Source organism: Eschrichtius robustus, chromosome 3, assembly GCF_028021215.1.
Source record: "Eschrichtius robustus isolate mEscRob2 chromosome 3, mEscRob2.pri, whole genome shotgun sequence".
Taxonomy (NCBI): domain Eukaryota; kingdom Metazoa; phylum Chordata; class Mammalia; order Artiodactyla; family Eschrichtiidae; genus Eschrichtius; species Eschrichtius robustus.
The window spans coordinates 16981425-17266774 of record NC_090826.1 but is presented as its reverse complement, the minus strand read 5'-3'; the positions used below and the strand labels follow the sequence as shown (position 1 = coordinate 17266774).

Here is a 285350-nt window from a genome sequence, read left to right as displayed (position 1 = left end):
ATTCCCATTACACTTGGTATTTAAAGCATACCATATTGGAATCATCTGTATCTGTGCTAACTAAACCATTAGGCCGTGAGCAGGCAGGGGCCTTATCTTACTCATTGTTGTTTCCTTTTACCTAATTTCCCGGCACTCTGCCAGCCCTCAAAAATGTTTGATAAACAGTGAATGAATGAGAGTCATCCACCTCTTCCACAAAGCCTGCTCTGCTTCTTGCCGCCAAAAGTGATCTCTGGGACTTCCCTGGTGGCGCAGTGGTTGAGAGTCTGCCTGCCAGTGCAGGGGACACGGGTTCGAGCCCTGGCCTGGGAGGATCCCACATGCCGCGGAGCAACTAGGCCCGTGAGCCACAACTACTGAGCCTGCGCGTCTGGAGCCTGTGCTCCGCAACAAGAGAGGCCGCGATAGTGAGAGGCCTGCGCACCGCAATGAAGAGTGGCCCCCGCTCGCCGCAACTAGAGAAAGCCCTCGCACAGAAACGAAGACCCAACACAGCCAAAAATAAATAAATAAATAAATAAATTTATTTTTAAAAATTAAAAAAAGTGATCTCTGCCTCTTCTAAACTCCCACAGCACTTATCTGAGGATTTCTTTGGGCCTCGCCCTCCTCTGTCATGTTTACCCATGCTTCCTCTGCCTGACTGTAAGCTCCCAGGGGCAGGCTCAGTGTGGGGCACATCTTCATGCCCCTAAGAGTGCTCTTCAGGTGCCTTAACTGTAGTGAGCACTTAAACACTGGCTGAATGAGAGAAGCCTCAACACTGCGTTCTCAAGAACACAAATCCTCTACCTTCTCCCCAGAGCCTGCCAAGATTACTACAGGAGGCTCCATATTAAAGAGGCTCTCCTTTGTCGCCTTCAGTCTTAGGATTTACATGAGAAAATCCTAATTTAAGACCTTTCTAGGCGGGGACTTCCCTGGTGGCGCAGTGGTTAAGAATCCGCCCGCCAATGCAGGGGACAGGTGTTCAAGCCTTGGTCCGGGAAGATCCCACATGCCGTGTGCGCCACCACTACTGAGCCTGCGCTCTAGAGCCCGTGTGCCACAACCAGTGAGCCCGCGAGCCACAACTAGTGAGCCCATGTACCACAACTACTGAAGCCCGTGCGCCTCGAACCTGTGCTCCACAACAAGAGAAGCCACTGAGATGAGAAGCACGTCCACTGCGACGTATGAGTAGCCCCCATTCACCACAACTAGAGAAAGCCCACATGCAGCAACAAAGACCCAACGCAGCCAAAAATATTTAAATAAATAAATAAATTTATTTTTTAAAAAAAGACTTTCTGTGCGATTCATAGGCGATAAAATTATCAAGAAAATCAAGGAAGTGATTATTGTAAAAATCCGGCTACTGGCTGCCTCTAAAGGAGGTTGTAACCTGGAATGGATGGGGGAGTGCAGGGTTGGTGGGATGGTATTGACAATGTTCTATTTCGTGACCTGGGTGACGATTACATGGATGTTTGCTTTATAAGCATTCATTGTACTGTACATGTGTTTTATGTGCTTTTTTTCTCACGTGTAATATTTCATAAAAATTAAGGTTAGAAATAATTAAATAAAACAAAAATAAAGCCTCACTGGTGTTACTAGAAGGCTGATGCTGTTGTGTAAATTTCTATCACTCAGACTCAAGCCTTCCCTTCCATTCTGATTTACAGGCTGGTCTTTCCCTCCTCTGACTGGTCACGGCCCAGGCCTTGCCAGCAGCTCCATTTTGCTGCTAGGACTCCAGATGTGCTCCTGCTTCAGCCTGCCACACCTTAGGGGGCTAGAGCTGCTGCAGCTGCAGCCTACTCCAAGGGCTTCGACCTCACCTCCTACCCTTCCTGCAGCCCCTCCTGCTGCCCAGCCTCCCTCCTCCACTTTGTGCCACATCATTATGCTTGTCCAGGGACCTGGACCCTTCTTGGAGTCAGAGAAAGGAGAGGAACTGACCGAACCTGTTTCCTACTTGCCTTTTCTCTAACCGGCCCAGGCTTGCCTCCTTCCCTTCATCTCTGTTACACATTTCTGGTGGAGATAATCTGGGTCACTGAAGAAGCATGGATGAGATGAGATAGGGAAGAGAAAAATCTAGAAACAACTGAGCAACTTCTTCCCCATCCGGTAGGGTTTGGTAAGAACCCAGAGGCACATGGCACAATGATGAAGTTTTAACTTGAAAATGACCTGAGAATCACTCATATGGACTAACTGGCCATGGGCACATTGTCACCAATATTCAACAGTCAGTAGGTGTCTATTATGTACTAGGTACCTTGGAGGCAAAGGTGAACAATAGGCCCCTGCTTAACCCCTTCAGTGGCTTCTCCTGGCTCTTGCCCATCTCTCCGACCTCCTCTGGACCACCCACTCACTCACTCACTGGGCTCCAGCTATGTTGCCCTCTTTGTTATTCCTCAGACATATCTGAGCCTCCTGTGCCTACCCCAGAGCCTTGCGCTTGCCGTTCTCTCGCCTGTTCCGCATGTGCCTGCTCCTTTCCACCCACAGGTCTTTGCTCAAATATCACCTCTTCAAGAAGACCTCCTCCCCACCCAGCTTCAGTGGCACCTCCAACCCACTCTCACACCACATGGCTTTACTTCCTTCCTAGAGCTTATCACTATCCAAAATGATCTCACCTCTTTATTTTTCCCATCACCACTGTACCCTCAGTGCTAGAATATAGTGCACACTCATAAATGACTGTTGAAAAAAATACAATGAATGAAGGAGATACAATCCCTGCTCAAAGAATTAAGGTCACATAGTGGGACAAACAATAATCAAAATAAGTGCTACTATGAGGTGTGTACAAGGATCTGGGGGAATAAGAAGAGTATTCACAATAGTTATATGTAATATTTATTAAGTACTTCCTAAGTTCCAGGTATTGTTCTAAGTATTTAATATGTATTATCTCATTTGAAATTCACAAGAACTCTGGAATATAGAAACCCTGATCTCCAACAAAAATGAAGAATGAAGAGGTTAGTAACACGTGGCCAAAGTCATACAGCTGGTAGGTGGATTCAAACCCAGAGATGATCAAGAAAGATTTCCAAAAGGAGCGAGGTTTAATCTGAGTCTAGAGGACTTGCACAGACTGGTCAGGCCAGGGTGGGGCGTGCTGACAGAACAGAAAGATTCCTGGTAGAAAGAACAGGCATGTCAGGTTCACAGGCATGGAAAAGCAGGATGCTCAGGGGACAGATGAACTGCACAGACATAATGTTGAACATAGGAAGCCGGACACAAAAGGGTATATACTGTATTACTCCACTCGGTTCAGAAACAGGCAACACTACTCTAGAGCAATAGAAATCATAACAGAGTTACTTTTGGGGGGGTTGATGACTAGGAAAGGGCATGAGGGAGACTTCTAGGGAGCTGGTTAAATTCTGTATCTTCATCTGGAAGGTGGTTAGAGGAGTATGCCCACTTTGGATAAATTCATCGAGTCATACAATTAAGATTTGCACACTTTACAGGATGCGTGCTATATTTAAACCTTAAAAATTAAAGGTCACTACATCAGTAGTATTGGCCTAAAAACTAAAACACTTGGGATTTTTTTTAAGAAGTGTACAATTTTTTCAATGATGAGGTTTAATGCCTGTGGATAAGGTAAGCAATGAGGAGAGGGGTGGGGAGGAGTGGGAAGATAAAAACAGGATTTTATGTGGAGAAATGAGAAATGAGAAGACAGAGCTGTTTGAGAGAGGGGCTCAGAAGGAAAGAACAAGATCAAAGGGACAGCTGAGAAGGAATCACTCACTGAATCTTCCCGTAGCCAAGCAGATTCAGATACAATAACATTTATTGAATATTTCTGTGCTTTCGGTGCTGTGCTAGGGTGTCGCTAGCTGGGAATGAGACAGAAACGAGACAGGTGTGGGAACTGGAGCTCAGAGAGGTGACATGACTTGTCTGAGATCACACACCTCTTAAGTGCTGGAGTTACCTTTGCTAGAAACATCCCATTTGTGCTCCTAAGACAGGGCTCCAAAACACTAAGTACTGGCCCCAATTGAAGGCGGAGTTTTGGCTCAGAGGAAGTGAAGGGGAGGCCCTGGCTGCTTTGGTGGTGTTGGTGGCTTCCTGCCCAGAAGACACACCCAGCTTCAAAATCACTATTCTGGGCAGTCAGGTTGTTGCTAGGCACCAAGGGGGCCCTGGAGCTTTCAAGCAGAGCCAGCCAAAGGCAGTTAACCTCACCTCACTGCAATGTCAGGTACAGAACAGAGAAGAAAGCCAGCCACCCCAGTGAAGCCTGAGTGAAGCCTTCCTCTTTTGGGGGGTCTTATTTTCATCATCATCTCCAGCTTTAAACAGGAATTAATAATCTCCCTCCCTCCCCCCTCCCCAATGAAATGCTTCTTTCCCATGAATTCTAGTTATTTGTGTTCACTAGAAGGAAGCCCCTTAAGGCAGGCAGCAACCATGTGTCTCCTACAAAAATTAAGCTATTCCTAGAAGATCAGTCATGTGCAGGTCTCGTGTTGGAGGCCAAGAGCAGAGATTCCCTCTACGTGGGGTTCACAATCTGCTTGGGGACACGAACTAGGCACCGCATTACAGTGTGAGACTTAGAACAGGGCATGGCACGTTGCGTACACAATGCGTATTCGCTGAATGAACAGGGACTTAGAACTAAAGGGAAGGTGTTATAGGAGCTCACAGGAGGGATTCAAATGCTGGTTCAAGGCAGAAATCAAAGAAGGCTTCACGAAGGTGACCATGGCTATCTGCGTCACAAAGAATGAATAGGAGTAGGCTGGCAAAGATGAGGGGAGGCGTAGAGATGGGGCATTTCGGGCCAAGGGAAAATGGCCAATAAATGCATGGTGGTGGGTGGAAAATGCTTAGCAAAATAGTCAACTCATTGTCAAGGGCATTGTATTGAGCTGCCTGTGGAAACTGACCACACATGGTGCTCCTAGGAAGGCCAGTTACACTTGAATTCTCCAGCCGCCACCACCATTTTCATGCACTCCTCATGGCCCCCACACCCCCCGGAGTTGGCTTCCTTTCCAACAGCCAGGGCCTGGCACCCACTCACTGCTCAGGGAGTAGCTGCCCAACAGATGACATATTTTTCCATGACTCTAGCCAGTTGCTAGGAATCTCATATTACCTTGTGGTCAGAACACTGGTTTTCACCAGTAGCCATCTGGCAGGAGCATTTTTCAATAACTAGATGCAATTATTCTCTTGTGGAACTGGAGTCAATATAATCACAAAGGGAAAATTAGACATATGAGACATTTTAGAAATGCTTCCCTCCAGCTCCTCTACATCGTCCTCCTCTTGCCCTGTCACTCACAGGATTTAAAGTGTTTAGGGTTCTTTAGAATTGGGGTCTAGATTGACTCAGAAATGACAATGACTGGCATTGGTGGTAACTACTCGACTGCGTGCAGAAGGCACAGGAATCATCTTGCGGAGTGGCGACAGAGACAGGGAATGACTGTATTCCAAATCCCCACAGGGCTCTTGAAACACTTCAAGTTGGTTTACTCTTTAGTATCCAGGCAGTGTGACCTCATGGCAAGGGCCCGGGACTAGAGCCAGACGAAATGGAGATGAACTCAAGCTTCTCCTCTTACTGGGTTGGTTTGGGGTAAGGATTTGCATCTGTAAGTTCACTTCCATGAGAAAGCGTTGGTACCACAGGGTTGCTGGGAGACGGCGCTGGGCATTGTGCTAGTTCTGGTTTGAGGTTCTGGTTCTGTAACTTACCTCCCTAAACCTCACTTATGCTTTGGAGATTTGACTCCATACCTGAATCCTCTACCTTGCTTTTTTTTTTTTTTAAATGAAAGCTTCTTTATTTATTTATTTTTGGCTGTGTTGGGTCTTCGTTTCTGTGCGAGGGCTTTCTCTAGTTGCGGCGAGCGGGGGCCACTCTCCATCGCGGTGCGTGGGCCTCTCTCTCACTGTCGCGGCCTCTCGTTGCGGAGCACAGGCTCCAGATGCGCAGGCTCAGTAGTTGTGGCGCACGGGCCTAGTTGCTCCGCGGCATTTGGGATCCTCCCAGACCAGGGCTTGAACCCATGTCCCGTGCATTGGCAGGCAGATTCTCAACCACTGCGCCACCAGGGAAGTCCTACCTTCCTTTTTTTTTTTTTTTTTTAATATTTTATTTTTGGCTGAGGTGGGTCTTCGTTACTGCACGCAGGCTTTCTCTGGTTGCAGCGAGCGGGAGTTGCTCTTCATTGTGGTGCGCGGGCTTCTCATTGTGGTGGCTTCTCTTGTTGCGGAGGACCAGCTGTAGGTACGCGGGCTCAGTAGCTGCAGGCTCAGTAGTTGTGGCGCACGGGCTGAGTTGCTCTGTGGCATGTGGGATCTTCCCGGACCAGGGATCAAACCCGTGTCCCCTGCACTGGCAGGCAGTAAACCTCTGTATGTTGACAGCAAAAGACAGCTAAGGCTTATTGGACATGAAAAATATACATACTAAACATGCATAACATATTTTGTGTAAATAAGAAGGGATATACGGGGATGTCGGTCCAGTGGTTAAGACTCTGCACTTCCACTGCAGGGGGCGCGGGTTTGATCCCTGGTTGGGGAGCTAAGACCCCACATGCTACACGGCGTGGCCAAAAAAAAAAAAAAAAAGGGGGAGGGAATATACATATTTGTGTGCACATGCATGTATATCTGCTTACATAATTTATATTTTCTGGAAGGATGCGTAAGAAACTTAATGGGAAGAGAGCCTTTAAATTTTCCATTTATACCCTTCTATACTATTGGACTTTTCTATACACATGCAAATGTATTTTATAACCTTAAACAATGTCAACAGGAGTTACCATTTGGACCCTTTTTGGTTTTTTCATACTTTTTGTGTGAAGTGAATCTAAGAAATGTTATTTTAAATGGTAACATAAAGATGAGAAAAGCCAAAGAAACATCTTGCACACAGGAGATTGCAGACATGATGGAAAAAGCCCAAGGCTAAGGGGACAGAAATCCAAGGCTCAGATTCTAGCTCTACCACTTATGAGCCAAGATGCTTAACTGCCGGTTCTCAGTTTTCTCATCTGTAAAGCAGGTGTATTTACCTGAATAGGTAACCTCACATGAGTTAGGATTAAATGAATCAAGAATGCATCTAGTCTAGATCCTGGCACACAGTCAACCATCCCAATAAAACATTCTCAAAGTTGGAGGCATAGTATTAATCTTCCTACCAAAACGCTTCTTAAGATTTCCCAGAGTAAGTGGCATTACCCAAACACGTAAAGGAAACACATCGTACAACAGGGGGAATATAGCCAATATTTTGTAATAACTGTAAGTGTAAAATAACCTTTAAACATCGCATAAGAATTTTTTTAATTAAAAAAGAAAAAAGGAACCATAAAGCCCAATTCATACAACTTTTCCAATAGCTTTCTCAATTCAACATTAACCTTAAGAGACCATGGACCTGAGGGTAATCTGTGGCATGTCTGGATGAACTCTCCTCCTTAAAATCAGTGGTTTTCAACCAGGGGCAAACTTGCCCCCAAGGAACATTTGGCAATGTTTGGAGACATTTTGGTTGTCACATCTAGGGGGTGTTACTTTTAACTAGTGAGCAGAGGATAAAGATGCTGCTGAATATCCTATAATCCATAGGACAAGTCCCCACAAAAGGGAATTACCTGGTCCCAAAGTGCCAAGGTTGAGAAAAACCAGTGCTAAGTGCACTCAATCCAGGAAACCTCAGCTGTTTTGTAATAAAACCCCCAAAGTGAAAACTTTTTGGTCCACCTGTAAACGCTGGTCCTTTACTTGCATGCTAAATTCTAGGCCATCGAAGCAGCTGAGAAACTGGAGCAGGTCAGGAAATTCCTTAACACCAGGAGTTCCTAATGCCTACAGACTAAAGGAAATACCTTCAGAATGTTTGGAACAAACTGAAGTACTGAAGATACAACACTATTAGAGTTCCTCCTTTGCCAATGTTAAATTTTACTCCTAGAATTTAGAAAGCTTAACCCAGTGGATGAAAGGCACAGTGAGTTCACCTACCTGTATGTTCACTATTCCCCAAACACTGTACGCCCTCACATCCCCATGCCTTTGCAAAAGGTGCACCTTCTGTCCAGTGATCTCCTACTCCTAAAGTTCAATTAAAATGCCACTTCCCTTAGCTATTTCCTCTTTGCTTTTAACATTTTTTTTCAATAGATCTTTATTGGAGTATAATCGCCTCACAATACTGTGTTAGTTTCTGTTGTACAACAAAGCGAATCAGCCATATGCATACACATATCCCCATATCCCCTCCCTCTGGAGCCTCCCTCCCACCCTCCCCATCCCACCCCTCTAGGTCATCATGTTTCTTAGTGCTCTCTCAAAACCAGATGCCAAAAGGAAAACTAACTTTACTCTAGCACTTCTAATGATATATTTGGATAGCTTCTTCCTCTCCTCAAAAACTATACATTTCCTTCAAACTTGGTTTTATAGTATTTATATGCTAGCATCTAGAAGAGTCCCAAAGGCACAGGAAGTACTAAACAAACATCAGCAGAATCAACACGAGTTCCAGCATGGAGTTAACCAGCTCCTATCCCAAAAGATTAGTTTCCGAATTGGTACCAAGTGTGTTACAGGAGCGGATCTACAAATCCCAAAGCCAGGCCGCAGAGGCAGAAAGGTTCCTCAAGACTGGGTCATGCTGGGGAAGCAGCTGCTGTTTCCTCTCTTTCTGTCACAACCAGAGCTACTGCTCTGTCTCAGCTGTCAACCAAAGTACAGGCCTCCACACACACAAAGCCAGGATGACCTCTGTTTCGGGAAGAGCAGAATTGTCAGATGGTTGAGTGAGTTCTCTTACAGGAAGACGAGCTGTAGAACAAAGGTGACGAAAATGGAGAAAGAGCAAATCAAACAGCCCTGCCTGAGAGTTACCTCTTATGACCCTGTTTTACCCCTCTCAGTTTTGTCCAATTTAAATTCTGACTTTGAAAACAAAGGCCAGGCCTGTTCCTATTTCCCAGCTCAGCGAATGCCACATAGTTCTTATCTCGAGCTCACATCTACTCCAGATAATTATCTCACCTTTCTCAAATGCTGACTACTAAGAGCTAAACTGGTAAATCATCAAAGGACATTTTTACTAAAAACAGAACTTTAATATTTCAAGGACATCCCAAATGAGTTACTGGTGGGGTTACAGAAGCTTCCATTCATGCCACCACCACAAGAATCAAGAATATTAAAGTTGAAGCAATCACCCCTTTGGATACATAAAAACAATATATTAAAGCATGTCACAAAGTGCAAAAAAGGAGGCATTCGGCAGAGCAAAAACAAGCAGCAGGCTGACTGTCCTTACAAGAGGGCAGAGAAACTCATTCTGGAGTTCACAGTCCCAGGAAATAGAGCTGCTTCAGCCAAAACAAGGTTTTGGTTAATTCTTATTACAGCTAGTCAAAGGCAAGCTCAAAGAAAACCGAGGTTCAGATTTCCCATGACTGCAGTTGGATCTTGTAACAAAGAGAGCCTTTGGTTACTTCTCACATGTAGGCTGAGCAAGGAGCAAGCAGTAGGATTTAGCCAGTGATTCTGACCCCAGGCTGACATCTCTGTGCCCGAGCTCTGAGCTCCTCAGGGAGGAAGGCCTGGAATTGCTCCTGCACCAGTATTTCCACAATCTGCTCCTTTGTGTGAATATCAGGTCTCAGCCACTGTCCAGCAAGCTCCTGGAGATGTCTGAGGACATCCCTGGGGCCAGCTGCATCCTCATAGCGGAACTGCCGGAACCTCTGCCTGGAGGCCGCAGGGTTGAGAGGACTCCCTCGTGGCACAGTCTCAAGGTCTTCTGCAGAGTTTTCATCGAGGCTCTCTGGTGGAACCTGGACCTGGGGAAGTGCTATCAGGACAACTTCTGGCTCCCCAGCCATCCTCTCATTTGGTGATGACCTTATTTCATCATTCTGGATTTCTCTATTTCTTTGTATCTCTGGGTACCCTTCAGTCTCCATTCTAGAACTCTGGAAAAGGATTTCTCAGACTCCTAGGCACAAAGAGAAAAGTCAGAGTCAGCAAAAACAAAGGATGTTAAAACCTCTTTGATCACATGGATCTGGTCCAGACCTAGGTTCCATCAACTTTTCAAACTTAACGGGGTTTCTTAATAAAGCTACTAGAGGGACTTCCCTGGTGGTCCAGTGGTAAAGAATACGCCTTCCAATTCAGGGGACACGGGTTCGATCCCTGGTCTGGGAACTAAGATCCCACATGCTGAGGGGCAACTAAGCCCACGTGCACCACAACTACAGAGCCCACATGCTCTGGAAGCTGCACGCCACAACTGCAGAGCCCACGCATCCTGGAGCCCGCGCACCACAACTAGAGAGAGAAAACCCACATGCCACGACTAGAGAAGCCCGTATTCCTCAACGAAGATCCCACGTGCTGCAACCAGGACCCGATGCAGCCAAAAAATAATAATAATAATAAATAAATAAACTGTTAAAAAAAAAAAAGCTACTAGAAATTGTTTTTGTTTCCTCTTGCTGGATCAACTGACACAATTGAGAAAATGTATCAATAGTTTACTAAAATGTAAGATGTAGATTCTCAAAGAAGAAAGAATGAAGAATGCTGGCCTTGCTAGCTGGAAAATCTTTCATCCATTTTTTCCCCCAATACAAACATATACGCATATGATTTGTAGGGGAAATCTTTAAAATCATGGGTGTTTGCTTCCTCCAGCCCCTTTTATGGAGCATTTGCTATGTCCAAAAGCAAATTATGAAGGAGTGCTAAAATAGAGGAGAAAAAGGTCTGTTCATTTACATCCAACTCTACTGTCTTTTCCATGTCCCCCCATCTCTTTCATGAGAATGAAAGAAAAGCAAGTGTTTAAAATACTTTAGGGGACTTCGCTGGTGGTGCAGTGGTTAGGATTCCATGCTCCCAAGGCAGGGGGCCCGGGTTCAATCCCTGGTCTGGGAACTAGATCCCGCATGCATGCCCCAACTAAGAGTTCACATGCTGCAACTAAGGAGCCAGCGACCCACAACTAAGGAGCCCGCCTGCTGCAACTAAGACCCGATGCAACCAAATAAATAAATTAAAAAAAAATTTTTTTTTTAAAAAAAGGTATTTTAGGAGCTACCATCAGGGTGGAGTCTAAGGCAACTTAAAAAAAAAAAAAAAGGAAAAAAGCCTTTATCTTAAGATCAAGATCCTAAGCTCCCACCGAGTATGGGAAATTGAACTTGTCAGAAGCCTAGCAGCATACATTTCCGACTCATCGGATGCTTGACAGCTCCAGGATTAGCAAACCAGCTGTAGTGGGAGGAAGGAGGATAGGGGTCAGGTGGGCAAATCAAATACCTGTGAAATGTTGGGAAGAAAGGTTTTGCTTCATTTGGGCTACAGCCCCAGTCTAAAGAGGGATTATTTACAGGAAAACCACATCCTATGTTAATTTATTTAAAAGAAAAAAAAAAGAGACTTCAGATGACAGTATAAAAATGACTATATTAATTTTCACACACGGAATGTCCAATCATAGATCATAACCCCTGTGATGAAGCCACTTTACAAGGATCATCTTTTTTAAATTAACACCACCTCTCCCAAGGATTAGTACGTTTAAAATCTCTCCTTCGTCAAAGATTCTCAAATCTGTTTCCTGCGCAACAACTGACAGAAGCCAACAATCACAACACTGACCAGATGACGTGAATTAAATGGTTCTCGGCTCCTAATCACCTCTTCTCTAAACATTTACTGACCCATTTTCTAGGAGCCTTGAATTGATTCTAGACCCCGTCACAGAGATATTCTTGGAGTACACCACTTCTTCTCATGTTATCTACATTTTTATTCAATCAACAGGGTGTGCTCATCCCCAAAAGTAAGTTGTTAACTAATCCAGGTGATAAGAAGGACAAAAGCAGAATATCTCCAAATCTCAGGAGTGCCTTCAATAAAAAGGAAATATTTAATCAAGGAAAGGTTGGATGAAACACTGTAGGAAAGCAAAATCTTGGTAACAACTTAAGCCATCAACAGGGAAATGATTCAATAAAGTACTGTCACCCACTCAGTGGAATACTATGCAGCCTCGTAAGGAATGAAGGAGGCCTATGAGAGCTGATATGTAAAGCTGTCCATAACACAGCACCCCGTGACCAAGGTGCAGACAGATCAGTATATGTAGTATGATCCCATCTGGGGAAATTAAAAATACATACACATAAGCATATATGACCGGATATATCCCCAAACAGTACCTGCTTCTGAGGAGCAAGAACAGTAAGAGGGAAACATTTTTTCTTCTATCTTTCTGTACTGTTTTCTTTTTAACTACACCTATATTACTTTCGCGACAACTCAAGAGGAAGAAACTTTTCAGGTTTTCCCCTCCTGCTCAAACCCTTTCTGCGTGAAAACCCCTGATCCACTTAGAAAAACACCCTTTTACTAATTCTTCTAGTTCCTAGCACCAGAGGTTTTTACAACAAGCTCGACTTTTAGGAACAGTCTCAATTGTCAGTAGGCCAGTTTTCAAGGCTGGCTCTGAAAGATGGACCAGCTCCACGATTTACCCAGCTTCTAAATCCTATCCGTTATTAGAAGCCCACCTGCCAGACAGAATGCTTACCCTCACCAGTTAATAACTCCAGTTTACGACACCCTTATTTCCTACCTGACACTGTGCTGAGCGTTTCACATTCTCTACGTGATCCTCTTAGCCACTCAGGTTAAATTCTTGATAGGACTCTCTACCGCCCCGGTTATCTCCATTAACGGCAGCCTCCGCCGCTACACTTGTTGAACTTTACAAGCCAGATACTGCGCAACAGCTTTCCCTCATCCAATGCTCCCGATAACCCAGTATGACAGTTACTGTCATTTCCACTGACAAACTTAGGCTCGGAGAAAGGGGACTTGCCCAATGTCACAAGGCTAGGAGGTGGCGGGACCACTCAGCCCAGTACAAAAATCCCCGGCGTCTCCGCAGGGATCTGAGCCCGACTCCTCCCACCACCTGGGCGCGGCTCAGAGGGCCGAGGTCCGGCCGGAAAAGGTGCGTCTGTGGCTCCAGAACTAGGAAGTCCTCCTCCTTCAGGGCTGAAGCGGGGCCCAAGGCCACGTCAGGCCGAGCAGCCGGCACACCCCGCGGGCAGGGGCTCCCTGCTCCTAGGGCCGCCCGCTCCCACCCGACGGTGCGCGGGGGAGGGGGAGGCGCAGGGGGCGGGAAGGGGAGTTCACCTGCGCAGGTGCCCCTCCGAGGGCGGGGGGACGGGGCGGCTGGCAATGACACGCGAAACACCACCGCCGGCTGCAGTAACGGGAAACCAGCTTCCCGGCGGCAAGCTTTGTAGCCCGCCGCCGGAACCGGAAGTCGCGCCCCGCCCGGAAGCTGGGAGCGAGGGGGAACCGGGTTCGAGGCGCCCGGTCTCTCTAGGCCTTGGCGGTGCTCCGCAGCTTCATGATCTTAACCCGTTCTGGTCTCTTGGCCTTCCTCAGTTCCCAGTTTTCCCGACCGTGCGGAGCTTTGGGCACGGCCTAGGAGTTTTTCCGGTGCGGGGAAGGCCTTTATCTTTCTGAGCCGCAGTTTGCCCAACAAAATGGAAAGAGGATGAAGCAGGAATCAAGATACTCCTGGAGCCTGCCCGCAGCTGAGTCAGCGCCCCACCCTGAGGTTACACCCTTAAACCTTTGCACCACCCAGAGGAAAGAAACCAAAATAAGAGGGCTGGTTGGCTGGCTGCTGTTGGCTGACAGTGGTCTGTATGGCTTCCAGTGGAGTCACTCCAGATGGACAGAGGGCGCAAGTCTGTTAGGTGTCTCCGTGTACCCAAAGAGACCCCCGCCCACCCCCCAGATAGTGAGCATGTGCCCGTGGGGCTTTGGCAGTCTGTCCAAGGGGAGACCCCGTGTGCGTAGGAGGCTGAATCTTAGCCCTGTGTGTCTCTTCTTCGAGACTTTCCAGTTGCCATGGTTAAGAACTGAAATTTCGAATTCTTACTAAGCTGGTTTGAGTCTAGGCACACAGGTTAAATAGCACAGCCTGTAAGAGAAGGTGCAGAGATGATAACCGAGGCAGACTTCCCAATTCACTTTTATTCCTGAAGGGAAGGGACTTGGCTGTCCCATTCTCCTTCCAACTGGCCTATCCAAAATGGAATGGGCTAGGAAATTAAGAGGGGGCACCTCGGGCTTCCCTGGTGGTGCAGTGGTTAGAAATCCGCCTGCCAATGCAGGGGACACGGGTTCGTGCCCCGGTCCGGGAAGATCCCACATGCCGCGGAGCGGCTAGGCCAGTGAGCCACAACTACTGAGCCTGCGCGTCTGGAGCCTGTGCTCCGCAACGGGAGAGGCCGCGACAGTGAGAGGCCCGTGCACCGCGATGAAGAGTGGCCCCCGCTCGCCGCAACTGGAGAAAGCCCTTGCACAGAAACTAAGACCCAACACATCCAAAAATAAATAAATTAATAAATTTTTTAAAAAAAAAGAGGGGCACCTCAATGCCTCCTGCTGGGTTATCACCCCAGAGCCAATGTCCCTGGGGAAGGGAAAATGTGCCTTTTGTCTTCACAGCCACCACTGGTCAGTAAACTCCTAGATGGCCAGGTACTCGAGTTGGTGGTTGGAGAACCAGAGCTCCTTGCCATGGCCCTACCCCTCCCTCCCCTAGCGACTGTGGGCCCTTCTCCCACTCACTCCTACAGTGCAGTTGCCACCTTTACCTCCTCTTAGCCTTGGTTTCCCCATCTGTAAAATGAGGGCATTGAACTAGAGTAAGGACTTCCAATTGTCATTCCTCCCCTTCAATTCTTTTTTTTTTTAATCACGTATCTATCCAGTCTTTTATTTAATCCATCTGAATTTTTGATGCATTTCACAGTAAGTTGTTGACATCTGTACACTTCTTCCCAAGTACTTCATCATACATATTGTTAAAATTCAATATTTGTTTGTGTACTTTTTTCTTATGAGATTCACTTACAATGAAATACACAAATCCTATGTAGCATTCAGTGGGTGGGTTCTGACAAATGCATCCATTTGACAAATCTTATCAAGATGCAAAACACTCTCATCACCCCAGAAAGTTCCCTCATTCCTAGTCAATCCCTGTCCCAAAATCAACTTCTGTTCTAATTCTTTCCAGCATAGATTAGTTTTTTGGGGTTTTTAAAATTTTTTTTAATTTTTATTTTTGGCTGTGTTGGGTCTTTGTTGCTGTGCGCGGGCTTTCTCTGGTTGCGGCGAGTGGGGGCTACTCTTCGTTGTGGTGCGCGGGCTTCTCATTGCAGTGGCTTCTCTTGTTGCGGAGCATGGGCTCTAGGCACGCGGGCTTCAGTAGTTGTGGCACGCGAGCTCTAGAGCACAGGTTCAGTAGTTGTGGTGCACGGGCTTAGTTGCTTCATGGCATGTGGGATCTTCCTGGGCCAGGGCTTGAACCTGTGTCCCCTGCATTGGCAGGCAGATTCTTAACCACTGCACCACCAGGGAAGCCCTAGATTAGTTTTGCTTGCTATACAATTTCATGTAAATGGAATCATATAGTATATAGTCTTACGTAGGGCTTCTTTTTTTTTTTTTTAAACATCTTTATTGGAGTATAATTGCTTTACAATGGTGTGTTAGTTTTTCTGCTTTATAACAAAGTGAATCAGCTAATCATATACATATATCCCCATATCTCTTCACTCTTGCATCTGCCTCCCACCCTCCCCTTCAATTCTTAAGTTCTTTGGGAATGCTTCAGAAAACTGCTCAGGTGAGAGGAATGGGGGTGGGGGTGTGGGGAACAGCTCTTTGGGTCCCAGAGCAGCTCCAATTTTACAGGTTTATAAATTTATATTAAAAGTATATGTGTTGTGGCTCTGCATAAGATTATGGTATCATTCAGGGCAAAATTTAAACTTTGTACTTTGCCCCACTCCCTCATCTTTTCCCTCCCTCCTGTTCACTCCATCTGCTGACACACTGGCCTTCTTGTTATTTTGCCAACCTGACAATCTCATCTTCACACAAGCTCATCTTCACCTCTTTTGCTGATCTCTGCTTGTAGTGCTCTTTTCTGAGATCTGCTCATCCAGGTTCTAGTTCAAATGTAGCCTCTCTAGAGCAGCCTTCACTGCCCTGCCATTCTTTTTTTGTTTTTGGCCACACCTCGACATGTGGGATCTCAGTTCCCCGACCAGGGATTGAACCCATGCCCCCTGCCGTGGAAGCACAGAGTCCTAACCGCTGGACTGCCAGGGAAGTCCCTGCCCTGCCCTTCTGAAGGCACCCATCCCATTCCTTTATAGCCTGTTACCCTGTTTTTATTACCTGTTCATTATTCTATCTCATCCACTAGAAGCAGGGTCCACAAGGCCAAGGACCTTGACTGTCCTCTCACCATGCCTCCAACACATACAACTGAGCATGGGCTGGGGAAACGTTCACTGAATGAATCAATGGGTAAGTGAATGAACAGAGAAGGCTTGGATTTTATGATAAAGCTAATCTGATAAAGACCAGCAGGGACATAGATATAGTTTAACAAAATTAGGTTGGTTTATTAACTTGCTGCAGCCAGGGAGACAACACCCAGAGGAACCAAACAAAGGAAGAAACAGGGTTATCATAGGATTAGGGGGCAGGGTGGAATTTAGGTGAAAATGAATTGAAGCAGTGTTGATAGGCTCGGAGCAAACCTCACTGTGTGGAGAGGGGTTAACATTTGACTTGGGCTGAGAAGCGAACTCGTGGTCTTGTTTCCTTGGACACCACAAAGTTAAGATCAATATAGAACTACTGTGTCCAGAAGCCCCTTATCTGAAGCTCTGCACCTGGGCTGGTAATCCAGGCTGCTTCTCTGTGTCAAATCTGGCTCCAACCCACCAGACAAGAGGGGAATGTTCTGTTCTCCCTGACATGATTTCAAAGAGTTTCTGACAGTCTCTGGTTTTAGGGAATGAGGTTTCTCAGCACTGTGTCTTTGGTGTTAATTGACAAAAGAAGGTTTGACAGCTTCACGTTTCACAGGAGTCCCTTGATGCCTCAATCACTTGGATGTGAGGGCCATCGAGTGCTCCAGGGTTCCCATGGCAGTGTGACCCCAGCTCCCTGGGCCCCATACTACTCTGGGCCTTCATTAGAACAATGAGCCAAGTCTCCTTCCATGCTTCCCGTCCAGACTGGAATCTCGAGGGTCCGGCCCAAGTTGGGGTCATTCTCCTCTGCCCATTCCTGGCACAGAATACCAGTAGGTGCTCAGTCCATGTCCATTGAATCTAACTGTTGATAGGTTTTCTTTCTTTTTAAAAATTTTTTAAAAATTGTAGTATAGTTGATTTACAATATCATGTTAATTTCAGGTGTACAGCACAGCAATTCATTTATACATATATATGTATATATCTATTCTTTTTCATATTCTTTTCCCTTATAGGTTATTATAAAATATTGAGTATAGTTCCCTGTGCTATACAGTAGGTCCTTGTTGATTATCTATTTTATGTATAGTAGTGGGTATATGTTCATCCCAACCTCCTAATTTATCCTTCCCCCCACCTCCCTTTCCCCTTTGGTAACCATAAGTTTGTTTTCTATGTCTGTGTGATAGATTTTCTAAATGGAAGGAAAAAGAAGTAGATGGGAAAAAAAAATGGATGGAAGCATATCAAAATGATAGAAGCAGCTGTGTAAGAGAGGTGGGAACGTGGGTGATTTTTACAAATCTTTCCCAAAGTGGAAGTTTCTAAAACATAACCAGTATGAATGTTCTGAAAAAAGAAAAGATAATAAAATTGTTGACTCTTAAGATTAAAAAAGTGAATTTTTTTTAAGGTGACCATGTTTTTATTTTTCTTTTTGAATTAACAAAAAAAATTTTTTTAGTTGAGGTAGAGTTGAAAAAAATGAACTATTGACACTTCAATGATTTTAAGATGAGAACTAAGTTGTTGATATCGTGGTTAAAAAGAACATTGCCACGCTGATCCTTTATCACTTTTATTTATTTATTTTTTAATATTTTATTTATTTTAAAAAATTAATTAATTTATTTATTTTTGGCTGTGTTGGGTCTTTGTTGCTGCACGCGGGCTTTCTCTAGTTGTGGCGAGCAGGGGCTACTCTTCATTGTGGTGCGTGGGCTTCTCACTGTGGTGGCTTCATCTTGTTGCGGAGCATGGGCTCTAGGCACGCGGGCTTCAGTAGTTGTGGCACATGGGCTCAGTAGTTGTGGCTCGTGGGCTGTAGAGCGCAGGCTCAGTAGTTGTGGTGCATGGGCTTAGTTGATCTGTGACATGTGGGATCTTCCCAGACCAGGGCTCGAACCCGTGTCCCCTGCATTGGCAGGCGGATTCTTAACCACTGCACCACCAGGGAAGCCCCCTTTGTCATTTTAGAAGAGAATTGAAGTATTGATGTTGTGCATCTTCAAAAAGTGGATTGTTCTTCATGATTTAGAAAACAGAAACAAAAAATTGTTGGTGTTGATACTCTAATCATTACTCAAAAAATTAAATTATTGTCTATATAGTTTTTAAAGGATTTGAATTGTTGATACTTGGAAATTTTAAAAAAGAAACTTGAATTATTCATTGAATTGTTAGCACTTTTAGGCAAGATGTCCTAACTCCCTGTTGGCCATACATGAGGAGGGTGTCGTAGAAGCTCTCAGCCTTCCCCTGAGAGATGCTCTCAGCCTTCACCTCTCAGCCTTCCCCTCAAGGACACTTGAGGGCCCATCGCCCAGCCACAGGGTGGAATTTTACATGTTTGGCTGCCCTTTGTCCTAAAATTATTTTGGAAAATTGTCTAAGGGCTCTTCCCTGACCCACTGGGAAGAAGTAGATACTTCAGGGCCCTGGGAGCACCTGACAGTTGCATATGTCATCCAGCATCGTCTGCATACAAATGATTAACATGTCCTGGCTCCAGAATTTCTCCCATCCTCCTCCACTCCCCTGTGATGCAGAGGTCTCTGCTCTGCTGGACTCAGTTCCTTCCTTGCCCTCACTCTGGCCTTGTCAGACTGGTTCTTGGGCTTTTGTAGGAGCTGGAGTGGGGCTAAGGACTGGAGGAGAGGGTTTTGGAGGAAAGAGTTGAGATTCCAGGGGTGGTTTTAGGAGAAAAATGTGTGGCAGTTGTAATGTGTGGAACAGAACCAGTGGATGGGAAAAGAAAAAAAGGGAATTTTAAGAGATACTGTTGATATAATCACTTTGAAGAGCAATTTGGCAATTGGTAAAGTTGAAAATGAGCACACTCTCCCAGTCAGCCATTCCACTTCTAGAAATATGCCCTAGAGCCACTCTTACGTGTGCACCTGGAAATATGTCCAAGGATTTTCACTGAAGCACTATTTGTAATCAGAAAAAATTGGCCCTGTTCTAAATGTCCATCAGGAGGGGGAAAGGATAAATAACTAGTGTTATTGGGCAATTGAATACTCTACAAAACTAGCAGCAATGAACTGGAGATAGATAAATCAGCACAGATGAATCAGCATAAATAGACGTCAAAAACATTGGGTGAAAATATTGGGTGAAGGAAGCAATTTGCAGAATAATCCATATGGCAAGAAGCCATGCATGTATTTTAAAAAACCAAAGCAATGCAATATATTGTTTATGGATATTTATATTTGTGATAAAAATATAATAGCATGGAGTGAGAGGATAAACACCAAACTCCTTTTATCAGTCAGGATAGGTTAGGTCCATGCCAGTGTAACAAACACCCCAAATCTCAGCAGCTTGTAACAAGACTGTATTTCTTGCTTGTGCTGCATGTCCACCAGGGGGCAGCAGAGAGGCTGTGTTCCACATCTCGCTCTGGGGCCAGGCTGACCTGGAGCCACCAGTTCCTGAGGCAAAGGGAAATCGTCCTGTCTCTCAAATCTTCACCTTGGCCAGAGCAAGCCACATGGCCAAACTCAACTTCAAGAGGGCAGGTAACAGCTATTCTACTATGTGCCCCAAAGGAAAAGCAGTAATATTTGGTGGATAACCCCACACCCATGGTGGTGAAGACCCCTGGGAAGAGTACAAAGGGGCCTCCACCTGAACTGTAGTTATTTTAGAAAATATGAAGCAAAAATGTGAAATTTGTTCATTGAGGAGGGAGGCTATTTGGGTGTTTTGTTTATTATTCTCCATGTTGTATCTTTTAAACTTTTCAACACTGGAAGTATAACTTTTTAAGGAAGGGAACAATGGAACAACGTTAATATGGGGAGGGGGTGGGGTGAGATGTGACAGGGTAAGAGAGTGTCATGGACATATATACACTACCAAATGTAAAATAGATAACTAGTGGGAAGCAGCCGCATAGCACAGGGAGATCAGCTCGGTGCTTTGTGACCACCTAGAGGGGTGGGATGGGGAGGGTGGGAGGGAGGGAGATGCAAGAGGGAAGAGAAATGGGAACATATTGTATATGTATAACTGATTCACTTTGTTATAAAGCAGAAGCTAACACACCATTGTAAGGCAATTATACTTCAATAAAGATGTTTAAAAAAAAAAAAAAATTGTATACGTGTGTCCTTGTGGGGACCATGTTTCCTTTCATGGTATTCAGGAGAAACGTGGGTAAAAGAACTCAGTTGTTTTTATGTTGAGTTGGAGGCAGGCAGCAGTCTTTTGGATCTCAGCAACAGCCCACTGGGGTCTGACCTCGGTCTCCGCATTGTGTGTGCATCTGTGTGTGCGTCTCCGCCCTGCAGCAAGGGCTCTCCCTGACCTTGTCCTGCTTACCTCTGTTCTCTCAGCCCAGAACTTTCAACAAAGAAGGTGCCTAGTAAACGTTTAATGAATGACTCTGATATGCTCATTTCTGTCTAAATAATGAGCCATTTCAGGGCAGGATCCACGTCGTCTTCCCCCTGTGAGCCTTCCTCAAGAAGAAGGAATGGATGCTTGTTGAATGAATGAATGACTGCAGTCCTCCTTACGCAGCCCATCAATGGAAGCAGAAAATGCACAGCCCTGTCCATTCCAACATGAGCCTCCCAAGGGGCTGGTAAGGACAGTATTTCTGCAGACTCTACCACGCTTTTATGCCTGCATTGAAAAGCCAGTGATTGTGCATGTGGCTGTACAACTTCCCAAGACTCACCGGTTTGGCTTTTTTTGGTTTTGTTTTTGATGTTGATTTTTTGTTGTTTTTTTTTCTGCCACACCGCAGGGCAGGCGAGATCTTAGTTCCCCGACCAGGGATCAAACCCATGCCCCCTGTGGTGGAATCACAGAGTCTTAACCACTGGACCACCAGGGAAGTCCCTCACCCGGTTTTAACCACGAAAAGTCCTGTATCCCAGGAAAACTGTGATGGTCGGTCACTTGACAGCAACTGCCTTCTCTCTGGGCCTCATTTTTTTCTCATTCTCATATGAGAGGGTTGGTTCTGTTCTCATCTCTACATATCACATCTAAGATTTTCGGTACAGGCCAGAGGGTAAGAGGTGAATCTAAGAAGGAAGAAAGACTCAATTTGGAATTTTCTGAGAGATCTTTATTTTTTACAAAGAGAGTGAATGGGCACTGCCACCCCGGCCTTGGTTCTAGTGGCTTGCAATGGTCTGAAAAAAGAGAGGGGAAAAACCAGAATAGTCTAGTCAGGAACACAGCTTCTGACGCCATATGGAACTGAGTTCAACTCCCAGCCATGTCACTCATTGGCTGTGTGACACTGGGAGAGTGACTTGAGCTCTCTGAGCCTCAGTTTTCTCATCTGTACAATGGGGGTAATCATAGTACTTACCTCATGGGGGTTTTAAATTAAACTATTAACTAAGGTGTCATCACGGTGCCTGGCATATGTTTAAGAGTCCATAAATGGTGGCTAAGACTATTGTCACGAACAATATTAATCCTCCCTGACCACTCATTGCCAGATGAGGTTTGCACTCTCACTGGGGCCTGAGCTTCACCTAACACAGCTTCCACCACATTTCATCATTTTGCTCATTTAATCGTCTGTTCCCCACAAGCCACACATCACTCTATCCTCCATGACAAGAAAAGACCTGGACCAAAGGAGGCACTTCATATACACTTGTTGCAGAAAGGAAGTTCAGCAGTAGTTCAAAGCTCCACCCAGAAGCCCTTGAGATTCTTAGGGCCACACTGTAGCAGAAAACGTCCTCAAACCCTTCTGGCACGTGCCCCACTCCCACTACTGACCTCCTAGGATCAGGAACTGCTGTTCTCACCCATTCCCCCCAGCACCTCTCAGAAGAGCCAGCACCTGGAGCCCTCGCTGCTTGCCCTGTCCTGCTTACCTCCTCAATCCAGTCATTGAAGGCCGAGACCCGCGTGAACACTGTGGGCTTCTTGAGGGTGTTGCAGCCAAAGGCAGAAACGAAGCTGGTCACGCCGTGGACCTGAAAGGAGCCATCTGCTGCTGGGCAGTTGAGGGGTCCTCCAGAGTCACCCTGGAATGGTTGGAGAGCAGTGGGAGACTGAGCTGTGTCTGAGCTTTAAGGAATTGGTTCTGACTTTGGGGATTTTGAGAAACCCTTATATGACTTGACCTCTCTGAGCCTCAGTTTGCTCCTTTGTGATGGGGAATGATATCTATCTTACAAGATTTTGTGAGAATCAAATGAGGTGATAAGTATATGGTCTTAGCGCAATGCCTGGTAGAGAGGAAGCAATCAATAAATGGTAGTTCTGATTATCAGTACCACAGTTAGTTACTAATATTGTTATTCATATTCACTTGTAGTACAATGAGAGTATTGCTTAATTATAACTTCAGGACCCCAGATTTGAAGGTGACTTTAGAGATCATGGTGTCCATATCCCTTGCTGTACTGATGGGAATCCTGAGGTCAAGGGACAGTGACTTGCCCCAGATCAAGTCAGTGTGTGAGCTGGGACTAGAGTCGAGAGACCAGAGCTGTGTGCCTGGGCTGCAGTGACTTCCTCCAAGTCCTGCCTGGCCTGGAGGCTGAATGAGCCCAGCAGGCAAGATTCCTCCCTCTCCTCCCAGGCAGATAGCAGAAGTACCCTGGGCCCTGCACACCCAGCGGAGTGGCCGTAGCCCCGCACCACCTCGGGCAGACGAGAGCTGCTGACTCACGTTGCACCCAGAGCGGATGTCCCCGCCGGCGCACACCATGGTCTTCTTCACGGAGCTGCCCCACCAGTCCCGCTTGGAGCAGTGCTCGTAGTCTACCACGGGCAGCAGGGCCTGCTGCAGCTTGTCCGGGAGCGGCCCACTGGCTGTGGAGATAGAGAACACTGAGCAGGGGCTGTAGGGGTGCAGGGCTAGGGCTAGGATCTGGGAGTTAGGACTGGGAGCCCCAGAGTGGGGTGGGGGGTTTGAGGAAAAGCCACTCTTCTAGTCTGATGGGAAGTCTCCTCCCACCAGGTTATGTGGTCCTGCCTGCTGTGTCCATCAGAACATGTCCAGCACCTGGCACACAGAAGACACAACAAAGTCTTCCATTGAACACATTCATGTTTGGGAGGATGAGGGGAGAAGGCTGCCTCTGGAGGAGGAATGGAAGAAAAGTGCAAGGATGCCCCTGGTGTCGCCCTCAGCCCCCCGCCCGAGGCTCTGTCATCCTACCCACTGTCTCTACGGCTGGCTGGAGGGGTCAGCACGTACTGTAGAGACGGCCCCAGCCGCTGATGTAGCAGGGTGTCTCATTGGGCAGGATGTCGCCGGCGGGAGGGAGGCTGGCGAGCTGGACCTTGTCTCCCAGCTGGGCGCTGTGCGACAGCTTGATGAGGGCGATGTCATTGCTGGGGAGGAGGGAAGAGTCATGGGGAGCCTGGTCCTCCAGCCAGTCCAAGCCCCACCCCTCAGCTTTGCTCGGGGTATTTTACCTCCGGGATGCGCCCGATGCCCCTTCTCCCTCCAGATCCCACGCATTCTTACTGCTGAGCAACTTGAGGAAGCCCTCCTGGCCTCTTCAGCCCACGCTGACCCTTGGCCTTGGTAATTGTCCTCAGCTTTTACACCAGTGGTTCTCACGCATCAGCTGTGTCAGAATCACTGGAGGGCTTGTTGTTATAACACAAGTTGCTGGAGCCCATTCCAGAGTTTCTGATGCAGTGGGTCTGGGAGGCCCCAAGGATTCACATTTCTAACGAGTTCCCAGGTGGTGCTGCTGCTGCTGGCCTGGGGACCACACTTTGAGAACCACTGCTCTCTTCATCTGCCTGTTTGTCACTCAAGTAATTGCATCTGGGTCTGATTGTCTCTCCACTCACCCCAGGAGCCCCTGAGGATGGGTCAAGGTCTTAATCATCATGGTCCCTCACTTCTGCGTTGCATTTTCAGGGGTTCTGCACCCTTCTTTGATCCTCTCACCGGAAAAATGCTGAGCTACCCAGACATACAATTTTGCATATGCTTGAGAGGCTTAAGAAGCCCTACTTTGTGTTCTCACCCAGTGATTTTCTCCTTGACCCTCATAACCACCCAGGAAGCCCAGAAGGTCACCCTTGACAAGTGGTCAAACTGAGGCCCAAAGAAGGGCAATGACTTGCCCAAGCCACACAGTGACTTAGTGCTGGAGCCTGACTCTCAGTCCAGTGCTCCTCCTTTAGCCCACAATGCCGGGAACGCAGGATGCTCTGGATGAATGTCCATTGAATGGAGGAAACCTTGGATTTGGGACAGGGGTGCCTGAGGAGTCCTGGGTTCTGAAGCCAACCAGCCGAGTGGCCTTGGGGGAGTTCCTGCCCCTCCCTGGGCCCTGCTCTCCCCTCTGTAGGGAGAGACGTTTGGTGTGGATGATCCTTAAAGGCTCTGTTGGCTCTGACCCTCAGCGTGTGGGACCTGGGCTCAGGCTGCTGGCCCAGCTCCATTGTCCCTGGGAGTCTTCTCAGAATCAGTGTTGGGTCATAGAGAGACCAGCAGAGGAGCACCTGGGTCCCAGGCCTGAGAGTTCACTCACCCACAGGACACGCAGTTGGAGTTCCAGAGTGGGTGCACGAAGAGGTCCCCGGCATTGACGGGGATCACCTGTTCGGAGCCCTCTTTCTCAGAGCGGTCATACTCGCCCAGCACCACCTGGTAGGTCAGGGATCTCCTGCTGGTGGAGGTGACGTCAGTACAGGCCGGACTGGCTTCCCCCCTCCCCTCCCACAGTCGCCCACTGCCCCAGCCTGCCTGTGTCTCACGCGGGGACGGGGCAAGTGAGAGAACTCACGAGATGCAGTGGCCCGCAGTTACGACCCAGTCAGGGGCGATCAGGCTGCCTCCACAAGTGTGGTAGAAGGTCCCTTTCTTTTCATACTGCAGGGAGACCTGGTGGCAAGAGAGGGAGGAGCCTGAGTGGTCTGGGCCCCACAGCGAGGGTTGCTACCCATGGCTGTATAGGTTGTGCACTGCACAACTCTAGAGAGCATCATTCACACAGAATGGCACCTCTGGAAATGTGCAGTGCCTAGCCCACACAACTGTACCATCCATGGCTGCTTTCATGCTACAGTGGCAGAATCAAGTCATTGCAATAGAAACCACATGGCCGACAAAGGCTAAAATATATACTCTCTCGTCTTTTACAGAACAAGTTAGCTGACCCCTGTTGTAGACCAGTGCCATCCCGTAGAACTTTCTGTGATGATGGAAATGTTCAGTATGGTCCAGTATGGTAGCCACTAGCCACATGTGCTTATTGAGAATTTAAAATGTGGTTAGCATTGAGCAACTGAATTTTTAATATTGCTTAATTTTAATTAATTTAAATTCAGGCCTATGTGGGAAAAGAATCTTAAAAAAGAGTGGCATATGTGTATGTATAACTGATTCACTCTGCTGTGTACCTGAAACTAACACAAATAAATCAACTGCTCTCCAATAAAAATTAAATAAATAAATTTAAATAGCCACATGTGGCTAGTGGCTACTGTGTTAGTGCAATGAGTCTAGTCCTCTGTGCTCCCTTCAGTGACCTCTATAAAGCTCTTCATCCCTTTATTGCTCCAGACCTTATAGCCCTGTTGTATAGTTTGAGGGGTCTAGAAATGAGTCCCCCCAAATCTCACTCCTTAAACATCGCGCTGAACTTCCACCATTAATGCACCAACCCTTGGGTTAAACACTGCCCTCTCCCCAGAGACTACTTTTAACTTGCAAACAGCCCAGTGAGGGTTACAGATTAAATGGGCAAAACTTCCATATGAAGTAGATTGTCCAAGGGTTTCCTGGCCTTTGGAGACTGAGGTGAATACTGGAAACAGCACAATGGGGTCCAGACTGAATATCCTGCAATCAGAGCATGGGGTGCAGAGCCCATGGTGGGAAATAGTGCAGCTGGTATCACTCTTACCTGCCAGGGCCAGCTGTAGGGGACCGCATCCTCACCATTGACAACGCGGGAGGAGGGCCCGTAGGAAGGCTGGCCAAAGCCGGAGGCTAGAGGGTAGAGTGGAAACGTCAATCAGCTAGAGGGTCCCCCAAAGCAAAGAAGAGGTCTGGGTCCCAGTCCTAGCTGTGGCACAAACAGGCTGTGAGATCCCATACAACTCCTTCCCCTATCTGAACCTCAGTAACCACATATGAACAATGAGCATTTGGACTAGAGCAGGGATTTCTGGACTCGCAGGAGTCTAGGGAGAGAGATGAACATGTGGCTTCCTTTCATGGCAGGAATGAAGGAGTTGATGCACTTAGAACCGTGCCTGGTACTCAGTGAGCCCTTGAGGAGTGATAGCTATTGTCGCGAAGAGTGGTGGCTTTGGAGTAAGACTGCCTGGATTCAAAGTGCAGCTCTGCCCCTGGTTCTAGGATGGGCTACTTTACTTCTCTGAGGGTCAGTTTCTCTACCTGTAAAATGGGGATAATAATAATACTGACCTTAAGGGGACTGTTGTGAGGATTACATGAGATAATATACGAAAAGATCCTTAGCGTTCTGCCTGGCATATAGTAAGCACTTAGTAAACATTATCTGTTACCATTCATTATTGTCAGTCAAGGGACGCTGCTTAGAGAAGGTGGCCCTGAGCTGTAATGTAATATGGCAGAGAGTCCAGGAAAAGGCTAGACCACAGGATATGGAGTGCAGTAGGGGGAGTGTGAGAGGAGAGTTGGCGGGTTAAGCAGAGGAACAGAAATTCCAACCCAAGCAGTCTAACCACAGACCCCAAAGTCTTTCCCACTAGACTTTGTTTACCACCCACATCAAGGACTCCAACCACAGACCTTTGGGTCCCCCAGTCTTCCTCCTGAGCTGGTCTGTCACCCACAGCTTCCCCTCTATTTTCCTGCTCCAGCACCAAGCTGAAAACCTCCACCATCATGCCCCAGATACAAGCTGGGACCTCTCCTATGGAACCAGGTATTGGGTTTGCGAGACTCAGGGTGGGTTGGTAGATTGCAAGGGCTCCTGGCCCAGGGCAGCACAGGCTGGGGTCTTACCAAAGGCCACAAATAGGAGAAAACTCAGCAGCTGGAGCATCGTGAGTTTTGAGATGGTAGGAAAGAGATCCATAGCCTGAGGCTTTAATATAGGGCAGAAGACGGGTGAGGGGGGTCAGACTGGGCCCCATTCCCGGAACAGGTGGTAGAACACCAGGTCTCCCATGGTCCAAGGCCACAGCCCCCACCCACTGCAGATGGCGGAGAGGCAGCCAACAACAGGATCCAGGGTTCCCTCCAATGCGTGGCTGCACAGGTGGCACTGAATGGCAAGCTGATAACAGGGGAGGGGGCAGGAAAGTTCACATCGGAACAAGACAGCCTCTTCCAGGAACAAACATGGGCTCTGGGACTGGTCACACCTGGGTTCAAATCCTGGCTCTGCCATCTCCAAGCTTTGCATCCTTGGACACATTGCTTATCCTCTCTAATCTTCAGGTTTCTGTCCTCTAATACAGGGTTAATATTAGTATCCACCTCAATTAAAAAATTTTTTTGTTGAGGACTTTATCAGGATGTTTTTGGGGATGCAGCCCTGAACAAGAATGGTCCCAGCTTGGGAATTCCCTGGTGGTCCAGTGGTTAGGACTCCACCCTTTCACTGCTGAGGGCACGGGTTCAATTCCTGGTCGGGGAACTAAGATCCCCACAAGCCAGGTGGGGCGGCCAAAAAAAAACAAATAGAGCATTATAAAATTCCTCTGTGGATATCATCCCTATGACATTCCTTTGCTTTCATTAGCGATTTCCACATGCATATGTATTCCTAAACAATACATTGGGTTTTCCTCTTCTGCCCCTTTGTATAAGAAGAATCACACAGTGATTATCCTTTTGTGATCTAATTTTTATTTTGTGTTCAATATTGGTTTCTGAGACTCATCCATTTGCTGCATGCAGTTGATTTATTTTTACTCTTACTAGTCCATACTTTATTTATTTATTTATTTTTAAACTTTTAGGAAGCTTTTTTTTTTTTTGGAGCTTTATTAATTAATTAATTTATTTATTTTTGGGTGTGTTGGGTCTGCCTTTCTGTGCGAGGGCTTTCTCTAGTTGCGGCAAGTGGCGGCCACTCTTCATCGCGGCGTGCGGGCCTCTCACTATCGTGGCCTCTCTTGTTGCGGAGCACAGGCTCCAGACGCGCGGGCTCAGTAGTTGTGGCTCACGGGCCTAGTTGCTCCGCGGCATGTGGGATCTTCCCAGACCAGGGCTCGAACCCGTGTCCCCTGCATTAGCAGGCAGATTCTCAACCACTGCGCCACCAGGGAAGCCCACTAGTCCATACTTTAGGTACGCCAAAATCTATCCACTCTATTGTTAATGGATATTTGAGTGTTTCTAACTCTTTGCTGTTATGGAAATGGTTCACGAGTATCTGTTCTATCCTTGGACAAGAATTAATGCACTATAGGGTATGTGCTTGTCCAGCTAAACTGGGTAATGACAGTATTGAATATTCCCATTAACATGAAATAAAGGTTCCTATTATTCCACATCTGAGCCAACCTTTTTATTTCTGTTTTCCAATGTTTGCCCAGTTGTGAGGTATGGAAGGGTGTTTCATTGTGATTTTAATTTGCATTCAATTGATCACAAATGAGATTATCTTTTTAAATGTTCGTTGGTCATCCATATTTCATCTTCCATGAAATGTCTGTTTAAGTCTTTTTGGCATCCTCTATTTTAAAAAAAATTATTCAGGGCTTCCCTGGTGGCGCAGTGGTTGAGAGTCTGCCTGCCAATGCAGGGGACACGGGTTCAAGCCCTGGTCTGGGAAGATCCCACATGCCACGGAACAACTAGGCCCGTGAGCCACAACTACTGAGCCTGCGCGTCTGGAGCCTGTGCTCCGCAACAAGAGAGGCCGCGACAGTGAGAGGCCCGCGCACCGCGATGAAGAGTGGCCCCCGCTTGCCGCAACTAGAGAAAGCCCTCGCGCAGAAACGAAGACCCAACACAGCCATAAATAAATTAATTAATTAATTTAAAAAAAAATTATTCAATTTATTTAAACTAAAAAACAAAACCAAGAAACTGTTCACCCATTTCTCCCCCTGTCTGCCTCTTGCAACTACTAAATTGTTCTCTGTATCTACAAGCTTGTTTTTTTGTTTTTGTTTTTGTTCTCTTTTAGATTCCACATATCAGAGAGATCATACAGTATATGTCTTCCTCTCTGTTTGACTTATTTCACTTAGCATAATGCCCTAGAGGTCCATTCATGTTGTCACAAATGGCAATGGCGAGATTTCATTCTTTTTTTTTAATGGCTGAATCTCACACACACACACACACACACACAATCCATTCACCCTTCAATGGACACCTGGGTTATTTCCATATCTTGGCTATTGTAAATAATGCTGCAATGGGGAGTTCCCTGGTAGCCTAGTGGTTAGGATTACGGGCTTTCCCTGCCGTGGCCCAGGTTCAATCCCTGGTCGGGGAACTGAGATCCCACAAGCTGCGTGGCACGGCCAAAAAAAAAATGCTGCAATGAACATGGAGGTGCATATATCTTTTCAAATTAGTGTTTTAGTTTTCTTTGGATAAATACCCCAAAGTGGAATTGCTGGATCATAGGATAACCCTATTTTTAATTTTTCGAGGAACTTCCGTACTGTTTTCAATAGTGGTTGCACCAATTTGCATTCCCACCAACAGTGCACAGGGGCTTCCTTTTCTCTGTATTCTTGCCAACACTTGTTACTTCTTATCTTTTTGATAATAGCCATTCTAACAGATATGAGGTGATACCTCACTGTGGTTTTGATTTGCAGTTCCCTGATGATTAATGATGTTGAGCATCATTTCATGTACCTGATGACCATCTGTATGTCTTCTTTGGAAGAATGTCTGTTCAGAGCTTCTGCCCATTTTTAAATCGGATTGTTTGGTTTTTTGCTATTGAGTTATATGAGCTCTTTGTATTTTGGATATCAGCTCCTTATCAGACATATGATTTGCAATTATTTTCTCCCATTCAGTAGGTTGCCTTTTCATTTTGTTGATGGTTTCCTTTGTTATGCAGAAGATTTTTAGTTTGATATAGTCCCACTTTACTTTTGCTTTTGTTGCTTTTGCTTTTGGTGTCAGATTCAAAAACTCATCACTAAGACCTATGTCAAGGAACTTACTGCTTATGTTTTCTTCTAGGCATTTTATGGTTTCAGGTCTTATGTTCAAGTCTTTAATCCATTTTGAGTTAATTTTTGCGTATGGTATAAGAGAGTGGTCCAGTTTCATTCTTTTGCATGTGGCTCTCCAATTTTCCCAGCACCATTAATTGAAGAGACTCTCTTTTTCCCCATTGTATATATTTTTGGCCCCTTTGTTGTAAATTAATTGACCATATATGCATAGGTTTATTTCTGGGCTCTCTATTCTGTTCCATTGATCTACGTTTCTATGTTTATGTCAATACCATACTGTTTTAATTACTACAGCTTTGTAATATAGTTTGAAACCAGGCAGCATAATGCCTCCAGCTTTATTCTTCTTTCTCAAAATTGATTTGGCTGTTTGCAGTCTTTTGTGTTTTCATACAAATTTTAGGATTGTTTGTTCTATCTCTGTGAAAAATACCATTGGAATTTTGATAAGGATTGCATTGACTCTGTAGATTTCTTTGAGTAGTATGGACATTTTAACACTATTAATTCTTCCAGTCCATGAGCATGACTCTTTTTCCATTTATTTGTGTCTTCTTCAATTTCTATCTTTTTTTTCTGGCTGCACCATGTGGCATGTGGGATCTTAGTTTCCTAACCAGGGGTCAAACCTGCACCCCCTGCACTGGAAGCACAGAGTCTTTTTTTTTTTTTAACATCTTTATTGGAGTATAATTGCTTTACAATGTTGTGTTAGTTTCTGCTGTATAACAAAGTGAATCAGCTATAGGTATACATATATCCCCATATCCCCTCCCTCTTGGAAGTGCAGAGTCTCAACCACTGGACCACCAGGGAAGTTCCCCACATCTTCTTCAATTTCTTTCATTAATGTCTTGTAGTTTTCAATACACAGGTCTTTAACCTCTTTGGTTAAATTTATTCCTAGGTATTTTATTCTTTTTGATGAAATTGTAAATGAAACTGTTTTCTTAGTTTCTCTTTCTGATAGTGTGCTATTAGTGTAAAGAAATGCAACAGATTTTTGTGTATTGATTTTGTATCCTACAACTTTACTGAATTCAGTTATTAGTTCTAACAGTCTTTTGATGGAGTCTTTAGGATTTTCTATATATAATATCATGTCATCTGCAAATAGTGACATTTTACTTCTTCTTTTCCAATTTGGATGCATTTTATTTCTTTTTCTTGACTAATTGCTCTGGCTAGAACTTCCAGTTCTAAGTCAAATAGAAGTGGTGAGAGTGGACAACCTTGTCTTGTTCCTGATCTTAGAAGAAAAGCTTTTGGCTTTTCACTGTTGAGTATAATGTTAGCTGTGGGCTTGTCACATATGGCCTTTACTATGTTGAGGTATGTCTGCTCTATACTCGTTTTTTTGAGAGCTTTTTTTAAAAATAATAAATGAATGTTGAATTTTGTCAAACACTTTTTCTGTGTCTATTGAGATGATCATATGATTTTTATCCTTCATTTTGTTAATGTGGTATATCGCATGACTGATTTGTGCATGTTGAACCATCCTTGCATCTCTGGAATAAATCCCACTTGATCATGATATATGATCAATCCTTTTAATGTACTGTTGAATTCAATTCGTTAATATTTTGTTTAGGATTTTTGCATCTATATTCAACAGGGATATTGGCTTATAGTTTTTGGTTTTTTTGTGGTGTCCTTTTCTGCTTTTGGTAACAGGGAAATGCTGGCTTCGTAAAATGTGTTTGGAAGAGTTTCCCCTCTTCTATTTTTTGGAATAGTTTGAGAAGGATAGGTATTAATTCTTCTTTGAATGTTTGGTAGAAATCATCTATGAAGCTGTCTGATCCTGGACTTGTTTGTTGGGAAGTTTTCAATTACTGATTCAATCTCCTTGCGAGTAACTGGTCTGTTCAGATTTTCTGTTTCATCATGATTCAGTCTTGTTAGTTTGTATATTTCTAGGAATTTATCCATTTCTTCTAGGTTGTCCAATTTGTTGGCATATAATTGCCCATAGTTGTCTCTTATGAGCCTTTGTATTTCTTTGGTATCAGTTGTAGTATCTCCTCTTTCATTTCAGATTTTGAGTCCTCTCTCTTTCTTTCTTAATGAGTCTAGCTGAAGGTTTGCAATTTTATTCATCTTTTTAAAGAACCAACTCTTAGTTTCAATTATCTTTTCTATTGTCTTATTAGTCTCTATTTCATTTATTTCTGCTCTAATCTTTGTTATTTCCTTCCTTCTACTAACTTTGGGCTTCATTTGTTCTTCTTTTTATAGTTCCTTGAGGTGTAAAGTTAGTTGTTTATTTGAGACTTTTCTTGTTTCTTGAGGTAAGCATTTATTGCTTGAACCTCCCCCTTAGAACTGCTTTTGCTGCATCTCATAAATTTTGATATGTTACATTTCTATTTTTATTTGTCTCAAGGTATGTTCTAGTTTCTCTTTTGATTTCTTCCTTGACCCATTGGTTGTTCAGTAGCATGTTGCTGAATCTCTCATATTTGTGAATTTTCCAGTTTCTTCATGTAATTAATTTGTAGTTTCATACAATTGTGGTCAGAAAAAGATGCTTGATATTATTTCAATTCTCTTAAATCTATTACAATTGTGGTCAGAAAAAGATGCTTGATATTATTTCAATTCTCTTAAATTTATTAAGACTTGTTTATGGCCTAAAGTATGATATATCTCGGAAAATGTTCCATGTGCACTTGAGAAGAATGTGTGTTCTGTTGCTTTTGGATGGAATGTTATGTAAATATCTGTAAATCAATCTGGTCTAACATGTCATTTGGTCATTTTAGACCAAAGTTTCCTAATTGATTTTCTGTCTGGATGATCTATCCATTGATGTAAGTGGGGTATTAAAGTCCCTTACAATTATTGTACTTCTATCTATTTCTCTCTTTAGGTCTGTTAATATTTGCTCTATATATTTAGGTACTCCTATGTTTGGTGCATAAATATTTACATGTTATATCCTATTGTTGGATTGACTCCTTTATCATTGTGTAACACCCTTCTTTATCTCTTATTACAGTCTTTGTTTTAAAGTTTATTTTTTCTGACATAGTATAGCTACTCCAGCTTTCTTTTGGTTTCCATTTGCATGGAATATCTTTTTCCATCCATTCACTTTCAGTCTGTGTGTGTCCTTACATATAAAGTGTCTCTTGTAAGCAACATAAAGATGGGTCTTGTTTTTTTTATCCATTCACCAGCTTTATGTCTTTTGATTAGAGAATTTAGTGCATTTACATTTAAAGTAATTATTGCTACATGTGTACTTATTGCCACTTCGTTATTTGTTTTCTAGCTGTTTTTGTAGTTTCTCTCTGTTCCTTTCTTCTTCTCTAGCTCTCTTTTTTTGCGGTTTGATGACTTTCTTCAGTGGTATGCTCATATACCTTTCTCTTTATCTTCTGTGTATTTACTATAGGTTTTTGCTTTTGGACACCATGAGGCTACGTATAAAAACTTAAATCTATAACTGTCTATTTTAAGTTGATAACAACTTAGTTTTGATCCCATTCTAGAGCTCACCATTTTTACTGGCAGCAGCTGAAACTTTTGAGATGATAGGAAAGAGACATATATCCTGAGGCTCTAATATAGGGCAGAAGATAGATGAGAGGGGTACAGACTGGGCCCCATTCCCAGAACAGGTGGTAGAACACCAGGTTTCCCATGGTCCAAGGCCAAACCCCCCGCCCACGGCAGATGGGGGAGTGACAGCCAACAACAGGTCCCAGAGTTTCCTCCAACGTGTGGCTGCACAGGTGACATTGAATGGCAAGCTGATAACAGGGGAGGGGGAAGGAAAGTTCACACCAGAACAAGCCAGCAGCTTCCAGGAATGAACATGGGCTCTGGGACTGGTCACACCTTGGTTCAAATCCTGGCTCTGCCACTTCCAAGCTCTGCATCCTTGGCACATGGCTTAACTTCTCTGAGTTTCAAGTTTCTCACCTCTAACATAGGATTAATATTAGTATCTACCTCAATTTTAAAAATTTTTTGTTGAGCACCTTCTCTATATCAGGATGTTCTTGGGGATGCAGCCATGAAAAGAATGGTCCCAGCTGGGACTTCCCTGGTGGCGCAGTGGTTAAGAATCCACCTGCCAATTCAGGGGACACAGGTTTGATCCCTGGTCCAGGAAGATCCCACATGCCACGGAGCAACTAAGCCTGTGTGCCGCAACTACTGAGCCTGCGCTCTAGAGCCTGCGAGCCACAACTACTGAGCCCATGTGCCACTACTGAGCCCATGTGCTGCAACTACTGAAGCCCGTGTGCCTAGAGCCCATGCTCCGCAACAAGAGAAGCCACAGCAATAAGAAGCCCACACACCGCAATGGAGTGTAGCCCCCGCTTGCTGCAACTAAAGAAGGCCCGCGCACAGCAACAAAGACCCAACGCAGCCAAAAATCAATCAATCAATCAATCAATAAAGGCTATTTCTGATTGTGGTGGAAGGTGCTATGAAAAGAATGAAATGTAAGTGACTGGGGTAGGAATGGGAGTGACTCATTTAGATGGGGGACCAGAGAGAGTGACATTTGGGCTGAGGAGGTAGTGTTCAGTTGAGTCCTAAAGGGCAAGTAAAAGCCAGCCATGAGAAGCCCTGAAGGAAAAGCTCTCCAGGTGGGAAGGACAACAAGTGCAAAGATCTGGAGGCTGGAATGGGCTTGGCTTGTCCAAGGAGAGGAGGTCAGTGAGGCTGAAGCATAGTAGTCAAAGTGAAGAGTGGTAGGGGATGAGGTCCAAGAAGAGGTGATGCCTGAAGCTGAATTCACACCTGATCCAGCAATTCCACTCCTAGGTAGGACCCTCAAGAAAATCATGCACATGTGCCCCAGGAGACATGCACAAGAATGTTCCTGGTGTCCCTGTCCTCAATCCTCAATAACAGAAACCTAGAAACAACAGAAATGTCCATGAAGGCAAATGGGTGAATATGTGTAGTATATTTATACAATGGAATATTAATCAGCAGTCAAAAAGAATGAAGCACCATGACATGCCACAATGTAGATAATTCCTAGGAATCTAAATTAAGAAGGAAAAAAAGGCACCAGAAGATGAAATGCAGTTTAATACTCTTTTTATAGAATTAAAAACAACTGAGATTTTAAAATATACATTTTAAGGAATACAAATAGGTGAATAAAACTGTATAAAAAGGCAAGCAAAGGCATGATGAACAGAGGATTCTGGATGACCGTTAACTCAAGTCTGGGGTGGAGGAAGGAGGATAGATTAGATGTTGCTAGAGCTTCCTGCTTTGCTTTGGTAGTTTTCGTTTTGGTTTTAGCTTTTTTGAAGGTAAATTTGCATACAATAAAGTTCTCCAGTTTTAATTGTAAATTTAATAAGTCTTGACAAACACACACAGTCATGTAACCACCACCACAGTCATGATATGGAACATTTTCATTACCCGAGAAATTTCCCTCCCACCCAGTCACATTCTATCCCACCCCCACACCTGGCCCCCTGGCAACCTGTGATCTGCTTTCCATCTCTTTAGTTTGGCCTTTTCTAGCATCTTTACATACAAATGGAAGCATATAGTATATAGCTTATGTTTCTGGGCATCTTTCACTTAGCATAATGCTTTTGAGAGTCATCTGTGTCATTATGTTAGATGTGGTTTTGAAGATGGCAACTACATTATTTAAAATAACTGTCTGTCTAATAAATAAGAGTGGCCCATGAGCAGACTCATGATATTTGATTAATCCAATTCTGTTACCTGAAATCCAGATTTAGAGAGAGAGAGAATAAGAAAAAGAGAGAGAAAGAGGTGGGTGAAGGCCAGACCCTATAGGGTCTCTTTGCAGGTTAGGCTGAGAAGGAGTTTGGTCTTTATTCTAAGCATAAGGAGAAAGCCATGGTGGGTGGGAGTGGTGATTAAGTAAGGGGAGGACCTGGGATCTCGCTTTTGCTTTCAAAAAATCTCTTTCCTGGGTACCGTGGGAAGGATTGTGGGGTGAGGGTGAGGGGGACCAGCTGGAGCTACTTCAGTCGCTTGGGCAAAGCAGGGCTATGAGGGGTGGGCGTGGGGCTTGGCCTGGGGTGGCGGAGATGGAAATGGAGAGATGTGGGTGTGGTCAGGGTATATTTTGGAGATAGAGCGATACCTGAGATCACCTCAGTGAAGTGTGAAGCACAGAGCCTGGCACTAAATCAGTGAACTCAACTCACATTAATTTGTAGAAAAGACTTAGCACACCTTCACTAGCTGTTGGAAACAACCTCCCAGCCCAGGGACTGACATTTTGTAGGGGCTCAATGAATGTTTGCTGAATAAGGCAAACAGGCTCCGCAGACTTTCCTGAGCAACGCTTGTCTCTCCTCAACACCCAGCGCTCTAAGGACCACCAGACTCCTTCCTGCTGGCGTTACTGATTGTGTGGAGCCATCCTTTGGGGGCTGCTACGTTTCGGAAGCATGGGAGGAAGGCAACGCTTAGTTGCTTTAAATGGATCCCTCGTGATGGGCTGTCAGGCATCAGCTGGGCAGGGTTTCTTTCAGCGGTGCAGCCCCTCCGAGCACTCCCACAGTGATGTCTGTGACTCTAATAGCCTGAGCCTGTGGTGAGTGTGTCGACACAACAGAAGCAGCTGTGAAGATCCTTCAAAGCGTGATAAAAATAGCTGTGCCCTCCCTTACTCCCTGTTCCCTATGGGCCTGGACATGTTTGTTTGCTCAGCTTTGAAGCTCGGAGCCATTTCCCAGATGCTGAGCAGAGGAAGAAAGGGGGAGAGGCCGAGGACATGGCTGGGGAGCGGGAGGGGCGAGTCAGACCCTCCTGGATCCCACTGTAGAGTGTCTGAAACAGACAGAGCCTAAAAGATGATCTAATCCATCTCTTCTGACAGACAGGAAATTAAGGACCAGAGAACAGTGAGGACTGGCCCAGGGCACCCCCACCCCCTGGTGTGTCACTGCCTGCCCCCCGCCCAACGTCACACGATAAGACTCTCCAGCCTTTAACCAGGTGGCCTTGAGCAGGTCCCAGCCTCTCTGCCGGCTCTGCAGACAGGCACGCAGTCACCCTGGCCCTCTGCTCTGTCCCAAGGGAGATGGACCCTCCAGGATTCTCTCTCACCACAATGCCTGTCAGGTCATCTTATCCTCAAGGCCTGGTGGACACACTGTCAGGGGTGCTGCTGATTAATCCTCTGGGGTTTTCTGGCCTAGGAGCAGCTGGAGCTTTCCCCTGGGAAGAGGGAGCTGGCAGGGAAGCTGACGGATCCACAGTAGGCCTCAGCCTAAAGCAAGTCGCATCCTGAACGGGAAGTAAAGGTCCGGGTGTGCGGGAGAGTATGGGCAGTTGGGAGGTTGGTCTGCAGAGGGTAAGGAGGCTGGGGCAGCTGAGGAGCCTTTTCTTAGGGAGGAGTGTTTTCATTGTTTCTAGTTCCCACCTGGTGGGAAACTTCATGAGGGCCTTTCTTACCTATCTTTGAATTCCCAGCGCCAGAAGAGGCCTGGCACATGGTGTGTACTCAGCAATATACACATTACATTAAAAGAGGCTATTTACAATAGCCAGGACATGGAAGCAACCTAAATGTCCATCAACAGATGATTGGATTAAAAAGATGTGGTATATATATACAATGGAATATTACTCAGCCATAAAAAGGAATGAGGGACTTCCCTGGTGGCGCAGTGGTTAAGAATCTGCCTGCCAATGCGGGGGACACAGGTCTGAGCCCTGGCCCGGGAAGATCCCACATGATGTGGAGCAGCTAAGCCCCTGTGCCACAACTGCTGAGCAATCCCCGCTCGCCACAACTAGAGAAAGCCCACACACAGCAACGAAGACCCAACGCAGCCAAAAATAAATAAATAAAAATAAAATTTATTAAAAAAAAGAAAAGGAATGAAATTGAGTTATTTGTAGTGAGGTGGATGGACCTAGAGACTGTCATACAAAATGAAGTAAGTCAGAAAGAGAAAAACAAATACCGTATGCTAATGAATATATATGGAATCTAGAAAAATGGTACTGATGAACCTAGTGGTAGGGCAGGAATAAAGATGCAGACGTTGAGAACGGACTTGAGGACACGGGGGGGGGAAGGGGAGCCTGAGATGAAGTGAGAGAGTGGCATGGACATATATACACTACCAAATGTAAAATAGATAGCTAGTGGGAAGCAGCCGCATAGCACAGGGAGATCAGCTTGGTGCTTTGTGACCACCTAGATGGGTGGGCTAGGGAGGGTGGGAGAGAGACACAAGAGGGAGGGGATATGGGGATATATGTACACATGTGGCTGATTCACTTTGTTGTACAGCAGAAACTAACACAATATTGTAAAGCAGTTATACTCCAGTAAAGATGTGAAAAAAGCAAAGAGGCAACGAATGAACGAATGTAGCTAAAGATGCTTCAATGCCCAACTCTTCCTCCCCTGACTCTCATAAAGCGCACATCTGGAGGCCCGCCCCTCTGCGCGTCCCGGAGAAGCCAGCCAAGCGGCAGCGTTTGGACGGTGGTCCTGAAGAGCAGCGTTCGGAGGATGTCAATCCGTGTTCTGTGACAAACAAGCCATGATAATGGAGCCCCTGCTGTGTTCCCTGCTGGGGGCTCAGCTCCCACCCAGAACCCAGTGGGCACTCAATAAAGAATCAAAGATCCAATGGGCTTGGGAAATACGAGATTAAACAAAGTTCAAATGGATCTTTCCTGTAGGACTTCTCAGAGTCTGTAAGGTGCCAATGTTCACCTTGAATCACCCACAGTGACCTTAAGTCCCAGATTCTCTGGTGCCTCACTGCCCTGTGGCACCCCAGCTACCAGCCCCATCCCTCTCAGATGGGACAGCTCAGCCTCAGAGGTCAGGCAGGTGCCCCCCTGGCCCTGCAATGGCACCAAGAAGCCACCTAGGGGACCCAGGGCTGGGACCACATGCAGGTGGCTCCTGCCCCGAGGAAGACACTGCCTCAGCTGGGACCCAAGGTGATGCTGGACAGTGGCACTGGGGAGGGATACGGGCCAGTGCCCTGTCTTCCTGGGGCTGAGCAGGTGAGTGGGAGAAGCACGCCCCCCACCTCCACTGCTCTGGGGGATGGTGGTGACGAAGGGGCTGGAGGTGTGAAGCCCCCTCCTTCCCCTGCTCTCATTCCACGGCCCTCCTGGCACGTACACATTCAACAAATGTTTGTCGAACACCTACTAGATTCCAGGCACTGACCTGTCACCAGCAGGGGGAGTATGGCTGCAGGAACCAGGTGTCAGCCCACTGGAAGCTCTCCATCTGCCCCTCGCCAGGCTCCACCCACCCTGCCCCGCTGGCTGACCTGATGGAAGCATCCATGGGCTCCATGGTCCTCTGGGTTTCGTTCAGTCACTGGAAGGTGCCAGCAGGAGACTGGAGGACAGGAAGATGGGGCATCTATCCCAACGCCTGCACCCCTCCATCAAAGGCCCTGGCTCCTGTCAGGGGACCTTCACCTTTCCCCACAGCTCCTACCTCAGGGCTCCATTCACTGCTTCCTCCCTCTGCCTTTTCAGGCCCGGGGGTGATATCGGCTCCCCACTGTTGCTAGCCTTGAGATGCCTCACCATTCCTTGTCAGTTTCTTCAACCCCATCCACACTTTTATTTATTTATTTATTTTTAAAAAGATTTATTTATTTTGTTTATTTGTGGCTGTGTCGGGTCTTAGTTGGCACATGGGATCTTCGTTGTGGTGCACGGGCTTCTCTCTGTTTGTGGCGTGAGGGTTTTTCTCTTCTCTCGTTGTGACGAGCAGGCTCCAGGGCGCCTGGGCTCTGTAGTTTGTGGCACACGGGCTCTCTAGTTGAGGCACACGGGCTCTCTAGTTGAGGCGCACGGGCTCACTAGTTGTGGCACGCAGGCTTAGTTGCCCCGAGGCATGTGGGATCTTAGTTCCCTGACCAGGGATTGAACCCGCATCCCCTGCACTGAAAGGCGGATTCTTTACCACTGGACCACCAGGGAAGTCCCCGCACGTTTATTAAATATTCCTCAATTACCCCTTGGGCTTGACATCCGTTCCCTTCCCAGACCCTGACCTATGACATATGTTTGTTTGAATGTAACCGAGACCCCCAAATAATGGTGCATGAATAAGAGAGAAATTTATTCTCCTCTAACCTCAAAGTCCAGGCTGGCATGGCAGCTTTGCTCTGTGAAGTCATCTGCTCTTTCTATTTCTCAGTTCCTCCAACTCTAGGGTGTGCCCTCACCCGCCAAGCATGGGTTCAATTGTGTTCCCCTCTCCAAATTCCCCCGTACCTCCGAATGTAACCTTATTTGGACATAGGGTCATTGCAGATGTAATTAGTTAAGATGAGGTCATTAGGGTGGGCCCTAATCCAGCATGACTTGTATCTTTATAAAAAGCTGAAATTTCGACACAGAGAGACACGCATAGAAGGAAGGCAGCCACCTACTAGCTAAAGAGAAGGGCCTGGAACAGATCCTTCCCTCACAGCCCTCAGAAGGAACCAACCCTGCTGACCCCTTGATTTCAGACTTCTAGCCTCTAGACCTGGGAGAGAATACATTTCTGTTGTTTAAGTGACCCAGCTGGTGGCCCCAGGAAACTAATACAGCCTGCAATGGCTCCTACACCACACCCACATTCCAGACAGAGAAAGGGAAGGGGCAAGCTTGCGCTTTATCTTTAAGCACCCAACCTGGAATTTACATCTCTTCTGACCATGCTCAGAAATCAGCTTGTGGTTTCCCCACCACCACCCCCGATCCCGGCTGCCTGGGAGACTAGGAAATGTCCTGTGCACAAGGAAAATGCCTCTTACCGTGGAAGAAAGGGAGAATAGATATTGGGGGCAGCTGCAGATTCCTGGCACCGAATACCACAAATGTTTTCAGATGCCGGTAGCAGGAAACCCTGCCTAAGGTAAACAGTTAGGAAATTCATCATCTCACAGAACTTGACTTCAATTCTGGAGGCAGGGGGAGCACAGGGGAGGTGCCCAAGATTCGGTTCCGTCCTCTGCTGTTTCCGTGGCTCTGCCTTACGTAGGCTGCTGGCTTCCTCCTCGGGCCAGAAAGTCAGATGGCTGGTGGTGTCATTCAGGGTCAAACCAGAAAACAGGAATCTCAAGTATTTGACATGGAGGGAATTGGTTACCCAGGTGAGGGAAGTGCTAAGAAGACAACAGGGCTTAGAGCTTAGCCATGGTTCCTCCCAGGATTGGGGACGGAGGGATGAGATGAGCTGGGGTCGCTCAGCAGAAGCTGGGCCCTGTCCAGGCCAGTTCCGTGGGAGCCATGGAGGAGGTGCAGGGGAGAGATACCCTGGCTTCTCTCTTCCTCCTGCACTCCCATCTCCACCAGTGCCTCCCATTGGCTGAACCCAGCTGGAAACCAGCTGTCATGGGTGTCTGGGAAACCCAGCCTGCAGGAGTCAGTCCCCCCATTCCTGGGTCCAACAGGGATGCAGTGAGGAATTATCCTAAGGCTGGAGCTTCCCTGGGAGGGGAAGAGAGGGCAGAGACGAGACCCGTGACCTCTGCGGAGCAGGTGCCCCAGAGCTACGGGGGCCTTTGAAGTGTTTGTAACAAGAGAACAACACGGGAATTCCCTGGCCGTCCAGTGGTCAGGACTTGGCGCTTTCACTGCCAGGGTCTGGATTTGATCCCTGGTCGGGGAACGAAGATCCTACAAGCCTCGTGGTGCAGCCAAAACCCCCCAAGAGAACAACATGATCCAACATGTTTTCAGACTCTATCTCTGACTGCTGAGTGGAAAATAGTTTAAAGAGGAGCAAGAATACCATTGGGGAGATCAGCTGGGATTGTACAGAGGTTGTCCAGGTAACCAGCGTGAGGGCAGTGGAGAAGCAGGTGGGTTGAGCACAAGGTCGGTGCTCAAGAAAGACGAAGCCTGGAGCTGACAGGGGAACCACGGGGACGGGCACAGACATGCCAGGCCGACCCAATTCTGTGTCCCATATACACAGTCACTACAGGGGGCCTGCACACAGCAGGCAGTCCCTCAGTGCCCCTCGTGTGCATACACACACATACACTCAGCTCTGCTATACCCACTATGGCTCGCCCTCAAGTGGCTGCCGACCCGCCCTTCACATGGAAGAGTGCACACAAGAAACAGACAACTCCATTAAAAGAGACTTAAATGATTAGGGTTTTCTCAGCTAACCAGAAGGCAGGGGTGGGGGTGGGGAGGTGGGACAGTTGCCGATTGGTTAGCTCAGAGGCGCAGTGATGCCATCGGGGACCCAGGCTCTTGCCATCTTCATGCTCTGCCAGCCTCAGCGAGTTGGCCTCTCCTCTTGGGCTGCCTCCTTCGTTGTCCAAGGAGCAGATCTGGAGACAAGGATTTGCATGCAGGTAGTTTATTTTGGAGGTGATCCCAAGAAGCCCGTGTAGGGGAGCAGGGAAGTGAGACAGGGAAGGTAAGGAAGCCAACACAGGCTGTGTTAGTGGACAACTGGGGCCCAAGCCACTAGGAACTCTGGGAGTTGAGACCTCAGGGTTATCCCATCTACGTGTGAGAAGGCTGCATGGGTGTCTTCCCACGCACATTCCTGAGGACACCTGGTGTGCACAGGTTAGGATCACTCACACGCACATCTCCATCGTGCTCGGGGCATGGTGTGCGAGCACATGCTTGGAATGTGCACCTTGGCTCCCCCATGTACACACCCCTGAGCATACACACAGCAGAGCACAAACATGGAGGATTCACATACACACTGGACAGCACACATTCCTCCGCATTAAAATAAACAAACAGGGACTTCCCTGGTGGCACAGTGGTTAAGAATCCGCCTGCCAATGCAGGGGACACGGGTTCGAGCCCTGGTCTGGGAAGATCCCACATGCCGTGGAGCAAATAAGCCCGCGAGCCACAACTACTGAGCCCATGTGCCACAACTACTGAAGCCCACGCACCTAGAGCCTGTGCTCCGCAACAAGAGAAGCCACCGCAATAAGAAATCCACGCACCACAACAAAGAGTAGCCCCTGCTCGCCACAACTAGAGAAAGCCTGCATGCAGCAACGAAGACCCAATGCAACCAAAAATAAGTAAATAAAAATAAAATAAAATAAAAATATTAAAAATAAAATAAACAAACATCTCTTAGTCTGCTTAGGCTGCTGTAACAAAATGCCATAGACTCGGTGGCTTAAACAACAGACATTTATTTCTTGCAGTTCTAGAGGCTGGAAGTCCAAGATCAAGGTGCTGGTAGATCCCCTGTCCTGGTTTGCAGATGGCCATCTTCTCATCGTACCCTCACACAGCAGAGAGCAGAGAGCAAGGAAGCAAGCTCTCTGTCTCTTCTTACAAGGGCACCAATCCCATTCATGAGAGACCCACCCTCTCGACCTATTACCACTCAAAGGCTCCATTGGGGGTTAGGTTTCAACATATGAATTTAGGCAGACACAAACATCCAATCCATAACAATCTCTTTCACTGCTTCATACTCTGGCCTTTGGCTTGGGCCTAGCAACGGCTAGGGAATTAAACATTTCTGACAAGAACCCCACTCTGAGTAGCCCCTAAAGTGGAATCGCTGGCAGAAGTTGCAGCTCAAGAGGAGCAAAGTCTGGGAGCCAGGGCAGCCCTGCCCTGAGTCACATTGGAACTCTCCAGCCCAGGAGGTAATCTCTCAGGTTACCAGCAGGGGATGCCAGAGAGCCATGACTGTCTCTTCAGGTTTTTTCCTAGGAGGTTGCCTGGTTTGTGTAAGGGTGTGTTTGTCTCTGGGTGTGTTTGAGGAGGAGGACAGGTCTCAGAGCTTCCTCATGGAAGTTTAGCTGAGTGTGATGAATGCACTCACCACCAACTCTAGGCACAGCCTCACTCAGGCTCCAATGTCCAGACACAGCATTGGTGCTCAGTTCATGTCCGATGAATGGATAAGTAAACGGATGGATGGATGCATGCATGCATGCATGCATGCACGGATGCATGGATCGATGCATGGATGGATGGATTATTGGGGGAATGAAGAGAGATAAGATGACCCAAGAGAAAAAAGGTAAAAAGAGAAGAATTGGAAAGAAGGGTGGACAGCAGACAGATCAGGGTAGAATTGGGGGGAAAGAGAAATGCAAGGAAAGTGTGTGGCAGGGAGGGGCCAACGGGAGGTGAGTGAAGGGGGCAGTGCTAAATCTACCAGCCTCAAGGCCTGGGCCTGATGTGTCTCTTTTTCCAGATGCTGCCCATTGCTGCCACTGCAATGCTCTGCATCTTTCTAGGCCAGTTGGGACTGGCGCCTCCCTGAGCCCACGGTTGGGATCAGTCCCTCTTGCCTTTATGCTGCCATGTCTGGGGGCTTCTGCTGGGACCCCTCTGGTCTGTCTGGCTAAAATATGGGTAGCAGAGTCGGATGGACCCAGGTTTGGTTTGAATTCAAGCTCAACCATTGTTGTATGACCTTGACCAAGATATCTGACCTCTCTGCACCTGGGTTTCCTCAGCTGGGGTAATACCATCAGCTCCCTCACAGGGATTTTTTTTTGATAATTTGAGCAGGTAGGACACTTAGCATGGGGCTTGGCCCTTAGGGAGCACTGAAGAGAGGGTGACAATTATTGCCTTTGCATTCCAGAGAGTCCCAACCTCAAATGGTCTGTTCTATCATCAAATTGTTGACCTTGATTTGGGGTTCAGGGGATGGTGTCATCAAAATGAATAGCAAACATCACTGGTCAATGTATGTAAGCTCCCTGAAAACACTTATCTCTGCATAAATCATTTTTTGACACGGAAAAGAATATTTATTTCAGTGTTGCTTGAAATAACCAAACATAATTGGAAACAACCTAAATGTATATCGAGAAGAGAGCAGATGAATCGTGGCATATTTGTAGAAAGTAGCACTAAAGATTGAAAATTATGGAACTCGAGTTCCATGTATCGATATGGCTAGATCTCAAAAGCATTTCATTGAGTAAAAAGGCAAATTACAGAATAATGCATTCAGTATAATACCATAATATACATAGCATTTGAAAACAGGCAAATCAGTAATATTCGGGACAGCAACGTGTGGGAACGGGATAAACATGATAGCAAAGATCATCAGTGGTCCAGACAGTGACACCCTCCAAGCAGGGAGGGAGTAGGGTTGGCCAGGGCTTCAGGTGGCTTCGACTGTATCTGTAAGCTGGACTTATCTTTTAGTTCCTTGAATATGGTTTGAGACCAAGACCGTCTCTGCTTTGATCTCCACTACAAATACAATGAAGAAACCGAGCTCATGGATGCAGGTAAAGTGCCCCCACTTACCCAGCCTCTGAGAGGCAGAGCTGGGAACTGAACCCAGGTTTCCTGACCGCAGCTGTCCTCCCTGCACATGCAGGCTGCTCCATGTTTACTGAACAGCTGGCAGTGGTCTCAGGGACAAAGGAGGTGCTGAGGAGCTGGGGCAGAGCAGCTGAGCTCTGCAGGCTGGGCAAGCAAAGTGGGCTCTGGCCCACTGGACTCAGGACTGAGCCCAGGCCTGGTAGTGGCCTGGGCCCAGGCCAAGCCCAGGGGAGGTTTCCTGCCTTCCGGCCTGTTTCCTGGTGCTCTCCCAGTGGGTCAGAGGTTAGGGCTGGAGCCAGTCTTGGGCAGGGTCTGTAGCAGGAAGTGGAAGCCTGTAAGCCTCCAAGCTGGCTCTTCTCCTGTTCCCACAGCCGTGCTCACCTCCCACCCCAGTGCAGGCACCCCAGGGGTACAGGCAAGAGGATGGACACCCAGTGAGCTCCAGTACTGAGGAGACCCCAGGCTTCCCCACAGTGGACCCCAACCACAGACTCCAAACCCTTCAGGGGCCTGGTGGTCATTCTTTTTTTTTTTTTTTTTTTTGATTTATTGATTGATTGATTGATTGATTGATTGCTATGTTGGGTCTTCGTTTCTGTGCTAGGGCTTTCTCTAGTTGCGGCAAGCGGGGGCCACTCTTCATTGCAGTGCGCGGGCCTCTCACTATCGTGGCCTCTCTTGTTGCAGAGCACAGGCTCCAGACGCGCAGGCTCAGTAGTTGTGGCTCACGGGCCTAGTTGCTCCACGGCATGTGGGATCTTCCCAGACCAGGGCTCGAACCCGTGTCCCCTGCATTAGCAGGCAGATTCTCAACCACTGCACCACCAGGGAAGCCCCTGGCGGTCATTCTTTCTGTCCTTCCTTCCTTCATTCAGACAACTCACTAAATACAGGGGCCTGTGCTGGGCGCCGGGGAGACAGGGGTGAGGAGACAACCCCTACCCTCCAGGGGTTCAGTGTCCGCTCGGGAGGTCAGACATGTAAATAGATAAGCACCTAACAGACATTCAATATGTATTTGGACTGAAGTAAATGAAAACCGTCTAATAAAATATCAGCGCTGGAAGGGCTGCTAGAGACTGGCCCCTGTGGCCCGGAGGAAGGCTGTGACTTGCTCAAGTCACAGAGTGGTCCAACGGCATAACTGAAGCCAGGACCTAGGACTCCAGATTCCATCCAGTGCTCTTTCTGTGACATCCCATCCCTGCTTTTTTTTTTAAGTTGATAATTGTGAAATATTTCAAGCATACAGAAGAGTTTAAAGAATAGTACTATGCCCCTTGGAAACCCACCACCAAGCTTTGTCCCATCTTCCCAGTGGTCCCTGGCAACTCCCTTCCCAGCCTGAGCCAGATCCTCTCCTTGACTCCTGGGACATGTTTCTTTTGTGGGCTCCATGTAAGAGCTTTTTTCAAAAAGGGGCTGTGAGGTGTTTTCTGATACCAACCAATGCTCCAATTCTCTGACACCCACTAGTTACTCAATAATTCAATTCGTTTCTAGCACTATCATCTCCCTGGTATGAGCACCAGATCCCACAAGTTACAGGGCTCAGTTCCACTTCAGACACCAGTGGCTGGTGGCCAGGGGCTACCCCTGTACTTTTTTTTTTTTTTTTTTGGCCACACCGTGCAGCTTGCAGGATCTTAGTTCCCTGACCAGCAATCCAACACGGGCCCTTGGCAGTGAAAGCACCGAGTCTTAACCACTGGACCCCAAGGAATTCCCTACTTCTATACTTCTGAGCTAACCGTCCATAAATTGGGGGTTCCCACCACCCCCTCCTCAGGTGTAATTTGCTAGAATGGCCTGCGGAACTCAGGACCTTACTCATGTTTACCAGTTTATTAGAAAGGAGTCCAATGAACATGGAGATGAAGACATACATAAGGCGAGGTCTGTAAGGGTCCTGAGCGCACGCGGTAAAGACTCGTGGATGCCATTAATGAGAATGACAGGCCTGGAACGGGCTTCAGAGCCCATTCAGTCCCACTGTCTCCTTTCCATTTGGGCAAACTGAGGCCCAGGTCATTCGGCACATTAAGAACACAGCTGGGGGACTTCCCTGGTGGCACAGTGGTTAAGAGTCCGCCTGCCAATGCAGGGGACACGGGTTCGAGCCCTGGTCCGGGAAGATCCCACATGCTGTGGAGCAACTAAGCCCGTGCACCACAGCTACTGAGCCTGCGCTCTAGAGCCCAAGAGCCACGAGCCACAACTACCGAGCCCATGTGCTGCAACTACTGAAGCCCACGGGCCTAGAGCCCGTGCTCCACAACAAGAGAAGCCACCGCAATGAGAAGCCCGCACACCGCAACGAAGAGTAGCCCCCCTTGCCCCAACTAGAGAAAGCCCCCGCGCAGCAACAAAGACCCAACACAGCCAAAAATGAATACATAAAATAAATATATTTATTAAAAAAAAGAACACAGCTGGGCCTAGAACCCAATTTCCTCGTCTGTCAAATATTGAACAGCCAAGATTTATTGAGAGTTTACAACAAACCGAGGGATCAACACTGTGGGGCAGGTATTCTTACTATCCCAGCTTCCAGATGAGGCAGTTGAGGCTCAGATAAGGGAGGTAACTTCCCCAAAGGTCCTATGTCTTGTAGAACGTGCACAAAGCAGAGTCTCAGTGCTGAGTTCCTCTCCGGGAAGACAAAGGCTCTACCTCACAATGTTATTGAAAGGATCTAGTCATCCAAAGCATATTTACAGGAAGGGAAACATTGTCACCAGCTGCTCCACATCTTAGCGGGGGTGGCAGGAGGAAAGCACCCTCACGTGGAAGGTGACCTTCCCCACCCCACCCCAGGTGAAAATCAAGGGAGCAACTTTGTATGGTCAACCAAGACCCGGAAATGTCGACTTTGACGTCAGCACTCCGAGGAGGGGGAGCCCTGCGGGGGCGAGTGCCTCAGAAGAGGACGGGGGGAGAGGAGTTGAGATGGAGAAGGGCTTCCCGAGAGCTTCATGGTGGGCGGCCCGGGCCCGAGGACAAAGGAGGAGAGGAGACATGAAGAGCTGAGCGATGGCCGTTTATTCTCTGTCGGGCTGTTTTCTGTCCTGTGCTGAGTGTTGTCACCCTCTGGCAGCCTGCGCCTCAGTCAAGTCTATCATAGGTGGTTTGGGGGCACAGATGAGGAGGGAGTAGTGATCACCGTGGTGGAGGAAGGGTGCAGCTTTGCTGAGAGATGATGACCGTCACAGAAGAGGGGGCTGAGTATTGGTCCAGAAGCAGAGATTCAGAGTGAAGGGTGACAAGAGACCGTAACAGCCCCCTGGGTGCCTCAGAAAGAGTGAGGAAGGCTCTGAACTTCCCATGGTACATGGAATGGAGCTTTGAGCTATTTTATTTGATTATTAAAGGAAAAGGTAACCCCAGAAAGCTGGAGGGCTGTGGGGTCCACCTGTTATATGTGGAAAACCCTTAGCATAGTGTCTCCACTCAGGAATTGCTTAATAAATGGCAACTGCAGTGATGGCCCTGGAGGTAGCTGGTGCAATGTTTAGTGGGCAGACCTGAGCCAGATTGCTTGGGTTCATGTCTTGGTCATGTTCTTTTAGGTGAGTTAATTCACCTCCGCCCTTCAGTTTCATATCTAAAAAATGGAGATGCTATTAACATCTACCTTGTAAGGTTGTAATGGGAAGTAAATGAGCGAATACATATAAAGCACTCAGCACAGTGTAGTAGTCAGGGTTCTCCAGAGAAACAGAATCAATAGGAAATATACATATATATATATGTATTTCTTAGTCATATGTGTGTGTATGTGTGTGCGTGTGTGTGTGTGTCTTTGTGTTTGGGCTGCTATTACAAAAATACCATAGACTGGGTGGCTTAAATAACATTTATTTTTCACAGTTATGGAGGCTGGGATGTCCAAGATCAAGGCACCAGCAGACTCAGTGTCTAGTGAGAGCTCACTTCCTGGGTCAGAGATGGCTGTCTTTTCACTGCATTCCCAAATGGCACAAGGGGCAAGGATGCTCTCTGGGGTCTCTTTTATAAGGGCACTAATCCCATGTATGAAGGCTTTCCCCTCAGTGGCCTAATCACCTCCCAAAGGCCCCCACCTCTAAATCCCATCACATTGGGGATTAGGTTACAACATACGAATTTGGGGTGGGGGGGACACAAACTTTTATATATACACATACACACAGTTACATATAGCAACATATATAGTACAATGTTATGTAATATTATATACTATAGTATATGTTGTATATATATGTACATACACTATATTTTTTTATATTTATATATACATACATATATTTATTTATTATTAGGTATTGGCTCATGCAGTTATGCAAGGTTGAGAAGTCACATGATCCCCTGTCTGCAAGCTGGAGACCCAGAAAGCTGGTGGTATAGTTCAAAGGCCTAAGAACTAGACAGCTAATGGCGTAGATTCCAGCCTAAGTCTGACGGTCTGAGGACCAGGAGTACCAAGGCCAGAAGATGGATGTCCCAGTTAAACTAGTCAGGCAGAGAATGAATTCAACCTTCCTCTGCCTTTTTGTTCTATTCAGGTCCTCAACAGATTAGATGGTGCCCATCCACAAGCAGAAGCCGGTCTGGTTTACTCAGTTCACCAATCCACATGCTAATCTCGTCCAGAAACACCCTCACAGACACACCCAGAGGTAATGTTTAACCAGGTATCTGGGCATCCCATGGCCCAGTCTAGTCGATGCTTAAAATTACACACAGCAGCTGGGACCCAGGAAGCATTCATTACATGTGGATCATTATTATTGTGGTTTTATGGGTAAGGAAACAGAGGTTCAAAAGGTTAAGTCTGGATAAACAACAAGGTCCTACTGTATAGCACAGGGAACTATATTCAGTATCCTGTAATAAACCATAATGGAAAAGAATATAGAAAAAAAAGAATGTATATATGTATAACTAAATCACTTTGCTGTACAGCAGAAACTAACACAACATTGTAAATCACCTATACTTCAATTTCTTAAAAAAAGGTTAAGTCATTTGGCCATAGTGACATGGCTTCAGTAGTGTGCTGATGACCTGGGGGCTCAAAAAAGAAAAAAATCCAACCCAAAAAAAACCTCTGATTTGTTGCATTTGCCAATTTCTGTGGTATAAATGTTCCTGCCATGGTTGATTTCAAGCTACCAATGGTTTAACAAGGAGTTCACCAGATTCTAGAATATTTCAGAATTGGCTTTTGTGAGCCAGTATGAGCTGAATCCCACTTACCACTACAGCACACTGTGCCTGCAACATGGGGGCATTTAGCTATTAGTAGCTAATAACATTAGCTATTATTGCAAGTCTGTTGAGCCAGCAATGTTCGCTGGGCACCTTCCTTACCCCCATTTTACAGAAAGGGAGATTGAGGTTCGGACAAGTTCAATACTTACCTGAGGTCACAGCACAAACCAGTTACTTGCTGTCCTGCTTCCCAAGTCCTCTCTCAGCAAGGGTGTATATAAGGATGTATATAAGCCTACACGTGACCATCATCCCCAGCCCCCTTAGAGGGAATTTCCCAGACCCCATAACGATGAGAGTCCTGTCCCCTCCCAGGTTGGCTGCTCTATCTCAAAAGCCCCGAGGTGGCTTGGCACGAGGGCAGTTCTTGCTGGCTGGGGCTCCTGCCAAGCCACACCTGCCTCAGCGCTCCTGAACTCAGACGTGTCCTGGCTTGCTCCTGACATACAGGGGTTTAGGGAAGTGCTGTTTTGGCAGCTGGCGAGCAGAGAGCCCATATCCTTGAGGGTGTTAGGGGATGAGGGTGTGTGACTCACTGTGCTTGGGTGGATGGAAGGCTGTAGCCAGGGGAGGGCCAGAACCCAGCCCAGGAGAGATTTTCAGCCCTGCAGGCAGGTTGGCCCCAAGCCAGATAAGGGCTCAGGTGAGTCACACTGCCAAGAGGCTGGGACAGATGTCCTCCAGGCAGGGTGGGACAATGACAATAGAGTCATGGCTCTTGGCTCTAGCCGTCTCCCCAGACTGCGATGGACTCACTAGTATGGCTGCTGAGTTGCTGGGTTTGCTCCTGATCTGTGCCGCTTCCAGGTGCCATGTGGCTGAAAGAATAAGGGAACACTCCTCCTGCCATCTCAAGGCCAGGGGCAAGGGGCAAGGGGGAGCTGCTGTGTGGCAGGAGAGGATTTAATGAGCAGCCTATGCACTAATGGGGCAGGTCCTATGGTCTCTGGAGAAGGGGGCTGTTCCCTCCATTCTTGGGGAGCCCAGGGGAATGAGATGCCCTTGAATTCTTTAAACCTGGGCTGGGGAAAGGACCCCTGTTGGTCTTGGTGGGGCACAGGAGGAGAGAGGGATGTGGGTAAGACTGCAGGGAGGGGCAGTCAGGTGAGAGGGGACAGAGCGGGAGCGGCAAGGGCTGTCGAAAAGCCCATGATTTGCAGTTGGTTTGTCAATGCAGCTAAGGAGCCAAGGTTGGAGGCGGCCCAGATGGGGCAAGGATGGGGGCCGCTGTGGCTGGAGACCGTGCGGGGAGGGGCACCCCACCGACAGAGGACATCCGTCCTGCAGTGCTAGGGAGGGAGAGGCAGCTGGCCTTGGCTGGGGGGTGGAGGATGGCGGCTGGACCCCTCCCAAAACCTCTCAGTTCACAGGGTCACTTACTGAGTCCTCACTGAGTGAGTGGGTGACCCACCCTCTTCCTCACTTAGTGCTTAAGCCATAGGCTCTGGAGCCAAAACATCGGGTTTTAATCTGGCTGCTGGGTGAGCTTGGGTAAGTCTCTTGCTCTCTCTGAGCCTCAGTGACTTCATCTTGAAAGCAAAATACCTACCTCCTAGGGGTGCTGCAAGGATTAAATGAGAGGGTGAATGTGGGGCCCTGGCACTGACAATGTCAGGTTCTTTGGCACATAATAGGTGCTCTACCAGGTCAGTCTCTCAGGGGTGAGTCTGGGCAGGAGGCGGGGTAGGCAGCTCCCCATCACCCTCCCTCCTGTGTCCCTGGGCTTGGAGTCAGCTGGACCCCAGCCGGCAGGCCTGACTCCAGGCTGGGCCCTGAGAGCCCAGGACCTAAGGCCAGAACCACCCCTCCTCTCATGGGAGAAGGGGGCTTTTAGTCTCCTTGACCCCATTCTGGCCTCCCAGACTCTCCTGGCTCGGAAGGCCTCTGTGGCCCCCAGAGGACCTCAGGATCCCCTGGAATTGGGGAGGCCGGAGAGAGACATTCCTGATCTTATGGGATACAGCCTGGCTTTCTGGGAAGATGGAAGAATAGCACATTCCTCCTGAAATAATTGTCCTGGAGCTATTTCCAGAGGCTCTTAATGCCCAGGCCAGAAATGGCCAGTGATCTCGGTGCCTGGGTACCTTCAGGACAAACGGCACGGAGGTCCAGCCCTCTCGCTGGCCGCCTGCCTGCCTGCCCGTCCCCCGGCCCAGAACAGAAGCAGGCCTGGCTGAGGCCCCACAAGGGAACGGTTGCCACTGCTTCCCTGGCCCACTGAGTTTCCCTACACCCCTCTCCCTTCTTCTCCGGGGTCCGTCTGAGCCCTCCTCTTGGCTCCCTGTTTCAGCAGCTATAACCATCCCACCCCAGGGCAAAAGGCCCTTCACGGCTCGGGAATGTCCCGTGGAGGCTTCTGTGTGTATGTGCTTTGTGATCTTGCAGCTGATCATTAGGAAACATCAGATAAACCCAAATTGGAGAACATTCTCCAAAACAATTTGCCTGTGCTCTTCAAAGCTATCAATGTCATAAGAGACAAAGACTGAGGAACTTCCAGGTTGAAGGAGACCAAAGAGACCTGAAAACTAAAGGCAAACCTGATTGTGAATTGGCTCCTGGATTGGAGATACAGCTGCAATGTAGAACATCGGAGGGAATAATCGGTAAATTGTGGATTGTGTATTAGCTAACAGTGCTATATCAGTGTTAACTATCCTGTATTTGATAACTGGATATGTAAGAAAATGTCCTTGTTCTCCCAGCTTGTAGAAGATACGCGCTGAAGTATTCAAGAGTAAAGGCTGCCGTTGTCTGCAACTTACTCTCAAAATAATAATAATGTGTGTGTGTGGTGATAAATGTGGCAAAATATTAATAATTAGTAGATTCGAATGAAGAGTATATGGGAGTTCATTATCTTGTAAGTTTTCAGTAAGTTTGAAAAATTTTCAAAATAGAAAGTAAAAGTGTATTTTCAATACTTACGGGAAGGAAATGATGGAGGGCAAATACCATGAAGTCTCAAAGGGGGATCTTGTTCATTCATTCAACAGATATGTCCAAGATGCTCCTTATGGCCCAGGACCCAGTGGCGTGGGGGGCACAGGAGTTCTGAAAGGAATCCTCAGGCTCTAGCCCACCACCCAGTAGGGACCCAACACGGTGTTGCTGACTGCATGAGGACCAGGCAAGAAGGGAGGAAACACAGTGCTGTTATGTTATGGGTCACTCAAAGGGACAGCACTTTAGGGAAACTTGATAAATGTTTGCTGACCCAACGAGAAAAGAAAATTGATGCTGACCACAGCCAACGAGAGTTATATCAGGTCCGGCATGGAACTTCCTGACTCTCAGCATAATTAGACACCAGAAAAACAACAGGGAACACTGGAAAAAGTCCACCCTAGCCTCACTTTAAAAATAGGGCACATCTGTCGTGGAGAGCTTAACGCGGTACTTGCGCTGAGGCAGGGGCCTGACCAGGATGACCCCTGGAGGCCTCTCCCAGCTCCAGGATTCCATGATTGTATGACAAGGCCAGCAGCCTGGAGTAGCGGCCTGAGGGTGTTCCCCAGTGGAGAGCAAGAGGAGGGCTTAGTCGTCTACCTCCTGAAGGTAGAGTGAGAGTGGGAGAGGGCCCTTAGGGCAGGTGGGACCAGGCAACCAGGAAGGGAAGGAAAGGGGGGCCTTGGGGACCAGCCTTCAGCCACCTCCCATATTTCTGGAAGAGGAAATGGGGGGCGGGGTGGACCGGGGATGGAAGAGGCGAGAGTCTGGACATTCCACGCGATTCAAACCCAATGGACAAGGGCAGCTGAAGGGCCATGGGCTGGGAGAGGGGCAGGCAGCTGTTTTCCGGGTGGGACAGGCTCAAATACTGCTCCGTTCTCACTAGGCAGAAGTGGAAAATTAGCATCAAGCTGGCAGTAGTGGGGGAGAGAAATCAGAACCTTCCTCTGGTAAGGGGGACTACTGGGGACCTGAGGGATAATGGGAATGGGGGTGGGGCTCCACTGCCCAGGCAGGCCCAGGGACAGGAGGCGGGGTTAAATGGACTGGAGCCTGGGCAGGCCCTCGTCCCTGTGAGGTGCCCACTTTTAGACCAGGAGGAGTAGGAATCCCAAAGCCCACTTCTCTTGTCGGGTGGATGAGGAGCTCCCTACTGTCAGAGAGGATGAAGACCAAATGTCCTGGAAGGTTCCGTCTCACAAGCCCAGCCCCATTAGTAGACTTACAACACCACCTTGCCCCCGCTCCCTCAACTTGGGGTTCATAGAGCCAAGATCATCTCAGTTACAGGGTTAACAAGCACCCCTCTCCCTGCTTTTCCCCATCAGTGCCCCCATCCAGGCAGACAGGACAACAGGTGTGGCGAGAATTCTTCCTCAGTAGACTGGGGGGGGCAAAGTCACCCCGACAATGTGGCATTGTCCCTTAAGGGTCATCAGACACGCTCAAGATAGTACCTTGGCCCCCACCACTTACAAGCTGTGTTATCTGAGGCAAGTCACGTCATCTCTCTGAGCCTCAGTTTCCCCACCTGTCAAATAGGAATAGAATAGTAACCACCTCCTAGATTTGTAGTGAGACTTACAACGTAAAGCACAAGCAAAGGGCTGGGCAAAGAGAGAGGGCATGCATTGCATCGCTTCCAAGACATATTTTTTAGTATGAGGGTGCATTGAGTAGTGGATGGTTAGCTATTTGATATTACCTCCAAAGAATGTGTGTCTCAGTACCTGGAATTTCACCATTAGAGATTCAGTCCTTTGCCTTTGTGGTCTCCTAGTGTCCCAGCTTAAAAGGTAAATGGGAATTTCAGAATGTGGGCTAGAGTTAAAGGAAAACAGAGACTGCCCCACTTTTTCTAGGGGTCCTCTGGCCTCAGTTGTTCTCAGGGTCTTGCCTTCTTCCCCATCTCTTGTCCTCTGTGCTTTCTGAAGAATACGGTGGCCGCTTTCCAGCTTGAAAATCCCTGGGCCTGGGAGGAGGATGGGAAGAGGAACACCCGGCGAGAAAGCCCAGGGGGAGGTGGCAGGGAGCCAAGGAGAGGCGACCCAGCTCTCTCCTCACCAGGCCGGGGGGACCAGGTTCCAGGTGAATTCTCAGCAGTTCCGCACCACGAAGCTTTGTCTGCCCGACTGGGACGATGCCTGGATGCCAAGCGAGCCGTTCTAACACCTGCAGCCGCTTGAACCATCCCAACAGTGTGTCCTTTCTGGCCCAGGCTGGGACTCCAGGCTGGTGCCACGGCCCCAGTGTGACCGGGGCTAACAACCTCAAGTGTTCTCGTACCTGAGTGGCTCAGAGGCAAGCAGCAGCCCTTCAGAGCAGTCCGACAACCCCGGATCCCCCAGACTTCCAGTGAGGAGAATCTGCATGGGCCGGCCCTACAGCTCCAGGTATGTGGAGACAAGCCACTTGGTGAAGTGCCCCAAGGTGGCCAGAAAGCCCGCTTGTCGTGGCAGTCCCCACTGCCTGCTCTGTACAGATCGTCCCTCGGGTCCCTCTGGCCCCACCTCCCTGGACCAACTCATCAGAGGCATCAACTACCTTGACAGATCCACCAGCGCCTTCTACACCAACCGCCCTAATCATCCCTGAGCCTGCCGAGGCTTGCAGCCAGCTACCTGGAACGCGCCGCCAACTCCATCCACCTGGACCACCTGGACCACTCCTTCCCCCGCAGGTACTCCGACCCCAGCACCAGACTGGCCGCCTCTGACAACTCCTGCGCCAGCATCTGCATGGCGCCGTCCTCCAGGGCTGCCCATGCTTTGCAGTACGTGGATGACTCCACCAACCCGAGCTGCCCTCACGGGCCTCCTAGCCGGAACCTCACTCCCATGCTGCTGCAGAAGCCGGGGATAAAGTTGCCTGAGCTCCCTCTGTTCGGCAACGGGATCTTTTCCTTAGGTCATCTGCCCAAGTTCTGGGAAGCAATCCTCTCAGGTTGGAGAGCCCCCGAGCCCATCTCTAAGCCCTGTAGCTGGTGGTGACATCAACACCAACCGTGAAGTGGGCACACGTCCATCAGGCTGCAGTTGTGGAAAATAAATTGTTTGTGGCAAAATGTACCTTCCAAGCCTCCATTGGGGGTGGTGGTGGGGACAGCCATTTAGATGGGGGGTTAGACACTTGAGGACCTACAGGGCTGGGCAGGTAAAAGTGAATGGGTGAAGGGGGCTGGGTGGTAGTAGGGAGTGGTGGAGACTGTGGCTGAGTGGAGAGGGGATACCTCGTCTAAACCCAGCTCTCAAATGGGCGGTTGCCTTTTCTAGAGAAGCCAGGAATCTGATTTTCTATGTGTTAGCAACGAATTTAAAAATATCATGGTGTTTGAGGGCTGAACAAAAGTACTTGCAAGCTGAACGTGAGGCCCACAGATCTGAGTTTGGAATCTCTGATTTACACCTTGAATGAATCACTGGGGAGCTTCTCAGCCTCCCTTAGCCTCTGCTGAGGCTGTTCATTCTCAATCCCTATTCATATTCTTCTTTTTTTTTTAGAGCATAGATTTTATTTAATTAATTAATTTATTTATTTTTGGCTGCATTGGGTCTTTGTTGCTGTGCTTGGGTTTTCTCTAGTTGCGGCGAGCAGGAGCTACTCTTCGTTGCGTTACACGGGCTTCTCATTGCGGTGGCTTCTCTTGTTGTGGAGCATGGACTCTAGGTGCACGGTCTTCAGTAGTTGTGGCACGCGGGCTCAGTAGTTGTGGCGCACGGGCTTAGTTGCTCCGCGGCATGTGGCATCTTCCCGGACCAGGGCTTGAACCCGTGTCCCCTGCATTGGCAGGTGGATTCTTAACCACTGCGCCACCAGGGAAGTCCAATATTCTTCTTTTTTTCAAGAATTGTTATTGATTTTAGCAGAGCCCCATGTAAGAAGAAAGGTAGAAGTAATAATGATGAGGATGACAGTGATGATAGGAAACCCTCATAGAACACTTAATATGTGGCAAGTACTGTGCTAAGTACTTTATATATATTTGTTCTTTTAAAGATGTGGTTTTAATGACCAGGGCCCAGGGTGGATGTAGAGCAAACCCTGATGGCTAGTGTGACATGCGTTGAAACAGGCAGCCAGGGATGGTTAGAAGTTGGGGGACAGCCTTTCCTGGGAAATCTCTGAAGAGAGTGGTCTGTCCAGGCCAGGTGAGAGCTGGAAGGGTCAGAATGAGGTGGGAATATCTGGGAAATTGTTCCCTGGGCCACCGAGGGCTCCAAACCTTCAGAGACTCAACTGATCTGGGTGCTGAAGAATCAGGCCCCACAAGACGCCCAGTTGTTCACCATCATTCTGCCTAACGGACTCTGGAGACCAGATTCCAGATGAGTTTTGCCACCAGCCTGCCCTGAGACCTTGGGGACATCACTTCCCCTCTCCAGGCCTCTGTTTCCCCTTCTGTAACATGAGTGGGGTCCTTTTTTTTTTTTTTTTTTTTTAAGTTTTTTTTTTTTAATTAATTAATTTATTTGTTTATTTTTGGCTGTGTTGGGTCTTCGTTTCTGTGCGAGGGCTTTCTCTAGTTGCGGCGAGCGGGGACCACTCTTCATCGCAGTGCGCGGGCCTCTCACTGTCGCGGCCGCTCTTGTTGCGGAGCACAGGCTCCAGACGCGCAGGCTCAGTAGTTGTGGCTCACGGGCCCAGTTGTGCCGCGGCATGTGGGATCTTCCCAGACCAGGGCTCGAACCCGTGTCCTCTGCATTGGCAGGCAGATTCTCAACCACTGCGCCACCAGGGAAGCCCGAGTGGGGTCCTTTTGATGGTCTCTAAAGGCCCTCGGACTAGAATATTTCTGAGTCTCTCCTCCGAGTCCAAAGCCAGGCCTGGAGCTTCCTGAGCTGAGAACTGAGAGTGCCTCCACCCAAGAATTCAGGCTTCCGGAGTCCTGAGCCATCTTTCCAGGCTGCCCAGGGGCCATTTCAGGCCTCAGGGCCCATTTCTCTGTGGTTCTGAATTTCGGGCCCAGTCTCTTCTTGCTGGATGGAGTTTTCCTCTCCCCTTGGAAATATGAGGGCCAATAGCAACTCAGAATGTGGAATGGGGCTGACCTTGAAATAACACAGAACCTGGAGGTCTACAAATTTCCATGGCTTTTGGAGGTCGCCTGCCGTGGCCTAGTCCTGTGACCAGGAAGAGAAGGCAGCAAGCCTGCAATATCCATGAGATTGACACGGTGGTCCCAAGGCAGGAGGAAGGAAGGAGGCACCGAACCCCTAGCCCATTGAATTCACCTCCACTTTTTTTCCATCTCTGAGGACTGGGGAGATCCTCCCTGGGTCCAAAGCTTAGCAGTGCAGCACACTCTTTATTCTGTCTCTTGCACCCCTTCCCTCCCCAGGGAGAAGACTTTGGCCTTTGTCTGGTGGGTGCTCAGGCCCCTAGTGACCCATTGCCCAGGCGAACATTCACAGGAATACAGCTCGTTGGGGTCCATTTTGGCCCAGCTCAAGGGATAGTTCAAGAGTGTCCTGTTTCCTAAACCCTCTCTCTGGCCACTCAAGGCATCCCCTTCTTGCTCTAGGCCCATATTTGCATTTGAGTCAAACTTGACTCTCCTGGAGATGCCTACTTTCAAAACAGTCCAATTTCTCCTAATCAGAGAATCAGACCCTTGGCCAGGACACTGCTCTTGGGGTCTCCAGTATCTAGCCCAGTTCTGGCTCACAAGAGGAGCTCAGTTATTACACTGATGTTGACTACAAGCTCTCGTGCCCAATAGGTGCTCAGTAACCTTAGCTATTATTACCTTAAGAATAATCACAGGGTTTCCCTGGTGGTGCAGTGGTTAAGAATCCGCCTGCCAATTCAGAGGACACAGGTTCGAGCCCTGGTCTTGGAAGATCCCACATGCCGCGGAGCAACTAAGCCCGTGCACCACAACTACTGAGCCCATGTGCCACAACTACTGAAGCCCACGCGCCTAGAGCCCATGCTCTGAAATAAGAGAAGCCACCACAATGAGAAGCCCGCGCACTGCAACTAAGAGTAGCCTCCACTCGCCGCAACTAGACAAAAGCCCGCACGCAGCAACAAAGACCCAACACAGCCAAAAATAAATACATAAATTTATTTTTTAAAAAAAGTATCACAGTGTCTCACACACAATGAATATTCAATAACTAATAATATTAATCATGACAGCCAACATTTATTAAGCTCTTAAATATACTCCAGGCATTGTTTTAAGTGCTTTGTGTGTATTAACTCAATCATCTCATCAATCCTTTAAGAAAGGATTGTCCCTATTGTATAGATGAGGAAACTGAGGCACAGAGCGGTCAGGAACAAATGATTATGATGAAGATGGTTACAGTTACAGAGCACAGTGCTCTCCAAAAAAACGGTTTGAGGGAATTCCCTGGTGATCCAGTGGTTAGGACTCGTCACTCTTACCGCTGGGGCTCGGGTTTGATCCCTGGTCGGCGAACTAAGATCCCTCAAACCCCGCAGCATAGCCAAAAAAAAAAAAAAAAAAGAGGTTGACATTTTCAGTACAGAGTACTATGTGCAGAGCAGGCACTCAGTAATAATAATTATCTTCATGATTACAACATCTTGCACGTAGTAGGTGCTCAGTGAATGATAGATGTCAGTGCAGAGCTCTGTACATAGCGAGTGCTCAAGTTTGAAGATTGAGGATTAGATTGTACCCAAAAGGGACAGAATCCCTGCACTGCCCTAACTCTTACTCAGGGTAGAAACTCACTACCCATGATTCTCTCCCACCAGTCACTCAGCCCAAGTCCAGAGAAGGTTCTTAGTTAGAGAAGGCCCTCTGCTCTGTGTGGCCCTGCAGAGGTCACAGGAAGTCCCCCATGTCCACTGTTCAAGCCATGCATCTGCAGGGTCCATGTAAACAGGAAGCAGCACACCGGCTGCAGAACAATGCCAGAGGCTGCTGTGCTGTCCATCTTGTGTACAGAAGCAGCTTACGTGTCCCTGCAGCTGAGGGTGGCCGGGGAATGTCCGTCACACCTGCAGACGTATGTCACTGTTACTGAGCACCCACACTGTGTGTCAGGCATGCTGCCAAGGCCTGAAACATAGGCTCACAGCCCTCTGCTCCTTGCAAGGCTAGGTTTTAGTACCCATTTTACAGAGGGGGAAACTGAGGCAGCTGGTAAATAGCAGAGCTGGGATTCCACCCCAGGGCTTTGCCCCTCAACCAGTGCCCTTTCCATCCAAAGTGCAGTTTCTTTCTCAGTATTTATTGAACAGATTCCAAGAGAAAGAGGGATAAATCTTGGCCTCCAAAATATGCAGAAATTTAGACAAAGCAAGGATGGTATTTAACCCTGGAGGTTCGGGCTGCACCCAATACCAGTGTTCTGATCAGGGCAGCATTAACCTCAAATACGTTCTTCCCAGGAAATAATAAACAAAAGGAGAAATTCCCTCAAAGCCCACCTGTGTTCTCAATTACCCAATCCACTGGTCCCTGTGGCCTTTGGTAACACTGAGTATAGGTGCATGATATTAGAATTCTTTTTGTATATTTAAAACAATCTGGGGGACTTCCCTGGTGGCGCAGTGGTTAAGAATCTGCCTGCCAGTGCAGGGGACATGGGTTTGAGCCCTGGTCCGGGAAGATCCCACATGCCGCGGAGCAACTAAGCCCGTGCGCCACAACTACTGAGCCTGCGCTCTAGAGCCCAAGAGCCACAACTACTGAAGCCGCACGCCTAGAGTCCGTGCTCTGCAACAAGAGAAGCCACCGCAATGAGAAGTCCACGCACCGCAACAAAGAGTAACCCCTGCTTGTGGCAGCTAGAGAAGGCCCGCGCACAGCAACAAAGACCCAACACGGCCAAAAATAAATAAATAAACTTATTTAAAAAAACCAATCTGATATGGCCCTTTTCAAACAGTTAATCTGATATCATGATTCTAGGAAATAAATGCAGCTTTTTGTGTTACCAAGGTGGGTGTTGCAGAGACACACTCAGCCTATTCCTGACCTTCACCATACCCTAAACTTTCCTCATCTCTGAACCTAACCCCCAAAGCCTTAGCCCACCCCACCCCCATTCCTGAGGCCCACTTTATCTCTTCTGCCAGCACGTGACTGGTGCTGCTTGCTCTACAGAGGAAACAGAAAACTGGGGGCGTGTGACACCCTCCCCACTAGTTGCATCCACATGGCCCCCTTTTAAGCGGAAATCTCGAGAGAGGCAGAGCCTCAGATATGTGCTCTGCCCGAGTTGGTACCACCATTTTTGGCAAACTCTTTTAACAGCCTCCTGAGCCCCTCCCAACAGGGCAGGAATTTCTCATGAACAATTGAACAAAGCCGGGAACTCCAGGGAGAAGGCACAGGACATTCCAAAAGGATTTCTCTCAAGCTCCAAAAGACAACATGTGGGAACACTGCAGAAGGCTCATAGCCTAGCAAAGAAAAGCATGAAAGGGACGGAAAATCTGCCCAGTAGGAAGGGCAGTGCAGGCTGGAGGAAGGAACAAGAGGCTGGGGGTCAGGAGGTCTGAGTGGGAGGCCTGCCTCTGTCACTCGTGACCCTGCGGAAGCCACCCCACCTCTCTGGCCTCAGGTTTGTGGTCCTGAAAAACTGAGGGAACTATAAAAATAAACCCACAGATGCATACATATCCGCTCAGAGCAATGCTTTATGAATCACAGAGAACTGGAGGCAGCCCAAATACCCAACGACAGGATAGGGTTAATGAATAACGGTGTGGTGATGAGACCTGACACCACATAATTATTAGAAATATCGGGACTTCCCTGGTGGCACAGTGGATAAGACTCCACGCTCCCAATGCAGGGGGCCCGGGTTCGATCCTTGGTCAGGGAACTAGATCTCACATGCATGCCGCAACTAAGAGTTCTCACGCCATACCTGAGGAACCTGCCTGCCGCAACTAAGACCCAGCACAACCAAATAAATAAATAAATTAAAAAAAAAAAAAACGAAATATTACGTGCAAAGTCAACATGACTGCTATTCAGAGTCGCTGGCCCACAGATTGCTAACGATTACCAACTGCAATGAAGAGCTCGTACCAGAATGTAAATCCATGAGCTGCTTCCAAAACAGACCAAGTATTCCAAGAAAAAAATAGTGTCAGCTGAGCTAAACAGAGTGCTTACTGACACAGTTGATTTACGCTCTGAGCAAACTTCTTATCTCATCTTGGACTGGTAATACACAGTTGGGGGCTGGCACTGGTCCACAGAACCACTTTTAAGTAGCCCTGGTCTTGACTGACACATAGAACTGTGTTTATGAAAATGTTAAGTGAGAAAAACAAGACAGGAAATCATCAGCATGTGCTGATCACAGGAGGTAAAACGCCCATGTATGCAGTGACGAAGGAAACTGAGCATTTATGGAGCTCCAACTACGGCCCCCACGCAGACGTCTTCTAGAGCTGAAGCAGGGGTGTGTGGGCAGGAATGTGAGGGGCTGTATGGAGGCCGTGAGAATTCCAGCCTGGATGGAGGGGAGTGGTGGCGGTGTGAGGTGCTCGAGTGACAAATTCCAATTACAGAGACCATTTATGGTCAGCTCAGGAGTCAGGGGCAGTATTTGCCAAGTGTGTTTTGAGAAACACCAGTCTTGTGAGATGTTAAAAGGTTTTTCCAAAAAACAAGTGGGTTCCATTCTTGAACATGTTGAGGAGTGCTGGGTTAAGCAGAGTTGGACAGGCGACTTTACCGGAGGCCTGCTCAGAAACTTTCCTGTACTGGTGTCCCTCGAGATGGCCAAAGTGTGGGAAAGAGTACAGAGTTCCCAAACTTCTTGACCAGGGAACCCGCTTTCCAAGGAGCATCTCAGAGGGCAGGTGATCCGTGAGGCCCCAAGGTGGGAGCTCAGCAAGAACTCACTTGATAATGACGAGGGGTGTTGGGGAAATACTAGGAGGGGTTGAGAATGTGGGTTCTAGAGTCAGACAGACATGGACATGAATCCTGGCTCCACCACGGCTCCTGGCACTGACTGTGTGATGTAGGCAAGCCACTTCATTCCCTGGGCCTCAGTTTCCTTGTCTGAAAAGGGTGGTAATAAAATACACTCACTTGCCTACTGCCTAGGATTGTGATCAAGTGAGATTCAATGTTGATCAGACTGTGAGGGGAGTTTATCTTTGCCCCAAGTACAAACCAGAAAGAGGACATTTACGCCTTATGCTTTGCTTGAACCAACTTGTTCTTTCATTCAGGTAAAATTATTCAAATGCCAACTTTGCCAGGCACTGTGCCCTTCACAGGGGATACAGTTGGGAACAAGTCAGAAAGCAGGTAGTCACGCTCTCTGCCTTCATTATGCCTCTTCATATTAAATGGTCTTCCAAATTATTGCAATTGTCAAAAATGTCCAGAGGGAGAAGCATGGGGGAGGGAGGTTGTGGGAAAGCATAGTGAGGGACATGATCTAACCTGGGAGGTCAGGGAGGCTTCTATGGTGACATGAGGTTTGAGCTGAATCCTAAAAGAGAGCAGTAGGGTGAAGTGGGGTGGGTGTTGTGTGAGAATAGCCCTTAAGGAGAAGGAACCGCATGTGCAAAGACCAGGGTGGGGGAGGTGTGTGGCTGGAGAGTTGGCCAGGATTGCATCTCCCTGCCTTGCATGCTTCCCTCCCTCTCCATGAATTTTCACTGCCTGCTTAGAACTGTGTCCTCCCTCCTCTTCTTCCTCTTCTCCACATCATCTCCTGGTTCCCTCTCCTCCATCCCACTCCCTTTCACACCAATTTCCTGTTCCATATTCTCACCCAAGTACATATCCTTGCCCTGCCGGCATCTGTTTTCCCACACAGGCATTGCATCCCTTGTGCATAATAGATGTTTACTTTCATTGTTGAATGAATGCAGGGCCACAGCTAACCCAAATGGTACCTTTGCTCATATTACAAAAGGTACCCCCTCTGGGCAGATGTAACACCACAACAGGGTCCCCTTGGCTGCATACCCTTGTTCAGTGAACAACCTGCCCAACCGTCCACTGCAGCCCTGAATGAATAAAGGAATATGAGATGAGTGAGAAGCTCCAAGGCAAAGAAAAAGTTTGGAGTAGGAGTGGAAGCCAGGAGAAGTTGAGTCTTGTGAATTTTGTAGTGGCAGACGGTGACCCACAAACTCTGGCAGACGGTGACCCACAAACTCTGGCAGACAGGTGACCCACAAAGTCTGTACTCCCCCATCAGACTAGATCAGACTCCTGTTTCTCAGAAGCCAAATTGTTTGGCTGCTCTTGCCTATCCAAACTCTGGTAGTCTCCCCTTATCTAAGGAACCTTGTGTGAGGCTTGAGTTGTTTCTCTCCCAAAGAGTGTGACCAGCACCCAGAGCTATGAGTACATACAGTGAGATTATAGGTGCCTCCTGGGCTCAGCAAGCGCCTGGAAGGCCTTGCCTTCTGCTCCTCTTCTAAGCCATATGAGGAGATAGCCAGGCCCTAGACAAAGCAACTTGAGAACATTTACTAAAGATATCAAGGACAGCAAAATAAAACAGAGCCAGCCAAATCCCTTAGTGGGAAGGAGAGGATGCAGAATAAATAAGGGGATGACCAATCCTCAGGGTAGGTGGAGTTACTCTGGAACTTTCTCGACAGGCCATATTTCCTGCCCTCCACGTCAGCCCAGTTCCTTCCAGTCCAGTAAGCTTTACCATCTCTTTCCTCAACCTCTTTTAGGAAGCAAGACTTATAGCTCAGATTTAGTCTTGACCAAACATCTACAAAGAGTTGCTTGTTCTCCTTTTCCTTTGCTGATGAGCAAATCATCCAAGAAGCCAAGGCTCTGGGACTTAAAGGCCCCGAGGTAGGGAACATTGAGGCAGCTCACAAAATGCGATTTGTCAAGGATGCTGACCCTCCACGGACAGGCAAGTCCTTGGAAAAATCCTGCCACCAAGGCTGGCCACCTGTCAACTCTGAAGTCAGTGGAGTTTTGTAGTTTTCCTCATCAGACAGGGAAGTTTGATGAGTGCAAGGCTGTACTCCCCCACCAGACTAGAGGGGCTCTTTGGGGTTGGGGGCTGCATCTGGCCTTCAGACTGAGAGCGGCACTGGGTGCAGGGACTGCTCCTCCATCAGACTGGAGTCCCCTGAGGGAAGACTTGTGTCTCGCTCTCTAGATTGGGAGCTCACCCAGAAACAGTAATAAGAGAAATGGCTGGGACTTCCGTGGCAGTCCAGTGGTTAAGACTCTGCGCTCCCAATGCAGGGGGCATGGGTTCCATCCCCGGGAGGGGAACTAAGATCTCGCATTCCGCAGCGCGTGCCACCCCTACCCTGCCACAAAAAAAAAAAAGAGAAAGAAATGGCTACTGCTTATTTAGGGCTTACCATGTGCCCAAAACTGTTCTTTTTAAAAAATAAATATATTAATTCATTTTAATCCTCATAACAACACTGTGATGGAGGTCTTAACATTATTCTCCTTGTCTAAATGATGAAATGGAGTCATGGAAAGATTGAAAAATTTGTTCAAGATTGCACAGCAAGGTGATGGAGGCAGGATTCTCCAGCAGACTGAAAACACCATGAGGACAGGGATTATATCCTCCCCTTTCCCTCCATCAGATTAGGGGTTCACCAAGGGCCAAGATCAGGCATCCCTCCTCTGTCCACCTCCCTGTCTGGAGCAGAAATAGACCTTATTCAGTGCTGTGTCTGGCATCTGCGTTTAGGCTGGGGAGTTGGCCAAACCACTGTGAATGTAGTTTCTGCCCCTTACAGCTCTGAGCTGGTCCCCTAGATACACCCCACAGGGTGGAGAAGAACCCAGCTTTTGGAGATGGGGCATTTATCTGGGATGGGAGTCAGGATGCCAGTATTTTCTTAATCCCCCAGGTGCCAGTCAGGATGCCAGTGTTTTCTCATCTCCCGGATGGGAGGCTTCAGAGTGCTTGGGAGACTGCAGGCCGGCCCTTATCACAGGGAACATGCCTTCCGGAGTCAGGCCTGGTGCCGCCCAGTGAGCTGGGCATTTCCTTCTGTCCACAGCTCACCTCACTCCTGGCTGCAAACCCCACTTGTGAGTCTCTGGAACCTAGCAACTCTCACAGGAAACAATGGAAACTTCAGTTTTTATTCTCCTCCATCGTTACTCAAAAGGTTTTCCTCTAAGTGACACACACACACTTACACACCCCAGTTTTCTCTCCACCCATCAGCCTGGGCTGCCCTGGAAATTTTCAGGCAGCAAGGAGACCGTGGCCTGGGGAGGCCTGGTGGCATGGCTGTGTGTGTTGTCTGCGGGTCTGTGTCATCAGGGACCGTGATTTACCTCCCAAGCACCTGTGATTGGGCTTTGGCAGTGTCTGTTTGTGTCTGGGCCTGGGTGTGTGAGATGGTGCATCTCTGGCAGCGGGGCTGTGATTTATGTGAATCAAAGTTGGTCTGTGAGTGATTTATGTGGAGAATGGTGTGTATCAGGGGTAATTCAGTTTCGTATTGAGTGCCCACTGTGAGGTAGAGGTACTGAGAAAATGTAAAAAAACTGCAGGTGCTGTGCGTGTAAGAAATTCTGTTGGCCTGTGTGTGAACTGTGAGACCCTGTGGGGAATCTGAGCGTGAAAACGTCCTTCCGCTTCCTGTCCTGGGATTCACATATGTGTGTGAAAATGTGACTATGAACGTGAGCAGCTGAGCGTGTATGCGTATAAGCTGTGTCCACTGCGTCACCTGTAGCGGTGAAGGTTTTCAAGGCATACAGTGATCTCTTGAGTCGGGGAGGACCGTTAGTGTATGAAAGTTGGGTGAAGGGAGTGAGCGTGTGCAAGCGTTCACGGGCAGTGGATGAGCACGTTAGCGCGTGAAAGTTGTGAGTGTGCAGGTAATCTTGTGATCCAAAGTTGTAGTGAGCGCGTGTACCAAACGTGCCCATGTGAGCGCGTGCTATTCTGGAGGGTCCTGGAGAGCCGCCCGCGTGGAGTCACGTCTGCGGAGTGTGAAAGGGTGTGAGAGCAGATGGATTTAGGGGTCCGGGGGTCGGTGGGGAGGTGCGGGAGAGGCGTGCACGTGGAGGGAGGGTGGTCCAGCGCGCAGGGCCCCGGCCCCCGTCCCATCCCAGACTCCAGGCCGGGTTTGGCGGGGAGTCGGGTTGGGCCGCGGCCCGCGCGGAGGGGGCTGGGGGCCCAGACAAAGGCTCACTTGGCTGCGCAGCGGGCCAGGGAGAGCGCAGCCTTCAGTCCCGGGGCGGTCCAGGGGGCGGGGCCTGGTGCCCGGGGCGGGGAGGCCAGGGGGCGGGGCCTCGCCTCGGGGGCGGGGCGGCCGCGGGAAGGGTGGGGGTGGCTGGAGCGGGCCGCGCTGTCCCGAGGACTCAGCAGCCTGGCGAGCGGGCGGCTGCGGGCGGGCGCCGAGCGAGCGAGTGAGCGGAGCGGGCCGGGCCATGGGGCGGCAGGCGGCGGGCGCGCTGCTGCTGGCGCTGGTGCTGCACGGGCGGCTGCTCGCGGTGAGTGTGCGGGGCGGAGAGGCAGGAGGCGCCCCGGGCCCCTCTCGCCGCCCCCGCCAACTTGGCTGGGGCGCCAAGGCTGCGCGGCTGGGACTCTGGCCCGGGACGGCGGCGCCCGCCAGGGACCCCGGGCCGGCACAGGCCGGCGCCACCCTCCTCCGTGGGGCTGTCCCGAAGGGCACCCAGGGGACCCCGCGACGGACCGGGGGCGGGGCCGGCCCTCGTGGGAGCCCGTGAGTCGCCCGGCCACGTTGCTGAGTCTGAGACTCGCGCTAGGCATGGCCCGGCCTGCCATTCCTGGGGGCCAGGCTGAGAAACTTCTAGCAGGGTGGGAACTCGGCAGGGCGAGGACACGCCTTTCTTTGCCAGCTTGAAACAGGGGCACTCAGTGGTGATGGGGACCATATCCATCCTCACTGGAACTTTACCACGACGTCTCTCCCTTTGGGGAGCTGGTCACCAGGCAGGCACAAGTAAAGAACCGTTCTGGACACAACTGATTCTTGTGTGGAACACCCACGGGCCCTGGAGTCCCACAGCCCCGGAACTTAATCAATCTCTGCTCTTCACTGAGCAGCTGTGTGACCTCCAGCAGATTGTTAGCCTCTCTGAGACCAGCCCACATGCCCAAGGGGAACTCAGAATACACGGCCTCAAAGTGCAGGGCTGGGTGGGGTACGTGCAGAAAGTGCCCGTTGCTGAGCCAGTTTGTGGTGGACAGTGTGTGGATCTGTTTCCCCAGCTTTCTCCTCCCCAGCTCTTCAAGGTGCAGGGGAGGCCTGCCCCTACAGTCCAGTCCCCTGCTCTGAGCTTGGATGGGTCCATGCCGAGAGAAAGAGGACACTTGGCCTGGAGAGGCCCTGAGGACCCAGTGAGCCTGAGAAGGGCAGGGCGGGGTCAGTGGGCAGGGAGCTGGAGGCAGATGTGGATGGGGCACATCTGGGGATCTGGGCCTGCGTCGCGAACCACAGAGCCAACCCACCCTCTTTCAGGTGGTGCTGGGCCATCCCTGTCCCCTGTCCTCAGAGTCAAGAGAGGGACTCATCTAAGCTGGTCGGTGTTTACCCAGTGACTGACTCCCTGTCCTCGCCTTGCCGGCTCCCTCTCACCTCTGCCCTCCTGAGTCACTCGTTAACCCCCACCCCAGACCTGACCCCTCACCTCTCCTGCCCCACCCACCCAGCACCTCTCCTCCCCCATCCCCATCAGGGCAGCTTCCTTAATCCTCTGTCAGCCTCTCACTGCAACACATCCAGCAGGGCCCATCCATCCAGTTGCTCCCCAGTCTTGACCTGAACTTGCACCTCCCAACACTGATCTTTACTTTTCCAAAAAGTAGACATCAACCTAGCACATGAAATGTTCCTTTTCTGACCCTACCCCAGCTCTGCCCCCTGATCAGGGGTTCTACCGCGGCAGGAGTGGGGAGGGGGGAAGGGGATGTTTGCTGTTTGTGGGAGGAATTCCCAGATTGCAGCCAGTCCTCATTCACTTGTTCATTCACCACATCTTTGAGCAGCATTCCATGACCGTGAGCAGGAGTTCAGGGTTCATTCATTCAGTAGATACTTGCTAAGCACCTACTGTGCACCAGTGCATCCAGCACTGGGGGCTTATGGGTGAACAGAAACAGGCCCTGGCTGCACTTTCCCAGAACTGAGATGGGTCAACAGGCAGCTCTGATCCTGTGGGATTACAGTCTCCTCAGCAACCACACCGAGGTCTTCATGGTCCCACCCTAGGCTGAGGGTAGAAGGGCTGGAAAGAGCTTGGCCTCTGGAGTCTTACAGACCCATGTTCGAATCCCAGCTCTGCCACTTCCTAGCTGTGTGATCTGGGACAAGTTCCTCTCTCTGAGCCTCAGTTTCCACATCTGTAAAATGGGGGTGAGAAGTTTGTTGTAAGTTTTAAACGACAGCAGGCTTCTAGCCCTGTGCCCTAGCCAGCCTTGGGCTCCTCCTCGTCTGCTGCACTTTATCTCTCCTGCCTTTCATTTCATGTCTGCAAGCCCATAGTGAGTGGGTGAGGGTAGGACACAAGGGGAGGGTAAAGGTGGTCCTTAGGGAGCTCAAGACCTCACTGGGGGCAGGAGACAGAGGAAATAGTGGTCTCTGATTAAGTGTGGGAGTAATTTCAGTTCAGAGGAGGTGGGAAGGCTTGCTGGGGGAGGGGGCCAGGCCTGGGTGACTCAGGGCCTGCCTTGGCCTGCTGGGGCCTTAGCCCTTCCTTTCTTGGGGCCAGCGCTGCCAAGAGACAGGGTTCTTGAGGGTGATTGTGGTGGTTTCCAGCGCTGAGGGGGGAAGTCACTGAGATACCTGTTTCCTTCCTCCCCTGGGTTTCCTTGCTGGGGAGGCTGTGGGCAGACGGGAAATGGAGGAGCCTCCCCTTCCCTCAGGGGCAGTGTTACCTCAGCCCTCCCCTTGACATAACTGGCAGCCCTGTCTTTCCCCCTTGCTCCAGATCTGCCGCCCGGAGGGGGTTGTGAGTGTGCGCTGGAGATTTCCAGAGGGAGGGTGCAGGTCTGTCCACAGAGGGAGGCAGAGGCTGGCGGGGGTAGAGATGGACGCCCCCCCCCCCGCCGCCCCCGCCACGCCCCAGCCGAGCTCCTTGTGTCCGGGGAGTCCTGGACCCCGACCAGCTCAGCCTGGGCCTGTTCTCAGGCTGAGTGCAGGCAAGTTGGGATCTGCGGGCCTGAGGCCCAGCCCGGGAGATGGGTGGAAGGAAGGTGGCAGAAGGTGACTGGGTTTAGGGCTTGCAGTAGTGGGAGGGCAGTCTTGGGGTACCAGGCCAGATGCTGACAAAATAATATGGATAGTTCACATTTATCCAGTGCCCACTGTCTGCCACGCATGAAGTTTCTCAACAGATCCTCACACGTTGTTCCCTCGCTCACAGTCTCCCTGCCCTCCCCATGTTGCTCACGTCAGACCCCAGCCCCTGACTTAATTTAGCCCCCAAGGCCCTACAGATCTGGCCTCCCCCTCTCCCTCTCAACTCTCTCCTCCTGCCCACTTTCCCCTTGCTTGCGCACTCCAGACATGCCGGTCTTTGTTTCTGGACCGTGCCAGACACGCTCCCACCTTAGGGCCTTGCATCTGCTCTTCCTTTTGCCTAGAATGCTTGTCCCCCAGATATCTGCGTGACCCTCTGCCTCACTTCCCTCCAGTCCCTGACTATTCTGCCTAATGTTCGCTGTCCCCTTACACGGCTTTGTTTTCTTCTTGTCACTGTCTAATGTGTATTTATTTACTTGTTTATCACCACCCCACCCCCAATTTAAGCTTCATGCGAGCAGGACCTTATGTGCTTTTGTTCACTGCTGCTGTCTCCTTAACACCTGGCAGGTGGTAAGCGCTCAGTAAATATGTCAGTTCAATGAATTAAGCTATAGCTACTAGTACAGTCCCCATTTTCTAAGCAGAGGAGACTGAGGCACAGAGGGATCGTATAACTTGCCCAACAACTCACATACACTTTGCTTGGCGGCACCACGAGCCAGGCTTTGAAGCCACACGAAGCTCCTCACCACCCCACCGGCATCCTGCTCACCCGTAGCAGGCAGGCGGTGGGTGTTGATAAAACTGTCACCACTGGTGTTGATAAAAGGACTCAGGTCCTAGGTGGTGCAAGGGCTTCCTCGGGCAAGGAAGACTGGGGTCTGGCTTTGGGGACAGAGGCACTCAGGATGGGTGTGCCCGAGTGTCCACGGGGCCTCCTGGGGACACCTGCCCTGGCGGGAGCCTAGAAAGACGTAACTCTAGGGCAGTCATTTGTGGGATTGCCTGTTCGTTTGTAGGTTTGTTAATTAATTTCCTCGCCAATATTCCCTGAGACCCTAGAGACAGTTGAATTAATCCAGGGGCCTTAAGGCCTAAGTGCGCCAGGCCGGGCCCTACCCTGTGTGGGAAGTGAAGGAGAGAATGGCTAGCCGCCCGGCACGGAGTCCTCTCTGGATTCCCCTGGCTGTTCCCTGGGGACTGAAGGTTTAGGGTGAGTCTGCAGAGGCTTCAGGGCTGCCTGGCCTTGGGGCGAGTCTCAGGAGGGAGGGTGAGGGGGCCGTCCAGGATGTGGAAAGATCTGGAACGATGATTCAGAAGCCACTTGGAGGCCAGACGTGTGGATTCTGGACCCTCAGACCACTTGGGACATGCGGGAAGGACTCCCAGCCCTGGCCTGTTGCCCCCTGCCCCAGTCCACTCCCAGCTGTGAGGGCTCAGGCTGGAGGAGGAGGGGCAGAACGTGGCTGCGTCCCCCCCGCAGCCTCCCAAGGATCTGCGGAGCCCCCTGCCCTTCCTCCCAGGGCCCACCCCGGCCTTCCCCTCATCTCTCTCCCGCCAGGAAGCAGGAGGGTAGGCTGAGGGTCTTGGCCCTGCTGGAATGTTGCCCCAGCTCCGGCCTTGGCCTCTTTGGCCCTGCTGGCCCCTCCTGCTTCCAGGGCCTGGCTGGGGCCTGCTGGCCGCCCCAGCACCCAGAGCTGGCTGACTGAAACCCAGAAGAATGTGTGGAACTCGCTTCGCGGGGAGCCGCCAGCTTCACTGCCCAGCCTGGTGGCGTTGGGTGCATGTCAATAGCGGCCGTGAGAAGGGAGTGGCTCATGGCTGCTGGGGTGGCTGGGCCAGGGGCACCGTCATGAAAGTCCTGGGAACAAGGCGGCTCTTTGAGGCCTGGGAATGCGGGGCCTTCAAGTGTCAGCCGCCCCCAGAACCCACCCTCCCCTTCTTTCCTTGATGCCCATGTGTGCCAGGGCTGCAGAGACCTCAGAGCATCCCAGGGTAGGGGGTACTCGTGACATCTGTGAGATGTCCTGAGGACCAGCTCCCGGCTGCCTACCAGAGCCCTGTCCCTGAGCCACAGAGGAGGGCGCCCTGTTTCTCTGTTGCTCTGGATTTCAGGGTGGTGTCTGGCACACAGAGGCTTGCAGTCTGTGTTGAATGAATGAATGGACAATGATGTATGCGATTAAATATTCTGTACACTAAAGTCCCCGAAGTGTTAGACTCAAAATTCATTTCACAGATATTTATTGAGCATCTTCTAAGTACCTGACCCTGTTCTAGGTGCCGAGGTTGCGGCAGAGAACATAGAAGTCCAATTCCCTTCCCTCAGGTAACTTGCATTATAGCAGGTGCAGGGAGACACACAATAAGTATAATATGGCAGGTGGCGATAAGTGTTTGGAAGAGAAAATAAAGCAGGGAAGAGGACAGAGAGTGATCTGAAGGAGGTGAGGGTGTGAGCCCTACAGGTATCTAGGGAAAGAGCACTCCAGGCAGGGGTAACAGCTGACACAAAGGCCCAGAGGTGTGCTTGGTGCATCTGTGCAAAGCAAGGGGGCCCACGTGGCTGCAGCAGCGTGGCTGAGGGTTGGTGGATGCAGCCAGGGGCTTGGCAAGGGAAGGTGGGGCAGAGCCTCAGACACAGGAAAGACTTTGGATTTGCTTCTGAGTGAGATGAGAGATCACTCTAGTTGCTGTGTGGAGAAGACAACGTGGGACATCAAGGTCAAAAGCAAGGAGACTGTGACCCAGCCCCGAGACGATGGGAGCTCGTACCAGGGCAGTGGAGGCGTGAAGAAAGGGTTGAATCCTGAGTATATTTTGAAAGTAGGACCAACAGGATTTGCTGATGGACTGGTTATGGGGGTGAGGGGACAGAAAGAGAAGCATCAGGGACGTCTCCGTAAGCTTTGGCTTGGGCATCGGAAAGGTGGGGCTGCCACTAACTGAGGTAGGAGAACTCCAGAGAAGCAGGCTTGGGAGGAGGGTGGGGAACGTCAGGTGATGGAGGGGATGGCATGGGGGAGGGGACAGTGTTGGACTGACTCTCAGCTAGGGCAGCCCCACACCCCCACCCCAAGTTGGAGCCTCTGCATTGGCCTGGAGGGGGTTCTTGCTGAGAATACATTTGTGCAGCTGCGGACACTGATCCCTTGGAACCCCCCAGCCTAAGCTCACAGCTTGTATATTTATGTGTTTTATTGAAATTCACTGTCTTCCCCATCTAGAATTGAAGCGCCATGAGGGCGGGCATTCAGTTTTGTTTGTTACAGTCTGCCCGGTGCTAGGCTGCTGGACAATAGTAGGTGAACACTTATTGAGCGAATAAATTAATGGCCTTGAAGGACTTCCCTGGTGGCTCAGTGGTTAAGAGTCTGCCTGCCAATGCAGGGGACACGGGTTCAATCCCTGGTCCGGGAAGATCCCACATGCTGTGGAGCAGCTAAGCCCCTGCACCACAACTACTGAGTCTGCGCTCTAGAGCCCGCGAGCCACAACTACTGAGCCCTCATGCCACAACTACTGAAGCCCGCGCTCCTAGAGCCCGTGCTCCGCAACAAAGAGAAGCCACTGCAATGAGAAGCATGCCCACCGCAACGAAGAGTAGCCCCCGCTCGCCGCAACTAGAGAAAGCCCGCACACAGCAACAAAGGCCCAACGCAGCCGAAAATAAATAAATTAATTAAAAAAAAATTAATGGCCTTGAAGAAGCCAGCTGGCCAAGAAGGCCAAGGCTCCTTGCTGAGGCTGGACGCAGGGGAGCTCTTCTTCCCAGCCACTGTTCTCTGCTGGGTTCTGGAGCATGTGAGACAAGCCAGGGTGCCCACCGTGCCGTGTTCCACTTTTCTGTGCCCCGACTGGACTTGGAGCCCTTTTTTCTGGGCGCTGAGGACAAGGGAAAGGTGTGGGCTCAGAGGGTCGTGCCTTGGCTCAGCCCCAACTGGCTGTGTGACCTTGGGCAAGTTGCTTCATTTCTCTGAGCCTCAGGGCAGAAATGGGGATCATGATGCCTGTTTCCCGGGTGAATATGAGACCAGGTGGATGCACCTCACGCAGTACCTGGGATGTGAGAGTGTTTGACAGTCAGTGGCTGATCTATTAGTCTGGTTCCTGCTGAGGGCACAGCCAGAGTGGTATTTGACTCGGGGTTCCCAGTGCCCAGCATGACACACCTTCTCCTGATCGCAATTGCTGCCACCTACTGACCCAGGCCCTGCTCTGGGCTTGTTGAGTGAATGACCGAGTTAAGGGATCCTCCCTGCTCCCTCTGCCTCTCTTTCTCAGTCTGTGAGCCCCGGATGTAACTGTATCTGATCTGTCACTGGCTCCCCTTCCCCCACTGAGGCTGCAGCTGCAAGAAAAAGTCCACCCTTCCACCCTGATTGCTCCTTCCTGTAGGGGGAGAAGGAGCGGGGGCACACCCCGGGGTGTGGCCTGGGAAAGGCTGGAGCCTGTGGACGCATTGTCCCCTTCCCAGATGTGTGCAGTTGGTGGGCTCTGAGCAACAGAGGTTGTGGCCAAGTGGCTCCCATGGGTACAGAAAGGATGTTCATGCATCTTAAGGGGAATGGTGGAAGGGGGCTTCCTGGGACTCCATCCCAGCCCCACCCTCCCTCAGGCCCACTGGAGGAGACAGGATCTTGCCCGGGGAGCCCTGGGCAAACCTGTAGCAGGTCCACTGCCAGGGAAGCTGGAGTTGCACAGCTTTAAATCTGGCTCCCATGGGCTCTCAGAGAAATAGCCGGGCTAAAAGGAAAGAGACGCACTCGTGCTTGGTAACCCGCTCCCTGCACCCTGGGCCTTGGCCTTGGGCTGCTGGGTAGAGACATGCCCCTTCCCCAGTAGGATGGGTCATGTCCAGGTGTTTCATTTTTTAACATTTGGCATCTTTCCCCCAATCCGGGGCTGTGGGGATGGGGAGGCAGCCCTGGGCTGGCAGGGGGAGGACTTTAAAGGTGGCCTGAGGTGACCCCACAGATGCTTCTCCTGGGGTGGGGCTGGGAATTCCCAGCTGCCTCTGGCCCCTTCCCAGCCCACCTCCAGGTGCCTGCCTCCACCCCTCTCTCCCCCGCCTCCCCAAACTCACCCCCAAAGAGCCAGCTCTGCCCCCCCCTCCTTCTGGTCCTGGCCTCCCCTCCTCACCCCAGCTGACTCACCCCTCTCCTTGTTTGGCGTTCCCAGTTTTCAAATACTTGGGAACTGGGATCATGCCTCTTCTTGCATCCCTCGCTGGACTGGATGCTCTGAAATTCTGGCCTCAGAAATCCTAGCCCCAGTGGCCTCTATCACTTAACAGCTCTTCTCCCCCTCCTGCCATTTGCCTTCCTGTGACCCTTTGGCCAGAGGAACAGAGACCTAGGAGTTTCCTGAGGACAGACCAGTTTCTGTGCCCTGGGACTTCCAGGGTCTCCTCCCCAGTGACCTCAGTCACCCAGGTTGCCGCCCTCTCTTAGCCAAGCCCCACACAGGGCTCTCTCCAGGCATTATCACATATAATCCTCACAGCGGTCTTTTGCTGTTGGCATTGTTATCTCCATTGTGCATCTGGGGAAAATGAGGCACCGAGGGGGTGGGCATGGCTGGCCCAAGTCATCCGTTCAGTACCTGGCACAGCTGGGAATAGAGCCCAGGTTGTTTGACTCCAGACTTGTCATCCCTTCCTGAGTGGGTCTGGCCTGTTGCAGGGAGAGAGAGGACGATCTGGGAGGACTGGCATAGTCACGACAGGCTGCCTGGAGGAGGTGGACTGGGCCAGCCTTGGCGGAGGGTACAGCAAGCTGCGTATCTGCCATGTGGGCTTATCCAGCTCCTACTTCTCAGACTTGGGTGCCTTTTGCCCCTTGGCATCCAGCTCAGTTTAGTGATAACGTTCCCCAGGGAGGTGGATTTGGCTTTCCCTGAGATCGAGACCCTTGGAAACCTGGATCCTTCTCAGTCAGGTCCCAAGCTCCCTTTGGGGCCTGTAGGTTTTGCCTAGTTTGGAGTTCAATGGAATTTTGCTGAGTGGGGCCTGCTCTGAGGCAGCCCTGTGCTCACCTCAGTAGTGACGCAGCTGGGAGCAGAATCTATATACAAGTCCCAAACTGTGTCATTTGTTTTTTGTTTGTTTGTTTTGGCTGCGTTGGGTCTTCGTTGCTGCACGGGGGGTTTCTCTAGTTGCGGCGAGCGGGGGCTACTCTTCGTTGTGGTACGCGGGCTTCTCATTGCAGTGTCTTCTCTTGTTGCGGAGCATGGGCTCTAGGCACGCGGGCTTCAGTAGTTGCAGCATGCGGGCTCAGTAGTTGCGGCACGCGGGCCCTAGAGCACAGGCTTAGTAGTTGTGGCTCACGGGCTTAGTTGCTGTGCAGTATGTGGGATCTTCCCGGACCAGGGCTCGAAGCCATGTCCCCTACATTGGCAGGCAGATTCTTAACCACTGCACCACCAAGGAAGTCCCCCAAACTGCGTCATTTGAACATCTTTGTGCAGCAGAGGAATCAAGTCTTCATCCATCCATTCATTTATTCACTCATTCATTGCCTGAGGACCTGCTGTGTGCCAGACATTGTGCTAGTGTGTTGTCTGCATTTTCAACTTTCCTACGTAATTGGGATTATGCCTCCACTTCCCAGATGAGAAAAAGCTCAGAGGAGAACAGTGACTTGCCCAAGATCACACAGCCAGGTGCAGAGGAAGGTGGGAGCTGAATCCAGGTCTGTCAGTCCTCCTGTAAGAAATTAGAGTGGTGGTCCCTACTGTCCAGAAGCTCTGGGTCTTGTTGGAGAGGTAGGGCTCATGGACCATAGTTACCCAGCACAACTCCAGTCTAGACAATAGCAGATTGTCAGGGAAGGAAAAGGTCAATTTGGCATGAATTCTCTGGAAAGACTTTCTGGAGGAAGTGGGGCTTCAAGAGCAAGGAAGATTTGGCTGGTGGAGGAGGAAGGCATCCAAGGCAGGGGTCCAGAAGTTGTCCCCATCTTCCCTAGATACGCATTGTTGTCAAGCGTGTGAGCAGGAAGGCTGTAGTCTGCAGCTGGAGTCATTAACACTGGAAAAGAATGAGAGGAAGTCACCAAGATAGCTGAGGTGACAAGCATTCCAGTCCCCTGCCTTGTAACTGGTCAGACCGGGAGGCAAGAAGTCAAGGCCTGGGCCTCCACTTGGTTGCCAGCCAACTACTGACCCTCTTCCCTGGACCTCGCTTTTCCTACCCACAAAATGGGCTCCTTGTTTTTTGGCCACTTGCCAATTCAGAGGAAGGGGACGTTGAATTCTTGGAGAAAACTGTTAGCTTGTCCTCAACACTTGGTGGTAGCTACCGGGTAAAGCCCACCATCTTACCAATCTCGTGTCTTCCTTCACTGACTACCTGCCGACGAGTGCCAGACCCTGGGCCAGGAAACAGATGAAGGAGAAGACCCCCTGCTCCATTAGACCTTCCTGAAGCCTCACCTGTCCTCCCGTGTGGAGCTGGGGTCACTCCTGCAGTGGTCCGCCCACATCAGATCACCTGCTGCTGATCTAAGATCCAGAGGCCTTGTAAACGTCTGCTGAGCAAGTGAGCACTAGACTAGGAATCACAGGGTTCCTGTACTCCGTGCCCTGTCAGTGGGATCCAGGGCAAGTCATTTAACTTCTCTGAGCGTAATTTTCCCCAGATGCAAAATGGGACCGTTCATTCATTCATACAGCAAACATTTATGGAGTGCCAGCTCTATGCCCAGCCTTGTGTTAGGTTTAAACACCAAGCATGGATTGAAGGAGCTTCTAGTCTGACAGGGGAGACTAGTCAATAAAAGGGGAAGTTCAGTCAATAAAAGGAGGCTGCATTCAAGGAAGAGTCTTCTAAGGGCTTGGGAGCAGCTTTTCAGGGCCACACGACCTCTGGGAGATAGCTGGGGTCTTTGTGACTTTGTCTCAGCCCCTGTTTGTTATTCTAGTTACTGTCTGTTTCCCTCCAGTTAGCTTGTGGGAAGAGGGGTCTTGGGGAGACAGCCCCCCTGGGCTAGGGCAGGGGAGAAGACCCACGGGGCAGAGAGGAGAGCAGTCAGGTTTTGCCATGAGTCTCAGATGAGCTCGTGGATGTGGAAAGTAGCGAGGCTTATTTATACTGAGTCTGGTTATTTTAATTTAAGAGAAATGGAAGCTGCCCATGGAGCTCATGTCTGGGGCTCCGTGATGTTGAGTGAGTTAAACAAGGAGAGTAGGGCTGAAGCTCCTGCTTTCCACTTTCCTTCCTCTCGTCTCTCTCCCCACTCTTCTGGGGGATCTGGAGGGAGGCAGAGGTCAGCTCAAGCCTGGATCTGATTTGAAGAAATGGGAGGAAAGGGTTAAGTCCGCCTGGTTTCCCACCTCCTGGATGGGAGGAGGTGGGGAGGGGACAAGGACCGGGATGGCTGGGGCAGGAATGTGCGATAAGATCAAAGCTTCCAGCCTGCCTGGGCCTCACCTAGGTTTCACCTGAGCAGTTGAAGGGAATTCTCTAAGTGACCTCCTGGGGGAGGGGGTGCAGGTCCCACCCGCCACCCTTCAACACTCCAGGAGGCCCCACCCACCTCACGCAGGCCTCAGGTGCTGGAAGCCCTAGGGGCCACCTCCAGATATGGGGGACACCCTGCATACCACCCCCACCCCTACCCGCTCTTTCACCTGGGGTTTCTGGCCGGGACTCAGAGGCTCCTTTATGTGGCCTGTTAGCCCCCCATCTGTTAATTCTGTAGGTTATACTTTGGGACAGTGTCATGGGCAGGAGGCACAGCCCTGATTCCTGTCCTAACTCCATTACTTATTGCTGTGTGACCCTGGGCCGGTGACAACCTCTCTAAGCTTCAGCTCTCAGCTGGGAATGGTAATACCGTCTTTGCAGGGTTTTAGTGAAGATTAGACATCATCTAAATCACCTCTAGCTGGAACAGGCAGTTGATGTGTGACAGGAACTATTATTTTGTGATTTTCCTTCTTCCCCTTCAAGACTGCCCTTGGTACTTCGTCCTGGGTAAACCTTGGGGCTTGGTTTCGTTCTGCCTCCCCCTGACCTTTGAGGAGGCTCCAAACCCCAGGGTCCATCATCTTGTCCAGCCCTCTTCACTTACGGGTCTTCATAATTTTGGGAGGGGAGCGGGGCAGGAAGGGTTGTGAGTGAAGAGGGCCCAGATGCTCCTAAGTGTCCTCCAGGCACCTTCTGGGCCACCTGCATAGTGATATCAGATTAGGCCTTCCTGGTCCAATCACCCCCACCTTGTACCAGGGGCCTCAGTATCCCAGTGGTGTGGCTGGGAAAGTGGCCCCGGAATTCCTCAGGTGGGAAGGGTCTGGAGCGTCTGGCCTTGGGCCTGGGGGTGCGATGCTCTGCCTTGGTTAATGATTACTCTGTATGTTAAGAGAGCAGGGCGGGGAGAGGCCCGCCCTCCCAGCTCCTTAACCACTGGTTGCACCTGAGGTATGTCAGCACTTGGGTGTTCCCTGCTTTAATGTGGCAGCCTTGCTCTGGGGCACATGGGATGGGGGGGAGCAGGGAGTAGGGACTTGGAATTACAGATTGACAGGCAGCCTGTGCCCCTGGAGTCCTAGGGACAGACTTAGGTAGGACTCACAAAACCTGGGTGAAATGTGAGCTAGGGTATAACAGGCCCCGGTGGTTTGGCACCGGCCATGTGAGCAGACCCTACAATGATACATCAGGTGAGCAGGCCCTTTCTAGCCCCCCAAACCCCCTTTGCTCCTCCTCTCCTGGGCGCAGACCCTGCAGAGGTGTTCCAGCTAGAAGGTCGTACATGGTTAGGGCTTTGGGGCAGCTGGGCTCGGGTTCCAATCCCACCTCTGCCACCTCCGGGCTACGTGACCCTGGGCAAGTCACTGCACCTTTCTGAGCACGCATTTCCTCATCTGAAACGAGAGAATACTAAATCCCTACCTTGCAGGTGTCAGTGAGCCAAGGTGTGGGAAGTATTTAGCTCATAATGAATACCTGGGGAATGGTAGCAATTATTACTACTGCAGTTTTTGTTACTAGGAGAAAGTGAAAGTTGAATCTTAGTTTTGGGTAACCAGGGCCCATGGGATGAGCTGGAGGATTTGGGCCTGGGGAAGGCATGGGGAGGTCCCAGGAACACGTATGAGAGAGTGTCCCAGGAACATATATGAGAGAGTGTCCCAGGAACATGTATGAGAGAGTATCCCAAGAACACGTATGAGAGTGCCCCAGGAACATGTATGAGAGAGTGTCCCAGGAACATGTATGAGAGAGTATCCCAAGAACACGTATGAGAGGGCTGGAAGGATGGTGAGAACAGGGCTTTGGCGGGATCTCTGTCTACCCCAGGCCCACCTTGGTCCTCCCAGCTTTCACTCCTCCCTGGGCTGGGTCTTGAGGCTGGTGCTGGCCAAGAATGGAGGAGGAGGGAGAATTGTTTATTTTGATAACATTAGGGCATTTTCCCCCACTGGCAGCTGCTATTTTGAGAGCCCCGGAGAGCAGGGGCTATGGTTAAATTAGGTAATGTTGCTCCAGAAGGAATGTGTGAAGCAGGGCGAGGCTGCAGGGAGAGGACAGTTGGTTCACTCCATGTAAAATTAAACTGCAGCTTGGAAAAGAGCAGACGGGGCCGCTTTATAAGGCGATGGAGGGGGAGGCTGCTGGACGCTGCCGCTGGGGGAGTGGAAGTGATGGTGCAAGGCCTTTCTTGGGGGAGCTTGGGCTTTTGCCTGGAGGTCTGTCTGGCCCAGCAGGGGCCTGCAATGGGGCTGAGGGGCAGGGCTGGTGTGTCCTCAGCTCCAGGCCCCTGGCTGCCACTGAGGCTGATGGGGCTTGGGATGGTGTGATGCATGGGAAGGATGGATCTGCAGACGTGGCCTAGAATCCTGCTTTTGCCTTGATTTTTTTTTTTTTTTTTTTTAAATTTTTGGCCTCACCGCATAGCATGCGGGATCTTAGTTCCCCGACCAGAGATCAAACCCGTGTCCCCTGCAGTGGAAGCGCAGAGTCTTAACCACTGGACCTCCAGGGAAGTCCCCTGCTTCTGCCTTGAGTCCTAGCCTTCTGTGCTTGGACAAGCCACTCAACCTCGCAGGACCTCAGTATTATTGGGGTGAAATAACGGTTCTGATCCCCTAGGGATGATTCTTAGTGATTAAATCTCTAGAAGAAAAAGTATAGCTAACTTTTATTGAGGGCTGCTGTGTGCAAGGTGCTGTTCTAATCCCTTTTTGTTCTCATAACCTAAAGGGTGGTCCATGCATCAGCAGCTGGGGCCTCACCAGGGAGCTTGTTAGAAATGCAGTCTCAGGCCCCACCCAAACCTACGGAATCCGAATCTGTACGCTAACAAGATCCCAAGATCCCATGCTGATTCCTGTGCATGTTAAAGATGGAGAAGCTCTGCTTTACATACATTGTCTCATTTTATCTTTTTTTTTGGTTGTGTTGGGTCTTCGTTGCTGCGCGTGGGCTTTCTCTAGTTGTGGCGAGCGGGGGCTACTCTTCATTGTGGTGCACGGACTTCTCATTGTGGTGGCTTCTCTTTGCTGCGGAGCACGGGCTCTAGGCGCGGGCTTCAGTAGTTGTGGCACGTGGGCTCAGTAGTTGTGGCTCACGGGCTCTGGAGAGCAGGCTCAGTAGTTGCGGCACAGGGGCTTAGTTGCTCCGCGGCATGTGGGATATTCCCGGACCAGGGCTCGAACCCGCGTCCCCTGCAATGGCAGGCAGATTCTTAACCACTGCGCCACCAGGGAAGTCCTGTCTCATTTTATCTTGAAAACCACCCCCATGATGTAGGAATTATCATTTGACAGTTGTGAAAACTGGGGCCTGGAGAGATGGCCAACATAGAAACGCCATCAATGTTGATTTTCTTCACTATCCTCCTCCTTCCCCTCTTTTGGTCTGGGCTGGGGTTGAGGAGAAGAATGGGGTGTCCAAGCTCCTAGCAGGACTGGAGAAGAACGGGGTGTCCAAGCTCCTAGCAGGACTGGAGAAGAACAAGAATATCCCTTGCCTTTGAGACTTAATCAGACTCTCTTTTCTCCATTTGCCCATGGGATCAGCACAGCTGGACCTGAGTCATCTCCCCAAAGTCATTCCACACTTCCTGTCCTTGGGGGAAGGTGGGGCAAGAAAAGGGTTCTCTACTGTGCTTGTGGCCACTGCTTGGCAGATTGGGGAGCAGGGTGGGGGGGAGTCAGAGCAGGAGCTTCCCGGGGCTCAGTTAGGGTCACCCCTTCTATCACTGGTACTTTTGGGACTGAGTCAATCTAGCAGCAAATATTTTAAGGAACATCTACTATGTACCCAGCCCTGGGAAAGTATCCTAAATTTCTCCCAATTCTGTAGACTCTTCATTATACAGAAAAGAAAAAGAAAAAAAAAAAAAGTGTTGCTATTGTTTATTTAGCACTTACCACGTGCCACATGCTGTGCTAAGCACCTGACTTGCATTATCTCTGTTATCTGTTTAATTTCACTGTCAGTTTCCTCTATAAGATGGGGTTGTTAAGAAGATAATATTTGTCAAGTGCCTGGCACATAGTGTTTGTCAAATAAATGTAATAAGTACAAATAATCTCCCAACAAGGTGGGCACTATCATTGCCCCCATTTCACAGATGTACAGATTGAGGTCCAGAGCAGGGAAGGGACTTGCCTGTCAGGATCACAGGAGATTAGGGCGGAATCGTTAAGACACTGAGTCCCCACACTTCTAAGCCACTATTAAAATTCAATTCAATTTAGTAAATATTGTTTATTATCCACTAGCTGTTGCTTGGCATTGGGAAGTGTCTAAAGGTTGAAAAATAAATATATATATAGTATATCGTATATAAATATGATGAAAAAAACTCAAGCTGGTGTTTGTTCCCAAGGAGCTTTGGTTCCAGCAAGAGAGTAGAGATATTTACTCAAGTGGCTGTATTTAAGACCAAATCTCTAGCCCTCTAAGAGGTAGAAATTAAGTCCTGCGGATGTATGGGGGAGAAAGATGTCTTTGTGGGGGGTCCAGGAAGACTTCAGAGTGGAGGTGGTAATTAAGCCAGGCCTTGAAGGATGGATGAGTAGATTAGATTGGGAGGCATAGGAACAGCATTCTGGGAGGAGGGAACAGCATACATAAAGGCTCAGAGGCAGGAAAATGTGCCATGTGAGAGTGTCGTGCAGATCTCAGGAGCCTTGGGGGGCTGCGTGGGGTCTGGGGTGATGAGGTGGGGAAGGCCAAGCCCAGCTGTCTCGTCACTGAAGATTCCCAGCGTTCTCAAAGACTTGGCTCCTCAACCAGCTGGGATTAGTACGTCATCATTCTGCCCTTTCTTCATGTCAAGAAATCAAAGACTTTTATAAATGGCCCATCTGGTCAGCGTGTGATAACCACCGACAGAATTCGCGTCAAATGCAAGAGACTTGATGCCCTGATTAACTGGGCAGCCTTATCGCCCACGCACGTACGATTTCCGTTAGTCTCTGCCAGGGTTGATATTGACCCTGGGTCGGGGCACAACAGAGGGGCCAGGCCTGGGTTCCGATTTCTTCTGGGTGGCTTACCTGCTGTGTGGCTTTGGGCAAGCCTCAATTTCCTCCTTTGTCAAATGGAGCTAGCACTCCCTCCAGGATTGGTGTAAGGACTGGTGATGGTGTAAATCTGCACTGTCCAGTATGGTGACTGCCAGCCCACATGTGGCTGTTTAAGATTTAATTAAAGGAAATTCAAGTTTCTCAGTTGCACCAGCCGCATTTCAAGTGCTCAATAGCCACAGGTAGCTCATGGCTACCTTATTGGACAATGTAGGTATAGAACATTTCCATCACTGCAGAAAGTTCTGTTGGATAGCACCAGTGCATATAAAGTGCCACGTGCACTCAGTAAGGAATCACTGCTGTCATTTTTACTAGATCCCTGTCCCGGTTTGGAAGCCCCAGTCTATGGAGGCCTGCGAGACCCCTGGGCCCTGATGGGGGCAGACAGGATTGCCCCCCTTGCCACACTGTGCCAGACCCACTTTCTCCTTGGCGCTGGGGAGGTCTTGCCTTGGAGGCAAGGTCTCCCCTTGCCTAACTCCATACGTAATGTTGGAAAGTCCGTGACTCGGCTCCATCCAGCCCACCCTTCCCCCCTAAATTTCCCACCCACTGCCCTCAGCCTGTCTCTGCTTAGCTCCCCGTTCAGCTGCTGGCATCTGGACTCTCCACGTCTAGCCTCAGAGACTCCCACTGCCCATTCTCGGGGTGGGGTGGGGGCCTCCCCTGGCAGTCCCCAGCTCCCAGGAGAGGTGCTGGCTGCCTGGGCCCCTCTCAACAGGGCGGAGATGATAGTTTGTTGTGATGGGGGCAGTGGGCAGCCTGCCTGCTCTAACGCGCCTGTATCTGGGAGCCAAGCGTGCTGTTTGCACTTGGCTGGGCCTCAGGGTCTGGCCTGGTGCCCATGAGGGCTGGCCTGCTTTGGCACCCCTGGTTACAAAGGCCGGTCACGGGCCTCCGCCTGGTCGGGAACACCAGGAGCTGTTCACAGGCTGGGTCCTGGGTGCTTGGGGGAGAGGCATGGCTGGCACCTGGAGGTGGAGTGCAGGACAGATTCCTGGCTGTGGCTGGGCCCTGGGCGCTGAGTGGGGACAAGGCCCAGGCAGGCGTAGGCAGGGTGCAAACTCTTTGTGGGGGGAGGGGGCAGGCAGGAAGTCGTGTTGGGTGGTTCAGGTTGGTCTGGTCTGTATGTGGCATTCACACCTGTGGGGAGGAGCTTCGGGTCTGAGGTGCCAGAAAAGCTCAAGGTCACGTCCCGGCATCATACTCTCCCCTGCATCGTACTCTCCCCTCCCCCTTCTTTTGGCCCCTCCCTCATCAGCTGGGAGGTGGACGAACAGGCATTGCTGGTCCATGAAGCTGAAGACATGGAGGCCCAGCAGGAGATGTAACCTGTCTGAGATCACACAGCCAGTCTGGAGGAATCAGGTCCTTGACTGAACACCTTGCATACTTTTCTCCTGCCCTCTCCCTCCCCATGGGAGTTCTCATGGACTCAGTAGCCCCTGGACTCTTTGCTGAGAAGGAGGGTTGGAATTCTAGTTCTGCCACTTACTCCTTCTGTGATCTTGGCCAGCCTCTCTGAGCCTCATGTTCCTCATCTGGGGAATGGGGATAATTATAACTCACTCGCAGGGCAATTATGGGTATTAGGTAACTGGCCTCCTGGATGTTTCCAGAACATTCAAAGGATACTCCTGCCTTGGGGCCTTTACCACTGCTGTTCCCTGTGCTCAGAGAGCTCTTCTTTGTGCACGCACCAGCTTCCTTCACACTTCTGTGCCACAGAAGTGGCACAGATGGCCTGTGTAAAAGAGCAGCCTCCACGCAGCCACTCCGTGTCCCCCTCACCCTGCTGCATTTTCCCTTTCAGCACTTTCAGCGTTTAACAAGTGCTGGTTTCTGATCTGGCTGCTCTGTGGTGGCAGAGCACGTGCATGGCTCATAGTACCTACTCACATGACAGTTCTTGGTTATCTTCCCTTCTCCTTCCCGACACTTCCCAGTACCTAATGGCCACTGTTTATTGGGCCCTTGCTGTGTGCCAGACCCTCCCTGTGCTAAGCGACTCACAGCTGAGCTCCGTGAATGTCACAGGGTGCCCCTCACGGCCGTGTCGCTTGCTTCCGTATCAGAGATGAGGGGTGGGAGGTGCTGCAGTGACTTGCCAAAAGCCTCCCGACTGGCAAGTTGCAGAGCTGGGCCTCCAACTGGGTTAATCCTACCCCAGAGCTTACACTGTGCCACCTCCTACCTTGGGTTAACAAGATCAGAGCCGTCATCCAAACTTGGGGCTCAGAATCCATGTTTGACAGGATTGAATGAATCAGGTTTAGGGGTGGCTTTCAATATTTGGGGGGTCCCCCTTCCAGCCCTCTCTTCTCCTCCTGTGATTGGTTATTTACAACCGTTCCCACCTTCCCAGAATGACAGGTGCCCTTTGGCTGCGGAGCCCCAGAGACCAAGCCAAGGCCCCAGGGGCAGGGCAGGGAGCAGGGGGCGGGCGAGGTCCTGGCTGTCCCTGGGCTGTCCCGGGGCAGGTGGACAGGATGTTCCCCCAAGCAGCCGACATTCCTGGTCGAAGGTGGCAGGCAGTGGGAGATTTATCATTTCCGGTAACCCGGTAACCCAAGTCCCTGGGAGGTGAATTCTCCCTGCCAAGGACACGCATCCCTTGCTTGCCAGCCCTTCCTGCCATTTCCTCCGCTGGGCCTGTCTGACTGGGTCTTGGGGCAGGCCAGAGGAACCAGTTTTCAATCCCAGAGGTTGAGACTGGGGTCTCAGGCCTTGATCAGCCCACCGCAAAGACCCAGCCTAATGCCACCTTCCCAGAGTCCTCATCTCTGCAGCCCGGACCCCAGCCTTGGGGAAGGACGGGAAGAAGGGGGCATCATGGAAAGTGAAGGGCCCTGTGTTAGGAGCCAGGACACCTGGGTCCTGAGTCTACCGCTGCCATCAACTTGCAGGGAGACTTCTTCCTCTCTTCCTTGAGCTGCTACGTCCTCTCCGAGTACCCAGCACTGCTGTAAGAACTCTGCATACATAATCCAACTTCTCCTTGTAACAGCGCTCCAGTGGGGAGGGACACTACAATGAAGCTCCAAGAGGTCACGTCACCCAGCGGCAGTCAGGCAGAGATGGGTGTGAACTCAGCCTCTTCAACACTTGCTGGACCTCCTTAATGTCCTTACTTCCCCTCTCTGGGCCTCGGTTTCCCCTTCTGATAAGTGAGGGTGTTGGGCTAGGTAATCCCTTCCTGCCCTGACAGCCCAGGACCCAGGAATCCATCGGAGCCTTTTGTAGGTAGGTTCCTCTTGAGCCCTGTCTAGCCTGTAAGGGGGCAGAACAGAGATTATTCTCCCCAGGGGTTTCTGAAGAGCTCACTCTCTTGGCATGTAAGGTCTTGGTTGGGTAGGAGTGGGAGGAGAGGAAAGGCAAGAAGTGACACTTGAACCTAGTAAATGTCAGACACTGGGTTAAGCTCTTGGGTTGTCCTGCTGAATCTTCACAACAGCCTTGTGAGGTGGCCATTTTTATTCCTGTTTTACAGATGAGGCATCAGAGGCTCAGAGAGGTCAAGTGATTTGCTCAGGGCTGCACAGCTAGGAAGTTGCCAGGCTGGGGTGTCCAGTCAGCTCTAACTGGTGTGAGGTGGCACGTGGCCAACACACGTTTCCTAGGATGGCTTTGATTTATGAATAAAATAATATAAAAATAGTCTTTCCAGGCACTTCCCTGGTAGTCCAGTGGTTAAGACTCTGCGCTTCCACCTCAGGGGGCGTGGGTTCGATCCCTGGTCGGGGAACTAAGATCCCACATGCCAGGTGGCGTGGCCAAAAAAAAAAAAAAAGAAGTCCTTCCAAAACACTGTGAACATGTCCTAGAATTTGAAATCCAGACTACATCTCCCAGGCTGCCTCTGACACCCGGAAGTGGCCCAAGAATCCTTTGTTAAACTGTTCTTCATGTTCGCTTTGGAAAATATGGTCAGTGGTAATTATGGGTAAGCAGGAGTTCAGAGGAGCAAGAGCCGCGTGGGCTGCAGCAGACTGGAAAGTCTTGGCGCCGAGCTGGGAGTGGAGCTATGGGGGCTGAGAGGGGTCTGGGGTGGTGCCAGGCAAGGCTGAGTTCACAGGCTCCAAGAAGGGTCCCTGCAGGGCTTGCAACCCCGGCCATTTGCCAGGAAAACCACAAGGCCCCTCCTAGGACCCCCTTCCTATCCAGACCTGCCCAGCCACCTCCCCCCAGGGGGTCTGGGGCAGCCCAGGCTCCAAGCAAGGCATGTTCAACCTGCAGACCTTTGCTCCAGCCCCTCCACCCTCACCCCAGACTTCCCAGGGAACTGGGGAAAGGGCTACAGGGTGGGGCAGCGAGGCCTGCGTCCTGGCCAGTGAGCCCGGCAGGGCCAGGCACCCTGGGATTTGAGCGATTGGCAGCACGAGGACTGAGATGACGCCAGCCAGCCGGCTCCCACCCCCTCCTGCCGCGGGGCCCTTGGCCCTGAGGCCCCAGCAGCTGTCAGCAGGGAAGGGTGACAGAGGAGGACCAGAGGTGACCTCTCAGCCCACCCCTCTCCCCCTACTTGGGCCAGGCCCAGGACTCTTACCAGCTGTTGTCAGCCGCTGCTAAGCCTTGTTCCAGAGCCAGCAGTGGGCACCCCGTCCTCCCCAGGACATCTTCCCACCGTCCTTCATAGCTGCTGACCCTGGGGAGGGGTTGGGGCTAACATGGGGGACATGGTCGCATCCCTTAATCCCTTTGATTTTACTAATGACACAAAGGAACAAGAATAAATGCTCCTGTTTTTATGGAAGAGAAAACAGTTCCAGAGAGGCCAAGTGACTTGCTTGAAGTCACACAGCTACTGAATGGCTGAATTCAGGCTCTTGGCTCCCAGCTCAGTGCTCACCCCACTGCCTTTCTTGGGGGTGTTTTTGTGCAGGATTATAGAGACTTCAGCGTTCCTGGGTTTGATTCCCGCTTGTAGTTTTAGGCTGCTTTGTAGTTTTAGGACCCCAGGCAAACTCCTTAACCACTTGGAGTGGAACTCGCATTTTCTTGCTTATAAAATAGTAATAGTACCAACCTCTTGGGATTGCTGAACAAATTAAATGAGATAATCAATGTAAAGTACTTAGCATAAGACCTGGCATGGTCCAAGTGCCCAAAATGAGATCTGGCAATATTATCACCAAAGTGTATTAACCACCTGTGTACTCAGCACTGTGGGTGGTTCTGTGGGGGTTACAGACACATTCCACAAATATTTATATCAGTCAATAGATATTTATTTGGCACCTACTGTGTGCCAGGTGCTAGAAAAAGAGCAGTGACAAAACAGACAAGATTTCCACCCTGCTTACCTTCTCCCCCACATGGTAGCTGGGGAGACACAGCTTCATTTTAACCACAGAAGCCTCCAAGTACTTTTACACATACTGGTGGTATTATCCACATTTTGCAGATGAGAAAACTGCAAATGCAGAAAGTGTGGGCTGAGAAGATCAGTGGTTGAGCAGGGGCCAGGACCCAGCTCCTCCAAGGGTCTTAGGTAGTGGCCCTGAGGGCTTCCTGGAGGAGGAGGCACTTGTGCGGCATCCCTCGGGGCCTTAAGGCCTGACAGGAGAGGTTGGGACGCAGCCACCACAATATGAGCAGCAACAATTTCAGGAAGGTCTTGCAGAGGTCAAGGTCTCTTGTTCCCCAGGAATGAGGCCCAGCCAGAGCTTTAAATACCCCATGCAGCCCAAAATAGCCCCCATTGTCTTGGCCTACAGCTGGGGAGATCCAGGAGAATCCTGAGGGAGGCAGACCTTGGAGGTGGGGAGCAGGAGAAGGTCTTCAAGCACTTCCTTATAGGGTACGGGTGGTGTTTTTGTGAAGACTCTTCCATTTGGCTCCTGCAGGAAGGCCTGCCTTGTGGAAAGGGTGGAGCAGCTGCCTAGACTCTGCGTGAGCAACGTGCAGCCAAGGGGGGAGCCTGGTGGGTGGGGGACTCCCAGAGAGGGCCATGTGCCCAAGTGAAGGTGCTCCTTTGTACCCCAGGGATGTGTGTGCTTTGGCCCACTGGGCCCTCGTCTGTGGGCAGGCCTAGCCAGGTCCCCTGCCCCAGGCCTCCTGGCACCCTCTCCTGCTCTGGCTATTTTGGGCACTGGCTGTGTTCAGGCATGGGGAGAGATGGGTAATCCTGCCCAGACCGAGGATGCTGGGGGCGCTCCCTGGACCACCATTCCAGCCTTTGGATCTTTGAACACTGTGGCCTCTGCCCCTGACCTCATTGTCAAGGGGTCATGGTCAGTGGGATGCTGGCCCCCCCCCCGGCAAGGGTAAAGAAGGGTGCCAGATAAATCTTTACCCTCAGGACATTCATGCTGTCAGTATCAGGAATAGTTGTGCTTCTTCTTCTTTTTTTTTTTTTTAATTAATTTATTTTATTTTTGGCTGTGTTGGGTCTTTGTTGCTGCACGCGAGCTCTCTCCAGCTGCGGCGAACGGGGGACCACTCTTCGTTGCGGTGCGTGGGCTTCTCATCGTGGTGGCTTCTCTTGCTGCAGAGCACGGGCTGTAGGCGCGCGTGCCTCAATAGTTGTGGCACATAGGCTCAGCAGCTGTGGCTCGCGGGCTCCAGAGCGCAGGCTCAGCAGCTGTGGCGCACGGGCCTAGCTGCTCCGCGGCATGTGGGATCCTCCCGGACCAGGGCTCGAACCCGTGTCCCCTGCACTGACAGGCGGGTTTCTAACCACTGCGCCACCAGGGAAGCCCAGTTGTGCTTCTTCTAAGCAACAGGTTTGTTTTTACCTCCTGGGACACAGAATCCAGGGACCGGGCAGGTTTCCTTCTTCCCACTGACCACTGGAAAGCTTAGAACCTAATGCATTGTCACTTTCCCAGACCTCCAGAATTGAGCACATGCTTCCTGCCTACTCGTCTCACTCCAGTCCAGGCCCTGTCTGCTGTAATACAGTTTTTCTTATGCATGTTTAGTTGATTTTCTCTTGCTGTTACGTGTATATCTTTGTAAGCTGCTTTGAGTCTTTCTGGAACAGGGTAGTGGGGGAGGTAGAAACAGGTAAATGACGATGATGAAGATGGTAACCCTTCGCTGGTCAGTTTCCTGAAGTCTGCTCCTTATGGCTTGGTCCTCACTTTGTAATTCCCTCCCCGAGCCCTGCTCTCTGTGCTGGTGGGAGTCACAGCCCAGAATTTTAGAATTCTAACATTTCAGGGTTTCAGTGCCATAAAATGGCAAAGCCAGAAGGAACCTTTGGGATCGTCTAAGCTGAAAACTTTTAAACTTATTATTAAGCAGTGAAACCCTTGTTTCAATCAAAATAATGGTATTTTGGTTAAATACTATTATATTTTGATAAATAACAGCAAACACTTATAGAGCCTCCACCATGTGCGAGCATTTTACAACAACCCTATGAGGTAGATACTATTATTATAAATTATCATGCCCATTTTACAGCTGAGGAAACAGAGGCACAGAGAGGTGAAGTGACTTGCTTACAGCTAACCAGGGACTGAACCAGACGTATTATGTAGAAGGTCAGAATATAAAATGGGAAAAGATGGAATTTGTTTTTTATTGAAGTGAGTATTTGGGGTAGGGGGCCCAAACTCTACCTGTTCCCCCCCACCCCCTGAGGACAGACTGGAAAACAGTGATCTAGACCTACTGCGTCATTTGACAAGGGAGCCTGAGGCCCAGAGAGGGGAAGGGACTTGCCCAAGACATCGGGGTGAGCTGGAAGCCCATTCTCCATCCCTCCTGGCCCGCCTGCTGCCTGGAGGACCACCAACCCCTCCCACCTCCCCTCGCCCCCAGCAATCCCCCGTCCCCATCTCTGCACTCAGCAGCTGAGCCCTCCCTCGATCACTCCGCTCCCTTTGTCTCTGGGCGTGGGTGCCCTGGGACCTTCTCCTTGATCCTAGGGCACTGGGAGTGACCAGGTGCTGGGCTACCCTCCTTGTCCTCTCTGAGGAACTCATCTTCTGAGAGGGCAGCTGATGGCCAGGGAGGGAAGGAGTAGCTCCTGTCTGGGTTTTCTCACCCCAGGAGAGAGCATATCCTCCTGCCACCAGCTAGCTGTCACCTGGCCTGCTTTTCCTTTGTCAGCACTTCTCGTGTGGCCTTGGGGCTTTTCTGTCTTCAGGAACCCCCTTTTCAAAACCCCTGTGGTGGTGGCTCATAGCTTACATCTAAAGCCTTACTTTGGGAGAGCTAGTTGGCAGCTAGCTGAGGGAAAGGCGGATGTTTGGGGTGGGTGTTCCCAAAGTATGTTCTGTGGAACCCTAGTCCCATGAGGTCTGCATGAAGAAAGGGTTCCAAATTAAGCACATTTGGGAAACACTAAATAGTTGTCCCCCTTCCCTCATCATGGTATTTGGGACATTTAGGACTTAGGGAACCAGCTCAGCTTTGTGCAGCCGGCCTTTCCCAGAGGTGTTTTGTCTGCATGACCTTCCCTCATACCTACTGCTGTCCGGAGTTACTGTGCCCTGGAATGGACACTAGTCATGAGGAAAGGGGACAGGGGGGTGCTTCAAAAGGAAGGGGGCCCTTCCTCTTATTTCCAGTTCTGTTGCCCACAGGCCTATCTTCAACCATGGGCTTGGCCCTGCCTGCCCCTCCTCCCCCTCCAGGAAGCAGATGAGGAAAGCCCCGGGGGCAGGGGGAGCTGGCCTTTTTGGCTGCAGCTGTTGGGCTGCCATTCCAGCCTGTTTTTTCCTGTTGCCGATGCCCGCGGGAGCAAGCAGGAATGGAGTCACTGAGACCTGGCTGTCTGGCTGCCTTGCGCAAGGCCCTGGAGCCAGAGCTGCGGGCCTGCTTGCCTCTGAGATCCCCACCCATTCCCTGGGATGCTGGTCTGGGCAGCGGGCAGGTCTCTCCTCAGTGACCATGGACAGCTTCTTGTGCCCCCAGAGATGGGCCTCCTGGCTGCAAAGCTCCAGGCGTCAGAGATGGCAGGAGGAGGGCTCAGGTAGAACAGAGTTCCCCGTTTGGAACCAGGGGTCTGGCTTCAACGTCTCTGTGGCCATGGGCAAGTCACCTTTCTAAGCCTGTCTCTTGATTTGTAAACCCCATTCATTCATTAATTTAACAAATATTATTGAGCATCTCCTGTGTGCCAGGCACTTTTAGGGGCTGGGGATTCAACAGTGAACAAAATGGACAAAGTCCCTGCCTTCATGGAGCTGATGATAAACATGTAAAATATAGGGTAGAATTTAAGTGGTGAGGTCGTCTGAGGCAAAGTAAGGGAAGCAACAGAGAGCCAACTATAATGGATTCTGGACCTGGGATATAGTCTGGGTGGGTCTCTCTAAAGGTGACATTTGAGCAAAAACCAGAGGAAGAGGAATGTGTACACCTGGGGGTGGTGTCCCAGGCAGGGGACACAGCAAGTGCAAAGGCCCTGAGGTGGGTGGGGGCTTGGTGTGTTTGAGAACTGTTGAGACAAATGTGGCTGGGAGTAGGGAGGGCACAGTAGGAGAGGAAGTGCAGAGGTCTGTATAAGTATACACGTGTGTGTAGGTAGATCACACGGGACCTGGCTGGCCATAATAAGGGCTTTTTTCCTAATTCTTTGGTGAGTCGAGAGCAGTGGAAAGGCCTAACCTAGTCTGTTCAGGTTCATTGTTGTTAGCGGTGTCTCATTTCATGGAAAATGTGTGGAGCCCTCCCCGCATCCTCCCGTAGGACTGGCACTGTGCCAGGGGCTTCATTCATGAAATCTGTGGGTCGTGACCCCAGAAGGCGTGGGCACACCCAACCAGGTTGGTGTGGCCTCGAAGGCCCACAGGCACGCCAGTGTTCCATGGCCAGAGAATCTGAGGACCGAACTGGGCTGCGGGCAGGAGGCAGGCACGTGAACACCACAGGTGCTGTTGGCACCGACAGTACTTGGTGGATAACGTTCAACCCCCGGGGACCTTCTTGCTGGGCGGCCCAGCACGGAAGCTGCCACTCGGCCACTCCCACCACAGTGGCCCCACCTGGCACATGGGTGGGGCAAAGACATTTCCCAGTAGCCTCCTGCTTCCTCCCTGTAAGCGGCAGGCAGCACACTCAGCACCGGGGGAGACCCGTACTTGGAGTGTAAGAGCAGGAAGAGAGTATGGGGACTCCGGGGGGACTGGGAGAATTGGGCTCTGTGACCAGCACCGTGACAATAGCACAAAAAGGGGCACTGCTCTTTAGTGGGAAAGCCCGTTCAGGGCTGGTTTCCTTTGATCCTCTGCCACCTGGCACACCATGTCCCACTGTACCAAACTTCTTCCCGTCCCTCAGCCCACCTTCCTTCTGCCTGGTGCATACTCTGTCTCCCTTCTCCATCCTGCTTAGGCAAAATCGTCTTCAAACCCAGTTGAATTGTCATTTCCCCTGGGAAACCCTCCCCAACCTCCACCCAGCCTCACTAAGTGGGGCGGACCCTCCTCTGGGCTCTCCCAGCCCCTGTCCTTCCTCTGCCGAGTTCTCTGCACACTGTGTTGTCATCACTCGGTTTCGTGGTCTGTCTCCACTAGGCACATGGAGCTCTGTGACCATCTACTTCCTCATTTTATCCTCAGGGCCAACACCTATTAGATGCCCAAAAAGTAGAGGTCAGAGTGACTGGAGTTGAACCTTATGGGGTAGGTCTGATTGATGACCCTTTTTTAACAGATGAGGAAGCTGAGCCCACCCAGCTAGAAAGAGGCTGAGGTGGCCTGGAATCGGGGCTGTGCGCCCTCTCTGCCCCACCGGTCGTATCTCTCTGAGACGCTGGGATAAAGCGCTCTTGCTCGGCCATGGCTGTAGCAGACCCATTCGGGCGCCCGCCCCAGCTACATTAGAGGGGTCTTCAAGGCAGAGCCCGGATCAGGTCTACTTGGGAAAGGGCCAGACAGATTCAGAGTCTTTGGCCACACTTCCCAAAGAAGGTCACCCCTCATTCTACTTGTCTCTCCCAGCAGCCCCAGGAAGGAAGCAAACAAAGCAGGGTTCTTTGCTCCCATTTTTATCACCAAGAGAACTGAGACCTGGCAGGATTGTTATCCAAGGGCAAGGTGTCCTAGGATGGATTTCAGGGAGTGTGTGATTCAGTCCCCTGCTTCTCTTGGTGTCGAGGTGTTATGGCCTCAATTTTACCAATGGGGAAATGAAGCCCAGAGATAATGCTGGTATATGCTAGCTGTGTGATCTTGGGCAAGTCCTTACTTTCTGTTTCTGAACTTTGCTTTCTTTTGTCAAATGGGCTAATTCCTACCTCAGGGTTGTTGGGCAATTTCTTTTGTTCATTCATTCATTCTTTCACCATGCCACCTAATCAACAGATTTTTTAAAAATATTTATTTGTTTGTTTGTTATTTTATTTATTTATTGTGGTTGCTCCGGGTCTTAGTGGCCGCACGCAGGATCCTTTAGTTGCAGCATGCGGACTTCTTAGTTGCAGCATGCATGCGGGATCTAGTTCCCCAACCAGCGATCGAACCTGGGCCCCCTGCATTGGGAGCGTGGAGTCTTACCCACTGGACCACCAGGGAAGTCCCTCAATCGGCAGGTATTAATTGAGCATCTACTATGTGTTGTCTGTTCTGAAGATGCAGCAATGATCAAAACATAAAAATCACTGTCCTGTCCTCCTGGTGCTTTGGCTCACATTGACTGAGATGGCTGCAGTTTGCTAAAAGGGAAGGGTGTCAAGGGGCTTGTCCAGGGTCACATGGTGAGTTTGGGGCAGAGCTGGGATGAGAAGCACCAGGCCCCAGCTTCCCACTCCCTTGTCCAGGGTTGAAGACCCTGACTGGGCCTCAGCACTCCCTCGGGACGCTGGCTGGAATGCTGCCTTTCCAAGTTCCAGGCCATGGTACAGAGGGCAGGGGTCAGAAGGAGGGGCCTGCTGGCAGCTGTGCCTCTGAGCTAGCACAGGGGCTCCACTTTCAAACTGGATTTCTCTTGCCTTAGCTGTGTGAACTTGGGCAGGTGACTTCCCTTCTCTGAGCCTCTTTCCTTATCTGTAAAGTGGGGGAGCCACCAGTATCTGCCTTATGAGGTTGCGGGTTTGCTTGAGATAAGCCTTGTATGGACCTTATCTCAGCGTCTGCACATGGTGAGCACTTGATGAGCCTCGGCCATTCTCCTTATTTGGGGGATCTGTGTCCTTCCTGGTCACCTGGCTGGCGAAGATCCTGCCGCCTTGGGAACCCAAGTGTGGGAAGCTGGCAGGGCTCCCGAGTGGCACGGGCAGTGCAGGCATGCCAGAGGAGGCTGCGGCCGCCTCCTTTCCGGCCCGGCGCCCCTCTCAGCCTGCCAGGGGATTAAAGGCCTTTTGGCCTTTGTGTTGGGCCCTCCCGCCCCTGGCAGTTTGCACAACAAAGTGCTGCCCTGACAGATTCCTTCCCCTTTGCCGTCTGCTGCCCGTGGACAAGGTACCCAGCAGCCTGGGGGTGGGGCATGGCACCTTGACCCCGTATCTGGGGCCTGGGTTGTAGCAGAGTGGGGGGAGCACTCGTAGGGTTATCTGGGAGCCTGCATCATAGCAGAGTGGGAGGAGGAACTTGTCTGAGTTTGGGTTCCTCCCTGGAGATTCGGGGGCCTCGGGTCACACTTCTGCTGGTCCCTCCGCCTTGGATGGGGGAGGGGGCAGAGTCTGTGCTGGCAGAAGGCAGGTGGGCAGGCAGCGGCTCATTTGTCCCCCACCCGCACGCTGTCTCTGGATTTTGATGGAGTGAGCTCACTCCAGGCAGCTGCAGCCACCCTGGGGACTGCGGTGCTCAGGCCTTCCTGCCCAGCTGTGGGATGGTGGAGGGCTCAGCCCCAGGCCTGGACCATGGGGAGGTGGGGGGAGCATGGGCTGGCTGCCCAAGACATGGGAAGAATGTCTCTGGAGAAGCCCGAAGTCCCCCAGTCCTCCCAGAATCAACCTCAGAGCAGGCAGACAACTTGAGCCTTGAAACCAAGCTTCACCCCCAGCCAGGGCCCTGCCCAGCCAGCCAGCCCAGGGCCTGGGCAGCAGAGCTAGACCCCTCCCTTCATCCCAGACCTGAAGGTGACCCTAGGCCTGAGCCCAAATCCCACGCCCCCGTGCATCACTTCATCGCCTCTCAGCCCTTCACCTCTACCCTGTACCCCCTGCATGGTACTAATTCTAATGCTTATGGAGCACTTACTGTATACAAGGTACCAGGCTGAATGACTTACATGCTTAATCCCATTTACACAGATGACCATCTCTGAGCCTGCAAAATGGAAATAACAGTTATAAGTTCACAATCCCTTAATTGAGACCCTTGGAGTAAGCCATGTGTTGGAATTCAGAAGTTTCCAACCTTGAGAAAGGTGACATAGAACATGTGCCAGCTGTGATGTGGCATCCTCGGTAGAGTCTGGGGTAACACCCCATAATCAAACACGTTAATATTGCTGCAGCAAAATGTATGACTGTTTACCCTAAGTGGAGTGAATAAGCTATTAATAGCTTCATGTCAGTTTAGGTCAGGACTTGACACCAAATGAGCTTGCTATAAACTTATTAAAAACAAAACAAAACAAAACAAAAAAAAAACCATTCTTGGTTTTCAGAGCTCCTTGGATTTCCCTTATTGCAGATGAGGGATAGTGACCCTGTAGTGCCAGCCCTCCCGGGTTGCTGTGAGGATTAATTGAGTGTGTTTAGGACAGGGCCTGGCATGGAGAAAGCCCTCCGTGGGCAATGACCATTCTTACGGTCGTCTCTTCACATGCCACTGTGTCTCTTCCTACAGCTTTGATTTCAGCAGCGCCAGAAACTCTTGTCTATACATGTAACCTCTACAAGACCCACAATCCTCACTTAAAAACTCCTTTTTAAAACCCCACACCCCATACCCACTATCTGTATCTGTACCTCCCCCTGTACCCCAAAACCTCTGCCTTCTGTACCCCTCTCTCATGGCTTGACCTTTCACCCCCACACTCTTCCCAGACATCCTTGGCTCCTTCTGCATCCTCACCCAGGCCAGGAGAAGAAGGCACAGCCGATGTCCCCGGTCCCCAAGGGGCCTTTGCAGGACTTGGACCTGGGGCTCCATGTGCTACCTCATCCTCACTGGAGGGCCTGGATCCAACCCAGCCTCTGAGAGTGGGTGCCTCCCAGAAGTCCCCCGTCTGTTTGATATCCTGCCTGTCTGGTCCCCCCACTGCCTCACCCTGCCTGTGTTCAGGGAGTGCCTGGCCATTGTGTGTGGGGGGGGCACTCTGCCCACACCTCCACCGCACGCAATTGTTCCTAGCAGCCTAGAACAGTCCTTGGCCTGTGTGAGTCAGCTTCCCCCTCCTTTCCCTCACCAGGAACCTGCAGGGTCTGGAAAATCCCCTTCTCTGTTTGACTCCTTCCTCTCTGACCCAGGTCTGCCCTCTGGACCCCTCCTCTCTGGCCCCGCCATCCGGTTCCAATGCCTGCCTGAAGTACTGGGTTCCTCTGGAAGGAAGCAGGGCTCACTCACAGCCAGAGACAGGCTGGAGTGCAGGAAACCTGGGTTCTATTTCTGCCTTTGACCTTGGAGCCAGTGATGGCCCTCCTTGGGACCTTAAGCACCCACTGTATGGGTCCAGGACGCTGCCAGCTCAGGCATCCCATGAGCCATCCTGGGAGCTGGTCCGGTTGGGGATGGAGACTGGCCAGCCCTGGGCCTCCTGGCCCTGCCCACTGCTTGGGCCTCATGGCCAGCCCAGAGGCCCAGCTCCAGCCCCATGTCCTTTCCTGGGGAGCAGGGGCTTGGGGTAGGGAGCTCAGAGGTCCTGGGACAATCCTGACTCTGCCAGCCAGTGGGGGCCATCCACACCAGCTCATCCATCTCAGGGGGTCATTGTCAGGGTCAAATGGCACTGAGGCTGAGGAAATGCTCTGTAAACTGTGAATTGCGGTTGAGAGGCTTTGTGGGAGTGACTCTCAGTGACCTCAGTTGGTTCGTCTCTTCCACAGCCTTCGTTACAGAGGTGGTGTGGCACAGTGGTAAGGACTTAACTGTTGGAGCCAGACCACCAGGGTTCAGATCCCAGCTCTACCCTGTGCTAGATCTTCAAGCAGGTTCCTGACTCTGCTCCATTTCCCCATCTTTACAGTGGGGCTACCTAACACCTAACCTGGGTTAACACCTACAAAATCCTTAAAGGAGTGCCTGCTGCATAGTAAGTGCTCAATAAATGTTAGTTCTTTTTATTCCCCAAGTAGACCCTGGACTTTCCAGCTCTGAATCCAAATTCCCTTCTACGGTCAAGTCTCAGGCTCTTTTGGGCTCTTTCTGGAAGCTGCTTTCCAGCCTGGCTTCATCTCCCTTCCCAGATGTAAAATACAGCTGTTAAAACCTTTTGATCTTCAGCTTTTCACAAGTGAAGTCTGCTCTTGCTGGCTTGTGCCTTGCTGCAGGCCCTTATCTGACCCCAAAGCCTCGGGTCCTGGGGTAGGGATTGCAAGCAAGGGCAGGCTGGCATGCACAGAGACCATTTCCTGGGGTCCCTGGGGTGGAGGGGCTTCGGTCCAGGACCCGCCATGCTCTGGATTCTCTCCTCTCACTGCAGATGTGTGTTCCTAGCATTTTTTCCAAGTTGACTCTCTCTTTGCTATTTCCTGTCCATTCCCAAGCCCCGGTGGCCTCTCCCTCCCTGGGAGAAGCTCTAGACCTTGCTTACCACCAGCATTTTCCTTTCCAGACAGCGGTCTGGTGTCTAGGGGGTGCCAGGAATCTCTGTGCACCATGCATGCCCTCCACGGCCTTGCTTCCATGGGGACGGAGAGGGGGTGGCAATGACACAAAGAGAGCCCTCCCCAAGTGGGGAGGGTCCTGCCCCTCTAACCTCCTCTGCCCAGTGTCAGTGCCTCTGCACCAGCCCTAGCCTCACTCCCCTTAGGTCAATCAGGGCCTTCTCAGGACCACCCCTGCCCCCAACCCAGTGGGAACATTGCCCTCTACCCCTACCCAGGGGAGGAGGGAGAACCCCTGGTAGGGGGCTAGTCTTGTGGTTCGTAACCTGTGAGTGTCAGAATCCCCTGAGCACGCACAACTTTAACCCTCCCGGCTGGAGTGGGGAGAGTCTGACTCAGAGGCTCTGAGAAGGAGCCCAGGAATCTATTTCTCACCAGCTCCTTGAGGTTCTAAGGCTTATTCCTGGATGCAGACCTCATGGGCATGGCCCAGAAGTCTACTGGCCACCCAGGGCTGGAATGGGCACTTGTCCAGAGGGAGAGGGAGGGGAAAGAAGGAACAGGAGAGACTTCCCTGGTGGTCCAGTAGTTGAGACTCTGCGATTCCAATGCACAGGACGCGGGTTCAATTCCTGGTCAAGGAACTAAGATTCCACATGCCGCGCGGTGTGGCCAAAAAATAATGAAATAAAATACATGTGAATTCAAAAATATATATATTAAAAAAAAAAGAAGGAACAGGAGGAGGGATATGCCCGTGGATTGTGCGGGGAAGGGGCTTTAGGGGATAAGACATGGGCAGTGCAGACATTACGCAAGGCTTGATAGCACTGCAAACACAAAGATGACCACCCAGCCCCTCCCCCCAGGGAGCTCCCAGCCTGGGAGGGAGATGCATATAGACTGCGCGGGGGTGGGTGGTACCTTCAGAACAAGTCATGTTCAGGAAGCAGCTAGAATTAATAGGTGATGACACTTTTGTCCATTCATTTATTCAAGCATTTATTGAACATGGAGTGCTGAGAAGGTAGAGATGAGCTCATCACAGGCCATGCCTTCAAGGTGCTGTCATTCCAGTGGAGGTACAGGCCATTACAGTGTGAGCCCTGGAGGGCCCAGAACCCAGCCTAGGAGCAGAGGTGGCTGGAAAGGCCAAGGAGTCATGACAAAGCCTCCCAGAGGAGATTTTCTTTTGAGTCATATTTATTGAGGTGTAAATTACATACAATAAAACATACCCACTTTAAGTGTACAATTCAATAATGAGAATGAGTTGTGTATAACCAGGGGACCGTTACTCCAAAAGGTTTCCTGTGACCCTTCCCGGACAGCCCCACCCGACCCCTGGTCCCAGGCAACTACAGATCTTTCGGTCATTATAGATTAGACTTTTCCCCCGTGGGTTTCATGTAAGTGAAATCATATGCTATGGAGTCTTCTGTGTCTGTCTTCTTTCACTCAGCATAATGAGTTTGAGATTCCTCCATGTTTCCAGGCCTATATGGAATTTGTTCCATTTTGTTACTGAGTAGTTAGAGGAGGTGATGTTTAGGTGAGTTTTGGAGGATGAACTGGAGTTAGCCAGGTAAACAAAAGGAGGAAGGGCATTCCAAAAGAGGCACCAGCTGAGGGGGCTTCCCTGGTGGTGCAGTGGTTGAGAATCTGCCTGCCAATGCAGGGGACACGGGTTCGAGCCCTGGTCTGGGAAGATCCCACATGCCGCGGAGCAACTGGGCCCGTGAGCCACAACTACTGAGCCTGCGCGTCTGGAGCCTGTGCTCCGCAACAAGAGAGGCCGCAATAGTGAGAGGCCCGCGCACCATGATGAAGAGTGGCCCCCACTTGCCACAACTAGAGAAAGCCCTCGCACAGAAACGAAGACCCAACACAGCCATAAATAAATAAATAATAAATAAATAAATAAATAAATAAAAAAGACCACCATTCATAGTATTTCTTTAAAAAAAAAAAAAAAAAGAGGCACCAGCTGAGAAAAGGCCAGAGGCTCCAAGACATGGGCTGTGTGAAGTTGGGGAAGCAAGCAGGGAGGGAGAAGGATTGGCTGTTTCTTTGTTTTTCTTCTTCTCTTTGGCCCTCTCTGCTGCTGCCACCACCTTGTCTAGCCAGTGAGGGCTGGGTTTGGTTTTCACAAGTGAGACTATTTCCTTCTGGTCAGGCTGGGCTCCCCAGATAGGGCTGAGGCCAGGGCAGGGCCTGAGACACTCGCGCCAGGCCATCTGGGCTGGGTGTGTGAATCCATGCACTCTTGTGCTTGGGGGCTCTGGGGTTCCCTTGGGCTCCGCTGAGTTTGTTTTCCTCTAAGTTATCTTGTAAAACTCCTCTGGAAACACCTCAATCTTATCTAAGGGGAAAGAGGCCTTCGTTGTCCGCACCCGTCCCCAAGAAAGGCAGGGGTCATGGCTGCTGGGGCCCTTCTGCGCCGGCCTGCAGGGTGCGGGGTCCAAGCCGCCCCTCTGTGGAACGGGAGCCCGAGGCGGAGCTTGTGCTGGGCTCAGCTGCAGCCCGAGGTCACATGAGTTGACACCACGCCTGACCTGCCCCAGTTCAGCCCAGCAGCTGGGCTCCACCCCCGCTTCTGGGTGCACAGATGATCCTGTCAGTGTGGCCACAAGTGCCAGAGCTGATCTCCAACATGGCTGCAATGTGTTCCCTGTGGCCTGGAGATTTGGAGGCCAGACCAAGGCAGAAAGCGGTGGCCAAGATCGCTGGGGCGGGGGGACGGGGGGCTGCTGTCGGGGACGACAGCTTCAGTTGACCTCCCCTCCATTTCTGCTTCCGTCCCCCATCCATGCTGCCCCTGGCCACCCTGTCACCTGCCCACATCCCCCATCTTTGCTGGCCCCGGTCACCCTTTACCTGCCTGTGTCTAACTCATGTCCTGGATATCACTTGCCTTCTCCAAAGGAAGAAGAGTCATCACTTACCAAAGTGATTTTAAGTTTATTGTCGGGACTTCCCTGGCGGTCCAGTGGTTAGGACTTCGCGCTTCCACTGCAGGGGGCACGGGTTCAATCCCTGGTCGGAGAACTAAGATCCCACAAGATGCGCAGTGTGGCCCAAAACAAACTTACAAGTTTATTTGAGGATTCATGCAGGGGCTAATGAGATTTGGGGAAACTGAGTCAAAAACAATGGTACAGCCCCAGCCTGACTGTCTTTGCCAAACCATGTCTGATTTAACTGCCGGAGGGCCTTGGGGTGGGACTCTGGGCCCCCCCTTGAAGTGAGAAGAGGGGTCCTGGGCTTGGCAGGAGTTGGAGAGTTTGACACAATTGCTTGTGTGGTGTCCCACAGGTAACCTGCGGGCTGAGGGCATATGATGGCTTGTCCCTGCCCGAGGATGCAGAGACAGTCACAGTGGGCCGTGCTGGCTGGAGCTATTCAGACCTTTCTGATGATGAGGACTTCCTGGCTGATGAGGCCTCCGGAGGTGAGCAGAGGGTTGTGGTGGCTGGGAGTGGAAGGGGTACGGACGGAATTGGGGTTCTTCCCACTGGTCCTTAAAGAGGCTCCAGGAATGCTTGCCCAAGGTGGCACCTCAAGAGATGGACTAAGAAAGATATGGAAGCAACCTAAGTGTCCATCAGCAGATGACTGGATAAAGATGTGGTGTATACATACACAATGAGATACTACCCAGCCCTAAAAAAGAATGAAATTTTGCCATTTGCAGCAACATGGATGGACTTGGAGGGCATTATGCTAAGTGAAATAAGTCAGACAGAGAAAGACAAAATACCGTATGATATCACTTATATGTGGAATCGACAAAATACAACAAACTAATGAATATAACAGAAAAGAAGCAGACTCACAGACGTAGAGAACAAACTAGTGGGTTACCAGTGGGTACAGGGGAGGGGAGAAGGGCAATATAGCGGTAGAGTAAAAGGTACAAACTATTAGGTATAAAATAAGCTACAAGGATATGTTGTACATCATGAGAAACATAGCCAGTATTTTATAATTACTATAAGTGGAGTATAACCTTCAAACATCGTGAATCACAGGAATTCCCTGGCAGTCCAGTGATTAGGACTTGGTGCTTTCACTGCCGGGGGCTTGGGTTCGATCCCTGGTCAGGGAACTAAGATCCCACAAGCCGTGCAGCACAGCCAAAAAAAAAAAAAAAAATTGTGAATCGCTATATTGTATACCTGTAACCTGTATAATATTGTACAGCAACTATACTTCAATTTTTTTTTAATTCAGAAAAAAAAAGAGATGGGCTAAAAGCTGCATGCGTCCTGAGCCCTGGTCCCAGTGACCACAGGATCCTCCACTTAAAACTGTGTGACCCGGGACTGGTGGCTGCTTCTCCTTACAGCTCAGACTGAGCAGGACCTAAGGGGCAGGTGGTGGGCAGTGCACAGTAGAGGATGATTACGGCCCCCTACTCCACTTCCTCCCGTTCTCACCTAGAGGCCAGTCTGACCCACCCCATCCGTCCTGGTCCACACCCTCTCTGATGGAGAATTCCAAGCTGGCTTTTACAGGCCGGCCCTCCCGAAGTGTGGAGAGGAGGCAACAGCTGTGTTTTCATGACCTTCCCCACCGTGTGCCAGGTGCCCAGAACAGTGCCTGACACCCAGTAGGTGCTCAACAAGGATTAGTTGTTGCTGAATAAGTCTCTCTTTTGCTTGTAGATGGTGTGGGCAGCGGAGACCTGGGCAGCGGGGACTTCCAGATGGGTGAGTATCTGGGGGCATCGCACAGGCCCCCATCCTGCCCCCGGGGAAGCCCCAGAGCAGGTCTTCCCAGCCACAGAGGCGGCATCTCCTGGACTGAGGGCCTTGAGGGCTCCTTGTGCCTGCCATGGGGATGGTCTCATCCCCGCTGAGTGACAGTTGTGTGCCTTGGTTGGCCAGTCCCTGCAAGGTTGGGTATGGACAGGTTCTGTGCCTGCCTGTGCTGGGAAATGCCCGGTTCTGATGGGGACTGAAAGTCAGCCACTCAGCATTCAAAGCCAGATTCTCACCTCCCTGGGCGGCTCGCTGTGGAGTCCTTCCCCAGAGCCCTCCTTGGGGGTGAATGCTGCAGAGTGGGGGACCCCAGGCAGGGGTGGGCAGACAGAGGGGCTCTGCGGCACAGGCATTCGGGTAAGCCAAGAGCTGGACCTGGGAGGGAACCTACCTTAGGTCGGGTCACCTGCTGGGAAGCCAAAGTTCCTGGGTTGGGGAAAGAGGGTTGGGCTTCCTGGAGAGAAAGGAATCAGGCCTCCATCAGCTGCCCACTCTGCCAGCACTCCAGGTGCATAGCCAGAGCAGGAGCTGGCCCAGCGCTGGGACCGGGGCTCAGAGTCTCTGTTTCCTCCCACCCTGGGATTCTGGCGAGAGAAGGAACTACTCGGGACAAGGCCCAGCAGCTCCATATGGTTCCTTCTGCCTTCTCTGGGAGCCAGTGCCTGGGTACAACGTGATCAGGGCCAAGGATGGAGCTCAGCTCAGAGTCACCACTGGGCAGCCCCGCTGCATCCCTGTGCTGCCCACCCCAGCAGGCCTGGGGCGAGTCTGGCCTGGGTCCCTCCAGGGACGGGGTTGCCTGCCTACGGCTGGCGTATCAGGAGCATCCCAATGCCAGAGGGTGGCATCCTAACCGGGCCAGTATGGATAGGAGGGTTGACCCCTGGGTGGCACAGTCCTGACTGTGACCTCCCAGCACCTGGGACGCAGACACTGCCTGAAGCTTTTCCACGTGTAGGTCTCCGCAGGGCTACAGATGCCTGGGAGCTGGGTGGGGCCTGTGTGTGGGTGTCAGGTGGGCCCCATGCACACAATGCACACCCCAGAATGGCCTGTGCTGATGTGTCTCTGGGAGCTGCCTCTTGTCAAGCCAAGTCTGCCTGCTGAGGCCCTGGGCCAGTCCACACTGTCCCTTCAGAAATATCTAGAGCTCCTCCCAGGGGGCTGCTCACAGCAGCTCCACCTGCTTTGAGTGGTCCTGGCTAGCCCACCTCCTCCCATGAGAAGCAGCTATGAGGGCAGGAGAAGCCAGAGGTGGGGGAAGGATGGGGATGGGAAGCAGCGGCTGGGAAGGGCCCAAGGGCAGGGCAGGAGCCTTTCCTTGTAGGTGGGGCTGATCTATGGGAAGATGTGGGGCCTTAGGCCCTCCAGACCCAAACGCTGGCACCAGCCCGCTGCCCCTGGGGCAGGTCCAGGCAGCTGGGCTGAATCTCAGCCCACGAGGCATCAGATAAGTCTCCCTGATTCCCAGGGTCAGTGTGCCTGCTTCAGCCTTGCCCAAGGGCAGGTCCTTCCTAACTCTGGTAAGCAAGGGCCATCCTGACCATGATGGGGCCGTCCGTGCCTGGCCACCCCTTGACTGACCCAACCCCCGACCCTGGAATGTCTGAGATGGCTCCTCCCTCTCCCCTTCCCTCGGGCAGGGTTGCGGCTCCCCTTGGCTCTGTCCCAGACCTGACTGCCACCCCCAGGCCAGTACCCCTCCTGGACAGCTCCTGGCTCTGCCTCCCCACCTTGGGATCCCTGCCCACCTCCCCTCGCCCAATCTTTCCACCTTCTGACTGTCTCTTTGTCTGTCCTGCTGACAAACTGTCTACATGTCTCTCCTGCTCCCTCCCTCCCCTGCCTTGGGCCATCTCTTTCCTACTCTGTGTGTCTCTGTCTCATGCTGCCTTTCTCCCTCCACCTCTTGGACTTGCATCTCTGCTTCCATGTCCCTCTGTCTTTCCCTCTTTCCAATCTGCCTTTGTCTCGTCTTTTCTCTCTCATTCTCCCCACCACTTTCTCTCTGTGTCTCTGCCTATATCTATCTCTCTGTGTCTCTGTCTCCATCTCTGTCTGTTTCATCTCTTTCTGTTTTCTGTCTCCATCAGTCTCTGTGTCTCTCTGTCATTTCCCCCCTCTGTTTCTCCCTTTGGTCTCGCCACCTCCCTGCCGTCTCTGCCCCTCCTCACCTCCCTGCTGTCTCTGCCCCTCCTCACCTCCCTCTCTGCAGGCCCTGGGCCACCCCCGGGCCACCCTCCCGTGGCTGGTGTGATGGCCTTGGAGCCCGATGAGGAGTCTCCTTTCCCTCTCTCCCTCCCCCTCCTCTCTCCCAGCTCTTCCTCTCACTCCTTTGTCTTCTTTTCCTCCCCAGCCTGCACTTGATCACACTTGAGGGTCAGAGGCACCTCTCTGCAGGGTCTGGGGCCAGGCCTGCCTCTGTCCCCACCCCAGCTGGCCTCACCTTCTCCCCTGCCCCTGCCCAGGAGGCAGCCAGGCCCCAGCCGGGCACACAATCTAAGCACAGTGGGCCGGACCCCTGGTGTAGGCAGCATGGGTGCAGCAACCCCTCGGGGAAAAGGCCAGGGCCTCGGGCCTCGCTGATTCTGGGGACCCAGAGGGACTGGGCTGGGGTTCGGGGGCCCAGGTGTGTGGGGGAGGAGTTCTGTTGAGCAGGGACTGGGTATCGAGCGTAGGTGGGGTAGTTGGCTCCGGGACTGGGGGTGGTCAGGTGTGCGTTCCCCACCCCACTCGGGGTGCCGGGCAGCTCTGGGCCTCCCGTCCCTCCAGCCATTGGCTCCAACTGAGCTGTCCAGATGGGGTCAGATGAGGGCCAGCGTGGAGCTGGTCAGCCAGGCAGGCGCCCAGAAAGCACTCCCACCCCGGGCTGCATCACTCCCCATCAGCACCCTCAGCTCTGGGGGCTGGTTCCTGAAACTCACCTTCTGCCCCAGCCCTCGGATACCTGCCACGGGGAGGCCGCTCAGGGTGGAAAAGGGGGTGTGCTCATCCTGACCTGCCCCTGATCTGGGAGAAGGCAGGGGGTGGGGTCAGGTTGGAGGGTCCGTGCCCTTCCCAGGCCCTAGTAGAAAGGGGCTTTGTGGAGCCTCAGCCCCCTCCCCCAACAGCGGGCACATTCCTGGGCAGAGGCCTGGCCTCCTCGCCCGCGCTGGGCCGCAGGGCTGAGGCCAGGGGCCAGGGTGGGGGACTTTCAATGGGCCTCTGTGCCAGCTCACAAGAGGCCTCTGTGGCCAAGCTCGCGGCCCTCACACTCCAGCCCACGGGGCCCCGCCCGCCCGGCACCCCGGAGCCCAGCCCAGCATGGTCCCCGTGATGCAGTGCAGGCGGCGCTGCCCTCACAAGCACCTTCTCTTGGTGCAGGAGTTCCCTCCGGCTGCTTGCTAGGCTGCCTGATGCGCCCAGGACTTGCTCCGTGAGCCGCAGAGGGGGAGGGTCCAGGCGCAGAGGGCGTGCGCACCTGTGGACCTGCCGGACAGAGTAAAGGGGAAAGAGGACAGGCCCAGCCAGTGCCACTCCCTGCTCTGCTGCCCACGCGCTGCTCGTCTGTCACTTCTCAGAGCCCACTTCTGCCTCAGGGACAGCTGCTGTCCCCTCTGCCTGGAGTGCTCTTCTCTCAGCTGCCTCCCCGTGCCTTACTCTCTGCCTTCAAGCATCCCCTTTGCGGAGAGGCCTTCCTGGCCGCCCTGGGGAAGTAGCGACCTACCGCCACCCCAGCACGCCCGCTCCCCCAGCCCTTGTTTTTTTTTCCTCATAGTCCGTATATTCCTTGCCCATTTGTTCTATTTCCTTTCTCCTCCCCCTAGAAAGTGATCTTTATGAAGTTCACTGCTATATCCCTTGCCCCTAGAACACTGCCTAGCATAAGAAAGACCTTCAATATAGATTCGATAAAGCAATGAATGCCTCTCTCAGATGGGAAGAAATAAAACCAAATCCATTCCTTCAGTTTGTCTTAAAGACCAGAGATAATACAGCTAATGCATGCAGCCCCTAGTGTGCGCCAGGTACTGCCATAAGCATTTTACATTCATTATCTTATTTCATCCTCCCAACAGCCCTCTGGGGTGGGCACTACCATCGTCCCTGTTTTATAGATGAGGAAACTGAGACACAGGGAGATTAAGTAACTTGCTTAAGGTCACAGGGCAATTTTAAGTTATTTTAATTGTAAATGGAAATTTTGCTCCAGAGGCTGAGCTTTTAACCACTAAGCTATACTGCCTCTCATATAGTAATAGCTCATATTATATTGCCCCTACTATGTGCCAGGCTCTGATCTAAGCACTGTGTGTGTGTGTGTGTGTGTGTGTGTGCGTGTGTGTGTGTACATATATATGATTCATTTGCAACTCATATTTATAACTTCTATTATGAACTCTGAACATTATGAGATTTAATGTGCATAAAGTGTATATAGTAGGTGCTTAATAAACAATAGTTGTAAGTGTATGCTCACCCCAATCTGCTATGAATTTATTCAGCAATCACTTATTAGGCACCTACTCTGTGCCAGGCTCTATGCGAGCACTGGGGTACAGGGTGAATGAGATCCAAGGTTTCCCCCCATCAAGTTTATAGTCTGGCAGTAGAAAGATGACAACAGCTTCTGATTCCCTAGCACTTGCTCTATGCCAGGCGCTGCATCTTCGTGCACAGGGAGATGGCCTTGTAAGCATGATATCATTTATTCCCCGCAGCAACCCAGTGTGGTAAATGTAATTAATATGCACATTTGACCAAAAGGGAAACAGAAGTTCAGAGAGGTAAGGTCCATGCCTGATGTGCGGCTGACCTCAGAACCCACGATCTTTATGATGATGCTCTGGCAGGATCTATGCCACGTGGGGTAGAAGGTGCTCTGATGGGAGAAGCCAAGGGGCTGGGGGACCCCCAGAGGAGAGGCCTCTACCCAGCCAGGGTTGGGAAAGGAGGGCAGCTCAGGCAGTATTCTTGGAGGAGGTGGTGACTGAGCTGAGCCCTGAGGGCGATGACTGGCATGAATGGGGGGGGTGGGGAAGCATGTCACGGTCACTCTCGAGTAATTTCTGTGCCAAAAAAAAAAAAAAAGGGGGACTTCCCCGGCGATACAGTGGTTAGGACTCAGTGCTCTCACTGCGGGGGGCCCGAGCTTGATCCCTGGTCGGGGAACTAAGATCCCACAAGCCGCGCGGCGCGGCCAAAAAAAAAAATTCTGTGCCAGGTCCTCCTGCTCTGGAAGCCACCCCTTCTTACCCAGCCTTCCTCTGAGCCAGTGGAGGTCTCTTCTGCACTATCACTTGGTGTCTGGATCGGGCCATTTTCCCTGTTAGTTGAAGCCATTCAGTCAAGGGTGGGGCCTCGGCTTTGACCCCTGGGCGGCCTGCCAGGGCCACTGCAGCATGTGCTCTCCTACAGGCAGTGCTGGGCACAGCTGTGGGTACACAGGTGTCAGCCTCAGCGAGAGGCCTCTGGGGACCGTCCCCCCCATTTCCACCCACTGGCCCAGCTGCCTGAGGCCACTACCTGCCAGGCTGGGCCCCTCATAGTGACCCCCCCACCACTCCTTTCTGCAGTTTATTTCCGAGCCCTGGTAAATTTCACTCGCTCCATCGACTACAGCCCTCAGCTGGAGGATGCAGGCTCCGAGGAGTTCCGAGAGGTGTCCGAGGCTGTGGTAGACACGGTGAGGTGAAGGGGCTTTGGGGAGCTCCCCGAGTATGGCAGGGCAGGACTGAAGGTGGGGTGAAGGGATCTGGAGGCTGATGGTGCTGTGTCCCTCTCCAGCTGGAGTCAGAGTACTTGAAGATTCCTGGAGACCAGGTTGTCAGTGTGGTGTTCATCAAGTGAGAAGGGTCCCCTGGCGTGGGGGGTGGGGGCTGGTGAGGGACTGACAAGGATGGGGAGGAGCCCGGGTGCCAGGAGGGGAGGCAGGAGAGGCCTAATGGGCTGAACCTCTATTGGTAGAAATTCGGGAATTGGTAGGGGTACAGTTTGGACTTTAAGTTGCCTTGCATGGGGTACGGGCTATCCAGAAGCAGGGGGGAGAGTCAAGAGATCAGGTCTGAGCATCAGGCAGGGGGCCAAGGGAGGAGCTGAGACCCCAGGCATCTTCCTCACCATGCTGCCCTGCCCCCCACACCCGTCCCTAGGGAGCTGGACGGCTGGGTCTTTGTGGAGCTGGATGTGGGCTCCGAAGGGAATGCAGATGGGGCTCAGATTCAGGAGGTGCTCCACACCGTCATCTCCAGTGGCTCCATCGCCTCCTACATCACCTCTCCCCAGGGATTCCAGTTCCGACGCCTGGGCACAGGTGAGCCCGTCCTGGAACTGAGGGTCACCTCCTCCAATTTCTCAGACTCATGTGGGCCCCCTTTCAGTGTCACCACCATGGGCTCTCCTAGCTTGGCCTTGAACACCGCTAGGGACAGGGAGCTCACTACCTTGTGAGTCTGCCCCATCAATCTTTATGCAATCTTGGCTTGGGTTGAGCAACATCTGTTTCCTCTAACATGTACTCAGTAGACCCAATTTCCACTCTCTATTAACCTCTCTATGTTGACAATAGGTAATAATAACTCCTTTCTTCGTACAGTGCTTTCAGGTCCAAAAACACTTTTGTGTTTAATAATAACCAACAATTCTTCACTGACCGTTCAGTCTTCATAAGAATTCCTATGAAGCAGATATTATTTCTCCTGTTTTAGAGATGAGGGCACTGAGGCCCAGCGAGGAAAAATGATTTATCCAAATCCACATACACAGATAGTGCAAAAGCCAGAATGTAAACCAAACCCTGTGTCTCTGCTGGTCTTGCCAAAACCTGTGACGAGACGAGCTGAGAAACGCAGCTCAGAAAGAACAGGAAACTGGCCCCAAGCCACACAGCTGTTAGATGCGCAGGCCTGGCCTTCGTACCCTCAGTCGGCCCAGCTTTCTTTTTTTTAATTTTATTTTATTTTATTTTATTTATTTCTTTTATACAGCAGGTTCTTATTAGTTATCCATTTTATACAGGCCCAGCTTTCTTTTCGCTGCACCCTCTGTCTCCTGTTTCAACTCCCTGAGTATTTTCTTCTCTAGGCCAAGCAGTCCCAGTTCATTCCTCACAAGCTACAGTTCCCAGCCCATCCCAGTCTCCATCTCAGTCCTCTCTCTGGGAAATGTCACCATCCCGGACTAAGTGGAACCGAGAACTGAACAAACTTCATCCCTACCATGGTGTCACCCAATCAGAAAAAAAGGGTGAAATCATTTGTTCTGCACGTAAAACCTCAATTAATATGCCCAAAGATCAAGTTTGTTCTTTGGCATCCCCAGGCCCAGGTCTGAAGATTGCTGAGGCGCCAGTCCTCTTATCCCCACTTTCCAATGAGTCCTCCTGGCTAGGGATGGTAGGATGGGCCTGGCTCAGCCCTGCAGCCCATAGCCCCCGGGTCCCAGGTGGGACGGCTGCTGATCACACCTTCCTTTCTAGCACAGACACCCCCGCCCCCCCTGGCCGCTGTGGTGGCCGCAGTGACACCAGGTGAGAGTGTAAGCCAGACCCAGGCTGAGCCGGGTAACTAGAGAAGCTAATGGATGGAGGGGAAGGAAGGATGAGGGCAAGATGGCTGGGCACAGCCCACAGGCCGCCCCTCCTCCCCTTCCTCTTCATCCTCTCTAGGCCTGGCTGTGGCCCGCACGTGTGTGCTGTGGTCGTTGCATGGTGTGGCGTGTTAACTGTGTGTGGGGTTTGTGTAAGTGATGGGTGAGGCCACTGCCACATAGCCCACATCCCACATGTGCTGTGGATGTGTTCACCACGTGCTCTGTGCCCTCACTGAGTCTGCCAGAAACGACGTGGCCTGACACGGATCCCCAAAGCCCCCTCCCAGCTCTGCAGCACCTGTGCCACCCGTGACGTTTTCTGCCAACCTCCTGCCTGCCTCTCTGACTCTCCCACACCCCCGCAGTGCCCCAGTTCCCAAGGGTCTGCACCGAGGCGGAGTTTGCCTGTCACCGCTACAATGAGTGTGTGGCCCTGGAGTATCGCTGTGACCGGAGGCCTGACTGCAGGGACATGTCTGATGAACTCGATTGTGGTGAGGGGCTGTCTGGGGGCACGGTGGCCTCCAAGTCAGTCCGGGGCTGGGAGGGTTTGCTGCAGGCAAAGGGGTTAGGTGGGTTAGGTGCGGGAGGTGGGCAGGGACACCGGAGGGGTGATGACAGGGTCAGGGCCTGGGGAGTGGGAGGGGGCGAGGGCTGAGGAGCCACCCCTTCATGCCAACGCTAAGCAGGCTCTGTCCACAGAGGAGCCGCTCCCCCAGCTCAGCTCGCAGCCAGCACCTCTGGTGGAGACACCACCTGTACCGTCCCAGCCGGAGGCAGCCGTCACACAGCAGCTCCCAGCCACCCCTGCTCCCCAGATTGTGTTCCCCAGTCCAGGCAGGCCCGTGCCCTGTGGGCCCCACGAGGCCACGTGCCGCAGTGGGCACTGCATCCCCAAAGACTACGTGTGTGATGGGCAGGAGGACTGCAGGGACGGCAGTGACGAGCTGGACTGTGGTGAGGGCCGGGCAGGGGCGTGGGTGGGGATGCAGGGGGTGGGGAGATGGCCACTGAGGGCCGCTGGCTGAGCCTTGCCTGGTCCCCCCAGGCCCCACCCCACCCTGTGAACCCAACGAGTTCCCCTGTGGAAACGGGCACTGTGCCCTCAAGCTGTGGCGCTGTGATGGTGACTTTGACTGTGAGGACCGCACCGATGAAGCCGACTGCCGTGAGTGTCCCAGCGCCCGCCCGGCGCCCCCGGCCCATTGGCCTAGCTCCCCGAGCCCCGACCCTTCGAGGGTAGGTTTGTGTGCTGTCCCTGGCTGAGTGGTAGAGGCCCTGGGGACGAACTTTAAGGTTTATCTCTCTTTGACTCTGAGCTGGCCTTTGTAGCAAGCAGTAGACTACCCGTGGTTAATGTATCTTTATTTATTTTGTTACCACTCATCTTCTCTTTGTCATATATGCTTGTGTGTGGGTCAGACGAGTAGGCTTGATACACGAGGGTCCCTTGATGAAGGGGTCCTTGATGTATGTGTGAGTCAAAGCCTTCCTCTTATGGGCCTAGAGTTATTTCATCTAGAGCTGGTTCTGAGTTATTTGTTCCTCCATCTGCCCAGCTTCTCATCCATGTGACCATTCAACCATCCACTATCTATCTGTCCATCCGTCTGTCCAGCATCTTTCCTCCCTCGCATCCATTTATCCACCCACCCACTCATCCAGCTATCCATCCATCCATTATTTATCTGCAAAGTTCTTCATCAGTCTGTCTACCTATCTACGTATCCAGCGTCCTTCCTTCTGTCCATTTCATCATCCATTCTATCATCCATCAATCTGTTGTCTATCCATCCATCCATTTGTCCAACATCCTTCCTGCCATCCATCTCTTCATCCGTCCATCTATCATCCATCCATGCATTATGCATCTTGCCAGCTCTCCAGGCAGCCAGCCATTCATACAGCCAACATCTTTCCTTCCTCCTCTTCATCTGTTCAGCCATCTGTCCATTGCTCATCCATCCATCTAGTCAATGTTATAAACATTATGACAGTCAAATGGGTGAGACTGGAGAGTCAGAGACCGTATCAGGTAGCATCTTGTGGTTTCTGTCCTATGAGGTGAACCCTGGGGCTTATTAGTCCAAGATTGAGGATAATCTTCTAACCATTGCTCTGTGATCCTGGGTCACATGTTTGAGTGCGTGTCGACATTCCTAGTGTCCGCCGGTCCGGCTTCTCCTCCTTGCCTCCCCTCACCTTCCCCGCTCTGCAGCCAACCCTGGAGAGAAGCAGCATCGTGCTGCAGACTGGCAGAGTTTTATGATGCCCTTCTGTGGCTCTAAGCTTGCCTGACAACATGGCCCCTTGGGAGAGAGAAGTAATTGAGGGTTTTAGCTGAAAAGCCCTTCTCAGAGGCCTCTGCGGGGCAACAGTCTAAGGAAGACCAAGTCCTTGTTGACAGAGCGCAGAACAGAGAACATGAAAGCCAGATGACTTTGGGGGCTCGTGGGGTGCTGGGACAGAAGCCCCTGAGGGAGTGGGAGTAGGTGGCTCCCTCCTGGTCTCCTCTCTGTGCCTTCTCTGTGGACGGGCGGCCTCTGCTCCTGCACCACTCTGCCCTTTCTGTCCCTGCCTGTGTGTCTGTATCAAGCTCAGTCTCCCAGAAAAAGAATGTCAGTTACCATCTACTAGAGATGTCTAGCTGGGGCCCAGCCCTGGGGCCAGGCCAGCTCCAGGCCTCTGGCCAGTCCATAGATGGCTGCCTCAGGTCAGGCTACATAGAAGGGTACAGAGCAATGAGGTCCAGGCTGCGGCAGGCCCTCGCAAGACCTTTCCAGTAGCCAGAACTGCCCAGGTATTCCCGGCATCCAGAGATACTGGCCACTGGGGCCGTGCCTTTGACCAGGGGTCTTGTGCTTCTCTGGTGGCTGGCTGTGGGAGGAGCTGAGTGACTGTGGCGTGCCAGGTATAACTGTCTTGAGGAATGCAGGTAGAGTGTGCTTCATTGCTGACCGGTGACCATGACGTTGTGGACGGCGTCGTGGCAGCAGGGTCTGGGTCTGGGCCTGGTCAGGGCAGCTGTGTTGTCATGTAGGCGAGATGAGAGAGTGATCCTGGGGTCACCTGGGGAAGGTGGGCAGGGTGGGCTGTTGGGCATGGGGGGTCCTCCCTGAGGGCAGTGCCCACTGCCCACACTACCTGGCTCTGTCCCCAGCTGCCAAGCACCCCGAGGATGTATGCGGGCCCACGCAGTTCCGCTGTGTCTCCACAAGCACGTGCATCCCGGCCAGCTTCCACTGTGACGAGGAGAGCGACTGTCCCGACCGCAGCGACGAGTTTGGCTGCAGTGAGCAGGGAGCTGGGCGGCGAGCTCGGGGCCCTGGGCCCCTCCCCACAGTCTCTTCTCCGGCCTGGCTCCTCTGAGCCATTCCCCCCACCCCCACCCCGCTCCTCCTCCCCCTGCCCCTCCCACCCCTCACTCCTGCTCCCATCTCCCAGTGCCTCCCCAGGTGGTGACCCCTCCCCAAGAGTCGGTCCAGGCTTCCCGGGGCCAGACGGTGACCTTCACCTGTGTGGCCATTGGCGTCCCCACCCCCATCATCAACTGGAGACTCAACTGGGGCCACATCCCCTCTCATCCCAGGTACAGCTCTGGGCCCCGGCAGGGGCTGGGGACATGGGGGAGGTGCGGCCAGTGGTCCAGGCCTGACCCCCACCTCTGTCTCGGGGCCCACCAGGGTGACAATGACGAGTGAGGGAGGCCGTGGCACCCTGACCATTCGTGATGTGAAGGAGGCAGACCAGGGCGCCTACACCTGTGAGGCCATGAACGCCCGAGGCATGGTGTTCGGCATTCCCGACGGTGTCCTGGAGCTCATCCCGCAGCGAGGTACGGCCCATGGGCAGGTGGGCACCGGGCGTGGGGCTGGAGCCGGGGCTGCCTGCCTGGGACCAGCCGTAGCCCACTCCCTTGCCACCCCGCAGGACCCTGCCCCGACGGGCACTTCTACCTGGAGCACAGCGCCTCCTGCCTGCCCTGCTTCTGCTTTGGCATCACCACCATGTGCCAGAGCAGCCGCCGCTTCCGAGACCAGATCCGGCTGCGCTTTGACCGGCCCAATGACTTCAAGGGTGCGTTGGTGGATGGGAGGCAAGCGGCAGGCTCCAACGGGCTCAGAGGGCAGATATGGGAGAGCAGCATGCCCTGGACACATGGGGCCAGTTCAGGGAGGGACACGGGGTTGCTGAAGAAATGCTGAGCCCCGTAAGAAGAGCATTTCAGGGGAAAACAAAACTTTTTTAGGAAAAGCCAGACCCACAGTTGATATTTGCCTGCGTTAGGTGACGATGAGGATGGGCTCTGGAGCCGGAGTCTGGGTTCAAATCCTGACCCTGACCCTTACTGCCTGTGTGCCCTTAGCCAAGTTACTATCTTGTGTTTCAGTTTTCTCATCTACAAAATGGGGATAAAATATTAACTACCCAGGTTGTTATAAGGACTTAATGGATTAATATGCATAAGCCACTCAGAATAGTGCTTGGTCCCTGGTAAGTGCCCAGTAAGTATCCAGTAATGTCATCCTCACCGTCCTCATCATCCTCACCCTGCAGAATGCAGAGGCACCAGTGACCCCAGAGCATTAAGAACCAAGGCTTTGGCATCTTCTTAGCCCAGGGCTGACCTCCAGATGCACTAGTTACTGCCTGTGTGACTTTGAGACTCTTGGCTTCTTTGGGCCTGTTTTCCCAAACATAAAGGCAGGCAGTTGGACTCAGTTCTCTCTGGCTCTGAGAGGCAGAATGGCGTGGGCCCAGGCATCAAACGGACCTGGGTTCAGGAACATTGCCATCATCACAGAAATGCCATCTCTTGGATGGTTGGTACTGCCTTCGAGATCTGGGAGGGTGCTGTAGAGAGAATTCCTGTGTGTGTGTGTGTGTGTGTGTGTGTGTGTGTGTGTGTGTGTGTGTGTGTGTGTGTGTGTGTGTGTGTGTGTGTGTGTGTGTGTGTGTGTGTGTGTGTGTAGGAGAGGGCTGGACTAGATGACCCGTCGTAATAACAGCAACAGTAACAGCTAACCGGTTTTTGAGCACCTCCTCTGTGCCACATTCTGTTTTAAGCATTTTATATCAGTTTGTTCATTTTAGCTTCCTAATAACCCTGTGAAGCAAGCCACTATTACCCCCATTTTACAGATAGAGAAACTGAGGCCTTTGCACAGATCACACATCTGGAGGGTGGTGGAACCAGGACTTGGGTGCCCATTCTTCAGCCCTGTGTAGCTCTCTACTGCCCCCTGTGGGCTGTTCCAACCCTGACAGTCCATGGATCTATTGGCAAGCAAAGGCTCTGAAAAGTCCTGCTGCAAAAAATCCCTTTGACCTTTCCTTGACCCTGGGGTTCCCAGGTGGTTCCCAACCATCATTCTGAAGTATTGGCTTTGCCCAGAGCATGCTTTGGGAGACGCTCCAGAACTTCAGGAGGAAAAAAAACCTTTGCTTTTATTTGACTTTGGGAGAGAGACTAACATTCTCTCTAAATCACACTTCTCCCAAAACTTTCCCATCTCTCTGGGTTACAGCCCCTCAAGGGGGCTATCTCGGGCCAGAACATGCATGGCCCTCACCCCTCCCCTTTGCCACCCAGGCGTGAATGTGACGATGCCCACGCAGCCCGGCATGCCGCCCCTCTCCTCAACCCAGCTGCAAATCGACACCGCTCTGCAGGAGTTCCAGCTGGTCGACTTGTCCCGACGCTTCCTGGTCCATGACTCTTTCTGGGCTCTGCCTGAGCAGTTCCTGGGCAACAAGGTGACAGACCGGGCTACCGCTCTGGATAGGGAGGTGGCCGAGCCCCGCTGCACATGCCCAGAACCTGCCTGGGCTCCGCTCCCTCTGAAGCTGTGGAGCAGCAGGGCAGTCTCTGCTCTGGGAGACGTGTCGTCTTGCCCCAGCGCAGCCCCCCGTGGGCAGCGGCTCATTCATTCAAGGCAGGGTCAGGCCTGCCATGGTCACATTGGGAGGAATGCTGACTCAGCTGTTGGAAAGCCCTCTCGGACCACTCCCCACGTCTAAGCTGGGCCCAGTGCCCTCCTCCGGCCTCCCTGGGCACCTTTTACACAGTATTATCAGACTCCTCCCCCAAATTGGACTGAGCATCCCCAAAGCAGAGCCCAAGTCCCACCCATCTCTGCTTCCCTGTGCCCAGCTCTGTGCTGGACACGCAGTACCAGCTATGCAGAGTGAGGGAGGAGGGGAATGAGTGGACACACAGTGGGCATCAAGCGTGCCCATGACTGTCCCAGCCCTGATCTGCCCTATCTCGGCCAGGTGGACTCCTATGGTGGCTCCCTGCGCTACAAGGTGCGCTATGAGCTGGCACGTGGCATGCTGGAGCCAGTGCAGCGGCCAGACGTGGTCCTGGTGGGCGCCGGACATCGCCTGCTCTCCCGAGGCCACACGCCCACCCAGCCTGGTTCTGTGAACCTGCGCCAAGTCCACTTCTCTGAGGTGTGTGGGGCCTGATCCCTCAGGGCTGGCGGTGAAGGGGGTACAGGCTGGGCAGGTGCTGATGCATGACCCCTCCCACCTTTGTCCACACCCAGGAGCACTGGGTCCATGAGTCTGGCCGGCCAGTGCAGCGAGCGGAGATGCTGCAGGTGCTGCAGAGCCTGGAAGCTGTGCTTATCCAGACAGTGTACAACGCCAAGATGGCCAGCGTGGGGCTGAGTGACATCTCCATGGATACAACTGTCACCTACGCTACCAGCCATGGCCGCGCCCACAGCGTAGAGGAGTGCAGGTGCCTGACCTGGCAGGGCCGGGGACCACAGGGACCCTGGCAAAGATAGGGGAGAAACAGCAAGGCCTCATGGTTCTTGCAGCCAGTGTCTTGGTCCTGTCCCCACAGATGCCCCATTGGCTATTCCGGCTTGTCCTGTGAGAGCTGTGATACCCACTTCACCCGGGTGCCTGGTGGGCCCTACCTGGGCACCTGCTCTGGCTGCAACTGCAATGGCCATGCCAGCTCTTGTGACCCTGTGTATGGCCACTGCCTGGTGAGTCATGCCAGCTGGCACTTGGATACTGGCTAGGGGCAAGGGCTCGGTGGGAGGTTCAGGCTGAGGCTTCCTTGTACCCAAAGCTTAGCACAAGCCTCCAGAATGACTGCCATGGCTGCCACCCAAGCTATCATGACCTCTGGATGCATTAACAGAGATATTATGTCCAGATGGGAGAGGTGAAAGTGCTACTCTCTTCCACCTCGGTCAGACCAATCCTGGATAGTACTGTGTAAAGCATGGCCTTTAGCAGGGCATTCCTAAGAGGAAGGAGCCTATAAATCATAACATTATTTCTTAGGAATGGTGGAGGGAGCTGGGATTGTGGAGCTGACAGAAAGAAGCCTCAAGCAGGGAAAATTGTTATCTGCAAATCCCTGAAGAGCTGTCAGGGGTAGAAGGAACGGCCTACAGAGGGCAAAACTAGCCACTGGGTGCAGACTGGAAGAAGAATGTGGGTTTAGGTCAATACAAAGCAGGCATTTGGAACCTTCTATGGGACAGGCTGCCACGTGAGGTGGTGAGCTCCCCGTCAGGATGGAGCTGGGTGCTCCCCTGTCTGCAAAGCTGTGGTAGTTCCAGCATGATGGCAGAGGCTGATCCAGCTAGCCTCAAAAGCCCACCCTCAGGGAGCCCATCTGGTCCAATGTGGTCCCACACTGGGGTCAGAGGGCTGCTCTGTAGAACCTGAACCACTCCCTCCCCTTCCTCCCAGAATTGCCAGCACAACACAGAGGGACCACAGTGCAACAAATGCAAGGCCGGCTTCTTTGGTGACGCCACCAAGGCCACGGCCACTGCCTGCCGGCCCTGCCCTTGCCCGTACATCGACGCCTCCCGCAGGTCAGAGCCAGCTCGAGATGGGGCACATAGGGCTGAGGGAGCGGGCAGTGCTGCGGCTAGGGGCATCCTCTGGGCAGGGAGATGGGAGACCTGCCTGGGTTCAAATCTTCACCTGGTCACTAAATTATTCTAGGCCCCTTGACCTCTCCAGGCCTGCTTCCTTTTCCATACAATGGGGCCATCTGTCTTCCTAGTGTTGCTATGAGGCTGCAGACCAAGAGCAGGTGGGCCTCATAGCCTGCTATGTCCCTGTGGACAGCAGTCATTCCCAGAGTGGGACTGTAAGCCCTGGCCTGGCCCATCATCGCAGCCCTGCCCCATGTCCTGTCCACTTGGTACCCACAGGTTCTCAGATACCTGCTTCCTGGACACGGATGGCCAAGCCACGTGTGATGCGTGTGCCCCAGGCTACACGGGCCGCCGCTGTGAGAGGTGAGGGAGAGCCGGTGGGGGCTGGGAGAAGCAGGCCATCGTGGGTGGGGGCATGGGAGTGCCGTTGACAACCCTCTCCCTTCCCCAGCTGTGCCCCCGGATATGAAGGCAACCCCATCCAGCCCGGCGGGAAGTGTAGGCCCACCAGTGAGTATCGCAGCCACCATCCCCTGGCACCTCCCCAGGCTGCCCACCAGGCCCCAGTCCCCGAGTCCAGCACAAACCCCATGATCCTTGGGGAGCTGCCCCACTCTGTCCAGATTATGTCCATCCCACTCCCGTCTTGCCTGTCCATACCTACTTTGTGTCTCCAGACCAGCAGATTGTGCGCTGTGATGAGCGAGGCAGCACGGGGACCTCTGGAGAGGCCTGCCTCTGCAAGGTACGCGTGCCCTCCCCTCCCCCACCCCAGGGGCCTTGGGTCCCAGCACACAGCTGGGAGAGGGAGGAAGGAGGCTCCATCCTCTCCATCGCTCCTTGGCCAGTGGGTGGTGACCTAGCTGCAGTCGGATGGGCCTGGTGGGCTCGTCTTCCCCTTCACGAGAGGTGGCCCGGCATCAGGAAGGAGCGCTGGTTTGGGGTGGCAGGTGACCTGGGTTCAAGTCTCAGGTCCTTTGCTAGTCATTCTTTGTGAGACCGTTATATCTGTACTGTACCTTTGCTTTAACCGTGCTTTCATTCCACATTGACACAATGGTGTAGCTAATAGCATCGCCAATTCACAGATGAGGAGGTGGGGGCTCAGAGGAGGGAAATGGTTTGCATTGAGCGGGGGAGCATCAGGTGTCTGCAGAAAAAAGAACTGGGCAGATTTTGGAATCGGGCATTCCTGATGTTACTTCCCAGAGCGGATTAGCAAGCTGAGGAACCCTGTGTAAATCATTTCCCATTCCTGAGCCTCGGTTTCCTCGTGTGAAGCATGGAGATGTCACATCCCTCTCAAGGGACTTAGAGGAGTTAAATGAGGTGCTGGCTGAATAGAAGCTAGCACAGTTCGTGAAACACTCCATTCATGGTAGCAGTAATTATTCTGACCACGTTGCTATATTTCAAGTCTAAAATTTATTCGTGAGCCCCCTAGCAACCAAAGAGAAAAGAGAAAAACGATTGGTTGTATAAGCTCCCATTAATGGGGAATTATTGTTCACATGGTGGCCGCCCTCATACGTGTGCTCTTTTCACGGCTACCTCTGGCCTTGGGTTCCCATCTAGAATATGGGTGGATTGGACCGGAAGCTCCAGGCAGCCCCTCCTGTGGGCCACCCTGCAGCTCCCAGCTCTGTGCCTGCAGAGCAACGTGGTGGGGCGCCTGTGCAACGAGTGTGTCGCTGGCTCTTTCCACCTGAGCACCCGCAACCCTGACGGCTGCCTCAAGTGCTTCTGCATGGGCGTCAGTCGCCAGTGCACCAGCTCCTCCTGGAGCCGCGCACAGGTACCTACACGAGGCGGGTGGCTGGGCAGACTGGCGGGACCTCCAAGCCCAGGGCTGGGTGGACCAAGGGCCAGTCACAGGCCACGGCCCCCATCCCGCCTTCTTCTCCCCCCACCTCCTAGGTGCTGGGGGCCTCTGAGGAGCCCACCTCGTTCAGCCTGACCAACGCCGCGGGCACCCACAACACCAGCGAGGGCATCTCGTCGCCCATGCCCGGGGAGCTGGTCTTCTCCTCCTTCCACAGCCTCCCGTCTGGGCCCTACTTCTGGAGCCTCCCTTCACGCTTCCTGGGGGACAAGGTGGGTGGGGGGTGGGAAGAGAAAGGGAATTCCAGGCAGCATGGTACCTTTGGAGAAGAGGCGGAGGAGGTGGCTGGAGCAGTGGCAGGGCCTGACGGTGGGGGCCCCAGCTGAGCACCTGTCTGCCTTGTGTCCCAGGTGACCTCCTATGGCGGAGAGCTGCGCTTTACAGTGACCCAGCGGCCCCAGCCTGGCTCCACGCCTCTGCACAGGCAGCCGCTGGTGGTACTGCAGGGCAATAACATTATCTTGGAGCATCACTCTTCCCAGGAGCCTAGCCCCAGCCAGCCCAGCACCTTCACCGTGCCCTTCCGAGAGGTGAGCAACACCATCCCAGGAGACCCGCGGGGGGAGGCGGGCAGGCCCCCTGCTCCTCTCACTCAGGTGTCAGGCTGTCAGGGGTTGCAGCCCATAAGCTCTTTCCTCGGCAGCAAGCATGGCAGCGGCCTGACGGGCAGCCGGCCACACGGGAGCACCTGCTGATGGCACTGGCGGACATCGACACCCTCCTGATCCAGGCATCCTACACCCAGCGGCCAGCGGAGAGCAGGTGTCTGGGGCCCGGGGCGGGAGGACCGGAGGGGACTTGGGGGTGGCTCCAGGCTAAGCGGTGCGACGTGGTGCAGCCAGACTGCCAGCTCTGCTGCTTTCTGGCTCTGTGGCCTTCTTGTGCCTCATTTTCCCCATCTGTAAAATGGAGATTATAACAGTACCTCCCTCAGAAGGCTTGTCTTAGGTCGGGTCCCCAAGAAGCAAAGCCTGAGATGGGGATTTGGGTGCCCTGATTGACGAGGAGAACCTGGGAGGGAGGGACACAGGAGGGAGAAGTGGGCAGGCAAGGAAGCGGTGTCAGGTGAAGACCAGCCTCGGTCTCATCCCCATGGAGCCCTGCAGAGTCATCCTGCCTTGAGGCAGAGGGACCTTTGTACCCTGGGTCTGTCTGTCATTGGTCACCCCAAGGGAGTGGGACAGTGTGACCTCTCCTGGCAAGGAAGGCTCATTCCCTGGAGGAAGTTACAGGTATAAGCCTTTCACCACAGCCCTTGCAGCTGCTGGGGCATGGACGCCCAGTCAGGGAGCTGGGCGGGGCCCCAGTAGCATCACGGCAGGGCCGCTGGGAGGATTAATGAGGTGATAGCGCGTAGGGAGGGCTCCAGGGGTGCCAGGCCCAGCGCGAGTGCTCATTCATAGTGGGTCTTGCCACACCCAGGGTCTCTGGCATCAGCATGGATGTGGCTGTGCCTGAGGACACCGGCCAGGACCCTGCACTGGAAGTGGAGCAGTGTACCTGCCCACCTGGGTACCGTGGCCCATCCTGCCAGGTGAGCCCTCGCCCCACCCACCTGTCCAGCCAGCTCCCTCCACGGTGCTTGCTGGCTCCTCCTCCTTTAGCTCTCTCACCTCCCCAAGCCCGCCCCAGCCATCCAGTGGTCCCTTCCCAGAACAGCCCCTGCTGAGGAAGTCCCTCCACCGTCATCTTCCTGCCCCCAGGACTGTGACACAGGCTATACACGCATGCCCAGCGGCCTCTACCTGGGCACCTGCGAACGTTGCAGCTGCCATGGCCATACAGAGGTCTGTGAGCCCGAAACAGGTGCCTGCCAGGTGAGTCCCACCCTCCTTCTTTCCTACCCCAGGGATCTGTGGCCTCCAGGGGCTCAGCCTCAACCCACATTCTACCCCCCCACACAGGGCTGCCAGCACCACACAGAGGGCCCCCAATGTGAGCAGTGCCAGCCCGGATATTACGGGGATGCCCAGCGTGGGACACCACAAGACTGCCAGCCATGCCCCTGTCACGGAGCCCCTGCTGCTGGCCAGTGCGTCCAGTCCTTGCCTGTACCTGCCCTTTCCTGAAACGTCCATTGCCCTGTCCCAGATTCCCTTCTTCCCAGACCCTTCTGAGAGGCAGTGGTTAAATCGTGGCCTTACCACTTCCTCAAGGTGTCACTTTGTATAAGATACACTTCTCTCTCTGGGCCTCAATTTCTTCATCTGTGAAATGGGGATAATGACGTACCTCCACCTTGGCCCCTGGTGTGAGCATGAGATGATGCCATGGAACTCTTAGCACAGAGCCTGGCATGTAGCTGGCACTCAGGACACGTTAACTCACATGCCCGCTCCTCCTCTCCCTCCTGCCCTGGTCCTGAAAGAAGAGCTGCTGACCTTCTAACTGGAAATTTGCCCCCCGCACCCACAGAGCCACCCACACTTGCTTTCTGGACACAGATGGCCACCCCACCTGTGATGCGTGTTCCCCAGGCCACAGCGGGCGTCATTGTGAGAGGTGAGGCAGGTGTGGGCAGGGTAGGGAGCGTGCAGGAGGGGCTGCCCCTGGAGTCAGGCTAGGCCCAGCCCTCCTGACCAGAAGGAACCAGAATCTGCCCACTCTGTCTCACAAAGGCCCCCAGAAGACAATCAGCTCCTTTACCCGAGAGCCTAAACCTTTAGCCTGGCATTCGAGGCCCTCAGAGATCTAGGCCTGCAGTTTACCCCCAACTCCCAACACCCCCTGCCCCCCTGCCCCAACCAGGCCAGAATCTTCCCAGAAAACCCCTCATTCTTGCTGAAAGTCCTGGGTTTGAGGCCTGACCATGCTGGGCAAGTCCCTGCCCTTCTTCTCCCACCTATTTCCCCATCTGTGAAATGGGTGAGTTAGGCTAATAGTTTCCTTCCAGCACTCTGAGGTCATTGAGTCCAATACGGGGCCCCCAGCACAGTCCAGGATTCTGTGGTTCTTCCCTCCATTCACCCAGTGCTTTCTCTCACCACAGGTGTGCCCCAGGTTACCATGGCAACCCCAGCCAAGGCCAGCCATGTCGAAGTGAGTCGGGTTGGGGAGGCTTTTGGGATCTGGCTACGCTAGGGGTGGAACTAGGACAGAGCCTTTGTTCTCCTTCAACCTGGGGCAAGTGACTTTCACCTTCCTGAGCCTCGGCTTCTTTATCTGTAAAACGGGGGCAGTAAAAGGCCCACGTACACCAGAGGGCTGCTGTGAATGTGTATAATGCCTGTGCGTGGTAGGTGTTCAGAAACAAACACTTCCTCTCTCAGGTGGTGAGTTAGATGCCCAGAGGGTGGTGAAAATGGGGATGCTTGGTGGCAGGTTTGGGGTTCCAGCTGTGGCTTCCCTCCACCTCAGGAGACGGCCAGTTGCCAGAGCCAGTCGGCTGTGGCTGTGACCCCCAGGGCAGCATCAGCGACCAGTGTGACTCTGCTGGACAATGCCAGTGCAAGGTTAGTCCAAACCCCTGCCCTCCACGAGGCCCTGAACCGCAGCCACGGCGGTTGCCAGGCCTTCCCTGTCACCATACCCTCAGGGCTGTCCCTGCGCCCCTGCCACCCTTCCTCGCAGGGCCCTTCTCTGCCCTACTGCTCGGGGCCTCGTGGCATGTAAGGCAGCATCTGATGGGAGCCGGGGCCTAGGCATGGGGGCAGCAGGGGCTCCCCAGAACTGCTGGAAGTGGCTGGGAAGCCTGGCTCAAAGGCTGCTGAAGGTGCAAGGGAGCCATCCGAGCTCCCCGCACCCACCTTTCTACCCATCCTCCAGGCCCAGGTGGAAGGCCTCACCTGCAGCTATTGCCGGCCCCACCACTTTCACCTGAACGCCAGCAACCCGGTTGGCTGCCTGCCCTGCTTCTGCATGGGTATCACCCAGCAGTGCACCAGCTCTTCCTACACGCGCCACCTGGTAAGAGCCCCTACACTGCCCCGGCACCGGGGCCTGCCGCCGGCCTCTCCTGGCTCATCACTAGGACAGGGCAGGTGAGAAGCCTAGCCCAGTGGCATCCCCACTGCCTATGGGGACACCTGTTCCCATGCGTCCATCACTGCCCATGTAAGCACAGATCCCAGCAACCCTCGCCCCCGCCCCTAATGCCCTCCCCATGACCCCATTATTGCTTATGTCATCACTGACCCCAACCCCCTCCTTCCCCCAAATGTCCTCTCCATTTCCCCATTATTTCTGTCCTAGCCCTGGTCTCACCATCCCCCCATTCCCCACTCTAATGCCCACCCCGCCCCTCCCCCACCAAGGTGCCCGCCCCAGTGCCCAGGCTGACCCCCGTCCTCCTTCTGCTGCCAGATCTCCACCCACTTTGCCCCTGGGGACTTCCAAGGCTTCACCCTGGTGAACCCACAGCGGAACAGCCACCTGACAGGAGGCTTCACCGTGGAACCGGTGCCCGAGGGTGCCCAGCTTACTTTTGGCAACTTCGCCAACCTTGGCCACGAGTCCTTCTACTGGCAGCTGCCGGAGACATTCCAGGGAGACAAGGTGTGACGTGCAGCAGGGCCTGGCAGACCCTGCCTGATCGCCAGCTCTGAGCCAGGCCCCTGCCGAGCCCTGGGGCCAGCAGGGACTCAGACACGAGTTGACCTCAGAGCAGTTTGGGCTGGCAGGGAGGCATCAGCCATGTCGTGGTTAAGCGTGCAGCCTTTGGGGTCAGATAGGACTCGGTCTAAACCCAGCCCTGCCGCTTCCCAGCTGGCTGCCTTTTGATAAACCTCAGCTCCAAAGCAGCTCGGAGGATTAGAGCTCATGCCTGGTGCATAATAAGTGCTCGCCTGTTAATGACTATTAGCTTTCGCGCAGTTAGTCAACAAACAGGTCCTGAGCGAGGCCCTGGAAACACAAGGACAAATGAGACAGTTTCAGTTTCATTCATTTGCTCACACATGGAATTCCCTCTGTGCTGTCAGCCCTGTGCTTGGTGTTGGGTATTCTTATTAGAGGTCATATTTACTGATCTCTTACTCTGTGCTGGGCACTGTTGCAAGCACTTTTACATGTCATAAATCACAACTGTATGAGCTAAGTACAACTACTGCCCTATTGCATAAGTGAGAAAACTGAGGTGAGAGAGGTTAGGTGACTTGCCTGGGCTCCCGCAGCCTGATGGTGGCAATGCTGGGATTCCAACCAGGTCAGAGGCCGCCCTTAAATACTACACTAGTCAGAGTCTTTGCTCCTCCAGAGTCATGGTCTAGTGCGGAGGTGATGGGGCGGTGGTGTTAGTGGCACGGTGGGGCGCAGGGTCTTGGGCTGGACTCCAGGGCGGCCGCCCAAATGGGTTCTGTGAGCGGTCAGAGCCACCTGGGGGCACCCAGGGAAAGTGGGTCTTGGTACAGGCATCCCCTGCTGGCTGAGGCCGGTGTTCAAGCAGATGTGTCCCCACGCCCAGGGCCCCAGGAAGGTCAGGGACACTTAGGAGGGGGTGTTCAAGGTTGCCCTGTCCCTGTTCCTTGGACAGACCCACGTATCCCAGCCTCCTCCCAGGGCTGGCTGCCTTCTGGTCCCTTCTCCCTTCTCCTCCTTTCCTGGCCTCCGTGTCTTCCTCCCTACTGCCCTGCAGCTCCAGACCTTTCACTCTCTCTCTCTCTGACTCCCTCTCCTGGCATTTCCCTGTGCCCCACAGAGGGAGGCATATTTTGCGCGGATGCGCCAGGCTCACCAGGTAGGCCCGCAATCTGAGTGGTGTGAAACTGATGTGACGTGGGCATGGTGTGTTCTTGGATGCCCTCCGCCCCGCGTGGGGAGATGCCCAGTGCCCCGGGCAATATGGGTCCACGTGGACCCAGGTCGTGCCCGATGGCCCACGGTCAGGGCACTGCTGTGCCCAAGCCCTGTGATAGCAGAAGTTAGAACCAGGAGAGGTGTGTGCCTCATCTACTGTGTGGTCTGGTCCTGGTGCCAACTGTCTGTGGCCAGAGTGGTGGCTGAGTTAGCCAGGAAACTAACTTGATGCTAAACCATGTGACTATACCTAGCCCACCAGGTTACCCCAGCGCTGTCTCCCAAGCAGCCTCCATTAACCATCTGTGTGTGTATGGCCCTCCACGGCCTGGAGTTAACCCTGTGTGCCAGCCTGGAGAGGGGAGCATGCGTCTTTCTCCCCAGTCCGCATGGGCCTTTCTGGCCGCCATATCCACGGGGAGAGGACACCGCCAGGGCTCCAGCTCTGGGGCTCTGGGAGGGTCTGAGCTGGCCTGTGCCCTCTACCCGTCAGAACCGCACGTCCCTCTCAGAGGAGCGGTTGCGGGCAGCTGTGGCTGCTGGGAGGATCCTGGGGCCCCCACAGGGCAAGGGCCGGACACAGCAGCTGTCACAGGGGACAGCCAAGGCCTGGCTGGGGACAGCCTGTGTCTAGGGCCCCAGGGAAGAAACCAGAGAGCGCAGTCCAAGTAGGAGCTTGGGGCTGAGGCCCTGGCCTTCCTGGGTCATTTTCCCCCAGGCCAGGCCAGGCCCCAACCTGATGCCTGGACCACTCCAGTGTTGCCCTTGGGAAACATTACAGAACTGTGAGTGGCTTGGGCTGGTACCATGGGCATGCACAGAACGTGAGGCCCAAGGAGCCGTCTCGGCACCGCATATGCCCCTGGGGCTGCCTCCAGCCCCTCTAGCCTGAGCTTGGGCAGAACTGTCTGCCCCTCTCTTACCAGGGGCACCCACTATATGAGCTTCTCCCCATAGTCTGGGCCCATTCCAGGTAGCTCCACCAGTCTCACGGGGAGCAAAAGGGCAGCAGGTACAAAGGCCAGAGCGTCAGGCATCGGCACTCGTGAACAGATAGCACAGGCGTGGGCGGCTGGTTGGGCCTGGCACGACCTGGGGGCAGGCAGAGCCTCACGGTGTCCTTTCTGTCCTTCTGCTCCTTTCCTCTGCCCTCCCTCTCTCGGTCCCCCAGGTGGATGAGGCCCAGAGGCGGATGGATGCCGAGATCTGGCAGCTCCTTTCCAGCTTTGCTGCCCACCCCCACCCCCCTCCCCAGGGGCTCTCGCCCCATCCCCAGCCGGCAGCTGCTGTGCAAGCAGCTCTGCTCTCCCCCTCCTCCGTCTCCTCCTCCTCCTCCTCCTCCTCCTCCTCCTCCTCCTCCTCCTCTGCTTCTCTGTCTTCCTCAGCAGGCTCTCAGGTATGTGCCAAAGCACCCACCAAGGGACGCTCCCCCCACCCATCATGTTTTCTAGACTTCAGTTCTTTCTGAACCAATTTCACAAATTCTGCCATTTCTGCACACCACTTGGACAGTTATTTACTCCAGTTTTTTCTTTCAACCAATCATATACCAACTCAATTATGCTAGTTTTACATTTTTAAATACACATTAAAATAGCCACTAAATTTTATTTATTTATTTATTTATTTATTTATTTATTTATTTATTTATGGCTGCATTGGGTCTTTGTTGCTGCACGCGGGCTTTCTCTAGTTGCGGTGAGCAGGGGCTACTCTTCATTGCGGTGCACGGGCTTCTCATGGCGGTGGCTTCTCTTGCGGAGCACGGGCTCTAGGCATGTGGGCTTCAGTAGTTGTAGCACGCGGGCTCAGTAGTTGTGGCTCTTGGACCCTAGAGCACAGGCTCAGTAGTTGTGGCGCACGGGCTTAGTTGCTCCGCGGCATGTGGGATCTTCCCCGACCAAGGACTGAACCCGTGTCCCCTGCATTGACAAGTGGATTCTTAACAACTGCGCCACCAGGGTAGTCCCAAAATAGCCACTAAATTTTAAACGGTTCTCTGGTGTGCCCCGTAAATCATCTTGGGATCCACAAGGGGCATAGCACCAGATGTGAGGAGACACCGACCCGAACCACAGCCAGCGAGAGCAGTTGGGGTGTCCGGGTCCAGACAGGGGAGCAAGTTGTCCAAAGAGCTGGGCCAGGACCTGAGCTGTGGGGCTGGGGGTGCGGTTTCTATCCCTCTGCCCTCCCGGGTCTCCCTCTGGGGTCTGTTCTCACCCCCGTCGGGACCATCTCTGCCCTTTTGGCCCCCGACCTGTTCGATCCACTCTCACCACCTGACCTTCTGTCCTAGTTCTCTCTCTCCTACAAAGGCTTCTCTCTGCTTCCTGAAAGCCTCTATTATTGGCAGCTGCCCAAAGTCTTCCTGGGGAACAAGGTAACAAGGATTTGGGGGGGTGGGGGAATAGGGGTGTCATCAAATCCTAAAATATCAGAGGGCCCTTTGTGAAAACCTTTTATGACACAAATGGGTAGACCAAGGCCCAGAGAGGGGTCCCACATTCAGGTCAAAGTAGGGCTGAGATCGAACCCAGCTCAGCTCTTACCCTTCAGCGAGCCACAGTCCCCTGGCAGAAAGGATGTCTTAACTGGGAGGTAAGGCACCTCTTCTTCGGTCTCCCTTTACCCTGTATCCAGATCACTGACCTAGCTCTTGGGACTGCATTCATTCATTCAAGAAGCAGTAAGTACTTACTGTGTGCTGTACTGTATATGGGCAGAATAAGACCCTGGCCTCCCAGAGTTCAATGTTAATCTGATTATCATTCCTGTCATGTCGGAATCACCATCATCATCATCGTCATTATTAGTAGTAGTATTGCATTTGTACTAGTATTGTTCCAGAAATGATTTAGAGTGCCTCTTAAGAATACACACAATATGCAATAAAATAACATTCAGAGAAGCAGACAAGACACTCTGGTTCAGGGGGAAATGAAGGTAGGAAGCTTGCTGGAGCCAAGGGTGGAGCTGGGCGCAATGAGGAGTTAGCGAGCATTGAGGCTGTGTGCTCAGCAGGCCCTGTGCTGAGTGCAGGGTTTTACGTGGCCTGCATTACTTAATCCTCATACTACCTTTCAAGTTAGGTATTATTTTTATTCCCATTTCCATAGGAGGAAAGTTGGGCTCAGAGAAGTTAAGTGACTTGCCCAAGGCTGTCCAGCCAATAGAGCTGGACTTGAACCCCAGTCTTAGACTGCAGGGTCTGCTCCCTTAGCCACCCTGCTGTACACACCTGCAGCTTGGTCCTAGACATGGTGATGAACTTGCTGGCATCCAAAGAAAACGGGAAACCAGCTGTTTCGTGGTCATCTGGTTATGCCCCTAAATTCCTTACCTCACCCTGAGCTTGTGGAGAACATCCTCAGGGCCTGTGTAGCCCAGGGCCTGGCATGTCATCAGTCGGTGTTTAATAAATGCTCACCAACTGAATGAACACAAATGAGCAAATGGGCTAGGCCTGACACAGTGTGGTATTGACCTGAACAACTGCCCTAGCGGCAGAGGAGAGAAAGGAAAGTCCTGTGGGGCAGAGCGGGGGCCTTGGCTGCCCAAGTGGAAGCCCCCAGCAGCAAACATAAGGCTCTTCCAGTTGTGAGCAATAGGGAACCCGAGTCCAGCTGGCTTGCCCGCAACGAAGAATCTATTGGCTCATGAAAGTACAAAGCCCAAAGATAGCCGGTATCAGGCATGGCTCGATCCAGGAGCTCATTAGGACTTTATCTCAGCTGGCATCATTCTCCAGCTTCCCGTCTGACTAGTAAAGGGGGTTTTTCTGTTCCAGTAGAAAGGGCAGAAGTACCAGGTTCCCATGTTCATCCCTGCTGGAGCAGAGAGGGGGAGTGGTGGAATGTGCAGATTGGCCAGACCTGGCTCATGTCTCCGCTTTAGAGGAGGAGGGGCCAGGCCCCTCAAACCACACAGTCTGCCTGTAGAACATAGTTTCCTTTAAAGGAAACCAGGACTACAGTTTGCAAAACAACGGGGGAAATGGACTCTGAGCAAACAAACAAAAACCACCTGCCCAGGAGGCAAGAGTTCTGAGGGGCAACTTTCAGCATCCCCTTGCCCCCGCCATGGCTGAGAACTTTTGAACCTTCTGCAACCTCCCTGTGGTGGTCACAGTCATTACCTTTGTCTGCTTTATGGGAAATTCCTTTGATGGAAGGGACTTGGAGCTTGTTTGCTGGGATCGTGAGACAATGGGAAATGGGGAACCCCATAAAACAGAACAGAGGCTTCTCAGGGTCACTGCCACCAGGTCTGAGACTGTGAAGGAACTGATAGATGTCCTGTCACTTAGGCAACCGCCGGCCTCTGGTTGGGTGGGGAGGACAGCACGGGTGCAGAAAGGCCTCCAGAGGCTCTGCCCCCTCGCCTGTCTGGTCGCACACACCCCAGAGGAGGGCAGAGTCAGGTTGTGACTGCAGGGCTTGCCTCTTGCAGGTGGCAGCCTACGGTGGAAAGCTGCAGTACACCCTCTCCTACACAGCGGGGGCCCAGGGCAGCCCGCTGTCTGACCCTGATGTCCAAATCACGGTGAGCACATGGGTTCCACACCGAGTGGGCAAAAGGGGAAGGTGGGGGCTGGGGGTACCCTCAGTGTTCCTTTCCTTTCAGTCCAGCACTCGGCTGGCCTGGCACCCACCCACTAGTTAGGCCCATGCCCCCGCCCCACCATCTGTTTGGGCACTATGTAGGCAGAGGCCCAGCTGCTGGAAGACGGGGTAGTGGGCATGTACCTGACTCCTTTGGGTACATGAGCTTGGGAGATTGGAGAGGTAGGAGACTGGGATTGGGAGAGGAGCCCACTGTCCCCGAGAGCCCCTCAGTTCCCCTCCCAAGCCCACTCATGTCTCCCCAGGGCAACAACATCATGCTGGTGGCCTCCCAGCCAGCGCTGCAGGGCCCGGAGAGGAAGAGCTACGAGATCATTTTCCGAGAGGTGAGAGGCACTCGGCCACACCATGTCTGACCCTCTGCACCCTCCACCCTGCTTTGGAGCCTGGCTTTGACACCAGCTACACTGCCTCTCACTCCCCCCATCCTCAGCTAACAGTCCTTGGCCAGTGCCTGGAAGGCAGGGGTTGGGGCTGGGGGCACTGCAGGAACAGCACACAAAGCCCAACGCCCCTCACCCTCATTTGCTGTCTTCCCCCACCAACCCAGGAATTCTGGCGCCGGCCTGATGGGCAGCCAGCCACCCGTGAGCACCTCCTGATGGCACTGGCTGACCTGGACGAGCTCCTGGTCCGGGCCACGTTCTCCTCGATGCCGCTAGCAGCCAGCATCAGCACGGTCAGCCTGGAGGTCGCCCAGCCCGGGCCCTCAGAGGGACCCCGGGCCCTTGAGGTGGAGGAATGCCGCTGCCCCCCGGGCTATGTCGGCTTGTCCTGCCAGGTGAGTGTGACCGGCCCAGATGCCTCTGCGCTAACACAGCTGGATCAGCAAGCGGTCAGCTGGGATTTCCATGGCCACCTGTGATTACTGTCATAACTTTAATATACTCAGCAACATCTCGTTTATTCTTCCCAGCAGCACTGAGAGATGAGTAATTGTCCCCTTTTAACAGATTTTTTAAAAAATGAGGCGCTGAAGGGTGCACAGCTTACCCAAGGGCACATAGCTACACTCTGCAGAGGTTAAGACCCAGCGCATGTTCCCAGGATGCCCGCCAGAGACAGAGAGACAGAGACACAAATTAGCCCAAAGCAGAGCATGGAAATGCCTCAGAGTGGTGAACAGCGTGGATTGGAGTAGCATTCTAGGCAGGGAGGGCAGAATAAGCAGAAGTTCCGAAGGAGGAATGTGTGGGGACATAGCCTGCGATGCAGAAGGGTCACCCCTGGAAAGCTGAGTGGGTGGTGCTTCTTCAGGCCTGGAGCAAGGCTCCCTCCAGCAGGGACTGCCAAGCTGCTGAGGGAGTGCTGGGGTCAGAACTGAACCCCAGGAAAATTCCTCTGCCCCCAGTGAATGAGATGGATGGGGCGGGGGAGAGACAGTGAGTCCTATCGGGAGGGAAGAGCAGTAGGGGGTGGAAGAGAGGGCAGGCAGTTGGAGGAACTCCAAGAACATTTGCAGGGTTCAGCTGGAGACTGTGAACACGAGGGCAGGGCCTGAGCTGACTGAATCCCTAGGCACGAAGCAGGCTGAATTCCTAGGCACGAAGCAGGCAACCAGTTAACATTTGATGAATGAATGTGGAACTGGGGAAGGGGGATCGCAGGAGGGAAGGGGGCAGGGCTGCAATGCCAAGTGGGTGGCAGGGAGGTCAAGTGTGGAAACAGCTAGCCCCCCACCCAACCGAGGAAGTCCCAGTGGGAAGTCCACATCTCTGCAGCTTTACATCTGTGCACCTTTGCTGTGTCCACAAGAACTTTCAAATCCAAATAGATGAACTTCACGTCCCTTGAGGTTATAAAATTTAACACATTTTGAAGGAGAACCCCTGGGGAAAGCAGAATCCTTGGTGCACGTTTTCCACAGTGAAGCAAAACAGATTTATAAACATCCCTTTGAAATGGTCGGGGAGTGAGGGCCTGGAGAGATTTCAAAGAAGGGGCAGCGAATAGAAATTCATTATTTTCGGAACCCGTGATTACTCACTTAGGATGTGTAAAAACATCCTTGGTTATATGGGTGCTGCCTCTTTCACTTTACTGAGCAAATGTAAACAGAATCATAAAGGTCTTCGAGGACTCATTCCAAATCCAGGTCTCCTGAACTCCCTTTTTCCATCTCAGGGTTACGTTGTTCAATAAAGACCCTGCCAGAAGAATTTTCAGGGATGAAGTCCTGGGGCTGGAGAAGGGTTCTCCATTAAGAATGAACTATTATTTCAGTATATCCAGAGTGACTGGAGATGCCAGGCAGGACGGGGGCGACACTGTCCCAGCTCTGGAGCGTTGGGAAAGTGAAGATGGGGGAGGAGAGCTTCCAAGAGAGGAGGCTGGGGTGGAGAGCTGGGCCTGGAAGTTCCCTGCCAAGAGCCAGTGGGAGTCTAGATGGTGGAGGCGGGATGGAGGAGAGGGGTTCTAGGTCTGCTGTCTCTGGGTGGGACCACAATGGAGACAGAGACCAACTCTCCTCTCTACCCCCAGGACTGTGCCCCAGGCTACACACGCACTGGGAGTGGACTCTACCTTGGCCACTGTGAGCTGTGCGAATGCAATGGCCACTCAGACCTGTGCCACCCGGAGACCGGGGCCTGCTCGGTAAGATGCAAGCAGGGCCAGGGCAGGGGTCAGCTTGGCTGGGCCTGGGTGGGGTGTCAGGGCTGGCTGTGGGATAGGGAGGGGTTTGGTTTGGATAGACCCAGATCCAGGGGCAAGGTCGTGGGGCACATCCTATGGGGAAAAGCGCCTGGCCCAGCAGGTCTGGGCATCGAGGGGTTGCAGGCATGGTGGGGTGGCCAGAACTATGGAGTAACCTCCTGCCTTATAAAGAAAACTTTGGGGGAATTCCCTGGCAGTCCAGTGGTTAGGACTCCACGCTTCCACTGCAGCGGGCACGGGTTCAGTCCCTGGTCGGGGAACTAAAATCCCTCAAGCCGCATGGCATGGCCAAAAAAAAAGAAGAGAAAACTTTGGTTCCTGCTATTTCTTATCACCAAAGTGACACATGTTTTCTGTAGAAGAATCAGACTATAGAGATAACTTAAAAAGAAAGTAAAAATTCCCTGAAGTCCTACCATCTGGAGGTAATTACTGTCAATGTTAGACGGTGGAGCTCTTTTGCTCTTTTTCTAGGCAAATATTTATGCAGATTAATATACCTTTCGTTTTACAAAGAACCATAACATCACTGTGTTTTATGATCAACTTTTTTCACTTACAAGTTCGTGACATCTTTGAATATTTCAGTAGTTTTTTATACCTGAACTTTTCGGAGTGGTGTATGTATAGCTGTCCAGGGTATGTGGTCAAGGACCAGGGGTTGACAGAGCCACAAGCTAAATATAGAATGAGGAATATGCTACGTTAATAAAAGAAACATGGATCTCTTTGGAGGACAACATAAAACCCACACACGTTTTTACAATGAAGCGTTCATTTCCAAAACTCCGCCCCCACATACTCACGTGGGGACTTTCCTCTGACATTACAGGTATTTAGATAGAAAAATGTAATAAATGGAATCAGTATCATCCTTTTTGATAGCTATTTGGATGGGTGCTCTTTTTAATTTTCTCAGTTCTTTTTTCATGGTTTGTTTCCAGCATTTTGCTTTTATAAACACCACTGAGATGAACATCCTGTAGTGAAATCATTGTGCCCCTCTATGACTATCTCTTTAAGATAAGCTCACAAACATGGAATTTTGAGGTCAAGAGATTACAAAATTGTACAGTTTTTGGTAAATTTTGCCAAATAGCAAGTAGCTGACATCCTTGTGCCTCGCAGCAATGCCAGCACAGCGCCGCCGGGGAGTTCTGCGAGCTGTGTGCACCTGGCTACTATGGAGACGCCACTGCTGGAACACCTGAGGACTGCCAGCCCTGTGCCTGCCCACTGACCAACCCAGAGAACATGTGGGTGCCCTTGCTCAAGGCTCAAGGAAGAACTCCCACTGGGGAGTGGAGGGCATTGAACTGACTTTTGGGGGAGAAGTGGAGGGAACAGGGTGGGGAGTGAGCGTCCCATGGCCTGACCTTTGCCTCTTATCCCAGGTTCTCCCGCACCTGTGAAAGCCTGGGAGCTGGTGGATACCGCTGCACAGCCTGCGAACCTGGCTACACTGGCCAGTACTGTGAGCAGTAAGTTTGCAAATAGGAGGGATAAAGGGAGGGGGCATATGGTAGACTCCTAGGTGAGAGTCCTGGATGATGTTGCTCAGAAAAGGTCCCTACCAGGATCATGTCCCTCCCCTGCTCAAAACCCTTCCAAGATTCCCCATTGCCCTTGGGACCAGCCCAAGCTCCTTACGTAGCTTTATCACTCTTCAGTCTCATCCCACTTCTGACACCCAACTCTGTACTCTAGCTGGGCTTCATTTCTTGACTTCTTCATGTTCATTTCTTTGCATGTGCTATTTCCTCTTCATGGAACATTCTTCACCCTCAAACCGCCTGTTCCTGGCTAACTCCTGTTTAGCCTTCAAGGCTCAGCTTTATTCCCTCATTCAGCACATTTTTATTGAGCATCTACTGTGTGCCATGCAGTGTGCCAAGATGTTGGAAATAAAGTAATGAGCAAAACAGATTCAGTCCCAGCCCTTATAGAGTTTCCCAACTATAGTGGGAGACAAGATGGCGAGTAATCATACAAATACATAGTTAAAACAGTGATAAGTTCGCTGCAGAGTACAGTCTGCTCCAAGGGAATATAGCAACTCAGCACTCCCATCCTCTGGGAAGCCTCCTGATTCTCAGGGCTAGATTAGTGCCCCCCCACCATGCCCTCACAACCCCCATAGATGTCCATCACTCTCATTTACATAGTTTCCATGTTAGTTTCCCAACAAGTCAGTTCCATAAGAGCAAGGACTTTATATCATGTTTACTGTTATGTTTCGATAACCTTGCATCGTAGTTGCTTAATAAACATTTGTTGAATGAATGTTTCCCTGAATCCAACCTACTGACATTTCCTCACACTCCCCTTTCTCAGCTCCCAGAGGCCCTGTGGTGGGGCTTTTTTGGTCTCTGAAGTCCTTCCAGAGCTCAGAGCTTCTTCACCCCATACTGGGCAGAGAGCTGAGCTTCTGGCTCCCCAAGTCCACTATGAGGCACTGGGTCCCCTGGGGTCTGACAGCTGGTCCTTGTTCCTCCTTACAGGTGTGCCGCAGGATACGTGGGTAACCCCAATGTGCGAGGGGGCCAGTGCCTGCCACGGGGTAAGTGGGACCATGGTCTTGGGTCGAGGTGATGGGCAAGGCAGGGGACCCAGGGAATTTGAGAGATACTAGGTCTGGGGAACAGGGTGAAGGGTGGGGCACGCGAGTCTTTGGGAGGGCAGAGATATCTGAGACAATGGTACATGCTGGGGGCCTCCTGCCTGAATGGCCTCTCCTGTCCCTCCCCCAGCAGACCAAACCCCGCTGGTGGTCCAGGTCCAACCAACTCGGAGCATAGTACCCCAAGGTGGTCCCCACTCCCTGCGGTGCCAGGTCAGTGGGAGCCCACCCCACTACTTTTACTGGTCTCGTGAAGATGGGCGGCCCTTGCCCAGCAGCACCCAGCAGCGACATCAAGGTACACATGGCCCCAGGCCCCTCGGCCATTCCAATGGAAAGGGAGGCACAGGTCTGTCCCTGCCCTACTGAGATCCTGTAGGGACCCACACGCAGGACTGGGTGGGAAAAGGGGTGCATCTGTACTGATGAGCTCCCATCTCCTTGCCACCAGGCTCCGAGCTCCACTTCCCCAGCGTCCAGCCTTCAGATGCTGGAGTCTACATTTGTACCTGTCGTAATCTCCATCATGCCAACACCAGCCGGGCAGAGCTGCTGGTCACTGGTGAGTTTCTACTCCTCTGTCCACAAGACTGCCTGTCCTGGGATGGGCTGCAAACTGCAGACCATCTACCAGAGGGGATGGTGGACGAGGACACTGGCCAGGAAGATGGAAAGGGGTGATGGGTCAAGGCTGATGTTAGAGGCAGAACTGGCAGGACTTGAGTCTGGTCATTGAGGGAGAGAGAAAAGCCTAGGAGTCTGGATGCCAGCAGCTGGGCAGAGTGCCGTTTACTGAGATGAGAGAGGATCCAACGGGAGGGCATCTTCATTTGGGCTCCGCCAAAAGCAGAGGCTGAGGCAAGGATTTGTGTGTACATAGTTTATTTGGGAAATGAAATGAAACAGGGAAGAGAAGGCATCCAATAAACGGTGTGTCATTGAGCACATTACCACCTAGAGCAGTTGTTACTGAACGCAGCCGAGGCAGCCCCGGGAAACTCCAGAGTAAAACATGCTCCTTGGAGCCCCCCTGCCCTCTGCCCTAGGGCCAAGAGAGCTGGGGTATGGGCACACCAGCTCGTATCAGTCACTGACTGGGGCCTGCTCCAGTAGCATCGATTCCCCTGCATTCTGTCCCACCTCATGGGCAGACACAATGGTCACCAGTGGCCTGAGAAAACCCTCATGCAAAGAAATGCAGCGGCTGCAGAAGTCAGGCAGGTTGGTTCTGGAGTGACGAGGGGACATGGGTGGGGCACCAGCAACACCTGCCACCAACAGGTCCGAGGGAACCACAAGTTTGGTTTTGGACTTGTTAAAGTTTGAGAAGCTTGGGGAAACATTGAAGTAGGTACATCAGGTGGGCATTTGGATATGTGAATCTGGAACTCAGGAAAGAGGCCCTGGCCAGAGAAATGAATTTGGGAGCTGTTGGCATAGGGATGGGGCAGGATGAAATTACCCAGGAGAGTGTAGCTCGAGGACAGGGCCCAGAACAGAGCCCCAGGGAGCTCCAACTGGAACAAATGGAGGAGGGAGGACAGCAAGAGAGTGAGCAGGGGCAGCCAGTAGACAGGAGGAGGCCGGGGGAGGTGGTGAGTTGGAAGTCAAGAAGGGAAACGACTTCCCGGAGAGAGTGGCCGGCCTCACCGGATGCCCCGGGAAAGTCAGCTACAGACAGAGAAATAACCCTTGGAGGTCATGCTTTGACAAGAGCGGTTTGCAGTGGAGAGAAGGGGTAGAGACTGGATGGGAGTGAGGCAAAGAAGGGATGGGAAGGCAGCCAGTGTAGACAACTCTTTCAAGACTCTTGGCTCTGAATGGAGGCCAAGAAATGGGGCAGTAGCTGAGGGGTGTATAGGGTCAAGGGGGCATTTTCAGAGATGGAAAATCCTAGAACACATTTGTCTGTGGAGCAGAATGATCCCATGGGGAAGGAAAGGAGAGGGCACAGCAGGGGGAGGGGGTCCTTGGGAGGGGCTCCAGCACTCAGGAAGGGGAGTTCAGGTGGGGTGGGAGGTGGGGAGAAGTCTCATCCTTCAGGGACCAGGAAGGAGGGAGGTGGGTAGATTTGGGAACGTGGAAAATTCCTGACTAATTGTTTCAGTTCTCTCAAGAAGCGTGAGTTGAAGCCATGGAAGTGGAAGGGGGTTTCAGGAGGGTGGAGAAGTTGGGAGCAAGTGTGAAATGGTTGGGAAGATAGAAACCCAAACCAGACAGAGAAGCCCAGTTGGAGTGAAGTGTGAAGTGTTAAGAGCTCATTTGTGGTCTGTGATCATGAATTGGAGCCAAGGGGATCATGGTGTGATGTTCTCTGATCACAGCCTGCTGGGTGCTCAGTGCCAGCAGGAAGAAAGTAGATGATGGGTTTCGGCCAGGATGAGGGAGGGCGGTGCCAGGGAGTGGAATGGAATCTAAGCCAGACTGGGAAGGAAGTGACATCCGGATGGGGTGATGAAGAGGGAGAGAAAGTGGCCACAGCACAGCGGCCTGGCCAGCACCCAGCTCACTGGGGGAACTCCCGTCCCGGCAGAGGCTCCCAGCAAGCCCATCACGGTGACGGTGGAAGAGCAGCGGAGCCAGAGCGTGCGTCCCGGAACCGACGTCACCTTCATCTGCACAGCCAAGAGCAAGGTGGGCGGGGCAGGGAGTGGGCATCGGTGAGGATCTGTCTTCTGGGGTCTCCAAGCCCCACCCGGACCCCCACCCCATCTCCCTTGTCCTGCCTGCAGTCTCCGGCTTACACCCTGGTGTGGACTCGCCTGCATAATGGGAAACTGCCAGCCCGAGCCATGGATTTCAACGGTATCCTGACCATTCGCAGTGTACAGCCGAGTGACGCGGGCACCTACGTGTGCACCGGCTCCAACATGTTCGCCATGGACCAGGGCACAGCCACGCTGCACGTGCAAGGTACACCGTTCATGTCCATGCCTGACCCACCCAGTCCTGGCCTTCCTCCACACCCACCAAGACCAGTGACTATTCCTTCATTCAGCTGACAGTTTCTGAACTACAGTATGGCAGGTCCTGGCCTAGACTCTGAAGAAACAGGGGTGGGAGGGGACAAACAGGAGCTCTGCCCTCCTGCCCTCCATGTTCTGTAGGGAACAAGTGGACAAACAACATAATTACACGGGTGACCAGTGCAGGGACAGGAGTAAACAGAGTGATAGGAAAATGAGAAATGAGGTGGGAGAAGGGTGAGCTATTCTCCGTGGGGTGGTTGGGGAGGGCCTCTCTGAGGAGGTGACATCTCAGCTGAGACCTGAAGGAAAGAGAAGGTGTTCGGCCACATAACAGCTGGCGGACGAAGCAGCATGTGCAAAGGCCCTGAGGCAGGAGCATGTTGATGTGTTTGAGGGACGCAAGGCCAGCGTGGCTGGAGCCATGGAGGGGAGGGTGGGTAAGGGACTTGAAGATGTGGGCAGAGGTGAGTACACGCAGTGGGTCACAGCAGAGAATTCAGATTTTGTTCTCAAAGCCACGGGCAGGTCTTAAGTGGAGAAGTAACAAGACCCCACTGACATTTTTTTTTTTTTTTTTGGCCACGCCATGTGGCATGCGGGATCTTAGTTCCCCGACCAGGGATCGAACCCGCGCCCTCAGCAGTGAAAGAGCAGAGTCTTAACCCCTGGACCACCAGGGAATTCCCCCCATTGACATTTTAAAGGCTCCCTCTGGCTGTTCTATGGCCACGAGGGGATAGAGTGGAAGCAAAGAGAGCGGCAAGGAGGCTGTTGCCGTGGGTCCCTCCCCACCATGACCACGTATGCTTCCTCCTCCCTCGTCAGCCTCGGCCACCCCGTCTGCCCCCGTGGTCTCCATCCACCCACCGCAGCTCACAGTGCAGCCTGGGCAGCTGGCTGAGTTCCGCTGCAGTGCCACAGGGAACCCCACGCCCACCCTCGAGTGGACAGGTGAGGCCGTGGCGGGAATGACAGTCTGGGCCTGGCTCTCCTGCATGTGGGGGCCAGCGGCAGGACTCTAGGCTGTGGACTTCAACCCCTGGGGGGCCTGGCAATGCCAATCCCAGTGGGTGCTGACCCCACCTCTCCATGTCAGGGGGCCCCGGTGGCCAGCTCCCTCAGAAGGCCCAAATCCATGGCGGCATCCTGCGCCTGCCAGCCGTCGAGCCCTCGGATCAAGCCCAGTACCTGTGTCACGCCCACAGCAGCGCCGGGCAGCACGTGGCCAGGGCCGTGCTCCACGTGCATGGTGAGATGATGGGGCTGAGGGTGGGCGGTTGGGAGCTCATGGCGGCCCAGAGAGGTGTTCTCACAGGGCTCTGTCTGCAGGGGGCAGCGGGCCTAGGGTCCAGGTGAGTCCAGAGAGGACCCAGGTACACGAAGGCCGCAGCGTCAGGCTGTACTGCAGGGCTGCGGGTGTGCCCAGCGCCACCATCACCTGGAGGAAGGAGGGGGGCAGCCTCCCCCCACAGGTGAGGATATCCGTCCGGGCCAGGCCCACGGGCTCAGCGGAGTCCCAGCACTTGCCACCTGCCCCTCCAGTCTCCTCTTCTGGTTCCCTTCACTTACAAGATGGTGCCCTGCTCAGACCTCCTGCTCCGTGCGTCCCGGCGGGTGGCAGCCGTCGGCCTAGTGCTCTGCTGCCTGGCTCCGCCCTCCTTGGTGCCCAACTGGGGCCCTAATATTGGCTCGGAGCTTGCCTCTACTCTTTATGCCCCCTCCTCCTGCCCTCCCTGGCTAGCCCTTGCCAGGCTGCCTCGGCCCCTCGGGCGGCTGACCCTTCTCGCTGTGTGGCAGGCCCGGGCTGAGCGCACAGACATCGCCACGCTGCTCATCCCAGCCATCACTACCGCCGACGCCGGCTTCTACCTCTGCGTGGCCACCAGCCCTGCGGGCACCGCACAGGCCCGGATCCAAGTGGTCGTCCTTCCAGGTGCGGGGCCTTGGGGCTGAAGGAGGGGGAGGGCAAGCCAGGGTCCCCCCGAGGCCTACTCACTCCCCCTCTGCTCCCAGCCTTAGGTGCCAGCACCCCGCCAGTGCGGATTGAGTCCTCATCACCTTCCGTGACTGAAGGGCAGACACTGGACCTCAACTGCATGGTGACAGGGCTGGCCCACACCCAGATCACGTGGTACAAGCGAGGGGGCAGCCTGCCTCCCCACACCCAGGTACGAGGGCCCCTGAGCCCGTGGCAGGGGACCTGGGGGTGGTCCTCCACACAGCCTGGCACTCTACACTCTGCACGAGCAGGGTCCGCCCTTATTTCCCTCCCTCTTCAGCTTCCCATGTGGGCCGGCTCTGAGCAGAGGCAGGCACAGAGGCGCAGAGGGAGTGCTGACCGCAGCCTCTCCCCATCCTCACATGCCTCTGTCCTTACCCGGCCCAGGTGCATGGCTCCCGGCTGCGGCTGCCCCACGTCTCCCCAGCTGATTCTGGAGAATACGTGTGCCGCGTGGAGAATGAGTCAGGCCCCAAGGAGGCCTCCATCATCGTCTCTGTCCTCCACGGCAGCCATTCGGGCCCTAGCTACACCCCAGGTGAGGGGCCAGTGGGGCTGGGTGGGGGCCGAGCCCTCCGACCTCCCCTCTGTTCCCAAGGATGGTGCCTGTGGTCTCTTCGATGCCATCAGGACAAGAAGAGGCGCTCCAGGCAGGCTTCAACCCTCCACTCCCTTCAAGGAGAGATGAGGGGACTGAGGGTGGGGACAGGTTGACCTGACTTACCTGGGACCCCATGGGGAGAGGGCTGTTTTCAGAATTCATCAAAAAGCAGCAGAGTCAGGGTTGAACACTGAGTTGGGAGTCAGGCTGACCTGGGTTCAAATCCTGGCCCTACCCTTTATCAGCCTTGAACTGGTTATTTTACCTCTGGGGCCTCAGTTTCCTCACGTGTGAAATGGGGACAGTAGCACTACCGTGTAGTGTGAGTACACGGCGTGCACTCTAAAGAAGGGAGTTGTGGCATTATTGTCTGCATCCTTTGGCCCCGCCTGCTAAAAGACTCTGGTTCCCTGCAAGCCAGAGCAGCTCGTCACAGATCAAGGAGTCACGCGTAGGCAAATGGGCCTTGAACTCCAAGTTGAAGGTCAGAGAGGGAAAGAGGGTTCCGGCTGGCCCTGCCGAGGCAGACAAGCATGGTCCCAGCCCTAGAAGGCCTCCCATCTGCCCTCCCAAGCTAGGGCCTGGTCAGATCCCAGGGCCCTCTCTGCTCCAGGGCCGCAGGGCTGGGGCTCAGGAGCCCAGGCCTCTGACCAGCTCCTTTGCGCCCCAGCTCCTGGTGGAGCCCCAGCTCCAGGCAGTAGCCAGCCCATCCGCATCGAGTCGTCCTCCTCTCACGTGGCCGAAGGGCAGATGCTGGATCTGAACTGTGTGGTGCCCGGGCAGGCCCACGCCCAGGTCACATGGTACAAACGTGGAGGCAGCCTCCCCGCCCGGCACCAGGTACAGCAGCCCCCCAGGGCCAGCCCGCTGGAGGGGTTGGATGGAGCTGCTCAGCCCCCTCCTGACCCTCCCTGTTTGCACTCAGACCCACGGCTCGCTGCTGCGGCTGAACCAGGTGTCCCCAGCAGACTCAGGCGAGTACGTGTGCCGTGTAGTCCTCGGCTCTGGGCCCCTCGAGACCTCCGTCCTAGTCACCATCGAGGCCTCCGGCACTGGCTCCATCCCCGGTGAGTGACTGCCAGTGACAGGGCAAGCTGGCGGGGGCTGAGAGCCTTCCCAGGTGCTGAGGCCCTAGTGACTCCCGTTGCTGACGCGGGGAAGGGGGTGGCAGGAAGCCACACTGGGGCAGGAAGCCCACCTTGGGGCTGGCCACAGGGCCGGCCCAGGAGGACTCCGCTTCTCTAAGTAATCTGCCGTCTTCCCATCACTGTTCTCTCTAGCCACATCACTCATGTTTTTGCTCCTGCCTCAGTTATCCACATCTCTCCCACTTCCTCACTCCCTCTGCAAGGCTTGGCTCCTGCCCCAGCCCTCCCCTCAGGGTTGCTCAGCCGAGGACCTCAAGCCCAGGCCACTAAACCCACAAGGCTGAGCTGGCTCCAGGGTGAACAGTTCTTGCCTTCTCTTCTGGGGAGCGTCTGCTACCCTCGCCCCTTTCCCCGCAGCCCCAGGACCCGTCCCGCCTGTCAGGATCGAATCCTCATCCCCCACGGTGGCCGAGGGGCAGACCCTGGATCTGAGCTGTGTGGTACCCGGGCAGGCCCATGCCCCGGTCACGTGGTACAAACGTGGAGGCAGCCTCCCCGCCCGGCACCAGGTACACAGCGGCAGAAAGGCAGGAGGGGGCCAGCCAGGCCAAGCTGTGGACAGTGGGTCGGCGGGGGCAGCCTCTGAGCTGAGGCGCTGTCAGTTCCCAGCTCGGAGAAACAGGGTAGGGGGTACCTGCTGAGCTCTGAGAAGCGCCCCCCTCACACCCCTGCCCATGGCTGTCCAGGTCCGTGGCTCCCGCCTGTACATCTTCCAGGCGTCACCAGCTGACACAGGCGAGTATGTTTGCCGGACCAGCAATGGTGTGGAGGCCTCCATCACAGTCACGGTAACCAGGACCCAGGGAGCCAACTTCGCCTACCGTGAGTGGGACCTCCAGGCTGCGCTTGGACAGAGAAAGGGGAAAGGCGGGGGAAGCTGCAGAGAACTGGACTGACCAGTGACCATCTTCTCCCCCAGCTCCTGGTGGCACCCAGCCCATCCGCATTGAACCCTCCTCCTCTCATGTGGCCGAAGGGCAGACCCTGGATCTGAACTGCGTGGTGCCCAGGCAGGCCCACGCCCAGGTCACATGGCACAAGCGCGGGGGCAGCCTTCCCGCCCGGCACCAGGTACAGGACCGGAGGATGGACAGGCCAAGAAGGGAACAAGAGGGAGGCCACTGGGGAGTGGAGGTCAAGGGTAGGGTGGGTTGGAGGCTCCTCTGAGATAGGGAGGTCTAGGACCCCACTGCACAGGTGTGTGGGGCAATGGTTAGAACCCAGCCTCTAGGACCAGCCAGCGTAGGTGTGACTGCTGCTTCCACCACTTCCTCGCTTGTGACCTTCAGCAAATTACTTAGTCTCCCTGTACCTTATTTTCAGCATCTGTAAAATGGTAATAATAGTACCTACCTTACAGAATTATCTTAAGGATGAAATGAATTAATTTGTATGCAAAGTGCTCAGACCTCTGGCTCATAGAAAGTGCTGTGAGCTGTTACTACTGTCATATCATTAGCTATTTTTTAAAAATATTTATGTATTTACTTATTCATTTGGCTGCGCTGGGTCTTAGTTGCGGTGTGCAGGATCTTTAGTTGCGGCGTGCAGGATCTTTAGTTGCGGCATGCAGGATCTTAGTTGTGGCATGCAGGATCTAGTTCCCTGACCAGGGATCAAACCTGGGCTCCCTGCATTGGGAGCACGGAGTCTTAATCACTGGACCACCAGGGAAGTACCATCGTTAGCTGTTATTATTGATATATTTTATAGAATTTAGGATGCCAGTGATTGCAAGATGCACCATTATTTTATGTACCTCTAAGGAGAAAAAAACAAACAAACTGTCATTTGTAATTGTAATTCACTGTGAGATGCATCTTGATTTCAGAGACTTAAAAAAGTATGTCTAGGGAATTCCCTGGCAGTCCAGCGGTTAGGACTCCATGCTTTCACTGCCAAGGGCCCGGGTTCGGTCCCTGGTCGGGTAGCTGGGATCCCGCAGGCCACACAGTGTGGCCAAAATAATAATAATAATAAATAAAATAAAAATAATATGCAGGTCATCTTCTCCATCCTTTTTTTTTTTTTAAGTGTCTAAGAATTGATGGAGTGTGGTATTAGTGTTTGCCCAGTTCCCCATGGCTCCTCCGGGCCACCCCTCCCTCCTGGGACAAGACACCCGCTTCACCCCTGAGCAGGACAGAACTAAAAGCCAGTTCTCAGGCTCAGAGTGAGGCAGGGCTGCAGGTTATAGGTGCGAGGGTCCTAAGAGGGCCCCTTCTGACCTCACCTTCATTCTGACCAGACCCATGGCTCACTGCTGAGACTCTACCAGGTGTCCCCAGCCGACTCAGGCGAGTATGTGTGCCGCGTGGTGGGTGGCTCAGTGCCCCTGGAAGCCTCCGTCCTGGTCACCATTGAGTCTGCAGACTCTGCGCCTGGTGAGTGGTGCTGGGGGGAGGCTTCCCACTCCAGCAGTGGCAGGACCCCAGAGACCAGCAGTCCCTACCTTCACTCACACCCTCCCCTCCCCCTCTCCTCCCAGCTGGGGATTGACCCTCTGCCCTCTGTCCCCAGCGCTGGGGGTCACCCCTCCAGTCCGGATCGAGTCGTCCTCCTCACACGTGGCTGAAGGGCAGACCTTGGATCTGAACTGCCTGGTTTCTGGGCAGGCCCACGCCCAGGTCACATGGCACAAGCGCGGGAGCAGCCTCCCTGCCCGGCACCAGGTAGGAGGTGGGGTGCTAAGGGGGGGCCTGAAGGACCCTTGAGACCGCGGAGTGAGGAGCTTTGAGTTTGGACACTGCTTTGCCACTTGCCTGGCCAGTCCTTTGACTTCCCTGATCCTCAGTGTCCTCATCTGCCAAATGGGCTCACACTGTCTACCTCACCTGCCCCATAGGTGGCAAATGCCGGTCCCCCACTTCTTCCCACTGGACCCAGTCCCAACCCTCGGGCAAGGGAATTGAAGGGTCACGAATGGTGGTTCTCCCTGGAAGAGCTTCCCTAAAGCTCCATCTGGCTGGGTCTGGCTGGGATGGGGACCAGAGAAGGGGGTGCGAGCCTGGCTGTGAACCTGCCTCCCCTCCCAGGTGCATGGCTCAAGGCTGCGGCTGCCCCAGGTGACTCCAGCTGACTCCGGGGAGTACGTGTGCCGTGTGGTCAGCAGCTCGGGCACCCAGGAAGCCTCCGTCCTCGTCACCATCCAGCAGCGCCTCGGTCCCTCCCGCTGTGAGTGTCTCAGGGGTCATAACAAATGGGCTGGGAGGCCCCCTCCACCCTCAGTGGCTCCCACACCCTGCCTTCCATCTCACCCTCCCAGCCCAGAGTGTGGTGTACCCCGTCCGCATTGAGTCGTCCTCAGCCTCCCTGGCCCATGGACATACCCTGGACCTCAACTGCCTGGTGGCCAGTCAAGCCCCCCACACCATCACCTGGTATAAGCGTGGAGGCAGCCTACCCAGCCGGCACCAGGTATGGAACCAGCAGGCAGGGAGGGCAAAAGCTGGGGTCACCGGCCCTGACGGGAATCAGGAAGAGCTGTCAACAGCCCGTCTGTGCTCATTCAGTCGTTCAACAAACACTGAGTGTTCTTGCTGGACAGGCCCTGGACCAGTGCTGAGGATATGGAGATAAGTCCCACTGACCTCAGCTGGATCCTGTACATAACATTCTTTGATTCACCCACTCACTACATTTCCCTGAGAACCTTCTCCAGACCAAGTCGTGGTCCTGGCACTAAGGATTCAAATGGAATGAGACCACTGCCTGCCCTCGGGGAGCTCACAGGCTAAAGGGCAAGGCAGACATGCCATGTGACAGCGCTGTAATAGGCGTCACCGGGGAGGGCCTCAGTGGGCTTTCTGCGGGGGTGACGGGTGAGAATAGTCCAAAGGCTGGAGACACTGTCCACGCAGCCCAGAGCCTCAGGAAGGCCGCCGAGGGAGCTCTGAAGGAGGCCAGGGTGGAGACTACCCCAGGCAAGGCAGCGAGGCTCCCGGAGTCCGGGAGAAGCAGCAGCAGCAGCAGCGCCTGAGACACGGAGGTGCTGCCCGCACCCCCTGACACCTGCTTCCCCTCAGATCGTGGGCTCCCGGCTGCGGATCCCCCAGGTGACGCCCGCGGACTCGGGCGAGTACGTGTGTCATGTCAGCAACGGTGCCGGCTCCCAGGAGACCTCACTCATCGTCACCATCCAGGGCAGCGGCTCCTCCCACAGTGAGAACTCCTAGGGCAGGGGGGTCTAGGCAAGCGGGTGCGGGGGAGGCAGCGGGGTGCCTGGCACCGTCACTGTCGTCTGACTCTGGCTACGTGGTGCATTCCTCTCTGTCCCCAGCGCCCAGTGTCTCTCCACCAATCAGGATCGAGTCCTCGTCCCCCACGGCGGTTGAAGGGCAGACCTTGGATCTGAACTGCGTGGTCGCCGGGCAGCCCCAGGCCACCATCACGTGGTACAAGCGTGGGGGCAGCCTTCCCACTCGACACCAGGTACAGAGTAGAGCCTGGCGGTGGGGTGGGCAGTGCAGGGACAGCCCCCCATGGGCAAAGAACCCGAAGCATTAGCTGGCAGTCCTCCCTCCTGCCCTGGGTAGACAGAGGGTAGCCTCAGCCGGTTTGATGGAGGAGGCCTGAGCCAGCCGGTGACCCCTCAGCCCCTTGACTCCCTCCTTCCTTATCCACACCCCTAGGCCCACGGCTCCCGTCTGCGGCTGCACCAGATGTCCGTGGCGGATTCAGGCGAGTACGTGTGCCGGGCTAACAACAACATCGATGCCCAGGAGGCCTCCATCGTGGTCTCAGTCTCCCCCAGCACCGGCAGCCCCTCTGGTGAGTCCAGTGAAGACCCAGGAAGGGACTGGGAGACGCAGGTACCAGTGTTTCCCGGGGAGGAAAGGCCCTGTAGTCAGAGCCCTCAGACGAGGGTGGTGGTCCAGGACGGGGGCTCAGCAGAAGGATGCCTGGGTTCACATCCTGCCTGCACCACTAGGGGCCTTGAGGGAGTGACTCTCCCCTCTCAGCTTCCGTACCCTCATCAGTGAAGTGGGGATGTCGATCATTCCATCCTCAGAGAGCTGTCCGATACAGTGGCCATTAGCCATGCATGGTCATTAAAATTAGTTAAAATTCTAAATTCATATCCTCACATTTCAAAAACAAAGTGCTCAGTAGCCACACATAGCTGGTTGCCACTGCATTGAACAGTGCGGATAATAGAACATTTCCATCATCGCAGAAAGTATGTGAATTTTGTGAGGACTAAATGAGTCAATGCACGTAAAGTACTTAGAACAGTGCCTGGCATACTGTAAGTGCTTAATAAGTGTTAGCTATTCTTACTACCTTGGGGGGGTGGAGGTTTCTACAGTTGAGGCTCCCACCAACCCAGTTGTTCCCAAATCTGACTATGACCAAAGCCCCGACTTGCTCTTTCTGTGCGCCCAGTCCCTGGCCGGGCCACGCCCATCAGAATCGAGTCGTCATCTTCACACGTGGCCGAAGGGCAGACCCTGGATCTGAACTGCGTGGTCCCTGGACAGGCCCATGCCCAGGTCACATGGTACAAGCGCGGGGGCAGCCTCCCCACTCACCACCAGGTATGGGAGTTGGGGGCAGGACATAGAGGGAGGGCTGCTGGATGTGCGGGCCCTGGCTAGGGGCCTGTCCCCCAAGCTCTGCCTGGGAAGGAGGGCCTGGGATCCCCTTGTGGGGTGCAGTGCCTGCCTGGGTCAGAGGTTGGACCCTGGCCCCAGCCTTCAAGGATTCCGAGTGGCATCTCATTCTGCTCCTCTCCCGTCCTGTCCCTGCTCAGGCCCACGGCTCACGGCTGCGGCTGCACCAGGTATCCCCGGCGGACTCGGGCGAGTACGTGTGCCGCGTGGTGAGCAGCTCTGGCCCCCTGGAGACCTCAGTCCTGGTCACCATCGAGGCCTCTGGCTCTGACACTGTTCTCGTCCCTGGTGAGGATCCCTGCAGTGGGGCTGGGAAGCAGGAGGAGGGAAGAAAGGAGGGGTCGAGAGCCAGATCGAGTGGGCTTCATCCCTAGGGCCCGAGAGCATGGGCTTTGGAGTCTGGCTTGTGTGGGCTTGAGTCCTGGCTCCTCTGTCCACACTCTGAAACGTTACACGAGGGATTCCTCTCGGTGTGTCACTTTCCTCATCTGTAAAGTGGGGCTAGTAGAGCTCTTGCAGCAATTACACGAGTTCCTTAAAGGCTGGAATTGCACCTCTGGGATCTGAGAGGGTGATTTTAGGTGGTGCCCTGATTAAACATTTTTTTATATTAATAGTGATAATGTTAGGGAAAAAACATCAACACGTCAGACCTGTCATGATTGCATGGAAATCGTTGCCTATGATGGGGCTGTGTGTTTAAGGGTTTTCTTAAGTGAATCAATTGAAAGGAAAGTTTAAAGGAATTAATAGCACAGGGAGCACATGGCCATAGCAGACATCATGATCATAGTACCTGAATTGCTAAGTAATGAACGTGATATGCATTTACCAGGTGCTGGGCCCTGGTATTTTTACACATATTAACTCATTTCACTGTCACAATAACCCTTTGAAGTAGGTATGATTGTTCTCTCTGTTTTACAGATGGGGAAACTGAGGCATGGAGAGGTGAAGTAGCTTTCCCAAGGTCACACAACTAATAAATGGCAGGGCTGGGTTTTGAACCCAGGCAGTCTGGCCCCAGAGCCTGGGTTCTTAGCCCCATACTACTCAAGTCTGGGAAACGTTAGTGATCTGTGTGGAGCTGCCTGGCCCTGAGCCCTGGCCGCCAGTGGTGCCGGGAGCACAGGAGATGGTGGGACCATTGTCTGGGGCTGGGCTGGGAGAATGAGGCGCCAGGCTAGCCCAGCTGCTCCGGGCTTCAGGGGAATGGGAAGGGGGGAATCAAGGCCGTCTCCCTGTGGCCTCTGGTCTGAGCATCTGGGCACCCAGGGGCAGGGGCTGAGGGCACAGGGAGTCCCAGCTCACTGACTTCTTCCTGTGCCCCAGCCCCGGGCGGAGCCCCACCCATCCGCATTGAGACCTCCTCCTCCCACGTGGCCGAAGGGCAGACCCTGGATCTGAAATGCGTGGTGCCTGGCCAGGCCCACGCCCAGGTCACATGGCACAGGCGCGGGGGCAGCCTTCCCGCCCGGCACCAGGTATGGAGCCTGGAGAAAGCAGGATGTGGGCATTCCCACCCCACTCCGTCGTCCCCTGCCCGGGAGGGAAGGTGGCCCCAACATCCGGGGCTTCAGGAAAATGACAGCAGGAGATCACTGGGAGTCAGGAGTTCAAGAACAGGCTGGGCATGGAAGGGCCGTCACTGGCTGCCCAGCACCTTGGTGCAAATTAGAAAAGGACACCTCTTGTTCAAGACACTGGACTTTCTCCTGCCAGGAAAAGCATAATAGTAAACATACCCCACGACGTCTAATGTCAAAGGCATCCACCTTTGGCAGGAGGCAGCATCCGCAATGGTACATGACAGTCCTGGGGTACAGGTATAGAGGGCTGGGGCGTCTGACGGCCTTGGCCACCAGCCCCCCGGCTCACTCTCCCCACTCTCGCCCCACCCTGGCCAGGTCCACGGCCCCCTGCTGAGGCTGAACCAGGTGTCCCCTGCCGACTCTGGCGAGTACTCCTGTCGAGTGGCCAGCAGCTCGGGCACTCTGGAGGCTTCTGTCCTGGTCACAATCGAGGCCTCCAGCCCAGGCCCCATTCCTGGTGAGTGACAGGAGCAGTGGGCGGTTCTGGGCACAGGCTTGGGGGCCCCTTCCTGGCCTTGCTCCTCCTGCTGTCCAGCAGGGCTCTAGCCCTCGGCTTCAGGAAGGTCCTCCAGCCCCTCCCCCAACCACTGGGGACCAAGGTCACACCACGGTATCTCGGCCCCCAGGGGACAGAGACCCTTCTTAGGTCAATGGTGCTCAGCCATGTCAGTCACTCTCAAGCCACTGCACCTCCAGGAGGGCCAGCTGGCACTCGGTGCCACCGCCTTAGGTCTCTGCCTGCACCCCCGGGGCCGCCCCTTTGTCACCCACCCATTGTGCCCACAGCCCCAGGACTGGCCCAGCCCATCTACATCGAGGCCTCCTCCTCCCATGTGGCCGAAGGACAAACCCTGGACCTGAACTGTGTGGTACCCAGGCAGGCACATGCCCAGGTCACGTGGTACAAGCGTGGGGGCAGCCTCCCCGCCCGGCACCAGGTACAGGGGCCAGGGATGGGGAGGATTCAGGGCAGGCAAGTTTTGGCCTGCAGTTGCCTTCTGCATCCCAAACCTTCTTCACACAAACCCTGGCATGCCTGGGGACCCCAGGGGATAAAATACTTTGCGGGGAGGAGTTCAGCAGCCTGGGAATTGAGAGACCTGGGTTTTTCTCCTGGCTTTGCTGCTGAATCATTTCCTGCAGCAGTTTCCTCCTCTGAAAAGGGCATGGAGTGGACTTGTAGGATTCTGTGAATGAAGCTTCCTCATCTCCACCAGCTGGAGCCCTGAGCTCCTGAGAACTCTTGGGCACTGTCACAGCCGGGCTTGGGGACTTGCCCTGTCCTGAGTGCTCTGGCACGATGGCCACCCTCTCCTCACTCCGACAGACCCACGGCTCCCGGCTGCGGCTCCACCACCTGTCCCAGGCCGACTCCGGAGAATACGTGTGCCGTGTGGTTGGCAGCTCGGGCCCTGAGCACGAGGCCTCCTTCACGGTCACTGTCCCGCCCAGTGCAGGGTCCTCGTACCGTGAGTGAGGCGGACGCCACGGGCAGGGGGAGGCAGGGAGACACTGGGGCTGAGGCGGGGGGAGGGGAGGCGGGGGAGCCCCCCCAGCCCTGCTGAGCCCAGCCCTCTGCCTCTGTCCTCCCCCAGGCCTTAGGAGCCCTGTCATCTCTATCGACCCGCCCAGCAGCACCGTGCGGCAGGGCCAAGATGCCAGCTTCAAGTGCCTCATCCATGATGGGGCAGCCCCCATCAGCCTTGAGTGGAAGACTCGGAACCAGGAGCTGGAGGGTGAGCCGGGCGGGGTGGGGGGCTGGAGGCGGGTGTGAATGCACGAGGATCACCACTGGCGGCTGGGCAGAGACGACCGTGGCACCAAACTTTCTGTGTGACCCCGGGTAAAGCCCTTCCCCTCTGGGGACTTGGTGTCCCTATCTGGATGGTGAGAGGGCTGGACCCAGGAGTCTCCAAGGACTTGTTTATCAACCATCCGTGACCCTGTGAGCTGGATACACCCAGACCGGAGGGGTCGGGGCCATGGGGCACTGGTGTGCCTACTGGCAGCGCCAAGGCAGGAGGACACCCTCACTGACCACACCCTCCTTGATGCCAACCCCGCAGACAATGTCCACATCAGCCCCAACGGCTCCATCATCACCATCGTGGGCACCCGGCCCAGCAACCACGGTGCCTACCGCTGCGTGGCCTCCAATGCCTATGGTGTGGCCCAGAGTGTCGTGAACCTCAGCGTGCACGGTGAGGGCCTTCAACCCCATGGGCTCTGACTTCATGTTTCCAGCCCTGATTCCGAGCTCAGAACCTCCAGGCTTAAATCCAGCCTCTGCCACTGCCTCCCTCTTGGGCATTCTCCCTCTCTGAGCCTCGGTCTCTACATGGGTGCAGTGGGGAGACTAGTGCCCACTGGCAGTTACTGGTAAGGGGGCTGTGACAGTGCACGTGACCAGCAGAGCCCTGTGTGTGTATCAGTGGTGTCATTCCTCTGGGCAGGGCCCCCGACAGTGTCTGTGCTCCCCGAGAGCCCTGTGCGGGTGAAAGTGGGAAAGGCCATCGCCCTGGAGTGCGTCAGTGCTGGGGAGCCCCGCTCTTCTGCTCGCTGGACCCGGATCGGTGCCCCCACCAACCTGGAGCAGCGGGCACCTGGGCTCGTGGACAGCCACACGGTGCTGCAGGTGATGTCAGGGGGGTCTCACCTCTGGATCTGAGGCCCAGTCAGGGCCCGTTCTTGAGCAGTTACCTGGAGGAAAGAGTGGTGGATGGACAGATGGGTGATGAATTGGTGGAGAAAGGGAGGGATGGGATAGGTGGATGATGGGTAGATGGGAAGATGGTCAGGAAGAAAGAAGGAAGGTGGAAGGAGGAATGGGTAGAAGGATGGGTGGTTGGGTGGGTAGGTGGATGGATGGATGGGTAGGTGGGTGGGTAGATGGATGGATGGATGGATGGGTAAATGGGTGGATGAGTGGATAGGTGGGTAGATGTATGGATGATGGATGCATGGACGGGTAGATGGGGGGGTGGATGTGTGGATGGATAGACTAATGGGATATCTTGAGTGTGAGCCCTCAAGCATCCAGTCAAATAGGAAAGCTAAAAACAAAGGGACGGGTAGAAGAAAGAGGTGAAACCAAGCCAGAGGGCTGATGCCAAGGTCCCGCCCTCAGTGGCCCCATAACCAACATCCTTGCTTCTTCCAGATTTCGTCAGCTAAACCATCAGATGCAGGCGTCTACGTCTGCCTAGCTCAGAATGCACTGGGCACAGCGCAGAAGCGAGTGGAAGTAATTGTAGACACGGGCACTGTGGCCCCAGGGACCCCCCAGGTCCAGGTAGAAGAAGCCGAGCTGACTGTGGAAGCTGGACACACGGCCACCCTGCGCTGCTCAGCCACAGGTGTGGACGGGGGCTGGCACACAGGGCAGGCAGAGCAGCGGGCCCTGGGGCCTGAATTTAGACACAAGAGACCTGAAGATGATGTCATGCTCAGGAAGGGGGCTTTGCTGCTGGCAATCTCCCAGTGATGGCTGAGGTGCCCACTTTGTGCCCCCCATGAAGGAGCAAGCTTACCCAGGTCCCTTCCTGACCATCCCACCCCCAGCCAGTCCTGGGGCAGCCCACCAACCTCTGCCACTCCACTCCACAGGCAGCCCCACGCCCACTATCCACTGGTCCAAGCTGCGCTCCCCGCTGCCATGGCAGCACCAGCTGGAAGGTGACACGCTAATCATCCCACGGGTAGCCCAGCAGGACTCGGGCCAGTACATCTGCAACGCCACTAACCCTGCCGGGCATGCTGAGGCCACCATCGCCCTGCATGTAGAGAGTAAGGCCCTCGTCCACCCTCCTCGGGCTACCCTCTCCGCACTGCATGGAGGTCTGAGCCCCCCAACCAGGCCACACCCTGGACAGAACTCCAGGAACCCCATCTGGAGGGTCGCATGCACCTCAGGCCCCGGAGCCTGCCCTAACCTAAAACCCACGTCCCCTCCTGGGACCTTGGCTTCCCCCATCCCCAGTCCTCTGGGCTCCCCGTTCAGCTTCCCTGGTCCTTTGGCAAGTCGCCAGGGCCCAGCACCTGCTCCCATCCTGACCTCTGCTCTTCGCCGCCCTGACCTCTGTGTCTCCAACCCCAGGCCCGCCGTATGCCACCACAGTCCCGGAGCACGCCTCGGTGCAGGCAGGGGAGACGGTGCAGCTCCAGTGCCTGGCTCATGGGACGCCCCCACTCACCTTCCAGTGGAGCCGTGTGGGCGGCAGCCTCCCTGGGAGGGCGACCACCAGGAATGAGATGCTACTCTTTGAGCCTGCGGCCCCTGCGGACTCAGGCCGCTACCGCTGCCGGGTCACCAACAAGGTGGGCTCAGCTGAGGCCTTCGCCCAGGTGCTGGTCCGAGGTGAGCAGCCCCAGCTCAGGCTGGGCAGAAGGAGGTCAGCTTTCCTCCAGGCGCTTGTCCGAGCCTTTCACTTACCCCTCAGCTGGTGCCGGGGGACCCCCACCTGGGGCACAAAGACTCCCCTCCACTACCCTAGCTGGAATGCCTTCTTTTCCCCCAGGAAGACCCCGGTCACTTTGTTCTCAGCAACTCTAGCTCTCACTGCTGCATCCCTCCCTTGGCATTGACCTCACGCTGCCAGAGGCTATGTTTACATGAGTACCCCAGCCTGCCTCACCTGCCAGACGAGGATGCTCAGGGCAGGGCCTGGACCCAGTCACCTCAGCAGCCCTGGGCTGGTCCACCACAGCACCCAGAACGGGCTGCGTAAATGCTGGACGGTGACAACAATGCATCTGTGATAGGGCAGCACCCACCCCCGATGCCCAGGGTTTCAGTGGGTCTCCAAAGAATCCCCCATCTCCGTGGTCTCCTCAAGAGCCTGGACTGAAGTGAGCCCAGGTCCTGGGTTCAGCGCACAGCCCGATCACTTGATAGTTGTGTGACCTTGGCCAAGTCAGTGAACTTCAAGCCTCACTGTCTTCATCCGGTAAAGTAGAGAGGACAATGCCAGCACATAGGCTGACTTAGAAAGGGACACATATGTAGAGCCCGTGGCACCTAGTAGGCACTTGGTAAATGGTGATAGTATGCATTTGACCCACCCTCCCGTATGTCCCCTGCACCCGGACATTAGGTGCCTTCACCTGGGATCCTCCTGTTAGTTAGTTAGTTAGTTAGTTAGTTAGTTAGTTAGTTAGTTAGTTAGTTATGGCTGGGTTGGGTCTTCGTTGCTGTGCGCAGGCTTTCTCTAGTTGCAGCAAGTGGGGACTACTCTTCATTACGTTGCGTGGGCTTCTCATTGCGGTGGCCTCTCTTGTTGTGCAGCACGGGCTCTAGGCACGTGGGCTTCAGCAGTTGTGGCACACGGGCTTAGTTGCTCCTTGGCATGTGGGATCTTCCCGGACCAGGGCCTGAACCCGTGTCCCCTGCTTTGGCAGGCGGATTCTTAACCACTGCGCCACCGGGGAAGTCCCTCTCCTATTCTAGACTAGAGCCAGAATAGTCTTTGCTGTCCTTCCTTCAGATGTCTGAATCTTTCCAAGGCCGACCGCTCCCGCTCTCGCCTTGGGCTGCCCTCCCCTCCCGAAGGCCAGGAGCTTCTGGAAGCACAGCCCAGCATTCCACAGGCTCTTACTTGTGTTGATTGAATGACTGCACGAGTGAGCAGATGAATGAATCTGCCAATGAAAGGTCTCTTTTCCCTGGTCAGAGAGGCAAACAGGAGAACGTCCCCTGAATGTTAGGATGGGGGTTTCCTGGGTCCTGGAGGGGCATCGGGGATATCACACATACACACACACACACACACACACACACACACGTGCGCGCGCACAACCTCTTACCTGTCCCCGCAGGCCCCTCCGGCTCTCTCCCCGCCACCCCCATCCCAGCAGGATCCGCGCCCACCGTTCAGGTCACGCCTCAGCTGGAGACCAAGAGCATAGGGGCCAGCGTCGAGTTCCACTGTGTCGTGCCCAGCGACCCGGGCACTCAACTCCGCTGGATCAAAGAAGGGGGTCAGCTGCCTCCTGGCCACAGCATGCACGATGGGGTGCTCCGGTGAGTGGAGGCAGGGGCAGGACTGAACTTGGGCACCCCAGCCCAAGGCACCCAGTGGGGCTGTTAGAATACCTGTCCTACTGGGCTTAGCATAAAACAATGGCCTTGGGCAAGTCACTTCACCTCCCTGAGCCTCAGTGTTCTCAGCTGTACAGTGGGTTATATGAGACCGGAATGAGATAACCTAAAGCACTTAACACAGTGCTTAGCATGTGGAAGGCCTTCAGTAATCAGTGGCCCATGTTCGTATTATTGTTAAAGGGAAGAGAACAAGCTCTGAGACCAGACATATACATATGACCCAGATCTCAGCTCTGCTACTTGATAACTGTGTGATCTGGAACTCTAGACCACAAGGTCTTGGTCAAAAATGGGTGTGGTGACACTCACCCTGACTTCCTACCTACCTCCCATGGTTTTGGGGAGACTAGAAGTTTACATCGTGTGCTGATACTTGACGACTTTTAACTCCCACACAATTGCAAAGTATTCTCACCAATTGTTTTTATTCACTGATGTCGTATTATTTTTTTTCTTTACAGAATCCAGAACTTGGACCAGAGCTGCCAAGGGACGTATGTTTGCCAGGCCCATGGACCATGGGGACAGGCCCAGGCCAGTGCCCAGCTTGTTGTCCAAGGTAGGACGGTGGCTTCAGGCTTCTGCTAAGAGCAGCGGACAGAGATGAAGGGCACAGGGACCATATTCCCCAAGAAACCCCTTAAATGTGTACAAATAAAGAGAATTATTCGATTGTATCTTGCTTTCGTCTAGCACAGAGTGAGGCGGCTTGACAAATATTGCAAGGGAGGGGGGAAGAAGGGAGATGGGCGGAGTGAGTGGGTGCTCAGACAAACCAATGAAAATGACTGCGGATGCACAAGTGAGTAAAACGAATGAACAGAGAGCAAACAAGTGAGCGCGCTAATGAGCGGATGCACGAAAAAGCGAATGAAATGCTGAATGCCTCGGGCTCCAGTGCTCACCTGTTCTGGGGCAGTCTGCGGCTTCTCTGAGCCCAGGCCTGCAGCAGGCTGGCCTCACTCGGTTCTGCCTCATCCTCCCCCAGCTCTGCCCTCTGTGCTCATCAACATCCGGACCTCCGTGCAGACCGTGGTGGTCGGCCATGCCGTGGAGTTCGAGTGCCTGGCCCTGGGTGACCCCAAGCCTCAGGTGACGTGGAGCAAAGTCGGAGGGCGCCTGCGGCCTGGCATCGTGCAGAGCGGAGGCATCGTCAGGATCGCCCACGTGGAGCTGGCTGACGCAGGACAGTACCGCTGCACTGCCACCAACGCCGCAGGCACCACCCAGTCCCACGTGCTGCTGCTCGTGCAAGGTGAAGGCTGGCAGGGACCTCTGCGGGGCCGGGGAGCGTGCAGGGGCTGCTCTCACGCCATCTCCTGCCTTACCTGCGCTACTCCTCCTTCCTGCTCTCTTGGGGATTTTCAATTTGGTGTATTTAGGGAGCAGGTTTCATAACAAGCAGGTGCAGCAGGGGATAGCAGTGAGTGTTCCTCTAGGGCAGCTGGAACTTGCAGGGAAAAGCTATGCCATGGGGCATCAAGAGGAAATCAGATAAGTAGTCTTCACCTGCTGGAGCTCCTGCTCTGATGAGGGAGACCTACAGCTCAGTCTGATGGCAGAGACAGCACAAACACAAAACAGACGTAAAAGACAGGAAAACATGGACAATGGATGATGCCAGGCAGACACAGTCTGTGTGTTCTTCAGAGGCTATTCTTTTTCACCCCAAGCCCTATGACTTGCCCCAGACTCACCCACACTGCCCTAGTACCCCCTTTTCAGGTCCCCAGAGGGCTGCACAATTTTCCACCCAGGTGTGTTGAAGAGGCTCGGTCTGTGGGGTCAGTTGGACCTGTCCCTGAGCCCTGGCTCTGCCTGGTTCCACCTGTGCAACCAGGAGTGAACAGCCACAGTTTCCTCATCTGTGAAATGGGGACATAGTGCCTCCCTTCCAGGGATGGCATGAGGATTAAACAAGTCAGGACACAGGCTGGGCTCACAAACGGTTGGTGTCATCAGGTTGATGGCCTGTGTCTCCTCCTCCCCTCTCAGCCTTGCCCCAGATCTCAACGCCCCCAGAGGTCCGTGTGCCCACTGGTTCTGCAGCTGTCTTCCCCTGCATGGCCTCTGGCTACCCCACTCCTGACATCACCTGGAGCAAGGTAAATGCTAGGCAGGGAACCAGCGGGCGTACCTGAGGGGCAGGGACCAGGTCTTCACCATCTCGGTGCCCCCAGGAGCTGGCCCAGGCTTGGCCCGGAGTATGTGCTCCACGTCTGAGGGTGGGCCCCAGGCAGGGATGGGAGACAGGCCCCGTGGAGGTGTGGGCCAAGGCCAGGGTTCAAAGTGCCAGTGTGTTTGCAGCTGGATGGGAACCTGCCGCCCGACAGCCGCCTGGAGAACAACATGCTGCTGCTGCCCTCGGTCCAGCCCCAGGACGCAGGCACCTATGTCTGCACCGCCACCAACCGCCAGGGCAAGGTCAAAGCCTTTGCCCATCTGCAGGTGCCAGGTGAGACCACACACCCCGGGATAGGCGGCACCCTGCCCGCCGCCTTGTGGGTGGCGTCTTGAACTGTGCTTTCTGCCTGCAGAGCGGGTGGTGCCCTACTTCACGCAGACCCCCCACTCTTTCCTGCCGCTGCCCACCATCAAGGATGCCTACAGGAAGTTTGAGATCAAGATCACCTTCCGGCCCGACTCAGCGGATGGTGAGCAGGGGAGGAGCTGATTGGGGGGACCCGGGGCTGGGGATCTCCGAAGTCACTGCCATCAGGGTATGAGCCCTGGCAGCCCCCAGTCCTCAGCCTTCCCTGCCCCAGGGGCTCCAGGCCGGCCGGGCCTCCCCCTCTGGCTCTCTCATGCCTCCTCTTCTCCATTCCCTCCTCTGTGATACCTGCACCCAAACCTCCCCCGGTCCCTCTGCCATTGATGCAGCAACCCCCAGTCCTTCTGTCCCATCTCCCTACTCCTGTCTCTGCTCCTTCCTCCTTTTCCCCATCTCTCACCCTTCCCTCCTCTCTCTCTCTCTCTCTCTCTCATCTGTCTCCTCCCACCTCTTACGGGTCTCTGACTTTCACTGTCCAGGCCTCGTTCTCTACTCGGGTGAGTCTCCGCCTCCCTCTCCTCCCTCAGGTAGACCCTGCAGTGTAAGTGAAGCAAATTCAGCTTCTTTCCAGGGGCTTCAGCAAGGCCCTTCTGTTTAGGGCGCCATCCTGAGAGTGAGACGCCCTGGCTGTGTGGGGTGTGCCGGAGGGAGGGACAGCAGTTAGCGAGGGGAAAGGCTCACAAGCTTGGGCCATTCGTTCCGGGGCTGGGCAGACAGGGAGCCCATAGCTGGACGGGAGGCCCTAACACAGCTGTGCCCGCCCAGGGCTGCTGCTGTACAACGGGCAGAAGCGGATCCCAGGGAGCCCCACCAACCTGGCCAACAGGCAGCCCGACTTCATCTCCTTCGGCCTTGTGGGCGGGAGGCCCGAGTTCCGGTGAGACCCTCGCCCTCCCGGTTTACAGGGGAAGCGGGGCTGGGGGACTAGATTGCGGGATTTTCGTCAGGCACACACCACCTTGGGCTGAGTTGTACGACGGAGGTTCTGAAAGAAGGAGGAGGTGTGGCCGTTACCCTCGGTGACCCCCATGCTGCCGGGGTCAGCACAGTGCACCAGCCGGGTGCGGAGGAAGCGGCCTCAGACTTGCACACAGTTGCGGCAGAAATACAGCGATGCTGAGTGTGTCCTTCCAGGGCGGGACTGCTGCAGGCCAGAATTCATTCATTCAGTTATTCATTCAACAGTTTTTTGCTGAATACCTACTATGTGCCAGGCACTGATACAAACAAAACAAATCAAGTTCTGGCCCTTGTGGGAATGAATATTCTAGTTGGGGAAGACCAGCCACAAACAAAGAAGGAAAGAAACAAGGTCATCTCCGAGGGAGGAGTGCTCAGACGAACAGTGAGGCCAGGTGCTAGGCTGTAGGGCCTAGAGCCAGGGGCACTTGGAGCCCCGGGGGCTGCTCTGAATAAGCTCCCAGGGAAAGAGTGTAGGAGAAGAAGAACCCCTGGGGAGGTGCAGGGATAGGGTGAGCTGGGGGTGGTGATGGGGCGAGAGCACAAGGCAGGGAGAGGAACTGGAGCAGGATGGCAGGGAATGGCGTCAACACCTTTGCCCAGCCCGGGCTCCCTGCCCAGCCTTTCCTACAAACCCCATATCCGCTCTCTCCCGCTCTGGCCCTCCCTCCCACCCCGCGGAGCAGGTTTGATGCAGGCTCGGGCATGGCCACCATCCGTCACCCCGCACCGCTAGCACTGGGCCAGTTCCACACCGTGACCCTGCTGCGCAGCCTCACCCAGGGCTCCCTGGTCGTGGGCAGCCTGGCCCCGGTCAACGGCACCTCCCAGGTGAGACCCAGCCCCGTTCCTCTATTCCTAGCCCCTCCCCACCTCCGCTCAGCCTCTGCCATTCCTGACTTACCCCCTGTCCAGGGCAAGTTCCAGGGTCTGGACCTGAATGAGGAGCTCTACCTGGGTGGCTACCCCGACTATGGCGCCATCCCCAAGGCAGGGCTGAGCAGCGGCTTCATAGGTGAACCCCCTCCCCACCTTCAGCCCTGGCCAGACCTCACCTGGCTGGCAGAGCACCTGGGAGGGCACTGCAGGGCGTGGGTTGGAGCTGGGCAGGCCTCCCAGCACCCCTGCCTTGGCTCATCCTGCCTGCCCGCCCCCCAGGCTGTGTCCGGGAGCTGCGCATCCAGGGTGAGGAGATCGTCTTCCACGACCTCAACCTTACAGCGCATGGCATCTCCCACTGCCCCACCTGTCGGGACCGGCCCTGCCAGGTAACCCCACACCGCACACTCCTCCCGGCCGCCCAGGCCGCTGTCCTCAGCCATGGCCGGCCCTGGTGGGGAGTGGGGAAGGGCCAGAGTGCTCTCGGTCTGACTTCCGGGGGCTGCTTTGCAGAACGGGGGCCAGTGCCAGGACTCGGAGAGCAGCAGCTATGTGTGTGTGTGCCCGGCTGGCTTCACCGGGAGCCGCTGTGAGCACTCGCAGGCCCTGCACTGCCACCCAGGTGTGTAACCCAACCTCTCCATCACTGCCACTCCGGGCTCTTCCCTCTGCCCGTTGCTGCCCTGTCATATCCACCCCAACTGCTAACTGTACTCACCACACTCTCTCCGTCTTTCCCGAGTACTTAACCACTCTTCCTGGATTCTGACTTCCATCACTGCCACCCTAATACCCACCATGCCTCCCATCTCTGCTACCCAAGCACTCGTCCCCCCTCACTGTACCCGGACACTCCCCCCAGCCCCAATCACTGCTCCCTGGTACCTACCACCTTCCCATCTGTTACCAAGGCACTCACCCCACTACCCACCACCCAGGTACAGTCTTTCAAGAACAAAAGAGTCACTCGTTCACTGCCCCCCTTGCTCTCTCCCTGCCCAGCCTCCTCTGGCCCCACCCTTGCCCAAATCCATTCCTCTTCCCCGGTCTCCCGATGCAGCCCTCGCAGGCTGGCCTGGCCCTAAGTAGCCAAGGCCCCCGGGGTGCAATAGGTAGAGCTCTGGCATCAGGACCCCACCATCTCCCAGGCCACCTCAATGTCCTCCTCATTGGCCTGTGTGTCCCCCAGAGGCCTGTGGACCCGACGCCACCTGTGTGAACCGGCCCGACGGCCGAGGCTACACCTGCCGCTGCCACCTGGGCCGCTCAGGGGTGAGGTGTGAGGAAGGTAAGTGGAGCTGGGCCTGAGACCCCCAGTGATCCCAGTAAGGATGGGAGAAGCTGGGCAGGGCATTCTGAGGCCATGACGGGCCCTGTGGATGATAAAATTATTCCAGAGCCAGAGGGCCTCAAAGTCACCTGGCCAAGCTTCTGCCCAGCCTGAATCCCGTACACAAGGGCCCCAAAGGGGAACCCCATCTAACTGGAGATCCAGCCTGGTCTGTAGTGCTGGGGGCAGGGTGCTTCTAGGCTGTTGCAGCCATTGCCCAGCTGGTCCCGAGCCTCTAGGACTGGAGAGTGGGGTGGGCAGGGGTCCCAGAGGAAGGCTGCATAGTTGGAGCCCTCCCAGGACTCTGGCATCCCCACTGCCCTGGCTGATCTGTGGCTGCTGCAGGTGTGACTGTGACCACCCCTTCCCTGTCGGGCGCGGGCTCCTACCTGGCGCTGCCTGCTCTCACCAACACGCACCACGAGCTACGCCTGGACGTTGAGTTTAAGCCGCTGGCACCTGACGGAGTCCTGCTGTTCAGCGGGGGGAAGAGCGGGCCTGTGGAGGATTTCGTGTCCCTGGCGATGGTTGGCGGCCACCTGGAGTTCCGCTATGAGTTGGGGTCAGGTGAGCACCGACACCAAATGCAGTTGAGCTGTAGGCACCGAGCTCCGTGCCCCCCTGGCCCTCCACACCCCCGGGAGGCGGGAGGAATAAATTCTGAAGTCAGACCAACCGGAGTCCCGTGTTCTTCACGTTGCTTCTCTGCGTGTGACCTGAAGTGAGTCTCTAGACCTCTCGGGTTCCTCTGGGACACTGGGGGGCTGAAGGAGGTTCCCTGTCTGCTCAAGTTCCTGTAGGGGGTGGGACAGGGCAGAGGGCCATCCGTGTGCCAACCCTGCCGGCGTCCTCCCCAGGGCTGGCCATTCTGCGGAGCTCCGAGCCCCTGGCCCTGGGCCGCTGGCATCGCATGTCCGCAGAGCGTCTCAACAAGGACGGCAGCCTGCGGGTGAACGGCGGGCGCCCTGTGCTGCGCTCCTCACCCGGCAAGAGCCAGGGCCTCAACCTGCACACCCTGCTCTACCTGGGTGGTGTGGAGCCGTCCATGCAGCTGCCCCTGGCCACCAACGTGAGCGCTCACTTCCGCGGCTGCGTGGGCGAGGTGAGCGACTTCCAGACGGCAAGCGGGGAGGGCGGGGTGATTTCCCTCCGCCTGCAGCCAGCCCAAGGCGCTTGGGATCAGAGCCTCAGTTTCCTCCTCTGTAAAATGGGGATAATTACACCTGCTTTGAAGGTTGTAGTGAGGAGGGACTGCACTGATGGATACTTCTGGCGCACAGTAGACCCTCGACTTTGGTCCTCCCCCCAGACCCTAGAAACCCACGTTACTGCTCAAGTTCCAGCCTGGGCTCCCAGCTACCCTCTGCTGCAGTCTTCTCTCTGCTGGTACACCCGTGCGTCAGCCTCCTGCCTTCTTCGAGTCCCTTAGTGTCCCTATGCCCACAGGTGTCAGTGAATGGAAAGCGGCTGGACCTCACCTACAGCTTCCTGGGCAGCCGGGGCGTCGGGCAGTGCTACGACAGCTCCCCGTGTGAGCGCCAGCCTTGCCGCAATGGTGCCACGTGCATGCCCGCCGGCGAATACGAGTTCCAGTGCCTGTGTCGAGACGGCTTCAAAGGCAAGGGAGCCCGGCCAGGCACTGGGAGGGAGGGGTGGGGGGTGGTCAGTGGCCGCTCCAGCCCATGCCCACTCACCTCTGCCCTGGCCCAAAGGAGACCTCTGTGAGCACGAGGAGAACCCCTGCCAGCTCCGTGAGCCCTGTCTGCATGGGGGTACCTGCCAGGGCACCCGCTGCCTCTGTCCCCCCGGCTTCTCTGGCCCTCGCTGCCAACAAGGTAACTGCCCCAGCTTCTCTCCACCTCCCCCTTGGGGCGCTGGGGCCTGACACAGCCCACCGACTGGACCCTGCCTCTCCCCACAGGCTCTGCACATGGCATAGCGGAGTCCGACTGGCATCTTGAAGGCAGTGGGGGCAACGGTACGTACTTGCCATGACCAGCCAGAGGAGCAGGCTTGTCCCTCCCAGGCTTTGGGTCCCTCAGCCCCTCTTCCAATGACCCCACCCCTCCATCCTGGCCTCTGAACAAAACAAGCCCAGGTGAGAGGCTCCCTGGGCAGAGAGAGACAGAATAAGAAGAGCACAGCCGAACCGAGCTGGGTCCTGCCCTATGCTCACTGCCTAGTGACTTTGGGCAGGCCCTTGAACCACTTTCACTTCTGTACCCTCCTCTGTATTCGTGCATTCCAGCAACAGACATGTATGTGTGCCCATCCTTGCCCTGGGAGCAGTAAATATAAGATGCGTAAGGCAGGACCCTCATTCTCAAGGATTCCACAGTCTGTTTAAAAGCAATGATAATGATTTGTAAAAATGAATATTTATTGAACATTTACAGGCCCTGTGCTAACTGCGTTATAGATACATATTTTATTTATCACTAATATAATAGGAGAGGTAGTGGCATAGTTGATAAGAGCCTGGGTTCAAATCCTAGCTCTACCACTTACTAGCTGTGTGACTTGGGTGACTCACTTAACCTCTCTGTGCCTCAGTTTCCTCACGTATAAAATAGAAAGAAGTAACATCCTTCCACAAGGCTTCGGATAAAATTTTGTGTGAGAGTAAAATTCTTTAATGTATTTTAAATGCTTAGAACAATGTCTGGTCCAGAATGGGCACAGAATGTTAGCTTTTGTTAATATTATAGCAAAGACATAGGGTTGTTACAAGGGTCCAGTTAAAAATTATGTTTGTAGCTGGATGTGAAACTTCCTGCATGGTGACTGGCAGATAGTAGGTGCTTGGTAACTGTTAGCTGCTAACTTCATCAGCTGGTGGAGGGTGGCAAAGTGTCGCCTACCCTGGTAGCTGCCAGGCCCCAGGGGCCAGCACTGGTGTGGGATGGCTTTGAGCAGGTAGGGCTGGGGATGTTATAGCCACACACATAGTGTGGACAATGCAGCCGAAAGGTCTAGGTTGCCATCCAGGCTTCCCACTTCCTGGGCAAGTCACTCATCCCTGAACCTGTCTTCCCGTCTGTAAGATGGAGGGAGTACAAAGGTTAAGAACCGTTTATGTGCCACCGACCTAGATGACCAGCTGCCCCAATTTGCTCAGGACTGAGGAGCTTCTGGGGACATGGGACTTTCAGAGCTAAAACCAGGACAGGACCCGGCAAATAGGGATGGTTGATCACCCTACCTGGACCCTACTGACTGCATAGAATGAAATACATAGGATTTCAAAGGAAATCAATTGTTCTGAAAGAAGGTTATCAAAATATTTGAAGTTTTTTGCGTCTTTATTAACGCATTAAATACAAGATCTAGTGTTAGGGTTAGGGTCGTTAGTCCCAACAGCTACCACAATTGCAATAAGCATAAACAATGTTTTGAAATATTTGCAGCTACTGTAATGCAATAAGGAAATCTTCCATTGGTGACTGAGTCACAGGCCCTGCTACTCCTTCAGTGTGTTGCCTACCCGCATAACTAAAGGAACTGCCAACCTTCAGGGAGAAGTGAGCAAGACTAGAACTGTAATGTTTTCGCAGCCAAGTTCGCAGGCCTCTGAATTCTGCCCCCAGCCCCCTTGGGTCTCCAGGGACTGAAGGTTCAGAGCCCTGCAGTAGTACAGGTCAGGGTGGAGGTCGGGGTCAAGGGCACCGATGCGGGATGGATGCTCCATGCGGGCGAGCAGGTGTCCCAGCATCGCCCCCACTCCCGCGACAGATGCCCCCGGGCAGTACGGAGCCTACTTCTACGATGACGGCTTCCTCGCCCTCCCTGGACGCATCCTCTCCAGGAGGTGAGAAGAGAGTCTGTGGGCCCAGGGTGGGGAACGGGAATCTGGGGCTTCTGCCCTCTCACCCACTTCCCCCGCACCACAGTCTCCCTGAGGTGCCCGAGACCATCGAGCTGGAGGTTCAGACCAGCACGGCCAGCGGCCTACTGCTCTGGCAGGGCGTGGTAAGTGTGGACATCCCGCCCAGGATCTCAGGGTTCCCAGCCCCCTGGTGGCCACAGAAGTGGGAGAGAGGAAGGAGGAGGCCACAGCTGTCGGCAGCCCCCAGAAACCCTGTGCTTCTCTGGCAGGAGGTGGGAGAGTCCAGCCGAGGCAAGGACTTCATCAGTCTTGGGCTTCAGGATGGGCACCTTGTCTTCAGGTGGGTCCTGGCACCCGACGCTTCCTCTCCCTTCCCTCAGCCCCCTTACCCTTCAGTGGCTTCCCCTCCGGTCAGCCCCGTGCCCCCCCCCCACAACAAGAAGCTGCAGCGCCCAGTGCCCCAGCTGCACGCCACCACCACCGTCCCACACCCCCTCCAGTCCTGACCCCTGCTCACACCCTCGTGGGCCTGTGTGACTGCAGCTACCAGCTGGGCAGCGGGGAGGCCCGCCTTGTCTCTGAGGACCCCATCAACGATGGCGAGTGGCATCGGGTGGTGGCACTGCGGTAAGGGAGCCCCCCGGGCACTAGGGCGAAGGGCCCAGAGTCCTGGACTGGGGCAGGACGGCCCCCACCGTGCGCAGGGAGGCAGGCATTGAGCTCTGGGGAGACAGAACTTGAAGCCAGGGTCAGGGGAGAGCCCGCCAGCCAGCCGGAGCACAGACTCCCAGAGCAGGACAGAACTCCGTGGGGGGTGGGCGCACAAGCACCCTAGGGGAGGGATGAAGCCTGGGTGGGGTGCTAGGAAGTTGTGTCTGTGGGACCAGATCTCTCCTCCAGCAGAGGGAGGGGCAAGAAAGAACTCCGGGAGCGGGGGGCACACTGCTCTGACTGAAGTCTCTGTAGCAAAGGGAGGGGGCTCTCACTGGGTTGAGAAGGACAGGGGATCGGTGGTGAGGGGCCTGACCCCGTTCCACTGCAGAGAGGGTCGGAGAGGCTCCATCCAGGTGGACGGAGAGGAGCTGGTCAGCGGCCAGTCCCCAGGCCCTAACGTGGCAGTCAACACCAAAGGCGGCATCTACGTCGGTAAGTCTTGAGCTCGGGCCTCGGTGCAGGCCTGGGGCCGCTCCTCCAGGTGGGAGAGGGCCCGGGGCTCCGGCAGAGCTAGAGCACGGGGCCTTCCTCCCCGCCACCTCCTGGAGCTGACAGGCCCCACCCTCTCCCTTCCCCGCAGGTGGAGCCCCCAACGTGGCGGCGCTGACCGGGGGCAGGTTCTCCTCGGGCATCACGGGCTGTATCAAGAACCTGGTGCTGCACTCTGCCCGGCCTGGCACCCCGCCTCCACAGCCACTGGACCTGCAGCACCGCGCCCAGGCGGGGGCCAACACGCGCCCCTGCCCCTCGTAGGCACTGCCTGCCCCACACGGACTCCCGGGCAGTGCCCCAGCCCCACAGCGTCGACTATATTATTATTAATATTATTATGATGAATATTTTGTAAGAAACGGAGGCGATGCCACGCTTTGCTGCTACTGCCCTGGGCTGGACTGGAGGGTGGGCACGCCACCCCACACACACAGACACACCTGGGCAAAGCCACAGGCTGCTGGGCAGGGCGGGTCACGTGGGAGCGGGTGCCTCAAAGGCTCACCAGGACCTGGGGTCGGGCACGGTGGCTGAGCAGGCTCAGAACTGCCCCCACCAACAGAGCCCCCCAGGGTAGTGCTGGGCTGCCCGTTTCTTCAGCCCTTGGGCAGCCCTCATTTCTACAGGAGCCAACCTCGGCTTCCGGCCTGGAGCCTCACCAGCTACCCGGAGCCGAGGGCATCGCAGTGGCCTTCGCCACCCTCCTCCGGGTTGGGAAAGCTCTTCAGTGCTAACTGTGGTGCAAAAGGCAGCTCACCCCTGGGCAGGCAGCCCCCAGCCCTGCCAGCCCATGTCCCAGCCCCCCTTCACCTCCGCCTAGCCAGCCAGGCCACCTGCCCCTGGCAGCCTCCCCCCCTCCCACCAAGCCCTCCTGGCCTGCATCCCTCCCACCCCACACCTAGCCCAGGGCCCCTGCCCTGAGGGGCTGCAAGGGAAAGCCCACCCCAACTCTTACCAGGAGCTGCTACAGGCAGAGCCCAGCACTGAGAGTGTCTCCCTGCCTGCGCCAGGCCACGTCCCCCCACTGATCTGGAAGTGAAGGCCCAGGGCACGTGGGGGGAGGAGAGCATTGGTGGTCGGAAAGAGTTAATGCCTTGGGTAGGGGAGCCGGGACTCATGACTGGGAGGGACAGGAAGGGGGCATGACAGCCCTGCCCCATCTGTGGGAGCCCGAGGGCCCAACTGGGGGCAAGCGCCCTCCCCACCAGCAGCCCCCAGATGTGGGTCCGGGGCGCCTGGCCTCTGTGTCCTAGAAGGGACCCTCCTGTGGTCTTTTTCTTGATCTTTCTTAATAAACGGTGCTATCCCCGCCAGGGCTGTCTCCTGTGTCTTTGACTACGACTGGACTCGTGGTACCTGAGGGTGGGTTAGGATGGGGCAAAGCAGGGCAGGTGAGGTCCGGGAGTGAAGCAAGGCAGCTTCAGGTGAGCGAGGCCCCTACTCCCTGCCCTTCACTGATCCAGCCGAGTGCCAGTCACCATGCAAGTTGCAGGGTCAGCTGCCTCCTGTGGCCTTCACCATGACCCTGTGAGGCAGGAATCATCCCATTTTCCAGAGGAGCAGACTGAGTCTCGGAGGGTTATATGATCTGCCCAAGGTTAGACAGCCCTGTGGGGGGCGGGGGCAGAACCCAGGGACTGTCTGACCCCAGAGCCCACTCTCCTTCCTCTGATGCCCACAGCCTCTCTAAGGATGACCCCCCCCCCCGACCCTGGAAGCCTGGCTCACTCAGCCGCAGGCCCCCAGGGGCCACCCGGCCAGGACATGTGTAACAGATGGTGCACAACTCCAGCCCACCAAGCCAGCCGGCTGGAGGAGCAGCAGCACGAGAGGAGGCCCGTGAGGAGGCCAGCAGAGGCTAGGAACAGCGAGGAGGCCAGCGCCACCCCCGCAGCCGGGGGCCTGTAGGAAGAAAGAGTCCACTCAGGCCTCAGCCTGGGCCAGCTGCCCCCACCCATCACTGGAGAGGGACAAGTGTGATCTCGGCGGGAGGAGTGGCAGCGGGTGATAAGCAAGAGCCATCTACCTTCCGGAGCTGCATCCTGTCGTGCAGGGTCCTGGCGTGCTGGGGGGCTCCACTCAGCTGCAATCCCCAGGGGGCCCGCAGACCCACGAGCTGGGGGAAGAGTCAGGGGCCGGGAGGTACCATCATCCGTACTCCCTTCCTGGCTGGGCACCGGAGAGGGACCGGCAGCAGGAAATAACAGCTCTAACACATGGAGATCTGCCCCTTGCAGGGTATGATTATGTCTCGTTTAATCCTCCCAAAACCTCTTAGTGTTAGTATTTTTATTTTACAGATAAGAGAAGTGAGGCACAGAGAGGTTAAGTCACTTGCCCAGATCACGCAGCTGGAAGTGACAGGGGTGGACTTGAACTCACAGTCTAGCTCCAGGGGCTGCGGTGGATGAATGGAGCTACTTCTCAAGGAGTAATGCTGTATTGAGCATTTGCTGTGCACCAAGCCCATGCTCTGCGCTGGACCCTTCACCCACAGGATTTCACTTAAAGTTCATGACAGATCTGAGAGGTTAGGTTTATCATCCCCAGTTTACAGATAAGGAAACGGAGACAGAGAGAGGTTCATTCTTCCACTCATTTGACGAGTATTTTTCAATCACCTGCTGCTATACCCCAGGCGTTGCTCTAGGGACTGGGGGATATGACGGTGAGCAAAACAGACAAAAACGTCTCCATGGAGCTGGCATTTTAGTGTGAGGCGACACAAAACACAAATTCTACCGTGTGTCAAATGGAGATAGGTGCTACGGGGAAAAATTAAGCAGGGAAAGGGACAGGGCATGTTGGCGAGGGGCAATGTTGCTATTTTTCTTTTAATTGAGGTAAACTATACAAAACAAAATTTCCCATTTTAACCATTTTTAAGTGCATTTCTGTAGTATTAAGTGCATTCATATTGTTGAGCAACCATCAACACCATCCATTCTCAGAACTGTTTTCATCTCATAACACTGAAACTCTGTACCCATTATTAATAACTCCCCATTTCCCCTCCCCCCAGCCCCTGGCAACCATCATTCTACTTTCCGTCTCTTTGATTTTGAGTACTCTAGGTGTCTCATATAGGTAGAATCACATAGTATTCGTCCTTCTGTGACTGGTTTATTGCACTCAGCATAATGCCCTCAAGGTTCATCCATGTTGTAGCATGTGTCAGCATTTCCTTCCTTTGCAGGGCTGAACAATATTCCATTGTGTGGACATAACACGTTTTGTTTACCTGTGTTTCTTTCAATGGACACAGGGTTGCTTTTCTTTTTTTTTTTGGCTGCACAGCTTGTGGGATCTTAGTTCCCCGACCAGGGAACCCGTGGCCCCTGCAGTGGAAGCGCGGAGTCCTAACCACTGGACCGCCCAGGGAAATCCCAGGGTTGCTATTTTTAAACAAAGGGGTCAGGAAAGAGCTCATGGAGAGGGTGAGGGTTAAGCCAAGACCTGCAGAAGGCAAAGGAATGAGCATGTAAACCTGTGGGAAAAGCCTTCCAGGTAGAGGAAAGAGCTAGTGAGAGACCAGCGGCAGGACAAGACTGGAGCGTGGAAGGAGCTGCCAGGGGTCGGAGTGGAGGAGCTGATGGAGCAAGCGGGCAGGTGGGAGGAGACGGGCCAGGTCACTCAGGGCCTGGGGGCCCCTGGGAGGCTTGTGTGGGCTGAGTGAGGAGTGAGGAGGGTCCTGCGCACAGGAGTGACGCAATCTGACTTAGTGTTTTAAATCTTAGTGTTTTAATCTTAGTGTTTTAAATCTCAGTGTTTTAATCTGACTTAGTGTTCTCCTCTGGGGAATTCCCTGGCGGTCCAGTGGTTAGGACTCCACACTTCCACTGCTGGGGGCCCAGGTTCAATCCCTGGTCCGGGAACTAAGATCCCGCAAGCCGAGGGGTGCGGCCAAAAAAAAAGAATAAAATGCTCCCCTGGCAGGAGAGCTTAACTCCCTGCTAGTGTGTGGGCTGCGCGTGGTGACTTCCTCCCAAAGAGGACAGTGTGGAGAGAGGAGACAGAGTAACAGCGGAGAAACTGACAAACACAGCCTCAACCCAGTGACCAAGGCCAACATCAACATCCGTGGATCATGTTGGGGAGTGATCGCGTTGGTTTGGCCTGGTGTGCACTTGACCTCTGTGATCTTCCTCCTCATAACCCACGACTGCAGTCTTATCATGAGGAAAACGTCAGATTAATTCCGACAACACTGATGGCTTGGTTATGGGCTGAGAGGGAAAAGGGAGTAAAGGACCACTCAACCGTTTGGGCCTGAGCAACTGGAATTCAAAGCTGCCACTGAGTGAGGAGGGGACACGGGTGAGGAGCAGGACGCAGGGCAGGCTGTGGATCATGAGTTCAGTTTGGGGCAAGTTAGGTGTGAGACCCGCCTGCACAGCCACGTGGAGATGTCAGGTGGGGAGGTGGTTATATAACTAGTGTTCAAAGACGAGTCCAGCTGGCAATACGGTATAAAGGAGAGCGGGGAGGGAACGGGTGTGGCAGCTGGAGGAGAGGACATGGGGCCCGGCCCTCTGGGCACAGAGCCTAGTGTCAGGGAGGAGCCTGAGGAGTGGCTGGGGAGGGAAGTGTGTGGGCTCCTGGGAAGCTGGGTTTTACCGCTCAGCCAGGTGCATTTTTGCAACAAACAACCTGTTCGACAGGACATGGCAACCCTGACTGGGAGTGGGGCATATCCAGATTCCTAAGAAGGATAATCAGGGGTGATCTAGTCTGGTCCCCTCTGTCCATCCACAGAGGTCATTCGTGGTTACGTCACTCAGTGACTCTATGACCTTGGGCAAGTCATTTCTCCTCCCTAGGCCTCAGTTTCCCCATCTATAAAATGTGGGAGTCAGGTTGGATCAATGGTTTTCAAAGTCTTGAAGGTCAAACTCAAGTCTCTCAGTGGGACATCAGTCAGCCGCGGCCCAGGCCTCCCACATCCAGTTAAGTAGAGCATCTCTCCTTGTGATGTCTGGGGCCTCTGCAAGGCTCCGTTTAGGAAAAGCTTCCACCACTGAAATGACATTTGGAAGCAGCTGGATTCGATCACCATTTGAGCTCTAACATCTTCTGGTCCTCAGGAAGTCTGGTCTGAATGGATTCCCCACTACTGTGCTTCACCTTATCCTCTCCTGCCGCGCCCATGCCTCCAGCCTCCAGCTTCTAACTCAGATGCTCAGCAGGGCCCAAGCCACCCCTGTCACTGACCTCTGCAGTTGGCTGCTGGCCACGAAGCCTGGTCACTGCCATCGCCACAGTTGTCCATGCCCCAGGGATCGCACACCAGGCTCGGGGGGAATGCACCTGCTGTTCTGACATCGGAAGTAGGCACAACAGGATCCTGGGGTTGAGAGGGGAGGCACGATGAGGATCCTGAGCACCACAGAATGTTTGGCCCTATGGGGAGGGAATGTGGGAGGTGTGAGCAGGAGAGGCTGTTTCCATGTGCGTGCAAATGAGAGTATGGATGAGACAGGTGTATGATCATAAAGATGATGATGGGGATGGTGATGATGACGATGATGGTGGTGGCTAACATTTATTGAGCTCCTATTCCAAGCCAGGCTTGGTTCACATCCCAGCTCATTAAGTTCTCACATTAACCCTGTAGGGTCAATACTATTATCAATCCCATTTTAGAGATGAGAAGACTGAGGCACAGGGAGGTTAGGTCACTAGACCAAGGCCACACAGCTTGTATCTAAGCAGCAGGATAGGAATTCAGCCCCATGTTCATGAGCACTGTGGCACCCAGTGTGTGTGAGTGTGTGTGCACGCGTGCGTGCACGCAGCCTATGGTAGCCCAGCGACCTGAACACTCCAAGCTCATCCCGGCTCGTGGCACTGCACCTGCCATCAGCCCTGCCCGTAACTGCATGGCTTGCTCCCCTCAGGTCTCCACTCAAATGTCATCGTGTCGGAAGGCCTGCCCTCACCTCCACGTGAGAACAGCACACCACCCCTCCCCCACCACCACTTTATCCTGATTTGGGTTCCTCTGCAGCACTTACCACCTCTGCAGATTATGGATTTGATTGACTCTTTGTTTATGGTCTGCCTCCCCAACTAGAATGTCAGCTCAAATGGGGCAGGGACTTCTCTTTCATTCACTGCTGCATGTGTCCCTGGAGCCTAGAACAGCACCTGGCACAAGGGCAGGTACTCAATCTTTGTTAAATGAATGAATAGGCACACAGGTGAGAGAAGGGTATGACTTGGTGCACAGGGTGTGGCAGACAGGTTGGCTTACCCAGCACCCCATTCTGTGGAGAAAAGCTGGTTCAGGAGGGACTGGCCAATACCATGGCTCAGAGGTGGACATGGGAATCAGAGCATTCCATTCCTGGCCCCGGGAACAGACACATGGCCCATGTGACTAATCAAATTTGGCCCCGAGGACTTTTGCTAGAACCATAAGAAAAGATCCTCGCAGTTCCCTGGCAGTCCATTGGTTAGGACTCAGCTCTTTCACTGCCGGGGGCCCAGGTTCAATCCCTGGTCGGGAACTGAGATCCTGCAAGCCGCTCGGTGCAGCCAAAAAAAAAAAAAAAGTGAGAGAGAGAGAAAAGGTCCTCGCTCTTTATTTCACTGAGGTGAGAGTTATAAGGGGGACTGTGGGCTTGGAGCTGCAGGGTCACCTTGCTGCCAAGTAGAAAGAGGAACTGGAGCTGCCTGAGATGGAAGCCAAACAGACCCAGTGTAATGCAAAGGGAGAGAACAAAGAGATAGAGCCCAGGTGGCATTACTTGATCTCCTGAATCCAGCTATACCTGAATGAACACCTTAATATCCCAGTTATAGGAGCCCCCCAAATTCTCCTTTGGCTTAAGCCAACTAGAGTTGGGGTTTTTTCATGTGCAAATGAAAGTGAATGCTCTAATTTATAAAAGATGTGCAAGGGTAAGAGTGAATATCTACGAGAGAGAAAACACAAACAGTAATCCAAGTAAAAAGTGATCCAAGGAAGCCAGAGTTGTGACAGGGCTTCGCCACTGCCGCCTGCTTTTGAGTCCAATCTTGCTAAACACAAAGCAGCTGCAACATGCTTGGCTTGCACCTCACGGAAGGTGAGAAAGGGAGGGAGGGAGGAAAGGAGGGAGGGAGGGGTTGATTTCCAATTAGCCTGTGAGATCTGCTTGCAAAACAATATAATAGGACCCTTGGCACGCTACAGCCCACAGGACCCCAGGCACCATCAGTCGTGGCCCCAAAGACACACATGAGACAGCAGGGGGTGCTGTCTGACCAGCTCAGGTTGAAGGGCTGTCCAGGGCCTGGCATGTCGAGGTCTAGCTCCTGGTGAACCTGTGTTGGCGCTCAGAGGCCCCCCTGTTCTTGCCTTGAAGTGCTCACAACCCCTTGTTTAATTCTCCAGTCTGGATATTTTGCCAGCGAGGGCGATGATGCTTCTCCGAGGTTTTGGAAACTTCTGGGCTTTGGCAGCTCCTCTGCTGAAACATCAGTGAGTGTCTTCAGTCCTGGGGAAACCTGCTGGGACTAAAGCCTTGACTCAATTGGAGCAGAGGACAAACTCCAGCAGTTAAAGCCCAGCTCCTCCACCTGTGAGCTGGGAGTCCTGTGGCACTTCACTCAACCTCTCCAAGCCTGTTTCCCATCAAAAAATACGAGTGTAGGAGCACTGGCCCAGCAGAGCTGCTGTGAGAACAGATGAGATCTGGTATGCGAAGGGCCAAAGGCAATGCTCAACGAGGGATTATTAATAATTTCAGTTCCCTTTTCTTGCCTAAGTGGGTTTCTGTCACTTACAGTCACCAGAGTCCCAACTCTCGGCCCCTCTGCAATCGGGTGGACCCAGGACAGAGAAGCCAGTGTGTGAACGTGAGAGTGTGTGAGTTGCATGGCAGTGTGCAAAGTGGTATTGTGTACGATGAGGTGTGCATGAAGTGAACTGTGTGTGGGAGAGAGTGTTCAGTACGCCAGGCCTGTGGGTTGGGTGTTTCAGTGTGTGTAGTGCAGGTGGGTGTGCCAGGTGTGTGTACGAGGTGTGAGTTGTGCACAGGTAGTGTGTGTGAGGGGGGTGGGTGCTGGAGTGTGAGGTGTGTAAGTGTGTGGGAATCGTGTGGGAGTGGGAGCTGTGTGTGAACAGGTGAGGGGCTGGTCCATGCATCCATGGAAGTCAGGTTTATGGGGTTGGCTCTTTGGGTCTGGACCACCCCTTACTGAAGCCCCTGACCCTGCCGCCAGGCCCCAGCCCCTGCCCTCTCTCAGGACCAGCCCGCACCCACCCAACCGGAAAGAGGAGACTTCGCCCACGAAGTCCACGCGGGGCTGGCGGCCTCTGGTGACCAGGCGCAGGCCCAGGAAGTCCCCGGAGGACGCCACCGGCTCAGGGATGGTCAGGCCGCAGAGCCGGGCCCCCAGAGGCCGTGGCGCCCCCGGCGGGCCCTCGTAGAACTGCAGGTAGGACCCGGGGGCGCAGGGGTCCTCCGGCGCCGGGGAGGAGGCGTTGGGCGCCGCCGGGGTCAGGCTGTAGACCAGGAAGAAGCGAAACTGGAAGCGGATCCTGTCGCCGGGGGCCGCCGCCAGCATCCAGAGCCTGCAGTCGGTGTCTGGGGCCACGAAGTAGAAGCGGCGCGACGCGGAGTGCGAGCGCAGCAGCAGCCCGTCCCCCTGCCACGTCCGGCCGCACAGGTCCACCAGGTCGGCTTCGGCGAAAAGCACGGACCCTGGAGCCACGCGGTCCCGTTCCAAGCCTGGCCCTGCCCTCTGCCCGCTGTGTGACCCCCGAGTGAGTCACTCAGCCTCTCTGAGCCTCAGTCTTCTTGTCGGGAAAATGGGGATGATTGAACAATGTCAGAATTTTTGTGAGGGTTAAAAAATGTAATTCAAGTCCTCAATCTCGTATTCAAAAACCCTAGGATGTGTTTCAGAATTTTTCAGATTTTAGAAAGATATATAATATGTTGCAGCCCCAAATGGAGTCTGCCACAGCCCTCCACGATCAAACACATTTTCTAGAGCAATTGCACAGAACATTTACCCTAAGTAGGACAAATACAGACTGTAAACAGCCTCCTGTCAGTTCAGGTCAGGTGTTGCCAGTTAGTTAGCTAAGAACAAATTTTGGTTGTCAGAGCTTTTCATATTTTGTAGTGGAAACTAAAGGATTGTGGACATGTATGGGTTCAGTGCTTAGGATAGTGCCTGGCATTTAAGAAGCATTACTGAAGTGTTATTCAAGGATGGGGGAGGAGATTTCCTGGCCTTCCCTCCAGTGGTTAGGACTCTGCACTCTCACTGTGGAGGGCCCACGTTGGATTCCTGTTCAGGAAACTAAGATCCCACAACCCTCGCAGTGCAGCCAAAAAATAAAAGGATGGGGGAGACACAGTTGGGCACCTGCCCAGCCAACAGGCATTCCCTGTTTCTCCTTGCTAAGAGAAACTTAATTCCCCTCAATTATCAGAGAGGCCCCCTGGTCTTTGGCCTAATAAACCAAGCCTTGTAATCCTAATTCTATTTGCCAGGTTTAGGGATTGGCCTGTGAACTGATTCTGGCCAATGAGATTTAAGGAGAGGTTTGCTGAGGGTTCCTGGGAAAGATTTTCCTCCCTGATTTAAAAAAAAAAAAGAGAAAAAAAGGAGGGAGAGCTGTGTGATGAGGAGCCTCTTTTTCTTCCTGCTTTTGAAAGCTATTGACTGAGGATACGATGCCCAGAGCTGCAGCAGGCATCTTGCAAGGATGAGGTCATGAGAATTATGGAGGAGCCCTGACATGGTTGAGCTGCTGAATTAACCATTTCTGGACTCACCTATGGCTTCTCTTCTTAAGTGAAATAATAAATATCCTTATGGTTTAAGCTCTGTTTACTCAGTTACTCTGGTAACTGTTACTTACAGCCCAAAACATCCTCACTGGTACAGGGTTGTTGTGAGGATTAATGAGATAATGTGTAAATACTCAAACCATCTGATTTCTGTAAGGATAGAGAGAGAACAGGACGTGGCTCTTCTGGCGCATGGTAGGGGCACCAGTGGTGCTTGAGGACAAGCCGGGATGTGGGTCTTCGGGGGAGAAATTCTCTGTTAGGGCTCGGGAGCATCTTCTCATATCTGTGCAGACCTACTAAAGCCAGAACCTGCCCTGGAGGCACACGGGACAGGCGGAGGTTTAGAGAGTGGGTGAACGAGCACCTTCTATGAGCTGGGCACTGTCTATGTGTCTTGCGTGGTTTATCTCACCTTATATGCACAATAATAATAGTCCCTTAAGGCAGCGGTCCCCAAGCTTTTTGGCACCAGGGACTGGTTTTGTGGAAAATAATTTTTCCACAGACGGGGGTCGGGGAGGTGGGGATGGTTCAGGTGGTAATGCGAGCGATGGGGAGCGACGGGGACGACAGGGAACGACAGGGAGTGATGGGGAGCAACGGGGAGCGATGGGGAACGGCAGGTGAAGCTTTGCTCGCTTGCCCACCACTCACCTCCTGCTTTGAGGCCCGGTTCCTAACAGGCCATGGACTGGCCCCGGGGGTTGGGGAACCCCTGCCTTAAGGGGCAAGGGCCTATTATTCTTTCCATTTTACTGCTGAAGAAACCAAGTCTTAGACAGTGGAAACAGTAATGTCAAGGGTGTGTGTGTGAATGCAGGGCCATCTGACTCTGAAGCCCACAGTGTTTCCCGGTGCCAGACTGCCCCACCCGCCCCCAGACACCTGCTTCTGGGTGACTTGGAGCTCCAGCCACCCAGAGGGGTGGGGGTGGACTTGAGGGTGCCAGCCAAGACCAGGCACAGGGTTTCCCAGTGCCCCCCAACTCAAGGGATCCCAGCTCATCAGGGTGAGTGCTGATTGAGGAAACACAATCTCAAACGGTGGTGGGAACTGAATCTCCTGCCTGCCCCAGCCAAGCCACCTCGTACTCACCTGTGTGCAGCGCAGACGCAGTCAGGGCAGTTGCCCCCAGCAGGAGCAGCCTTTGGGGCAGCTGCAGAGGACAGGCTTCCGTCCAGGCCCTCCTGTGCCCAGCGATGGGGAAGACCTGCAGAATCTTCAGTTTGGGGTCTTTGGGGAGACTCGGGTATAGGGGCCTGGTTAGGCCAGTGGAGGGATTGGCAGGACACAGGGAGCAAGGGAGGCAAGTTCGTCAGCTCCTCTGGTCTCTTCAGTGATGTTTGTGCTCCCTGTTCCAGATCCTTCTTCAGATCAGGATTGTGTCTAGGGTTGCCATGGAGATTTGGGACTGCGGCTGGAGCCTGGGGAGAGAAGGCGGGGAGGATGTCTGCTCTTCCCCTGCCAGACAGGAACCAGGAAACTCAGATCTGGTTCAGCCACAGGGCTTCTGGGAGGGGGACCCACAGCCTCAGAGAGCTGCTGCCTTCCTGGAGAAGTTGGCATTTTAGGGCTGAGCTTAAGGGAGGCCCAGGACATCAAAGGGCCTCTCTGAGGGCCTAGAGAGGCAGCAAGTGGTGAATGAGCACTGGCCCAGGAGTCTGCTCTATTTTACAGACAAAGTATTCCTGCCTCAGGGCCTTTGCCCTCACCGTTCCTCCACCTGGAGTGCTCCTCTCCCATGGAGGTCCATGGCTGGCTTCTCCGGGTCATTCACATTTCGAGCTCACATGTCACCTGCTCAGACCACATTTCCCTGACCACTTCTCAGTCTGAATTAGTGTTCTCCCTCCCTGTCACTCGGTCCTATGTCCGCGAATTTATCTCAGCACTCACTGGAATTACCTTGCTTATTTATATCTATCTTGTATGTATTGTCCATTGACCGCCCCCCACCCACTAAAATTGTGTTCGGTGAGTGTCTTGTTGTTCTCTGAAGCCCTAGGTCATAGAACAGTGCCTGGCACAGAGCAGGCATCCAGGAAGTAAGAACGAATGTGTGGGGACTTCCCTGATGGTGCAGTGGTTAAGAATCCACCTGCCATTGCAGGGGACACGGGTTCGAGCCCTGGTCCGGGAAGATCCCACATGCTGCCGAGCAACTAAGCCTGTGCGCCACAGCTACTGAGCCTGCGCTCTAGAGCCTGCGAGCCACAACTAGAGCCCATGTGCCACAACTACTGAAGCCCACGCGCCTAGAGCCCGTGCTCCGCAGCAAGAGAAGCCACCGCAGTGAGAAGCATGCGCACCGCAACGAAGACCCAACACAGCCAAAAATAAATAAATAAAATAATGAAATTTTTTTAAAAAAGAAAAAGAACGAATGTGTGACGTTGAGCGAATGACCTCCCTTTTTTCTGGGTTTTACTTCCCCATGTGTAAAAGGAAGGGCTTGGGCCATTTCAGCCTTTTTCTAAATCTGTAATTAGTAGAACCATTTTTTTACAAAGGCATTCTACATGGAACCTTAATATATAAAGCTGAAACTTTTCAAGTCTCAGTTTCCTTATCTGTAAATTGGAATAATGATAGTTCCAACTTTGTAAGTATATTGTAAAGGGTAAGTAACTTGATACAAGTGGGGTATCAAGTTGCTTACTTAGAACAGTGTCTGTCACATAGTAAAGTGCGCAATGCATGTCAGGCTGGATGATGACCCTTAATGTCATCATTATTACTTAAACAGAGGTCATCTATGTTTCAAGAAGTCCCCACCTCAGACTTTGAGACACCACCTCAGAGTCTGAAGACAGTATGAGAAGGTTAAAACCACTGGCCCTGCTGCGCTCTAATGCTCTTCTTGCTAGACCTGACATTCGATGAAAACTTGATACCCCACTGTGTGTGATGTCCAAGGCTAGGCCTTGGGGGACTCCTTTGGCAGGAGTGGATTTATCATGAAACTCTTGAAGCTGGCCGCTCTCCCTTCTGAGACGGACCACATTCTGCCTATGGAATGTGTATCTCTCTAAATAAACTTGATTTCACTTTAAAAAAGAAAGAAAGAAACTCGTGAAGCTTACACATCAGGACATATTATTTGCATGAGATTATATATTTTTATAAAATTTACAAAATTAAGATATTTCAACCACAGTCAATTCAGATCACTGTCTCTTTCCACCCCGATCTCCTCCGTTGCACCTCTCTTCAGATGGTCACAGGCATTTTTGAAATCTGGCTAAGGGGAGGTGGCTTTGGGTTTGGGTTTGGGGGGGATATAATTATGGGGTCCTAGCTCCTTCCAGGCATAGTTGTATTATTTCTAATAAATGCCCCAGAATGCCTCCCAGTAATCCTCCTCATACCCTCTATGCTGTGATATGTTGTGATATGAAGCTGCAGAATCAGAGATCATTTATTATGCCTGGCCTTGCTGGTGTGAAGGTATTGGAGGAGAAATAAGGTTTGAAACATATGAAGCCAGAAGCCAGTCTATGGAAAATCCTTTCAAATCTTAAAGCTCGCATATGTAAGAAATTTGATAGAGGTTATCCCAAGTTTAACAGTCTTTAAGAGAATAAATAATCTTACTAATAACGAATTGCAAAGCTCAAGAAAAAAAGTCTAAATGACCACTAATAAAAAACGAATTTTGGTCAATCATGCTAAAGGAAAGACTGACTTATCTTTCTAGTCCTTTTATAGAAAATATCATATAGTGTTGTCACAGAAATCATAAAAGGGTGTGCAGCCAAAAAAAGTAAGGAAAAATTATCATAGAAGAGGTTTAAGCAGTATTTTAATAAAAACGTGCTATTATTTTAAATTTATATTGTTCATGGTATTTGTCAGTTTTTTTGTTTTTTGTTTTTCTTTTTTATTTATTTTTGGCTGCATTGTGTCTTCGCTGCTGCACGCGGGCTTTCTCTAGTTGCAGAGAGGGGGCACTACTCTTTGTTGCGGTGAATGGACCGCTCATTGCGGTGGCTTCTCTTTGTTGCGGAGCACGGGCTCTAGGCGCGCAGGCTTCAGTAGTTGCAGCACGTGGGCTCAGCAGTTGTGGCTCGTGGGCTCAGTAGTTGTGGCTCACGGGCTCTAGAGCGCAGACGCAGCGGTTGTGGCACATGGGCTTAGTTGCTCCGCAACATGTGGGATCTTCCCGGACCAGGGCTCGAAACTGTGTCCCCTGCATTGGCAGGCTGATTCTTAACCACTGCACCACCAGGGAAGTTCCTGTCCGTTTTTGAAACTTTAAAAGTTGTTGGACATGGAAGCAACTTAAATGTCCATCAACAGATGAATGGATAAAGAAGATGTGGTATATATACAAATGGAATACTACTCAGCCATAAAAAAGAGTGAAATAATGCTATTTGCAGCAACATGCATGGACCTAGAGATCATCCTACTAAGTGAAGTAAGTCAGAAGGAGAAAGACAAATACCATATGGTATCACTTACATGTGAAATCCAGAATATGGCACAAATGAACTTATCTCCAAAACAGAAGCAGACTCACAGACATAGAGAACAGACTTGTGGTTGCCAAGGGGGAGGGAGGAAGGATGGAGTGGGAGTTTGGGGTTAGCAGATGCAAACTATTACATATAGAATCGCTAAACAACAAGATCCTACTGTATAACACAGAGAACTATATTCAATATCCTGTAATAAGCCATAATGGAAAAGAGTATGAAGAAGAATATATATATATGTATGTATATACATATATATATATATATATATATATATATCTGAATCACTTTGCTGTACAACAGAAATTAACACAACATTGTAAATCAACTATACTTCAATAAAATAAATTTTAGAAAAATAAAAATAAAAACTTTTGAATGTAAGAGTATTTGTGCTTCCTGACACTGGAAATGTCAGCATGAAGAACGTGCTTTGAGAGAAAAATAGTATTAATAAAAGTGCTGTTTGGTCTAAAGCTCTTCACCCTAGTTAGCAAAAGGTGTGAATGGAATGGAATGGAATGGAATAAGTCTTCTGAGAAAGCAGAGCTTTTCTCTGGAGCTGTTTTGAAGGAGTAGTTGGGCAATTAGTACTTTTCTCAAAGATGCTAATCCTACTAAAACGCTCTGGGATTTGGGTTTAAAACATCTTATTTTCAGGCTTTATAGCAGTTCCTGTTTTCCACTGTAGCAGGTGGAAAGCTACCCTGGCCTAATGGAAAGGCAGAGAGCATAATCAGAGCATGAGGTTACATTTCACTGCCTATGAAGCTTCGCTATTTTGTTGCTCAAGTTCTTTGCCTCAACTTTAAAAAATGAAACATTATTATACTTTGTAAAATAGTGTTTGCCCCATGATAAGACCTATAAGAAAGTTTACCATCTGCCTCAAATATTATAATATGCGTCTGTTATTCAGATTAATACATAGAACTAAATAGACATTTCTATTTGTAAATAGCAGCAAATACACTGGTAGATGAAGTATGGGACCAATGAGCCAAATTTAAATTTTATTTTTCTTTCAGTACACAAAAGTGGTGTTGCTTTTCGCAGTCAAACTAAACCCGTCAAAGTAACTTTTGTTGGTTTCTTAAAAGGACTAGAGAACAAACTGATGTATCTTTTCTTTGTTTGTTTGTTTTGGCTGTGCCACCTGGCATGTGGGATCTTAGTTCCCTGACCAGGGACCAAACCCATGCCCCCTGCAGTGGAAGTGTGGAGTCCTAACCACTGGACAGCCAGGGAATTCACAACTGATGTATCTTTGAATTAAAAACTTCATGTAGGTTTTAAAAACATATATTGCTGGGATTCTTTTCTCATCCTGAATAAATATTCACTTTCAAAATTTTTTGTGTTTATAATTTCATATTTTTAAAGAGGGCCCTCAAAGTGTCTATGCTTCAGGACCCAAATAACCTGGCCCTCAGGGAGCTCATAGCCTGGTAGCAGCTTCAGATTAAACAAATAAATAAACAGACAAACAAACAAAAAAACAACCATTAAATAAATCCCAATCTTAACAGGAACATGAGGTACCCTGGGAAGTCAGGAAGTGCTTCCCAGAGAAAGGCATTTCTGACTTGGGCTCTGAAGGATGTATAGGAGTTTCCATGCAGAAACTGTGTTAAATGCAATAATAGTATCTTCCCGGCCCCTTGACCAGGCTCTGTGCCTGAAACATCCTTACCTTTCATGAACTCCATGTCAACCTTTTCATATTTCTAGCAACCACTTCTTTTTTTTTTTTTTTTTTTTACCTTTGGCTGTGTTGGGGCTTTGCTGCATGCAGGCTTTCTCTAGTTGCTGCAAGCGGGGGCTACTCTTCATTGCGGAGCACAGGCTCTAAATGCGTGGGCTTCAGTAGTTGTGGCACGTGGTCTCAGTAGTTGTGGCTCACAGGCTCTAGAGCACAGGCTCAGTAGTTGTGGTGCACGGGCTTCGTTGCTCCGTGGCATGTGGGATCTTCCCAGACCAGGGCTCGAACCCGTGTCCCCTGCATTGGCAGGCGGATTCTTAACGACTGCGCCACCAGCAAATCCCTAGCAACCACTTCTTAAGTGTTTGCAACACTCTAGTCACTGGCTGTAAGCTTGTCACGTGCTTTATCACACATAATCGTCACAATGAACCTACAAAGAGGACACTCTTATGAGCCTCATTTAACTGTTGAGAAATCTGAGTGCAGATAATGATAATAAATAAGGTTGGTAGGTAAGGGGGGTACAGTATTCCCCCGGGTCCCATTTCCTAGCTGTGTAACCCTTAAGCAAGTGACTTAACCTCTCTGTGCCTCAGTTTTCTCATCTACAAATTGGAGACAATACTAAAATATCCCACTGAATTGTTGGGAAGCTTAAATTAAAAGAAAGATGTAAATTCATTTTTCAAATACCACTGACCTCTGTGTGAGGCATTGGAGATACTTCAGGGAACAAAATAAACAAAAACTCTACCCTTGTGGAACTTACATTCCAGAGAAGGATAAATGGGTAAAATGTATGATGTATTGAATAGTGATAAATATTAAGAAGAAAAAACATAAAGCAAGGCCTGGAGATGTGAAATGTCAGAGAGATGTTGAAATTTTGATAGGATAGCTTGGGAAGGCCTCACAGAGAAGGGTCTTTTAAGTAAAGATCTGAAGGAGTGAGAGAGCCAGCCATGCAGTTCTTTGAAGAATATACTAGGCAGGGAGAATAGCAAGTGCAAAGGCCCTGAGGCAAGAGCATGCCTGGCACAAGCAACAGCAGTGTGGAGTGAATGCAGCAAAGGGGAGAGTGATAGGAGATAAGTCAGATCATGTAGGGCCCTAGAGGTAATTGTAAGAACTTTGGCTTTTTCTCTGAGATGAGAACCACTGGGCAAGGCCAGATGCAGCAGGACCAGATAGGAGACTATTTTAATAATGTCTAGAAATGATGGTGGCCTGGGGACTTCCCTGGCGGTCCAGTGATTAAGAATCTGGGCTTCCACTGCAGGGGGCACGGGTTCAATACCTGGTTGGGGAACTAAGATCCCGCATGCCACGTGGTGCAGTGAAAGAAAGATAGATAGAAAGAAAGAAATGATGGTCGCCTGGACCAGGATTGCGATAGCAAGAAATAGTGAGATTCTGAACGAACATACTTTGAAGGTACAGCCAATAGGATTTGTTGACAGATTGGACTTGGAGTGTGAAGAAAAGAGATGAATCAAGGAGGGTACCCTGGGATTTAACCTGAGCATCTGGAAGGATGGAGTTGCCATAAGTGGGAGGGGAAGAACTGTGAGAGGAGCAGGGTTGGGGGAGGATGAGGAGTTCTGTTCTGGACACGTTCAGATTGAGATGCCCATTTGCCATTCCAGTGGAGAGGACAAGTGGAGGTTGGATCTCCAAGTCTGGAGTTGAGGGGGGAAGTGCAGACCGGGCATACGATTTTGGGAGTAGTCAGCACATGGATAATATGTAAAGCCACAAGATGGGGCAAGAGAGCCACAGGAGTGAGCATAGAGAGCGAAGAGGAGGACCAAATAGCTTGGACAGTGCCCAACATTTCTGGGGTATTTAGCTGGTGCTCATGGTTCTGGAGAAAATGTCCACTAGGGGGCAGTCAATACCAAGACGAGGATGAGGAAACTTGTGTACCCTAGAAACTGCCCCTGGGAGGCTGCAGTACGCCATTCAGCTTAGGGGCTGGGGATGGTGGCAGCTCACCAAGCAACCAAGTACTCAGCATCTTGAGACTGAGGCTTTGGTCACTTCGCTACATGTTCAGGTAACTCTAGAGAAGAACAATTGTCCCCACCGATCAATGCGCCCTTATTGTGTACAGTGAGTCAGCCAGACTGGATCATCTCCAAGGGCTCTCTCCCCTCAGACCTTCCTTGAGTCCTGGATATGGGCTGACATTCCTAGATCAAGGCTGTCACATCTCATCTGCCAAATTCTCTATGCAACTTAACAGTTTGATAAGCTACTAGTAAATAACTATTCATTGATGCCAGTTCCAAGTCTGGTGCTTGGAATACTTTCACTCCAGAAAAGCCCTGAGACAGGTATAATCATCTCCTTTTATAGATTAGGAAGCCAAATCCAGCGAGATTAGGGGCCTTGTTCAAAGTAGCCCCAGAAATGGGAGGCAAAGTTAGGTGCCCATTTTCAAGGGGCTCCAGACCCCATTCTCTTCCTAGTATATCATCTCACTTTGACCTTGAGTCCAAAAGTACCTGGTGCTATACTAGGAGCTGAGTTAAAGAGGTAAAGGACACACCTCTGCCCTTAATCAGCTCAGAGCCTAGTAGACACAAAAAACAGAAGTACGCTTCAGCATTGTAAGAGACAGGGCCATGGAAACAAAGAAGAGGGAACACAGCCTGCTCTGGAGCAGAGAATATGGAGAATACTAAAACTAACGAGTTTTAATAAAATGAATAAATAATAATAATTAACATTATTGTTAATGATAAGTTATTCATAATTTATTGAGTGCGCTCTATTTACCAAGGACTTTTGTCATGTACTGGCCCATTTACTCTTCACAATAGTGCCATGAAGAAGGTAGCATTATCATCCCCATTTTACAGATGAAGAAGGTGAGGCACAGGGGTGTTAAATATAACTAGGAAGTGGGGAAGCAGTCTGGCTTCCCAGAGGAGGAATTGTCTGAGCTGAAAGATGAAGTGTGGATAGACCTAGGTGGATGAGGAGAGGGTCAACAGTGTTCCAGGCAGAAGGAGAAGTGTGCACAAAGTTGAGAAGGCTTGGGAAAGCCCACCTTTGTAGTTTTGCCCGGCAACCTGAGACAGTGCCCACCTTTCTGGTCACAGTTGACCCAGTTTCCACACAGGCCAAGCATGGTGCTAAGATTCATTTCACAGCCAAAATGGGCAGAGTCAGAGTTTGGACTCTGTGTCCTTCTGACTTCCAAATCCATGCTCTTTCCATGATAACATGCATGTGGAACTTCCCTGACCAGGGATCAAACTCGTGCCCCCTGCATTGGAAGCGTGGAGTCTTAACCACTAGACCACCAGGGAAGTGCTCCATGACGACAATCTTAAGCAAGGTTTGTCAACATTTAGTCAGGTGGGGAGATAGTTCTTCCCTTTCCACTATCCAGATATTCGCAAAGGTTGTTAATATCCTACAATACAAAGGTCGAGGATGAAATAATGAGATCACAGTCATTTTTACTGAGTTAGAGAAAGAAGGCATCATTAGGTGAACCTAAGCCCTTACAAGTCATTAGACTGGCTGGAAGAAAAATGAAGATTGACAACAGAAACAAAGATAAAAGTAAAATATAATGTGCAAAATAAAACAAGATGTACAAAAAGTATTGTGAGCTCTTATCTAACACATTAGAAATCCCAGGGACTTCCCTGGTGGTCCAGTGGTTAAGAATCCCCGTTCCAATGCATGGGACGTGAGTTCGATCCCTGGTCAGGGAACTAAGATCCTACATGCTGCAGGGCAACTAAGCCCACGCCACAACTACTGATCCCTCACGCCCTGAGCTCATACTCTAGAGCCCATGCGCCACAACTAGAGAGAAGTCTGCGCATCACAACGAAAGATCCCTCATGCCTCAGCTAAGACCTGACACAGCCAAATAAATAAATACTTATTTAAAAAAAAGAAATCCCAGAAAATATCTCTACATATCCAAGAAAATAATGTCTACCATAAATACTAGTAATATCTTTTTTTGTAATACTAATATCTCCAGATCCCAAGATCACTAAGCCCAATTTGCATTTACTTGGCAAGGAAAACAATAGACATTTCAGAAACTATCCCAGGGATGTACAAATGGCCTAGTACTTGCAAGGATTTGAGAATGTTAAATTCGCATACACATTATTACATACATATCATAGAGGGACAGATAGAAAACATAACTTGTTCATAATAACTTGAACAGATAAAATCAAAAAATGTTGGGCTTCCCTTGTGGCGCAGTGGTTGAGAATCTGCCTGCTAATGCAGGGCACATGGGTTCGAGCCCTGCTCTGGGAAGATCCCACATGCCGTGGAGCAACTGGGCCCGTGAGCCACAACTACTGAGCCTGCGCATCTGGAGCCTGTGCTCCGCAACAAGAGAGGCCACGATAGTGAGAGGCCCACACACCGCAATGAAGAGTGGTCCCCACTTGCCGCAACTAGAGGAAGCCCTCGCACAGAAACGAAGACCCAACACAGCCAAAATAAATAAATAAATAATAATTTTTAAAAAATGTTTAGAATTAAAAGAATGAACAGTTGCCCACCATAAAATTATAAAAAGGATTATCTTCATTAAAATTTTAGGTAAAATCTCGTCAGTAGGGACTTCCCTGGTGGCACAGTGGTTAAGAATCCACCTGCCAATGCAGGGGACACAGGTTTGATCCCTGGCCCAGGAAGATCCCACATGCTGCGGAGCAACTAAGCCCGTTCGCCACAACTTCTGAGCCTGCTCTCTGGAACCCACAAGCCACAGCTACTGAGCCCATGCACAGCAACTACTGAGCCCGCATGCTGCAACTACTGAAGCCTGCAAGCCTAGAGCCGGTGCTCCGCAACAAAAGAAGCCACTGCAATGAGAAGCCTGCGCACCGCAATGAAAAGTAGCCCCTGCTTGCCGCAAATAGAAAAAGCCCGCCGACAGTAACGAAGACCCAACGCTGCCAAAAAGGTCTTCGTTGCTGCGTGCAGGCTTTCTCTAGTTGCTTGGTTGCTCCACGGCATGTGGGATCTCCCCTGCATTGGCAGGCGGATTCTTAACCACTGCACCACCAGGGAAGTCCCCATCTTAGATAGCCTTTTACAATATATCAGATCTCTAGGGGAAAAAAAGCCCAAGACTTTCCACAAGGACCAGACAACAGACATCCTTAGATGAACTAAAAAGGGCAGTATGACATCAATACTCCAAGCACCTATATTACTAGAGAAAACAGATTTCAGTGACTCATGGACATGCAGACTGGTCACTCTAAGTTAGACGTTGAGAATCAGGCATAGTACTATTTCAGCTTACTGGACAAATACATTCTTTTTTTTTCTCCCCCTCCCCTTTTTTATTGAAGTATAATTGACTTAAAATATTATGATAGCTTTAGGTATAAAACATAGCGAGTCAATATTTTTTTACTTTAGAAAGTGATCACCACGACAAAGACATTTTCTGATACAGAAAACAAATCCAACAGAAAAAAAAAAAACACTGGTTACATAAGAATCAGGTTACTCATCTCAGCATGAGCTAGACTCAGTCCTGATCAAACAAAGTGGGTAGCACAAAGTCCTACGCACTTAAAATGGAAATGGTATATAAGGGAAAGGACAAAGCAGGGTCCTCCATTGAGGAGGCAGTGTCTCAGCTTTTGTTAGACTTGCCCTTGAGCAGAGGGCAGGGAACATCTCAACCACCACCCCACCACCCTGGAGACAGCAGCTTCCTCCTGGTCTGAGCTGGCACTGGGGCTGTGCCAGTGATGTGATGGTTCAAGGATGGCAGTGCCTCACTTAGACCAGAAGGGGTCAAATGGAAAGCAGCAGTCCTACATTCAACCGCAGGGGTATGGAATAAAATTCACATTTTATGGCAAGACAAGAAAAATTTAAACAAAAAAATCTTCTCTGCCCTTTGGCATCCTCTCCCCCCTCATTGTGGATTGTGTATGTGCATTATGCATCACCAAACCTCCCCCAATGGCAGGAATACCTGCTCAACCATAAACAGCAACATTCTCCTAGCATCAACAAGACAACTCCTTAAAAGATAACATTCCTCTTGATCTTATAAGGGGTCACATGACCCACCACGATGAAGGTCTAGATTATATAAACTGTCAATAGTAAGTCATTTGATGTACAGCCCTCTACTCAAAAAACTTATATAACTCTGTCTTGATTCCTAATGAGTAGAACAGTTCTCAGAACTTTCTGAGATACTTTTCTCCAGTTATAATCCTTAAATTGGCTCAAATAAAATTTTCCATTTCTTTCTTAGATTGACTGATTAATTTTTCATCAACAGGGGAAACTGGTAGGTGGAGGGACAAAGTCAGCCCAACACGATGAATTAAAATCAGTACAATTCCCAATAAGTCGGAGCTTACAGAAGGGACATCCTGAAGTTATCTTGAATTCTGATCCACAGGCAGTAGCCAATGGCCTGATAATTTGGTACCCAAAGTGGAAAACAAATAATTGTCTAATAAACAGATAACCAGTATGGAGAACACCAATATCAGAGAATATACATTAGGTTTGACAGTCTTACATATTAGGAGACCATATCTCAGCACCCAGAAATGTAAAACTCAAAAAGCAAGTTATAATCAGAAGTAGATAAATTAACTGGAACTCTAACATCGAAAATAATTAATTGACAAAATATTAGCTAGATGTGTGTTCCCCAAACAAATGGATATTTGGGCACAAACTCATCAATTAAATGTTCAAGGAAGAGAGGTATTCCTAAAATAGCACATGCTAAAACATTGTCAAATCTGCCAACCTTTTCTATGTCACTTGACAACAGAAAACAATCTGGAAGAACTAGCAAAGGCTAAATCTGGTAGATAGACTATGTCAAAGCCATGACTGAGCCACAAAGGAAAAAGAAATGTCTTTGGAGGATACTTTTGCAGGACTGGGATTTGCGGAGATGCTAAATCCACAGTATCAGACATAGAGACATTTATTAGTGCCTATGGAACTCCCTAATCACAGAATCAAACTGGGGAACAAACTTTACAGTAAGGAAACAGGTCTAGGCCAATAAGAAGGAAATCAGCAGGAATGGTAAAAAGTTTAATGAACTACTAAGGAAAACCTAAATCCAGACTAGGTGTGAAATAAATGGAAGATTGAACAGTGTTCCGATAGAATAAGTAGTCTAAATTACATAATAAACAACTATCCTGACACCCTAGAGCTACAAACAAAATAACCCTATTGAAACCCTGTGGGGCCCTCCCAGGTATAAAAGCTTTGTTTCTAGTTTGTAAGATTTCAAAGGGAAGGGAGGAAATGCAGAAACAAAGGAGGAGCAGTCAAGAAACATTAATGCAGTGATAAAGCAGGGGCCTGGTTCCTCCTCAAGGGATAGACATAACAATATATCTTTGAGTTCTTCTGTAGGAGCTCAGGCTCCCACCCCGGTGGAGGATAGTAACTTCTGGCTGAGCACAAGATCCCTGGAATACCATCCTGTTACCTCACCACCAACCAATCAGAAGAAAGTCACACACTCCGCAGCCCTCACCCTAAATTTTGCCTTTAAAAACTCTTCCCCCAAAACCATCAGGGAGTTTGGGGTTTTTGAGCACAAGCCACCCGTTTTCCTTGCTTGGCCTTTGCAATAAACCTTTCTCTGCTCCAATCCAATGTGTCAGTTTGTTTGGCCTTACTGTGCTTGGGGCACAGGAACTTGGGTTTGACAACACTGAAATCAAGTTTAAACACATTAAACTTAAAGATTATGGGGGAATAAGAGTACAGATACAAGAGTCTTCTGGTACCTCTTTCAGAATAGAAAAACATTTACATTGACAACTCTCAATAGCTTCACTATAACCACCCTAATTATCTGACACAATGTTCCCAGTTTTCCTGTAAATAGACTGACCAAAACCTAATAGGTTGGCTTCACTACCTGATTGCCAAGGTGATAAACACCCCGTTTGGATCAAACCATGATTGGATACAGAGCATGGACATTTTACAATAACTAAAATACTCCTATTAGCCCAACTACAACTATCATGAGGAAAAAAGCTATGGTCCGGTGGTTTCCCATGGAACGAAAGAAAGCCATGTGATCCCTCAGTTAGCCTGGATGAGGTCAACATAATCTCAAGGGATCTTGAATGGGGAAACTCACCCCATCAGAAAAATGTCCATAAGAACAGAGCACCAGACAGCGACCTTGTGGGCCTGAGCCTTAGAACCTCATCTCACAGGCATCTACTAAGAGTAGACCAAATTGGAATGATAATGCCTACCTCAAAGGAGATAAGTCAACTAAAACATGGGGAAGATTTATACCAACATCATCAAGGGATTCATGGACCATTAGCAAGACTGAAAAACAGACCAGACCTAAGAGTGGACATCACAAATGCTCATAGACCCTGGGCATGGTATGCTGAAGAGAAACATGGAACAATTACAACAAAGCTACAATGGATGGAGCTATGTCTCTTCCTGGCCTGGCTACACTATGTGCCATGGGCATTTGTGGGACTCTTGATATAACTTCAGTGGTTGGACACATTGCAATGTTACCAAATACTTAAAGAATATGCCTTGTTGAGATAGCCTCATCCACCAGAGGGTAGACAGCAGAAGCAAGAAGAACTACAATCCTGCAGCCTGTGGGAAAAAAAACACATTCACAGAAAGATAGACAAGATGAAAAGGCAGAGGGCTATGTACCAGATGAAGGAACAAGATAAAACCCCAGAAAAACAACTAAATGAAGTGGAGATAGGCAACCTTCCAAAAAAAGAATTCAGAATAATGATAGTGAAGATGATCCAGGACCTCGGAAAAAGAATGGAGACAAAGATCGAGAAGATGCAAGAAACGTTTAACAAACAACTAGAAGAATTAAAGAACAAACAAACAGAGATGAACAATACAATAACTGATACGAAAACTACACTAGAAGGAATCAATAGCAGAATAACTGAGGCAGAAGAACGGATAAGTGACCTGGAAGACAGAATGGTGGAATTCACTGCTGCGGAACAGAATAAAGAAAAAAGAATGAAAAGAAATGAGGACAGCCTAAGAGACCTCTGGGACAACATTAAACGCAACAACATTTGCATTATAGGGGTCCCAGAAGGAGAAGAGAGAGAGAAAGGACCAGAGAAAATATTTGAAGAGATTATAGTCGAAAACTTCCCTAACACGGGAAAAGAAATAGCCACCCAAGTCCAGGAAGCACAGCGAGTCTCATACAGGATAAACCCAAGGGGAAACACGCTGAGACACATAGTAATCAAATTGGCAAAAATTAAAGACAAAGAAAAATTATTGAAAACAGCAAGAGAAAAATGACAAATAACATACAAGGGAACTCCCATAAGGTTAACAGCTGATTTCTCAGCAGAAACGCTACAAGCCAGAAGGGAATGGCATGATACACTTAAAGTGATGAAAGCGAAGAACCTACAACCAAGATTACTCTACCCAGCAAGGATCTCATTCAGATTCGATGGAGAAATCAAAAGCTTTACAGACAAGCAAAAGCTAAGAGAATTCAGCACCACCAAACCAGCTCTACAACAAATGCTAAAGGAACTTCTCTAAGTGGGAAACACAAGAGAAGAAAAGGACCTACAAAAACAAACCCAAAACAATTAAGAAAATGGTCATAGGAACATACATATTGATAATTACCTTAAACGTGAATGGATTAAATACTCCAACCAAAAGACACAGGCTTGCTGAATGGATACAAAAACAAGACCCATATATATGCTGTCTACAAGAGACTCACTTCAGACCTAGGGACACATACAGACTGAAAGTGAGGGGATGGAAAAAGATATTCCATGCAAATGGAAATCAAAAGAAAGCTGGAGTAGCAATACTTATATCAGATAAAGTAGACTTTAAAATAAAGAATGTTACAAGAGACAAGGAAGGACACTACATAATGATCAAGGGATCAATCCAAGAAGAAGATATAACAATTATAAATATATATGCACCCAACATAGGAGCACCTCAATATATAAGGCAACTGCTAACAGCTATAAAAGAGGAAATCGACAGTAACACAATAGTAGTGGCGGACTTTAACACCTCATTTACACCAATGGACAGATCATCCAAAATGAAAATAAATAAGGAAACAGAAGCTTTAAATGACACAATAGACCAAATAGATTTAATTGATATTTATAGGACATTCCATCCAAAAACAGCAGATTACATTTTCTTCTCAAGTGCACATGGAACATTCTCGAGGATAGATCACATCTTGGGTCACAAATCAAGCCTCAGTAAATTTAAGAAAATTGAAATCATAACAAGCATCTTTTCTGACCACAACGCTAAGAGATTAGAAATGAATTACAGGGGAAAAAAACGTAAAAAACACAAACACATGGAGGCTAAACAATATGTTACTAAATAACCAAGAGATCACTGAAGAAATCAAAGAGGAAATCAAAAAATACCTAGAGACAAATGACAATGAAAACACGATGATCCAAAACCTATGGGATGCAGCAAAAGCAGTTCTAAGAGGGAAGTTTATAGCTATACATGTCTACCTCAAGAAACAAGAAAAATCTCAAATAAACAATCTAACCTTACACCTAAAGAAACTAGAGAAAGAAGAACAAACAAAACCCAAAGTTAGCAGAAGGAAAGAAATCATAAAGATCAGAGCAGAAATAAATGAAATAGAAACAAAGAAAACAATAGCAAAGATCAATAAAACTAAAAGCTGGTTCTTTGAGAAGATAAACAAAATTGATAAACCATTAGCCAGACTCATCAAGAAAAAGAGGGAGAGGACGCAAATCAATAAAATTAGAAATGAAAAAGGAGAAGTTACAACAGACACCGCAGAAATACAAAGCATCCTAAGAGACTACTACAAGCAACTCTATGCCAATAAAATGGACAACCTGGAAGAAATGGACAAATTCTTAGAAAGGTATAACCTTCCGAGACTGAACCAGGAAGAAACAGAAAATATGAACAGACCAATCACAAGTAATGAAATTGAAACTGTGATTAAAAATCTTCCAACAAACAAAAGGCCAGGACCAGATGGCTTCACAGGTGAATTCTATCAAACATTTAGAGAAGAGCTAACATCCATCCTTCTCAAACTCTTCCAAAAAATTGCAGAGGAAAGAACACTCCCAGACTCATTCTATGAGGCCACCATCACCCTGATACCAAAACCAGACAAAGATACTACAAAAAAAGAAAATTACAGACCAATATCACTGATGAATAGAGATGCAAAAATCCTCAACAAAATACTAGCAACAGAATCCAACAACACATTAAAAGGATCATACACCATGATCAAGTGGGATTTACCACAGGGATGCAAGGATTCCTCAATATATGCAAATCAATCAGTGTGATACACCATATTAACAAATTGAAGAATAAAAACCATATGATCATCTCAATAGATGCAGAAAAAGGTTTGACAAAATTCAACACCCATTTATGTTAAAAACTCTCTAGAAAGTGGGCATAGACGGAACCTACCTCAACATAATAAAGGCCATATACGACAAACCCACAGCAAACATCATTCTCAATAGTGAAAAACTGAAAGCATTTCCTATAAGATCAGGAACAAGACAAGGATGTCCACTCTCACCACTATTATTCAACACAGTTTTGGAAGTCCTAGCCACAGCAATCAGAGAAGAAAAAGAAATAAAAGGAATACAAATTAGAAAAGAAGAAGTAAAACTGTCACTGTTTGCAGATGACATGATACTACACATAGAGAATCCTAAAAATGCCACCAGAAAACCACTAGAGCTAATCAATTAATTTGGTAAAGTTGCAGGATACAAAATTAATGCACAGAAATCTCTTGCATTCCTATACACTAATGATGAAAAATCTGAAAGAGAAATTATGGAAACACTCCCATTTACCATTGCAACGAAAAGAATAAAATACCTAGGAATAAACCTACCTAGGGAGACAAAAGACCTGTATGCAGAAAACTATAAGACACTGATGAAAGAAATTAAAGATACCAACAGATGGAGCGATATACCATGTTCTTGGACTGGAAGAATCAATATTGTGAAAATGACTATACTACCCAAAGCAATCTACAGATTCAATGCAATCCCCATCAAATTACCAATGGCATTTTTTACAGAACTAGAACAAAAAATCTTAAAATTTGTATGGAGACACAAAAGACCCCAAATAGCCAAAGCAGTCTTGAGGGAAAAAAACGGAGCTGGAGGAATCAGACTCCCTGACTTCAGACTATACTACAAAGCTACAATAATCTAGACAATATGGTACTGGCACAGAAACAGAAATATAGATCAATGGAACAAGATAGAAAGACCAGAGATAAACCCACACACCTATGGTCAACTAATCTACGACAAAGGAGGCAAGGATATACAATGGAGAAAAGACAGTCTCTTCAATAAGTGGTGCTGGGAAAACTGGACAGCTACATGTAAAAGATTGAAATTAGAACTCTCCCTAACACCATACACAAAAATAAACTCAAAGTGGATTCGAGACCTAAATGTAAGACCAGACACTATAAAACTGTTAGAGGAAAACATAGGAAGAACACTCTTTGACGTAAATCACAGCAATATCTTTTTTGATGCACCTCCTAGAGTAATGGAAATAAAAACAAAAATAAACAAATGGGACCTAATGAAACTTCAAAGCTTTTGCACAGCAAAGGAAACCATAAACAAGACGAAAAGACAACCCTCAGAATGGGAGAAAATATTTGCAAACGAATCAATGGACAAAGGATTAATCTCCAAAATATATAAACAGCTCATGCAGCTCAATATTAAAGAAACAAACAACCCAATCCAAAAATGGGCAGAAGACCTAAATAGACATTTCTCCAAAGAAGACATACAGATGGCCAAGAAGCACATGAAAAGCTGCTCAACATCACTAATTATTAGAGAAATGCAAATCAAAAGTAGAATGAGTTATCACCTCACACCAGTTAGAATGGGCATCACCAGAAAAATCTACAAACAACAAATGCTGGAGAGGCTGTGGAGAAAAGGGAACCCTCTTGCACTGTTGGTGGGAATGTAAATTGATACAGCCACTATGGAGAACAGTATGGAGGTTGCCTACAAAACTAAAAAAAGAATTACCATATGATCCAGCAATCCCACTGAGCATATACCCAGAGAAAACCATAATTCAAAAAGACACATGTCGGGCTTCCCTGGTGGTGCAGTGGTTAAGAATCCGCCTGCCCATGCAGGGGACACAGGTTCGAGCCCTGGGCTGGGAAGATCCCACATGCCGCAGAGCAACTAAGCCCGTGTGCCACAACTACTGAGCCTGTGCTCTAGGGCCCATGAGCCACAACTACAGAGCCCACGCGCCACAACTATTGAAGCCCGCGCGCCTAGAGCCCGTGCTCCACAACAAGAGAGGCCACCGCAATGAGAAGCCCGCGCAACGCAATGAAGAGCAGCCCCCGCTGGGTGCAACTAGGGAAAGACCGCGGGCAGCAGCGAAGACCCAAAGCAGCCATAAATAAATAAATAAATAGATAGATAGATAGATAAATAAATAAATAAATAAATTTTATAAAAAAACAAAAAACACATGCACCCCAATGTTCATTGCAGCACTATTTACAATAGCCATGTCATGGAAGCAACCTAAATGCCTATCGACAGACAAATGGATAAAGAATTTGTGGTACATATATACAATGGAATATTACTCAGCCATAAAAAGGAACAAAATTGGGTCATTTGTTGAGACGTGGATGGATCTAGAGAGTGTCATACAGAGTGAAGTAAGTCAGAAAGAGAAAAACAAATATCGTATATTAACGCATGTATGTGGAACCTAGAAAAATGGTACAGATGAACTGGTTTGCAGGGCAGAAGTTGAGACACAGATGTAGAGAACAAACGTATGGACACCAAGGGGGTAAAGCTGCGGGGGGGTGGGGATGGTGGTGTGATGAATTGGGCGATTGGGATTGACACGTATGCACTGCTGTGTATAAAATTGATGACTAATTAGAACCTGCTGTATAAAAAAATAAATTAAATTAAATTTAAAAAAAAGAATATGCCTTGTTTGCTATGATCCTGATAATATTGATTTGGGTCTACTGTAAAGCATAATGTAACAGAGTCAGAGGGTGAGTTGTAGTGTGCATGTGTTTGTGAATTATGTCTCAGTTCTGACCACAGCCTCTTATTGATTCCAGCTCTTGAGAGCTGCCTGTGTTCCAGCGAGGGCCAGCTCACATCTTAACAGTGTCAAAATATTAGGGTTGCCTCATTTGTATTTCTGTAAAACCTACGGCCTGATGGGTAAGGTGGTAAGAGCCAGTATGTACAGTGATTGTGTCAAGGATCAACATATTAGGGCTTCCTAAATTGCCCATAACCAGTCAGAGCAAGAGTGTGAATAGCAACACATGGAGTGAAATAGCTCACAGAGTAGTAGGTTGAATAGTGTCTGCCCAAAATTCATGTGCACCCAGAATCTCAGCATGTGACTTTATTTGGAAGTAAGATCCTTATAGATATAATTAGCTAAGATGAGGTCATACTGGGAATTCCCTGGCAGTCCAGTGGTTAGGACTCTGCCTTTCCACTGCAGGGGGCACAGGTTTTATGCCTGGTCTGAGAACTAAGAACCCTCAAGCTGTGCAGCTCAGTCACAAGTAAACAAAACAAACAAACAAATAAATACATAAATAAATAAAGATGAGGTCATACTACATTAGCATTGACCCTAAACCCAATGACTGGTGCCCTCATAGGAAGAGGAGAGGACACACAGGGACATACACAGGAAAGAAGACCCTGTGAAGACAGAGGTAGAATATGGAGTTACGCTGTGATAAGCCAAGGAACACCAGGAGCCACCAGAAGCTGGAAAAGGCAAGGAAGAATCCTCCCTTAGAGCCTTCAGACAGAGTGTGGCCCTGCAGACAACTTGATTTTGGATTTCTAGATTCCAGAATTGAAATCGTGCAACTCAGATTGGGACTTGAACCCACTGGCTTTTAATTGAGATCACACAACACCTGGTCTCAGGACTTAATGAAGCTCAAGTTCTTGATGTCTCGCTGCAGAAAGAATTCAGTGAGAGACTATTTACAATAGCCAGGACATGGAAGCAACCTAAATGTCCTTCAACAGATGAATGGATAAAGAAGATGTGGCACATATATACAATGGAATATTACTCAGCCATAAAAAGAAACGAAACTGAGTTATTTGTAGTGAGGTGGATGGACCTAGAGACTGTCATACAGAGTGAAGTAAGTCAGAAAGAGAAAAACAAATACCATATGCTAACACATATATATGGAATCTAAAAAAAAAAAAAAAAACAGTTTCTGAAAACCTAGGGACAGGACAGGAATAAAGATGCAGACATAGAGAATGGACTTGAGGACACAGGGAGGGGGAAGGGTAAGCTGGGACGAAGTGAGAGAGTGGCATGGACATATATACACTACCAAATGTAAAATAGCTAGCTAGTGGGAAGCAGACGCATAGAACAGGGAGATCAGCTCAGTGCTTTGTGACCATCTAGAGGGCTGAGATAGGGAGGGTGGGAGGGAGACGCAAGAGGGTGGGGATATGGGGATATATGTATACGTATAGCTGATTCACTTTGTTATACAGCAGAAACTAACACAACAATGTAAAGCAATTACACTCCAATAAAGATGTTAACAAAAAAAAAAAGAAAAAAAAATTCAGTGAGAGACAAAGTGATAGGTAAGAAGTGGATTTATTTAGAGAGAAACACACTTTACAGACAGAGTGTGGGCCATCTCAGAAGGCGAGAGGCCCCAAAATATGGCATGGTTAGTTTTGTTTTTTTGTTTTTTTTTTTAAATTTTTTTATAGACTTTTACTTTTTTTTTTTTTAAGTATTTGTTTATTTATTTATTTATGGCTGTGTTGGGTCTTCGTTTCTGTGCGAGGGCTTTCTCTAGTTGCAGCAAGCAGGGACCACTCTTCATCGCGGTGCGCAGGCCTCTCACTATCGCTGCCTCTCTTGTTGCGGAGCACAGGCTCCAGACGCGCAGGCTCAGTAATTGTGGCTCACGGGCCCAGTTGCTCCGTGGCATGTGGGATCTTCCCAGACCAGGGCTCGAACCCGTGTGCCCTGCATTAGCAGGCAGATTCTCAACCACTGGGCCACCAGGGAAGCCCTGGCATGGTTAGTTTTTATGGGCTGGTTAATTTCATAGGCTAATGAGTGGGAGCATTATTCCAATTATTTCAGGGAAGAGGTGGGGATTTCCAGGAATTGGGCCACCGCCCACTTTTTAACCTTTTAATGGTTGGCCTCAGAACTGTCATGGTTCTCGTGGGTAAGTCATTTAGCTAATGTATTCAATGAGTGTGTAATGAGGCTCAAGGTCTACTGGAAGTAGAATCTTCCACCATCTTGGACCTAGTTGGTTCTAACCAGTTTTTGTCATGTCCTATGCCTATGTCATTCTTTTAAAGTTTGCGTCTTGCCCCCTTCCCTCCTGTTTCAGAACTATAAAGGAATAAATTTCTATTGTTTTTTTTAAATTTTTTAAAAATAAATTTATTTATTTATTTTTTGGCTGCGTTGGGTCTCCGTTGCTGCACGCAGGTTTTCTCTAGTTGTGGAGAGCAGTGGCTACGTGGGCTTCCCATTGTGGTGGCTTCTCTTGTTGTGGAGCACAGGCTCTAGGCGCGCAGGCTTCAGTAGTTGTGGTGTGCGGGCTCAGTAGTTGTGGCTCGCAGGCTCTAGAGCACAGGCTCAGTAGTTGTGGTGCACGGGCTTAGTTGCTTCGTGGCATGTGGGATCTTCCCGGACCAGGGTTCGAACACGCATCTCCCACATTGGCAGGCGAATTCTTAACCACTGCGCCATCAGGGAAGCCCTAAATTTCTATTGTTTTAAGCTACCCAGTTGGTAGTAATTTAACATGACATCCCTTGGAAACCAGTACATACAGAAAGGGACATCTCGTCTCCGTGTAAGAATCCTGATCCTTATGCCACTTGCTCCCACAGCAAGAATGCATACTGTCCTTCGCTCTCCTAATGCCTGAGGGTCAGAATCTAGCCAGAAAAGGATCACACCAAGTCCAACCCACAGTGATGGTCTAGGCAGTGGCTGAAGAGAAAGAGGAGGAGACTAATGGACTATCATAGTCACTACCCAGAAGTGAAGGCATCCTGGCCTTTTACCCCACCCAAAATGAATATGTGTATGTGTGTGGCTGGTGTATTAATAGAAAGGTTTATTTTAAGTGGATAAGATACTATTATATTGGGTAATCCTTTATTATATTGAATAATTCTATAATTAATATAAGTAATTTCCAAAAGGTCAATTCCCACATTATTACATTAAAGCCAATGGAGTGAATATGACATGACTTATGTTATATTCATGGTATATATAACATGGGCTTGGCTCCTCCCCCCATTGACCCATTGTCAGTGAATAACTCCCTGGTGTACCAATTCCCACTGTAGATGTTAAAGTGAGACTCAGCTCTAGAATATGATCATATACATGCTGATCCATAGTGGTGGCAGGGCAAAATGTCAAAATAGTGTCTACAGTGTCCCCATGAATAGTACTTCATGGTTGAGGTACCCATCCTCCTCTTCTTTAAGTGGTGAGACACTCCAACACTCCACTTCCATTTTTATTTATTTATTTATTTCTTTGTTTGTTTGTTTTTGGCCACGCTGTGGCTTGCGGGATCTTAGTTCCCCAGCCAGGGATTGAGCCTGGCCCCCCCAGCAGTGAAAGCGCTAAGTCCACTGGACTGCCAGGGAATTCCCTTCACTTCTGTTTTTGGCTTGGGATTTTTGCCTTTCTTCCCCACTGGGTCTCGGAAGAATGGCTGATGATGTCAAAAAACTGCTTGTGCTTTATACATAATGTGTGAGTCTGTATAGGTTTCAAGCCTCCCTCATGTAGGAAAAAGAAGCTACTGCTAACCACAACTCTGGAACATTAATTCTTAATCAGACAGATGCACATTCATTCATTTAGCAGGCATTTTTAAAATACCTACTATGTGCCAGGCACTGTTCTGTGTGCCAGGAACATAGCAATAAACAAGGCAGCAAGGTTCCTACTCTTGAGGAGCTGACAAATTAGAGAAAGAAGGCATAACGAGCAAGTAAACAATTGTGAACATGATCGCTTCAGATGTGATAAATGTTAGGAGAGAAACAGGGATGTGATAGTTGGGGGTGTGAGACTGTTACCGAGTTAGGTCGCATGGACCACCCACTTGGGCCCTAGCCTGGCCGAGGCCCCTTGCCTTGGTAGGGAATATTCTTTTTCTGTTTGGTTCGCACAGCCAAAAGTGAAACTGAAGCTGAGAGTGGAGCAGCACAAGCTTTATTCGATGGCCAGAGAATGGAGAACCAGGAACTTAGTTCACAAATCAACTTCTCGCGGGTGGGATTCAGGAGTGCATCAAGGCAAGATTTAAGGGCAAGGTTAACGAGGGAGAAGCATTTGCATAGGTTTTCAGGGGATGGGCAGGGTTCTTTCTGGATATGGGTACCACCTTTTTTCCTGCCCTTTAATGGTCCTTTGGCATCTGAGTGAGAAGCAGGTCGAACCATCATGGCGCAGACAGGTGGAGATCTTACCCAACTTGGTTGGTTGGTGGTGACTTAATCAGGAGTCAACATCATCAGACTTCTGGTTCCCAAGGGTCTGGGTCTATATGCTTGTGGGCAGCATACAGTTAACTTCTTCCACCTGGTGAGGGGTTTCAGCATCTGCAAAATAGCCCAAAGGACATGGCTCAGGATATTATCTATAGCCCTTGAGGAGGAACTAAAGGTCCTTGACTTTGTTTAATGGCTAAACTATTATTATTTTGTCTTGCTTGACTGTTTTCCTTTCTGTATTTTCTCAGTTCTCTGATTAAATTCATTCTCTGTAACTCAGGAAAGGCTAAAGTTTTTCTACAAATAAGAGGCAGGTGGAGGACATGGCAGGGGCAGGGGGTGTGTGTGCCCCAGGAAGGCCCCTGCTTGGTTACAAGATGGCTCTGGGTCAGGAAAGTACTTGATACTGTCCCTAAAGCACAGTCAATGAGGGATACAAGGTTGGAGTTAGGAGTGGCCAGATCATTTACTGTTTTTTTTTTTTTGGCCATGCCACGCCACATGTGGAATCTTAGTTCCCCAGCCAGGGATTGAACCTACACCCACTGCATTGGAAGCGCAGAGTCTTAACCACTGGACCACCAGGGAATTCCCAGGAGTGGGCAGATTATGAAGGGCCCTTGTATTAGTTTCCTACTACTGCTGTAACAAATCACCACAAATTTAGTGGTTTAAAACAATTTATAATTCTGGAGGTCAGAAGTCTGAAATGGGTTCACTGAGCTAAAATCAAAGTGTTGGAAGGTCTTCCCTTTGGAAGCTCTAGGGGAGAATCCATATCTTTGCCTTATCCAAGAATCCATTCCTTGGCTTGTGGCTCCTTCTTCTGCCTTCAAAGTCAGCAGTGTAGCATCTTGTCTGACCCTGACCCTCCTGCCTCCCTCTTATAAAGATCCTTGTGATTACATTGGACCCATTCAGGTAATCCAGGATAATCTCCCCATCTTAAGATCTTTAGGGAGCTCCCTGGTGGCCTATGGTTAGGATTCCAGGCTTTCATTGCGTGGCCCAGGTTCAATTCCTGGTTAGGGAACTGAGATCTCACAAACCATGCAGCGCAGCAAAAAAAAAAGAAGATCTTTAACCTAATTCCCTTTTGCCACATAAGGTAACATATTCAAAGGTTCAGAGGTTTTGGATATAAGGAAATGGACGTCTGTCTCAGAACCTCTGGGCTCTATTAACAAAAATACCACAGCCTGCATGGCTTATAAACAACAGAAATTTATTTCTCTTGGGTGGTTCAAAATGAAGGCACTGGCAGAGTGTCTTGGTGAGAGCTCACTTTGGGTACATAGGAGGCTATCTTCTCACTGTGTCCTCACATGGTGGAAGGGGCAAGGGAACCCTGTAGCCTCTTTCATAAGGGTACTAATCCCATTTATGAGGGATCCACCCTCATGACTTAATCACCTGCCAAAGACACCACCTCTAAATACCATCGCATTGGGGGTTAGGTTTCAATATATGAATTTTAGGGGGACAAAAAATTCAATCTATAGCAACATTTTGGAGGGGCATTATTCTGCCTACTACAGCCCTATAAGTCGTGAAAAGGAATTTAGATTTTTGTATTTGGCCACACCTTGCGGCATGTGGGATGTTAGTTCCCTGACCAGGGATCGAACAGTGCCCCCTGCAGTGGAAGCGTGGAGTCCTAACCACTGTCAGTGGAACCACTGTCAGTCCTGGAATTTATTTTATTTATTTATTTTTGGCTGCATTGGGTCTTCCTTGCTCCACGCAGGCTTTCTCTAGTTGCACCGAGCGGGGTCTACTCTTCATTGTGGTTCGCGGGCTTCTCATTGCAGTGGCTTCTCTTGTTGCGGAACACAGGCTGTAGGTGCGCGGGCTTCAGTAGTTGTGGTGCACGGGCTCAGTTGCTCCACGGCATGTGGGATCTCCCCAGACCAGGGCTCAAACCCATGTTCCCTGCATTGGCAGGCGGGTTCTTAACCACTGCGCCACCAGGGAAGCCCTGGAATTTAGATTTTAAAGTGCAAAAGTGTGCCAAAATGGAGTGACATCTGATTTCTGGTTATACTTCTTTGTTTCTTTTTTATTGACTGATATAGAAGAGGGCCCAGGACAAACACTAGAACTCCAGCTGTGATACTGTGATTTATAAGAAATATATATTAGTCTTCTGCCATTCCCTACAGAGCTCCTAAAATCCTCCGAACTTCTGAAGTGATTAGAGTGATAAAGGTGTCTTTTGTTATTTGTAACAAGCTCTTTTCAACCACACCTGAGTTTATGTTAATGCAGCAAATTTTGGAAAGCCCCTAGGCGACCTAGGCAAGGGGGCTCATTGCCAGGGGAACCAACCAGAATTAACTGATGCTTTCATCTCTACTTCCACCCTCCACCCCTATCTCCCAGGAGATGAGATTGAGGGACTGGAGATTGAATTCCATCACCAATGGCCAATGATTTAGTCAATCATGCCTGCTTGATGAAGCCTCCATAAAAACCCAAAGTGATGGGGTTTGGAGAGAGAGCTTCCTGGCTGGTGAACCGTGGAGGTGCTGGGAGGGTGGTGTGCAGAGGGCATGGAAGCTCTGTGCCCCTTCTCAGGAGCCTCGACCTATGCATCTCTTCCATCTGGCTGTTCCTTAGTTACATCTTTTTATAATAAACTGGTGATTAGAAGTTAAAAGGTTTCCCTGAGTTCTGTGAGCCACTCTAGAAAATTAATCAAACCTGAGGAGGGGTCGTGGGAACCTCAGATATACAGCTGGTTGGTCAGAAGTATAGGTGATAACCTGGACTTGCAATGGCATCGCAGAATCGCTTCCATGTGTGGAAAACCCACACATCCGGTGCCGGAAGTGAAGTAGTGTTGCAGTGGAGTACTGAGAGTAGAGAAGACACTTAGGAGTGAGTTGTTTGGTTTTTTTAATAAATTTATTTATTTATCGCTGCGTTGGGTCCTTGTTGCTGCGTGCGGGATTTGTCTAGTTGCGGCGAGTGGGGGCTACTCTTCGTTGCGGTGCGCGGGCTTCTCATTGCAGTGGCTTCTCTTGTTGTGGAGCACGGACTCTAGGCACGCAGGCTTCAGTAGTTGTGGCTCACGGGATCTAGAGTGCAGGCTCAGTAGTTGTGGTGCATGGGCTTCTTTGCTCCGCGGCATGTGGGATCTTCCCTGACCAGGGATGAAACCCGTGTCCCCTGCATTGGCAGGCGGATTCTTAACCACTGCACCACCACGGAAGTCCAGGAGTGAGTTTTTTTTCTTTAGAAAGCCAATAGAGGAGGAGGTGGCAAAGAAGACTGAGGAAGGAGCAGCCACTGAGGGAGGTTGAAAACCAGGAGATGATGCTGAAGCCCTGCAACTCAGATTGGGACTTGAACTCATGGGCTGGGACTCAAACCCAGCCAAAACCCAGACTGGGACTTGAACCCACGGTCTTTCAATTGAGATCACACACCTGGTCTCAGGACTTAATGAAGCTCAGGTTCTTGATGTCTCATCATGGAAAGAATTCAGTGAGACAAAGCCACAGGTAAGAAGTGGATTTATTTAGAGAGAGATACACTCCACAGTGTGGGCCATCTTGGAAGGCAAGAGTGGCCCCAGTGCATTGGTTTGTCAGTTTTTATAGGGATGGGTAATTTCATAGGCTAATGAGTGGGAGGAGTATTCCAGCTATTTTGGGGAAGGGGTGGGAATTTTCAGGAATTGGGCCACCACCCACTTTTTGACCTCCTTGGAACAGTCATGGCACCTGTGGTTGTCTCATTCAGCTTGCTAATGTGTCACAATGAGCATATACTGAGGCTCAAGGTCTAGTGGAAGGCGACTCTTCCACCATCTTGGACCTATTTGGTTCTAATCAGTTTATGTCGTGTCCTCGGGCTATGTCATTCTTTTAAAGGTTGTGCCCTGCCTCCTTCCCTCCTGCTTCAATACTGCCCAGAGACCATTTCAAGATGGTGAGAGTGGTCATCTGTGTGGGTGATTGCAGGGAGCTGAGGATGAGAGAGCACTGGATTTGGTAACATGGAAGTCATGGTAACCTTGATAAAAGCAGCTGTAGAGGAGTGATAAGGTCATAGGCCAGATTGGAATTGGTTGAAGAGTGAATGGTGTTACCAGAAAACTGGGTTCACCTCTTGTTGGGTGTTGAGCCAAAAGACACAACCAAGGCAAACAGCAGGAGAAGGAAGGATTTATTACTTGCAGCAAGTAAGGAGAACACTGGGGATCTTTCCCAAAGCAGTGTCTCCCTGAACAGCAAAATTGAGGAACTTTTAAGCTAAGGGTACATGTGTAAAAGGGAAGAGCTAAATCGGAATCCATGTTCGATCTGTTTCTTTGACTGTAACCTTTGCTTTTCGTTGCTTTTGTTATTATAATCGTACATAATGGCCTGCCTCAGGGAACCCTGCCCCTTTTCCTCTATGTTAAACCAGAGTGCCTTTGTACATCCTGACCCTGTCCACCTGTGGATGGCTGCAAGAAAGAAGAAATTAACACATCCCCTTCCGGGGGCTGGCCATTCCAGGGGACATTTGCAAATCTTATGGCCTTTCTACTTTACTTCCTCATCTCCTCCCCTCCTCTATTCTATAAAAGAAACTGGCATCCAAACCCCGATAAGATGGTTTATCAGAGATACTAGGCTGCCATCTTGTCTGCCGGCTTTCCGAATAAAGTCGTATTTCTTGCTTCAACACCTCGTCTCCGATTCGTTGGCCTGTCGTGTGGTGAGCAGAGCGAGCTTGGACTCGGTAACTCATGCATATTCATGAAGGGGCTTGAGCAGAGGAGAATTCAGCATAGAATTAGGGCAAAGGTTGAGACAGTCCAGCTTTAGTTGACTGAAGTCCTGAGGGTCAGCAAAGATCAGCATCATCATTCCTTAGGTTTTGGGATCTCAGCATGTAAGTTACCATCCTACACCTGGGTGGGGCATTTGTTCCGGCAGAACTCAGAGATTATGTATATCCCTTGAGGAAGAACTAGGACTCCGCTTTATTGATGAACTCTTGTTTCTTGACTGCTTTTCCTGTGTTCCTGCATTCCCTCACTTTCCTACAGATCATTAATTGCTGAGACCGGTTCAAGGGCAAGCATTGTGGCCAGGCTTAGATCACAAAATGGCTTAGCCTAAAATGGCTTCTCTTTTGTAAAGGAAGCCATGCTGATTCTCTTTCTCTGGGGACCTCCTACCCTTTCTGCTTACAATAGGAGATGAGGAGATCGAGAGAATATAGAACTGTGCCATCTATTATGGTACCACTCACTACATGTGGCTATTGAGCACTTGAATGTGGCAAGTTTCAAATGAGATGAGCTATAAGTGTAAAACGCACACCAGATCTCCAAAACGTGGTGTGAAAAAAAAGGATGTCTCATTAATGTTTTAAAAATATTGATTTCATGTGGAAATGTAAACATTTTGGCTATACTGGGTTAAATATATTATTAAAATTAATTTCACCTGTTTTTTATTTTTTAGACGTGGCTACTAGAAAATTTAAAACTATCAATACGTATGTGGCTCATATTATATTTATATTGGACAGTGTTGGGGTAGATAATTATTTCAATAATTTTACTGTGAAGGGAGCCAAGAAATTAGAAGGAAAATAGAGAGGAATTTAACATTGCTGACCACTCCCATCTTCTTGAAACTATCCTCCCTAAGCTTCTGAGTTACTCAATTCTTCTGATTCTCCTTATATCTAACAATTGTTCTCCTGGACCTTCTTCCTAGGGTCCTCGCCCTGTTCCCAAAACATCAGGTGAAGGAGCTAGCCACGTGGCTGTGCAGGGGAAGAAACTTCCAGGTAAAGGACACAGCAAATGTAAAGGTCCTGAGGCATGGGTCTGCTTAAGGCGGTTATGGAACTGGGAGGAAGACTGTCGTTGGGACACAGCTGGAGAGAGTGTGGTAGGAAATGAGCTCTGGCCAATAAGGTGTAGAGGGGAGGGACTTTGTCATTTACTTTGAACGAGGTGCTAAGTTTTTGGAGGTTTTTGAGCAGAGGAATGTTCTTCTGGTTTACATGCCAAGAAGACTATAAAGAGGTGTTGGGGGAGGGGAAAATTTCCCCCTCTACCCCTCTTTTGAGTTCTTGTGGCTGGACTAGTAATAAAATTGACACAAGACAGATTAAAAGGAGAAAAAGACACAAATTTTAATTCATGTGCATGGAGGCCCCATAGAAATGGGACCTAAGAAGTGGCCAAAGCAGGCAGCTTTTATAGTTTTTAGACAAAGAAATAATAAATTTGTGAGAAATTGACAGGACAAAGAAACTAAGGTTTTGGGTGCCCAATTAATGAAGAATCTAAACAGAGTTTGGTCTTGGGGCAGTAAATTAAAGAAGTGACAAGGTTTGTTATCTAGGCTTCTCAGCCTGAATTCCCTATCTTTGGCGATAAGGATGTCCTTCTACCTCCAGATGCTGGGAGTGCACCTTTCACATGAAAGACTTATTTCCTGCTTTCAGGGAGACAGAAAGGAAGGTCAGAGTGTATCCCTCTTGCATTTCTTAAGTAACTGTAATTCAAAATAATCAATAGGCCATTGAGGTACATTTTGGGGTGGCCTACTCTGGGCCCCAACAGGCAAGGGCGAAAACAGGGAGACCAGTTAGGAAGCTTTTGCAATAATCCAGGTGAGAGGCCAGGTGGTAAGAGTCCCTGTACAGTAGTTGCATTCCGTATATATTTTGAAGGCACACACAGTTGACAGGATTTGGGGAAGTTCTACATGGCGATGTAAGAGAGAGAGGTTAAAGCTACAGCTAAGATTTCAGGAAGGATGGAGCTGCCACCTGCTGAGATGGGGAAGATTACAGAAGGACATTTGGGGGTGGCTGGAAGTAGAATATGTTTTGGATCTTTAAAGTGCAAAATACCTATCACCTATCGTACACTGGAGATGCCAGGTATGCAGTAGGATATACAAGTCTGGCATTTTAGGAGCAAGGTCAGGTCAGGAGATAATAGAATTTGCAAGTCATTAACACACAGCTGGTATTTAAAGCCACAAGGAGATGAGATCACCCAGGGAGTAAATGTAGTTAGAGAAGTCCAAGCACAACCCTAGGCCACTCAAGTTTACAGGTTAGAGAGATGAGAAAGAATCAGCAAAGGGCACTGAAAAAGAATGGCCAGTGGGTGATGGAAAAACCAGGAGAAGGTGGTGTCCTGCTGAAACTGAGGAGGACCCTATGGGGCTCTCTGGTACAAACCTTTCTGTTTCTTCCATTTCTTGTCTGTAGAAAATAGGCTTCATTCAGCCTCCATGACTTTCCCTGAGTTCCAAAGGGCAGGTTCAAACAGTTGCTAATCAGGGAAGGGAAAGAATGCAGAAACAAGGGAGGAAGAGTCAAGAAACAATAGTGCAGCCTTGTGGCAGGGTCCTGGTTCCTCCTCAAGGTATACATAACAATATCTGAGTTTTTCTGCAGGAACTAAGGCCCCCAGACAGGTGGAGGATGGTAACTTCAGGCTGAGCTACGAGATTCCTGGAGTACCGACATGTTATCTCACCACCAATCAATCAGAAGAAAGCCATACACCCTGCAGCCTTCACCCCAAATTTTGCCTATAAAACTTCTCCCCGCAAACCATCAGGGAGTTCAGGTTTTTTTGAGCACGAGCCAGCTGTTCTCCTTGCTTGGCCATGCAATAAACCTTTCTGTGCTCCAAACTCCAACATTTCAGTATGTTTGGCTTCACTGTGCATTGGGCACATGAACTTGTGTTCAGTAACTCTGCAAGTTAAGAGAAGAACGTGTTCCCAAGAGGAGAGAGTGAAGAACTAGGTCAAATGCTGCGGACAGGTCAAGTAAAACAGAGTATGAACTCGCCACTGAATTTAACAACATGGAGGACTTTGGTGACTTTTATGTGGTTGGTTTTGGGGCAAGAGCCTGATTTAGAACGGGTTTAAGGGGGATAGGAAATTAGGGAACTGGAGAAGAGTCTAGATTACTCTTTCCAGGAGTTCTGCTATAAAGAAGAGCAGAGAAAAAAAAAAAAAAAGAAGAGCAGAGAAGTGGGATGGTAGCCGGTGGGGGATGTGGGAGTCAAGAGAGGCTTTGTTAAAACTGGGAGAAATTACAGCATGTATCTAATGCTGATGAGAATCACCCAGTAGAGACTGGAAAATCCATGATGCAGGAGCAATATATCCTGCAAGATTCAGACTCATGTCTCCTATCTCTACATGGATGTCCCTGATGCACTTAAAATGCAATTTATTAAAAACTGAAATCATCACCTCCCTTCTAAACCTGCTCCTTCTTCTCTACTTGTTACCTCATTTGGTAGAAACTCTATTCGCTTAACTACCCAAGTTAGAAAACTGGCATATAGCAGTGACAGCACAATGAATAATATTCACAATTTTATCACGTGCTAAGTGAGGTAATGACACAGGGAGCTGTAAGCACCTAGGAAAGGGCTATGACCTACACCTGAAGGTCAAATAACAGAAAGGTAAACAGACTTTGCTTAGACCAACTTATCAAGTTTAGCAATTCCATGTCCTAAATATCTTTCAAGTTTGCCTCCTCATTCCACACCTATTACACTGCCCCATTCTGGCCTTCATTATCTCTGGCTTGTAGTATTTCTATAGTCTTACAAGGTTTCTCTGTCTCTGTTCTTGACCTAGACTGAGGAAGTTATACAAAACGAAAATCCCCCTTATATCACTCACCAGCTTTAAACATTTCTATGAGTCCCTCAGATAAAGCAAAGTCTTGGCCAGCCTCTCAAAGTCTCACCTCCCCTTCTCGGAGTTTGTGGCCTCATACCAAGAAGTTTCTCTCTTCTGTGCTTTTGTTCCTTGTAGTTCCCTTTGTCTAGAATGGTACCTTTCTTCTAACCTGGCTAAGTTCTACTCATCTATTATGGGTGGATTTAGGACTTATCCCTCCTGGGAAGACTTTCCCCAAGTACTCCAAACCTTCCAAGGAAGGGAAGGGGACCTTACTTTAAGTTTCTACCATTCTCCCCTCACCCCCGCCCCCTTGCATAAGTGCAAGGACCATGTCTTATTTTCATCGTTCCTTAAGTGAACGTTTGTCTAAACAATTGCACACATAAAGCATCCAGTCTGGGTAATTCCCTGGTGGTCCAGTGGTTAGGACTCCACGCTCTCACTACCGAGGGCTCAGGTTCTATCCCTGGTCAGGGGAAACTAAAATCCCACAAGCTGTGCAGTGCAGCCAAAAAAAAAAAAAAAGGCACCCAGTTCAAGGTTACCCAGCTGGCAAGCTATTGAGTATTGTGTCAGAAGTTAGTGCTTAGACCGCCATAGGGCTCTCATTAAAATGCAAAGTTCTCAAAATCCTCACTCAAGCAGTACCCTTTACAGTTCGCAAAACACTCTGATAAGGCTACTCTTTATGTCCAGAAGCAGAGATTGAAAAAAGGCAATGTTTTCAAACCCCGCAGCTAAAGAGGACCATCATTAAAGAAGGAAGAAATCAGCATATGGAGATAACAGCAGTGAGGAAGGTCCACCACCTGCAAGGATGACCTTCCAGGGCAGAGAAACCCCGCCCAGGGACCCGCTTGCACCCCAGCACAAGCCAAGGCACAGCAAACCCACTACTGCGAAGACTACAAATCCCAGCATGCCTGGCATCCAGTGAGTGACAGCACGCAACGCATGCCGGGACACGTAGTCCAGTTCTAGCTCAGGAAAAGGCCAGAACGTCACGTGACGTCAGGAGGGCTCAGGAAAGGAGTCAGAACCGATCCAGGCTCGAGTTAACCCTTCCAGAGAGCCAACCCTGGTTTCTCTGGTGACCCAGGTTTCAGGTCCCACCCCACAATCCAGCGGACCTATGGTGTGCGTTGAGTAGCCTCTCGCGTGATCCTTCACGGTTAAAGGCGAAGTACCAGAGAGCAAAAACAGGCAGACTTTAGCCCTCGAGGTGCCCGCTTGGAAGACTAGTGGTGCGCAGAACGCTATCCTGGACAGGAGCTGAGGTCGCTTCCCCTGCAGCGCCGGTGAGGACGTGGCAAGGGTCTCGACTAGCGGCTTCCCCTTCCTCCGGCCGTCGGGCCAGAGGCGCGGGAGGCGCAAAGACTGCTGGGAACGCGCATGCGCCCACCGCGGCGGGGAGTACACCTCCAACGTCTGCGGGTGCGGGGGGTGTCGGGTGTCCGCGGAGGCGCTTTGCGGCCGGTCGTGCGGGTCGGGTGCGGGCGCGCGGGCGGGCGCCCAGGCAGAGGCGCGCACAGGTGATTGACTGGCCAGCTGGCTGAGGGAGCGCCTGGTCCTCATCGCTGGCAGGTGGCGGAGCCCATTTGGGCGGCGGTGGAGGCGGCTGCGGCAGCCTGGGCGGCCGGGCTCAGGAGGCACTCCTCGGGCCAAGGCCATGGCCCCGCGGCTGCAGCTGGAAAAGGCGGCCTGGCGCTGGGCGGAGACGGTGCGGCCCGAGGAGGTGTCGCAGGAGCACATCGAGACCGCCTACCGCATCTGGCTCGAGCCCTGCATCCGCGGCGTGTGCAGGTGAGGCCCGCGCACCGGGCCTCGCGCCCCCCTCGCGTCGGACCTTGCAAAACCAGGCCAGGGGCTGGGGGAAGGAAGACGGCGGCCCTTTGCGTGCATCTAGCAGGCATGGAGAGAACAAGGTGGAGGTTTCCTCCTTTCCGCCTTCTGGGCGACCTGGAAAAGGCAGCCTTTCCGGGCTCTGCACGGAGGTGATGCTGCTGAAAGCCCTTCAGAAAAGGTTCTGGGTTCTTATTAGAAGATGGCGGTGGAGATGGTTGAAGGCAGGAGCTGAGAGCTTAGCAAACGTTGGTGGTTGGTATATCCTGGCCACTGCTCGGTTTTTTGGTTTGTAAAACGGGAACTTCTGCGAAGTGAGCTTCATCATTGTATATCTTGTATTGGTGTTGACGCTGAAGGCGTGATCATATTTTTGGGTAGGGCGGCTTTAGGAAAACGTACGGTTAGTCTGCGTCATCGGTACCCTTCATCCCCAGTTGACCTTCCCCTCTCTCGGTAACCTAGTATTTTTTAGCCTTTTTTGGGGGATGGGGGGTCGCTCTGACTCAACACCAGTCTACCGAGTACAAAGTTTGAGCTGTTAAGTGCTGTCCTTCACTTCTACTTAGCCCGTGAACCTTGCCTTTCCTTTTAGATCGAATCCTTAGCTGTTTTACCACCTTTTAACGCGGGAGCTATAGTTTGTGTCCGGAATGTTGTTGAATTGACTTGGCCGAGCCGGGCATGCTCAGTAGCCTTTGATCAAGCATTTAGTAAAGACTTTCTGGAGTTTTTACATTCCATGGTGGGATCCGGAAGGAATGGAAGTCAAGGTCTCAGACTTGGAACTTTAAGTCTAGTATGGGAAGTGAAACAAGTTAGAGAGCTTCCATAAAGCAAACGAATAATTCCAAGCTCTGGGAGTCTGGCTCACGAGGAGGGCAACAGTCAGTACTGGAATGACGTGGCCGTGTATAATAGATAAGCTTCAGTCAGTTTCTCCACATAATTAGGTTCCAGAGTAACCAAAAAATATAAACTCTTTCACTGTAATAGTTATGATTTTAATGGAAGTAAAGGAGTAGAAATTAGCTGAGATCACTATAAGGGGAATGTCACGGACATGAGTTTTAAGCTGCAATTAAAAGGTTTATATCCAAGCAGTTTTTTTCATAAACAGCTTTGAGATATAATTCACACATCATATGATTCACCCATTTAAAATGTACAACCCAGTATTTTTTATTTGTATAGTCACAGAGTTGTTCAGCCCTCAGCACAATCCGACCCCCCTAAAAGAAGCTCTGTACCCATTAGCTTGGCACTCAATCCTCCCTGTAAACCCCACTCCCCCTCCCCCCCAGTTCGAAGTAACCACTGATATACTTTCTGCCTCTAAATTTGCCTATTCTGGCCATTTCATGTAAATGGAATCATACAGTATGTGGACTTTTATTTTATGACTGGCTTCTTTGACAGCATAATGTTTTCAAGGATCATCCATGTTGTAGTATTTGTCAGTATTTCATTTCATTAAAAATTGTTTTGTAAAAGTTATGTAAAACGCACAACGAAATTTACCATTTTTAAAAAAAATTATTTATTTTTGGCTGCGTTGGGTCTTCGTTGCTGCTCGCAGGCTTTCTCTAGTTGCGGCGAGCGGGGGTGCCCTTCATTGTGGTGCGCAGGCTGCTCATTGCGGTGGCTTCTCTTGTTGCGGAGCACGGGCTTAAGGCACGCACGGGCTCAAGGCACGTGGGCTTCAGTAGTTGTGGTGTGTGGGCTCAGTAGTTGTGGCTCGTGGGCTCTAGAGCGCAGGCTCAGTCGTTGTGGTGCGTGGGCTTAGTTGCTCCGCGGCATGTGGGATCTTCCCGGACCAGGGCTCGAACCGCGGTTCCCTGCATTGGCAGGCGGATTCTTAACCGCTGTGCCACCAGCGAAGTCCCACTATTTTTAAAGTATACAATTACACAGCATTAAGTACCTTTACGATATTGTACAAACATCACCATTGTTTAGTTCCAGAACTTCTTCCATCACCCTAAAAGGAAACTCCATATCCATTAAACTCCAGTCGCTTCCCATTTCCTCCTCCCCCACCCCCTGACAACCACTAATCTTTTTGTCTGTAGATTTCTTTATTCTGGATATTTTATATAAGTGGAATCATACAATACGTGGCCTTTTTTGGTCTGGTGTTCACTTAGCATAATGTTTTCAAGGATCATCCGTGTTATAGCATGTATCAGTACTTTATTCCTTTGTATGGTTGAATAATATTCCATTGTTGGATATGCCACATTTTATCTATTCATCAGTTGATGGATTTAAATTTTTCCCCCCAACTTTATTGAGGAATAATTGACAAATATAACTATATATTTAAAGTGTACAACATGATAATTTGATGGACATTGTGGAGTGATTACCAAGATCAGGGCAATTAACACATCCATCATCTCACAGCATAGTTAAGTTGATGGATATTTTGGTTATTTCTGCTTTCTGGCTGTTGTGAATAGTGTTGCTATGAACATTTGTGTACAAGTTTTTGTTTGAAGACCTATTTTCAGTTCTTTGGGATATATACCTAGGAGTGGAATTGCTGGGTCATAGGATAACTATGTTTAACATTTTGAGGAACTGACAAATTGTTTTCCAAAGTGGCTGCACTATTTTACATACTCACAGACAATATCTGAAGATTCCATTTTCTCCTCATCCTTACACTGTTTTTGTCTTATAGCCATCCTAGTGGGTGTGAAGTGGTATCTCATTGTGGTTTTGCTTTGCATTTTCCTGATGACTAATAAGGTTGAGCATCTTTTCATGTGCTTATTGGCCATTTGTAGATCTTTGGAGAGAGGTCTTTTCACATCCTTTGCCCATTTTAAAATTGGATTGTCTTTATTATTGAGTTCTAAGAGTTCTTTATATATTCTGGATATAAGTGCCATGTATTTGCAAATATTTTCTCATTCTATGGGTTCTCTTTTCCCTTTTTTTAAAAAAAATGCTTTTCTTTTTTATTTATTTATTTTTGGCTGCGTTGGGTCTTCGTTGCCGCAGGGGCTTTCTTTAGTTGCTGAGAGCGGGGGCTGCTCTTCGTTGCAGTGTTTCTCATTGTGGTGGCTTCTCGTTGCAGAGCACGGGCTCTAGGCATGCGGGCTTCAGTAGTTGTGGCACGCGGACTTCAGTAGTTGTGGCACGCGGGCTTCAGTAGTTGTGACATGCGGGCTCAGTAGTTGTGGCGCACAGGCTTAGTTGCTCCGTGGCACGTGGAGTCTTCCTGCACCAGGGCTCGAACCTGTGTCCCCTGCATTGCCAGGCAGATTCTTAACCACTGCACCACCAGGCCGTGTCCCCTGCATTGCCGGGCAGATTCTTAACCACTGCGCCACCAGGGAAGTCCAGTTTTGCCTTCTTAGAACCAGCACATAGCACAAAGAGCCTGGGAATGTTGAGTCAGTCACCAAAGTTTTGGAAAGGGGTTAAAGTTAGGCAATGACCTGCTGTAGCGCCCCGCCCCCCTCCCCCTGTCAAAGGATGGGGAGCCTTCTGAATTCCTCCTTATTTGTTGACATCTGGTTAGAGACCGGTTTGTGATTTTGAAATAAAATGGTAGAGGGACAAGAATGTTCTTAATTAGAGGGGACTAGTTTGGAAGGGAGTTCCTGAACTCAGTTAATGGACCTAACTAATCCTAAGCAACTGTCATTCTGGTAGAGTGGTGACATTTGGAGTTACAGAGACAATTTGAAGTTTTCGAGGAAAATTCAGACAGTAAATGGTTATTATTGGAACCATTTCAGTAATCCTTGGTTAACCTATTCTCTCTTCCCCTCCCTCCCTCTCTTTCCTTCTCCCTTTCTCTCTCTCTCTGCGTACACACACAAATCACTTTTTAGAAATCTGGTGTTGCATTAGGCAAAGCCTTAGTGTAGTCAGGGGTCTTCCCTGGAAGCAGGAGAGTTGGCTTGCTATCCTTCATTGATTTCTACCTGGGCTGTGTGAAATGATGTCCTAAGAGCCAAGAAACTAAAAGGTGTTGAGGGAGAAAAACAAAGCAATAACTCTTTAAATGACCACGCAGAGGGAGTAATATCTCCACCCTCCTCTCCCATTCAAATAATAAAATTTCTTTGTACTGCATAGCATCTATGAAATCATTGACTAAATTTCTGTCCATTGTGCTGGAAAACATACTCCTAAATGACAGATCCTTGGAGATCTGTCAAAACAGAGCTAAGACTACCACTCTTTACCTATGGTCAGTGTAGAAGGAACTTAAGTCATTTGCACCCCTAGATACTTAGCCTACTGTTTTTTTTTTCCACTTTGCAGTTTTTGATTTGTGAAAAATTGTTTCCTTTCTATACAGTTTTGGATATCATTGCAGATGTCTCCTTTTCCTTCTTGCCCACACCATCTAATCAGCTCGAAAGTCCTATTGATTTCATTGCATTGATATGCTGGAATTCAGCTTTCTTCCATTGCTTGCATTGCCACTAAATTGGTTTAGACTAGGAAAATTGTTATGTCTCAGGCTTTGTTCAGCCTCAGTCCATCATTTACATTGCTGCGAAAGCGTTTATTGGCCTAAAATCACAGCGAATAATGTCACAGGTGCTTAGCATGTCATACCAAACATTTGGGGAACCTGCCCCCTGCCTACTGCTGTAGCCACTTGGTGTTCTTATATCCATGGCCCTAGAAAAAAAAGTACCTGTTAGAATTCTTCATTTTGTTTCATTGCCACAGTGTCAAACATATTCTGTGGACATGTGCCCAGAAATATTGAAACAAAATATCGGTGCCATTTAACATTTTGAGACATTTTCTCAAGTTTTTCCAAAAGCGTTGTGTTTAACAATGAACGGACAATGACTCACTTTACCCTGATTCATGATCAAAACTTTTTTTTTGGCCGCACCGCGCGGCCTGTGGAACTTCCCCGACCAGGGATCAAACCTGTGCCCACTACAGCTGAAGCAGAGTCTTAACCACTGGACCACCAGGGAAGTCCATCACCAAAACTTTTTTTGCCAATTTCATAAGTGAAAACATCTTTCATGGCTGTTTTAAACTCACATTTCTCTGGAGCTGAATGTTTTCCCCTGTGTTTGTTAACTGGTCTTATAAGAAAGCTTAGAGGAAGAGGGGCAAAGCTGTTTTTAAGAATTCGGAGATCTGGGAGTTCCCTGGAAGTCTGGTGGTTAGGACTTTTCACTGCCGTGGCCCTGGGTTCAATCCCTGGTTGGGGAACTAAGATTCTGCAAGCGGCGCAGCGCGGCCAAAAAAAAAAAAAATTAGGAGATCTGTTAGAGACTGAAATGGATTGTTGACTCTTGGAGGTAAGTTAATAACAGAAAAAGCTTCATTTCGTTAGTCCATATTTGTTAGGGTTCCTAGATACAGGTGACAGAAACTTTAATATAGTGTAAGGGAAGTGCCTCAGTTAACAAATCTAGGGAGGTGTTTGTTTTAATTCAGGAAAGATGTGGACAAATAAATCATGGCTAGGGCAGGGAAACACTTGAGCCCAGGAGCGGTTCATGAACCTCTTCCAGCTGTTTCTCATGCAAATCAGCATGTTGTTTCCTTCTTAATGTTAGGGCAGCTAAGCTGTCAGAAGGGTCTGCCACTGAAGAGGGATTGTCATTTTGGGGTTGTTTGTTTTCTCTTTCTCTCAGTTCCCATTTTAAATATCTTGTGAGGCTGTGTTTGGGTGCTGGATGGGAGCTGCATCTCAGCAGCTCTTGCTAGAACCACAAGAATGGAGGAACAGTTTGTTCTCAAAGAAAAAAAAGTCAGGGGGAGCTGAAGAAACTAGGCATGTACAGTAATAGTCAACTGCCACACAAAACAAAAACCTAGTCGTAAGCCAACGGATGCATAAGTAAATGAGATACGAGTAGTGGGAGAGAGCCAGGGGAGAACCAGGATGAGTGCTCTTCGTGCTTTGTTTTTGTTTGTGATTCAGTTCTCCCTCTCTGATTCCCCTGTAGGCAGAAGGAAGGATTTCTGGGAAGAAGACCAGTGGGGAGTGGGTAGAGGGTACAGTTATAAGGTTGTAGGAACTTACTATTTCAGAGAAGGTGAATGGCATCACTCTACCTAGATTAAATCGGGGCTACTTGTGACCTTGAAAAAGTTACTTGCTTTTTAAGCCAGCATTAGCAAATTCACATGCTTTCTAGGGCCAAGTAAGTTGTATAAATTTGAGTCAACAGGCTAGGGTATTTACACATCAAACATGTAAACATGTGTCCCTGTCTCACGTGTCTCAGCCTCCTTGATCTGTCTCTTCTTACACTGATGGAAACAAGTATGCAGAAGTATTTTTCTACTATAAGAAAATTGGTACAAACAGGATGATAGATGATACTTGACACCTGTAGCCTACTCCTAATGGGGATAAAAAGGAGCTTGGGGCTTTGGAGACTGAGTGGGAGAGGTTTTCTTCTACAGGGGGATTTCATCTAGCCTTCTGTACATGGCATTCTGCTGCACTGCTTAGGTTGGCTTGGAAGTAATGGCTTATAATAGAAATTTTTATTTATTCATTTACTTATTTACTTATTTATTTATCTATCTTTAGCTGCGTTGGGTCTTCGTTGCTGCGCACGGGCTTCCTCTAGTTGCTGCGAGTGGGGGCTACTCTTCGTTGCAGTGCGCGGGCTTCTCATTGTGGTGGCTTCTCGTTGCGGATCACAGGCTCTGGGCTTGCGGGCTTCAGTAGTTGTGGTTCGCGGGCTCTAGAGCACAGGCTGAGTAGCTACGGCGCACGGGCTTAGTTGCTCCGCAACATGTGGGATTTTCCTGGACCAGGGCTCGAACCCGTGTCCCCTGCATTGGCAGGCAGATTCTTAACCACTGCGCCACCAGGGAGTCCCAATAGAAATGTTTTTATGATTTATGCTTCTTAAGTAGATTCTCCACTGCTCCAAACAAGAGAATAAATAAACAAACAAAAAAATCCTCCACAACATTGAGCCCATGTACCAAAAAAAAAGGCTTGGCCTCAATTTGGAAAGCTTTAGTTGGTTAGCCTAAGCTACTTCTAATGCAGTGGCTCACCACTGACTTTGGTTCTCACCTGGAGTGTGTCCTTAGGCACCTGGAAGCCATAGGTTCTCTGGGGAGGAGGGTGGCGGCTGGTGCTTTAACACAGGTTCATCTCATCTACACGGTGATGGCATTTTAGCTGATGGAACCTTATTCAGTAATACCTCACCATCAGTTAATTTAAGAAAAGCAAAAACAAAAAAACAATGCCAGCGTTCTAGGGCTAAATAATACAAGTTGCTCCCAATTTCTCACATATGTTTTTGGAAGTCTTTTTAAAGTTAAAGAAACCTATTGCGTGACATTTTTAGTTCATAGCTGTGTATTTTATTTGATCGTTGAAGCCAACTTTGGACCAAGTGTACAAGATTTATTGTGTGTGTGGGAGGGGGGGAGCGTGGACAAGGAGAGCCTACTTTTGTTCATTTTCTCTATTTTGCTGTTAGGAACAGGAGACTAAAATCAGAATGGTTCTAATGGAACCGTAGTTTTCTGAGAGAATGATCTGTGCTTTTGACACACAGAGTGCCTGTCTTCCCAGCCAAAACTTGTGAAGGACATACCGCTCCCTTATTTACGAGGAGAAAACAAACTTGGTATACCTTTGAAGAGCATATTGGAAAGAGCAAGTACCTACTTACTTAGTTTTAGAGATAACATTTTCACTCTAGTTATTGATGCTAACTTTTCCTGTTCTAAAGACTTTGCAGTTCAGTGCTGTGAGTTGTAATTTGGGGGTGGGGTGGGGTGCGGATCCCAGCTCCCTGACCAGGGACTGAACCCAGGCTCTTGGCAGTGAAAGTGCAGAGTCCTAACCACTGGACTGCCAGAGAATTCCCTGTAATTTTCTTTTTAAAAGAATCTTCCTTATTTTTTTTTTTTAATTTTATTTATTTATTTATTTATTTATTTTTGGCTGTGTTGGGTCTTCGTTTCTGTGCAAGGGCTTTCTCTAGCTGCGGCAAGCGGGGGCCACTCTTCATCGCGGTGCGCAGGCCTCTCACTATCGCGGCCTCTCTTGTTGCGGAGCACAGGCTCCAGACGCACAGGCTCAGTAGTTGTGGCTCACGGGCCCAGTTGCTCTGCGGCATGTGGGATCCTCCCAGGCCAGGGCTCGAACCCGCGTCCCCTGCACTGGCAGGCAGACTCTCAACCACTGCACCACCAGGGAAGCCCTAGCAGATTCCTATTGATGGGCACTTATAGTGTTTCCAATCTTTTACTGCTGTCAATAAAGCTTTAGTGGGTAACCTTCTGAAATATTCAGAACATACTGATTTAATAAACTCCTTCATAGCAAAAGAAAATCTAGGCTCGTATGTTGCTGTCAGTTGTATATCTTAAGTCTCCTTTAATTTGGATAATTGCTCAGTCTTTCTTTGTATTTCATCATATGGAGGGTTTTTTTTTTGGTTTTTTTTTTTAACATCTTTATTGGAGTATAATTGCTTTACAATGGTGTGTTAGTTTCTGCTTTATAACAAAGTGAATCAGCTATACATATACATATATCCCCATATCTATATGGAGGTTTTTGAAAAGTATAGGACACTTACTTTGCAGAAAGCTTCTCAACTTGGATTTGTCTGGTGTTGGCTTATAATTAGGTTTAGGTTATTCACTTTGGTAGGAAAACCACAGAAGTGATGTTGTGCTCTTAGTGCATCACACCAGGAGGGGCATATAGTTAATTAGACCCATTACTGGCTACTTAAACTTTGATCCTTTGGTTAGGTGGTATCTGCCAGGTTTCTCCACTGAAAGTTACTATATTTCCTTTTTTAATTAATAAACAACTTGTGCTGAGATACTTTGAGACTATGTAGATATTGTTACTCAAACTTTCCTACACTGGCATCCATTGACAATCCTTGCATGACATCTTTATTAATCTGATGGATGCCAAATGGTGAATTTCTAATTCTGTCCTTTCTTCCACATTGATAGTTGGCTTTCTTCTTTAAGGAGGAGATTTCTCATCCATCCATCCATCCACCCACCTTACTATGGATTCCTACATTATGGAGCAGGTTGTAATCCGATCATTATTTTGTTGCTCAGATTGTTCCAGATTTGGGTACTGGGAGCCCCATCCAAGCTCTTCCTTTTAACATGTCCCCCTCATTCTTTGAGTACATCCTTATTTTGGGGGCACAGCAATATGTCCATGTTTATCTTGCCCAGGCTTCAAATTGGCCATTTCTCCCAGGAGCTCTGGGTTCTTCGAGTGGGGAATATTTATAAATCAAGATCTGCTTGCTGGGTGTGTTCATGTTACTGCTTTTAGGCCCTCGGCTGACAAAAAAGCTGTCTCGTTTAGGCTGCCCAATTAAATCTAAATTTCAGATAGACAACAAATGCTTTTTAAAATATAAATGTGTCATTTATCTGAAATTCAAGTAACTTCTGTCCTGTATTTTATCTGGCAACACTAATCTACCTGTCTGTATATATTAAGACCCTGTGGATTTTGATTTAACACCTGTTATTCCTAATCAATACTGCAGGGTTGGTTTTATTCTTCTTCCCTTATTTGTAACTTTCCTCTCCAAAACTTGATTCCCTTCATCCCCAGTATACATGTACTTATTTGTTCAATTGCAGAATGCACAGAAAGTTTCAGAATTGTTAACCCATGTATCTTTGAAAAGGAAGCTATTAAATAAGTTTGTTGTTTGTTCCTTATGTCTTTATCCTGACACTAATAAACTTGCTAATGACCAAGTTCAAGTTACTTGGGTCAGTGCCCCACCCTCCACCTTTCAGTGTATGTTACTCAGTTGAAATATGTTATTGTTTGTGTTGAATTTAGGGTTCCCTCCATCCTTACTGATTTGTGTGTAACATTCACATGGCCCCCAAATTCAGCAATGTATGGAATGGTATATTCAGGAAAATGTCCAATGCTGCTTTTTTTAAAAAAATCTTAATCCTACTCATGTTCTACAGGTAACCAGTTTCACTAGTCTCTGATTTATCCTTTTGGTGTTTTTCTTCTTTTTATACTGTTATTTTTTTATTGAAGTATTGCAGATTTACAATGTTGTGTTAATTACTGTACAGCAAAGTGATTCAGTTATACACATGCATATATACATTTGTGTTTTTCTTTTTGCTCAAATGAGCAGATACATGTATATTTTATTTCCCCATCTTTCTTAACACAAAAAATGGCATGCTATAGATAACTCTTTTGCACTTTGCTTTTTGCTCATTAATATATTCTAGAAATTACATCAGTTCACAGAGATCGTCATGTGTTTTTCCTGTCACAGTTGTGTGGTACTCCATTGTGTGGATGTACCATATTCCCCATGTTTGGTCATTTGGGTTGTTTCCAGTATTTTGCAATCACAAACAATGCTGTAATGAATAACCTAGTGTATGTGTTTTTGCACTGTTGGAGGTCCATCTTCAGGATGAATTCTTAGAAGTGAAATGGATAGGTCAGAAAGTAGGTGTGTATGTAGATTTGTTAGCAGTTGCAAAATTCCCTTCTGTACGAGTCCTACCAGCTGGCATTCTCATCAGCAGTAGATGAGTTCTGTTTCCCCACAGCCTCACAGACTGGGTGTGGTATTATGCTTTCTCAGTTTTGCTAATCTTATAGATGAGAAATAGAATTTAAAAAATGGTATCATTATAGTTTTAATTTGCATATTTCTTACCATGGGACTATGGTATTTTTTAATCATACAATATTTTTTCATAGACGAAACTGCAAAGGAAATCCGAATTGCTTGGTTGGGATTGGTGAGCACATTTGGTTAGGAGAAATAGATGAAAATAGTTTTCATAACATTGACGACCCCAACTGTGAGAGGAGAAAAAAGGTAAGCCATCGTTTTTTAAGAGATTTCTATATGGCATTCTTGTGTGTTTTATATTGTGCCTATGATCAGAAACCATTACTGATTTCAGGTAACCTAAGCAGCTCTAAGATCAGTAGTGGAATTTAAGACTCTAAACCACTTGAATTGGAACAGTTCTTAATGGTATGCTTTAAAACAGGTAGCTATGTAATCCAGTAAGCCTTTAACTAATAGTTTTAGTTCAATGCTGATTCTGTGTTTGCTTTAACGTAGCATGTTTTATTTTGAGCTCTTTTTAAGTCTCTTTAAAGGAGGTGGTAAATCCAGGGAACAAGCTCCCATAATGATATTACTTTGCTTTCTTGGGCTTGTATTTTTACATATTATACATACAACAGAAGTTTTACCTTTTTTTTTTTTTTATGGTAATACACATTAATACTTTCTAACGATCAAGCCTGGTGTTTACAAAATAGTCACCTGTATAGGTATTTTCTCTCTTAAAAAGAATGATTCTTTGTAAGTTCAGGAATTCTCAGCCTTATCTTTGGAAAAAATTGCAACTAACTCCCTCCATCCCCCCATCTCCCAGATCTATAGGATAAAAAGGAACTTTTCTGGAAGTTTCACTTTGTCATTCTACTGAATGCTGGGCTCTTAGGAATATAACAAATGAAAAACCTATGTACACGTGTTTAAAATTGATGTTTCCTAGAGCCAACTGTTCTCTAAGCTTAGATTTAAGTGGCTGGAGAAGACTAGAGATGCTGTCCTAAGTCTTTCCCACTCCCATAGTCAACCCAAATGGGGCTTTCATGATAATTATGCCCTAACCTTTCCTGAGAGAGGCTCACAGGGTTTAGTGGTTGAGGCAGTTTAACACATTTTTAATCAAATTAAAAAAAATACTTCTCGGGCTTCCCTGGTGGCGCAGTGGTTGAGGGTCCGCCTGCCCATGCGGGGGACACGGGTTCGAGCCCTGGTCTGGGAGGATCCCACATGCCGCGGAGCAACTAGGCCCGTGCGCCACAGCTGCTGAGCCTGCGCGTCTGGAGCCTGTTCTCCGCAACAAGAGAGGCCGTGACAGTAAGAAGCCCGCGCACAGCGATGAAGAGTGGCCCCCGCTCGCCACAGCTGGAGAAAGCCCTCGCACAGAAACGAAGACCCAACACAGCCAAAAATAAATAAATAAATAAATTAATTAAAAAAAAATACTTCTCATAATTTTTTTATTTAAGGGGAAACTGGTTTTATAATTGTAAATTTTGTGTTTTTGTAGAACTCATTTGTGGGCCTCACTAACCTTGGAGCTACTTGTTATGTCAACACATTTCTTCAAGTGTGGTTTCTTAACCTGGAGCTTCGGCAGGCGCTCTACTTATGTCCAAGCACCTGTAGTGACTACATGATGGGAGATGGTATCCAAGAAGAGAAAGGTGAGTGGGGAATGGGTATGGGGAGGGCTTACTGCTGAGCTTATTGCTAGCTAGACCACTTTGAACCAACCATATAGAGGAAACTTCAACTACAGTTTCCCTCTGTAGTACACTGTGATTGCAGTCCATTAAGTTCTAGTGATTGAGAGAAATCAGTCAGTAAAGCAGACAAGGTTACTCTTTTACCTAGTTTGAGAGACTTAATAAATACTTCAGTGTACCCACAGCCTTTTTGTCTTGATTCCCAAATAGGCTGACTTACAAAATATCCTCTAAAATTAAGATTAAATTAACCACCCTTGGCAAAGCAAGCTACTAATATGCGACTACACTCATTGCACATTTAGAAATCAGCTTCAGACTGTTCTAGTGGAATTATTTAGTTTTTTTATGCATAATATGTGGATTGTTATTCCTAATTGATATTTCTATTTAGAGATTATTCTCTTTGAGATGGAACTTCCATGGAATGACCAGCTTTTTCTTCTTCTCAAAGCTGGGGGATAGAGGGAAGTGAGTATAAGATTTCACAGGTCTAGGAGCTCCAGGTTGGGAACCTTTGACTCTTGTTCTCATTTGTAAATCCTGTGCTGTCTTTTATGTGATCTGATTTGGGCACACAGCTCATGTCTTTGGCTCTGAGAGAGAAAAGATAGGGTTCCTAAGCCCCACATCTTCCTTCTTGCTGCTCTTTAGATAATGGTAATGCTTTTGGTCCTTGTTAACAGTACAAAACAGTGCTTAAAAATTCTTAAGTTTGTTTCCCCAAAGCTTTATTCCTGTAGTTCTGAATATTTAAATCTAGATTAATAGTATAGAAGGTATTGATATTTAAAATATTAGTGTATGTGAAGGATGAGTAATGGAAAATGGATCATTTTTAATTTTAGCATTGTTTCTGCTGAAGAATAAATTTACCAATGAGACGATAGCTAAATAACAAGTGGAAACTAAATGTCTATTTTGTAAAATGATGTACCATGGCCGCCTTTGGGTATTGTGGTTTTAATATGTATCTTCAAGAGATGTGGTTTTTTTTGTTTTGTTTTTTAAATTTCTAAACACTTAGATTTTACCATTTCACCAAAGTCCTTAACCTTGTTCTCGGATAAGAGTGTGCATTTCTGGTGCTATTAGCGGACACAGTGCAGTGTAGTGAGAAGGGTTTGTGTTGGAAATGATGGGACTTGAGTTCTAGTCCCAGTTCCACTACTCTCTTATTTTACAGATAGGAAAACCAGCAGAGGATAAGTTATTTAAGATCTCATGTAGTATCTAACCTGTAAAATAAGAAAGTTGGAGTAGATACAAACTTCACCTGAAGGGCTTTTAACATCCTGTAAAGCCCCTGCACCCCAGGAAGTAAGATTTTTATCTTTATTTTACAAATGAACTACTGACTTCCTTTTCACAATTGGTGAGTCACAATTGGTAGTAAAGAGATAAACCATTCAGACCAATCAGGAGACAAACTACACAACGATTTGAACTGACAAAAAATTATTAATAGGAAATTAGAGTAATAGGGGAATTGGTTAGTAAGAATTAAAGAGGACTTGAAAAAACACAGATATAGCAGATGGGGGAGCAGCCACTACCCCAAGGGCTGAAAAAGAATACAGAAGGAGGAGTCCCACACCCCCACTGACCAGGCCTGAGATCCAGACCTCACTGGAGAAAGCGCTGCCTGCCCGAGCTCGCTGGATGGCCAAGAAGGTGCTGAGATGCCTCAGTGGGTTTCCTTGCTGGAAACTGTCCTCAGGGAGGTACTGGGCCTTGGAATCTCTTGCAGAGAGTGTCCAGGAGGTCATTCACAGGGTGGTCATTCAGGAGGAAATGCCTCACAAGAGGCATCCTACTGAAGCTACCAGAGGAGGTGCGGGGAGAAGCTGCTGGCCACTGCTGGCTGAGGGAGCCCACGGAGCCTGGTGAGACTCACAGTGGAACCCTGGAGCGCCCTCTACTGACAAGACTCAACTTTACACTAGCTGGCAAAGGAGGAATCTTTGCAGAGCTCATCTCTGTTAGCACAGAGCAAGCAAAGAAAGGGTGGATTTGGAGCCGAGAGGCAATTAATCGATAACTGGCACAGAAGAGAATACACAGATCTTTTAGGGCTCTTGAGATTCATGCTTCCTATTTGCATACCTTCTCCGAACTCACTAAAACTTGAAACTAAATTTTAAGATTTTTAACAGTAAATTGTTATATTGTTCATTCAAGTTTGAATCAGTGTGCTTGAGATTGCTGTCATTTGCTCTGTTTGTGGCAAGTTCACATTAATGAGATTATATTAAAGTATTTGGCCATTTAATGCAAATAGTAAATACAGTGTATGGTTTTTATTACTGGATTGGATGTTTCGGTGTGATTTGACACTCTAGAAGCCATAGTCATGATTGCTATTGTTGTTGTAACATATGTATAGCCTCTTGCCTTTAGGGGATGCATATAGACAACCATGGCTGCCTCATGACTTCCAAAAGATGTGATTACTGATTTCTTTTAAAGTTTTAAAACTATAATAAAACATTATTATAGTTTGGATATAAGGGTGTTTAATTATAATTATGTTCTCATGTGAAGAGGAGTACATATTTTTAAAAAGTAGCAGTTTTTAAAAGAACAAACATTTCTTTAATAGATTATGAGCCTCAAACAATTTGTGAGCATCTCCAGTACTTATTTGCCTTGTTGCAAAACAGTAATAGGCGATACATTGATCCATCGGGATTTGTTAAAGCTTTGGGCTTGGACACAGGGCAGCAGCAGGTAAGAACCTTTTATTTTTTTAAATATAAAAAACATTCCTTACAACCTTTATCGAAAGAAATGAAGAAATTTTTAAAAATTAATTTTTTTCTATTTTATTTACTGTTCAGTATATTATACATTTTCCTTGATCTCATTTCTGAAAATCCATATGTGGGCACAAACTGATCCAGCATAGCTCTAGTCCTTGTTCCAAAATGCTACGTTCAAAGTACAGATAGTTTCTGGATTATTTTACTTATTACTGTTTGTAACAGAACTTGAAAAGCAAGGTATGATTTTTTTTCTTTTTATTAACCCAAACCTGTATTGTAGGATGCCCAAGAATTTTCAAAGCTCTTTATGTCTCTTTTGGAAGATACTTTGTCTAAACAAAAGAATCCCGATGTGAGGAACATTGTGCAACAGCAGTTCTGTGGGGAATATGCTTATGTAACTGTGTAAGTGTGTTTCCACTTTTTCATCATATATTTTATTCTAAGGCGGTTGCTTCTGTGTCTTCTAGTTCAGTTCCAGGTTATGGATTTAGTGGCCTATCATGGGACCTAAAGTATTTATGGTAATACGTTTCCATGGGAACATGTAAACAACTGACTAGATAATTGCAGTTGAACCCATCCAGGTGTTGGGAACTGTTTCTGGTTGAGCTCTTGCTGTTAATTTCATGGCTGTGGTCTGGGCTGAAAGCGTGAGACTGGAGCCTGCTGGAGTACTAAAAGTAAAACAACTCTTAAACTTCTTCCTAAGCATAAAATGCATGGCCTCATCAATCACTTTGTTTTTATTTTTTGAATACATAGTGTAGATAATTTCTATGACAGAATTAAGGTAATAAATGCTTCTTTGTGTATTCCCAGGATGTAGTACAGTAGAACGTTATTGCTTTTCCCACTCTGATCTTAATTTTATCACTCTGCTTTATTATAGGTGCAATCAGTGTGGCAGAGAATCTAAGCTTTTATCAAAGTTTTATGAACTGGAGTTAAATATCCAAGGCCACAAACAGTTAACAGATTGTATCTCAGAATTTTTGAAGGTATTCAGATTTTGGCGTATATGTTGTTTCTGCTCATTAACACTATTCTGAATGTCTTTGATTTTATGAATAAATTCATCATTTCAACTTTTTCTACATATGAGTGTCTCTGTTTAATGATGTAGAAGAAACTTTGTAAATTATAAAGTATTGAAGTAGGCTGCATTTAAAATAATTTTTGACTGTTTCAGTTTGTTTTATATGTAGAGTTATGTATGTGCAAAAACTCGTGTGATTGGGGTGTAACAGAGTAAGAAAATGTAAGTGATGTTACCATAAGGTTAATTTACTTTTTCATTTAATGAGAACTAGAAAGTGTTGAATGCACATATTTTTTTACATCAAATATGGCCATTCTTCAGCCTCTCCACTCCATATCTCTGTGTGTGTGTGTGTGTGTGTGTGTGTGTGTGTGTGTGTGTGTGTGTTTATTTCGGCCACACCAGGCGGCATGCGGGATCTTAGTTCCCCAACCAGGGATTGAACCCGTGCACCGTGCATTGGGAGCGCGGATCCTTAACCACTGGACAGCCTGGGAAGTCCCTCTTTGTATATTTAGATTTATGCAGAGACAGGGAAATGGTTCCCCTTTGCTTGGAGTGGAAAAGTTGCTAAGAGGCAGCCTTTGTTATCATGTAGGAACAGACACATAGCATGGTATTGATAGGTGAGCTTATTATATAGCTTCCTTTCTTAAAATATTTTTGTACTTTTCCTCCTCCTTTAGCACAACCATTAGCATGCTTGAAGTTCTCATTTATTGCGTTCATTCAGCTAAATATTGAGTGCTTACTGGGTTCAGGCAGTGTTTCAGCTGTTGGGAATAACCATATGGAACAAAACAGACATTTTTGCCTTTAAGAAGCTTATAGTGATAGTGGTATGGGGACCAGTGATGGACAATAAAATAAATGGAAGTAAAACATCTAGTGTGTCAACTGTAATAAGGGCTGTGGAGAAAACTAAAGCAGGGAAGGGGCATGGAGAATGTGGAGTGTGATTGAAGGTGGAGTAGTGAGTCATCTAAGAATTGGGGAAAAGAGTGTCTGGGGCAGATGAAATAGCAAGTGTAGCGCATGAGACAAGAATGTGCCTGGTGGTTTGAGGAATAGCAGGGAGGTCAGTGTGGTTGAAACATAGGGAGGATGATAGACGATGACATTGTGGAGGTAACTAAGGACCATATCAGACAGGGCCTGGTAGACCTTTGTTGGAAATCTGACTCTGAGTGAGATGAGATACCATGTAGGGCTGTATGCATAGGAGTGATGTAATCTGTTTCAACAGGGTAACTCTGGTTGCTGTCTTGAGAATAGGCTGATGGTGGGGCAAGGGCAGACAGAAGGAGTTGATGGTGGCTTGGACCAAGGGTTAGCTGGAGAGGTGATAAGCAGTGTTTGGATATTTCAAAGTAGAGCTGATAAAATTGTAGATTGGATATGGAGAAAAAGAGGAGTCAGGGATTACTAAGGTTTTGTCCTGAGCAACTGGAAGAATAAAGTTGGCATAACTAAGATGTGAAGGAGTGTGGGAAGAGCAGGTTTGGCAGAGGAATTAGGAATTTGCAGTGGAGCATGTTAGATTTGATAGGTGTAGTTCAGGGGAGAAGTCAGGGCTTGATCAAATCACCAAGGGCATGAGAGGGATGAAGACCAAGGACTGAACCCTGGGACATTCAAACATTAAGAGATCAGAGAGACAGGGGAGCAGCTAGTCAAAGATGCTGAGGGGGATGTGAGTTGAGTAAATAGGCGAGTGTGGCTTCCTGGATCAAATGAATAAAGTGGTGGTACTAGTATTGTATTACTGTATTTATTGTCTTGTAGTGTAATCTGTACCAAAAAGCTGTTATGGAAACATAAAGGAAGTTGAGGTCTATCCCGATGGAGCCTTTTCTGTATACCTACAGCATTGGAAACGCCTTATAGAGTAACTATGTGGTTTCCTTTACTCATAGAACTACCTGTTATATCTGTGGAAAGAACTAACTATAAGACAGTAGCTGCCAAGTAAACTGTGAAAAACCTAACAGTCAAATTTTTTTTATCTTAGGTATTGGCATATCCCAACGATCTGTACTGTTGTAGGGTGTGATAGCTTAGGAATGAGTATGATTTGAACTTAATACAATTTTAGAGAGTGTCAAATTCAGAACCAGGCAGATCCATCTCCTGACCCTAAACATGGTCCTACAGTAAATTGCTTGAGGAAACTGGATCCCAAAGGTTACAGGTGGGGAATTTTGAAATGTGTCTGTATTCCATTGGAGATCAAAGAAGCCCAACTAAAAGAATTGTGGACTGACTGACATGACAGCTGTGGATTGAGCAAAACTTCTTTTTGAAAGGGCTATCTTATCTTAAAGATTATGACTTTGGAGATTATCACTAAAATAATCACTAAGGTGATTGGCAGTGGAAAGAATCAGAACATGTGAAATTCCTTAAAAATTTATTGACTTAAATAATTTTGCCTATGTTACACATAATAAAAAAAACCCTTTACACTTTGTGCAGAAAGTCAGCATAAAAAAAAAAAGAAACATAAAGGAAAAATTTAAAAAGAAACCACTATTAGCTCTAACATTGCGTTTTTCTGCACTCTTAGTTTTGTGTCATGAATGTGGTTCAGTAACTTTAACTGTGTGTGTGTGTTTGAAATTTGTATATATAATTTCATATTCATTGCCCATATGTAGTTTCCGCCCATTTTCACTGTTCTAAAATTAATTTTGCTGCATCAAAGTACCTATGATTTCTTTATTTTATTTAATTTATTTATTTATTTATTTATTTATTTATTTATTTATTTATTTATGGCTGCGTTGGGTCTTCATTGCTGCGCGCGGGCTTTCTCTAGTTGCGGTGAGCGGGGGCTACTCTTTGTTGCGGTGCGTGGGCACGAGCTTCTTATTGCGGTGGCTTCTCTTGTTGCAGAGCACGGGCTCTAGGTGCACAGGCTTCAGTAGTTGTGGCTCGCGGGTTCTAGCGCGCAGGCTCAGTAGTTGTGGCGCACGGGCTTAGTTGCTCGAAGGCATGTGGGATCTTCCCAGACCAGGGCTCGAACCCGTGTCCCCTGCATTGGCCGGCGGATTCTTAACCACTGCGCCACCACGGAAGCCCCTTATGATTTCTTTTTTAAACCTACTTCCTTACAGTTCCCAGAATTGGGATTATCAGGAGAAAAGATCTAAAGCCAAGTATTTTTAAAATCATACATTTTGGAAAGAGAAACATCAGTTTTAAATCATTGTATACAAGTTAATGTCACTGCTAAGCTAATACAATCTTATGTGTCCTTCGTTATTTATAATAACTTGATCTTAAAGAGCTTGAATAGAAGCTATTAACTAAAATGAAATTATAATGTGCATCGTAGGGTTGATCACTTGAAAAAAATCTTTTCTTTTTTTTAAACTAATGTGTCTTATTCCTGATCAGGAAGAAAAATTAGAAGGAGACAATCGATACTTTTGTGAAAACTGTCAAAGCAAACAGAATGCAACAAGGAAGATCCGACTCCTTAGTCTTCCTTGTACTCTGAACTTACAGCTAATGCGTTTTGTCTTTGACAGGTAAATATGTGCATGTCGTAGTGTTTGTTGCTCACTGTGGACTAGTATGTACAGATTTTACCATAGATAAGATAGTAAAATGCTTATAATTTGAAACTCAAGATTTGGGGATGAAAGTTACAGCCTGTCATAATTAAGAACTAGAAAAATAGAGAATCCTTATTTTTTATTCTGAAAAATTATTAAAAACTGCCAAGGAAAAGCAGACATTTAGGTAGGAACTGAATTTCCTTGACATTCTGTATTATTGTATAAGGACTTGAGTAAATTTTCTACTCACTACAGTACGTCCCCCATTCCCATGGAGATAGATCAGGCAATTTTTTTTTCACATGTGCATTTCTTCTGTAAAGCAGGAACATGTATGGTTTCCTTTGTAATAAAATTAAAACTTCTGGAAATGTACTGTTTGGAATTAGCACTTTAAATTCATACCTTTTAGGTTGTTGATTATTTATTGCCCAATTCTAAAACAGTATTATGTTTTGAGCAAGATTGCTAAATGAAATCTACCTAGCTGCTATCCAGTTTATTAAAATAACCAGTAGAGCTTATACATTGTTTTATGGTTGTTTTAAATATAAATATAATTAGCTTTCTTCTTGGTTAGGCAAACTGGACATAAGAAAAAGCTGAATACCTACATTGGCTTCTCAGAAATTTTGGATATGGAGCCTTATGTGGAACACAAAGGTAATATTTTTACCAAGCAGTGATAATTATAATGCTCAGAAACGAACTTGTGATCTACTTGTGTTGAGTACAGAGTAGCATTTTACTACTAAATTTTATTTGCTAATCTTTGAGAACAAAGGCATTTTAGGTGAGCCCATACGTTACTTTCATTTTCTATGAGTGAGTACATAACAAAGATTAGATGGTTCATGGATGTATATTGGGGTTGGCCAAAATGTTCATTCACGGAAAAACCCGAACAAACTTTTTGGTCAACCCAGTATATAGTTAATGGTATAAAAGAATAAAAAATGAAAAATACTTCGCTGTTCCTGTACTCAAGGCTTGTTACCTTAGCCTCAATACCGTATCTGTAATTCCTCGTAAAATTAAGGGTCTCCAAGCTGCCTCCATTCACGTTTTTAAAAAACATTTTATCAAAAACATTAGATGGCCTAGTTCCAATATTTATGCTATAATTATATATATGACCACTGATAAGTTGTAGGATGTTATGACAGAGTCACTAATAACTTACTCTTTTTTTTCTTTTGGTAGTCTTCATCTTACCAAACAGGATGATTCTTGTTAGAGAAAAGAAACATCTTGCCCTTTGTTTCTTCTGCCCTTACTGGACAGACCATTTTGCTTCTCTTTTAAGATTGACCTTAATGTTTGTGAAATTTTTAATACAGAAATTATATCATAAACTCTGTCTCTGTAAAAAGGTTCTGGTGGCAGCTTATAAATAGAAGCAAGCCATAAAATAAAACCTTCAACAGAAATGATTGGGGAGGTTGGGGGAAGTGATGTGATAAATATTTAAGCCTTAAAATGTATGGTGCTCTCTAATCAGTACTGGAGTTTAAAATTTACACCTGTGGAAGAAGGAAACTATTGTAGATGTTGCTGCTGGACTTTGTTACTATTATATTTGGCTGAATGAATAAACTTAGCAGTAGTTCACTTTACATAGTAGTTTGCTTCCTGCCTCCTTTGTTTAGGTAATTATTTGAAATTAGAGAAGCCTGATGGCTTAGTGGTTTCTCAGGGTCAGAAACTTAGGAGATGTAAAAGTATTCCTTTCCTTTTTTTTTTTTTTTTTGGCTGCGCTGTGTGGCTTGTAGGATCTTAGTTCCCCGACCAGGGATTGAACCCCAGGCCACTGCAGTGAAAGCATCCAGTCCTAACCCTGGACCGCCAGGGAATTCCCAAATTATTCTTTTCCTTGACTCCAGTGTACGATTTTGAATAGTTCTTATTGTTATTCAGTTTATTATATATTTGTCCAATTTATACTGTAAAGAAAACCTTTGACCATAATAGGTCAAAAAAGCTGTATATATAATTTTAGTATGTTGGATTACTAAGTAATTTTTAATTAGTGAAATAAAAATTCTTAGTTTAGAATTGTTAGCTATGACTGGTAAAATTAATCCAGTAGTTTGTAGTTATAGACCTGTTCACACCCTTTTGTAATGTTTGTTATACAAATGTATTACCTCATATAGGTAGAATACTAGAAACAAATTAACTTGTTATAATTGCACAAGGTTCATTCTAGATAATTAGGAAAATTCAGAAAGCATAAAGAAGAGTTATAAATAAGAGCCACTTGTAATTCTATCACCCAGATAACCAGTATTTATATTTTCCTAAATTCTTATTCATATGTGTCTACACACACATATCCACACAAAGTGGAAAAGATAGATCTAAAAGATGATCTATTTTTGAAAGGAGAATTCATTTGCTTCTTTAGCGAACCTGCGGATACACAGAGATATGTAGACAGAGGGATTCTCATACCTTGAACATTTAGCAGCTTACCCTCTCACTCAACTCCTGCCATATTTCTTGGGGATTTTAATACCCCTGTAGACCATTTTAAGAGTCTGAATAAAATTCATAGAATTTTAGAAGAAACCAATTACATTTAAAGATTTTTGTTGATGTGGATCATTTTTGAAGTCTTTATTGAATTTGTTACAATATTGCTTCTGTTTTATGTTTTGGTTCCTTGGCCACGAGGCACGCGGGGTCTTAGCTCCCCACCAAGGATCGAACCCGCACCCGCACCCCCTGCATTGGAAGGCGAAGTCTTAACCACTGGACTGCCAGGGAAGTCCCAGAAACCAATTACATTTAAATGTAGTTATCAAAATACTGAGACAAATTTGTAATACAGTAATATAGGTGCAAACCAAAGAACAGGTTCCAGTGGTCAAAACCACTGTAATTCTTAAGTTGATGAGTATAATAAATTGATAAGTATAAAATCAGGTTATCTGCAACAATGGTAATGTGATAATGAAAACCGTGATGTCTATTGGTAATAGAGTCACAGTTACTGCTAATACTTCTGTGGTTTATTGTCTTCATTAATAATTTAGGGAATACTACTAAGTACCACTGTTGTAGACAGTCTTCAACTGACCTCATTAACAACTTCTCTCCTTCAGTAATTTTGTCTTTCACTCTGCCTCAGCCCTTCTGAGGGTCATAAGCTACCTTGTTCTTCCATAGTTTAAGTTTCATACATCTTATTCCATCCTATTTTTCCTCTTCTTAAAATTATAAAATGTAACACATTCATCGAAGTTAAAATACAAAAATGTATGGCTCAGAGAATTATCACAAAGTGAATATCTTCGTGAGTACCACCCAGGTCAAGAAAGAAAACATTCCCAATACTCCAAAGATTCCTGTGTGCCCCGCCCAGTTGCAATCTCCTTCCTCCTGAAATATAGCCAGTAATCTGACTTATATGGCAATCACTTTTTTATTTTTTTGCTTTAGCGTTTTACCATGTAAGCTTGTACCCCTAAACATTATAGTTTAGTTTACCCTTTTGCCTCCTGGGATATAGCCAGGCGAAATCTAACCCATCATTAAATCTTAATCTGCCTCCTCTGCTCCTTCATCTGGGCCATTGATCGCTGGAGAAAAACACCACAGGTGTGTCTGTCTGTCTTCTTAACCTTTTTATTTTGGAGAATTTCAAATTTATATGAGAAAATCCAATCTGACAGTTTTGATCTTTTAACTGGATCAGTTCATCTATTTACACTCCTAATTCCTCTAATTCAGATTTACATCACTTTTTATAGTTCCCTGTCACTTGCATATATTTTCAAGTTTCTCATTTCTCTAAACATAGAAAGCGCAGTTTTATAATCCATGACTGACATTGGTGGAATATTATTCAGGTTTATTTTTGCTGTCTGATTTGGTTATTTTAATGTTGCCATGTCTTCCGTACCTGGTTATCTCTGGAAAATTTTTATTTTTTATTTTTGCCGCACTGCATGGCATGTGGGATCTTGTTCCCTCACTAGGGATCGAACCCGTGCCCCCTGCAGTGGAAGTGCAGAGTCTTAACCACTGGACCGCCAGGGAAGTCCCTGGAAAATTTTTTATGGGGATTCACTTAGGGCTGGGATGAAGCCACCTCCTTCAGGGAGACCTCAGGTTTCTTTCTGCCAGGCACCTGGGGTCCCTACTAGTTAGGTATCATCACAGATCAAGTTCACTGCTTGAGGTTCCCTTGCTCACTCACGCTATAAGAACCCGGCCAATTTAACACCATGACACTTCCCCCCATTCTCTTTCTGTTGCTCTGCTCAGGGTTAAGGAGTTTTCTTTAGGTTCCCTGAGGTTGGGGAGTGGAGAGGTTGTTTCTTCCCTGAGGTTGGGAGTGGAGAGGTTGTTTCTCGTTCACCTTTTCCATGAAGTGATTGGGAGAGTGCAGTGTAGTAGAAAGAAGAGTGGGTAGGTGAGTCTAGGTAAGCCCTAAAACGTGGAGTGTGGAAGTGCCCACCTGGTGGGTACAACCTGGGCTGGGCTGTTTGCTATTACTATTTTGTTCTTTCAGTGATTAACCTGGAAATTATAACATACCTAACTCTTAAAGTTAACAACTTTACCCTCTGAAAACAGTACAAAGACCTCAAACCACTAGGAAATCGATATTCTCCTAAGTTGTTTATTGTTGTCATATGTGTTGTAGTTCCACCTTAAAAAAAACTCATAAGGGGAATCCCCTGCCGGGGGCCTGGGTTCGATCCCTGGTTGGGGAAGTAAGCTCCTGCAAGCCGCTTGGTGTGGCCACAGCTGACACACACACACACACACACACACACACGCACGCCCTCATAGGATGCCTTATTATCTGTAGAACTATTGGTGTTAGTTTACCTAGACCTTCCATCTGGAATCACTTTTTTTTTTTAAGGAATTCCTTTATTTATTTATTTATTTATTAATTTTTGGTTGTGTTGGGTCTTCGTTTCTGTGCGAGGGCTTTCTCTGTGCGGCAAGCGGGGGCCACTCTTCATCGCGGTGCGCAGGCCTCTCACTATCACGGCCTCTCTTGTTGCGGAGCACAGGCTCCAGACGCGCGGGCTCAGTAGTTGTGGCTCACAGGCCTAGTTGCTCCGCGGCATGTGGGATCTTCCCAGACCAGGGCTCGAACCCGTGTCCCCTGCATTGGCAGGCAGATTCTCAACCACTGTGCCACCAGGGAAGCCCCTGGAATCACTTTTTAAAATACAGAATTAAGTTTGTAAAAATGCCTTTAGTAAGGGTCTGTTAGTATCAAGTTATTTTCAGCATACTGTCTGGAAGTATCTATTTATTTCTTGTTGTGAAATTTACTCTAAGGATTGACAGTTATTTTCACTCAGTACAATTAGAGATTCTGTTGTCTTAGGGCTTCCTTTGTTGCTGTTGGAAAGTTGGTTGTGGTTTAATTCTTCTTTCTTTATAGGTGACCTGTTTTATTTTGTCTGATTTTGAAGATCTTTTGTCTGTCTGTTTGTTTTTGTTTTGGTGTTTTGCAGCGCCACTGTGACCTGTTTGGGTTGAATTTTCGTGTATTTATCCTCCCTAAAGGATAAATTTCTCAACCATTATGTCTTAAAATTTTTTCTCTTTTCCATTCATTCATCTCTCCTTCTGGAATTACATTAGTCATGTATTAAGATTTTAACTTTGCCATCCATGTCTCCTAACTCTTGCTTTGTCCTGCATTCTACATAACTTTTTTCAGGTCTGCCTTCTACTTTAATGATTCTCTATTTAGGCAAACCTAATCGCGCTGTTAAAACTTGCGTAGAGTTTTGACTTTCAGTTATTGTAATTTTCATTTCTAGAAGCTTGATTTGGTTCTGTATCACATCTTACTTTCATTTTTTATAATCTCTTATTCCTTACTTTTAGTTTTGTATTCTATCATTTATTTCTTTAAACATAACGTTCTACTTATTTTTACTTTTTCCAGTAACTGAGATGAAAAACTTCATGGGTTTTTTATCTGTTGTTTCCTGCCTCTCAGTTATAGTGACTTGTGTCCTTTGTGTTTTGTTGTGTTTGTGTGTGTTTATGTGTATGTTGGACTGAATTCATATTCCTTAGAACTGTCACTCATTCTAGGACCACGTCAAACTAAACTCTTGGCTTGAGGTTTTTCTGTCTTCCTAGATAGTATGAATTCTTGGTTGAAATATTCATGAGGGCTAGATTCTTAAAAACTTGCAACAGATATTTGTTTTTTTCCTCACTCCAAGAGTCAAAGTATAAGGCAGATAATTTTTTCCTACTATTTCCTCTGCAGGGTAGGTTCATTTCTCCTTATTTCTTAAACTGAAGAACCCTAGTTTCATGATGTGAGTCCTCTTCTAGACTCCTCACCTTTTAAGGATCTTAGCTTTGATCTCTGGTCCCACGAACCTCTTAAATGTGAAAAAAACAGTTGAAGTTGATAGTTTCACCTAATACTCTCAGGAGGAAATTGGTTTCATTTTCCTTAACCTCCCTAGCTTCCTGCCTTCACATAGTATTTGGCTTCTGAGAATTCTTCATTTGTTGCCAGATGATCATTGCATCTTAAAAGATTTTAAAGTATTTTTATCTTAGTATTTTAAATTTATTTTCAGCTGGGGTGGGTTAGATGGGCTTTGCTTCAGGTATTAATCTGCATTACCGTGTCCCCCACTGAGCTAAAAGAATGCAGGACTTTGTCATTTCAGTCAGCTGCTGTATTCTCCATGCCTAAAGCAGTGTCTAGGATGTTTATTATTTGTTGAATGAGTGACTGGCTATACCTTTATGACTGACTTCTTGCAGTTTTAAGGAAATTACAGTGATGAAACAGATATGTGTGCAAAGATTTTTATGACAAAGGTAATTATTTAATGGCCATAAAATGCTACCAGTTTAAATGTCCAGCAGTGAGGGAGTGGTTCAATATAATGTGGTACTTGTATATAGTCACTATAAATAATTTTCAGAAGAATATTTAATGATGTGGAAAGATGTTAATGATATATTTGTTAGAAAAAAATCTATAAGTTTCAGTATTAATAGTGGTTATGGCTGTGTTGTAGGATTGCTGATGAATTTGTTTTCTAATTTTTATTAATAAAATGTGTAGTAGCAGTGATTGCTTTAAATACAATTTCCTCCCTATAATTGGTTTAAGTTTAGAATGTTTAAAAGATATTTTTCAAACTTAAAAATATTTTATCTTAAAACGTAAATGTTCATTCATTTGCTGATATTTTGATGTATGGATAAAGCCTTCTCTTCTTGCATAAACCATGTGCATAGTAGATAGGCTGTGATATGTAGCTTTTGTTTATTTATTTTAATTTATTTATTATTTATTTTTGGCTGCGTTGGGTCCCCGTTGCTGCGTGCGGGCTTTCTCTAGTTGCTGCAAGCAGGGGCTACTCCTCATTGAGTTGCGCAGGCCTCTCATTGCGGTGGCTTCTCGTTGAGGAGCATGGGCTCTAGGCGCGCGGGCTTCAGTAGTTGTGGTATGCGACTTCAGTAGTTGTGGCTCGCGGGCTCTAGAGAGCAGGCTCAGTAGTTGTGGCGCACGGGCTTCATTGCTCCGCAGGATGTAGGGTCTTTCCGCAGCAGGGATCGAACCCGTGTCCCCTGCATTGGCAGGCGGGACTCCCAACCACTGCGCCACCAGGGAAGCCCCGGTTTTGTTTATTTAAAGTGGAATAGTTAATAAGTTAAAATACTTATAAAGAAATCTGAGTGCAGAACCCAGTCTAGATTTTTATTGTTTCTTTCTCTGTATTTTCTATTTGTCTTGTCTACACCAATTTTTTTTTCCCCCTCTTTTGGCCGTGCCACGAGGCTTGTGGGATCTTAGTTCCCTGACGAGGGATCAAACCCATGTCATCGGCATTGAAAGCGCCGAGTCCTAACCACTAGACCACCAGTGAATTCCCTTGTCTACACCTATTTTGAAAGCAATTTTCCTTAATGACTTATCTCCAATTTTTAAAAAACATTTTTCTTTTTTCTAGAAACAATAGCTTTTTAGTTTTGCACTCAAATCTTATTAGTTTTTGTGTAGTTAATTTTTGTAATAAGTTGGAAAATATGAACAACTGATTCTTGGTAAGCATATGGCTCAGCCTGTTAATGCAGAAGGGAAAGTATACTACAGAATAGCTTCGTAACCCTGAGTGCCCAGAATGCCATAGCTTTCCACCTGTATATTTTGCAGAGGGAATGGAGAGTTGATACAGTGAGCTGCTTAAAACAATGCCTGCTACATTATTTTATGAGACTAAATTCTTTAAGTCTTAGGTGACATATTTTGAACTCTGTCAGATGCATAAAGAATTGTAATCATTACAATTCAAGCTTAGGATATAAGAAGAAATAATGTTATCCAAAATTTCTTTCATTTTTCCCCTTTCTCCTTCCCTAGGTGGGTCCTATGTGTATGAACTCAGTGCAGTCCTCATACACAGAGGAGTGAGTGCTTATTCCGGTCACTACATTGCCCATGTGAAAGATCCACAGTCTGGTGAATGGTATAAGTTTAATGACGAAGACATAGAAAAGATGGAGGGGAAGAAATTACAACTAGGGATTGAGGAAGATCTAGGTAAAACCTTTAAGTTGTGAGTGCCCTTTTAAAATATAATTTTTTTTTTTTTACCAGAAATGTTTGTGATAAATTATTATGGCCCAGGATTGTTATGGACTATCAAGGCTATTTGCATTTCTTAAACACATGAAATCTCTGAACATCTTTTATAGCAATGCTTGAATTTTTTTAAAAAATGATTTTGCTCCAGAGATGGTTTCCATAATGTCATGTTTTCAGTACAGTTTGAAGGCACAAATTTAATTTTCAATTAACAGGTTAATTGTGGGCAGCTAGGGAAGAGGATGGTGAGTATTAAGCTAAAAATTATGAGTAGTAGATGTAATATAGTAGGATTTGTAGTCGTTTTCTCTGGGTCAGGACATTTATTTTGGGGAAATAAGTACAGCAAGGGAACTTTGTTCCCTGAGCAATGTCTACCCCTCCCTGTTAAGTATCTTACTCCGTCCCTAGAGTGTGGAGCAGTGCCTCTGTGGGGAATCAGCTGCTTGCTGTTTTGTAGTAATGAGTTCTGCTGTAAATGATACCTCCTGAAATAGTATTATTCTAGTATGTAGCTCTCATCATCTCAGTTTTCGTGGGCTACATACCCATTTATTGTCGAATGGAGTGTGCAGTTCTTCCAATAGGAGCCATCTTGTCTGAGGTTCTCATCACTTTCTTACCGTGTTTGTCATTTTGGGGTGAGGCTCGGACAATGGGATGCAAAAAGAGAAAAGGATTGGGAATAGGTGTGTGTCTCCTGCCACCCTTCTTTCTTAAAGGATCAGTACCACTTTCCCAAGGTGGAGTAGCATGGCAGTTGAGGTTGGCTTTCAAGGAAGGCATGGGGAATCTTGCTGCAGATATCCATGTGGTGGCTATATTCTTGTAATTTGAAGAAGTATTTTCTATTTTTTTATGTATACCATTTTTATTCATCAATTATACCTCAGTAAAGCTTGAAAAGAGAAAGTGGGAGGTGTGCTGGGCTTGCCTGCTCTGAGTAGTGCTCAACCCAGGCTTGATGCTAGAAGTATTTTCTAATTTTAAATCACATTTTAGACATGTAGCAATCTTGCTCCCACTTTACCTAAGTAATACTTAGGCTCTTAACATTTGCTTATATTTTTTCTTATCGTGATATTCTTACTAGGAACAAAATTGACATGTAGCTTTAAATTGTGAATAAAATTCGGCTTTATTTGACTGTTCTTTACTGAGGTTTATTTGATCTGTTTCATTTTAGTGAGAAAATTGTAGGATTAAAAGCATTATTAAGGCTCTCCTGTCTTCTACATATAGGTAGTCCTAAATTTTAAAACAGTTCAATAGAAAGAGACTACATGTATGAGGATCCCATTCCATTGTTTTAATGCCTCTCATTATATGCAGCTTACATTGCTCCTTTTTATCTGTTTTATCAAAAATAGAAAATACTTATTCATTAAATTCCATTAGTCATTCATTACTATATTCTCTTGTGAACTTCTATGAATCATTTTATATTCCGTCTTATACAAATTAATGAACATCTTAAATCTTAATTTTTTAGTTAGAAATGACCAACGTCTTTTCTTTGTATACGTGCCCCTGAGGTTTTTAATTCCCTATGACTGTGGTCTTTAAACTTATTTGCTTCTGTAGTCCCTATAAGAATATTGAACAACTTCTGTATTTCATTGCACATTTTAAAATCCAACATTTTTCATTGTAAATTTAAGTAGCTTCAAATAATGTAACTTCTGACAAATTATAAATATTGAAACTTTAAACTGCAGCATTACTGTTGTATCCAAATGAAATTACATAACATATAGATTCCATACATCCACATCATCCTTTTCAGAGTTACATGAACTGATCTTTTTTTATGACAGGATTTTTTTTTTTTTTTAATGTTTCCTTTTTCTCCTATACTAGTGTTTCCATTACACTGACCCTATAGAATTTCATTCTAATGGAATATGCTAAGTTTTCTGTAGCTATAAAGCTGTAAATAGTTAGAAAGTACTTCTGGATTGAGTGTTCTTTTTTTTTTTTTTTAAATGAAACTATATAATTGATCAAACCAATGTAAGTGTGTTAGAAACTTTTAAAAATTGAACACAGCAGAATTTTACTGTAAACATATTTTTTGGTGAGATAAGACTTTTTTTGTCACAGGTAAGAGGTTATATCTTTCTTTTGTAAAGTGGGAGACAGATGACTGAAAGGAGAGGTGGAAACCATCAGTGAAACCTGAACAATTTTAGAAAAATACATTGTCAATTGAGGATCTGGTAATTGATTTCCTCAGAACTATCCATGACCTCCTACCCATTGGAAGGTTATACTGGGATAATCAGACTCAATTTGAAGATCACCTTCATGTGATATATGTGCCATGTAAAACACTAATGTTTTCCACTTGCTTCTGAATTTATAGAGATTAGTGGCTAATCTTAGCATTTTATTTCTTTGCACAATTAAGTCTGGATTTATTTTTGTAATTTAAGATCAACAGTAAAATTAACTCATAATAGTTTGTGGGTTTTTTTTTTTTTTCCTGGTTCAGGTTTGTCATTGTGAAAAATAATACTTTCTTTTCAGCTTTTAAAAATGGAATATGGCAGGCAATGCGGGTTAGTAACTTGTTTAAACATTAAAAAATTTGTCCAGCCTGCTAAATTTTTATTGCCTTTTAATGTATCTTGAGTTTGTATTTTAGGAATTGTTTTCTATAACCCTCCCCCTTCCCCTCCCCTGCAAAAGAATGAATAAACTCCAGGCATTCTAATTTAGTCATCTTTTGATTTCTCTTACCTCAGCAGAACCTTCTAAATCCCAGACACGTAAACCCAAGTGTGGCAAAGGAACTCACTGCTCTCGAAATGCGTACATGTTGGTTTATAGACTACAAACTCAAGAAAAACCCAACACAACTATTCAGGTACCAGGTGAGCAATTTTCCAGGATTACATAAGGCAAATATTTTAGAATACCGTGCTCAAAGGTCAATGACGAGAACGGATTGCTTTTATCTATTATGGTAGGTTGGTTGCATGTGGTAAATGGTGAAAGTGTATATAATCACAGATTTGCTTTAAAGTGGTGAGTTTTTATGATAAAGGAGGCTTTAACAGAACTATTCCACTGACTGCCCCTAAAGAAAAGCAAAAGCAATTAAAAAAAATTCCTGTGGATTATAAAGATGAATTTAAAGAGCAATTTGGTTCTGTTTTGTTCAGTTTGTAAAGCAGTTTTGGGTTTTAGCCAGTTATAAATTTTCTAGATTTAATATAAAAAAGGAAGAGCTGCTGCTTGGCTGAAGGCAGTCATCAGTTGTCATTTTACCTAATACTGTGCTGTGCTCTGTCTGTGGCACCATCTGTTTTGAATGGTGTTTCTGACCCATTTGATGCTTCCAGTTGGCTGATGATGTCATGGAGAATCGGGTAGGGGAACCCCCTGGTATTTATTCCAGGGGCTGTCTTCAGTTTTGCTTCTGCCTGCAGGTTGTAGGGAGACCATAGTAGGATGTTGCCACCAAAATCTTAGCCAGTATTTGTTGTAATTTACAAATCAGCATGGTTCTTTGTCTTTGAAAAACAGGATAAAGGTTTTTGTGTCTTTCTGTTCTGAATAGCCTTTCTTCAAGAGCTGGTAGATCGGGATAATTCCAAATTTGAGGAGTGGTGTATTGAAATGGCCGAGATGCGTAAGCAAAGTGTGGATAAAGGAAAAGCAAAGCATGAAGAAGTTAAGGAGCTGTACCAAAGGTTACCTGCTGGAGCTGGTCTGTAAGATAGTCTGGGACAGCACTGTTGCCATTAAGTGCCTTGTTTCTTTTATGTTCACAGACGTGTATGAACAAACTTTCCCCTGCCCTTTCTTATTTATAACCCGTTAATGCCAGCTTGTGCACTATACAATTACTATGTAAACCAACAGTAACTTAATGTGTAGCATTCCGTATAATTTTCATTATCATGTACTTTTAAAAATGGGAAGCTCTTAATAAATTATGAGGTTTAGGTCAGCACTCTGCATATATAACTCTTGTAGATATTTCTAATTTGTGAGACATTAACTTGTTTTTAAAAGAAAAATCTGATTGGGCTACTATGGAAGCAACTCGCCTAATCTATTTCCTTGTGTACTTTGTGCCCTAACAGTATTAACAGGCATTCTTTTATATGAGTACTATTTTTATGATACTGTTAGATTATTTTGAAATTTAGTATCAAATATTCTAAGAATAGGAAAGCTTTCTGCTGACCCCTAATTTCTTAAGAATTATCCCACACAGTCCAGCTCATTCCTTTACTGTGTATGTTTATTCAAGTTTATCTAATGCCTCAAAAAGGAAACCTCAACTCCTTAAGGCTGTTATGCCATTTGTAATAATGTTTTCTGTCATTTCATAGGCAATTCCCCATACCCAACTCCTACTTTAAAAAGAGGCAGTTTTACTAATTTTAGAAAATAAATACTCAAGCATAATTGTACTTGTGGTTTTGTCTTTTTGATATCTCAATTTTCCATTACTGGTATTACTTTAAGCAAAAGATGAATATAAATTGCTACATCTGTAAGAATATCTCTCAAAAGTTCTGTCTAAACTATACCTTAATTTGATTCTGACCTTTCTTTGTAACCTGTTACTCTCACTCTGTTTCAAGGGTTGGGATTATCCTAAAGAATTAGACCGACCTCAGTTTGATTGGAAACAATTTGGAAATGAACATGTAATTCAAATCTCTAAATTTATTCAAAGGAGTTGGTACCTAGAAATTTGTTTTCTGAACCTTATTCATGGTTTCCTGTATTCACTGGACAAAAGAAAGCAACTTACTGGGTCTATAAACTAAAATGCTGTTTTGAATTACTCTTTAAAACTGCATGGTCCAAAGATGTTATGTGTCAAGTTTACACTGTGCTCCTCTTGCCTGTTTTCATTCCGTCTATAAGAACCAGTGCTTGTGTTCTTCGAATATGTATATATGTTATCAATACTCTTACCAATTATGAGCTTTATAATTTTTTCCCATTTATAGTAACCTTATATGGTAGTAAGTCCATGTTTTCCTAAAATATTGTCAGATCTCAAAGCTAATGACCGTGGTTTTGTGCTGCCAATCAAAGTCTTGTTATGTTTTTTCTAAATCTTAACCTTTGTGAACATATTAAAAGAAGGGTCATTTATCCTAAAATATAAACCTCACTGGGGACCTGAACCCTTTTGGCCCTTTTTATTTAAGTTGAAATAAATTATCTCTAAATAATCCTAAATTATCTTTAGGTAAGTTTCAAATATTTTTCATGCCATGATCTTTCTAGACTTTATAACTTTCCAAAACAAATTCCTATTCAAAATCCAGGCATTTAAAACTATATATAAATAACTTTGAACCATAGTATACGTTACCCTTTGGTAAATATTTTAACACTTGCTTTCCCGCTTCGTCAGATGCTGAGATTTTTATACAGTTTGTTTGTTATCCCAACTTAATAGAGTTCTTACTCTTGTTTGTTAGTTGGATTATCCATGCCTTTGGCATCACAATAATGGAGAACATCTGTGAGAACCTGCCAGGCGTCTCTCTCTAGTGCAGAAACATCTGTAGTGTAAAAACCTTCCACAAGCAGAATCTACTTTAATTATTGAGACTTGTGCTAGACCCCGATTGTTAGGGAAGCCCTTGGTAGAAATTGATACAGCTCTTTCAAGATTTTTCTAATCTTCATATCTTACATCAATAGCCTTGAGATTACTAAAAGTTTTAACCTATGGGACTCTCCTTGGGAAAAGATTAGATATGCTAAGACTTCTATTTTGCTCTCTGGGATAGGGATCATTCCATACCATTATACATTGTAAAATGCCACAACCATGTTAACCTATGCTGAATCTTAAGGTCTCCACATTTATATATTGTGTGAATATATGATTAACTTTTCTATATCTCTTTTCTTCCAAAAAAGCTCAAAATGCTTCACATATCTTATCTTTTACATTCAACAACATCCCTGTGAGGTAGGTAGAAGGCAGGTATTATTACCTTCATTTTACAAATAAAAGATCTGAAGCATAGAGAGTTCAAGTGACTTGCTCAAGTTCAGTTTCTTGGTGGCAGAACTTGGTCTCAACTTGTAGTCACGAGCTCTTCCTCTGCAGCTGCATCAGAGCTGACCAATCAGTTAGGAGTCTCTCAGTTTATGATGTACAGTTTTAGCACAAATAAGGGATCCAACAGTTCTGGATTTTGTTTTTGTCAAAATTGAAATGTTTTATGCTAAACTTAAGATGGAAGTTAGTTTTTAGACTTGTAAGTCTCAGGGAAGTGTAAAATTGGTCAAAATGGGCTTTGAGTTGAATTGTCTATCCCTCAGATCTCATCAGAAGTAGTATCATAATACAAATATATAAATTCAACCTCTGTATGTTTTCTTCTATGTTTTATGCTGGGACTCACTGGAGATCTTTGTAAGTAATCAAAGCTGGCCCTTTATCTTTAATTTTGGCTTTTACGGAACTCTGGGGCTCTGTTTTCCCAAATTAAAACACATTCTGAGGTGTTTGGTTGTACCTTTTAATTTTTGCAACTTCAGAATTGATATATTCGATTCTAGTGCACTTCATCCTAGAAGTTGCTTAAAATAGCTTAATTTCTTGAAATACATAATAATGTAATGAATTGATTGTGATATGGATTTGGATGGGGAAATCAACTACCTTTTAATCGACATCAGTATCATCTTGGGTGAAGAAAAATTCAGTGGTTTAAACGGCCTTGTGGAAGTGCGGTTATAGCTGATGAGGTTAATTTTTAACTTAGAACCTAGTCAGACTCCTCGTTTTAACTTTCAGTTGTATTATCACACATCGATGACAAGTGTTGATGAAAATCATTATGGGGGTGAGGTTATGTGATTTGCGAGCTGGCCTGGAGTGTGGCTTGTAGTCACCAGGTGTCCTGATCAGAGCTCTGCTGTGCTATCAAGCAAGACACTTCTCTCTGTGGAAACCTCTTTTGTAGAATGTGGTTAATAATACCAGCCGATCTTATAGGGCACCGTGCAGACTCGTCCCTCCCGTGCGCAGCTCCTTGAACTCAGATGAGTGCTAGTTAAACGGAGCTTTGTGCTGTACTCATGAAACGTCTTCCCTGAACAATGATTCTTATGATTCTGCTAACTTTGGAAAGAGTTTGCATTGTCTTGAGGAAAATGAATGTATCGCTTAGTCAAAAAGCTGTAAGAATACATAGGCTCTTTCCCTTGCTTTCTTCCTCAGAGCCCTATGAATTTGTCTCTCTGGAGTGGCTGCAGAAGTGGTTGGATGAATCGACGCCCACCAAGCCTATTGATAATCACGCTTGCCTGTGTTCCCACGACAAGCTTCATCCCGATAAAATATCGATTATGAAGAGAATATCTGAATATGCGGCTGACATTTTCTATAGTAGATACGGAGGGGGACCAAGACTAACTGGTAATTCGAGATGTCTTATCTGCTTAAAAAAGAGTAATGCAATAAGCCTGCATTATATGATCTTTATGATCATTTGACCCAGACTGTGCTTAGACCTCATATTCCTTGCACTTTGCAAAAATGATTTGCTAAATCAAGTAAAAGTTAAGCAGTGTCATACATGGTATATTTATAATGTTAGAAAAGAAACTGCTTATTCAGTTTTGTTGTGTTTTTTCTCATAAAACAGATAAAATAGGATACATTTGAGAAAGCCATCTAGTAGTGTTTTGTTATTTTGTACAATACTCTTCAAAGTATTGGTCCGGTTGATACCCACACGAAGGTCTTAAACAATTAACATTACGTTTATAGTTGTCAGATATATTGATTACCCTCCCCTCCTTTACAGCCTCCATCATTTGATGGTGGTCTTGCAAAATTTGCATCTAAATCTTGTAAAATGTACTTTCTGGCATAGATAATTATAGCCTATTATAACATTTTATATCCTATAGTTCTTTCTTTATGCAGGATAACACTATTGCTGTCTTGATATTTATGTCGCCAAAATAATTTAGGACGTATACCAATTTGCTATATTGTCAAAATTTGTGACTTTGGGTTAAAATTCTTCATTGTTCTATGAAGTGCTGAAAACATTTTCTTAACAGGAAGTCTGTATGTGAATACACTCTTGCCTTTCGTTTTCTCTGTCCCAGTGAAAGCCCTGTGTAAGGAATGCGTAGTAGAACGTTGTCGTGTGTTGCGTCTGAAGAACCAACTAAATGAAGATTATAAAACTGTAAATAATCTGCTCAAAGCAACAGTAAAGGGGTATGTTCACAGTGTATATTGTTTGATAAGCTAAAAAACCAAATAGCTTATTATTTGTGGATAATAGGGACTTGGGATCTTTGGAAGAAAGAAGAGTGATGAGTGGTTGGCCACAGCAGAGTAAATTTTGTGGTGATTGCTGCTGTGGCAAAGATAAAGAGAGCTGAGGCACAGCCCCTGTGGCTATATTCCATCCATTAGAAAGGTGGAAGCAGAGATGTGCATCTGAGGCCTAAAGAAGCCAAGGCGAGGTTCTCGCCTGTGTTCTGACATGGAATGGTGGAATACTTATGTTGGAAAACCATTCTAGCAGGCCTGGGGTGTCCCCTTTAGAGAGGCTGAAGCAAGTTTGTTAACCAAGGGTACCCAGTAGTGCATCCTTGTCAGGAACATCCAGGCTTCTTGGAGTTTGTTGAGCCGCACTCTGTAGAGCACCTCTGGACTCAGGTGGCATTTATGATGTTTGGGTTTAATTTAAGTTGTATATTTCCCAAAGAAATATCAATCTAGTTCACTGTTTTGGGTCATTCCACAAACAGCCTACTGAGCCCCCTAAATGTGTTTGTGTATATATATGTGAGTGCCTATATGTGCATTTGAAGGGTCAGCTATATGCAGTTTTGAGTAGTAATCAAGTGAAGGAAAGTGGCCAGTTGTTTGGTGTGATTGGCATAAATTTAAATGAGGGTTAGGAGGAGCAGGGTAAGATTTAGGATGGAAGCAAAGTATTTTCTATACATGCAATTTAATAGTGAGGAGTAAAAATGGCCAAAATGAGGAAATACGTAAAAAAAAATTGTGTGCACAGCAGCAAATACTGAACATTTTAATTCAGTTTAGTTGTGGCCTTTACAAGGAAAGAAGGGAGAAGGACATTAGGAAATGTTACTTGCATGATTTTACATTCTCTCTCTTCTCCACAGCAATGATGGATTTTGGGTAGGGAAATCCTCCTTACGCAGTTGGCGCCAGCTAGCTCTTGAACAGCTGGATGAGCAAGATGGCGACGCAGACCAAAGCAGTGGGAAAATGAATGGCAACACCTTGAATAAAGGTAATATTTAAAACCTGTATGTAGATGGTTGTGAATCATACCACAAAATTGTAAGCATTTGTTTGTAGTAAAATTGTTTTGATTCCCATCCACATAATTTCTAAGACAATTTTTTTGAAGCCTAAAGCTCTCAAAAATGTCTCAGAACAAATAAAAAGACTTAAAACTATTGAAAGTGAGCAAGGGCTCAACAGCTCACGAGAGGCATTCCTTATGGCATAAGGCATTCCTTATGACCTGCTTTGGGCTTAGGGTCTCTCTTCTAGTTAATCCCAAGCAAAATTACTTTTAATTTTGCTCCAGCTAAAATTTTTAAGAAAGGCAAGTCTGCTGCAAATTGCATAGTATGTTGTTAGCTCAGTACATTTTGGTTATAGGTTATTAGCCACGCCAACAGGCTGACTTCGTCAAGTTAAATGTGCTTGAACTTCTGCATTTTTCATCCAGGAGAAAAAGCAGGTTTTGAATAGCTTTTTACTTATAAATTCTTCTGAGTTTTCTGAAGCGATGCTTTTAAATAGGAAATTATATTAACGTAAGTCAACCACTCAATTCAATTTTGTAATCAGTATTTTATAAGATTATGGGAAATTAAAACATTAAAACCTTTTAGATTTAAAATAGAAATCAGTAGTTTGATCAGTTTACTAACTCAGATACAATTAATGATCCGTAAGCAATTATTTCACTTAATTTTATCTCCAAATATTAGTACTTAGATACATATATTTTATGATTTTAATATTCTTAACCTTTTTACTGAAATATTCTGTTATTTTCTGCATTTGAACATTTGTATCATTTTATCTGATGTGGATCTTCCCATATCACTGCTTTATTTTTTGAGAATGTAAAAACACCAGAGCCACTAATAATTTTAAACTGTGACTTTTTTTTTTTAAAACATTTTCAAATTTGAAGAGTGTTTTTTTCTTTTGGCTAAAGTATTTTGTTGTGCTGTACTTCATGAACTTAACATTTGTTTCAATTTTATTCTGTCATTTAAAAAAGATATTTTAAATATAGCCAATATATTATAATAGCTATATATGGAATATAACCTTTACAAATTGTGAATCACTATGTTGTATACCTGAAACTTATATAATATTGTACATCAACCACCTCACTAAAAAGAAAGATTAAAAACATACTTTTAGTGTGACATGTGACCCAGTATGTTAAATATTTTGTGCTCTTTTAAGCCTGTTTACATATCAGTGGCCCCCTTTTTTTTTTAAACTGAAGTATAGTTGACTTACAATGTTGTGTTAATTACAGCAAAGTGACTAAGTTATACATATATATATTCTCTTCCATTATGGTTTATCCCAATACATTGAGTATAGTTCCCTGTGCTCTGCAGCAGGACCTTGTTGTTTATCCGTTCTGTATATACCAGTTTGCATCTGCTCACCCCAAAGTCCCAGTGCATGCCGCCACTGCCGTCCCAACCACCAGTCTGTTCTCTATGTCCCCGATTCTGTTTCTGTTTCATAGATAGGTTGATTCGTGTCATATTTTAGATTCCAGTGACCCTTCATTTTAAGGAAAGTTGGATGCCATAATAGAAAATGCCTTGATGTCCTAGCTTAAAAATATTTTTCATGTCGCTTTCAGAGTAAAATGCTCCTTTTCTCCCCCTTCCTCCATTCAAAGATTTTAAAAGCTTGAAGCAGAGTAGAAGTAACAAAGTAAAACCTGAAAGCCTTTCCACCAGGTATAATCACTGTAAATAGTGGCTTTTTATAATGGTGCTTGTTATTGGCACAGTTGTGCATCATCCTTTACCAAAACAGTTTTAAAAAATTTAGCAGCTACATTTCATTGTATGAATATATATTTATTTAACTTATTTCAGTTTTTTACAATTAGTATGTAAGCACAGATGCAGTAGATGTGTCCTTGTACCTACTTCTTTGCCTGATTTTCACATTGTGTGACAGAGAGAGAGAGACACAGAGAAACAGGCAGGAGACAGTTATCTGGTCATGTCTTTCCTTTGCCCATTTCTCTGCTTGAGCTTTTTAATGATTAGTAAATAGTCTTTATGTATATTAAGTGTATTAAAAGTCTGTTATGTGCTTAACCTGGAAAATCCATGAATAACTATTCTAATCTCCTGCTACTTAGGACTTCTTTTATTTGATCCTGTTCACTGGTATACACAAGTACAAACTGGCAAGTGTCACGGTGTAGACAAGTAGGAAAAGCAGATATTGAAAGAGAACTGTTAATAGGAAAAGGGAAGTTTTAATTATATATGTTTGACATGAAATGTTAAATCCTTATTTCATTAGCCTTCTAAAGTTTTGTTCTTCCCTAAAGAGTCGATGGGTGAAAGTGACATGACATGTAGATGATTATCCTGGTTTATGGCACAGTATTCTGAATACCTTGACTAGAATTAATGGAAGGATATGTAAACTGTTTTTCAGTTTGAAAAGAATGCATATTTTCTTGCATAACCCCAATCTTTGAAAAGCAAAACTGCCATTCAGAAATTTTTCTTTCCTTTAAGGGAAAGAAATGAAACACTTCTTAGCAGGACTGTGTCGAATCACTTGGGTCTAATTTTTAAAATGTTTTAAAGTTTTCTGTGTTTGAAATTGTGTAGAGTAGTATCTTTGCTACTTTGAAATTTAAATACAACAGTAGAAGAGTTATTATCTGTATTTCTTTTGATTAGATGAATCAAAGGAAGAAAGAAAAGAGGAGGAGGAAGAATTAAATTTTAATGAAGACATTCTGTGCCCACATGGTAAGCTAGATAATGTAAAACTTCTGTTGTTAGCCTTACTTTAGCATATCATATATATTTTGTTAAATATTTTACACTCAAGAGCTCAGGCCCTAATATGGCAGCCATGGTAGAGCAACTGGTTTTCTAAACTGTTCATGATCCTAATGTTTCTATTCTCTTGCCCTTTTCAACTGTTAGCTTCTACTGCCTACTTTCAAGCCAATGCCTCTTACACTTTTCCCTCTCTCCTCGCAAAAAAAGTTTAAAATAATAGAATTTCCCCATATTTTAGGGAAGAAACTTATTGTCACTTGTCACATTGAAGGGTTTTCTGAGCTTGAAGGAGAAGAATTTCAGTTATTTCCCATTTATGTGTCTGTGTCTTTGTCCAAATTTGAACACTTTGAAAACAGCATTTGTATATTCTTCTTCTTAGGGCTATTTCTGGTTTAGTTTCTTAGCTACTGTATACTATATATTCTTAATAATAATTTCTAAATCCTTATTAATCCTGAATATTTGTTTATGTATTTATTTGGTTTTAGTGAGTGCTCATTTGAAATAACTTTTTTTTTTGAGAGGGACTCCTTATATATGACACATGGTTTGCCATTCTGTCAGCCCTCTGAAAGCCAAAAAGGTGTCTACTTCTCAAAGTCTTCTACTGTATAAGTTCCCCAATCACTCTTTTTTTTTTCTAACTCCACCCTGAGAAAAATTGGACCCAGAGAAGCTGGGATGTCAGTGATGAATCTGTTGACACGTTTGCATTTCTTGTTGTGTGCTAATGTATTGCTGATACTCAGCATTCTTTTTTTTTTAATTGAAGTATAGTTAATTACTATGTTGTAGTAGTTTCATGTGTACAGCAAATTGATTCAGTTATATGTATTCTTTTTCAGATTCTTTTCCATTATAGGTTATTATAAGCTACTGAGTGTAGTTCCCTGTGCTATACAGTAGGTCCTTGTTGTTTGTCTATTTTATATATAGTAGTGTATATCTGCTAATCCCAAACTCCTAATTTATTCCCCCTGCACCATCCCCTTTGGTAACCATAGGTTTGTTTTCTGTCTGTGAGTCTATTTCTGTTTTATAAATAAGTTCATTTGTATAATTTCTTTTTAGATTCCATATATGAGTGATATCATGATATTTGTCTGTCTGACTTCACTTAATATGATAATCTCTAGGTCTGTTCATGTTGCTGCAGATGGCATTATTTCATTCTTTTGTATGGCTGAGCCTAATACTCAGACTTCTTGTTGGTCCCAATAAATTCCTTATTTTAGTTCTTCATTGCCTCGTTATGAACCCATACATGATGCCTCACCCTTTCCCTCATTCACACCAGTGCGGTGCGGCACGCGGGATGTTAGTTCCTCGACCAGGGATCAAACCTGCGCCCCTTGCAGTGGAAGCACAGACTCTTAACCACTGGACCGCCAAGGAAGTCCCCACACCAGTGGTTTTTTATGAAGAAGAGTCCTTGGTGATGCTAGTGATAGTAGTTGTCACTTGAGTTGTATTTGTATGCCTATCTTTCTGGCCACAATCTCACTGCTGTTTACTAGCTGAGTGGCATTCTCATTTACTGGCTACACAACTAGGAAGTGGGGGTGAAGGGTCATCCTGGGATGTGGATTTTTTTTTTTTTTTTAAACATTTGTAGCATAGATGTGCACATAGCATAAGTGCCTCCATTTTGAGAGTTGAGGAATCTGTAGTAAAATACTAAGTTTTCATGCTTGGTGCTGCTTAGCAGAGTGAAACAGTGCCAGAACTCAGATTGTCTTCCTCCTTCACTCACTGACATTTGCTCTCAGCCCACCTCTCTCATCTTGTCATTTTAGTTTTACAGTTTTGACTAGAAAGCATGGCAGAGCTGAAAGTGATTTCAGGACTTATGCTGCTCCCCTTAGCTTGTCAGAAATTGTATATGAGCTATTTTTTTAGACCTTCTAGCTTGATCTGCAGCTCAGTGGCATTTTGTTGCTGTACCTTGTTATCTTGCATTTAAAAAGCATAGTTCTCAATTCTTGCTTTTGCGGACATCACCTGTCAGTGTACCATGTCCACAGGTGCAGGATACAGGACTTCACTTAAAACCTACCCCACTCTTTAGGTTTATATTAAAACTTGTTCCTGAGATGTCGTGATGGTTGTCATAGCAAACAGATGATAGACATTTATCAGATGTTTACCTTGTGCCTAGTAGTTTTCTGAGTGTATAGATATTAACTCATTTAATCTATACAACAACCCTGAAAGGTCAGTATTACTATTGTACCGATTGTACTGATGAGTAAGTAAACTGAGGCACAGAGAGGTGAGAGTCGTTTGCTAAAGGGTACCACACTTAATGCATAGGTTTCCCCTAGTTATACAATTGTCTGAAATTCTTTTTCTTTGAAAATTTGAAGGACTTACTGTATCTTTCAATGTACCATTAGTCCAGAGCCCTTCTTAGGCAGTTTTTGTCCCTTCCACTTTTGGTAGCTTGTTAAGATCTCTGTCCACAGCGTCGTGACACCTCACCCTGTGCAGGTCCTAATTCATTTATTGCTTGGGGGGTTCTGTGGAAGCCATGCACATGTGTGAGGACAGGGGACCGCCAGCTTCCCTGTTTGGGTGTCCTGGCTGGGCCGTTTCACTGGAGAATTCTCACTTTGATTATCCCTTCTTGGACTGCTCAGATTTCTCCATAAGGATCTTTCATTCTCCTGCCTGGAAAATGCAGAGCTGGCTGTCACTTCCAGGGCTGTAGAGAGGAGGGCTTGGGAGTCTCTGCATTCTGTATGGAAACATTCACTTATCCGCATCTCAGCGCACTACCTCTTATCTCAGCTTTGTGTCCCCCAGTGCGGAGGCCTTAGGTTTTATATCATCAGAGAAGCTTGTGTTGCCTTTTGTGGATAGCGGGGGCAGGTATCTGTAGGGTGTATAGAAGGGCAACTCAGAATTTTAACTGCCTCTTAGATAGTCTTTTAGTCTGTTCTCTTCTGGGTACCCCTAATTCCTGGATTTGTGGGGCCAGTTCCATAGTGTAGTAAATCAGGTTACTTCTTTTGTCAGTTTTTTTTTTTTTTTTTTTTTTTAATTTTTATTGGAGTCTAGTTGATTTACAATGTTGTGTTAGTTTCAGGTGTACAACAAAGTGAATCAGTTATATATATACATATATCCACCCTTTTAAAGATTCTTTTCCCATATAGGTCATTACAGAGTATTAAGTAGAGTTTCCTGTACTATACAGTAGGTCCTTATTAATTATCTATTTTATATATAGTAGTGTGTATATGTCAATCCCAATCTCCCAATTTATCCCTCCCCGCTTTCCCCCTGATAACCATAAGTTTGTTTTCTAGATCTGTGATGTTTATTTATTTATTTACTTTTGGCTGCTTTGGGTCTTCATTGCTGCATGCGGGCTTCTTCTAGTTGCAGCTAGCAGGGGCTACTCTGTGGTGCATGGGCTTCTAATCACGGTGGCTTCTCTTGTTGCAGAGCATGGACTCTAGGTGTGCAGACTTCAGCAGTTGCAGCACACGGGCTCAGTAGTTGCGGCATGTGGGTCCTAGAGTGTGCGGGCTTCAGTAGTTGCGGTGCATGGGCTCAGTAGTTGCGGCGCACAGGCTCACTAGTTGCAGCACGCGGGCTCGAGGGCTCAGTAGCTGTGGCGCACGGGGTCAGTTGCTCCACGGTATGTGGGATCTTCCCGGACCGGGGCTTGAACCTGTGTCCCCTGCCTTGGCAGGCGGATTCTTAACCACTGCGCCACCAGGGAAGTCCCTTGGAGTTCTTTCTAAATCAGTTATAGAAGTCTACTGTAATCTTTTTTATGGCTGCATTATATTTCACCATAAAGGTGTACTAGATTGGAGCCTGATAATCCAGTTAACCTTTAAAAAAAACAATAAGTTCCCTAATGGTGTCTGAGGATAGCATTTTATTTTTTAAAGCATTTTTTAAAAAATTATTTGTTTATTTATTTTTGGCTGCATTGGATCTTTGTTGCTGCGTGTAGGTTTTCTCTAGTTGCAGCGAGTGGGGCTACTCTTTGCGGCGGTGCGCGGGCTTCTCATTGCAGTGGCTTCTCTTGTTGCGGAGCACGGGCCCTAGGCACTCAGGCTTCAGTAGTTTTGGCATGCGGGCTCTAGAGCGCAGGCTCAGTAGTTGTGGCACACGGGCTTAGTTGCTCCGTGGCATGTGGGAACTTCCTGGACCAGGGCTCGAACCCGTGTCCCATGCATTGGCAGGCAGATTCTTAACCACTGCGCCGCCAGGGAAGCCCCATGATAGCATTTTAAAGTAAGTTTTCATAACCTCAGAGGAGAGGTTAACAGCCTACTCAGAAATAAAGTTAATTTTTACATTGTGATCTATTTTCTCTGGTAATAAGTATATTAAAGCAAAGTAATCATATCTTAGGATTAGTCAAAGCTCAGTAAGAGGTGACGGATGGAAGTTAAGAAGATGCATTTTGAGGCATTAGAAATTATGGGGTTTAGATGAGAGATATCTGGTTTCATATCCTAGCTCCATTATCCACCAATTGTGGTGACCCTGGGTGTATTAATTTCTCTGATTCTTGGTTTATTTATTGTTATAAAACACATAAAGCAAAGAATCATGATACTGCATTTAGAAAGTCCCTGGCTTTTTTACTCATATAAACATGTAAGTATCTTGCCAGTGGGGGTAGAAACACATTTTCCTTTGGAAACTTAAAGATGGTTTTCTGGGTAAAGAACCATATAGGTACGTATATGCAGTTCACTAATTATCTATTGGGAACAGCTGAAGCAATAGAAACTGGAACCACAAACACAATGAGGGGTTGAGTGGGGAGAAAGGCCCTGAAATGCTAGAAGTATCAGTCAACCGAGGAGGGGCTGCTGAGATTGAGGGTCACTGCTATCTGGGCGTTCTGTGATCTTCAGAGGAAATGAAGGGTGGTGGTGACTAGCACTCTGCTTCTTCTCTTTTGGATTTTTAAAGATCCACGGGGTTCAGGGTGTTTGCAGTAGTAATAGCAAACCAACTGGGTATTGACTGGAGATGGTTTTACGATTGAACAGTAGATTGCTTTACTATTTAAGCGTGAGTCTCACACAACTTTGAAAACAGCATTTCAATTCGGGATGAATTTAGTAAAGTAATAAGGTAAAACGGAGAAAATACGTTCTGCAGGAAACTGTGGCATTTGAATGTGGGCGGAGATGAAATACAGACCAAATACTGTTAAACAACCCCTGGGGTGGCACAGGGACACCAGGATCCCTGGAAGCCCTTTTAGTGCTTCCTTCACTGGTAGGAAGAAGGACCTAGATTAAGGACAAAGGAATGGCTGGCTTCTTTAGAATTAGATGAAATTAAAAATTTAGAGACTTTGAAACTAAGGAAAGAGAGAGAGAACTACAGTACTTTAGAACAGAAGGAAAAGAGGCCCTACAAATTTGTCTTAAGTTTAAGAAATATAAAATAGATTTTTGGAAGGTATATATTGATTTTTTTTTTTTAACCTTTTCTCTCTACTCCGGTCCCCCCCCCCCCCTTTTTGACTTAGGGGAGTTATGCATATCTGAAAATGAAAGAAGGCTTGTTTCTAAAGAGGCTTGGAGCAAACTGCAGCAGTACTTCCCAAAGGCTCCCGAGTTTCCAAGTTACAAAGAATGCTGTTCACAGTGCAAGGTGCTGCACGCTCTCCTGACATCTGTGGAAATTATAGTGCCACCTCCCTGGATTGACTTCCCAGGAGAATTGACATTGCACTCTTGGTAGGGGTTAGGGAGGAGGCAGGTCCTGTGCTGTCAGCAGGAGATGGTTGATTGCTTCCTGCTTCATTCTCTTTCAGATTTTAGAAAGAGAAGGAGAAGAAAATGAAGCCTTGCATAAGATGATTGCAAATGAGCAAAAGACTTCTCTTCCAAATTTGTTCCAGGACAAAAACAGACCGTGTCTCAGTAACTGGCCAGAGGTATAATGATTCCCACAAAGGATAGAATTCATCTCACCTTTGTAAGATGCTTTCCAAATTCCTGATGAACAGTGGTTTCAGAACAACTGAGAGCTTCTCTAATTCTCATTTGTATAGTTTTCTTATCCGGGGGATTTTACTCTTACTTCTGGTTGCTTGGTAGAGGGCTGTATTTCCATTTTATTTATGAAGCTTGAAAGAGGAAAACCACAGTATATGGAGACATTTTCCCTATAGGATTTAGGTTAAGAATGCAATGAATTAATGGATACTTTCATTTTTTCTATTCTAGGACACAGATGTCCTCTACATTGTGTCACAGTTCTTTGTAGAAGAATGGCGAAAATTTGTTAGGTATATACCAAAAATTTTCTATTTCCTTTTTTATTGTTGATTTTAGTATTTTTAAGAATTCATGGATCCTGATCGTAGTACCTTACTTTTACTAGCATATACTGAAAGTTTTATTTTCTAATAATTTAAATGAATAATCCTGAGGAACACATTAATTACTATCATTAAAATATATCTCTAATTTTAAAATAATCATCTTAAAAAAATCTTCTGTTTAGTCATGCAATAGTGAAGTATATTGATCCTCCTTGTTTCGTTTGAGTAGGAAACCTACAAGGTGTAGTCCTGTGTCATCGGTTGGAAACAGTGCTCTTCTGTGTCCTCACGGGGGACTCATGTTTACATTTGCTTCCATGACCAAAGAAGATTCTAAACTGTGAGTTTCTTCTCTTCATGTGATTTTTTTTTTTCTTCTGGTGATTAATAGAACGTGTTTAGGAAATTTCTCGTCTGACATAAAGAGTCTGTTTTAAGAATCTGTTGAATTGTGGGGTTATTTCCTCTGGTATTCTCTGCTAGGTGGAGCACTTGCCTTTTTAAAAAAAAAAAAAAAAAGACTGCTTCTCCATAAAAATCAAGAGGCTGCCTGAGGCTACCTTGCTCTTATTTCTCCCTTCTCCTTCCTGGAGCCCTGCTTTCTCCTTCCAAGCTGCTGGTACCTAGGACAGTGTCTCTAGGTTACATCGTATAGTATTTATCCCTCTGTAACTAACTTCTTTACTCAACTTCGGTTTTTGAGGTTTAGCCATGTTGATCCATGTATTGATAACTTCAGTCCATTTTGTTTTACTGCTGTTGTAACATTTTTTTGTATGAAAAAACTACTGTTCCTTGTTGATGTATCTTTTCCTTCTTAATTTATTTGTAGTAAATATTGGTTTTGATAATTTTGGTTTAGAGATGGACTATGTCCTTGTGTCTTAAAGCATGTTGTGTTTTTTTGCACAGTATAGCTCTCATATGGCCCAGTGAGTGGCAAATGATACAAAAGCTCTTTGTCGTGGATCATGTGATTAAAATCATGAGAACTGAAGGAGGAGATGCAAACCCTTCAGAAACACAGTATATTTCTGAGCCTAGTAAGTTTTCATATTGCTCTTGCTTTATGTAGTTAAAAGTTGGCATTTTAAGGGGGAAGGAAAGAGTATGTCAATATTGTATTTTCTACTTAAAGTTAAAGATCATGTGGTGGTCCAAACTATATTCCGCAGATGGGAATTATCGTATAATTACCTCATTATTTGTATGTTTGTCGACAGTAAATGGATTTCTTATTTGCATGCAATAGAATACAACGGTTAACAGAAAAAATGAGTAATATTTTGATGAATACACTCTGGTAACTTTGATATGTTCTTTTAGATCTTTCATTCCTTGACAGTAATTCCTCAACCACTGCTATTTTACCCTCTTTTTTTTTTTTTTTTTAAAGAACTCTGTCCTGAATGTAGAGAGGGGTTATTGTGTCAACAGCAGAGGGACCTGCGTGAATACACTCAAGCCACCATCTACGTCCATAAAGTCGTGGATAATAAGAAGGTACCAGTCCCTCTTGTGGCCGTGTCTAGTAATGATCAAGCTTGCCTTTTGACTTGCTGTTGGATTTTCACTGAGGATGGCCTAGGGTTGCCTTATTTTTTTTTTTGGTGGGAGGGGATGGTGCAGGCGGAGCCATTGGACTAGAATTGAAAAGGAATAGTTATGTGATTTATGTGGATCTAGTCAGTTATTAATCGAAACACAAATATTGATTGTCAGTTGTGTGCTAGGAATGGTCTTGGTGCTGGGGATACAGGTGGTGCAGAAGACAGAGAAGTTACCTACCGTCAAGAATATTTGTACCTAGTGAGGTAGATCAAGAATAAGCCCATAAATTCATAAGATAATTTCAGACAAGAACAAGTATTTTGAAGGAAATCTAGCAGAGTAAAGCGAGAGACGGATAGAGGCGGAGGTGCATTGTTAGATAGGGCATGGGTAGGAAAGGTGCGTCAGAGGAGGAGTTGTTTTACCTGAGCATTAACTGTCAGAGAGTCAGCCTGTGACATGTAGTCCAGGCAAAACCATAAGCCTAATGTGCTCAAGCAACAGAGTAAGTTGTATCTAGAGCAGCACTGCCCAATGGAACTTTCTGCAGTGATGGAGATGTTCTGTATCTACACCGTAGCCATTAGCCGCATTTGACTGTGGAGCATTTGAAATGTGGCTAGGGTGACTTGAGGAACTGAGTTTTTAATTCATTTTAATTTAAATAGCCATGTGTCACCTCTGGCTACCATAGTGGACAGCACTGGTCTAGAGAGAAGTTTCTTCCAAGGAGGGAAAGTGATAGGTGATGAGGGATCAAATTTTATCGGCCTTTATACATCATACCAAGGATCTGGGATCTTATTCTAAGCGTAGATGTAAACCACTGTAGTTTCAAGGGAGGTCATGGTGTGATCTCACTTACGCTTTCAAAAAGTCACCCTGGCCATTGTGTTTGGAGTTGATAAGGGCATAACGGAAAGAAGGACGGCCAGTCTAGAACCTCTTGCATTTTTTTATCTAAAGGGTAGGTGAAGTAGACAGATTTGGGTATAATTTGGGAGCAGGGGTGTTGCTGTGGATTGTTTTTGGAGCATTTTCACTATATTAGGAATGGCTCTTAGGTAGATCCTGACCCACATCTCTGGACATCTCATTAATTTGGTTCCAGGGTTTTGGGAATTAAAGACAAAATAGAATGTGTTTTATTTGATGATAGTTACCAAACACATTATTTTAGAAGAGTAACTTACAAACTATGCTCTAATGGTCTAGGGTTTTGCTTCACAAGTTGAATTAAGGCCTCATTTCCTAGTTTGCTGAGAAAATGAAGTTGAGTAAAAATGTCTCAGTTTTTCCCCTAGAATTTTCTTATATCTTTTGTACCTATTAGTGCATGTAGATATTGGTATCTGGTACAAAATAGTATCCAATTTAGGTAAAGTTTTATTATTATTATTTTTTAGTTTGATAGCAGTATTTCATCCATTCTTCATTTTCTCAGTCTCAAGGAGCATTGGGACTCCTGTCTGAACTTGAAAAGGCTTGACAATCAGTGTACTAGGGAAAATGTAGAGCAACTTTGAACTTCTACAAAATAAGATCATTGTAAAATCTGATAACTGTTCTGCAGAGACCGCTTACATTTATGGCGAACACATTAAATACAAGAATAAATCACAGGATAAGAACTAACATGTTAAAAGAGCACAGAAAAGAGAGAGAGCCCTTGAGTCTTGATCCTCTATCTGGTCTCTTACCCCACCATTGAAAAGGTGTGCCTCCTCTTGATAAAGGTGGCCAGTCAAAGCCCCACAGCCAGTTAAGAATCCGCCTGCCAATGCAGGGGACACGGGTTTGAGCCCTGGTCTGGGAAGATCCCACATGCTGCAGAGCAACTAAGCCCGTGCGCCACAACTCCTGAGCCCTCGTGCCACAACTACTGAAGCCCACGCGCCTAGAGCCTGTTCTCCACAACAAAGAGAAGCCACCACAATGAGAAGCCAGCGCACTGCAACAAAGCGTAGCCCCCGTTCGCCATAACTAGAGAAAGCCCGCGTGCAGCAACGAAGACCCAACACAGCCAAAGATAGATAAATAAATGTATTAAAAAAAAAAAATTTAAGAAGCCCCACAGCCTCCATAGCTCACCTTCCTAGGGTCTGACCTACTTTTCTCTCTTTTCCTGGCACATTCAGGTGATGAAGGATTCAGCTCCAGAGCTAAATGTGAGTAGTTCTGAAACAGAGGAGGATAAGGAAGAAGCTAAACCGGATGGAGAAAAAGATCCAGATTTTAATCAAGTATGTGTTGAAGCTGCTCTTCATTGTTACACCTTTTGCTGTTCTGAGAGCAGTCACTCTAAGCTCTTGGACATCTCTGCGTAGCCTATGTAGGATGTTGGTTCTCAGGACCCCTTTTTTCCCGCTTTACTGCATTGGGTAGCATGCTGTAGCTGTCCTGATTTCTCATGAAAAGCCATGGACTACATTACTCCAGAATTAATATGTGCTATTAAGCAAGAAAGGCTAAAATACACTGAAATGATTCAGTTTTTTACCTGGAAAGAAAACTTAAACTAACCCATATCTTGGTTTGTTGCTTAATCATGGAATCTTTATGTATGATAAAATTATTAAACTCAGATTCCCTGACTACAGGGAAAACACACAGTAGCCTTTATAATATTGGAGTTTATAGAAAAGACTTTCGGGTCTCTAACGTGTTAGGCAAATGACTAGAATCAGCATTAGTCTTTCATTTTTCTTCTATTAAAATTACCTGTTTTCTGTGTATTTTGTTATGGTATTTCTACCCCCTCTTATTTGGTTGCTTGATTATATTCTGCATGTTCACAGTGATATTGGAGAAGAATGTCAAGAACAGGAAATAATGTGGGAATATGTTTGGTTGATACATGATGTAGATAAGTTTAGCTTCTCAAAAGGTCAGACCATTATACACCAGGATATTCTAGATTTACCTTAAATTCATGGAATTTCTACTCTAATTAGAGTTTAGCTTTAATTAACTAATTAGAGATATTTGTGTTCTTTCTTTTCTGCTAAAAAGTAGTGTAGTCGGATTACGGTTAGCACCCTCCCTGAAGGAATAAAAGTGATAAAATGACCATCTGTTGTATCTGTTACAGAGCAGAGATTATCTGGGTTTCTTGGCTTCTCTGTGTATATATACTGATACAGTTATTTCATTTTCAACTGTGATTAAGAAAGTCTGAAAAGCACTCTTGACTTGAACCTTGGTCTCCCTGAAGTAAATGTTACTTGTAGTTTCCCAACTGGCATAAAGAGATATGTCAGCATTTGTTTACTTTAAAACACCTGTGGAAGAACAAAGTCAGACACTTTCGCTCAGCCACTCCTACCAAATTTGTGTTTCAATCCCTCAGCATTGGAGGGCCCCCTTGTCCCAGTGCTAACCAAATCCATACAGTTTATAGGGATGTAGGTTTTCAGTTTTGTAGGGATATTTTCCTATAATAAATAATGCCCTCATTAAAATTTATGTACATGTATGCCTTCTGTTCCTTGGGATGGTTTTTGAGATTATTGAGTTAAGTAATATGTCTCTTGAATAGGAGTTTGCAAACATAACAAACCTTGTTTGTTGTCGACTTGTTTTATGTTCCCATCTCCTCTACAGTCCATTTTTCAAGTCAGATCTACAAGCTAGTGTATTTGCTTTTTCAGTTGATATATTTAAAATAGAAGTGTTTGTGTCCATCTTGATTTAGGACTCCATTCTCTTTCATTTGCTCGGCCGGCAGTACCATGTTAGTTTATTGGTAGTTTATTTATTAGTGGGAGTATGGTTTAATAATCAGTTGGGAGTCCCTATTCTTCTGGTAAACTTTGTAAATAAGTTTGTAAAGCTAGATATATATCTGTGTTCTTACTGTACTTATTTCTGTCATTTCAAACTTTACTTTTCAGCCTAAGAGTTATTTAGAAAACTTTTTAAAACGTTTTCAAGTGATTTAGATTTTTGGGAAACTTTAACTTTTTTAATGTCTAGTTTTACCTATTGTTGTCATACCCCCAGCAATTTTTAAATTGCCATTCTGTTCCTCAGCTGCAGATGACAACAGATTTCACTTTTATAAATACGATAGAGAATATTTGTTGGGGAACATTGTTTTTTATGACATAATTATTTTTTGTACTTTGAATTTTCTTTTGTCTTCCTTCTCATTGTTGTATACTCTATAATGTTTTAAACATTTTTGTCTTGCAAAAAAGGTGTAACCTTCCTTTTTGAAAAGAGTAGTTGGTCCCAGAAGAACGTCAAGAGTTTTCAGAATGTCAGCCTCCTCAAATCTTTTCTTTGTAATACGTTGCACTATCTCAATACAAAGCTTACCTGTAGTTGTTGTTTTAAATCCCTGTAATATAAAATGATGCATTTCTATTTGTCCTTAATGGAAATGAACAAATCCCCTTTCCTCTTTTCTCTAAGCTAGATCAACCCACTTCCTTTGACTTTGACCTTATCTACAATTTAGGTTAATAATGTACCCAGTATTGGATATTACTTAGGTAATTGAAAGCCTTCTAAAACCAGTGGACTGCTTTTTGTCAGATAAGTTGGATTTAAATTCTATGGATTTAAAAAAAAAAAATTCTGGGAAAGGCTTTTAGACCCATGAAAAAATATATCTTGCTTAATGCTCAGGGCTTTGTTATTTGGTTTGTTTTATATTTTAAAGTAAAATTTTAGGTTGTTGTAGATATTTTCCCTTATATTCCTAATTGTGAAATTTAGGTCCAATTTCACCTTTTCTTTAATAGTTGAGATTGAGAAAAATGTGTCATGAATTTTTTTTTTTTTTTAACTCCCACGTTGTTTCTTATGTTAGAATCACCTGTGTGCCTCTTGAGACGCACAGCTAGAGCTGAACCTAGCGTTGTGCAGCACCTAGCCAGTGGCCTATCACCCTGAACAAATGCTCTTCTGTTTACCCCCCGATCCTCTCTGCTTTGTAGATCTCTGGAGCTCCATTGATGATGCACGTGTGGCATCTGTGTCCATAATGACCCCTAAACCGCTCTGATTATGCACACCTGACACTCAGTGACAACTATGGAAACCAGAGCCAGAGCCTGGGGGTTACCTCATCCAGATTTAATTAAACCAGGGGAAAATATTATTGTAAAAATCTTGTTTCATTCATTCCCTGTCCTGGTTAGCAGAAGAATCTTGACTGTTAACCTCTTGATGAGGCATTTATTGGAGTATTGTAGAAAGATACTTGGTTCTCGTCTATTTTTTTCTTAAGACTAGTACAATATATATTATATACCCATATGTATGCCTGTACTTTTTGCTGAACCATCTTTAGGTAAATTGTGCACATCATGGCATTCCACCTCCAAGTTCTTAAACCAGCTTATCAGTAAAGAAAGTGTCCTGTTTACCCAACCTCAGATTTCTTCACCTATCTCAAATGTGTCTGAAGCAATTTTCCCTCCTCAAACCAGCATACAATTAAGATATGCATTGTTTTGTATCAGTTTAGATTGTTATCCAGAACAGTTATCCTGCCTCTGCACCCCTTTCTTTCCTTTTTGACACTGACTGGATTAAATTTAATAATCTTAAAATTTTTTCAGTTTATCATAATTGTGTCTTTCTAAGGTCAAACTTATTTTGCTTTTAAATTTCCTTTTTATAATACATACATTTTAAGATCCTGGAGCTTATGTGCAGTTAGAAGTGTATTTTACTTATCGTTTAATTTTTTCAATTTTGTCTGAGCCTACTAAGAACCTCCAGCGAGTTCCTATTCACTGTTGATATTGAATTTCAAATGGTTAACAGTCTGATAAATAAATAGCTTTTGCTTGCCTGATGAACTTTATGAGCACGGGTCACAGTGTGGGTAATTTCAGTACTTTCTTTTTTTTCGGATCTTTATTATAGAGCAACGGAGGAACAAAGCGGCAAAAGATATCCCATCAAAATTATATAGCCTACCAAAAGCAAGTTATTCGGCGGAGTATGCGACATAGAAAAGTTCGTGGTGAAAAAGCTCTTCTTGTTTCTGCTAATCAAACATTAAAAGAATTGAAAATTCAGGTGAGGGAAATATAGCATTTGTTTAATTATGCTCTGAACTTGGAGGACCTTCACGAGTTTCTGCTTTGCACCTAAGTATTAGGCCATTGAGGGCTTTTTTGAGTTTAGAATAATGCTTGCAGGGTCACCAAATTAAAATAACTCTTTCTTTGGAAAGAGTTTCAAAATTTTCAAAATTAGCCAAGAATCTTTCTGTGAAGATGAAAAGTATTTTGGGGATTCTGAGAACTTGAGCAAGTTCTGAGTAGCTTTCCAATAATAATGAGAAATGTTGAGAGCCATTTAAGTTGTTACGTGTTGAGGTTCTTTTTTTTTTTTTTTAATAGCTACTGTATTTATTTATTTATTTATTTTTGGCTGTGTTGGGTCTTCGTTTCGTGCGAGGGCTTTCTCTAGTTGCGGCAAGCGGGGGCCACTCTTCATCGCGGTGCGGGGGCCGCTCTTCATCGCGGTGCGCGGGCCTTTCACTATCGCGGCCCCTCCCGTTGCGGGGCACAGGCGCCAGACGCGCAGGCTCAGTAGTTGTGGCTCACGGGCCCAGTTGTTCCGCGGCATGTGGAATCTTCCCAGACCAGGGCTCGAACCTGTGTCCCCTGCATTAGCAGGCAGATTCTCAACCACTGCGCCACCGGAGAAGCCCGAGGTTGTTCTTTTTGAAGGTTCATTTTAGATCGTTCCCACTCTATCCCACCCGCCCCCTCCATTGCTTTTGCACATCAACGCAGTGGATGCATTATGAAAATGCCTCATGATATTGTTGTTTCTTGGTAGCAATACTAAAGTACTATAAATGAGCATGCCAATGGTACATCTCAAAACCCAGGAAAAAGAGGCAGATAAATTCAAGATGTACATGAAAAAAAATCTGGCCCCTTATCTATTTTAGTCACTGATACAGATCCCAAAAGTTGACCAAATTTCCCTCTTTGCTACTTTCACGTGGCATGGTTTACTGGTTATGCATTTTTCCTTGTTGCTAATATTTATCATTGTAATTGAGGAAAAAGTATAGGCTTCCTTTGAGGGTGTTATGTGTTCCAGATTGTCCCGGGAACAGTATTTCCCTTGGTTGAACCCATGGCTCTGAAAATAAATGTGTTGGCATAATATCTTTACTCTGTTATTGTAGCTTTTACATCTGAGAAAGCTTGTTTCTATCACCGGCTTTCTGCCTGTCAGTGGTAAACCTCGAACATTCAAAACCTTTAAATTACAAAAAGAGCCCCTGTGGATAAAGACATTTTCAAAGCCTGTGCTGCTTTTTATTGTGGACTACCCTTTTTAAAGAATAAATCAAAAGTCAGCAGAAATAACCTCTATCTATGTGCATGTTACCTGCACAAATGAGTTGCTAGAAGGCAGCAGCTATTCACAGGAAACCCCCCAAATGTGCTCTCCTTGGATGGCTCCTTTGCCGTGTCCCTCCTCTCATCTCCCATCCTTGCTTCGAGGACCACTGTGATCTAAACAGTCAAAAGAAAGGGCAGTGAAGTGTAATTTCCCTTCACTGATCCGTGGTGGTAGCTTTGAAAGCTCCCACTAGACGGGACCTTTTTGCCCAGCAACCTGAGAACTGTTAGAGCTTGTGGTGGGCATGCATGTGATCCTCAGCCAGTGGTGGTGGGTGACTTTTTAAGCGTGTAGTGCATTTTTTTTATGTTTCATGGAGCCTGTCCTCTAGGGTATACTACATTTCCAAGTTAATAGGATGGCAACTACACCCATTTATAGTTGCTTAATTCATCCACCTATGAGGCCATAAAGTACAATTTATCCATCTCCTTTCTGAGAATATGCTTGGTGTTTAATTGTCTTATTCCATTTTCCCAAAGAGAGGTTTTGAGTGGGTAGTATTGCTTGCTTTAGAAAGGAGGAAATTTTCCTTATTCCATTTTCCTTATTTCAGCCACACACTCACACCCCCATGGCAAGCAGCATGGAGCCGCTCACCTTGTAGGAACAGAGTTTTCATTGTTCCTTTTATGCCCCACAGATCAACAGTGCTGCACCCGCTTGTTAAACAGACCTATAGAATGTTAATTCTTCTGAAGCATTCTCCTAGCATTTATGGTTTATGAATTATTATTATACAGGGCACAGGCCTCCATGCCTTTGGCCTGTTCCCTCATTCTGAAATACCGTTTTCTCCTCACTAGTAAGCACTGTTCATCTTTCACAACATCTTTTCTGCAAAACCTGTCTTGGCCTTCAGTTACACAGCTAACTGCTCCTTTCTATGTGCTCCGCTAGGAGCAATGTGTACTTTCTGCCACCATCTTCACTGTTTGGTTTTGTCCTCTGGACCTCTCCGGGGTGGGATTATTCACTTTTATATTTCCAGTACCTAGCCCAGTAGTCAACACATGGTGTAATAAATCTTCATGAGTTGTTGAATGAATTGAAATGTCCTTGTCTGTGCGCTCAAAATATAAAAGTATGAGCCTCCACCCCTCAGTGATGGAACTCGTGTCTAGAGGTATTTGCGGTTGGTCCAATGTTGTGTGGTGGTGCGAAGACCCTGTGCATCCCACTGAGGCGTGTGAACTAGCATTCCTACAGTCATGCAGCTGTGACATTGCCCGCATTAAGTTGGTATCAGACACTTCCTCTGTAACTGTGCTTTCTTCTTCATGGGTCATATTTACTAACTGGGGCTGTTGCCTCTGCCTGATGCCCGTGTGCTGGACTGCCTTCGGTAGAACTGTCCCGTCAGTACTTCTCACGTACCAGAAATAGGCTCATTGCTTCATAGACAGATCATTGATGATGTCAGTGCACCGTAGCTACAGATCCCTGTTTAATCAGTCTCTGCTTGCTTCTGAGGGCCTGATGTCCCTTTGAGAAGTCCAATTACGAATCTGGCCTAACAGTTAGGGAGGAGGCCAGTGTTGTTATCCTGTTGTTATTTTCCTGTGCACTGTTATTAAAATCACTTTTCTGGTCACGGTCTTCCCAGCTGGAAAGCTCTCGGGCCCAATTATATACACAGTTGGTTCAGGGCTGCTTGTTTTGTCTTTCCAGATTTTTCAAAGAGTAGAGGAATAGAGTGCATAAAAGGGTAGAATGGTTTCCCTGTCACATGGCTATTGGTGTAATGAGATACATGTAATGGAACATATTCAAGGAGTATGGAACTCGGTTATGCAGCATAATAAAATGAATACTCTAGAATACACCCAAGTGAAGAATTAGAATGTATCATTGAAGGGTACCTATGTGTGCCTCTCTGAGCCCAGCTCCTCCTTACTTCGCACTGGTATTTACTCCCTGGACGTGATAAAAAATTTTCCTGAATTTGAAAACAATGTTTAAGTATTATGCACAATAGTCTTTCTGAATGTATTCAATTTTTAAGACTTGGCTAGAACTGGGCTGGAGTATATGGCCCCTACCCTTAAGAAATTCATATTCTGGTCCCTAGAGGCAAGATTCGGTCTAAGAATATGTGACAGGGCCCAATGGCTGAATTTTGTAGTCCCGGCTGCTCACTAAGGGGATCAAAACGAGAAGAGTCCAGATAGCCTTCTGGTTAATTTAGAGATGGTCTTATGAAAGAATTTGGAATTGACTTGGTTATTAAAATGATGTGGAACCTGGGCATGATGGGGGTGACAGTGACGGCCTTGCTCAAGCCTTATTACCAGAGGAGCTGTCAGCCCAGCCCCACCTTCTGCTCCTTTGTTTTCTCCGCACCCCGACCCGTGGAGAGGTTGTCAGATGCGGAAGACAAGGTCCTGTGGGTATAATTGTCTCCTAATTCTCTATCAGGCCTCCTAAGAATGTTCTCAGATGTATTGGGATTAGAGTCTCAGTAGGAATTTAGCAAGCGAGCTGACTGTAAACTGCTGTATCTTTTGTATTCTGAAGTCTTTTATTTCGCCCTCAGAATCTATGCATTATTTCTTCAAATAGGGTATAAGTCTCAGTATTTTGCTTTATACAAACTTTGTTTCTTTTATATTGGCACAGATCATGCATGCATTTTCAGTTGCTCCTTTTGACCAGAATCTGTCAATTGATGGAAAGATTTTAAGTGATGACTGTGCCACCCTCGGAACCCTTGGCGTCATTCCTGAATCTGTCATTTTGTTAAAGGTAGGTAACAGCTCTTTACCTGAGGGATTCTAGGGATTCTCATGTGTAAACTGCGTGCAGTGGTGGTTACAGTTACCTCAGGTTCTCAACAGGGTGTGGTAAGAAGCTTCTGCTGTGAGTTTTGCTGGCCTCTACATTGTCCATCTCTGGGTGAGCCATGAGAGACTTAGGGGAGGTCGCAACATCATTGGGTCTTGTGGGGTTTTAATAATTCTTGTTTAAAATAATCTAGATTTAACCTCCTCCCTAACTTTTGGATCAGCGAATTACTTAACCGTATTTCTACTATTAGAGCATCTCCACCTTTCCTCATAAGTACAGGAAACAGGCATAAGACACAAGGCTTGGCCACAATAGTCAAAATACTTTTGGTTGGCTTCATGGGATTCTTGTCCAGGGTGTGGAAATTGGCTTTAGGGAGAACGGATTTAGGAGAGGTAGGTGTGTTTTAGAAAGTAGGGGCTTCTGAAACTTTGTCACAGAAGAAGAATCATTGAACCAGCCTCTTTAGCCCAATCCTGCCCTCCCTCAGGGCCTGATTTTGTCACTTTCCTTTGCCTCTTTTGTTTCTTTGTGGCTAGAAGCATGCCCCCTGCATGATGTGATAGAATATTTTTCAGGTTTTGAACTGTGAAATATATTTTTCATACCGTAGAGCCTCAATTGTGATCAGATAAAGTTAGGCCCTGGAAATGGTCATGCAGACGCATATGTACACACACACACACGCACGCACGCACACACACACACACACACACCCCCAATCCTGCTACCTACCCCCTTCCTGTTTGCTTTTCTTGGAACTGTAGGTTCTGTGGAATTATTTTGAAAGCCTCTTTGGTTTGCTGAATCCTAAGGACGCCGTCTGAAATCCTAGAAACAGCCTGTGCAGTTAAAGCGTTTGTACTTCACGTGGGCAACTAGAGTCCATATTGGTCATTGTCCTCTTGGCCCTTGCAGCTAATCCCACCGCAAGCTCAGACTCAGTGCTGGCTTCTGCCTTAAAAAGGACATGGGTATTTTTTTCTTGATGTTGAGGAGGGATGAAAACGTATTTTTAACCTAATTGGCATTTTTAGAGGACCATTCTGACTTGATTTCTGCCAACTCACGCTGTCATCACTGGCACCTTAAGTCATATCAATTAGATCAGTGTTTAGTAACCTCAGGGTATCTGAACCTTTCTGCATCTAAAGGTATTTGAGGAGCAGGAAAACAGTGCCACATCTAGTGTGCAGTCTGTGCGGTTATCAGGGTATTGAGTCTAGACCCACCATTGACAAGGCATCCTTTGTTAATCCTGGACATTGCCAGCTCTGGCTTGAACCCTGTTTTCCACTGGACAGTGTTTGTACTTGTGTCTTGGAGCAACACACTGGTGGGCTCGGGACCAGCCTTCCGTGTGAGGTGGATGAGACGTTATCCTCCTCCTGGCTTCCACTCCCTTGTGGTTTTGAATTGTCTTCATTTGTTTTCTAGGCTGATGAACCAATTGCAGATTATGCTGCAATGGATGATGTCATGCAAGGTAAAGACCAATTTGTTTTGGGAATTTGTTGAGGAACTTGTTAAAGGAAGGTGGGATTATAGTTATTGATGCTTTAGTCTACAATGCTTTTACTTTTAAACTTGAACAAAGCTTCTACATGTTAAGGTAGAATCGTACATTATTGCTCTGAAAAGATCATAGTAAGAATGATACCTATGAAAATTTAGAAAGTGGAGAAAACAGTACTAATTAATTAATTTACCATAGGAAACAAAAAAACGTAAGCCTCCAGGTGAAAGAGGTCAACAAAAAGCAAAGCTAATTCAAATTGCAGAGCCTCAGACAGGTACACAGGAATTGGATGCCCTAGGTGCCTTTGAACGTAAGAGTGGGGTCTAAACCTAAAGGCAGGTTGGAAGCTGTATAAGAAGTAGTTAGACAGCTCACTACCTTGCAGATCCTCACAGCCCTTCCCTCATGTCACTGCCTCTTCTCAACCTGTAGAGTTTGTTTCAGCTCTTAGAAGAAATTAACCTAGAAAGGTGATAATGAGGCCCATTACCTACCAAACAGGGAGACCACCCACCAGCTCTTTGTTCAAATACTGGCAGCTCGAGGGAAGGGATGATCCTCTGGGGAAACGGGCAATTCAAGAAAACAACCTACAAATATTTTTAGGAAGTGGTTTGTCTCCCAGGTACCCTTGGGTGAAGCCCACCACTGCCCACCGGACAGTTTTTAGGCATCTTTTTAGTGCCTCACACTTAAATAGGTGGAAATGGACAGCTAGAGAGCACCAGACAGTTGAGCAAAGAGCATGAAACCAAAAGACGTCAATCAACAGACTGAAAAAAAAAGGAGCCCAGAGAAAATAGACAACACAGGAAGCATAAGAAAGCTTAAAAATTAACTATAAACAATACGAGAGAAAGAGCAAATAGTCTATGTGTAAGGAACATTCAGAGAACAGAAAATAATTCATGAAAATAAAAAATGGGTGCACCAAGGGCCTGGTGCAGTAAAGTACAAATCTAGGGATAAGAAGACCCTAAAAGCATCTAGAAGTATAGAAGGAAAAACAAGACACATTCACAGGATGAAGAGTCAGAAAGACAAACTAATGGACCAGTGCCCACAAGATTCTGAGGAAAAGTGAGTTTGAATCTAGAATTCTATAACTAGACAGACTTTATTTTAACGTCACACTTGATGGCTCTTTGAATGTAAGGCCTCAAATTTCTCTCACACACCATTTGCCGAGATACTCTGAGAGGGTGTGCTCTGTTAAATGAGAGAGTAAATCAAGAAAGAAGTCAACAGTGGAACCCAAAAACAGGGATCCAACATAGGAATAGATGCCCTAGAAGCTGGTGAGGGGGAAATTCCAGGACGGAAGCTCTGCAGCAGCTGTTGAGCACACCCGATCCAGATTGGAGCAGTGGGATGCAGGCTTTGGCACAGGATGTCCCCTGGGAAGAGTGGAAGTGATAGATGACTGTCTTGAGGTTTACAGCTCTTTCAGAGTTTACACTTGAATTGGAGATAGTACAGAGAAAATGAAACACATAAATAATGCAGTAGTTACCAACCCCAGAAAGACACAGTCATACCAGACAGGAACTCTAACCAAGGTACACCAGGGAGGTCAACTGTGAGCAGTATTACGGAATACAAAATAACGTGAACATTGGAGATTAGCTTAACAAAAACTGTCACTGTGTCAGGACAGTGGTATGTACTTCCGGGGCAGGTGGTATGTAAGAGGTGGTAGAAGAACTAAATTTTTATCTTTCACTGAAATTATTAGATAGTATCTAAAATTATGAATTAGCTATATAAGCATGTTATTTAGAAATAACAGAGGTTAAATACCAGAAGTGGCTGCAAGGGCTGAAAGTGGTTCCTTCTAGAGTGTGGGAATGGGAGGGGGAGGGGGAGAGAGGGCGATGGCCACATGGTTTTCTCCAGCCCCCTCCCCCCATCATGCAAAATGTTGGCTCCAGTTACAACCCTTGTTCTCCCAGTATTTGTCTTTTGAGTGATGCATATGTATTGCTCTGATAGAAATAAAACAAAGAGAAAGATTTTCATTTGATTATTATCTATAACTTCAAAGGTAATGTTTATAGGTGAATAAGGTAATTAAAAGTTATTTTAAACTTTTCGTCTTTAGGCATTGAAGTGAACTTATTACTGTCGGTAGTGACAATCTTTTCAATTTGGAATTCTGTTTTTTTCCTTCCAGTGTGTATGCCAGAAGAAGGGTTTAAAGGTAAGTTACATTTGTCACGTTTTGTTCATGAATGTCAGAGTCATACTGTAATTTTCTATTAAAGTGAAGCCTATGATTTGATTTTAAAATTTAATTCCATCTGAGTCTCATGACTGAAATTAATTTTAGTTAAATGCATTTTTTATTCAAGCTTCTTCATTATCTGTATCAGCACTCAGGCCTCAGGGCCTCAAATAGGGCCTGTGTGTTAGACGTATCTACTGCCAGATGTCCATTCTGCTTTTTCTTTCTCATTTTGGGGGGAAGTTGGGGAATTAGCTAGTGGCATTTTGATTTTTATACTTAACCTTTTCAAGTTCCTCCTGTCAGTCCCATCTTAGAGCAAAACAGTTTGTATGTAACTGATAAGAATTAGAGGAGAAGAATTTGCTGAATTATATTAGGTTCAGTGAAAAGGTATCATTGATCTATTTAGAATTAGGCATTTCTTGGATTATTACTTTAAATGGATAAACGGCAGTGCCTCCTACTACATCTTGGCCACTATAGTTGTACACATAGTCGAATCCAGACCTTTGACATTTACAGATTTAACTGTTGCCAGTTTGATTCTTTGTGGCCTAGTCCAGAGATCCATGACAGGTTTCAACTTTGCCCAAGAATGAGGTTGAATCGAATACCAGGGGTTCTTTGCTAAAGCGAACAAGTGAGCCAAGCTACTGGCCTAAATAAAGCCTCCCTCTCAGTGCGGCTTTTTGTCTACACGTTCCCACTACACAGAAACTCCTGATGTGGTTAAAACAAAACAAACAAAGCAAAAAATTTCTTTATGAAAAATGGCCATCAAATGAAAGCATCAGTAAAATCTGATTAACTTGTGTGAAGATAACTAATAGGAGCCGCGTGGCTTTCAACAGGAATGTGCTTTAGCCGAAAACCTGGAGTCTGTTGATATTTTTTCTTATCCTTCAACGTCAAAAGGCTTCTGCGCTCATTTATTAAGTTGGATATTCCCTGTTGGTGATGCGTTCTTGGCAGATGGAATATATGAACTCTTACCTTGCAGCTCACAACTGTACCTCCACATGTGTTTCTTTTCCCAGGTACTGGTCTTCTTGGACATTAATCTTTTTGAACATTTGCTGACTGCTAAGAAATGACCAGAAAGGAAGAGGAGTTTGACATGTTAGGGCATTACAGAAAAAGTGGATTTAAGAATTAAACCATTACATGACTCCTCCGCAAGGCAGAAAACCATTCAAAAGTGACTGTCCCCAAATGCCTTATGTCAAAGCAGATTGCACTGAAGGCCATCAGACTTGAAGGAAATGTTTCAAATTTTATATTTAAGGGGGGTGGGGGGGGGAATGGGCAAGTAAAGACTGAAGAAGTTTAGTAGCAGTATCAGTAAATCATGTTTACATATGAGATTTATAGGCACGGGAGGGAATAAAGTTCTGTTATATTTCCTTGCTTGAGTTTCATACCAGATGCATTGGTCCATAAAGGATTTGTATCACAGGAGATGGGACAACATTCTGCTCTGAACTAAAAGTAATTCTTTAGAGACATAACCTGCTTACCAATACCTGTCTTTGATTCATATTTTACTTTCAATAAAGCATGAAAGTGAAGAACTTGCCGTAATTGTGGAAAAGTGTCTTCAGATTAGATTCCTCTCCGTGTCGGCTCCAGTGCACCCGCCTCACATCCTGCCCGCTGGTCTCTGACTTAGTGCTGGGAAAGGAGGGTGCACCTGCGTGTCTCCTGCAGTGAGCCAAGGGATTGTCTCACTTTTGTCTTCAAAGGCTTTTTACTTCCACGCATTTCAGAAAGGATGGCGAACGTATTACATGTCATAGCATCCTCCAGTTTTGCTATTATTAAAAAGTGGGAAATCAAATACACCTTGCACTTTTGAGAAGTCTGACCACCTTTTCTGAAGAGTAAAATGGCCTGAAATACATTTGGAAAATAACACGGGTTTTTATATAAAATTTCTTCTTCCCATCCTCCAAGTCCGCCATTTCTTGGATCTCACTTCTCTTTTTTTGAAAGCATCCTTCCGAAACATCCAGAAAGGATCTTTTAGATCACATTGTTCAAAAATGGAAAAAAATGTGTGCATGGAGTGTGCCACGTCATCCAGCTCAGGATTGTTGGTTAGCAACACATGACCAAAGCAGTATTCGTTAGAATATTGAAGGATTTTCAAATGGAATTAAGACTGGAGTTTGTTTCACTGTTTCCTCTGAGTACGTATGTACAAGTTTGCGGCCGAGGTGCTGACTCAGGCGTCTCTCTTGCTAACACTTTATTTAGCCCTGGGTTTTGCTGGGGTTTTTTTTTTTTTTTTTTTTAACTCCTCCCTTTTCTGAACATTTAAACTGAAATACCGGATGGGGGTGTCAGGTTTCAATTTGAGGACCAGTAACCTTGGCAGCATCCCCTTTGAATAGATCTTTTTATCAGAGTAATGATGGCTTTTTGGTAAAATTACAACTTCTTACCTGAGTTTCCCCTCTGTGTTTGCAGTGTCTTCAGTCTGTACCTCCTGGGGAGGCAGGGGGTGTTTAATGAGTCTGTGTGGGAGAATGCACCGCACACAGGACCCTCACAACCCATCCTAGGAACCTGTGGGCCCCACCCTCAGGTCGGCAAAGGGAAGGGAAGGACTTGAGGTCCAGGTCATGAGCTAATCCTCATTTTTAGATCCCAACACCCGCCCCCCAATGAACCTGAACATAAAATAATAACATGCCAAGCAACTACTACTTTCCCAGGGTAAAGACTTGTGTGCAAGTTCACTTAGTACTTGATGCAGCTCAGCTGCTTCCTCCTCCCTGTAAAGAAGCTGTTTGTCCAGAGAAGGTTCTTTCTGGGGATTGACATAAACATGTCAGTAGTCACCCAGAAATCTGATGTATTTCCCCAGTTTGCTGTTAATAACTGTTTTAAAATGTGTTACTTGGAGTCTTTTTTTTTCCTCATGCAGTGGTACAAAATAACAGCCTGTGGTAGGTCTTTCAGGCTGATGACCCAGTACTGGCTCCCTTATTGATCTGCACAGGTGGTGGGAGCGGGGTGGGCCCTGTGTGAGCAGGTGATGCCCCAGCAGTTTTCTGTCTCCCGCCCCCACGACTTAACCGTGTGCCCCCAGCCCCGCACTGCTCAGAGTGATGTCTGTGGCCCCACAGTACCAGCAGCATTGCGAAGCTGTATTAGAAATGCAGGTTTTCAGGCCTGAGACCCACTAAATCTGCATGTGCAAGCCGCCCCTGTTGAGAAGCCTTGGGCTGGGCCCTCTCCCGCCCACAGTCGGCAGAGTTACACAGTCATGAGTACGTGTACTTAGTGGCCCTCACCACTTTGTACAGGGAAAACAGGTACAACATGTAACCTAAAATCAGTTCTTGCCTTGTCTGTATTAATAGATGGAGATCAATTGTCTCCTTGACTATGACCACACTAAGGTGCAGAGACTCTTTCCGTCAGGTTTCTTATGCGTGTGGTTTTGTTTTTGTTCTTGTTTTTTAAAGACAGTCTTCTGTGGAAGGTAAAATGAAGCTTGAAGTCACCCCTGCCCCCCATCCCCATTGTATTTCTGTCCATTCCTCAATCCCAATCTGATGTGTACAACATGCCATTCTGCTACAAGTTGTTGCCGTCACCTCAAATATAGGTCGCCGTTTGGACGTCTTCATTCCTTGGGGGGAATAAGTATCTGTGTATTAATGAACTTTATTGTGTAGAATTACAGTTACCATTCTGCCCAATTTCAAAGAAATGTATGTCCCTTTGTTTCTGTGGCATCATAATCCAGAGCGAATTTTTTTATTACTTTAAATGTCGATTTGGTTGGTCTGTGTGGTCATGGGCTTCTTGATCAGACCCTGGTTAATACTTGAGGTGAATGCTAGGATTGAATAACCTGTTTTAAACACCCAAAGGGTGATTTATCTCTGTCTGAACAAACTGCTAAGGTGAAATGAGCACTGAAGCCTGGCTTTCCTGTTATAGAATCGCGCAGGAGTGTCACATCCTTTCTCTCTGGCATTTGGATGTTCAGCTTGTTCAGTGTTACAGGGGGCTGTGAATAGAGTTCAGTCTCATGAACAACCAGCATTTTCATTTTAAGGAGATTCTCACCCCTTTGCCAATGGCCCGTGCATCCCCACCCCAGGTGCAGGGTTTTGTCACGAACTGTATTTCTGATTCTGAAAGCTAGCCATTTACCACCCCCAAAATCCAGGCAATGCACAGATACCAATATTGGCTGGGGATTTGATTATCAACATGAGTGGAATCCTTTATTCATTAAAATACAGATTACAGACATTTGTAAAATGGTAACACTTTGTTTCACATACTTCACTGAGCAACAGCTTTGTGCCGAGTCCTGAGGGCCAAGTCTAGTAGGGAGACTTGGTGGCGCAGTGGTTAAGAATCTGCCTGCCAATGCAGGGGACATGGGTTCGAGCCCTGGTCTGGGAAGATCCCACATGCCGCGGAGCAACTAAGCCTGTGCGCCACAACTACTGAGCCTGCGCGCCACAACTACTGAAGCCCACGCGCCTAGAGCCCATGCTCTGCAACAAGAGAAGCCACTGCAATGAGAAGCCTGTGCACCGCAACGAAGCGTAGTCCCCGCTCGCCGCAACTAGAGGAAGCCCACGCACAGCAACGAAGACCCAACATAGCCCCCCCAAAAAAAAAAAAAAGAGTCTAGTAGAGAGACGTAGAAAACAACGCCTCCATTTCATACATCCCAAACATTTGTGGGTTTTTCTCAAATCTGGCTTTTGAGTTAATTGGGCTGAGGAGTCTGCTGGCTGTTCAGATAGCACATACTCGTGTAGGCGACTGTTGAAAGGACTAGTCTGAGAAGTTGGGTCACCTGTGTTACAGATAATCTCACCATTTACCTTTAACTAAGCAAAGTTGCTTAGCTTTGCTTTGTCTTGGTTTCCAAATTATCTCTTCGAACAGAGCAGTATTTGCTGCTTTGTTCACCCTCCCACACTGAGGATCATGCAGTAATAAACACTGTTGGGGTAAAATACTTCGTGATTCTTTGTAATTAGACTTTAGCCTTTGTAAGGAAATGCTGTGGAATCTTTCCCGCAAGTCTTCAAAAAGAGGTCTTGTAACTGCATAGCCAAGCTGCCTGGAACCCCCTCCCTGAGAACTTCAGGACATACGTTACGCTGGAAGCCGATGGAGTTAAAATGATGGCTGGACAGGTGTGTTTGATTATTCTGTTATATAAGTGTTTCCTCTTGGCCCATAAGGAAAGTGAAGCTAATGGCCAAACAGTAAGGTTCCTTGATTCTATGTTTATTTGCAGGGTCATGTTGAAAGGAATTTGAAACACGTTTGGAATGCATGTTGAAGATTTATGTCTGTGATAGGCAGGTTTTGCCCCAGAGGGGCAGCTTCCAGTGTTTTGATTGTCATTGCCAAGAACATCAGGAACAGGTGCCCTGAGCCTCAGAGGCCGGGCTGTGCAGGCACCAGGCAAAGCAGAAGACTGCGGCCAGTGCTTCAGGCTACTTTCTGATCTGAGAATCGTGTTTTATATTCTTTATTTACCTCTTGAGATTTAGTGAATAATATTTTTCAAGAGTAGGGTACATGGAACAGGTATTTCTTGTGCTTCTGGGAACTTCCCCAACAGATAAGCCACAGGACCCGCTTTATCACATGACTGCAGTGTACTGCCAACCATATCACATTCAGCACTTTTAAAAAATGCATATGTTTCAGGCAAGTTGGTGACATTTGTTCATACGGTAAGAGTTAGGTATCTTTGCTGAGCCTCTTAGGTTTTGGGAAGAGGTTGCAGAATTGATCTTGTGCATCAAGTCATCTTTGTAACTTGCCAGGAGTTGTCTGGCCTTTTCTTTATTATTATTATTATTATTTATTTATTATTTTTGGCTGTGTTGGGTCTTCATTGCTGCACGTGGGCTTTCTCTAGTTGCGGCGAGCGGGGGCCACTCTTCGTTGCAGTGTGTGGGCTTCTCATTGCGGTGGCTTCTCTTGCGGAGCATGGGCTCTAGGCTTCAGTAGTTGTGGCTCACGGGCTCTAGAGCGCAGGCTCGGTAGTTGTGGCACACGGGCTTAGCTGCTCCGCGGCATGTGGGATCTTCCCGGACTAGGGCCCGAACCTGTGTCCCCTGCATTGGCAGGCGGATTCCCAACCACTGCGCCACCAGGGAAGCCCAGTCTGGCCTCTTCTAGGTGACATTGTTCTGCCTTTAGAATTGGGAACTGCACCAGCTCATTACTGGACTAAGCCCTGGCTGTGTCTCCCCCAGCAGAGGCAAGACCACGTTTCCCGAAGACGTGTATCCTGCTGCCAAACGGACTCCGTCCACGGGCACCAGTGACGCAGTGGCTCCTCTTGTGCCATGTGTTCACACTTTGCCATTCATGAGGCTGTCTGAATTCCCCCTGAAGTTAGTTCTGAGAGCTTGTCCAACATAATTACTGTATTGGTCTCAAACAGAGGGCATCATCTGTTCTCCCCCAACATGTTTAAAGGGGAAAAACCAAAAAGACCTGCTTTCAAGGATTTGGCTGGGACTGCGTAGGCCAGGGCCTTTGAAGTGAAATTGCTCTTGGTCAGGGAGGGGACCAGCCTCATAACAGCAGCTGGAATGGCAGCTTGAATTCCAGATCTGCGTTAGTGCTGCCAGGCGAGGCAGGCCCTGGGCCACAGGAAGTGGGGGACACACCCCAAGGAAGCCAGAAGGCCTGGGCAGCGGCTGCCTGGGTTGAAATGTTGCCGGCTGGCACATGGGCCTCTGCAAGCTTGGATCTTGGTCTCCCCTCCCCCCATTCTCTGGCGTATTTGTAACGGAGAGAACACTAAACTTTTACCAGCTCTTTTTATGGTCCTGGATAAGTGTGTTCCCCTTTGTGCCTCAGTGTTCGCTCTAAAGGGAAGTTGGGTGTAGAAATTGTTGAGCAGGAGTTAGGTGGAAGGAGGCAGTGGGGCCTCATCTCTTCACCCCTACCGCCACCCACTACCTCAAAGTCCAGGGAGTGCGTTTGGGAAATTGCCCGACTGGACCACCTCTAAGGACTCTTGTTTTATATGTGAGACATTTCTTTGATTGGTTTATGTTTGGAGTTTTTGCTGCATCTCCTGTCCCATCTGTAGCGTGCACTGGCTCTGGGTGAAGGAGGAGACTGTCGAGAATTCTGGAACTAGAGTGAATTACTTATTTTTGTCTTAACTGGGAGCCAGAGTTAGGGCTGTGCTGGATCTTATGTCTGCATTTATTTTATTTTATTTTTTAAAATTTATTTATTTTTGGCTGCGTTGGGTCTTTGCTGTGTGCGGGCTTTCTCTGGTAGCGGTGAGCGGGGGCTACTCTTCGTTGCGGTGCACGGGCTTCTCACTGCAGTGGCTTCTGTTGCGGAGCACGGGCTCTAGGCGCACGGGCTTCAGTAGTTGTGGCGCGTGGGCTTCAGTAGTTGAGGCGCGCGGGCTTAGTTGCTCCGCGGCATGTGGGATCTTCCTGGGCCAGGGCTCGAACCCACGTCCCCTGCATTGGCAGGCAGATTCTTAACCACTGCGCCACCAGGGGAGCACCTTACGTCTGCATTTAAAACCACTCCAAATCCCAGAAAATGAATCAACCTAATTAGTGCTGGACTGGTCTAGCTCCCTGAAGGCAGGGTCTCTGGCCATCTTATTCATCCTGTATCCTGCAGTGTGTCACATATGTTCTCAGCAAGGAAAAACTGGATGAACACTTCAGGACCCGCTGGAAGCTCTTGTCCAGCAACAGCAGGATCCCTGGGAGAGAGTTTTCTATTACTTCGGTATGACCAGTGCTGTCCCCACCTTTAGGCTTGTCTCCTTTGTCCTCAAAATGGGGATTTCCTAGCTGTGTTCACAGTTGTGATCCAAGAGTGGGTCCCCCCAGGGTGGCATCCTCTCTGCTGTGTGTCCGGCATCAGCATGGCAGCCCACCGAGACACTGAGGCCTCAGAACCTTTCTTGACGGATGTGCCCTGGAGCTGACTCTCAGTCCTCATCGGTCTTGTTCTCACTGGAGCGGAACTTTCTTCCAGCCATCCCTGCAGCCCACCCTCCTCCTCTTCACCAGCCCCTCCTAGACCTGACTCAGTGTTCTGCGGACAACACACCTTGGGGACCCACCACTTTGGGGTCTTCTCCCTCTGCCTTTCCCACTGGGCAGTTCCCATCCCTATCTTTCTGGTCTGGCCAGGCAGGGAAGGGTGGCAGAGAGTAATTTCCATTCCCAGTTTTGGACTCCCTCGTGCATGATTCCAAGTTTACAGCTGTGCCACCCACGTTTTCACTCTCCAGCCTTCTTAGATGTCAGATTTTTTGAAGCCAGCTTTCATTTTTCAGCAGTGGGGAGGGAGGGCAGGGTCGCAATGTATTAAGTGTTTGGAAAAGAAAAGGCTTGTGCCCAGAGGCAGCCATGCATGAGCGGTCAGTCTTGAGTGGTTTGGATTGAAATAGGGCAGGGAAAGCGAAGCTCCGGGGCCTTCATTCAATCTTCCCTTTAATACCCAGGCTCCGTGCCAGGCTCTGTGCCCAGCCCCCTACGGCACGTGCCGGCTGCCGTCTCCCCAGGGCCCCTGAGAGTCTCAGCATGCTGCCCCCCAGGACACAGGAGAGATTATAAGCCTCTTGCGCTGAGGTTTTCTGTAAAGAGGTAAGTGCTGTAATTGAAGAGCTCCTTGGTTGATAAAGAAGAAATAGAGGCCTGGCACAGAAGAGCCTTCGTTTTTTGACCTACTCGGCCAGGATTGGGTACATTCAGTCCCTCGGTGCCCATAGGACCACAGGCCCTTTGGAGACCTTGGAGTCTGCTGGTCCAGACCACGAAAGATCACAGCTGCAACTCCTCACTTAGTTTCTTTCCGCACCTCCTCTGCCTCCATCGGGCCCCTTGCTGTGGCTCACGTGAGGCACTTTGGCTTCACTCCGGAGTCCAGTCTGGAATGGTACCATCAGCAGTGCTTTCCTGGCCAGAGCTGGAAGCCCATGGTCTCCGTCTCACAGCATGGAGGGGAAGAGGGGTTTTTGGGCGAGTAGTTGGAGAAGATGAAGAGGCACCGGAATTTTGATGGGAACTGAATTCAAGGATCCATCTGGCCCAGTTCACAAAAAAGACAGAGGATGGGAGGAGATGTAGTGCTTCAGAGAACCTTGGAGTTTGTGTGCCCTTCCCGAGATGTGTGAGCCCAGCCTTG

The 285350-nt window shown here is 48.7% G+C and overlaps 4 protein-coding genes, 1 non-coding gene and 1 pseudogene across 11 annotated transcripts; 4 read left to right on the top strand and 2 right to left on the bottom strand.

The window, feature by feature from the left end:
- Positions 1–21532: 21532 nt before the first annotated feature.
- Positions 21533–27391, bottom strand: CELA3B (chymotrypsin like elastase 3B). Its single transcript, XM_068537767.1, has 8 exons — positions 27352–27391; positions 26261–26346; positions 25139–25236; positions 24884–25018; positions 23587–23723; positions 23056–23198; positions 22253–22405; positions 21533–21550 (listed from the first exon to the last, which is right to left on the bottom strand). The coding sequence occupies exons 1-8, from the start codon at positions 27389–27391 to the stop codon at positions 21533–21535; spliced, it is 810 nt and encodes a 269-aa protein (XP_068393868.1).
- A 28718-nt stretch (positions 27392–56109) lies between these two features.
- Positions 56110–56959, top strand: LOC137760523 (uncharacterized; annotated as a pseudogene).
- An 11267-nt stretch (positions 56960–68226) lies between these two features.
- On the top strand, positions 68227–170166 carry HSPG2 (heparan sulfate proteoglycan 2). 3 transcript variants are annotated; one of them, XM_068539109.1, is made up of 97 exons: positions 68227–68385; positions 103633–103768; positions 104985–105029; positions 110636–110745; positions 110847–110905; positions 111212–111372; positions 113015–113143; positions 113352–113606; positions 113698–113817; positions 115810–115941; positions 116094–116238; positions 116333–116484; positions 116580–116726; positions 118243–118406; positions 118926–119105; positions 119201–119397; positions 119506–119653; positions 120372–120499; positions 120845–120931; positions 121020–121078; positions 121246–121313; positions 122223–122363; positions 122486–122662; positions 122801–122980; positions 123094–123212; positions 123873–123984; positions 124154–124267; positions 124355–124482; positions 124866–124952; positions 125440–125489; positions 125808–125902; positions 126216–126356; positions 126753–126944; positions 132633–132725; positions 133051–133131; positions 133356–133586; positions 135287–135400; positions 136589–136716; positions 136855–136941; positions 137962–138020; positions 138214–138378; positions 138532–138642; positions 140614–140714; positions 140813–140993; positions 141875–142000; positions 142146–142298; positions 142379–142521; positions 142847–142982; positions 143063–143217; positions 143436–143586; positions 144320–144489; positions 144575–144716; positions 145155–145306; positions 145484–145619; positions 145717–145868; positions 147046–147181; positions 147318–147469; positions 147833–147971; positions 148063–148214; positions 148823–148958; positions 149077–149228; positions 149429–149567; positions 150183–150334; positions 150550–150697; positions 151742–151893; positions 152317–152458; positions 152788–152939; positions 153329–153470; positions 153597–153737; positions 154068–154202; positions 154455–154636; positions 155162–155357; positions 155608–155787; positions 156098–156358; positions 157816–158020; positions 158563–158660; positions 159090–159356; positions 160097–160206; positions 160409–160556; positions 160639–160755; positions 161418–161529; positions 162299–162443; positions 162528–162627; positions 162771–162880; positions 163005–163113; positions 163681–163779; positions 164167–164388; positions 164679–164923; positions 165268–165439; positions 165534–165656; positions 165743–165799; positions 167554–167629; positions 167712–167790; positions 167917–167987; positions 168191–168274; positions 168690–168793; positions 168942–170166. In XM_068539109.1, the coding sequence occupies exons 1-97, from the start codon at positions 68323–68325 to the stop codon at positions 169112–169114; spliced, it is 13203 nt and encodes a 4400-aa protein (XP_068395210.1). In that variant the 5' UTR covers positions 68227–68322; the 3' UTR covers positions 169115–170166. The 3 variants fall into 3 exon arrangements, with proteins under 3 accessions (XP_068395210.1, XP_068395209.1, XP_068395211.1); XM_068539108.1 differs by having other exon boundaries at positions 138211–138378; XM_068539110.1 differs by lacking the exons at positions 145484–145619; positions 145717–145868; positions 147046–147181; ... (9 more) ...; positions 152317–152458; positions 152788–152939 and having other exon boundaries at positions 138211–138378.
- A 266-nt stretch (positions 170167–170432) lies between these two features.
- Positions 170433–213862, bottom strand: LDLRAD2 (low density lipoprotein receptor class A domain containing 2). Its single transcript, XM_068537508.1, is given in 8 exon segments — positions 170433–170461; positions 170582–170662; positions 170880–171062; positions 174065–174152; positions 174154–174197; positions 177103–177522; positions 179743–179880; positions 213379–213862. Coding segments are annotated over 8 exon segments (1467 nt in total).
- On the top strand, positions 213220–277749 carry USP48 (ubiquitin specific peptidase 48). 5 transcript variants are annotated; one of them, XM_068539104.1, is made up of 28 exons: positions 213220–213489; positions 213776–213994; positions 224754–224874; positions 226133–226289; positions 228934–229061; positions 229377–229501; positions 229989–230097; positions 233538–233671; positions 234282–234364; positions 242082–242261; positions 245054–245182; positions 245872–246021; positions 249523–249720; positions 250422–250536; positions 251460–251590; positions 254280–254351; positions 259903–260027; positions 260191–260313; positions 260606–260667; positions 260933–261043; positions 261616–261746; positions 262100–262206; positions 264393–264497; positions 268135–268290; positions 272260–272385; positions 273865–273913; positions 276120–276146; positions 277211–277749. In XM_068539104.1, exons 2-28 carry the CDS (start codon positions 213861–213863, stop codon positions 277231–277233), a joined length of 3111 nt encoding a protein of 1036 aa, XP_068395205.1. In that variant the 5' UTR covers positions 213220–213489; positions 213776–213860; the 3' UTR covers positions 277234–277749. The 5 variants fall into 5 exon arrangements, with proteins under 5 accessions (XP_068395205.1, XP_068395208.1, XP_068395206.1 ...); XM_068539107.1 differs by lacking the exon at positions 213776–213994; XM_068539105.1 differs by lacking the exon at positions 213220–213489 and having other exon boundaries at positions 213607–213994; positions 245057–245182.
- LOC137763209 (small nucleolar RNA SNORA18) lies at positions 231965–232098 on the top strand. Its single transcript, XR_011073766.1, has one exon. It is a non-coding gene; the product is annotated as a small nucleolar RNA SNORA18 (small nucleolar RNA).
- Positions 277750–285350: the final 7601 nt, after the last annotated feature.

Coding starts and splice junctions, on each gene's coding strand:
- HSPG2 (XM_068539108.1), top strand. CDS start 68,323: ATGGGGCGGCAGGCGGCGGGCGCGCTGCTGCTGGCGCTGGTGCTGCAC. Junction 113,144..113,351: donor GTCTGATGAACTCGATTGTG/GTGAGGGGCTGT, acceptor CTCTGTCCACAG/AGGAGCCGCTCCCCCAGCTC. Junction 116,727..118,242: donor CCGGCCCAATGACTTCAAGG/GTGCGTTGGTGG, acceptor TTTGCCACCCAG/GCGTGAATGTGACGATGCCC.
- USP48 (XM_068539104.1), top strand. CDS start 213,861: ATGGCCCCGCGGCTGCAGCTGGAAAAGGCGGCCTGGCGCTGGGCGGAG. Junction 245,183..245,871: donor CACAACTATTCAGGTACCAG/GTGAGCAATTTT, acceptor TGTTCTGAATAG/CCTTTCTTCAAGAGCTGGTA. Junction 246,022..249,522: donor AAGGTTACCTGCTGGAGCTG/GTCTGTAAGATA, acceptor TTTCTTCCTCAG/AGCCCTATGAATTTGTCTCT.
- CELA3B (XM_068537767.1), bottom strand. CDS start 27,391: ATGCTCCAGCTGCTGAGTTTTCTCCTATTTGTGGCCTTTG. Junction 23,724..24,883: donor TCCAACTGCGTGTCCTGTGG/GTGAGTGAACTC, acceptor CCTCCTCCCCAG/CAATGACATCGCCCTCATCA. Junction 22,406..23,055: donor ACATCCGCTCTGGGTGCAAC/GTGAGTCAGCAG, acceptor CAACCATTCCAG/GGTGACTCTGGAGGACCCCT.